This window comes from Tauraco erythrolophus, chromosome 22, assembly GCF_009769465.1.
Source record: "Tauraco erythrolophus isolate bTauEry1 chromosome 22, bTauEry1.pri, whole genome shotgun sequence".
Taxonomy (NCBI): Eukaryota; Metazoa; Chordata; class Aves; order Musophagiformes; family Musophagidae; genus Tauraco; species Tauraco erythrolophus.
In genome coordinates this window covers 6,856,894-7,123,800 of record NC_141486.1, presented here as the reverse complement: position 1 = coordinate 7,123,800, position 266,907 = coordinate 6,856,894, and the positions used below count along the sequence as shown (strand labels likewise).

General features: G+C 52.3%; 8 protein-coding genes across 11 annotated transcripts; 2 read left to right on the top strand and 6 right to left on the bottom strand.

Annotated features, from left to right (window-relative positions):
- The first annotated feature begins 9,423 nt into the window (after positions 1-9,423).
- On the top strand, positions 9,424-23,294 carry FIBCD1 (fibrinogen C domain containing 1). Its single transcript, XM_086625209.1, has 7 exons — positions 9,424-9,495; positions 14,462-14,938; positions 15,910-16,069; positions 16,794-16,930; positions 22,077-22,173; positions 22,539-22,718; positions 23,035-23,294. The coding sequence occupies exons 1-7, from the start codon at positions 9,424-9,426 to the stop codon at positions 23,292-23,294; spliced, it is 1,383 nt and encodes a 460-aa protein (XP_086481335.1).
- A 4,713-nt stretch (positions 23,295-28,007) lies between these two features.
- On the top strand, positions 28,008-28,394 carry QRFP (pyroglutamylated RFamide peptide). Its single transcript, XM_086625354.1, has one exon. The coding sequence runs from the start codon at positions 28,008-28,010 to the stop codon at positions 28,392-28,394; it is 387 nt and encodes a 128-aa protein (XP_086481480.1).
- A 7,603-nt stretch (positions 28,395-35,997) lies between these two features.
- ABL1 (ABL proto-oncogene 1, non-receptor tyrosine kinase) lies at positions 35,998-114,892 on the bottom strand. 2 transcript variants are annotated; one of them, XM_086624923.1, is made up of 11 exons: positions 114,496-114,892; positions 56,900-57,073; positions 55,872-56,167; positions 50,389-50,661; positions 46,436-46,520; positions 45,895-46,072; positions 43,527-43,711; positions 41,238-41,390; positions 40,577-40,666; positions 40,077-40,241; positions 35,998-37,721 (listed from the first exon to the last, which is right to left on the bottom strand). In XM_086624923.1, the coding sequence occupies exons 1-11, from the start codon at positions 114,629-114,631 to the stop codon at positions 36,022-36,024; spliced, it is 3,435 nt and encodes a 1,144-aa protein (XP_086481049.1). In that variant the 5' UTR covers positions 114,632-114,892; the 3' UTR covers positions 35,998-36,021. The 2 variants fall into 2 exon arrangements, with proteins under 2 accessions (XP_086481049.1, XP_009984701.2); XM_009986399.2 differs by lacking the exon at positions 114,496-114,892 and adding an exon at positions 66,538-66,616.
- A 5,173-nt stretch (positions 114,893-120,065) lies between these two features.
- On the bottom strand, positions 120,066-125,994 carry EXOSC2 (exosome component 2). 3 transcript variants are annotated; one of them, XM_086625085.1, is made up of 9 exons: positions 125,855-125,994; positions 125,674-125,775; positions 125,471-125,516; positions 125,132-125,221; positions 124,727-124,792; positions 124,495-124,563; positions 123,448-123,624; positions 123,145-123,273; positions 120,066-122,699 (listed from the first exon to the last, which is right to left on the bottom strand). In XM_086625085.1, exons 1-9 carry the CDS (start codon positions 125,977-125,979, stop codon positions 122,619-122,621), a joined length of 885 nt encoding a protein of 294 aa, XP_086481211.1. In that variant the 5' UTR covers positions 125,980-125,994; the 3' UTR covers positions 120,066-122,618. The 3 variants fall into 3 exon arrangements, with proteins under 3 accessions (XP_086481211.1, XP_086481212.1, XP_086481213.1); XM_086625086.1 differs by lacking the exon at positions 124,495-124,563 and having other exon boundaries at positions 123,448-123,615; positions 125,855-125,967; XM_086625087.1 differs by lacking the exon at positions 125,132-125,221 and having other exon boundaries at positions 125,855-125,967.
- Positions 125,995-127,948: 1,954 nt separating this feature from the next.
- Positions 127,949-135,955, bottom strand: PRDM12 (PR/SET domain 12). The gene is made up of 5 exons (XM_086625314.1): positions 135,742-135,955; positions 134,708-134,898; positions 133,576-133,731; positions 129,294-129,405; positions 127,949-128,331 (listed from the first exon to the last, which is right to left on the bottom strand). Exons 1-5 carry the CDS (start codon positions 135,953-135,955, stop codon positions 127,949-127,951), a joined length of 1,056 nt encoding a protein of 351 aa, XP_086481440.1.
- A 10,515-nt stretch (positions 135,956-146,470) lies between these two features.
- FUBP3 (far upstream element binding protein 3) lies at positions 146,471-186,939 on the bottom strand. Its single transcript, XM_086624979.1, has 18 exons — positions 186,853-186,939; positions 179,954-180,059; positions 174,024-174,074; positions 173,517-173,550; positions 171,492-171,541; positions 169,815-169,886; positions 169,017-169,074; positions 166,240-166,402; positions 165,251-165,349; positions 163,163-163,267; positions 162,667-162,769; positions 161,886-161,986; positions 160,460-160,601; positions 155,325-155,485; positions 154,399-154,472; positions 153,819-153,895; positions 148,940-149,067; positions 146,471-147,824 (listed from the first exon to the last, which is right to left on the bottom strand). The coding sequence occupies exons 1-18, from the start codon at positions 186,937-186,939 to the stop codon at positions 147,816-147,818; spliced, it is 1,620 nt and encodes a 539-aa protein (XP_086481105.1). The 3' UTR covers positions 146,471-147,815.
- Positions 186,940-199,040: 12,101 nt separating this feature from the next.
- Positions 199,041-227,506, bottom strand: ASS1 (argininosuccinate synthase 1). Its single transcript, XM_086625145.1, has 15 exons — positions 227,454-227,506; positions 224,428-224,539; positions 223,924-223,992; positions 223,455-223,643; positions 221,091-221,147; positions 220,553-220,627; positions 216,501-216,571; positions 216,084-216,114; positions 212,161-212,251; positions 210,208-210,292; positions 208,960-209,024; positions 204,936-205,067; positions 201,260-201,416; positions 199,721-199,786; positions 199,041-199,194 (listed from the first exon to the last, which is right to left on the bottom strand). Exons 1-15 carry the CDS (start codon positions 227,504-227,506, stop codon positions 199,140-199,142), a joined length of 1,308 nt encoding a protein of 435 aa, XP_086481271.1. The 3' UTR covers positions 199,041-199,139.
- A 1,482-nt stretch (positions 227,507-228,988) lies between these two features.
- On the bottom strand, positions 228,989-265,965 carry HMCN2 (hemicentin 2). Its single transcript, XM_086625056.1, has 68 exons — positions 265,731-265,965; positions 264,753-264,823; positions 263,858-264,016; positions 263,521-263,643; positions 262,520-262,691; positions 262,068-262,174; positions 261,749-261,869; positions 261,386-261,649; positions 261,083-261,227; positions 260,695-260,816; positions 260,328-260,600; positions 260,080-260,221; positions 259,338-259,465; positions 258,975-259,088; positions 258,668-258,817; positions 258,083-258,277; positions 257,612-257,707; positions 257,128-257,252; positions 256,706-256,850; positions 256,463-256,575; positions 256,060-256,216; positions 255,713-255,875; positions 254,125-254,252; positions 253,867-253,975; positions 253,354-253,523; positions 252,045-252,140; positions 251,755-251,931; positions 251,278-251,432; positions 250,793-250,916; positions 250,465-250,640; positions 250,121-250,208; positions 245,269-245,442; positions 244,760-244,873; positions 244,328-244,470; positions 244,012-244,162; positions 243,560-243,778; positions 243,172-243,285; positions 242,918-243,105; positions 242,628-242,724; positions 239,047-239,319; positions 238,759-238,949; positions 238,600-238,681; positions 238,340-238,476; positions 238,083-238,224; positions 237,659-237,806; positions 237,282-237,409; positions 236,998-237,154; positions 236,758-236,879; positions 236,344-236,508; positions 236,148-236,255; positions 235,925-236,059; positions 235,489-235,623; positions 235,174-235,364; positions 234,137-234,350; positions 233,800-233,934; positions 233,539-233,729; positions 233,370-233,451; positions 232,953-233,222; positions 232,068-232,217; positions 231,732-231,869; positions 231,471-231,592; positions 231,136-231,373; positions 230,941-231,003; positions 230,718-230,846; positions 230,277-230,597; positions 229,882-230,001; positions 229,456-229,582; positions 228,989-229,331 (listed from the first exon to the last, which is right to left on the bottom strand). Exons 1-68 carry the CDS (start codon positions 265,963-265,965, stop codon positions 228,989-228,991), a joined length of 10,500 nt encoding a protein of 3,499 aa, XP_086481182.1.
- Positions 265,966-266,907: the final 942 nt, after the last annotated feature.

Sequence of the window (266,907 nt, the reverse complement as noted above, 5' to 3'; positions counted from 1 at the left end):
CCACTCCCTGCCAGCTTCTAGCCCAGAGTTATTTTTAAAAACAGAGCAGCTGAGCATCCCAAATTACTCCCTCGAAACAGCCCTACTGTCCTGCCCTCTCCGGGGTGGTGGCTGTACCCACTCCCTCTCCCACCCCATCCCTCTCTCCAGGACCGGTGCAGGGATCAGAGGCAGGTTCAGCTGCACGACACCATGACCATTTCCATGGGCACAACCATGGCGCTTTTCCTCTCTCCCAGCATGCAGAGGCGTACGAGGAGCAGAGATCTCCAGCACCGAAGGCTTTGCAGCATGGTGATGAGGTGGTCCTCACCGAAAGCGGTGGCCCCTTGGGGAGAGGGGACCAGCCCAGGAGAGGGCAGCTGGGAGCCCCTCCTTGGCACTGCTCACCACGGGGTGAAGAGCCCATCAAGCAGGAAATGGCACGTGCAGTGTAAATAACGTCTGGAGCATCCCTTCTGCGCGCTGGCTTATTTTGTAAACCTGAACTTTGCAAAATGTCACGAAACAGAGAAATGGGAAGCCTGGGATGAGTAAATCTCTATTAGAAATTCCCCAGGACGGCAGCAGTCATGTTCTCGCACGGTGATGGCACATTACAGCCCAACCCTGGCTCAGGGAGCGGGGTCATACGCGGCACTGATTGCAGAAAGTATTTAATTAACACTGCTGTAAATACAGCTCTAGCGATGCCAACCAGACCGCGACGGGGCAGGATGCTGCCGAGCTGCAGGAAGTTTTGCCAAGGCAGACAGGAGGAGAAGGGGGAAGACAGAGAAAAGCCAGCAGATTTTGCTCCCTGCCTTGCCCCAGCCCTTGCGGACCTCAGGGCGACGCGAGGAGGGTGGGACAGAGACATTGCCCCTCAAGAAGATGTCCCTTGAGCAAGAGGGATTCACCATCAGCCATGGTGAGGACAAGTGAGGAAACCTCACAACTGGGAAATGAGCTCTGTGAGGGCAAGGTGCTCCCAGAGCAACGTCCAGGGCAGCCATCACTGTCCTCTGCTCTGATGCACAGAGCCTGAAACCCACCTTTTCAGAGCTAATCATCCCCAAATTTTCTCAGTACCTGACAGACGGTGAAAATCAGGACATCCCAGCTTCACTGATGCATGACCACGAGCTCATCATCTCACATATGAGCTGAAGGACACCAGATCTGACCCAGCCCAGGGACACGGGGTGACAGCCGAGCCCTCATTGTGCCCAGGACACACACTTCATCCATCTCCTTGGAGCTCAGGAGGTCAGGGACCATGAGATGAGGAAGAGCCGGGTCGGCACAGGACCAGGCAGTTTCAGGCACAGCCGAAAAGGCCCTTTCCCCGCCTGAGCTCATCAGTGGCTTAATGATACTCGCTAAAAAGCTTCAGAGGCCCTAATCACTCATCGTATTACGGCTGCTCACAAGCAAGGCCAACCAGTACAAACCTCTTCGAAGCCTTTCTAATTAACAAGCAGGAGCTTAGGCTCTCCCAGCCCAAAAGCAGCATCTCAGAAAAAAACAGCAGCCTTCCTACCAGCCCGTGGCCTCCCTTGATAAACCCCCTTAATGAGCTTGTTAACATCACCTGAGGCCACCTTGGTGGCTAATGAGGTGCATCTGTCTGTCTGTCTGTCTGTCTGTCCTCCCCTGCCTCCCTGCTGTGGGTGGGGAGAAGTCTGTCCATCCATCTGTCTGTCCATCTCTCCATCCCTCCATCCATCCATCCCTCCACCCATCCCTCCATCCCTCCATCCATCCATCTGTCCCCACCATGGCAGAAGCCATGGGATGTGCCTGGCGTGGCTGTCCCTAACCCTGTGCTGGGTCCCTGGCCATGTCCCCAGGGTGCCCCGTCCACGAGGTATCCTGAGCATCCCCTTCACCAGGAGGATGAGTGACAGCTCAGCAGCAGCAGATGCCACCAGATGGTCACCCCAAGCTAAACCAATAACCCAGAGGGTGCTGGAGCCCCTTCATTTGCTAAGTGACACCTTGTACTGGTCCCACAGGGAGACTGGAACAAGCTCAGGATGGTGGCACTGAGCTTCTGCCTGCAAAGCCCCTGGGACCTTTGCAACGCCGGGGCACTTGCATTGGTGGTGCCACAACGGTTCGTGGTTGCAATCATTCCTTGGGCTCTTCCCTGAGGGGTGCTGAGCCCTCGCAGCTCATCACAGTGATGGTTTCTCAGGGGGCTTTGGAAAAGCAGACTTAAGTGCTTTCCGAGCCTGCTTTTCCAAAGCTCCCTGAAAGCTCATCGCTGTGATGAGCTGCGAGTGCTCAGCACATCTGCCGGGGGCTGCTCCTCCACAGCGACAGCATCCCCCCAACCTTCTTCTCCCTCCCATCAATAAGAGATGGTCCAACAGACTCCATGACAAATAAGAAGTTGTTATGGTACCTTTGACTTTAAAGCAGGAGAAATAAACACCCCACTCCCCCCCCCTCATAATGTGATCTACCGTGTCTTTATATTCCCAAGCGTGTCGCCCTGGATTGGGGCTGGGGCTCTAATTTAATATTCTCCTGGAAACCAGTGCCCTCATCCAATTACCACGGGGATTTCGGTGCAGTCAGCAGCCGAGCCACCGGCAGCCCCCGGCACAGGAGCGAACCCCACGGGGGACCAGACCCACGCTGGTCTGGCCAAGGCCACCCCAAAAACACTGGGAGTGAATTTACAACCCCCGTGTGGGGCTGTGCCATGGGCTGGGATGGACTGGGAAGCACTGGTGGGAACTGGAAGCACTGGGAGAGCACGAAAGGCAAAGCATCGCTCCAGGCGGCGGCAGAGAGCTCTGCGGGTAACGTCCCCAGAGATTTCCACTTACAGCGGGACTAAAATCCCTCTGTTTCGTACTTGAATGCCTGCTGCTCCGAATCCCCCTCCAGCCACGGCGGCTGGCTGCTCGCTGGTAATCCGGCATCATTTATTTTCATTGGCTGACAGAAAAAAGTGCCGTCAGAAAACCAATGTTAGCTATGCTGGCTGGCGTCTAAAATGTTGCTTTAATTGTATTTTATTTGGCAATAAGAAAATAGAAGCAGTAACAAACCCTCCAGATATTCCTCCCCCCCCCCCTTTAAAATTTCAATTTGGTAATTTTATGACTATGTTTCAGATAAAAGCCAACAAAGCACATTAAAGTAAGAGAAGTGATTTATCCTTTACAGTGGCACATGATCTTTGGACATATTTCCCAGCCTATAAATATTAAGACAGTTTAGAAAAAAAAGAAAAGGTTGTTGCTTTTTTTTCGTGTCAACTGTGATTTTTCAACCAAGCAAACACTATTTTTTCCCACCTTTGCTTCCAGCCTTCTGACCTGTAAAAGTAAGACAAGGCAGTATTGGACATCCGACCCGAAATAACAACCATCAGGGAGCAGCTTCGCACCCTCCAGCCCAGCCCGGGCATCGCACCGCGTCCTGCTTCAATTTTACACTTTCAAGGACACTTTCATTTGCAGAGAGGTTAGGAGAGTGACTCGGGCACTCTTCATCCACTTCTCAAAAAAAGATTTAATTGATTTACTGTTGCAATCGGAGGAAGAGGCTGGTTTGTGCCCTGCCTCTCCCGACCTCGATGCCGGGCGGGAGCCGCATGGGCTGGCCACAATTTAGGGTTTCCCTGACCTTTTCCCAGCATCTCTGCAAGTTGGGAGGATGAAACCTTCCGAACTTCTGTGACATTTAGAAACCAAACTTCTGCCATCGATACGTAAACCTGAGGATTTCTCTGTGCCGCTCAGAATAAAAAACTCTGAGTCTCGACTAAGCAACCTGCCTGCCCCAGCATCACCAGCATCCTTCGGCTGTTGCTGCAGATTTATTTGCTGGATAAAGTCCCTGCTCGTGCCCAGCGTGGCAGTGACACCTTCGAAGCAGGGGGATGGCATGTGGCATGGGGGCCTGCGGGGAAGGGGTTAACAGGTGGGCAGAGGCAGCCTGGGGAGTTGCTAGGAGACTTGGGGCTTTGGGATGCTGGATGTGATGCTCAGCCAATGGAGGAGTCCTCTGAGGAGTAAATCTGCTAATTTGGGTTTCATTGATTGCTGGGGGTTAGGGGTGGATGTGGGGAAGGCTGAGCAGGGCTGACCCTCCTCCTCCCCCCAGCCCCGGACTGATTCCCATCCTGCTCCTGCAGTTTCAATTAAACCACTGAATTAATCTCTTGCAATAAACTCAGCCGCTGTTGCAGTTTGCGTTGGGATTCATAATCACTTCCTGCAAATATAACAGTTAAACTGAGAAGTCTGGGTATCTCAGGAGGGAAAGCCGGGGCTCGCCCAGGCTGCCAGCCAGGATCGGAGTGCCCGGCTGCCCGGTTGCCCGTCGGGGTTAGTTTTTACCACCCGAAAGGCCTTTCGGGGGGTTGCCACAGGCGAGGGAGCTGGGGAGGCACCACCACCTCCTGCTCACCTGCATATGCTCCTCCAGATGGCCCGGCTGCTGCTCTTCATGTGGGAAAAGGTTTTAAATTAAAATCTTGCCTGTGTTTTCTGGAGGTGTTTTGGCTGGTTTTCCCCCCACCCCTCCGCTTTCCGGAGCTCCGGCCCTTTTTCCATCATTAAGTATAGCTGGGGCGGCAGCGGGGTGGGAGGATGCAGGGCGGCTGCAGGCACAGAGCGGGGCTTGGTGGGGGTCTCCGGCCAGGGTCCTGCCCCGCAGAGGTGGCCTTGCACCCCATAATGAGCCCCTTTGAGGCTGGGGTCAGCCCCAGCTCTCCGCAGCCCTCCTTGGCTTAGCCCCACAGCCAGCCTCTCTCATCAGTTCCGATGTCCCCCTGTGCCACCGTCCCCTGCCCCGCCGGAGGGGCAGCAGGGTTTCCTTGGATGCCCGGCACTCTGGACATCCATCCCAGCAGGATCTGACCTAGCTCTGCTCCAAACCAGCACCTTTTCCCACCCAGCATCATCCCCCCTCCCCGGCTTTGCAGGGATGGGATGGGGGACGCAGCCTCCCTGCTGTGCCCCGAGTCTGACAGAAGAGTGAGACCCAGGCGGGGGCAGGATCCGCCCCTCCAGGGACTCCGGGATGCCAACTTTTCACAGAAAGAGCGGATTACAGAGCATCAGCTCCAATCGATACTCTGCCGCAGCAGAAAGCAAAGGGAAAAGAGGAACAAAAAGAGGTTTCTCAGTTGTGGAGGATTTGGGGGTTTTGTTGTGTTTGGAAGGAGAAAAAAAAAGCAGGCTGGGCAGGAAGGGCCAGGGGGGCACAGTGGGCTCCCCCTTCACCAGGCACTGCTGCGGAGTGGGACCCTCTGAAACATGTGTGGTGTCAGGGTGAGTACATGGGCATGAGGTGGGCGTGGGGTGCTCCACCTGACTCGGGCGCGGAGGGTTTGGCTCCTTCTGTCCCAGTTCCAGGCATCTGCAGCCAAACCCTCCTGGCTCCAGCCACGCCAGGGGATTTGGCAGAGAGCAGAGAGGTGATGAGATGCTCAGCCCCTGGTCTGGTCCTGCTGAGACCCTCACAAAGAGTGACCAGGCTCGAGGATGCTGTGGACAAAAGGGTGAGGGCATTAAAGAAGGTTTTTTGGAAATCCGAAGGTCTTGCGCAGGAGTGAGCAGAAGAGATGCTCTGGGAGCTGCTGCTGGGGACCCACGTCTGGCTGCAGCCCAAGACCTCTTTGCAGGCACTTTGTCTCGTTGCCTGAGCAATCGATTCCTCCCACGGAACGAAAAGGCCCCGGCACAGCGAGCAGTGCTGCTAAATGATGGACAGAGTGCTCGGCCCTTGCAAGAGAGGCTCTTTCCCCGGCAGCCAACAGGCCTTTCCCCATGGGATGGGGAGACGGAGGAGCCAGTGACGTGGACAGGAGCTGGGGGGCACAGCGGGCTGCCCCGTTCCCCTGCAGGGACCCCTCCAGCAGCCAAACTCACAGCAGGGAGAACACCCGGCGTGGGACATGGCACAGGTTTTTTTGTCACCCTGGGTCAGGGCTGGCCGGGTCTGGCAACGCTCCCCCCGTGGCTGCTTTGGGATGAGGCTCACGCGCCTCCTCTGCATTCTGCGCTCTCGCCGGCGCAGGGGCGAAGAGCTTTGAAGGAGCTGCCCTTTCATTATTAATATGATGATGATGTCTGACGCCGCGTGTGCGCGGCGATGGCTCGCTGCCTCCCGTGGCACCCTGCCAAGACAAGCGCACGCTGCTCCTCAGGCACGGGTCGGTGTGTCCCCCTCCCTGCCATCAGCCTTTTCCCCATCCCCATCCCCGCTCCACGTCTCAGACAGTAAATAACGGGGCAGTTCTGCCCTGTACAGCCTCTCGCTGGATTGGATCCATGGGACACGGGTCCCCTCACCGGCTCTGGCCCCGTGATATCCCGGAGATGCAGACCAAGCGCTGCCTGAACACAACGAGGTGGGCAAAGTGCCACCGAGCCCTGGCTCGTGGTGTCCTGCTCCCTGGAGGGTCCTGTCCCCACACGGGGCACAGAGCCGACCCAAGCCCAGCCCCCGCCCGCCACCACCTCTGCAACTGTGCTCACCGTCTTGGACCACAAAATAGAAGATAATGTCTGATTTTTTTAAAAAAAGACTCATTTTAGTGCAAGGCTCTGATCCTGTATTTCTTCAGTCGCTTTCTGCCCCCAGGCCAAGCCAGGACCCCCGGGCAGCGTGGGCAGAGCCGTCTTGAGGAGGGGAGATGCCGCAGCAGTGGCCTGCCCGCTTTCTCACATCAAACATCTCTCCGATTTTTGCCCTCAGGCCACAGCCTGAGACATGAATCATTCCCTCCTCTGCCTATCATCCGGGCCAGGCTGCTGGCAGAAACCCCCTCCCCACCAGCCAAGCCGCTGGCACCCCTGGGAGGTCCATGCCCAATGGTGCCTGGCCACGGTGTGTGCTCAAGTCCTTGCGTGCATGGCTGCACCTCCAGCACCCGATCCCTCCCAGCACAGCCCATGGGGCTGGATCCAGGGCTGTGGGGCCGCCAGCTGTGGCAGGGCTGGAGCCATGGGGCTCGCCTGGCTGGGGACACCCCTTCCCATGCCCCCAGCACTGCAGATCCAGCCAGATCCCGTGATGGGTAACGCAAGGTGACATAGCTTGGTGTGAGTCAGTGATGAGCCAGGCCAGCATCCCCACTGGCCACTGGCCCGCCTGAGCAGCGTGCATGGGCAGCGCTCACCCGAGCATCGCTCAGGCTCCCAGAAACACAGCCCACTCCGTCAGGCAGGGACCGTCCGTCCCGCTCACCACCGCATCACCACGGCACGGAGAGATCCTCACCAGCCTGGTGACCAGGAGCGGCTCTGGGACTCGCTGAGCTGGACCCTGCACCCGCACCCTCATGGGCACCTCAGTGCCAGGGTGCAGCAGGGGCACCCCAGCCTCGCTTGCACGCTCTGGCCCGGCAGGCTCCCCAGCGTCCCGGGAGATCACAGATTCCGCGATCCGGCTGTGGGTTATGTCAAGGTATGTTGGATTGCAAATTAAACCTCAGCTCGCTGCGCGGTCCCGGCTCCATCTGCAGAAAATGAGTTGCTGGACTTGGAGAGTGTCCAGTTGTGCAGCTCGGCGTGCCTAACACCCAGGGCTGACAGGCCACTGAATCACTCGTCCCCATGCTGCCAGGCCACATGAAGCCAAGATACATTTCTTTTTAATGATAAGTTTTTATTGTTTGGGGTTCAGCTAAAACAGCCTCCCGGGCACTCGCGGCCTCCTGCTTCCAGAACAGCCAAGTGGTGCAGGGGCTGAGCCTGGCCGGTGCGGGCACACACCAAACACCCCACTGGTGGAACGAGTTGGATGGTCTCAGCTGTAAAGGGAAGTCCTTGAAAACTGTCCGTGGGGAAGGAGTTGGGCTGCTGGCCATGAGCATCGCCCGGTAAATCCACACAACATCACCGCAGCCAAAGGCAGGATTTGCACCTGGCTGGGAGACAACACACACACACACGCGCGCACACACACACACACACACACACACACGGGTACCGACTGCTCAAACCGCTGGCTGTGCTTCACTCCCCACCCAGAGAGCCCTTTGGCACCATTTGCCGGCCTGGCATGTACCCAACTCTTCCCAAAATGGGACGTGTGTCCTGGAGAGAAGCCACTTGGACCCCTGGCCCCCAGCACACACAACCTACCGCTGCAGGGAGGCAGCCCCCACCCCAGCAAAGCCGCAGGCTTGCTGCTGAGGGGTCCCAACCAGGGCTAAGCCCCAGGGACAGAGACCGGGGGGGATTCAGAGCAACCCCCAGCCCCACTGTGCCATCTGCCCAGGGAACAGCCCCATGCCGCGGGATGGGCAATGTGCAGGGGGGCTGCAGGGCCCCCCCACAATGTTTCCTGGGGGCTTCTCAGAATCGAGAGAGAACCCAGCCTCCCCCCAACTGGACTTAAGGCAGAGCTGAGCCATCGCTGCTCGTGATGCTCCTTGGAACCTCTTAGCGACGCTCCTGCCGCAGGTCACACAACCAGCACATAAAAGATTTAAGGGAGGCGCCGCACAGGTACGGTAAAGAAAACCACATCCACAGCCGGAGAGGTGGCGATAAATTATACCGGGGAGGGATTCCTGCGCGGGAGCTGGCAGCACACGGGGCCAGCACCGCTGCTTCGGACTGGGAACGCTGGGGTTTGGGCAAGGGATGCTCCAGTGGGTGTCAGTGTGACTCCCATGTGCTGGGGGGGTCCAACCGCTGCCTCTCCCCAGCCAGCACCACCTTTCCACCACACGCTGGGTTTTGCTAACAGGCCCCCAAACAGGTTTGGGGGGCTCGATGCCAATGCCCCCCCCTCCCTGCCCGGCACCCTGCCCACTCCTGCCCACTGGTGGGACTGAGCCCTGTCACCATGGGGGGAGGCACTGGGGACCGTGGCCCTGGAAAGGGGGTGAGCGGTTCTCCACGACACCTGCCCCCCACTTGCCTCCCGGCCCCCCAAACACCCTGGCCCCGCTGACACCAACCCCTGCCTTACCTGCTGCCGCTCCTCCAGCTGCGCTGCCACAGCTGGGCAGCTGCGGGGCTGCGGAGCCCCGGGGCAGGAGCAGGGGGGGCTCGGATCCGGAGTGACTTCGGGGCGGCCGCAGGGGCGTAGGGCAGTGCTGGGGGGCCGGGGAGAGTCCCCGGGGCATCCCCGGGCGGTGTGTCCGGAGCGGGGCCGGGGAAGCCCCGGGAGGGCGGGCGGGCACGGAAGGGGGGGCAGCGGGAAGCGCCCCCCGGGGCAGGGGGGAGCGGACGGGGGGAGCGGGGCGGGCGGGGAGGGAAGATCCACCCCCATGTCCGTGCCCGTGTCCTCCCTCCCTCTTCTTCCTCCCTCCCTCCCTCCCTCCTCCTCCTCCGCCGCCTCCGCCGCCGCCGCCCGTCCTCTCGCCGCGGCCAGCCGGGCAGCGCGGGCGGGCCGGGGGCTGCGCTGCCGGGGAGGGGATCTGGGGGGGTCTGGGCACTTGGACTGGAAGTTGACGGCGCGATGGGGAACGAGCGTTGGAAAACCATGGGAGGAGCCTCGCAACTTGAGGACGGGCAGCAGGAGAAATCGCAGGTACGGGGCGGGGGGCGGCGGGGGGCAGCGGGGCTGGGGCCAGCCCGGGGGTCCCACCGAAGCCCCCTCTGTTCTCCCAGCGACCTTTTATCCCGTTACAGCTCTGCGAGGTGAGCTGCTCCCCGTGTCTTGCGAAGCCCCCCGGGCTGCCACCCCTCACACCGCGCCCCCCCCCCCCGCAATTATTGAATTTATTTATTTGCAGCCAGCGTCCCCCCAGGCTCCAGCGCCGGGGCTGCCCCTCGGGCAGGCAGCGGACGATGCTCCGGGGCTGCCACAAGCGCCTCTGATCCACCGCTGCACGTCTCGAACTGCTTAAATAACCCTGCAAAAGGGATTTGGCATCTCGGCTCCCTGCTGCAGCCGGAGCCATCCCTCTTGGTTGGGGCGCTCCCAGTCGCCCTCTCTAAACCTCCAGGAGCCCCCCCTTGGATTTTGGGGGAGAGCCCGGCGTTGCAGCGGGGTGCGGCGAAGTGGTGGCAGAGCCTGCGGTGACGCGTGGGGCGTCCGGCACGTGCGGGAGCCTGTTTGCACAACCCGTCACACGTGTGCCAGCGCCTCGAACCCAGCATGTGGGTAACGGCCGAGTGCCTGGCCTGCAGCTGCCCAGTGTGCCCGAGCAGGTGGCATGACCAAATGGCCGGGGCATGTGGTCACCCTGCCTGCGTTCCGGGTGCCAGTAGAGCGGGAAGGGAAGGGGTGCAGAGTATGGGCAAGCGTGGCTGGGGAGAGCTGGGGGAAAGCGAGTCTCCAACGGAGCTTGTGAGTCAAGGGAAGGAGCCAGGAGCTGGCAGTGCCTGCCCTCCCTCCGCACCCTGGCGCTCGGTGAGGATGGGGGGGAGCAGCCAGCCCTGGTCATGAGAACCACTCACCCCAGGTCTGCCTCTTCCCTGTCTCCCTTCCACCACAGAGATGCAGGAAAGGGACTTCTGCTTGACTTTTCCGTTCTGCACACCCTTCTCTGAGCCCATCCATGCCCAATGGCTCCCTTGCCTTGCTGGAGAGGGGCTGCCCGCTCCAAACAGCACGGGACCCCCCTGACAGAGAAACCTGGCTCTCTTCTCCCCTTCCCGGCAGAGCTGCCTCCCTGGCGTGCAGCCCCTCCATGCAGGGGTCTGAGCAGTGCCATCCGTCTGGGACCACCGCCCGCCCAGCTTTGTATCCCCCCACAGCCCCCGGGATGAGCTGGGCAGGATGAGTCCAGCTCCACTGCCCACACGGGGCTGGACAACACAGCCTGGCGCCGGTGGTTCATGCAGGGGGTTGCAAAGGAGGCACACGAGTTTGCTGTGCAGCCAGTACTGGGTTCCCAGCTCCCGTAAGCTCCAGTGGAAACCCATCCCAGCCCACCTGCATGCTCACCCACGGAGCTGGCTCCGGCACGCTCGCCAGCCCTCTCCTCTCCTCTTCTTTCCTCTCCTCCTCTCCGCGAGCTGCAAAGCGCGCTGTGCTGTAGGAGCGGTAGCAGGCAGGCTTTGGATGACGGAGAAGAGCAGGTAACGGGAGTGGGATTCAGTTCATCTGTCTCCGTGCCTGCGAGGAGCAAGCCAAGTGCAGTGTTGGGCTCCGGGAGGGCCCAGGGAGCAGCAGGGTGGAGGGGGGGTGGCTGGGGTACAGTCCCTGCCCCGGGGTGAGCAGGGATGGGGGCTGCAGCCCTGCCCAGAGCTGAGCGGCAGCAGAGCTGGGCAGGCAGGGAGGCTGGAGACGGGCAGCGGAGCAGCAGATGGTGAATAGCCGGGATGCAAAACGAGCTGCTTGAGCAGCTCTGGAGCGAGCAATGTCTTGAGGGGGGAGGACTGGCCCTTGCTGCCCTGGGGCTCCTTTGGGGCTGTGTGGTGGGGGTACCTGGACTGAAGTTTGCACCAGCAACTGAGCCTGGGCAATGCAAACCACAGCATCCACCTGCCTCAGAAGCACAACTGGGGTCCTGTTTCATACCTGGCTGGGGTCACAGCTCAGGGGGAGAGCACCCAGGGCTGCCTGTGATCGCTGCCCACCATCCCGCAGCACGAGCTGGCAAAGAGCAGTGGCTTTGGCAGGAGCAAAGGGCACCTGTCCTCAAAGAGCATCTCCCAGGGCAGAGCTCAGCCTCTCCCACCACCACACCTCATCCGCGTTCCCCGGGGTCAGGCCACCTCTGGCTCTGCTCCAGCTGCCCTGGGGACACACTGCTCATGTCCTTCCCTCCCACAGGCTGCGTGTGCTGGAGCTGCTGGAGCTACTGTCTCCCATCCCAGCAGAGCTGCTCACCTGTCCAGCTGGCTGAGGTGGCTGGGGGATGTTTGGTGGGTGCGTGATGGGCACCGAGGCTGTAGTGACCCACAGTCCCAGGGTGCAAGGCAGCCCACGGGCTGCTCTGAAGGCATGGCTGGGACACCAAGGACTCTGCCCCAACAAGGCACGATGTCCAAGCATAGAGATACTGCCTGAGCAGAGCCCGGCTCAGCTTTGCACCAGGGAGGCAACAGAGCCTCGGTTCCGGCCTGGGGCTCTCTCCTGATCTCCAGCCCTAGCTCCAGAGCAGGTCTGCGAGTGAAGCTCCACTCATCCCAAGCACCTCCCAGCTTCTCGTCTCCTTAGGAAGGAGCGATTTGGAGACATCAGGATCTCCAGCCCAATGGATGTCCCCAGGAGGACATCAAGAACCAAGGCAGGGGATGTCCTGCAGCTGCCTGAAAGCCTTGGCAAGAAGATCCGGGAGCCCGTGGCCGTGCAATGAAGGGCAGAAACCCCCAGGGCCATGAGGGCCATGGCCATGGTGGGGCAGGAGCGTGCAGCAGGGGCATCTGCAGGGCCCCGTGATGGGAGCTGGGCATGCAGCTGCAGTGCTGCCATGCTGGGGGTCTTAGGGAGACCCACACCCCAGTTTGGAGTGTTGCTGGTGCTGCTGGCTGAGCGTTTCCCTCCTCTCCCCACTGCGGGTTGCCAGGTAACACAACCTGCTGGCAAAATGCTGTGGGACTCGTAAAGCTGCCGCTGCTTGGGATCTCCTCGTGGTCACAAGCAGAGAGGGTCACTTGCAAAGGGGATCAGCCCCCGTATCCTGCCCCAGTTCCTGGTGCTGGCAGGAGGGCAGTGATGCTGGGGCTCGAAGGCTGGAAAACAGCTGGATGCAGCTCCTGGGCAGAGCTGCGGGATTTTGTTGTGTTAAAGCCCAGTTGGGGTTTGTGTGGCTGTGGGAAATGGAGCATCAGCCGTGCATGGCTCTGCTCCGCAAACCCCTAATGCTCAGATGGGTCCCTCGGCCGTTGCAGCCTGTTCGTGTGTCCCAGCAGGCACAGTTCAGGCAGGGGATGTCAGCACGGTGGGAGCAGCAGCGTGCGGGACGGGCGGGCACAGAGCCGTGGAGCTGAAGGTGCTGCGATAGCCGGGACAGCTGCGAGGCCGCAGTTCCTGCTCACCCCGTGGATCCCAAACCACTCGACACTGGCCTCTGGTCAGCAGCTGTCTCTCCTGTCCCTTCTGCACTCGTAGGGTGCTGAGTTGAGCCCAGATCCTGGGTGTTCACATGAGGGTGTTGGCAATGGGCATCTCCCACCTCCATCTGCCACCGTCCTGCTGCTCCCGGGTGCCCCTCATGCCCCTGAGCTGGGGCTCCGTATCTACAAACTCCTTGACCCTCTGCTTGCCAAAAGCTCCCCTTATTGCCTTTGACATCTCCTTTTAACGCGCACTGAGGGGCTGAGCCTGGGGCTGTCTCCTTACCCAGGTCCCTGGGGGTGGCTCTCACGCAGCCCAGCGCCCTTCGCATCTCCAGCTTCGCTCTGTGGGCTGGGGAGAAACCCCCGGGAGCATCCCCCGGGGCTGGTGGGGCATCCCCAGCCTCCCCAGCCCCTGCCTGGCCAGCCCCCGCGGCAGCCAGGGTCACCTTAATGCAAATGGTTGCGGGAGCGTGAGCGAGATGAAGGGTGCTTGAAGGAAGGTGTCACTCCGGATAGATGTGCACGGGAGGGGACAGGGCCTGGGAAATCTTTGCAGATGCAGCAATTTTCCCCTCATTTCTGGAGAAAGTAGTCTTTGTCGCTCTGAATCTGCAGCTTTCTGGCAGCCCTGCAATTCCTGGTGACAGCTGTGGCTGGGGTCAGGGGAAAATCACAGCCCCCGTCCTGCAGGTGTAATGAGAAGGGGTTGGAGGGGGGCGGAGAAGGGGGCTGATGGCGCTGGGTGGCAGCTCACTCCATCTGCCCTGACGGTGTTGGCACTTTGTGCTTTGCAAGGAGAAGAGGCTCTCGGTGGGTGCGGAGCAGCTCCTGAGGGCTGAGCTGAGGGGTTCCCACACCAGCAGAGCTGCCAGAGTGGCTCGGGGTGGGGGGAGTCAGAGACATTTCCCACAGCGGCTCCCCCGCACCTGGAGGCTCCAGAACAGGTCCGAGGGCTTTGGGAGCAGCTCTGCTCCCCTCCGGCAGGCAGCGAGGGCACAAAGTGTGGTCCCTGCAGATGAGAGATGCCTTGTGCAGAGCAGGTCCCCCCAACATCGACCTACAGCCTCCCCTTGCTGCTGGGAACAGCCCCTGCCTTCCCTCGCCTCCTCGCTTTCCCCACGGCCCCCGCTCCCAGGGACACCAGAGGTGTTCTCCCATTTTCTCCCCATATCTGTGCCCAGGGCAGCAGGGAGCCCCGCGCCCGGGGAGCCGGGGCCGCTCCAGCCGAGTATCACCGCCTTAAATAAAACATGCCAGCTGGAGCACGCGGCCGCCGCGCGTTCGCTCTCGTTATTATTTCATACCCCCGGCTCCCAGGGGGGTTTAGCTGCTTTGCTCGCTGAGCGCTCGCCCGTGGCCTCCGCATCCCTGGAAGAACCGCAGGGCTCCCCGGGGTCCCCACGTCCCCTCCTCTGCCACCACCTCCGTGTCCAACATCACCTCCCTTGTCGCTGGACCCCCCCAAAACCCGCAAGGGTTTGAACCCACCTCTGGGATGAAGGGGAGTGAATGGGTCCTGACGGTGTCCATCTCTCTGTCCGCAGAGGATGAGCTGCGGGTACATCCTGTGCACAGTCCTGCTCTCGGTGGCCGTCCTCCTGGCCGTGACGGTCACGGGGGCCATCCTCTTCATGAACCACTACCACACGCCCGTCACTGAGTCGCCCCCCGTCATCAGCACCAACCCCGAGGAAGCCAACGCGCTGGTCACCATCGAGAAAGCTGACAGCTCCCGCATCAACATCTTCATCGACCCCAACTGCCCTGACGCCACGGGCACCTTCGGGCGCCTGGAGGGGCTGCAGACCTCGCTGCTGCGCGCCGTCACTGACCATGATGCTGAGGCCAAGGCCACCAAGAGCCAGCAGAAGGCCCTGCTGGTCACTGTGGCGGACGAGGTGGCCAAGCTGCTGACGCACGCCGTGCAGCTGCGCGCCGACTGTGATGGGCTCAAGAAGGGGCACAGTGCCATGGGGCAGGAACTCAGTGCCCTGCAGGGAGAGCAGGGCAGGCTCATCCAGGTGAGCCGGGGCTGGGAATGCCACACGGTGCTCCCTGGGGACAGACCCCCATGTCCGTGGGGACGTGGCTGCTTGCAGCCCCTGCCCACTGTGTCCAGGGGAGACCTCCCACAGAAGGAGCTGAGGTTTAAGGCGGGTATTTGGGAATCGTAAGTCAGGAAGCACAACTTTGGCTCCAGCTCATCAGCCACCTGCGTCTCACTGCCAAACCGCCCCGGTGCCAGCGAGCCGGGTGCGCCACCCCCCACGTTGTGGGTCTCCCACCTCCAGGTCCAGTCTGGGGGCTCCGAGCAGAGCCAAGCACAGCACAGGGCCATCCCGAGGTGGCTCATACAGCAATCACCCCCCCCTTAATTTACAGTCCCAAAAGTTTCCCAGCGGATGAGCTGTGTTGGAATGCTTACCTGGGTACGCCGGGGTCTGCCAGGTGTTGTAGCGAGACCCAGGGCATGGCTGGATGCTCGACTCCATACCCATCCCTCCAGGTGCTCATCCCCCTTTGGCTGGAGCTGCTCGATCCCCACTGCTTCGCTTCGCCCCCTGTCCTGCCACTCTGCCGCGGCCACCCCACGTCACTTGCCCGGCCCGGGTCACCTCAGGGGACGGCGGAGAGCTGGCGGCTGTCTCAGGACACGGCTATTCCTGCCGCCTCCGCGATCCCATTCCCTTGCCCAGAGATGCTCTTTATCCTGCGGGGTGGCGGCACTGGTGCACCCAGGTTCAGGGATTTCTCAGCCCTGGCGGTGATAGGCACTGTCTGGACCCTCACCTTGGGCCAAAAAGCACCAGAGATGCTGTATGGGATCTGCTGTGGCTTTTATGTGCCCAGCTGGTCCCCATCAGCCTGTGCCCTGACAGGGGGCCATGGGAGAAGGCAGAGCATCCTCATAGTGGGGTGGTCAAGGGGCTGGGGGTTGGAAGGGCTTTGACCACGTTTAACCTTGTCCCCTCCATGTGTCCCCTGCCCACAGCTGCTCTCGGAGAGCCAGACCAACATGGCTCGGCTGGTGAGCTCCGTCAGTGACGTCCTCGACACGCTGCAGAAGGAGCGTGGCGGTGCCCGGCCTCGGCTCAAGGCCGACCTGCAGCGAGCGCCAGCCAGGGGCGCGCGGCCCCGGGGCTGCTCCAACGGTGAGACAGTGTCCCAGTCTGTCCCCGGGGAGGGGGATGTGCCTGGGGCTGCTCTCGGCAGGTGTCTGTCTAAGAAGAGGGGAGGGGGACAACCAGCCTGGAGAAGGGATTTAATACAGTGGGGGGCTGGCAAGGGGATGGAGGAGATGGGGTAGGAGGGAGATGGACAGTTGTGTCCTAGAAGGGATGTTTCTCACTGTGCAGGCCCCAGTTGTCCATAAATCACCACAAAAGCCACTCCATATCCCTGCAGTCCCACCCATTCCCCACGCAGATGTAGCTGGGGCAGGAGCAGGGCAAGAGGAGACCGTTCGCCTTCACTCGGGTGCGGAGGGCAGCGCTGCGCGGGACTCGGGATAAACAGTCACATTCAGCATCGCCTGGTTAAGATGAAGCTGAGTAAGACTGTCCCGGGGCTGCGAGCATGTGCCCACGCTCTGCCTGCAGCTGCCCACGGGCATTGACTCCCTCCTCCCCAGCTGGGTCCCAGCCTGCCCCTGCCATCATATGGGGAACATGGAGTTGGTCCCTGCCGGATGCCGGGGGGGGTCCCCATGGTGGCTGCGTCCCTTTGGGCATCGCTCGCCCTGAGCATCAGAGGAGAAAGGAGGGAAAGAGCAAGGCAGCAAGGTTGAGAGCCTGAAAGAAATGGCAAGGCATTAAATTAGATCGTTAATTAACCAGCTTTCCTCTCGTCCCACCCCATCCCAATGCCACGCTGCAGGCTCCCGGCCCCGAGACTGCTTTGACATCTATGCGAGCGGACAGCAAGAGGATGGGATTTACTCCATCTTCCCTACACACTATCCCTCCGGCTTCCAGGTCTACTGCGACATGACGACGGACGGGGGCGGCTGGACGGTGAGCTGCCGCTGTGCTGGGGGTCACCGGGTGATGCCACTGCCGGCCACGGGCTGTCCCCACGCTGGGATGCCAGGGGGTGGGAGATGTCACTCTCGGCGCTTGGATGTCTCATCGGGATGGGGGATAAATGCTAATGGGGTCTGGCTGTGCACAGGGTGTCTGGTCCTGCAGGGAAACAAGTAAACAGGCTTGTCCATGTTAACGGTGCTGGCAGCATTGGCAGAGCTGCCCGGCGCTGCCAGCCTGAGCCCTGTGCCGGAGCCTAAGGCAGGGGTGCTGGGTGCCTCTGGTGCTGTGCTGATTCCCTCGCTCTCCGGCCATCCTGTCCGATTTGCTTTGCCGTGGTGACTGCAACGGCCCCGTAATCACAGCAATGGGGGCGAGGAACCGGGGGGCAGGAGGACGTGGCACTGGCAGCCCCAAGCCTGGACACCACCCTGCCCCGGGGGCTCCTTAGGTGTGAGCAGCCCCCGCCCAGGAGGGCGTCACTCGGGGTGCTGGCAAGGCAGTGAGGGGGTCCCCAGGGAGGTGGCAGAAGGCTCTCCAGGAGGGGTGGGCAGGCAGCCTCTCCCCCGAGGACACCCTGGGTGAGCGGAGCCGGCCAGCACCCCTCCAGCTGGGCGCTCTAGGAAACAAATCCCCACGATCTGATCCCCCTAAGCAGCTTTGAGCAGTGCCAGGAGGGAGCTTAGCCCCCCTGCCCTTGGGGGGCTGATGAGCCTTCAGCCTCAGGCTGCCCAAAGCCCACCCCAGGCAGGAGCAACCTGTCATGCACAGCCCAGTACCAGCAGCTCCTGTAGGGAAACTGAGGCACAGCGCAGCACCAGGGACCCCAGCTCCTGGGGGGCTCACAGAGGGAAAAGGGGGCACCCCACTTGCTCCAAAGGGTGAGGAGGGTCCTTGTAAATGCCTTGCACAGCTTCCACTGGCCCGAGCCACGCTCCAGCGCTGCCTGAAGAGCAGCCCAAGGTGATTAGCGAGACGCTCAGAGGCTTATTTAAAGCTGCTGCAGCCGGGAGGGCTCTGGCTGGGCTGGGGAGGGGGCGAAGCAAACGATTTTACACCCGGCAGCATCTCAGGCTCCAGCAGCACCACGGCTCTGCCCTGCCGACCGGGGCAGAGGAACCCAACCAGGTGCCCAATCCCAGCGTTCCAGAGATGGACGCATCCAGAGCAGGGCCCAGAGTGCTTGGCCCACACTCCCGTTTCTCAGGGCTGTTCTGCAGCACAGCCCCCTAAACCTACCTGCAGCCCCTCAGGGTTGAGGGGGGAAGATCTTGGCCATCTCCCGTGGGGCTGGAGACACGGGAGTGTCCTTGGGGCACTGACCCACCATAGCTCCAGGTGAGCTCTGGCACAGCTGAGCACCATGGTGCAGAGCCTGGGAAATTCCTCTCCCCTCCTCCTCCTCCTCTGGAGCGATTACTCCTGACATTTGGGCTTATTTGCATGTGGGTGGGTGGGTGGAAGTGATGGCAGCAGCTGAATCAATTTTGACTCGGGAGCTGCTGAGCTGAGCCTCAGCCTGCATGGATGGCTTGGAGAGCATGGGAAGCAGGGCAGGGGGATGAGCCCCCCATGCCCCATCAGGGAGAAACCAGGCTGGGGCTGCTTGCTGAACGCTGCTCAGCACCTCCCCATCCCCACGGCGTGATCTGTGGTGTCACCCTGATGCCTCGCAGGGACCCCAGTCCTTCCCTGTCCCCTTCCCCAGGACGGCTGAGCAAAGCACAGCCCTCACCGGACCAACACCTCTCCTCCCCGCACAGCCGCACCCAGCCCGGGGCAGCCGAAGCCCCCGGTGCTGTGCGAGCGATTGCGGCTCTGGGGCTGTTTGCTGCATAAATCAAAAAGCAAAAACCTGGCAGAGGGCAGCCAGCATCGGCATCCGTGCAGGGCAGGGTGACACGGAGGTGAAGAAATGCGGGAGGGAAGAGCCGGGGAGCCCCCAGCACCCCCACACCCCCACTCCGTTTTGTCCCCCCTCGGTTGTGCCCACCAGCACTGGGCCATGTTTGCAGCCAGCTGGGGCGTGGATCCAGGTCGGTGCCCACTGGCACCAACAGGAACATCCGTGTCCTGTGCTTGGCGCCGACTTTAATTGCAGCAACTGCCCTGGGCTGGCCCGAGCCTTGCGGCAGTGCTGGGGTGCAGCCCTGTGATTGCCCAGCCTGACCCTGACACCCCCCTTCGACACTCACCTCTGGCGCTTTATTAAAGTAATAATGGGAAGATGGAGGCCGGGGAAAGGCTCAGCATCCCGGAGGCCTGAAGAAGTTGCCTCTTCATGTGCTGTTGCCTTTGGAAATCTTCAAACACCCCATGCTCCTCCTGGTGCCCCTGAGCCTCCATCGCTGCCCAGCCGAGGCAAAGCCCCCCGGGATCAGCATCGGTGCCGTGACAGCTCTGCCACCTCAGCATCATTTTCCATGTAGAGTGTGTTCTGGGAAGTGGTGGGAAAGCCAAAGGATGCAGAAGAAAAGGCTGTGCTGGCAGGACGAGGGCCGTGGTGATGTTGTGTGGCGGCTTCCAGATTCACGGGCACCTGCCGCGCTGGGGATGCTGGCGGGGACAGATTCGCCCAGCCCGCTTGTCCCCCACCGGAGGGGTCCTGGCACAGGCTGGGGGGCCTGAACAGACACTGATGCATTTCCACATGGGCTGGGATAAGCCGAAGGCAGCAGGTGAGAAGAGTCTGGGGAAGCGCGCGCTCTTTCCGAAGGATGTGGTTTATGTGTTGCCACGGGATGCTCCTGCCGTGCTCCCAGTTTGTCTTCTCCGTGGTTGAACCCAAAAATGGTCTCTGTGCTGTGACAGGGCTCAGAGGAACCACGGGGCTGGGGCTGTGGGGTCTGTGCCATGGCTGCCAAAAACCTGACCAGGACCTCAAGCGCTGCGGTGGCAGAAAAGCGATGGCCGAGCATCTCCCCCAGCTGCGGCTGCAGCTGCGGTGGGGTTTTGAGCCTGCTGAGGGTTTAGTGGTGGCTGGCATCAGGGGCTGTGGGCAGAAGGAGCAGAGCCCTTCCTTGCCACCAATACCACGGCATGCACAGGCTGGCACTCCCACTTTTTTCTGGTTTTAGCCCATTTTTCTGGGTTGATGCCTTTGCAGGAGCCTGTCCCTGCCCCGCAAACTCGGCGCAACTGGGGGAGGCAGAGAGTGGGGAGATAAATATTTCAGCCTTGCCTTTAAAGCAAGGAAAGAAATCCTTTTTGCTGAAGAGAGGGTGATGCATTTTTGATGAGGAGGAAAAGAGCAGCGAGGCAGGGCTGGGAGCGTGGCAGTGAGACTGCGGGTCACCGGGGCGTACCGCATCCCAGTGCACGCAGCATCCCGGTGCATGCAGCATCCCACTGCAGGGGGCAAGGAGGAGGCTCTTACAACCCTGCCTGCACATGGGAGAGGTGGGTGCACAAGTGAAGCATGAGAAGGGACCGTGCATGAGATGCAGAGATGACGAGGATGGAGCAGGAGCCTCAGGAGGACACAGGACCTCCAGCACCCACCAGCCCTTCTGACCTGGTTTCCAGCCCTGTGGGGCTGAGCCCAGTGAGCAGAGGGACACCGAGGGCTCCTCCGGTGCCCGGGGCAGTAGCCAAGCCGTGCCAAGGCTCAGCCAACGGAGCTGTGCCCCGTGCGCTTCCCTGGGCACCGCTCAGGCAATTGGCCTATTTACAACCACGGGTCAAAGCCGATTAGGTGGGAGCATCGGTGCCGCTTCCACCGCCTTCCCTGCGCGGCAGCACCGGAGCCGACGTTGGCCGGGGAAAATCAGCTTGGGGCCGCCGTCCAGCCACGCCATCCCCCTTTCCTAGCAAGCCCCTTTAAACAGGCTTAACCGCAGCTTCTCAAGTGCTCAACGCAGGGATAAAAATTAAGGCTCTAATTCTAGAAGGTAAGTACAGCAGGATCAGAGCCGTGCCGTGCCGAGGAGCATGCCGGAGCCCGCACCGGCATCCCCAGCCCCAAAAGTCCCTGTCTGTTGAAGGGCAAAAAATGGCATGAAATGCCTGTGCTGAGCCTCCTCCATGTGCCAGGATGAAACCCCACACGGGCAGGAGCAGCTGGGAGGAGGCTGCGAAGGAGCATCCCTGCGGTGGAGCAAAGCACGGCGTCTTCCCAGCCGGCACAGGGGCTCAGCAGCTTTGCCCGAGCCTGGGGTGCTGGAAGCATCAGGTGAACAGGCTCGGGGGCATATCCCAGCCCTGAAAACAGGATGCTCCAGCCCCTTGGCTGCTGGCACACGGGGTGGCTGTTCCTAAACCACCGAGTGTCCCGGCCCCCCACCACGGCCATGGGAGCATGGCGCTTGGTGGCAATCGGGCAGGCTGGCTCAGCCAAGTTTAATGCAATTAATCTGGGGCTGGAGGCTTAATTAAGTTCAAATGGTTGGACAGGGAGCAGCATTTTCTGGATCACTGTCAATAAATCAAACCCGAAACTACGGGTAAAAAGGGATGAAACACAGAGGGCACGACGAGCCTATGAGCAGATGGGAGAGGAAAAGGGAAAGGCTCGGAGGAGAAAAGCTGCACTGATTCCCGAGGATCTGGGGGCTCTGCAGGAGCCGGGGCAGTTAATTTCTCTGGAGACTAACGAGGCCATCACAGGAATGATGCCTGATCACGGGCAGCTGCCCAGGAGAGAGCAGCTCTACACGGCGCCGTTTGCAGGGTGCCACGGACCCTGTGCTGTGGAGACAGACCTCGAGTCGTGCCGTCCATCCATCCGTCTATCTGTCCGTACCTCTGCTCCCACATGCAATTGCAGAGCCCAGGCTGTTGGGATGGGGTGCGGGGTGCCCACCCCTCCCAGGGCACCGGCCACCTTCCCACAGGAACACACCGCAGCTCTCCCAGGCTCTGCTCCCACTTCCAGGTGGAGGATCCGGTGAAGTGTTTTGTCTCAACCAACTCACTCGTTCCCACGAGCTGGCAGATAACGATCCGGCCTTTCCCTTTCCCCGGGGACCTGCTCGCTGGTGTCCCCGTGTAATTACTGAGCTGAAAGGGTTTAATTTGCGCCCGTGTCTGATAAGGCGGCAGTGGGGATGGGTGGGCAGCACAGTGGGGAGTGGGGGGGCTGCTCAGGGTGCGCAGGCTCAGAGCAGCCCCACGACTGACACCCCACGTGTCTCCCCAGGTGTTTCAGCGGCGGGAGGATGGCTCCGTGAACTTTTTCCGCGGCTGGGAAGCCTACCGGGATGGCTTTGGGAAGCTGACAGGAGAGCACTGGTTAGGTGCGTGGGGCTGGCAGTGCCCGTTCCTGGGTGGGCTGACAAAGTCTGGGTCCCCCAACTCTCCTGGGGAGGTCCAGCATTTTCTTTGCAAAGGAGAGGGCTCCGAGACCCCCTTGGGCAGCACTCCCATCCCAGGCGTGACGGCGTGGGCAGCCAGGGAGGGGACGGGCGGCTGCGCAGGGGCAGGGAGGCGATGGGGCTGTTTCCCTGAGAGCTGAGCACGTGCCCTTGGCCGTGCAACCACAACAGAGCGAGGGCTGGAGGGTGGGAACCGCTCCCTGTCCCACCCGCACCCCCTCCCCAGGGATCCCCAGCCACCCCCTCCCCACCAGGGTCCCCACGCTCACCCCCTCCCCTCGCGGCAGGGCTGAAGCGGATCCACGTGCTGACGGTTCAAGGCAGCTACGAGCTCCGCATCGACCTGGAGGACTTTGACAACGGCACAGCCTTCGCCCACTATGGCAGCTTCGGCGTAGGGCTCTTCTCCGTCGACCCCGAGGAGGACGGGTACCCCATCTCCATCGCCGACTACTCAGGGACGGCAGGTAGGGTGGCAGGATGGGGTGACACCCGTGGCCCCATGGGGCAGGGGAAGCCCACAGCCACCAAACTCTCTCACTGGGGCATCAGCCGTCTCCTCCGGCACTAGTGGCGGTGCCAGCTGCGTCCCGGCAGCCACGGGGAGCTGGAGGCAGGAGGGGGCTGAGATTGGGCGTTTGCAGGGTGGGTGACCCCAAGCACCTGGTTCTTCACTGAAGGAGTCCCATTGGGATGCCCAGGGGAGCCCCCCAGGGTGGGAGACAGCACGGGGGCAGGTGAGGGGCAGAAAGGGTCCATCATGGCTCCTTACCCCGGTGGCAGGAGACTCCTTCCTGAAGCACAACGGGATGAAGTTCACCACCAAGGACCTGGACAACGACCACTCAGAGAACAACTGTGCGGCTTTCTACCACGGCGCCTGGTGGTACCGCAACTGCCACACCTCCAACCTCAACGGGCAGTACCTCAAGGGCCACCACAGCTCCTACGCCGACGGCATCGAGTGGTCCTCCTGGACTGGCTGGCAGTACTCCCTCAAGTTCACCGAGATGAAGATCCGGCCCGTCCGAGAGGAGAATTAGCTGGATGGCATGAACCCCCTCACCCCATATCCAGCCCCCTGCCCTTCCCCCCACCCCACAGTCCCATCCCCCCAGGTGCCATCCTCCCCACCCTCCCTGAGACCTGGCCCGTCTTCGAGGGTCCGCTGGGACCACTTGCCCCTGGGCACCCACGGACATCACCGGACCTTCGCTTCCTACTGCCATGGCTGCCCGCAGCCAAAACGGATTTCCTGGCCAAAGGGTGACCCACGGCTGGTGCTCACGGCTGCGGCAGAGAGGGCAGTGGGGTGTAGGGATTTGGGGAGTGATGCTCAGCAGGCTTCAGCAAGGAAGGGAAGGGGCTGCCCAGAGGGAGGGAGGGAAGAAGGGATGCGACAGCCTGGGCTCCTCCGCTCATCTCCGCTTTGGGCACAGGTAGCCGGCAGTGGCCTGGCTGAGTGGCCAGGAAATGGGGGACACTCACTGGTGGGAGCCCAGAGCCCCCAGGACCGGGATGAGGCTGCTGCTCTGCATTCCCGCACACCCCATGGTGCTACCAGGGATGGGGAGGGCTGGGCTGGGTTGAAGCCGGTGTAGACGCCTGACCGTGCCGGTGATTCCTTCTCCGGTCTGTAAACACTCCCTTCTGCCCCTGCAAGAGCAGCGCAGCTGGAAGGGAACTATTTGCTCCTTGTCCCCGTTGTCCCTCTCCTGGTTCCTGGAGCCTCTCGGCAGGTCGGGACACCCCAAAGCAAGCTGGTGCGAGGACACACACCCAGGACCAAGCACAGTATGGAGCTGTTTTGGCAGCGCTGGGGAAATGGAGAGCATGCTGACGAGAAAGAGGTGATGAGGAAGAGGAGGCAAGGAAGGCTCGCTTCCCGGCACAGCTCTGCCTGCGTTTCACAGCTCCTCTCTCCCTTCCAGACCCACTCGGACTCACGTTGGACTTTTGCCATCTGAATGCTGTGACCCTTCTCCAAACCCTTGACTTCGGACAGCACGCCCGCGTGCCCCAGGCGAGCCCCCTCTGCTCGCTCCCGGCCCGGGAACCCACGTTCATTCTCACCCAGGCTGAGCCACGCTCTGGCTCAGCACCTGCAGATACTCAAAGCCTTTCATTTCTTCAAATCCCATTAAGGTTTTGCAAAAAGAAGCCCCGAGTGGGGCTTAGCATCTGCAGGGCCCTGATAACGGGGCGGCAGGCGATGCTTCGCGCTGGCTGACCCAAGGAGGAGCTGCCACGGCTGTGCAACTGACTTCCCCCTCTGGCTCCCCTGAAGGACTCAAATGGGGGATTTTGTCCAAAAAAAACCCCAAAACATCCCAAGCCTGAGCGGGATGTGTAGGACCAGGGAGGGGAGGGGGACAGCCAGGACCTCACCAGCCTTTTCAGGATTTTCAGCTGGTGCTACAGCAGAAACAGGGAGCAGAGCCCCCACTCCAGACCCTACCCCAAGAAACACCGTGGGACAGACAGACTGCCTGAGGAGGGGAGAAAAGCTCCCGCTGTCCCCGATTCCAGGGAGGCTTAAGGCACTGGGAGATCAAAGGCTCAGCTTCCCGGCTGCAGCAGATCTGGACTTCCCTGTGTGCTTCTCCTTTTTTTTAAGCCTTTCCCACCTCGGATCCTGTGCTGGATGGGCAAGTCCCCGTCTGTCTGGGGACAAACGATGTATTGGGGATCCCCACAGCTTTCCTCTCTGCCAGAGACATTCCTCGGAGACTTGGGGTGAGGACGAGCTCCGAGCTCAGGCACCAGCTCTACCGGCTCCATCCCTGCCCAGAGCAGCCGGCTGGGCTGGGTTTCTCAAGCGATGGGATTTGGGGGAGCTTGGTGGTGGCATTTCCCAGCCAGCACAGGAGCAGGAGCTCCTGACAGCTCCCAAGGGGCTTCTTGCACCCCACCAGACCCCTCCGGAAAGGGTCCCACAGGCAAAGAGCACAACGCCCATCTCTACTTTTCATTCATTTATTCCTGGATTAGCTGTAGATGGGTTTTCTAGTGTTTGTCTTCAGGACAAGGCAGCACACGGAGCCATGTGCCCCGAGCAGGAATGCTCGTCCCCTCCCTGGACCCTCCACGGGTGTTTTTCAGTGCCGGGGAGGGGACGCTGTACGTGCAGTTTGTTGGTAGCACACCCTGTGTCACTGCCCGCGTCGCCCAGGACTCCCCGATGACTTTGTTTCGAATTGCACGAGAGGTATTTAATCCGCGCCGAGACGCAGGATTTCCCAGGATTAATCCCGAGAGCGCACGTGTCGCTCCGCGGCCCCGAATTAGGCTAAACCTGTCCGCGGTGACACCTCCCCAGGGAGGGGTGGGCAGGGGGGCCCGGGGGAGCAGGACCTGGCCACGTACCTTCCCCTGGGCCAGGCCGTGGTGTGTAGCAGTGCCGTGAAGTCTGTCGTGTGTGAGTGTGTCCAGCGCTGTACATGTGGACTTTCTAAACTCCTTAATAAAAGGAACTCATCGTTAGCTGGCGTGTTGGCCGAGCCCATGGCATGGCATGGGAACATCGCCGGAGGAACCCGCCGCAGCACCGGGTTCCCGCAGCTCCCACTGCCCTGCGGGTGATGGCTCCTTCCCCGCGCCGGGTTCATGGCACCGCATCCCCGGGCACCGGCCCGTCGCGGGCTCAGCCTGCCCCAACCACTCTGCAAAGCTGCTGGGGAGGGCTGGGGAGATCCAAGGGGCAGGGACGGGGCAGCAGAGGCTTCCCAGGGCTGCGGGCACTGCAGCCCAAACCCGGGCACTGCAGTACCTCGGGGTGGTGGGTCCTGATGCCAAAGGGACTCGCTCTCCCCAGCCTGCGCTGATGGGCAGAGTGCCGAGTGGTGCCCTGGCCCCCTCCCCCTGAGCAGCGGGGTGCTGCCCACCCCACGCCTCACTCTGCCCGAGGCCAGGACAGATCCAGGAGGAGACAGCTGAGTGCCAGGGGTTGGGGACCTCGCTTTAGCATGGGTGGCTGCAGGCACTGGCCAAGGAGAGTGGGAGCATGAGGGCTTGTCCATGCAGGGCCAGCCCTGAGCAGGTTTGGGGGTGCAGGGGTCTCGGCCGGTGCCCGTGCACCCACCACACTCTCACACCCCTCTGGGACCCCCAACAGCCACACATGAGTACGCACCCGCCAAGGGGTTGGGGGACACTCATGCCCCTGGATGAGACTCCCCCCTCCCACCACCATTGCCACCAGCTGCCGGTGACTCCAGGCCAGCTCCGGCACATCGTGTGCCCAGCCACTCCTCCAAACGAGGCAGCAAACGAAGGAGGCGCGTTAATTAGCGGTGGTGCCGCACTCCCATTGTGGCGGCTCAGCCAGCCCCCGTCCCCCTTCCAGCCCCCTCCCCGCCGGGATCCCAGCCCCTGCTCTGCCACAGCCCGGCACTCCACGGGTGACACGGCAATTAGCGACACGGCAATTAGCGCTGGCCAGTATTTAATGGTGGGCGAGGCGGGCTGGCCAGCTCAGTCCAGGCACAGGGCGCCACGGAGCAGGGCCAGGGCAGGCGGCGCGGGGGCATCGCCCGAGGCAGAGGTGAGTAGCTGGGGTCTGTCTGTCTGTCCCTCTGTGCCTGCTTTGCACCCTGCCTCCATGGGCAACACAGCCAGCGAGGAGGCAAAGGCTGGTGGGAGGCAGCTGGGGGCAGCAGGCAGGGCCGGGCAGGGCACCCATCAGCACCCCCAGCCCCTGGAACGGGACTCAGCAGCACCGATGGCTGGTGCGGGGATGGTGGTCCCTCCTGCGGCTGCACCCAGTGATTTGGGTCCATGATGGGCACCTGGGGGCAAAAGAGGAGAGCGCAGAACAGCAGCGAGGTGTGAGCGAGGCAGGGAGCACCCCAAAGCAAAGCCCAGGGGCAGGGGGGGTCACTGGGGAGGGCGGGCAGGGGCTTGGACTGAGCTGGGTCTGGTGCAGGAGCCAGGAGCACCGACAGCAGCCCCCCACCCTGCAAGCACAGGGCAGACACCCTGGCCCCCGGCACCAGCAGGGACTTCTAAGGCAACATCCCAAGCAAAAAATACTAATAATGATTAAAAAATCCATTTCCCCTTTCTGAGCATTTGTGGGAGGAGGAAGGGGAGGCAGAGCAGCCCTGCCCACGCCCAAGGTTGCCCCGGTGCCTGCGGCATTGCCGCACGCGGCCCAGGACCTCCCGCTCCCGCTCCGCAGCCCCCGCTGCCGGCGGGGCACCACCGAGCCCCACCAAGCAGAGGGATGTCGAGCACCTTCCTCGGCACTCGCGTTAGGTAGGACCTGTGCGTGGGGGAGATACGGCCGGCTCAGGTGGATGCACTTGAGTCCTCCCTGCAGCGCCTCGACGAGGAGTGGGCAGCTCCGGAGCCCACCGGCCAGCCCGGCCAACAGCGCCGTCGGAGCAGAGCCCGGCTCATGGCTGCGACCCAGCGGAGCAGCTGCGAGGCTGAAATTTGTGAGCACGGAGTTGCTAAAGAACAAGGGGAGCGGGCCTGAAGGAGACAGGGGAGAGGCAGAGCGAGCTCAGACACAGCCCCCCCCACACCCCCCAGCACCCCCGCTGCAGCCAGGTGCCGGCGCTGGGGCTGCAGGAGGAGCGGCGGGTGCTGGGGGGGTTTCTTACAGGGAGAGGGTGGCAGGGCTGGTTTGTGGGTGCTGCAGCAGGGATGGGGAACGCACGTGAGCCGAGGGCAGCCCTCGCTGCTGCTTCAGCCACTGCCCGAGGGAGCTCCATGTTCACCGACCTGTCTCTCCGTTCCTCTGCTTCCCCCAGATGAGAGCACCCTACTCGCTGTCCTGCCTCTTCCTCCTGAGCCTGGGGGCCTGCTTCCCCCCCAGCGAGCACCAGGAGCCAGGAGACCCCAGGGAAGGGACCCCGACCAAGCTCGGTTGGCAAGCGGTGGCCAAGGATGCGGGTGCCTGCTGGAGGGCCGGGGCCAAGCGGAGGAGAAGCGAGTTGCTGAGCGCGCTGCCGGGCATCGCACGGGAGCTGCAGGGCTACGGGCGGGTGGGCAGCGGGCAGCGGCTGGGCAGGCAGGGGGGCTCCCCGCTGCTGCCGGCCGGAGGGGAGAAGCGCAGCAGCACGCTGGGGAACCTGGCTGAGGAGATCAACGGCTACAACAGGAAAAAAGGGGGCTTCACCTTCCGCTTTGGGAGATGAGGGCCTGGACTCAATTCTCCACCCGTCCTGTCCTTTCCTTCCATCTTGCCTGGGTTTGCTCGGACAAAAGGGGATCGGGGTTTTGCTGCTGGCATTGCCCTGGGGAGGGGGGGACACCACATTTGCTCCACTTGCAGCCCTGCTCCACATCTCACATCCCCATTCCCAGCCAGTGCAAGGGAAGGAGAGGAGGGTGCCTTAAAAAAGATGCCATTGTGCCCCTTCCCCAGTCACACTTGGCCTTTGCTGGGTCTCTCTCACCCTTGTGCCGGGTCTCCAGCACCGCGGTGCAGACACTGAGGGGGGATGCCACGCCGGGACAGGCAGAGCTGGCAGGGCCAGGCGTAGAGGCTGGAGGTAGGTGGGCTGAAGGGTCGCAGCGGGACAGTCCTGGTGGTGACAGTCCCCTGGGCACTGCCTGGAGCTGCTGGCCAGGGCTGGGCTGTCGGAGAGGAGAGCTCAGAGCTCTCCGCAGAGTCGCTGCTCTCCCGCCTATTAAGGAAAAGTCCCTCCGGCAGCAAATTCTGCTTAGTGTCAAGATGCCACTTACAAGAGCGGCTCCTGCATGCAAACCAGGACAGAGCAGCGGGGTTCGAGAAAATCTTGTCCTCAGAAATCCCTGCGTGAGCACGGAAACCTGCCCTGGCATCACCAGTCCTCCTGCAGTCCCACTGCCTCGCTTGCTCCCTGACCCCGAGACCCGTCCTCAGGGTGAGATGGTGAGGACGGACCTTCAGCATCCTCATCACGTCACCCAGCACTTGCCTAAAAGCCTGGCCCTTCCCACCCCCTCCTGGCCCCCTCGCCGCCTATTCCCAGCTGCAGCTGCCGCAGAAACACCCAGGTGCAGAGGGGCTGAAACAAGGACCCCCGCGCCCACCCAGGGCCACCGATGGGTGCTCGGTGTCCTCCTACCCTTGTCCCCTTTGCTGCCAACGGTGTAGCTTGGCGAATGGCCAGCCCCAAAAGCCAGCACAGCCACAGCTGCGAAGAAGCCCCACTCTTCCACGACTGCCTTCTCCTCCTTTAGGCAGATTTAGCTCTGCCCATGCCAACGACGGCGTTTGCTTTTGCGGCTGCCATGCTGCTGCAGGCAGAGATATTAGTAATCCGAGGTCTAACTACCTGGCTTGCAGGCACTAACGGCAAGTTAGACACCTAACGACTGCTAATATTTCATTGCAGGCACAAAACCGAAGCAGGGCAATTATTTGCAAGTTCTAAATTGCACCCTCAAAATCAAAGACCGCGGCAGGACTTGGTTGGGGGAAAAAGAAAAAAAGAAAAAAAGAAAAATCAGGCTGCAAGAGGCACATTGTAATAGCCATCAAGCAGACAGACCACTTAATACAGCGCTGCCGGGCTGGTGCGAGCGGTTCTCGCGGCGGGAGCCGTGCGGGAGCGAAGGCTGAACGGAGGTGAGCTGGAGCCGCAGGAAAACGCCAGCCGTGGGGCAGCCAGGGCTAGGGAGGAGCGACGGAGGGGCAAGAACAGGCTCCTGCGGGGAGCTCCGCGTAGGTCACGGCCCCATGGGTGCAGGACACGGGAAAGACTCCAGATTTGCAGGGATATGGATGATGCCAGGATTCGGCCCTCGCACGAGGACGGCGCCGGCTGCGAGGGTGGAGGAGAGGAAGGGCATTCTCCTTCCGCTGCCCCTCTGCTGCTGTAACCATCCTGCACCACGGGGACCATCCCGGCGACCCACAAACCCGGCGGCACTGGAGGTGGCTGAGCCCACACCGGGCACCCCCAAACCCACCTCCGATCCTTTTCGAATCCCACCCCACCAAAGGCCACCGGTTCGGGGGACGCAGGCACAGCGCTCACATCACGCAGCGGAGATGGGAGCTTTATCGATGTTTCTATGGCAACGTCTCTTCTTCCCCCCCCCCCTTCTTTTCTTTTGAGTGTTCAAACCATCAATAAATATGCACAGATCAATTTTACCCTGCGCTGGAGTTGGGGGGGCAGAGATGGGAGGGTGGAAGGGGAAAGAGTTTTGGAGCAACACTGGGTTGGTGAGGGCCACTCAGTCCCCGGCTTTGCCGTGATGGATCGTTGCAGGGAAAAGTGGCACCGTTTGCTGCGGGAAGGGAAGGGAAGGGAAACCTTCTGAGCAGGGCTGGGGCTGGGGTGGGGTGGGATGCCTGGGCTCCTGCTCTTAAGTCCAGGAGAGGAACAGGGTCAGAGCAGCACGACAAAACCTGTATAACGAGGCTTTGATTGAAGCGCAATAACCCTCTGTCAAACTCATTTAAAAGTAAAAGCCAGCGCTTCCCACCGCGCTTACCTGGCAGGTGGGACAGAGCTGGGCTTGGCCCCAGCGCCCGGGGGGCTCCTTGATGGGCAGCTCCATGCCGTGGGGGTGATGCCATCGCCCTCCTTGCCCGTGGCAAGGAAAGGGGCTCCCGGCAGGCTGTGATGAGGAGGGGGTGGGCAAGGGGCCGCGGCACGCCCGGAGCAGCCCTTGGCTTGCCTTAGGATGGCTGATGAGCTTGGGAAAAGGCAGTACTCCGGGCTCCTCATTATTGCTCCTTGGCAAGTGAGGCTGGGGGGAAGGAGGAGGTAAAAGTGAAGGGAGAATAATTGCCTGGAGTTCAGGGGTGTTTTCTGGGAGGAAGGAGGGGGGAATACAGCAGTAGTGACCCCAGGAGGCTGGAAAGCCCGTCCTGCATGCTGGACACGGTATCTCCTGTCTGGCTCCCATGGGAACCTGTGCCCCCTCCTCACGTCCCCTCTCCTGGGTCCATTTGTGGGGTGGCCCCCAGGGGAACACCCAGGCCCCCAACACCTTTGAGAGCTGGAGAGCTCGGAGCCCACCTGCACACCGAACCAGAAGAAGCTGGATTCATTTTGGCACAGCCGCGCAGGCAAGGCACAACCTGCCCGGAGCACCTGCGCCGTGACCTGCTGTGCGAGCCAGCCTGCAAAGGGATGGCATCAAACAGGCCATGGATTCTTCTACACGTGGCCAGTGGACCCAGCCAGCAAGGGCCAACATGGACACTTGCTGCCCATCACCACTGCTGGGACTCTCAATGAAACACCCCGTTACCCTTCCCTGGCCTGGGAACAAGCCTTCTCCTTGCCCTGGCCCCATCTCCATTCATCTGCTCTGTCCCCGTAGGCTGCTCCTCATCTCTCCTCCGCCCCGAGCAGACCTGCAGCACTACGAACACACACAACAGACGCAGCAAACCTCAGAAACCCGAGCGGATCCTCTGTAAAGAAAGAGCCCGATTTAATCACGTCCAAGGGGCTCGTGAAGAGGCTAATGCATCATAACTGGGTCATTCAGCACTGCGGCTTGGGGAGCACAGGCAGGACCTTTGTCAGCAGACTGGATGTTAGGACAAACACATAACCTTCAACAGGGGGGCGATTGCTGGGAAAACAGTTCAGCGTAGCCTGGTTTGCAGGTAAACTTCCTGCTGAGCTGGATCTACCGTTGGAAAAACACCGAGCAGTGCTCCACTGCCAGGGAGGACAGTTTTGAGCCCAGCCTCAACAGTCTGATGACTTGCAGGGCTGTCCCTAACCCCACGGCTTCAGCGGCACCAATGTCACTGCCGAGGTGGCAGGACTGACCGAAGAAGATGGATCCAAGAGCATCATTCCCACCAACCAGCCCAGGCCAGGGCTCACCCTCGGACCAGGAGCCCATCGCGCTCTGCTGCCAACCTGCTTTTAGACACACGCATGATGCCACAAACCCTCCCTTCAGAGGCGACACGCAGCTTAGGTTTATTTTCCTCTCTTTTCAGTCGTGAAAGGATTAATGTCAGACAAGGAAGAGGCTGTCAGTCGGCCCCGATCATCCCCGGGGGCAGCCAGCGCTGCCGCGCACCTGAGAGTGCCGCCGGTCCAGCGGCGTCTCTACACGACAGGCTGCCATGCAGCCTATCTTGAATTACCTTCTTTTTTTCTTTTTTTTGAGAAAAAGAGTGAGCGTAAAACACTGACCACATTTTACATCTTGTGACAAGCGACTTCTCAACAGAAGGCAGGATGACATTAAAGGAAAACTTGAAAGAGTGAACATTGTAATTTCGAAGACATGAAAACCAAAACAAAAACACAAACACAGCTATTTTTCCCCCAGAGCACTCTCACTTTCAAGCTCAATAGCCTTGAAAATTGGAGCAATCAAACTGTTAAATGCATCGATCTGTTAAATCAACTCCTACTGTACTCAGCTAAATTTAGCCTTTAATCTCCTCTCTCTCACTCCCAACACTGCAGGTCCCAGGGCTTTCCCCAGCCAGGTCAACCAGCCTCTGCCTTCCCACGACACCACGGACTGGTCCCTAAGCAAGCAGAGACGGAGATGACCAGGAGTGATTGTATTTAAGGACAGGTTCAGCTTCTCCACCTTCCCTCAGCCCACAGCTACCCACCCTATACCAGTCTTTATGCCAGAGATGTACATGAAGAGCAGTCTGGACATGGGTTTTTGCCAAGGGTCATCATCATGAAACCACCAGGAACCCCTTGTAGCTCTGTGTCTGCATTCACTGGGCACCACCATTTGCTGAAAAGTAGCCTGACCTTGCCACGCACAGGCCATTAATTACATTTATACTCGCCAGCAGAATCCTCCCGCTCCTCTTTTCATCTTCTTCATGCTCACTAAGAAGCGGCCCGATGCAATCGCTGCCACAGCAAGACAAGGTTACCCATGAGCTTTGTTCCCACGGCCCACGAGCGACCGGTTCTCCATGCCAGGACTGACAGATTTCACCAGGGACTTGTCAAGGGGCTTAGAGACTGGGCAAGCTGGCTTATAACCCTACAGCATCACTGAGCGACCACAGGACCTCAGGCACACCGCTCACTTTCATCTGCCCTTGTTTCCTTCTCATCCTTTTTCGCTTCTCAGCATCTTCAGGAATCAAAGTAGCGTCTCATTTCAGAGGCTGCTCTGTATCTGGATACGTCCCTACCTCAAGACTTGCTGGAAAGACCGAAGGTAGTCTAAACTCAGAAAATAAAGATAGACTTTTGGAAACAACATTTTTTCCACTTTTTAGACAGCAAACCTGCAAAGCGAGCGCTGCGGCCGTATGGCGTGTCAGCATCTCGAGGGAGATGGGCAGGAAGCTCTTTGCTTCGGGTCTGCGCTCAGAGCATCAGGCCCGGCGTGCCCAGCCAGCGCACAACTAGAAACGAGGGAGGGAGCAGCCAGAACCATCTGAGGAGAGAAACTCACAGGTCATTTCATAGCAGAGGAGAAGGAAAAAACAACAGCAGCTGAATTACAGAATACAAACAATTAACAGGAAGAAAAGTTTAAAGTCAAATCTTTGATTAAATGTCATTGAAGACAGCAGCAAAGTCTTTGCTTCAAGAGAGGTGATGACACGGTCTTTATTCTGTGCATCCTTTTTATCTCCTGACTTTTCAGAGCGAGATCAAAAGGATGTGGGAAGGTGCTGCTGCCCGGCTCTGACCAGCCCGCTGTGCCGAAGGGCCCTGGGAAACCCCCCAAACAGGGAACCCCTCTTTTCGGACACGGAGTCTATGGAGAGGTAACTGGGTGTGAAAAGTCTTGCTAACAGACAAACACAGGTTTTCCTCAACATTGATTTATTTTTAAATATACTACACAAGAGAGACTGGAATAAAAAATAAATCAAAAAAATGAAAAATAGAGAAAGAGAGGAAGAAGAATTGAAAGTCATGTACAGAAACAATCTGTACTGGACCAAATTAAAGGGGAAACAACCCCCTTAAGTATCACAGAGATGAAGGACAGAGCTATTTACACACTGTAAAAAAGACAAGTCTACAAAAGTGTGTAATAACGAGATACAAATGTATAATATAGTGGCACAATATGTTATCAAAGTAAAAACAGTACCTCCAGGGAAGAGACAGTCCGAGGGTTGGTTGGTTGGGTTTTTTTTTCTTACGTTTTTAAAGGCAGCCTGTGGCAGAAGTGTGTGTTTCCTTTTGAACATTTGTCAGGTGTCAAGTCACGGCTGTTTGTGAGGGCGAGAAGTGGCGTGAACACACGCGAGTGAACTACTAGAAATCATATACAAAACAAACAGTCCCAAAGAGAACAGAATAAAATACAATTGAAGGCAATTAGTGTTTAAGATACACAAGAAGGGTCACAAGTTACAGGGGAGCAGGACACGGAAAATGCTTTTTTCTCTTATTTGGAACTGTTAAGAGGAGTTAAATTGCACTGTTAATAGCCCTAAACCTTGTTCTTCCACTACTGTCACAAGTCACAGTTAGTTCCCAGTCATGTTGCATTAGTTGGGAAGGTCACAGGACCTTGGAAAGGAAGCCCAGGAGTCCTGCTGTCAGCATTTTGTGGCAGTTTCCTCAGGAGATGCACCCAAGAGAAGTGTCTGCAGTCTTCACAGATCCTTGTGTGGTGCTGGATGGAACCACACCGGCATGAAGGTAGTGACGGCTTTAACCCCAAAGTACTGGCATTGAGCTCTTCACGAGGAGTCAGCACTGGCACGGAAAGGGAGGCACCACAGTCCCTCCAGGCGCAGGTGTCTGTGGGAGCGCAGAAGCCAGGTCCCCTCTCTGCTCACAGAACAAAAAAGTCTGGAAATTCAACTAGAGAAACAGCAGTTCTCACCCATCTGCGGGGCGCGAGCTCAGCTGAAACAACTGCTGGAGGCACAGTGGTATCTCTGAATTCATCCTAAGCTACTTCTCCCTGCTGCAACCTCCCCTTCAGGGAGCGATGTCTTGCTCAGCACCAGCCTACTGCTCCCCGACCTGCTCTGCAGCCCTCCACCCCAAACGCCAGCCCGATTAACGTCAGACATCACAAGAGTGCGACAGCAACGTCCTTCTTCAGATCTTCTCCAGTCCTTTATCGCTACCAAGGGAGATCTGCAAACAGGCTCCCGTGCCACTACGTTAGCGGACGCTGTTCGCAACGTTTTGAACCCAAGCAATTCATTTGGGCTCAGGAACGTTAAGAAATTGCTGAAAACACAGAAACGAAAGGCAGCAGGTGGAATCACAGGAAGGATTTGAGTAAATATCACTTGTAGCATTCTGTCATTAAAAAAAAACCTTAACAATTTTCACCCCTTCCCTCCCAAGTGCCAAATCTGTTGCATTAATGCCAGGTAAACGTTGTACTCGGGACAGGGTTATGTGCTGCAACTCTCCCAAGAAACGCAGTGGACATATTGCTACGCAAACACTCATCCTTGTGTACAGTGGGGCAGAGGGAGGGGACGAAAATGCAGCAGAAAGTCCTCCTGAGGAGGATGGCATCTCAGTGTCCGTCAGTCTGGCTTCAGTCTTAATGGTCTGTCCAGAACAATAAAATATTAATAAAAAGGCATGGTGTGACATCAGCATTTAGACTTGTAGTCCACAAGGCAAGAACTCCACAGATAAGACGATTACGAGTATATAAAACACAGGGAATCCGAGTTAAGAGGGTGGAAAGTGCCTCTTGAACACAGCCCTGCCCTTTGGAGCGGGGGCATCCATTCACAGTCCGGGTCTTTTGCGCAGCCCTAACCTGAACGCCCCAGTCCTTTGTCAGTCCACACATGGTTACTCTCTCCACAGTTGGCTTTGGCCCATTGTGATTTATTTATTTGTCTTGTTTTGTTTTTTTCCTACCTGGCTTCTGCTACCTCTGAACAATGTCGCTGATTTCTTTCACTGAACTGAGAAGTTTGCTAAAGTCCTGGGTGGCTGCAGGACCACTGCCAGCTGTTGCTGGGCAGATCTGAAGCTCCCGTAGGTTATTCTCCAGCTTATTGATGGCCTCCCGGAAGGCAAATTTGTTCCTCATCTGCTGAATCGAGTCCACGTAGCTCACACAGAAGGTGTAGAGGTTCTTGCCAGCTTCCAAGACAGCGCTGTGGCTTGCCATTTGTTCAGAGTTCTTGCTGATGGCGATTCGTAGAGCCTCAGTGCTTTCCAACACCACCCCTTTAGTGATGGTGCCGCTGGCGATCCTCTCCGGAGGCTGCCGGGTCTTCCGCAGCGAGACCCTGGTGGATATGAGAGGGATGAAGGCTGTAGATGATGGCTGGTCCCCACCTTGGGCAGAGGGTACAGACGAGGAGGCGGCAGCTGGGGTTGCTGTGCTCATCAGCAGCTTTGTAGAGGACTGTGGCTTTGGTACAGAGGGGATCCCCAGCTTTTTCACACCTTCCCCTGACTGGTTTGGCTTGACAGCATCACTGCTCGCAGCATCTCCAACCTGAGTCAACTGTTTGGATTTCGGCCCAGACACCACATCTGCTGCTCCTTCATGGCTGGGACTGTGAGAAACCTTCCCAGGCTTGCCAATGGAGGATGAAGACAGTGGAAGCGGAGGGGCTGGTTTCAGCTTCGATAACTTCCCTTTGTCCTTCCCTGCCGACTCCGAGGTCTGCTTGAGCCTCCTCAGTCGCGGCTCCTCAGAGGAAGCCTTGCTGGCACCCACGAACCCAGCAGGGTTGGGTTTGGCAGCAGAACCTTGGTCCATCGTCACAGTGGTACCTAAGGCACTGGATTTGACTCCATCGTCCTTGTGGAGCACGCTGGAGGAAGGAGGGGCAGCAGGTTGCCTACGGCCAAGTTTTGGTGTCAGAGTTGGAGGGCTGGAGCCAGGGCTTGACTCTGCATCTTTGAACACATCATCAGTGGTCTCTTCATTTTTCTTAAGCAGCCGTGGAGGAGGGGTCACTGTTCCTCTGACAGAAATGTCAGTCTTGGTCTCGTTTGCCCGCTTCCGAGGCAGTGCTGGCTTTTCACTTTTGTGTCCCCCCAAAGTGGAGGAATCAAACTGGCGTCCCGTGGACTGCAAATCTCGAGGCAGAGTCACAGATTTCCACTCTGTGTCCTTTGCTCCGTGGGGCACACAGGAGGCTGAGCAGGACCTTAAGAAACGCTTGCTGGAGTTGGAACTACTCTCCTCTTCACCAACCACCCCTCGACCGCTGCTCATCGTGCTGGACTTCTTCCGTAAATGGGGAGATAAAAAACCAGAGTTCCCAGCGACAACCCCATTGGTGACACCAGCCCCATTGCTTGGGCTCTGGAACTTGGAGGGGTCAGCTGCGTCTGCAGAGGGTGCAATGAAAGCTCCGTTGCCAGCATCCCTGCACTCCTCCTCCCCACCCGCCCTGCGGTCTGAGTGGCCATCCATCTCTCTGAAGGAACTGCTGCGTTTCGGAGGGGTAGGGGCGGTCTTCTTCTTCTTCTTGATAAGGGCACTGAAGAGGTTGTGCTTTTTGTCTTTTGGAAGCAGCCTCTCGTCTTCATTCAGACTGCTCTCCAGGGCCACCCTCTCCTTCCGTGGGAGCAAGGGAGAAATAGCAGGTTCATGATCCAGAGGGTCTGCAAGGGAAAGAAGAGAGTCTACTGAGCACTGCTTCAACAGCCAGAACAATCGGTTTTCTTCCAGGGTCAAACCACTGCAGCACCTCGAGAAGGTGCAGGTTCTGTAAAGGGAGCCAACGTCAGACCAGGAGTGGCCTCTGCAGGACTTGGCTGCCAAACTGCTTTCCCTGTAGGCTTCTGATCTAAACACCGACACACAAACACAAAACGTTTATGTTCACATTCCCGTCCTCACATCTGGAGACTTGTCGAAACTTCACACTGTGAAGAAGATAAATATTAAGAGGCCTCTGCTTTAGTCCCTGTGCTGCTGCTGTCTTTCGAATAGCCGACCCTCCGAATTAATAAGACATCTCTGTAACCCTCCTCCATCCCCAGCCTCCTTATTCATTTAGATTCTGATACTCCTAACCTCCTTTCCTGATGCCATCCTTTGCGGGGAATGGAAATAACTCTTTCACGAGCGGAAATCAAGACGTCCTTTGACAGCTGAACACTTCAGGTCACACCACCACAAAGATGGCCAGATTTGTACAATAACGAAGGAAAGTGGTAGCATCAGTTTCCTTCAGCAGCACTGCCCCAGAAGGAAATGATGGGGTGACCCTTTCTCCACTTACAAGAGGTATTTAAAAATGAATAGTGGTTTATAATAAATTTATGCAGAGTCCTGAAGGTCTCTGTATTTGACTGACAGGGGGTCTCATTCCCAGGCCAGGCACTCAGATGGCATTCTAATTCAAAGGAGGAATGCCTTCAGGGCAGCATATACATTTACAGCTCGACTAGGCAGTAAGAAGGCAGATGAAGCAGAGTCAGAGGGGAAAAGAAGGATGCTTCTTAGTCACGTATTGGTGATCATCATGCTATGGGTAGGATCTTGGTTGAGGAATGGATTTTGGTTGAGGAGAGGGAATTTGAAGAAAAATAGTTGTGTGCTTTGAGAAGACAGCACGCTTCCACAGGACCATGTGCAATTAAACCATTCCCACACAACAACTTACGGGGACCTGGACAACCAGAAGAGCTCTCACAGCACTTCAGGAGGCCATCACCTTACTGTGTCCAGACACAGTAAAGCTGCAGAGATCCAGAGAAAGCTAGCAGCTTGCCCTGAGGATCAGCTCCCAGCTGCTGGACTTGCTATGGAAACACTGACAATTGAAGAGGAAACTGCAATAAAACTTTAATGTGAAATATTTTCTTTCACAATAAAGAGTGAAATGATTCCCAGCATAATGTTAAAATCATATTATTCCTGCTGCACTTGAAACTCTGGAAGCCCTTAAGTATTTAAATGAAGTTATTTTACTTCAAAGCTTGTAATACTAGGCAATTATATTTTTCCTATATATGGTAAATAGCCTTCCTTTCTCAGTCACTGATACTTCCTTTTCCCAACATTTTACATCCCCTCCTTTTTAACTCTCTTTGCCTAGATGTACATCCACTACTGAAACATGTACTACTAGGTGCATTTGACATCACACAAAAAATGTCAGTCACATGAATGGTCAGAGAAGGCAGCCTCAACAGGAGCTGGAAAAAAAACACTGTACTTTGTTTTACCTTATTATTTTTCAAATGAGCTAGATACAAATCTATTGTATACATTCAGCATTTTACCACTGCTTTTATTACCGCAGAATGGAAGATAAGTTCTTGAAGAAACTGGTTGAAAGAGAGTTTAATTTCATGGAAGATTCTGTAAATACCTCTTTGTCCCTTGCTGAAATTATATTTAGTACCTGCCAAGAGTAATACTCTTCAGTGCTCCAAGCACAAATCTGGTAGAATGGAACATTGAAGAAACCTCCCTTATGGGTCTTGCTAAACCCGAGCAATCGTCCTGCTTTAAATTATGCAGTGTGGTAGTGTAAAGTGGCTTGAACACAGCAGATTACCCAGCACTCAGATGCAGGGGGAGATCCCACTGATAGCTCCTACCAGGGAATGGGAAGAGGATACGATCACAGAGCTCTGTGCTCAGGCTCTGGTCTATAGGGAGCTGCAGGCAACAGCCATTAAGTTAAAAGAACTCCTAGGGCTTCTCCAAGCAACAGCAGGTATAGCATCAATCCCTCAGCCAGTTAAGGATTCACACTCCCAGCTGCTGTGTGTGTGCGTGTGTGTGTATCTGGTCCCAAGATTAACAATTTACCTTTGGAAAAAATAATAAAAGGAGTTCTGAACCCAGGAAAGCAAACAGAGCTGACTGTCACCTAGAAACACTATACTGGTACAGTAGGATGGCACCTGTTATTAGATAGAGCTTTTCCTAGGTGAAGATTTGGACATATATTTTGATTTCCTCTGTTTCCTGAAGGAATAATGACTTTAATTAAAACCTACCACATTCTCCCTGGCCTCGAGCATGTGTAGTCTCCAAGCTCTCGTTGGCATCTTTGCTTTCAGCAGCTCTCCTCGATGTCCGTGTTTTGGTTGGTAACTCCGGGGCCTGGAGGAAATTGCTCACTACACTCCTCATGCCTTTCTTTCCCAATTCCTTCTCCACCTCTGCAACGCACAGAAGAAAATCACTACAATCAACAGAAAATAAAAACTATTGTGCTGTTCAGAGTTAATAGCACAAAAGAAAAAGCAAACAACACAAAGTAGATGTTTCTTGAGGTTGTTCAGCCATTTGGCCCTTCAAAATCAGATGCACGCCCACACACAGAAAAAGCCCACACGTAAACACTTCTCCTCTTTCTACACTGTTTACACCACGCGGTATAACCTGGGACCGAGTTTCACTGCAAAGCAGACTACGAAAAACGTGCAGAGTTAAGGATGCAGTTAGCCCTTTTCCCATCCCTGGAATTGCCGCTCCAAGAGGGACCCAGACCTACCATCCGATATGCTGGATTCCTGAAACATCGTTTCAAAGGCCTGATGGATCTCAGCAAAGGAGGGTCTATCAGAAGGGCTCCACTGCCAGCCTGAAAAAACAACATCACTCAAAACTTCCCGCCAGGATTAGACATTCCGTACGCTACACCAGGAGGAGTTAGCTATCACAGTTTTTTTTTTATAAAATGGTTGAGATAAAACAATGACATGGAAACCTCATTTGAATCGTGGTGGGTATCTGCAACCACCACTGAGCCAAAGTAATGCTGGAAAAAAATGCATCACACTAAGTCATGTAACAAAAGGCCACAGTGGAGGAAAAACAGTCAGTCCCTTAAAAAGCCTAATGAAGCTCCTGCTTCATCCTTAGAGCACAAGCTTTTCTGTAAATTGTCAGGAAAAAGGAGCCAAAGAAAACATTGAACTGAACAACAAATCTCTCCCCAGGCCCACGTGCTCCCAATAGAGAAGATCGGCTGGTTTCAAAGCATGTTCATCCTCTGGGGAAAGTGGTTTTAACCGAGCACTTCTACACAGCACCGCACCCTCACTGGAACCAGCAGGGAATTTCTTGTGCCTTGCTGTATGTGGCCATATCCTGGCACTTCTGCACCTCTGCAGAGCTAAAAAGCAGCATTTGCAGGGCTGAGGAACACTTACACGCTCTCATGAGCTCATAAACTTTCTCAGGACAGCCTTCAGGGCGTTCCATACGGTAGTCTTTCTCCAACAGCTCGTAGACTTGAGACAGGTCAATCCCAGGGTAAGGGGACATTCCGTAGGTCGCAATTTCCCACAGCAGAACGCCGAAGGCTGCAGTGGAGACAGGGAGAAAAAAAAATAAGGAAAAAAAAAATCAATAAGCTTTGTTTTCATTTTAAATTTCAGAGGATGTTTGGTGGGAGTAGTCACTAAACAGTGCTGCACACTTAAACCAGCTCTGGGTGGCTCAGATCCCATGCTCAGCAGCAGCTTAAATGTTAAAGAAGCGTAACGAGCCTCTTCGTCAGCACAGACAAGTCTCCTGCGATATGACAGGGTAGAATTAGACTGATTTTCAATGTATCAGTTGTCTCAAACCTGAACGCCTTGAGATCCTTCAAGTCCTATTAAAGGCACAATTAAGAGACTTCACAGTGGATTAGCTGAAACCGTTTCACTGCTGCACTGCAGTCTCTCCCTGAATTTGACAGCTCCTCTCATCTGCAGTCTCTCCCTAGAGGACTCGCACGTTTGAACAGCTCAGTGTTTTTGGGGTGCCCTTGTTTAGCTGCAGCCTGGTCTAGGGGGAAAACCTGGGAGGCAGTGGCGAGGAGAAAGTTTCAGCAGTTGCCACCAACAAGACAGGGTGAGGGTGAGACATCTTTGTCACAGAGAAAGCTGAGGAGGAAAAGGGAGAGCAGAAAAAAGGTCTGGAAACAGGTGAGGCATTGAGTCCCAGAAGCCGGTGGGGATGCAGGTCAGCAGCGGGGTCAGGCAGCTAAGCCAGGAGTCGGGCACGCAGAACAGGCTCAACACCAGTTCAACAACCTGCATGTAATTAGTTCAGTCACCCTATTCTGTTCTTAACCTGAAGAGAAAGCGATTACAATTCCGCATAAGTAAGGAAATCACATCCCATTACATGGTAACACCACCAAGGGCAATTTACATTAGACATTTCTATGCACAATTTTCTTTGATTGCTGTCTTGAGGCAGCGAGGTGAAAGCATCTAAGCTCTGGCGTGTCCAGCAGCAGCCCTGGCCTCCGGGGACAGCCGGCTTGCTCTAATCAGATCCCAAAGCCCACTGCCCTGACTCTCACTACACAAGGTTACGCTAGCCCTAATTAAAGGCACTCGATACTCCTTTTGGATCTTTCCTCCCCAAATGTCCTACTATTTAAATGCAACAGGGATCCTGCAGCCACCCCAGCAATACAGCAGCATCCTTCAGACTCTGGCAGATACCCGGCAGCAGCCAACACCACCACGTGCAAGTCCAAAGCAGAAGAAACCCCTTGGTCAGTAATCACATACTCCTTGGAATACTGTTCCGGGTTTTCTTCCCCTGTCTATAAAACATTTTGCATCAGCCATCTACCTAAAGTTTCTTAAAAATAAAGCCCTTCTCTGCACAGTTTCCCCAAAACACCAGAAAACTTCACCGCTTCTTCACTACTATCTGTTGTTTTATAATACAGAAGACGCTCAGGATAACATTTTCCAACGGCGTTTGGGACCACGTTCCATGAACTTCTATCTCATGTCACTGGGCACTTTTGAGAATTTGACCAACAGCTATGGCAGAGATACAAAACCCAAAGAAAAGCTGATAAAAAGTACAATGAGATTTTCTGCGGTCAGATTTGATAGAATGTAGCTCCATTTTGCTAAGCCTACTCTTATCACCAGCACCTCAGGGCTCTTCAATAACCATTTGTCATCAAATTTTCCCTCTGTTTCTCCTCATCTTATTCCAAAGATTATTCTTTTAAAATGCAGAAAGATGAGCTTGGAGCTATCACTAGATAGATACACACAATTTTTTTTTTTTTCATTTTTTAACATAAAATGAACCAGATTCTCACTTTCCTCCTTGAAATAGTCAGAAAGTTCCTGGCTATATAACAATAAATCGCTTCACAGTCCTATGCCAGACCTCTGTTGAGGCAGCAGTATCGGTGCCCTCCAGCCTCGAAATCTCATACCTTTCTATAAACACTACAGTACCCTTTGTTTTCATACTTGCCAACAATCCAAACACACAAAGCCAGGTCGGCATCCTCAGTGCTCCACTCAAAGACTGACTTAGCAGAGATTAGTTCCTGCACTCTGACAAGCTCATAGAACAATATAGCTCAAACCAGGGAACACACTCGCTCCTGAAATGTTTCACCATGTCCTCATTTCACAGCCCTAGAAAAAAAGACTATAATCTTGCATTAAGTCGTACATGCCAATTCTTACCCCAGACGTCAGATTTAATGGAGAATTTGTTGTAGGCCAGGCTCTCTGGTGCAGTCCACTTGATGGGGAATTTGGCTCCAGCGTGGGCAGTGTACGTGTCCCCTGTCATTAGCCTGCTCAGGCCAAAGTCTGCCACCTTCACCAAGTGGTTCTCCCCTACAAGGCAGTTTCTGGCAGCCAGGTCCCTAAAAACAAGAATAAAAATAGACAATGAGAAGTCTTCACCATCTCGCTTTTTGTGATAGCAAGGAAACCTGCTGTTCCCAAAGAAACCTGGGCCTGTGTGCGATTATTTTGATCAGAGTATTACACAGAAATTATCTAGTTACACACATACATGTAAGAGGGAAAGTTATTTTCCATTCTGGCTTTGTAAGACTGTCATCCAAACTTTTTTTTTTTTTTTTAATTTGAAGTGAAAGCTTCAAGAAGCCCCCTCACTTTCAATAAAAGCTGCCACCCTCAGGATAAAAATAATTTACAGAAATGTCAGTGCTCAAGTTATCAATAGCTGAGGATGAGCACCGAATAAACGCAGTCTCAATACCTCACTTCTTGCCCACCTCTCTAGCACTCCGGTCACCCCAGCCAACACCAGTCACTCTCCAGAACTCTGTTCCCAGTCCTTGCTCAAGCAGCAGGTTTAGCTCCCAGCTATGCTCTTCTTCCTCCCAAGTGTACCGCATTTTACAGCACAACTTTTTCATACCCTGTTTTGGCCTTTTTAAACCTGTTGTAGCCTCTGCTATCAGTAATTACACTTTCAAAGGATTGGGCAATAAGCAAATTAAGCTTTTCCTCCACGTTTTTTCACCTGCCTCCACCCTGGCAGGTAAGAGATGTGCACGTTGCGTTTGCCACTTCCCTGGCTCGTACATGCTGTTAGCACTCTCGGAAATGCTTCTTGAGTACAGAAACATGAAGCACAGAAGTACATTTCTCCTAATACTGGGTTGCGTTAAAAACACTTTTCCAGATTATGCCACGTTGAACTAAAAATTGATTCTACCAGAAAGCTCGAGTGAGATCTTTAGATATGAGGCAGACGTTGCTGTTTCTTTTGCTTGTTCTGCTCGATCAGAATAAATTTAAAAAGAAGTACATCTTACTAGATGCCCATTAAATTTTCACGGCGTTTTTGAATATACCTTCTTATCAATGCTGATTACTACGACGTGTGTCTAAATAAAAGCTCCTCTTCATAATCAAATTCCTCCTCCTTCCCGATTCATTAAATGAGGTCACAGCCCAGCATTTGAATCCATGGATTCGAATTGTGACAACGCTCTCAAAATAATTGGGTAGGTGGGTATGGGGGTGGCTGATAAGGAAAAACGCTACTATTTATTTTAGATAAATGGGTCATCAGAAACAAGAGGAAATGAAATGAACGGGAGGGCAGACAAATGAAACTCACACAAAGCAGTTTTTAAAGTTCACTTCCTACGGGCTGAAGGGATGAAATACTTTCAACAGAGCAAATCAAAGGCTGTAAATTTTAATTTGCAGCATCACTGTTCACTTTATTGACTGACAGAAGCATTTAAACAGGCATTTCAGGCAGCAAAGGCAACGCATGACTTAGAGGAGCATCTAGAACTTTACACACGATCTTCATATTTGTCTCTATGAAAAAACATGTGCTAATTTCATATTCCAGTTAATTGGGCAGGAAAGGTCACACTACGGCACAGAGAGCATCTTGTATAAAGCTCAGCGACTCTCAAACCTTCGCACAGGATGTGTCATTATATTGCTAGGAGGCCATTTCTACAGACGAAGAATGCAAAGGTCCAGCCATAATTGCAGCACACTTAAAGGTCAGAGCCTCTGCGACTTTTAAGACTGCAGAGACGCTTATTAAAGTGAATACGCAATCGGGACAATAGCGGGAAAAAATCCCTGTGGAGGACGGAAAAAAAAAAGTGAAACAAACAAGAAAGAACATGGTATAAGAAGGCTCTAAGAGGGTGGCTTTGCTGTGAGCATCTATGCGCATCCAGCAACGTCAACTGCAGCAGTTTTTAACGGCTGTTAGAACCAAGGAAGAGCAGTAGCTTATCTGGTCCATTAAGAGCCCGTTACTTTGGGAAGCATTTATATTTAAGGCCCTTGCCCAACATATAAAAGTACTGATATGTCTTTCACCTGCATCTACTTCAAAGTTAAGAGAAAAACACTGAGAGAAAAAACAATCAGACCATTCTCTAGACAGGTTAATGTACTCTATCAGAATACAATGGACTAGTGTGTTAAATACAGGACACCTACTGCATCTAAATCAATGCCATGATAATCTGAAAGGTAAGAAAAAAAATCAAGGGGTGTTTTTTGCTCGAGATTCAGGGCTGCTCACTGTCCTTCCTACCTGTGAATGAAGTTTTTCTTCTCCAGGTACTCCATGGCTGAGGAGATCTGAGTTGCCATGTACAGTAGCACCACAGCATTCACCTCCTGCCGGTTACACTCACGCAGATAATCCAGCAGATTCCCATACGTCATGAACTCCGTAATGATGTAGAAAGGAGGTTCCCGTGTGCACACCCCTAGGGATCCACATAAAGTTTACAACGAACGCTGGAGAATATCAGTGAATCTTCAGGCTTTGTTCTCTAGGGCAAACTATACCTCTAGAAGGCAGAAATATGGGGCTCTCAGAAAGAATGAGTTCGGCTTGGAATTGGTTAATAGAGGGGTTTAATTTCCTGCTTCAGGCTCCGGCAACTTAAACATCAGGGAGATGTGATCATTAAAAATCATGTACTAGTGGTACAAATTGTGAATTCTGCCAGACAATAAGTGTCTGTATTTAAAGCCTTGGTATGGTAAGCAGCTTATCTGCTCCTTAACATCCATATCATTGCACAAGGGTTTAGTTCAAATCCCTCTGCTTGGTGTTTATCACTTACCTAATAATTGCACCAGGTTCGGATGCTTGATCTCCTTCATTACTGCAGCTTCTTTCAAGAACTCTTCCACCTCCATGGTATCCTCCTGCAGAACAACGGTAAAACTTTGGCAAGGACAGCACGCACAAAGGAGGAACAGATTTTTGTATGAGGACACAAAAAAACCTCCAAATTGACAACATAAGCCACAGCTCTTTCAAGGTAACTTTTCCCTGTAGCCACATCACAATGACAAGGCGTTAGGAATGCTGGGTTTTTTGTAGAATTTAAAAAATACATATATATTTATCATTCTTATTCTAACAGAGCTTTTGGGGGCAAGAAAATCCATATTCCTTTTGTGAAGGGCCTCTCACAGGACCACTCAGGAGTTGAAAAGGAAAAACGTGCTTGTTCCTAACAGGAAAAGAAAGATAACATGAAATAAAAAGTATGGAAAAGAAAAGAGATAAGACTGAACACAAAAGGAAGGATAGGCCACAATCAAACGCTTGAGAAGCTGCTGAAATGCAGGTCCCCAGTTTCACTAGGTAGGAGCAAGCAATCCCCCCTTTCAGGCAGGGAAGCATGACCGATGGCAGCCACTCCATAATTGAAAGCCCGAGGTTCCACAGATTTCATTTCTGGCATTTAGAGCCTGACCCATGACGTAATCGTTCTGGGCAGATGTGTCACTACCTATTTGTCGAACGCCATAAAGTTGCTTGGCACAACACAAAACCAAGGAAGATACAATCTTGCTCAAAAGACATATTTTCTGAAGCAAATATGACCCAAATGGCCGGAAGGTCATTTCAAAGCGGTGCAAAAATACAGATCTATTCCTAAAGCAACGTTTCTTTCTATATCCATATTTTTCTTTCATTGGTGGATTAACGTTGACAGGCTACATGGACGAAGTGTTTTAAGGAAGGATTGGAAAGGATTTACTGCTGCTGGTGAGAATGATAACAGTGGGCTGCTGCTGCAAGATCCAGCCAGCTCTCTGCTTTGCAGTTAGCAACAAGAACCTTTTTCAAACAGTTTCATTCCATCATTTACCATTCGTTGTCAATTAGCTTGATTGGCAGCTGTGATTTGCTGAACACACTCTTTGAAAACTAATAGCCCAAAGGTCCTCTTGAGCAGAACCTTCAACTGTTTTCTTTGGCAAAGGAAACTGGGTTAATAATCCAGGTTGCAAAATTACCCTAAATATGCATTTATACAAACTATACAAACTCTGAAAGGTTGCTCCTCTGCAAAGCTGTTGCACTGTTTTAAATCTCTTACCTCTCAGTGACCAAATTAATATGAAGGACACATACAGAGAACTACTGTAACAATGATCTCTCTGTAAACCTGATCCCATGCAAAGGGCCAAGCTTAACCAGCTTCCACTGTACAAAACCAGGGAAGAAATAAAACAGTCTCCTAGCAGAGCACATGCCACGGCATTAAGGGACACCAGGGTTGCACGCTGCCTAATTTAAAACACAGGCTTCTCTGCTGCAGAAAAAAATACTAAAGGAGGAAAAAAAAAGAAAAAAAGAAGTCCTAATGGATGCAGACTAGTTCAGTAAGACACGTGCTGGGATGACCAGCTCACAACAGTTCAGCCATTAAACAGCCCTGACTGGGAACAAGCTCCGGCCACGGTCACAGCAGCTGCGATCGGCCCAGCGCTACGCAGGTCACGGAGCTCCGCTCCCCGTTCCTGCAGCCACCGCCTGCCTCAGGCCCCTCTCCATCAACGTCAGGTGTAAAAACACAAATTCAGAGCATGTCCTGTTACGACGACAGACCCTTATAAACACTGACGCATCCTGTGCCGCTCACTGAGCTTCCAGTGACACATTCTAATGGCAAACATCTCCGCACCAAGACATTGTCTGGCACTTCTCAGTTAAACGTAACCGCGGAACGGCGTGTGCTGCTTCGATTGCCTTCTTGCGTGATCTACGGTTTTGTGCCAGCTATGAGCTACGTTTAGAGGCTTGACAGAAAACCGAACAACAAACGGGTGTTCGTAAGCATCGCTATTCAAAAGGATGCTGGAACAGGGGGGGTTTTTTTCCTCTTTCAGTTTTCCCTCCCCTTTATCTTTCTTACAGAGAAATGTGGAGTAGACGGGGAAGGAACAAGAAGAGTCATACAAAGTTCTGAAAAAATATTCTCTCCAAAGAAAATAAAGTGAGTCATTTGAACGTTTGTGCAGAAGATGCGGAGGGCTTGTTTTTCCCCAGTAGAACTGGGATCTAAATGTGATTTTAAAATGTTTCCCAAAACTTTGAAGAAAGCTACAATCCCACCTGTCAGGCAGTAGACTGATGGACTTAAGGAAGGTGAATTATAAATTTGCTTTTAAGGATGGTTTTAGTGTGCATAATTGCAGGTTGAAGTGTTTCTCAACTCTCTTCTTGGTTATTCTTACATTCCCCAGTGGAACATGCTGCTCCATACTACATTATCAACCACTTTTAGTCATGTTTCATTAAATATTTATTTGAAACAGCCATGGTCTGTATTAAGGTTTCTCCTTATGCACAAACAGATTTTATGGGATAACACACAATTTGCCTTTGTTGATGGGTTTTAGAGAGAAGAGAATGAAAACAACAACTACAGTTTGGAGCAAAATGAAAAGTCTGACGATGTCGACTATCCTCACACTGCAAGCAGAAGCAGGAAACATGTTACAGCAAACGATGGTCCTGGAAACAACTGGTGGCTCCAGTTCACGATAAATTGGTGTTTTGTTCAGCCTGGTCACATCCCAGCTCCACCTGCACCGCAATGCTCCCGAGGAAGCCCGGCGGTCCCCACGCACAGGATCCGTGCCGGGGTGACACTAGGTGTCACTCGCTCCCTGTGCAAGCAGCCGCTGGGGCTCCTGGCTGGGGAGCAGCAGCAGGAATCTCCAGAGTACAGAGAAAAAAAAAAAGGCCAAAATGAAAATACTTTCTGCAACCATAGCAACCCAGAAATACTGAGGTAGCTGCTGCTCAGAGTGTAAGGAAGAAATATTTTCCCCACATCAAGGAAATGTTCCTCCCCTGGCACTAAGGCATCTACACAGTTCTCTCCACTTCAAAGTTTCCATTGCAAAAAAAATAAAAAGAAACAAACAGAAAACTCTGTTCTGTTTGTTTCTGCAAGACCAAACCACATCCCCATTGGAGGAGAGAGAACATGGTGTCAAGTTAGCATCAACTCTTATTAAGCAATCAAACGCTATGTGTGTGGATGGTGCCAGAAGATCTCAAGACGTTTTTATAAACACAAACGAATTAAGCAATGACCTTATGAACTCACAGAGCATTATTTGCATTTCAAGAGACAAGGAAACCAAGATACAGAAATCAGGGAGCAGAGCCAGAAACAGAACTGATTATCCAGTTCCTCATTAAAGCCCCTTACGGATTTTAACATATTGTTCGCTTAGATGCACTTTTTCCTCCTCTTGTATCTTTTGATAAGAAGCAGCTGTGAACAATTGCTGAAGACTTCCAGGTACACAGGGAGCTTGTCTTTTGGGAAAGATGCCACATAAGACAGAAAATCAAAACACATAAAGCCTCCCTGAAGCACTGCCTTTGAATTTTAGGTTGCCTGGCACAATCCACAATTTTCCTTAACACACCAACTTGTGTTAGTTCATCCATGAATGGCTCACCTTTGCCACACCCTGAATGTGAGACATCAGGGCACTATTTACTTATCTAAGGCTTCATCAGTTCTAAAATTACACTGTTACTGTCCTCCTTTGTTTAGTTATGAGTGTTTCAGGTATCACATAAAACAGTAACAGGATCGAGCTCTTTCAAAACAACTCTACTCCAAGCCTACAGCACAGAAAGGAAGGGCCATCACTGACCCAAAGTGTCTAACTGTGGCTGAGGGCAGGCAGCCTGCCTGAACTTGGTTCCTGCTGAAAGGAGAGGAATGGGAATGCTCAGAGACTTGAGTCCTACCTTTAGAGTCTTCACCGCCACTGTAAGGTTGTACTTCTTCCAGACTCCTTCGTACACCTCTCCATACTGCCCTCCGCCCAGCTTGTGCTTCATCGTGATGTCAGTTCGCTCTATCTCCCACTTGTCGTAGTTCGGAGACACGCCATAGATAGTCGGCTTATTGCGTTTGGGCGCCGGGTAGTGCAAGGTGGTGATGAGCCCATCTGCCACAGTTGAATGATGATGGACCAACTCTGCTAAGGTGTTGAAGCGGCTCTCTGAAGAGACATACAGCTAAGGAACAAGGAGAAAGAGAAAGGTCATTCTCATAATGCCCATGGAAGCGTTCATACGTAGCAATGACATTATAAAATTGTGAAAGCGAAGTATTGCCTCGCTTCTACTCGATCTGCAGTACTATGAGCTCCACCAGCTCTATAACTAGTTCTCAGAAGCTCAGACCTGAGAATGATCAACACTTATACGGGAAATGCATGGATTCAGGAGAAAATACATGCACTTCGCTGAAACAATACAGAAGGAATGACTGCAAATAACACTGGATTGGCATGATGTTGCTTGAAATGTCTTTTATCAAAAGGCTGGTCAGTAGAGATTGCGGGATATTTCCAGAAGAGTAGGGGGTTGTCAGCCTCGGTGTCTTGATTCCATTATTACTATTTTGGTTATGACATTTTCACCAGCTTAAATCCTCTTTGACATGTCACTAGCAAACTGGTGCCTTCCCTGCTTTTGCCCTAAGCTTCTGCATAGCACTTTGGACAGTTGGTCCGCTCCATTTTTGTGACGGGCATCGATCGATAACACAGAAGTAAAATAATTCCTAGTGAATAAGAACCTGCCGGGAGGCACGATAACCCATATTTGTTACCTTTTTAACATTTATGCAGAAGATCTATTTTAAGCCCAAAAGTCTACTAAAGATAACAGACAAGCGACTCCCCACCACCAGAGCTCCGCATTTCCAGTTTGCACATTCAAGCTCAGTCTTCTGCTAGGCAAGGTGACAAAAGCGAAAAGTTTAATTTTTAAAAAACTGATGCTGATAACACCTGGAGGAGAGAGAGGAATCTTCATATCAAAGTGCAACAGCCCTGGATGCGGCACACGGAAGATGGAAGAGCTCCATTCCTCACAAAAGACCAAGGTCTGGCAAGGACAACCTTGCAGGAAGAGCAGCACCATGTCAGCCTCCCAGATTTCTGTGCAGTCCATGCACCGAAACAAGTGTGATGCACTGGTCCGACTGTGCACATTAGATGGATGGAGATAGCTGCGATCAAACTTCTCGAATGCTTCTGACTCATTGGATAGGCACTCAACAGTTTATGCATGTGCAGTGGCCATCTGTCTGGGATTTCGGGGGGCCAGGAAGCTGACGGGGCTGCCAGACATCCAGAAATCCCAGATTTAGGGTCAAATTCTGCTTCTTCCACCTAGACAGAATTTTTGGATGGAAAAAAAAACAAGCTGCCCTTGTTTTTATGACAGCTGATCTCTCATGATCTCAAAATCTCACGGAAGTTAAAGATACCTGTGTTTTATCCGAGAGATTATATCATCTTGTAACAGAGAAAGAAAGAAGTTAAATAAATCATAGAATCATAGAATGGCATAGGCTGGAAGGGACCTTAGAGATCATCTAATCCAACCTCCCTGTCATGGGCACGGACACCTCTCAACTAGATCAGACCACTCAAGGCTCCGTCCAACCTGGCCTTGAACACCTCCAGGGAGGAGGCACCCACAACTTCTCTGGGCAATTTATTCCAAAGTCTTACCACCCTCATACTGAAGAATTTCTTCCTAAGATCTAATCTAAATCTGTTCTCCTTGTCCTAAATGGACAAAGGTTTCACAGTAAACTTGTAGCAGGATGGGGAACAGAACTCCAGATCACCCTGTCCAGGCCACAGGACAACACTCCATGCCTTAACACACATGAAGTTTTCCATTTACATTAAAAAACCCACATCCACCCACTAAACGTGCTCATTATGCAGGCGGAGGTTTTCTAACCTCTCAGTGATTACATCTCAACGCTGACTCCTGAAGGCCTTACTTCCCATCGGCACCACTGGAAATCAGAGTTCCGCTCTGTTTAAATCTTCATCAGGAATTTGAAGTATGTCTCACAAGCAGATGAAGCAAGGAGCAGCTATGAACGGCACGCTGCCGCTGCAGCCCAGCGAGCCGCACACGCGCTGTGACTGTTCGCCGCAATCTCCCTTCTCCGCCGACCCCGTTACCAAGGCTTGGTTCAAGCTCCTTGCTGGATAACTTCACCCCAAGAAAACTGCCCGGTGCTGCTAGCTGGACTCATCCGGAGGTAACAGACTCCACGTTCCTGCACTGCGTGAGGTTATGTAGGACTCACCGAGTTTGCTCCCTGGCTGTGTTGTTGACACATTATTTGGGCAATTTTTCTATATCGTCGGTCAAACTGTAACACCGGTCCCCGTTCCAAGGGGCTCTGCTTGTACAACTTAGCTGCTTATCTGCAACTTCTGTCACCAGGCCACACCTCTTCCCTGGCTAGTATATTTTATAAGGGTGCTTAATCTGGCCCATGCTAACCTCCAGTGCATCCTTAACCTGATAGGACTCCCCCTTCACGGTCAGCAGACAAAAACTGAAGGTCCACACGAAAAATCCATGAAGATCCGCAATAAAAGAGCAAGTCTGCATCCAGTTCAGCCGCTGGAGGCTCCAAGAGACTCAAGCAGGTCATGTGTCCTGTGTCCTTAATGCTGAGGACAGCAGGATTTGAAAAACTGGCTGGACAACACTGTTTATTCAGTTGGGTTACTCAATAGGAGGCTTTGCCCCAAGTACTATCAACTCAGGAAAACCAAGTCCTCTGTACCACGGAAGTGGTTTACCAGATGACTAGCTACACCGTGCCAGCCAAATCAAGAAAGGTCACTTTTAATGCCTTCCTCAAAAAAAACCCCAAAAACAAAAACCACAAACCCAAACCAAAAAACAAACACCAAACCACCCCAACCAAACGAACAAAACATTAAAAGGTGGTCCGGAGAATACGATCCATTAAACTGGAAAATAAAGAAAAAATTCCCTGAGGAATTTTCTTTTTTTAAAGTTGTTGAACCTCAATGAATTCAGTATGAACAGTGCTAAAGGTAAAGACATGCACACCTCTGATCTTTTTCCTAGACCCTCCAGTTTTCCCCAGGAAAAAGCCTGGGTATGGCTGTGCGACACACGGCACACCTCCGCATCGAGCAGAAGTTGTTCCACATGTTTCCTTAATACCTCCTTCTCCCAATAGTGTGTTCTCCTGTCACAGGACATGATCCCACCAAAGCCATTTATCCTCACCGCAGCACTTGCAGATATTAAACTCCCTGGACAGGCTGACTAATGATACAGCAGGCTGGGAAGGCTCCAGGTGCTCAGGGAATTGAAGGTAAGAGCTTTCCTTCGGCAGAGCCATGCTCTGCCGCGAAGCGGGTAATAGAGTGAGACACGAGCAGCTCAGAGCGGGGGATCTGCTCCAGCAGTCTCCGTTCCGCAGAGGGAAAAGCAGGGATATTAGCTGTTCCTCCTCCTAGCTCCTCACCTTTTACAGCTGGGGACAGGGTGCTGGACGAGCGCAGCGTGCCCCAGCCCAGCAGCAGAGCGGGCAGCACGTGTGCCGCTGCGCTGCCGCAATTCACTGCCCAGCTCATTAACACAAATTGGAATGATGCGGGTTACACGCCAGGCTGCAAACCGCAGCGCCTGATGCACGGACGTGGCGAACAGGGATGCTGGCAACAAGGGCGACCGTGACTACCCCTGTGCTCGCCCCTGCACGAACAGCCAAAGCCTGGGAGCCACAGCTCTTGGTCACTGCTGCTTCTCGATTTTGAATTTCCAACCACCATCAGCCACAGATCTGCTTTAGTGAATCGTGCTGACCTGCCCCTTTTCTCAAAAACACCAATTCAAGCAACTTCGTGGAAAATGAACAGTTGACCTGGCTAATATAGACCTGAAAGGTTTATTTAGCTCGGCAGAACTGGTTTTTGGGGATATAAACAGCTCTGCTGGGATGAAAGCCCTCATATGCCAAATCCTGTTACAGCTAAAATGGAGAACATGTGCTATTGCATCACGGACACACGCTCATTTACACCAACTGAAGGAGGCCAGGGTTGAAAATGTTCGCATGTGAACACGGCTCATCTGCCAGCATCAACAGGAATAGAAGGAATATCAACTACAGAGACAGGAGGAGGAATAATATTCCAGATTGCCATGTAGTCCTTCAAGTATGCTGCACGTCAGCATTTCACAGTGCCGATTTTGACCACAGAGTGCGTCTACATGGGAGGAAAAAGGAAGAATCAAAGCACCATAACTTGGAAATACGTTGCCTTAAGTAACATGGTCAGAGTTGTCTCAATTACAATCTCTTTGCTAAAGCAGACTAAAAGTATTTCCTTACTGACTAAAATCTGTTTATCTTATTAAAGGTTTTAGAGTGATGAGTCTGATAAATAGGAAACACTACGTACTGGTTCCCTATGTTTTCATACTAAAGATTTTGCTGTCAACATTGCTGTAAGAAGAGTAAAGCTCTTGCAGGACAAAGGAAAATTGGCCATGGTGAGCCACTACTATACTACTATTTACTTTTTTTTTTTTTCTTTCTTTTGAAGTACTTCAATGGCACAGAATCTGTCATCTACTAGATGTTGGCAAGAAGAGCCTCAGTAGCCATGCTCCAGACCCACACTTCAACTTCTGCACAGGATCTAAAGAGACATTGCTTAAAACAGATCCATTAAAAACAAGCTTTTCCGAAATCCAATGCCAGTAGAAATGTTTCCATGAAATTCAAACAAAAATCTGTGGAAAACTACACTTTTATGCTAACATTTCTCTGCAGCATCCACAAAACACGGCACTGCAACACTGCTACAGCACACAATGATCTAGGAAAAATAAAATGAAGAAACTAGAGACAGGGCCCATATAAAAGTGAAAGTGCCTACCCGTTTCCAATGATCACGCTGAAATACTGTAGAGAAATCAAAACAGTAGTTAAAAACACTGCAGAACAGCTCAAATAGCATTCGGTCCCTAACATTTATAGGATTATTAGCAACAGGTGCTGACTTTTCTGATTCGGCAGTTGAAGAGATTATCTTTTGAACAAATGGGACAAGAATTCATCCTCAGGCTCTCTCATTAACGATACCTATTACATTCAGCTCTGATGTAATTCTGTTATCTCCTATCTTGAAGCGTTTCACTACTGAGCTGTATGATGCCTCACCACAAGTTTGCTAAAGGAGCAAAACCGTTTGTCACAGCCATGTCGGAATCTCAGTTTATTGTAATTACAGATGATGAACATTGTGATCAGGGTTCAGAACTGCTCAATTCAACTGCTGCTACTTGATCTTGCACAGTCAGTGGACAAAGCATACTGGCAAGGTTTTCTTTCCCAGTTTGGATAGCCTGCAGCCTACCTTTCCGTCAGATGCAGTGTTTATTCTGTAGTGGTACACCCTTCCTTCGTATCGCAGTGAAATAGATCTCTGTCCTGGACTGCTCTCACTCTCTCGCACAAGAAAGCTGCCGTTGATGCCGCTACTCAGAAGGTACTCAGCAGCGTTACGTGACACTGGTCCATGATACCAGGAATGCTTCTCCAAACTATTCACTGGGGTGATGTAGTTGCTGGGTACCCAGCCTTGTCCATTCTTCGTTTGGGCCTCACACCATTCCCCATTATGATTGTAGCCCAGGACACGGAGCTTTTCACCTTAGCACAAGAAGAAAACGTATTTAGACATGGCAAACCTGGGAACTTAGGACAAAAAGATAGGTTCTCTCTGGCTAACAGATCATTAAATAATGTCCTGTAAGAACAGGTATGACTGAGCAGGGAGTATGTGTGTTCCTCTATGCTTGAGTGGACCCCTCACAGCCAAATAAAGTCACACTTCAGGAATTTCGTTAGGCTCTTGTGCTGTCCTGCACCAGCTCTGATACTGCCTGAGCTTAAAAAATGAATCCAGTAAATTTTATTTGAACTGAGTTGGCTAGGAGAGAATAGGAGTGGATAAACAATAATAATAAAAATTCAATTAGCAAGGTAAGCTGATGTGACTTGGAGTATTCATAAGGAACAGAAGGACTGAGTAAGAAAACACTGTATCTGTATGATCATTTTTCATACAGGGACTGTGTTTTGGAGAACTATGAAAATGATAGAGGCTAGCCTCTAAAATCAGCTTAGTTTAATTTCTCAGTTCAAATTCTTGCTTCTAATGGAGACCTTAGTTTTGGCAGTTTCTTGCCCAATGCAAAAGCTTCAGACAGTTTTAACCTTTTAAAAGGTTATGACTTTCTGAAGTATTTGTATTTGTTTAAGGAGAATTCCCACAGTAAAAGAAATTCCATAGGGTTTAGCTTATAACTCAGTTATTCCACAGTGATTTTTCTTTCTACGCCTTCTCACACACTTCCAGTACCGCTCCACCAGCTATCTTACCTTTAGTTATGCTGAGAGTGTTGTCCCCACTCGCCACAAAATCATACAGTGCAACAAAGAGATGGGGGTCATTTTCACTAGGACAGGACAGAAGGTTTTCCTTGGAGTTCCAGCGAGCTGCTTCGCTCAGACCCTGGGGCTCAAAGTCCGACACTACCGGCCTCTGAAGGGCTTCTGGAGGAGGAAGAGAGAGGAAAAAGCACGTTCATTTTTGGTGATAAAAGCCATCTGGTTAACCCATGCACTCGGATTTTCTGGTTGACATTGTTCCTTGACATGTGTGCTCCTCATGCATCAGAGGACAGATACGGACAGCTCTTTAATGCAGATCTCCTGCCACACTGGCAGGACACCCTCGCTCCAGAGCTGTCCCCCAGCCTGCCCCAGGCCCCCAGCTCCTGCCTCCCAGGGCACGCAGGAGATGCACACAAATGCTGCTCACGTAGGCTGTTTGCTGCTTGTAAATCCTGTGGCTCGTGCCTAACTGCTGGAATGGTTAGATTTGAAAACAAACTCAAGACCTTTAAAAGGCAAATCCCTTAATTATCCTATAAATGAAATTGCCAGAACGTGCAGCACTGAGAGCCGGGCAAGGTGAGATTTATAAAACATGGTATTTAAGAATGAGATACGTACTTCTGTTGTTCACAGTATTTCTAATCGTTTCTCTTCTGATTTGAGTACAAGGCTGTCTCTTTTTTTTGCTGCCTTCTCTCCTGCTTGCTTCTCTTAAAAACAGAGTGCTGCGGTGGGCATACTTCGCACAATGAGCTTTCTACGTTTTTAGGAGCCCTGGGACACCTCCAGAAAACGAGATTCCTAAAAACTGAGCTTCACAGGTGAGTAAAAACCAACTGCCAAACTTTTCTCTACACTGCAGCACATTAGGTGTGTAATATTCGGTAAGTATCAGGCAAGTCCACGTACATCAGGGAATTTTTATTGCGGTCGCTCCTGCAAACCCTCCCCTCTGGACCATGATTCAAGAGTTTGGGGCAGCGATGCTCCAGGCAGCTGTATCCCGACTCACTCCAACGTGCCACCCCCGGCTGCACTGGCAGCTCTGTGGGCAACTGTACTGGCATGAACCCAGGAAAATAAGTTGTGAAAATCTTGGTTTTTTGAAGGGTTACTCTCCATCGGGATGAGTTCGTCGAGCAAAGTCACAGCACCGCACACGAACCATCGCATCAGTGCAGCTACGGGGACAGGAAACACGGCACTATTGCGCCCAGCCCCTTCCACCACAAAATTGCTCTTCGTTACTCAGCATCAGCCCCCACCTGCTCCCTGCCGCCCCCCCCCCACTGCTGAATCCCTCTTCTGCACAGGTGAACGTAGCAGAGCTTTGGAGGGAGAAATCCCAGGAGAAGCATCTTCTACGTTATCAGGTCACCTGGGAGCACAGTTCTCTCCTTACACTGCAATACTCACTAGCCAAGGGCTGCCACGGAGATGCGATCACACCAAAATATGCTTTGAACACCATTGCTTGTTTGGTCTGGAAATCCAGTATAAGCTGCACCAGTAAACCAGTGAAGAACTGATACGACTGACAGCAAAAAACCTCAGGAAGTCAAGCATGGATTGGGACAGGCCCAAAATACATTTCCCAATGGGGAAATGCTTAAAAAAAAAACCCAAACTACCCAAACAATCCCAACCCTACACACAATAACAAATCTCATTATTTTCTAAGCTTTGGAGGTGAAAGTGCCCCTATTCACCCACAGACCATTTGGTGTCCTCAATGTGTTGGTCAGATCACCACTGGTAAAGGCTCTCTGGGTGATTATTTATCAATGAGTACTACTGCATTCTCTGGAAAAAGTAAGATCATATACGTGGACAGAGAGCAAAACAGCAAGAATATGCACTGTTGGGCCTGTTTTCCTTGCCAAACCACACCTACAGGGAGATATATTTTAACAGTGAATCAGAGAAGTCACATAATTCTGCTTTCTAAACAATTCCACTGGCCATACCACAGTCAGAAAAGGTGGTGGTGTGTTGGGTGGTTTTTTTAAAGCACCTTTATATCCTTGCTTCCCTCTCCAGTTTCCTGCAGGAGAATATATTTTAATAGCCTGGGTTTGCTTCAAGGGGGACAAGGAAAAAAGAAACAGAAAATCCACTTTCAGAAAATTAAGCTATAATCATTTTACCATGAAAACGCTTTGATCCTGTCAAGCCCATTAAGCTCCCTTATCAAACACAGGGCGTTGCAGTGACTGGAGATACTCCGAGGAGTTACACCGTCAGTAAACACCTGGAACAGACAGACAGCAGAGAGCTGCGAGTAGCAGATACACAACCCCAGCGAGGAGCGACGCCGTGATGCTCTCCCCCAATTATGGTACAAACCAGTACATGCTGCATGGTGGGACAGACCATAACCTCCGTTAGGAAGGAAAATGCCTCCCCCACGGGGGACTGATTCAACAGGAAGGCAGGAAATCCAAGGCAGGCTCCCCTCCAACTCCAGCGCGATCGCAGCCCAGCGCAGGACGGCTCATGCACAGCCACGGATGGGGATGCGGGAGGAAAGCCAAGCGCTCCGCAAGAATCCCTCCCTCATGCCCAGGCCGCCGCGATGCTGGGACTGACTCATGATGCATGGATGCCAAGGTATGAGCTTCGATTCAGACCATGAGAAAGCCCCGTGTCAAACACTGAAAACGCCCACAAGCTGCTCTGTGGAAGTCACGGAAGGCTGGTTCTGCTCGATGACATTCCGGCCAACACTGACTCGGTGGTAACTGCCTGCGAACCCGGAGACCAGCCAGAGCGAGGGCTGTGAAACAAACGCACAGGAATTTGCTAAGCTGGAAAGCCACCCTAGTGAATACACAGGGTACTACGTACAGATGGGCTCCCATCCTTTGTATTCTCCCAGTCCGCTCCCCTGCTCAGCCGCTGGCACCCCGATGGAGGTGCCCGCTGCGTGCAAACGCTGCCGTGCCAGAGAGCACGACGGGGAGACGCAAGACCCAGCTCTTGGGGAGGGTTAGGGCTGGCGTTTCCAGATGGCAGGCAATCCAAAGTTAAGAACTGGGGTGGGGAAGGCAGTGACTGAATGAAACTTGAAGGGCAACAAGAAAGGGAGGATGAGGCCCCGAGTCAACACGGAGAAGAGCGTAAAGGAAAGAGCAGAGTTGTGGTGACCCGAGTGTAGCAGAAGCTTGATAGACCGTGACAAAACACACTTTTAAAGGTCTGGGCCCCAAGAGGAGGCTGTCAGCAGACTCAGGACACAAAACCATGAAGTGAGAGAAGCAGACAGGACATGTCCATCTGGGAGCCACGTACAGCTGGCTGTCAGCAGCATTTATCCCTCTGAGTTATTCCCTGGTAAATTTGCCCAGACATTACAGTCCTTCAGAGCAGGAATCAGACATTGCTGTTCATACACAGACAGGGTCTTTTTCAACACACTACAGCTTCTTCGCCTCACACTGCTGGTTTTAACGACAATTTTACAGCACTGCTGAGCTCTTCCATCAGCCAGATTCCTCCTAATAAATCAGCCCGGGTGCTATACCTACAGGAGAGTATTCTGGTGCAGCGATGGGGCAGGAAGCGAGCGTAATTCAATCTGTTATCTCTGCGCTGTGATTCCTTCCACACGTCCACTTTGTCTTCTGCTGCATCCCAGCAAGACTGTAATTTATTACTTTGATCATACCGTGCTCCAGATGACACCTGGATTCCTGGGAGGCGTCCCAAAGCAATGCTATAATTCGGTTCTCCACTAACACCAACTAAATGATGACTCTTAATTAAAGGGAGCAGACTTCGAAATAAGACAACAGGAGCTTTTATTTTGAGGCATCAGCCATCAGAATGTCTTCGTTTCCCCCTAAATTAAGTTTTTACCCAGAGATATTTATGTTTGCACACCAAAAGGCTTCATAAGCATAACTACCTCTTGCTAATTACTGTTTAGATGAAATCATGAATCATTGGTAGGGACTGTGCAAGAAGTCCTCAGATACAAACAATTCTGGTCTAGACCAACGCAAGCAAATTTCCTTAGTAATTTAAGGGAAGGGCTGGAAAACAGACAGAAGCACAGAATTACCCTCGGCTGCTCCACAGCTGACAGTGAGGCGGTCCCAAGGGAAGGAAGAGACCTCCTGTCTCCCTACAAAACAAACATCCTGTGGTCTAACAAACTGTGCTGGCGTTTTTTTCCACGAGGTTTCTAAAGCGAGGGAGCACAGAACACATCTCGCAGTCTCTTTGGAGGTACAGCACATGCTATGTAAAGCTTCTCCCTTCCCTACATTCCCCCTACTCTCCTTTTCCCCTGGAAGAAATGATAATAAATGGCAGAATAGCTATGCAGATTTAATACATCCAAATGTTCTCAACTGAGCACATATGACGGAGCAGCTGCCTCTGTGTCCCAGTGTTTCCTCAGTGGCCCTCACAGATTCCCTACGCCTGATGGAATATGGATTTAAAAAACAACAACAAAAAATCCATAAACCAGATCTTTCCAAAAAGAAGGACTGTCTCAATGTTGTGTTTCAGACCTATCCCTTTAGTGATTCACACTCAATCTCTCCTGTCACCCACTCCACAGCACAGGCCATATAACCTTCTGCAGCAAAGGCTATCGCTGTCACTTCTGCTCTTGGCTGATATTTGGAAAGTCCGTGTTCTTACAGCCAGCATGAGGATAAGCAATCACTTTTTAAATATTGTGTATTTCTATACAGAGGTGAAGAAGTGCAAAAAATAGATCCAGTTTGTCTCAACCAGGCCCATGCCCCTGCGCTGGGCCAGTCTCCCCAGTTGTGCCATGCTATTTCCCCTCCCAGGGAGGCACCTTGGTCCCCCTGGGTCCCCCCATGCTTGCACAGCCACCAGGAACCTTGAGCACTCTAAATGCTGAAAACCAAGTCTGCTGAGGGCAAACACAAGAGAACAAGGCCACTCATGGCTCCTGCTTCAGTGCCCATGCACAAACAGGCCCTCAGAGCCAACTGCAGTGTTGTATCTTGTCCAACACTAAGCACCCCAAATTATGTGGCTTCTCCCACTCCTCCATCATCTTGGGGCTTTTGTTGTTGCTGGTTTTCATTTGATTGTTATTCGGGGGTTTTTTGGAAGTTCACTCTTTCATTAGCCTGCTTGTTCCACCCAAGTTCATTCACTGCGTTTATTCCATTTACAAGCCCTCAGTGACATGGTCAATATCATCTTTCTCCAGCCAGCTAATCATAGCTGTAGATGTATGGAGTGGAATAGTGGGTATGGCAGAAATTTGGATTTTATTCCCCAATTTGTTACTGAGCTGCTGCCTGACCTTACACCATAACCTCTGGGAGAGGAAGGGGAAAGAGTAACTCGATCCAAGTGAACTTCAGTGACACTTGCGTATTTCTGAAAACTTTACCTTCCCAATTTCTGTTTTGGTTTCCTTATTAAGGGAGGAGAAGTAGTGAAGTTTGCCCGTTCCTGAGCCCTTGGGAGGGAAAGCATCCAGCAAGAATCATAGAGATTTACTGTTATATTTCCCTGTTTTACTAAGCAGCCTCAGACTACTAAGGGAAGGACTAATATGTCTGTGGACGAACAGTTTCAGGTCTGAAGACAGTTACTGCTCTTCCTATGAAATTATAATCCTTTCCTCTCCACAACTGAGGGGAAATGGTAGCAAGCACCATCAGCCAGATTTTTGACTGGGGATGGGACACGCAAGAACTGCCGGAACAAGCACACCTCTAGAAAGCCATTACAAAGCCAGAAACATAATTAAAAAGCAAGAATTCTACCAAGCAATGGTAATGAGAGGCCAAGAGGTGAGGAGCAGAAAATAGCCAAGGAAGAGAGGAAGCAAACAGAAGGCTCTTCCCTGGGAGGCAGCAATGCCGTCTTAACGCACTCGCTCTTCCTAACAGCTTGCCCCACAGCCTGCCTGCTCATCCTAGCAACACTGGGGCCGGATGGGCTGCTGGCACTGCCGATTTGGGTCCGGCTCAATACATGCCCAAACGCAGGAAAAGAAACTCTACAGGAGCAGGGCAATGGCTACGGGCTGCTGCTCCTCCCCAGGCTCCTCTACTCTAACTGTAACAAGATACGCTTAAAAAAAAAAAAAATAGAGACAATCTGACAGCTGGCAGGACAGAAATCATTTCAGTTGGAAAACAAAGGACTTTACCAGCGTCCCCAAACCAGTTTTTAAACTTTACAGAAACAGTTTTTAAACTTCACAGAGAACATCGATGGCTTTTAAACAAGGCTTTGCCTTTCAGTGGCAGAGCAAGCCCAAAAAGGCAGCAAGACTATTTCAGCCCCTATTTGGGACATGGACACGTTCTGTTTTTCAGATCAGATTGGCAGCAGTACTCGCTGTGCCTCTTCCCTTCTACTCTTTACCCTTTCTTGGTGTGAAGTGGGTGAGGAATTATCCAGTTTGGCAAAGGCAGAAAGAAGAAAGCAGATGACAGAAATTCAGATCTCTCACATTTTAGAATAATATTTACTACTGAGAATAGAAACAAGGGCAAAAAACAGCCAGCTCAAACATTGATATGAAATCCCAGAAATTGTTAGAACCAGTTTAAACTTATTTTTGACCAAGTTAAGAAAAGGTCTCAACTTTTTCAGCAAGTAGGCAAGCCCGCCTGTACACAGTGCAGCACATGGCACTGGGACACAGCACCTGCCACCGCTCCACACCACCACAAAGAGGACTCTACAAACAATCCTCCTTCCTGCAAATTAACGGAGCATAATAGTCTTTTGGAAGAGGACCACTATGTAAAAAATATATTTATTTCTGCTAACTTGGTCAAAAGACATGTAGACCTACACATGTGCCTGACTCTAAATGAAACTCACCCTCAATACAGTATTTTCAAAAAGTGTGTGTAAAATTACAACAAACAGACTTGATTTTGTTACAGTCTCATGCTATCCATCAACCAAACACTGTCATGCTTTTGCTAACACATGAAAACCAAAACAAAAGATTGGATTAGGCAAAATTGAATCTATCATCCTGACTGCAACTGGTTTTCCACATAACTAATGGACCTTTCATCCTCTAAGCAGTTGTTCAAGGTTTCATAGCCTACTTACAGTAAAGAAACCTTCAGCTTCCCCCTCATGCCCTCAACAGCCACCCACACACCTAAGATAACAAGAGTAGAGCTAAATTCTCCAGTGATATCACCATCATCTCCTTAATCTTTTCATAAGCTTCAGCGAGGCTGTGGGATGCGCATGGGAATGGACTGGCTGTCACATGCTGCTCATAGGATCCAGGAGCAATGGTCACTAGTTTGTGGTCCTTGACACCAGCCTGCCCCCTTCTCACCATCTGTCAGTCTGGCCTTCACAGCACTGCAAGCTTAAGTGGTTGCTAATAAAATTAACAAATCCATATGTAAAAACCTGCTATCTTCTTAAGAGTAATAATGCCACCATATTTTCACTTGTGCCCATGGAGTACAGGGGTTTGGGGCAAGCCACCACTACTCTTCTTGACGAGTCCTCAACAGGGGCTTTCAACATCACAGTAATTTTAATAAGAAAGCTGCCCAGGAATACCACATGGGGACCTTCAGGTTTAGCAAGACATAACACAAAACCCTACTTTTTCTTTTTCTTTTTTTAAAAAATAACACACCACAACTTTACTTCCCCTCCCAGGTGGGTATAGATCCTCACTTCTCACCCTACTTTCCAAGAGACCTACAGTCAATTACCGTGGGCCCTGGGCTGCCTATGTCCCGAGGGACTGTCACAGCATTAGAGTAGCAGTTCTCACACTTGTTCACCTTTAACACGCTGCTTGGATGCTGGCTTCGGTTTTGCCCCATGCTGAGCTGAGAAATGAGACTGAACTACTTGGATAGATGATCGTTTAGAAGTTGTTTCAATGCTCATTTCCCACTCCCTCATTAAAAAAAAATAAAAATAAATGTGCAACCACAGCCTCGGGGAAGCTGAAGGTGGAAATACTACAGTATTGTGTCAACAATAAAGTTGTGAACTGGATGCTGCCTGCATGGCCAAGTCAAACTATGCTCTAATGCTATTATGCAACTGCATTGCAAATTGGGGAGGGGGGGAGTGGTTGTAACACACGCACAAAAGAGAAAACTTGCAAAAACAGTCAGGGTAACACCCTTGTAACATCATCCTTCAGCATTCACTTCTGCAGGGCAGAGAGGCCCCAAACGCTCTGCCTATTCTCCCAGGGCTGTGTTGAAAGATCCAACGGCACAGAAAAGAGAGGCCCAGCACGGCTCGGAGCTCGGAGCCCCTCCTCGACACGCAGCCTGAGCAGTACCAGAGCCAGGGGACACAAACAGAGGTTTTATAGACCTTTCTAGGTCTATATCAGAATCACAGAAGATCACAGAAGAATTCAGTTGCATATGAAAGATTAAAATTCTTCACATGCATCTGCCCACCGTTAGGTTTCTGAAACTTTAAATAAATAAAAAAAAGTTCTCTGGAAACTGTTGTTTGACTTCAGACAATAGAAAATTCTTCAGAGCCACTAAACACATGAGTACAGACTCTTAATCCGAAATTTCCTCACACGGGTTTGCCACGAGAAGCCATTTGTAGATTTTGAGATTCCTAAGCTATGAATTTCCGAGGTCCATTTCTCCACTGAATATTCGAGAGTTGAGCAACAGCGACTTGCGATAGGCCCCGGGAAATCAGCTGCTGCCGTTCGTGCCTCTGATTTGATGAGTTAGCACGGTCCTCCTGGCACGCGGATTATTTTCACTGAAGCAACATCCAGCAACACAAAAGAAGCTGAAGAAGCCTGGACCGCCCCGGCGGGATGGACACAGCCCCGTTAGCCCAGCGAAGGGGCCGGGGCTGCACAGGGGGACCCGGGATGCTGCTCCACAAACGGGTGCAGAACTTGCTCAAGGTGATGCCGAGCAAGACCTCAGCCCAAAGTCCCCCAGCCCAGCACGGAGCCTCTGTCACCCAGGCCTTCAATCTGAACTAGTCAGGGCCCATATGTTTTAACATCTCAGTGCCTACAAATAACCATGAGTGTGACTCAAAAAAAAAATCACCTTTTAAAAGCAAACATGCAAGAAAATTTAGTTAAATGAATGCCCGAGGAAAGCAAACTTGCAGGGGGATAATCAAAATGAACTAAGAGATTATATATTAACACACGCTGAAAATATTTTACTGATGGACTCATCTAAATTTTCTTCCTGAGCCTGGAGTTGGCTGTATCATTCTCCTCTCATATCTAAAATAAGGGCGATCCTTCTCCAGGCAAAAAAAATTTAAAAAATAACGTCGAGGCCTGAAGATACAGCTTTGTTTATGGGCTCGGCAATAAGATCACTTGACATTTTACAACCATAAATGGTAGAGCCGCGCTCCCTTTGTATACTGCAGTTAATGAAAGTCACCTGGGGTCTGGATGCCGTCTATACCGCTCGGTTCCCTCGCCCTGGCATCCGAAAAGCTCAGCCTAAAGCTGGCCAGGACCAAAAGTCTCCCCAAATCTGGCCCCAAGTTGCAAGCAAGGGATAAAACTTTGTATCTGGGATGGTGGCAGAAGCTGGAGCAGCGGGCTCCAGCTTCTGCAGTCCCGATGGGGACACGGCCTGACCCTGGCCCCTTTGAGTACTCACCTTCCAGGTAGCAGCTGGAGGAGGAGGAAAGTCCCTTCTTCGATTTGCAACCCACCAATTTCAAGCAAATCTCCAACATTTTCATTTGTTAGAGTTTGGCTTCGGCTGTTTGGTTTCCCTTCCCTCCCCCCTCCACTTTCAGCTTCTTCTCGCGCTGTCGAATTATCCGGTAAAAGTCAAGAAAAAAAGTGGGGTTTTTTTTAAAAAAAAATAAATTAAAAATCCATAAGAGTCTAAAGCAAAGTATCCAGGAAAAGTCTAAAGCAAAGTATCCAGGAAGAGTCTAAAGTAAAATATCCAGGAAAAGTCGCAGAAATCCAGCGCTCTGAAAACCATTACAAGGGTGAGCCCAAGAGGCGGAAAATCCTGGGGCCCCACATCTCCTCTCCGGGAGAGTTAACTCCAGCCATCTTCCCTCCCTTCCCAACTCTTTTGGCGGGAGAGAGGAGGATAGAGGGGGAGGGGAAAAAAAAAAAAAAAAAGAGGGGGGGAGAGAAAAAGAAGAATAAAGCCAAGCCAACCGAGTTGGGCAGTCACTTCTGCCCGCGCTCGGCGGCAGCTGCCCGCATGTCGCTGGGAGCAGGCAGGGCTGCTGGGGCTCCGCTGCCAACAAAGGGCCCCTTCAGCCGCTGCCTGCCTCCATGACATCAGGCTCGGAGCAACGCCCTCGCTCCTTAACCCTCCTCCTGCCTGCGCCCTGCCTGCCTCCTCTCCCAAAGCCGGAGAGGCGAAGGTGAAAAATCAACGAGTTTCCTCTGCTTGGGAGAGCCCTCCTTGGTTTGGGAAGGGGGCAGGATGAAGGAATAACGCTGCTGCTTCGGTGGCTGGGTGCTTTGTGCGCGGCTCTGTTAAACCAAGTGAGAGTTGTAGATAGTCAGAAGTCTGAAAAGCGTGTCGTCTCGCAGCGTGTCGGGGAACTGTTGAAATAACGCGCCTTGTAACAGGGAGAAGCAAACCCAGAGCTATGCCCATTCGGAAACCAGTGCAAAAACTGCGGAGGAGCTGGAGCTCCTTCCCAGAAGACGCTGTCCCAGCAACAGGCGAACGGATTCACCCCGCAGCTGATGCAGTGACACTCTCAGGACACTACTCCTCTCGCAGAAGGGGCCAAAAGTTTCCACTCTCCCACCACCTGCTGCTCTGTGCCCTGCAAACTGTGCCTTTCCCTTGCAGGTTCCTCAGGGCTACATGTTAGTTTAATTACTGCTCTCCAGTTGCGCATTTTTTAATAGATTACTTTCTGCCGTTGGTGTGTGTCTCCTTTTTAAAACAATCCCCTTTTTTGTAATATACATTTATATTCTATATGTATATATATTATATTTTTATATCTTCATATATTATATATTTAAATATTTGGTATATTTTATATATATACACGTGAGTCTGTATATATAGATATATATATATATATATGAATGAGATAGCAGGTTAGGTGTGTATACTATTGTGTTTTTTTTTTCCCCACTCAAAAATCCCCTTTTATTTCCCAACCTTGGGTGCTTTTGCTGCTTGGAGCAAGAGGTGCTCAAGGCTGCAGAGCTCATCAGGGTGCAAAATAGAGAGGTTGGGGAAAACAGCCTGGGAAGTCCACCCTATCACAAACTCCACCACAACGTGTGGAGCATTTGGTATGCCACACACAGGATCAACAAAGCAGCAAATCTTCATTTTTGTCCCTGAAAACTTCCCTTCATATCTGACAGTTTATTTTGGCAAGGTTACTGCCTAGCTAGTGCTCTCTTGCCCTCCAACGTTTTCAAACATTTAATACTTTAAGGGAAACTCTGCATGCTTCCAGCATCTGAGGACCATGCCTCCGAAACAGCAAACATTGCTCGGACTCTTTAAACGTTATTTTACAGCATTAGTTTGTCTCAGTTTTCTGATCCATGGGGTGTACGCCTGAGAGACAGCTTGGAAAGACATCCTTGGCCTCTCAACCCACAATGAACTGCAATAATAGCATTTGCATTTTTTTTTAATTACCACAAGCCACATCGTTTCTAGCAGAGAAATAATGACGGTAAGGACAGTGTGATGTTCAAAGTGCTTTCACACTTTTTCTCGGAAAAGTTGGACACAGATATCCCCATTTAATAAATCAGGAAACAGCAAGAGAACGTAAACATTTCCTCAACTTAGACAGTCCAGAGAAGAGATGAAGCTCCAGATGCAATCCCCCACCTCTGGCTGCCTGCACATGCATTAGAAAGACAACAACGCAGTTCTCCCCGTGCTCTCCCTCCCTCCCTCTACTTCTGCAGGAGAATTTCTATTTTATGGCAGCACAAGAGTTTCAAAAAAAACCCAAAAAAAACCCAACACCTATCTACTTGTTCCCTGCCTGTCTAACTTCTGATGAGACTGCAACAGAAAACTTGTGCAGAAAGGAAAACAAAAAAAGAAGGAGTTAAATGCAGATTTGGAGGATAAAGGTTATATAAATCACAGGAGGAGCTCAATCATCACGTGTTTAGGCCCAGTGTCATGTTTAGGGAACTGGGATGAAGTAACATTGCAAGAGCAGACCAGGCATCTTGCACGCAACTTTCTTTTCCATGCGAGGAACATCCATCCCTATCCCGCCTCTCCTCCAGCTGCAGCTGTAGGAACGCAGAATCCCCACGGCATTCCCTGGAAGCACAAAGGCTGCCCCCCGTGAACACCACCCAGCCGTTACAATTAAGGTTAATACAATGGCAGAGAGCACTGGCAGAATTAATGCGGATTACGTTCCTGATGAACTCCTGGGGTTCTTACTCCAGAAGAAGAACGCCTCATCTCAAATTAAATTAACCCGCTTGCAGAAGACCCTCGCTGTAGGAGAAACGCATCCACTTGGGGAGTTAAACACAAAGAGCTATCCTGGGATAACTTCCTCTGTAGATAAACAAATTAATTCCCTTTATGTTTCCATGCAGACAAGCTTGTGTGGTCCCTCGGCTCCAAACGTCATCCTTCACCGTTTCCTCTTTTGTGTCATGGCAAACCGGGCTGTAAATACTTTTAGCAAATACCCTTTGCCTTTCCTGCATGCCATGAAATTAACCAGCAATACAGAAATAAAAGCCATATTGGTAGTGTCACACAAACTCTGCTGCTCTTACGGCTGACATCTATTAATGCCTTTCGTGTTTGTTTGTCACATGCACATCTTCGAACAAAATCAGTCATGAAAAGCGTGCAGACTTTCGGGCTACAGAGTGACTGATGCAACCTTCAGCTCAGGCTCTTGGCTGCAGAATGGCAAAACAATTTTGGTTGGGCACAGACTCAGAGGGTCTCCAGTCCAACCTCTTGCTCAGAGGGTGGCTATCTATCTAGATCAGGTTGTTCCAGGTTTTTTGCAGCTAAATTTTAACTGAGTCTGCTGGGCAGCATGAAAGTTATTTATATTTATCCTCTTATATCTACCCAGCTTTGTATTGCTGCAAGTTGCAAGTGTTGTTTCTCCTCCTTGTGCTCCAAGAAGAGTCTCTCTGGTCACCAGTTGGGTGGTTACGAGTGCACTGGGACCCCTTCAGCCCCCTCTTCCCCAGCTGGAGGACAGCAGCTCCCTCGGCCCCGGGGGGCACTGCCTGCTCTGGCCCCCCCCAGACTCCCTCCACTGTGTCAGCGTCTGCTACAGGGGAAGGAGGGAGCTGGACGCCACACTCCAGATGTGGCTTCACCAGTGCCAAAAAGAGGGAAATAATCACTTCCTTCGACCTGCTGGCTCTGCTCTTGCTAATGCAATCCAGTATCCATTAGCCTTTATTGTTCATGCTCATACGAGAACATAAACCTATTTAGCCAACTGCCTTCATGTTTGAGCTGCTTCTAGCAGACAGTCATTTATTCGTAACTTTCTTAAAGCTACTCAAAATTTGAGGACAGATTTTTCCAAAAGAGAACGATCACACACACGCACGACAGTGGCAGTGAAAGGACTGGACTCCATGAGCAGAAAGTGAGTTTTGGCATCATCCCATGATGTTCACAGCTGGAGTGAATTTTGTTGCGATACCATTAAAAACAGCTTGAGTGCTTGTCACCCGTTTAAAAGCAGAACTTAATTTTGGTTTAAAATCCTCTTCTGAAACATGGAAAGACAAGAGTTTGAAGCCCCAAACACTGGGCATTTTTTGATACGCACATTCAGCCATTTTGGGCTGGAAAAAGTCGGTTGAAATAGAAGCAGCACAAACCAGTGGTTAAAGCAAAGAAGTAAGAAAAAGAGCAAATTCTTGCTTACAGTTATGAGCTACCTGTGCCTTATCTTACTCTTCTTTAAATGCAGCTGAGAATATCCCCACAGGTGTTAAAGACTAACTCAATACCGTTTTGTAAAGCACTTTACTGATCTGGATGTACGGAGCAACGAAATGTAGAATCACGTCATTTGTAAGATGCATTTTTCCTAGTAAGTAATAAGGTGACATGTGATTTTGGGTATTCACAGGTCACTGCCTTTGTGATGAAAAATAGTTCCATGCCACAGAGCACTGCCATGCTACGTAGCTCTCTTCTGATGACATCTTTCACATTGTGAAAAAACACATTCTAACACCATTACCTGATTAAAAATGTATGTGCATGTGAAAATGATCAAAGAAGTCTATGTTGAAACCCATGAATGACCACAGCGTGTGGTACAGACACAGCTGTAACAAAGCCGGGCTTTGATCCGACAGCAAACGCAGCATTGCCTGTTTTCCTGGGGGCTGGTCCAGCTTTGTCTGACAGATTCCAGTTTTCCTGCGGGTTTTCAGATCCCCCACCATTAAACACCTCCATCCACTCTTAGATACAATGTGCCAAACTTTTGGGAAGATACTGGTGTGTGTTAGATTGAGAGGACTAGCAGCTTTAAAAGCCTGGTTACTAAACTCTACCTTCTTGGCACATGCAGCACAAAACACTGTCTGGTGAAGTCTTGTAAAACTCTTTGCAATGAATACAACTTCAGTGGGTCGTACGGGTCAGGTCATGAGAGCTTTACTACCGTATGCCAAGGAAAGCATGGAAGAATTTGAGTCCAAGACTGGCAGGGTTGGAGCCAAGTGCACATCCCACGCCCAGCCCACTAAAAGCCACCTCTGATTTAAACAACTGTCTCTTAAGTCATCACCTCTTAGTCTCAGTAATTGTTCATTGACACCTTGTAACTACTCAAAATGACAAGTGAAAACAAGTCTTCCAGGATACTCTGACGTTCTCCACTTACTTGGCAATGACAGCACTACACAAAAAGGCAATTATGTTTGTGATTTATTTGTAATACCTGCCACGTAACAGGTAGAGGGTGAGAAAATTCCTTGCTGGCACTTGCACACGGAATGACTACGTTAGCCCATTAAAGCCTTCCAAGTTTGTTCACACACCTAAGAAGAAAGCCCAAGTGACCAAGATACTGAAGAACCTCTAACTACCACTTATTTTGGTGATCACTAGGAATCAGTAAGACCACTGACATTAATAAAGTATACTCAGACAGGACTGGGGTGGTTTTACCTCTCTGCCCAGATACCTTGCTCGGATGAGCCTTTGTGCCTTCAGCGATAGTTGTAATGTCCCCTCTAGTTCTCCAGCACTGCTCTGCCTCAGAACCACTCCACTGCTGTCTGTTTTCTTCCAGCTTCTTATGCAGGCATCTCTGTTTTTCCTTTTCCAGTTCAGGTACAAAACATTTTGAGAGACCAGTATCCTACCTTTCCATTGAATCTCTTTCAAAATTCAGCTGACATGTTTACAACAGCTAGTTAAAATAGCATGTTAAAAACAAAAGCCTCTCGCTACTATTCTGACCACTCTACAATAGGCATTATTGTAAATTCAGAAAAAAAAACTACCAACAAACCCACACATGAAGTTGAACAAAGGCTGGTTAACACCTGAGGGCAAAGAGTGTTTTCCTTCCGAAACCATCTAGCACAGCGTGACTGGCCCTGCAAGAGCACAGAGAGATATCTGCATATACAGTGAAATACTAACACTTCTGTCACTTGGATTTAGCAAGGTCCACTCTCACAGGAAGAAACTTTTTTTTAAAAAAAGCCAGGTTACAAAAAGTCCACTGTGCACATCAACAGAAAACCGAAAGATTTTGCAATACAGCATGTGCATTTGTTGTTTTTTCTCCTTGATTTAACAGATGTTTGTTATTTGCAATTTTCATGAGCGAAGGAGGCGGCTGAGAAGTGGTGGGATTTCAGAGATGGGATGTTCAACTATTCGAAATTCCTTTCAAGCAACAGAGCAGAATCCTTCTTTTTAAGGTAGTAACAAGGCAGAGGGTACTACTAAATTCCTGCAATAGTGGTCTGTCTTCAACATACTCACGTAAAAAAAGCAAGATGGGTTGTGAGCTCCACAGGGAATTGCCTGTGGTATTAGCATTTGAAGCCTGCAAGGTTAAATCCAAGTCCAAAGGGGCTCTTCACAAATCAGAGAAAAAGTTTTGGGCCTCTTCCATTAAAAGCTGGGGTTTTTTTGCAACATCTGCAGGCAAAGAAAGAGGCATCTTGTGCTTTTCAGATCCGAAAAAAACAGCAGTTTACCTTAAAGACATAAAGATCACACAAACTTCTTACTACAATTACTTAACTTTCATTGTCTGGTCAGTTTATCAAGGTCGCAAAAAAGGGAGCGAGGACTGAGAGTTTCTGTGCGAATGGTAGAGTCACATCAGATTAGACTAAAGTTCAGCATTTTCTGCCAGACCAGAGCAGAGAGCGCTTACAGAGAGCCAGGACACAATCAGAAAAGATACATACTTGGAAAGTATCAGAAAATCAATTTTAGAGAAGTTCCTCTGCCAAATACTGACTCAGATCTTGAGTGGGAGCATTTCTGTATTTCTTTTAAATGAAAAGGCAAGGAAACGCAGATGAAAAAGTAAAATTAAAAGAAGAGGCTAAAACGGGGAGCTCAAAGCTGATGACTTCACGGGCTATCTTGTGTAATTCTGAGCACGTCGGCAGGACGAGCCAGGAGGACCAGTAAAACATGTTCTAGCCCCGACAGTAACGAACTGGTTAATTTCCTTCATCCAAGAGCTAAAAAATCTGCCAAAGCAGAAGACCAGGCCTAAAAGATCAAATTACACATGAGGAGGGGGTGGAAGGGGAGCAGGAGAAAAGAAAACAAGTATTACTGAACCACTGCTGCATCAGACCCAGCAGGGACTGGGAGAACACTGCAGAGGCGAGGTTCACCCGGCACCATCTCCACTGCAGCTGATGTGGCCCGTGAACACACGCGCCTGGTTGCCACCCACAGCTTGTCATTCCCATTTCAGGAACATCAACTGGTAACCAGCACCTTAACTCTTGCCAATATGAAAAAGCTTTTGTTTATCAGCCATTAAATTAATATTACTGGAAGAGTTGAAACTTCTTCCATTTCCTCTCTCCACTCGAGCTATTTTCTCTCCCAAGTGGAGAGTTTAACTTTGGGCACAGCTCTAGGAACCCATCCCAGCACACTAACTGCTGCCACAGGTGTAGGAATCAGCAAAATACTTGAAAAGCAAAGGAAAAAAAAAATCATGCACAGCAGACAAACAATAATCCATCAATAAGCAAATAACCCATCAAACCTAGCAGCAATTCAACTCCTTTGCCTTGAAGCTGATCACACAAAGGAGGTCTCACAGCGGCATTAGCATTTTCACAGGTATTTCAGGGATAACCAGGGCATCCCACCCAGCCATACACCACTCTTCTAGTCCTTGCTCACCTAAACTGTTTCAGCACTGAATTCAGCAAAGATTACAATAATTTTCAGAAATGCAGAAAATTTCAAGTAACACACAGAGCAACAGGAGACTAGGATAAATTCAATTGCAAGGATCGCTTTTCTCTAAGGATCTAATCCTAAACAGTTATGCTTCTGAATAGTATCAATACTGATGGTCAGAAACCTTTAGGATCACGGCATACACATTTCCTGACACTGTAATGAGTGTACTTCTTTTTAAATAGTAAAAAAAAACAAAACAAAACAAAACAAAAACAAACCAACAACCAAACAAAACACCACAAAAATCAAAATAAACCCCCAAAACCAGCGCCTTTGGATCATGAATTCAAGACTCCATTAATTCATTCACAGGGGAGTACATATTTTTTGAGAAAGTAGAAGCCCTTTGTAACTATACAAATACAAAAGCATCTATATAAACATAGAAAATGCTATATAAAAGCATCTACAATCACTTGATTTGAATTACAGTGCTCATTCATTCTCAGTATCTACTCTCAGCCTCCCTCAGATTTGCAGGTGAAGTGCCTGGTGCTTCACAGCACTAATTGCTTATTATTCCCAGTATAAGAAATCAAATATACACTCCCAGAAAGGAAAAGCTTCCAGTTAATTAGAACTGCCTGCAGCAATGGTTCCTTCCAAATAGTTGAGCATTTTATTTTGTTGTCAGGACACAATATAAGTTTTAAGAGTCCTGCTGGGACTATGACGTAAAGGCAGGACCAGTATTTTCTCTTGTGAAGACTGGGGCCAACAGGCAGAAACTTCGGATAGAAATAAGCTACTTCACTGTGAAGAAAGGCAAATGAAAAATGTGTATGTACACCTCCATCCTGGTCCAACTGGAGGAAGGACGCAGAAAAAGAGGTATCTGTTTCACTCATGCACTGCTGAGCATAGACAGATGGAGTTCAAGTGCTAGACCTAGTGCTAAACATTCACATGGGTTTAAAACACCATTTTTCAATTCTCAAACATAAAAACACATTGAAAGAAGCATTTTAATTTGAACTTTTTTGGAAAAGATGGAACATTCCCTCTAGGTTGCACAATTAAGACAAAGCAAAAGCCTGATGCTGAATTCATCAAGGCAAAACTTCTTAAATTAAATCCCATTGAGATGAGTTTCCTTGGTATGTGTGGAGTCTACTGCTTGTCATATTTGCATTTAGATTTAGAAAACAGCATGAGACTGTGAAATACCTTCACATTTTCTGCCTTTACAGACAAAAGAGGTAAAGAAGGAAGGTGTAAAAAAGAAATCGGTGCTGCTGATCTCCAGCAACTGCAAACTCTACCTCTCTGTGTGTTTTAAGAAATCTAAAGTTCCTTTCTGTTCATTCCCTCTCTACCCTACCTGCCCATCATTAATCAGAGCCATTCACAGAGCAGATATATTACATGTGGTCTGAGGTTTACAGCTGTTGGCATGAATAAAGATTGTAGATTCTGTCTGCCCGCACACCAGACGGAAAATAAAGAAAAGTGAGGAAGTATAAATGAACAGCAACAGTCGGCACCCTATACGCTGCCCGACCCTGCTCCGCACTGGCCCTATAGCTGCCACATCCTGCATTTCGGGCTCAGCTGAGTCACTTCACCGTTCACAGGGAGAGAAGTGGATTCTGAAGACTTGCACAAATGATTAAACAAACCAAAAAGTGAAGTAAAATACCTGCCACTGCTCTGAACATTTGCACAATGGAGCAGGAGGGCAGGAAGCAGCAAAATGCTACAGGCCAAAAAGAGATCATGCTGACACAGAGTGAGGGTCCTCAGCCAGTTAACCTCATCTAAATCCAGAGCGCCTCGGTCCCATCTCCTTTCTCATCTTCTCCCTGTTGTCGGCATTAGTGCTCACACAACCGTGTGGTGACCCAGTTCAAGAATGTGAAGACTCTCCTCACCACATGGTCATACAAATAACAGTGCTGGTATCATGAAGGAGCCAGGAGAAGCACTTCTTAATTCAAAATACTGAGAAAATCATCTCTACTGGCAAGCACTGAGTTGCACACACAGCTTAATCTTACTGACCTTTCCCACTGAAAGATCTACAAACAAATCCAAAAGAAATAAATGTGAATGGAGGAGCGGACCAGATATAGATGCATTTCATTAATCATTCAGAGACCATTGAATAGATCACAGAGTCATTCAGTGCGGGGAGACCTGCTTCCACCTGAAATGGAAGTATTTCAGCCAGCCTCAAGTAACTGGCCGTGCTCCAGACTGGATCTAGGGAAGGCAATGCCTCAAATTCCTAGAGCGCTGACAGACACCCAGGTATGGAACAGTGCTGCAATAGAGACAAGGCTTTCTGAAAACACAGCTTTGTGAGAAACCCTTTCTTGGGTAGGGAGTTTCTCTGTAGCTCCCCTGATTCTGGGGTGTTCCACGAAGTTCCAAGTAGAAGATACCATCACCCTGTAATTAAATTCACAGCTTTTCCTGTTTCTAATTAAACTCCAAACCCATATTGAAGTCTCATGTCAGCGAAATATGGATCAACTAAACTCCATGTTATTTCTACAGATTGTGAGCCTCTGGTACAACCTCTTATTGTATTTTCTTGTTCTTACTTTCTCCATGAAGGAAAAGTCACGCAACACTCTCAGCAAAAATAAACGCTACCTAACACTTTCTGAAGTTGTATCTCTCCCAACATGTTGCAAGAGGAATGGAAAATACCACGTTGCCCAGGCAGGATACGATGGTCGCTCCTTCGCTTGACTTCACTAGGCGGTATCTGATAAAAATTGGGATTTACCTGGATGATACCTGAAACATAGTGCAGAAAGCCCAGACTTAACTTCACGAGTACATGGTGTATTCAAGACTCCCTGTGCAAGCTCCTCTGCCTGCCCGGCCAAGTTAGATCCATTATATCAAGTTATTACAAGAATAAAGACTAAAGTCTGCAAAATAAGTGAACAAACGAAAGCAGCCTAGAACATGTATCACTAAAGGAGAAGGAAGGCTCTGGCTTGAACCAGCCAGAGGTGGGAAAACCCAGAGCAAAAGCCAACTGGTTTTTGTTAGGCCACGCGTCCCAATTTCCTCCCTTCTCTTGGTTCAGCTCGGTCTTTGCGAGTCTTGCGCCTGGAACGCGGCCAGAGGATTTTCACAGGGTGAAAGAGCTGCTGTGTTCCCCTAATCCCTCCCTCCAACACGCACTGCCGTTAGGGTGCCAGGAGAACCTATTTTAAAATTAATGTCAAAGCAGAGGAAGGTTTGGAGAAAGAAACAGGACTAAAACTCTCCAGCAGCTCTGGAGCCAAGGGGGGATGAAGCCAATGCATCACTTTGTATCGCACGGGTAGCAGAAGATATTGAAGAGGTAACGCAAAGAGATTTTAATCCATGTAACATATCATTTATAAGATCACGAAAAAGGACAGAGGAAAAACCCCCCAGACTATGTGATCTCTCATTTTTCAATTGTACCTGAAGTTTATATAAAGGATGGCACAATGCCATCGGGAGGATTAGCAGGTTATTGCTGTGGAAAGAGCTGAGAAATAGCTTGGTCCGCTTTTGCTTACACTGTCAACCCCTCAAACGGCATCTGGATTTTAAGATGGAAACCATTTTAGGAAAAAAATAAATAAATTAAAGGAAAATTAACTATTCAGTTTAATGATATGCTCTAGGAATGGACATGCCACAGTTTTATTTCCAGCTCTCCTTTAGATTTCTCCTGTAATTGTAGATAAACCAATTACTCGACTTGTGCCTCTGTTTTTCCCAAATGTAAAAGATTTTCTGGACAAGCTAACTACAAATCAGGTCCCACCTTGGAGATCCACTCTTAGAAGGTATTACACAAATGTGACATGTTCACTAACGCACTCGACACACCAACTTCCAATGTATAAAACACATTCCTCGTCCTTCGCGGGCACTCGCACTCTTTCCATCGAGCGGAGCTGCCTCGCGGCAGCGTGGCTATGGCAGAGCGCAGGACGTACAGACTCCGGACACTGAACTTGGGGCAGGCTTCTCACAGCTTGCCCAGGGTGTGTTCAGTATCAACAACACATCCTGCACAATCCGTGAAAAGCCTGCACATGCAGAAATTATAACAGACATGAAAAGGAGCTAGATCCAAGGATAACAGACAAATTCTTTTTTCCCCTCGCACAGAAATGTTTTGTTTATATCCAAGAGAAAGAGAAGGTTTTCGTGTGTCGGAGCACCAAGAAGCCTATCCCATGGGGGAAAACCAGGGGCAAGCAGGTATCTCAGATGACAAGCTGTTGCACATAAATGTGCTGGGACTCCCTGAGGTCTCTAACACAGACGGAGGAATAACAGAAATGTAATGAGCTCTACAGCCTAACGACAGAAGTGCTCCAAACCACTTCAGTCTTGAAAGCTGCAAGGAGTCAACAAAGTTGCAGTACCTTAATTGGAAAATACAAAGGCTTCCACAAACGCCTGTTAACACTGATTACTGCCCTTTTCTGAATCCGCTCTCTTCAAGCTTCTTACAATATCATAAGAAAAAGCAAACATGAACAGCAATGAGGAACAGCCTATTCTGAAACCACTTCCAGGAATGGAGCTTGTTTAAACAAAATACATTAAGTGAAACCATCTGTGTATTAAGGGTCAAACACCATCTGAGGCTGAATGTGCAAAAATAGCCATTTTACAAAATTTGGGCAATTATCCCTTTGTTGTTTTTGTTTTTAATATGAATAATCAGTGGCATGGAGGTGTTACCAAGGGGTAAGCTTGCACAAGGAATTTATCTCTGCAGCTTCAGAGCCTACAGTACCAAGATAATCCTGGTGCTCCCCTCTCCAGTGTGCTCAGAGGAAGGTTTTCTCAATCCCATTCACCGAGCATCCTAGTACGGAGCAACGTGCGGTCCGGCGCAGGGCGTTAGGCAATCGTCCCTGGCTGGCTCCCGCGGGAGGGGTCCTCCCTACCACTGCGTCAGACCCCGCTGCCAGACAGTCAGTTGATCTGAATCACAAGGGATGCTGCTTTCACAAGACTTGCTGGCAAAAGATAGGTGACAGAAGAGGTTCAAGGAAGGAAAAAAAAGACAATTTAAAGTTACAGAGCGATCAAAGATATGTTTTAACCCATGGAAGCTAGTGCTGGAATTCAGTAGGATTCAAAAATGTTCGGTGATTGCTAAGGATAATAAATATTAAGCTAAAATATTCAACATTTATATGAAGCCTGCAGACAGGCACCTTGTAAGAGACTGACACGTTGTACCGTTTCAAATATACGTTGATCCTTTCCCATCTCAAAGGATTCACACAAGTCTCATCCTATCTGAAATCTAACTTTAATTGGAGCAGCATGGAAACCACAGAGCCTCGAAGCAAAATGAATGGCAGCAGATCTTGGACAATAAGCTCTTCAAGTATTTATTTAGACAATGTAAATTGTGAACCGATATCCCTACACAAAGGGAGAAAGTGCCACGGAGAGGAACCTACCCTCCGAGATCCCGCTCACTGCAACACAGGGAGAACAACTACATCTGAGTATGGTCTTAGTCACCTGCTGGGGATTTGATAATGTCCAATTAACTACAGAAATATTTCCATATGTATCATTAGTGAAGTCAGGCTGCAATCAAATATTGCAGCTGGAAAGGCAAAAAATCATTAATCATTTTTTCTGGAAACCAAGAAGAGGGTGACGACGGTAGGGAAAACTACCATTCATTTTCTACAAAACTGCCAGCAAGAAGGCCAAACAAACACCAATTTTTAAATATTTTTAAATTAACATTTACATGTTAATGTGTAAATGCCTGGCAGCTTTTTAAGCAGATAAATATTTAATGGATCCAACATAAATGCAAATGTCAGCTATCAAAAGTCAAATTGCACAGCTATGATGTAATGAAATAGCTTTGCTTTACAGGAATGAGGTCACAGGTTTGAAATATGGCCTTAGGTGTAAAAAAAAAATAAAATCTTTCACAGAAGTTGCAAAACCATAATGCAATTACTTGCCTACGTTGAAAATTTTACAGATATTTAAATTCAACTCTAAAGATATAAACGAGTCATCAATTTGCATAAGCATTGCTGAGGACCATATCACTCTTCAATCAAAACGAACTAATGAAGCTTTCGTGGTCTGAATACAACAGCTACAGCAAGAGATTTAAAGCTAAACTATAACATTGAAATGCATGCACATTACAGTCACAAAACATTTTTATATTCCTGATAATAGTGTCAGAATAGCCCATACACATAGACGAATACTCAACGGAAGCAAACTCAAGGAATGGGTATATTCGGAGCCAATTAGGAAATACGGGGGAACTGAAGGCCCCGGAAGGAATCCCGCTGCACTCATGCAAACGACCCATGGTTTGAAACAAGCTAATCATAGAGAGACAGCAGCAAACCCTCAGAGCTTGGAGATTCTTGACATAGCTTGCAGAGCAGGATGAGGCCAGGCTGGTCGGACAGACAGGAACATTCATCTCAAACGCTTCAGCACCCTGTTAAGTAACACAGCCACCCCGGCAGGACTCCCCAGGGAGCCCAGAGACTGAGCTTCCCCGCTCAAAACACCCAAACACACAGGAAAAGCCAGGTTTTCTCACTTTCTTCATTCTTGGCTCTCCAGAAACCGGTTCTGTTATTTTTGGAAACATCACCCTGGAGGATCGCCTTACCTGTAAGGGACAGTGAGCTTTGATGCATCTTACACTCTTGTGTTCATATAAAATCAACAAAGTTCATCACCTGAAGTTGCCAAGTGCTCCGTCCCATCCAGAGGGGAGATTCGTCAGAGCTTTTTTTATGTTCTACTACCTCTGCTGGGAGGAACAGCTCAGTCTGTTGGCCTTGTAAATGAGGAAAATAGGGTCTCAATTCTGAAGCAAAAATAATAGGGATTCAATAGGGAATACATGAAGCACAAGACATTATCTTTGACTTCACTGTTATGCCACTGTATGGATACTTTTTCCCTCCAGAAATGTATCATAAAGATGAATTCATCTGTGGTTTTGAGGTGCCCAAACACTACACTGGTGACCATCACAGAAAGTTTTCACATAAAACAACCAACGCACCAACAGTGTCACAACAGACTACAGCTGTTTCACCCGGAACCAAAAGCATTTGAAGAGGAGCACACCTAATCCCTGAAACAACCTCCTGTGAATCAACATTCGGTTTGAAGGAAGGAGGTGTCCCATAACCCTTTTGTCTAGCTGTGGGTGGATGTGAAGAGAAAGACCAGTGTCCATTAACAGCAAACCTCTCTATGGTGGTGGCACCAGCAAGGACTTCTGACACCCGCTGCAACCCAGCTAGGATCTGGGCACGTCTTTACGAACCATATGGTCGTTCCTTAACAGGACCTTGACTTCCCTGGGCAGATGGAATGGCCCATGAGCAATCCCAACACAGCTGCATTGCAGCAATAGCGTAGCTCGGAACGCTGCAGAAACCATCCCAAATCTGAAGGCGGTTGAAATCGTTGAGGAAAAGGCTGAGCGGGGGCCAAACCGAGGGGCTGCCCCCCGCCTTCCTTCCTGTCCCTCCCAATAAGTTATTCATTAACATACCAAAACACACATATCAATGAAGAATTCATGGAGATTCCCTGAATACCAAAATACTGAGTATAATGGCAAGCAGAACTAGCTTAACACCCTCTTCCAGTTCCACACCCTGTCCCGGGTGGATCACTCTTATAAAGCTCCACTTGTATTTACAGCAGCAAAGTCCTTACTGAACCCCTTCGTCACCAATGTCTTCGACGAACGCAGACCAGCTCTAAACAGAGCAGCAGCCACAAAAGCTGTATCTTTAAATCCGTCCCCATTTCGTTTTCCAAGTTTCTGTTCGAGCCGTTACAGCTCCCTCAGGACTCCACTGACTCACTGCATTTTCTGGATGACGCAAGCACGCTCTTCTGCACAGCTTCAAAACAGGCTCCAAACATTTCCAGTCAGAAACTGGCCACCAAAGAACCATATAAATCAGGTGTTCTTCCTGAGCAGGCATCACCCTCGCGAAGCAGGGAGCAAGCTTCAATTCCGATCCTTATTGGGAACGTATTAATTACTGGCATTTCTATTCCTCGGGAATACTTCTAGGAAAGCTTAAGTTTCCACTATGAAATCCTGTGGAAAATAGTTTGCTCCTGACTAAACACCTACGAGAGCTGGCCCACCGCTTCCTCTGACCCATCCAGCTCGGCACCTTCTCCCTGTCTGTCCACGGTTACAGTTCTGCCATTGAGTGTTCACGCAAACCTCTGCTCTCAAGCTGCACCCTTCCAAAGCACCTGCAAATATAAAATCCCTCTCAAGGTCTCCACACTGGTTCCCAGTTTCTCAATTCTACCTGCCAGCAAGGGCAGGCAGGTAAAAAAAGAAAATCTGTTCTGGGAGGGAACATTTAGGGGACACTCAAACAGGCCAAGTGCTCGTGCCGGCGGGTGGACTCTAAGAAGAGACCTGAAGTCACCCCAGGGACAGATGCCTGCAAAACCACTGGATCGGGGAAAGCATCTTCCATGACTCCAGACTGAACTCTGTATCTCTTCCTTCTGAATCCCTTCACACAGCTCTTCGTGCTCCCCCAATCACTGCAAGTCAGCAAACAGACCTTTTATGTACATTTTTTCATACAGGAATGGTAACAAAAGCAAAACAAACACTGGGCTTCTGACTCACGTTTGCTGCTTGATAGCAAAGGCAGCTTAAAAATTTTTGTTTCTGCTTGTAGCTTTCAGCTTTTATCCACTCTGAAAGATTTCACTGTGACAAGAGAACTGGAAGTGATATAAAAATGTAAGACTGAATAATGAGGTGGAGAAAAAATTCAGAGAGAAAGATGAGTGTGTCTCGTTTTATCATCTACACTAACATCGATAACACATATCTTCGGAAAAAAGCATCCTTGCTAGACAGCCTGCTTATCCCCTTCAAGCCCAGTTAAGTAAGATAAATCTCTAAGACAAACCTGTTCACACTTCACACTCTACAGCACACAATGGGCAAAATCTTTTGCCAGCAGAGGGTTCCTGGCTGTTGCCATGCAGGTCCAACGCAGGCCGTCACGGCGAAGGCAGCACCACCAGATCCACACCGAGGCTGGCAGGGGATGCACAGGCACCTAACATCCATGTTCTCACACTGCAGAGTAACACAGCCAGCGTTGGTACAGACACTGCAGTGTCTGTGACCAAGAATATGGAGGAGACAGGTGGCTGGGAGCCACCAGGAGAAGAGCGGGCAGAGGGGCTGGAGCACATACGTGCTGAGAAATGCAGGATGGCTCTACGTGGTTAGTTAACCGAGAGTTCAGCAGCCAGTACACTGGCTCCATTCCTACTGCAAAACAATGACTTAGAGGATATTTGAAAAATTAGCTTTTATCCTTATTTTCAGTCATTCAAAAAAAGCACATACAGCTTAGCGTTTTCTGTGTAGAACCCGGGAGTTTTATATGGAACCATATGTTAAAAAGGTATTCTAGGGTGTAAGTATACACAAACAATTTTAGATTTATAGAATCATAGAACGGTTTGGGTTGGAAGGGACCTTAAACATCATTCAGTTCCAACCGCCCTGCCATGGGCACGGACACCTTCCACTGCACCAGGTTGCTCAAAGCCCCATCCAACCTGGCCTTGAACACTTCCAGGGATGAGGCAGCCACAACTTCTCTGGGCAACCTGTTCCAGTGCCTCACCACCCTCAGAGGGAAAAATTTCTTCCTTAGATCTAATCTAAGTCTACCCTTTTTTAGTTTAAATCATTTTTAATTGATATTTGCAATATCTTGGAACAACAGAGAACTGAGGATCCTGCCAATTCTTGACAAAAAGAGCAGATTTTCTAAACAGATAAATATACTCAGTTTTACACTGTGAACTGAAAACCGTATACTTGTCCTGCTTTTTCTCACAATCAAATTTCTGGGTATTTATCACATTTCTACAGCTAGCTAAATTTCTTTTTCTAAATTTTTGTGTCTCTTAGTTCCCTCTTAAAGCAACAGAGAAAGGAAATGAGCCACAAAGATAGAACTCTGATGTAGGATTAATGTATTGGTGTAGAAAATTGGCCAGCTTTTAAACTGCTTTAAAGCTTGTTTCTCCCAATCAGACTGGATTTGCAGCCCGAGAAGCAAGGACACACTAAGGACAGCGATTAGAAAAGTGTCAGGAATTGTGATTCAGAGAGGTGAATCACCACCAGCTCCCCTGGGCGCTAGGATTTGGGATGAGCATACCCAACCGTAGCCATCCGCAAGATTACACAACCCCGAGCAGCAAGCGCAGCCCCCAGGATCGTTTACTTGGAGACAGAGCTCAGGTCCTCATTCCCAGTGCTCTCTCCACCGCACAGCACAAGGCGTCTGTTGCTCTTTGCTGGGTTGTTTCCACTTGCAGCTTGAGGTTTCAGTTGCCCAGAAGCCCACACACCAGCACGGCCCCGCTGCCAAGCACGTGATAGATCCCTGGCATGGAAGGCTGTACTCGATCTTCTTGAGAGCTGTTTGTTATTCAACAGGCACAGACCAGCCAACTTTAACTTCACACGGGAAGAGCGGTGGTGCTGTGCTTTACTCCACTCTTCTCATTTCGAACATTACCTTTATACAGCACAGACTCTAGTTGTATCTCCAGCAAAAGCACATCCCGAGCTCAGACATCACACTCAGCCAAATAATCCGTAACGCTTTCAGAAAGCGTCTTTTGATCCACAGGAAACAATAAGATGCGTTTTTATTAGGCTCCTTTGGATCACGGATGTGCAAACAGGGAGAGAAATTCTGCAGCCCATATTTGTAGACAGCCTATGGCTTTTTGCTCCAGTAGACTGTGGAATTTGGCCCGCGGTGCTTTACTCGAGCAGCCATCCGATCTCATGACTAAGTGCATGTGAAGTGATGGGGGTGGTGGGGAGGAAGAGACATGCAGGAAGATGGAGCTCATAGTAAACATCTGAGCTGTCTGGAATAAAGGCTGTGCTATTAAAATGAAGCCGCTGCTGGTTTTCCAGTATCTTTTCCTCTGTTTATCTCAGTTGCCATGGCTCTCACTTGAATGATCTGAACAAATTACATACACATGTCCCGGGCCACATTATTTCCACTCACTCCACAACTCCAGATCGACTTTCACTCACCTGGCAGCCACTCGTGCCAAACAACGTCATCAGGGCTCGCGACAGAGCGCTGCCTCATGGACACTGCTGATTAGAAACCGATGTCGATTACTTCAAAACAGTTTATTAATATTTCAGGAAACACAGAAAAGAGGAAGAACACAGGAAAAACGGCATCGCGTTATCCTTTACGACCTGGGTTCCAAGTGGGTTGAATCTCCAGTGTTGACATGACCGAGAGCTCTTTCAGGTCAGCTGGAGCAGACCAGCTTTGAGCTGAAGAAGTTGCTTCCCTGCTCCTCCAGTACTGGCACGAGCAAGACTGAACGGAATCAAAACTCAGCTCTCTGGCATATCAAGCCATCTAAATAATCCAATATATTGTCCTCTGACTGTGCTCATGTGCCAAGTGTCCCAAACTAATTAGTTGCACAACCCAAAGGTAGATACCAGCCTACTGAAAGAGTGCCAGACTGTGCCCTCAGTGCTGCTAATCCACAGCTCTCAGAAATATACTTTATTGTGTTGGCAACTCTGAGCTCACCAAGATAACCCCAAAGCATCCTATACCTTCAGCAATAAAGATCCATTTTCTGAGTATTGCTCTCCGCATCAGGTTTACAGTAGGGAACTGTGCCCTAGTTTAAACAAACGGCATGAAAACCAACCTATATACTGGTGCCATATCAAAATTGGGAATATGGCAGATTTCTGCCCCGTTTCCCCCTTTTGCCCTCTCCAAATCATTAAGAATCAGAAGCCAAGAGCTGACGCTGTCTGAAAGCAGCAGCTGAGGCAGCACTGCAGACAGTACCCTGTGCCCAGACAGAGGATACACAGCTGCTGCAGACACAGAGACGGCTCGGAGCCTGCTGTCCTCCGGTGGCAGGGACCAGCAGGCGAGCACACCGCAAGGAGAGGCTGCTACATCTCAGGTTGGGAAAAAACGAGAATCTCTCGGAGTTTTTGTTGGGAATGACCTTTCATCTGGAGCTGAGCAAGACGGAAACACAAGGGGATCGCTCCCGCGGTTGGCAGCAGCCCGGATTTCTCCTACCTGCCTGCAGCCCGGCCCTCAGCTCAGCCAGAAATCTTGCTCCAGGGGCCAGTGGCGCGCGAGCACTTGCGCTCCCCGTCACACAGCTCAGAAACGGAGGTCTCACGATGCCGAAAATGGAAAATTAATTTTCTAGAACACCAATGTTCCCACCTTGGGAATTTAAGAAACAAGGAAAAATCAAACAAGGAAACTGCCACTGCAACGTTCATGTTTTAGTCGAAGGCTTGGATGAGGTGAGACTCAGGCCCTACATCAGAATCTCTCTGTTGCCTTCAGCAACCCCATTAAGCTGGTTTATTCTAGAGGAAACTCTAGTCTTTATTAGGTATTCTTTCTGTCTTTCTTACAATCCTGGAATATAGCTGCAAATTAAAAACAAAACCAAAAAACAACCACCCCAAACTGAACAAAAACAAAACAAAAAAACACCCAACCAAACAGCCCTTTGACTTTACCGTGTTTCTCCGCAATTCTGTGCTGAATTGAACACAGCACAAATTATCTCACTTCACAGCACAACCAGATTTCAGAACCCCAGTAAATTGATTCCAAATTCTTGAGATTACCAATTTGCTTCAGGACTTTGTCTGCTAGAAAGGTTCTCCTGGCACCAGCAGCATGAAATCTGCTAAAATAGCTCAATACTAGATGGGTTCGTGAATGTTTCAACAGCCAAGTGTTGTCGTAGAGAAGCACAAAAAGAGTAAATTGCTAATTTCTTTATTTTCTTTTACTCCTCTGACATTCTGGGATAATTTTACCAGAGCTGAATGGAAAAAGAAGATAAAATACAGTGAAACGAAAGGGTTAAATGCGCAATAAAAAAAGGAAGGTGGAAAATAAATATTTGCAATTTTTATGGTCAAAATAAATCCCAGCACAAACAAACACGACAGTGGTCTTTTTCTTCTCAAAATGCAAGCCCCTCAAAGGAAAGACAACTTTTGTGAGTTTATAGCGATTGATTCAAGGATTTGCACCAACTTTTCTTGATCACAGAAGATAAATGGAAAACAGACCTACAAAGTGGGACCTCGGCACTTCCACAACTCAGACAGCAATCGGTCTGTGTCAGAGTAATTGCACCTACTGTCCTTTATTAGGAGCTGTGTTTGAAACCTAGATAATGACCAACATATGATTTTTTCATAGGAAAAAAACTCATGCTTTTTTGTTCTTTAACCTTAAGTAGAAAGTACAAAGAATGAAACTTCTGAGCACTACCAGGAAATCCAAACCGGGCTTTGAAAAGAAGATTTCAAAGTTTAAGGACCTGTGTGTCTGGCCCCACTGGAAGAGGGGAAAAAGGGAGACGTGGGGGCGGGAAGGGGAATGGAAGGATGGAAACCTTGCAGAAAGCCTGACCAGGAGGGCGAGCACTGCCCAAGTCCTGCCCTGCAGAGACATATCTACATTCCCCACCAAACAAACAGCTCCAGCTCTGTCTGCCCCATGGAAAAAGCAGCTGTCTGGGGTTGTACAGAAGATAAGAGAAATGGAGAGCTACTGCTTTCAGCCTCTCCTCGCACCCATCCCTCAGCTCCTCGGTAAGCTCTTCTGTACACAACACAATGTAAAGCTTCCTCCAACACCTACGACTTTTTGGCCTTCCACTTCAGGAAGATATCCCACAGTTAATGTGGAACAACATATATGCTAGACTGGAGGGTTGACAGTCGAATTTTCCCCGCTTCTCCCTCTATTTCCAGGTTAAATTTGGCTGTGAGTTATTAGGTATGGACTAACTACCCCATGAACAGCAAGGCAGCTCCCAGAAAACTTGGCTAAAACCCACTTTCTTCACTTGAATAAAGGCCAGTTAACAGATTCACTGCCTAGAACAAATTAGCAAAAACCTCACCAGCATCTGGACTGGGCCTTTGTGTGCACCTATGGAGAGAGGAGTGAGGTGGCGTGAATAGCTGTGAACCACTGGGCATGCGTCACCCCTGGTGACAAACCCTCTGAGCAATGCTCCAGCGATGGAGACCTGTCATTTACCGCGTTTGATTGCTCCACAAAAAAAGCCCTACCACCACATAATGTTCCAGGGAGTGATTTAAGGGGAACTGGTAGCATTTAGGGCAAATTTGCATCGGAGAGCTAGATATCTACACCTCTACTTCACACACAAGTAAATTCTGCACCAGTACTTATTTATACCGAGATTTGCTGTGGAGAAGCACATGCTAGTAAGTTCGAACCTTCATTTCACCGGTGATGGTTTTATTTTGAAAGACTGTCACCAAGTGGCAGAGCTACGAACCGCTGTGCTGGGGTCAGCAGACCACACCGTGGTGTTCGGAAAAGCAGAGCCACAAATACACCATCATCAGACCAGAAAATCCACCGTCCCAGACGCTCTGTGCATCTAAGCACATCGATGGAAACGTTGGGACAGATCATGCAACAAAACCAAAAGAACCCAGGAAAAAAAATTATCTCAGAAGGAAACTTCAAATGCTGTAAGGTTTGTTCTTCCAGTATAAAAACCGCTAAATTCGATTTCTGATCCTTTCCTTTGAAGCACAAAAATCATTGACAACAAAGTCTAACGATACTGTTTATATGAAACAGCCGCCTTGGGGGCTAAACGGAGGCACACAGGAGAAGCAAATAAAGGATGTGGCTTGTTTGAAACACAAAGAAGGAAAGACACCACTTCTCAGTTTAGTTTACAACTTCTGTCAAAATGCAATGTTTTACACTTGACATGAAGTGATATAAGTTTATTTTTAACTATTATATTTAGTGTTCTCCCAAAGCACTAAAAAAAAGCAATTTTTAAGCATACATATATCTACGCAAAACAGGTATTTGAGGATCCATCTGTTAATCAAGCCGGAGCCTGGCTGGCTAAGCCACGGGCAATCGGCACTAACATCATGCCCATGGGGACGGGAGGATCCCCAGCTGCATTAGGCACATCATGATCCAGGCAAGACGTACAGGATCTGTTTGCTTCATCCCATACCTGTAAATCACCATCTGCAACACAACAGTGGCCAGGTTGGGCTTTTTATTCCTGCCAAGCAAAAGCCAGAGTTGCTCTTTTGAATTCCTTACAGTCTTAATTCATTTGAAGTTGTTGACTTCTCTACACGTAGCTGAAGGTTAAGGACAGGCAAGGGCATCTCCAGGAATCACTAAGATTTACATCATTACTGTGCGGGTCATTGCTGGATTTGGACTAGCAGAGCACGCTGATGGAGCACGTGATACCCAAGTGGTCTCTGGACAACTGGCTGTCAATGCTGTAGAAAGAGCTTTGATGTACCACTGCTAAAGTTAAATCAGCTCTCTGAGTCTAAACTTTCAGCAGAGGAAGCTTGTGGGGATAATTTAGGCAATCAGTGCCTGTTAGATACTCGCCTTCTAATTTGTTAGGGAAGTAAACCAAGTTAGTTTACATGGAACTTTCTTTGCACTCTCTACTCATTACCCAGAAATCCATAACAGCATTAAAGATCTGGGAAGATTTTCAAGAGTAAATTGGAAATAGTGACTTTCTTGCAGGCCTCCCAGTACATAGCTGACGTTTATTTAGGCCTGCTATAGGGTCTTCTCTTCAATCGGCAAAGTTTCTAGTCTCGGAGAAGCTACGGAAGTTTGACAGATTTCAGTCTTCTGTGGCAGCTGGAAGTCCCAGCTGTGGTCGGTCTGGGTGGCTGCGGATGTGTTCACCGGCTGCCTGGAGGAGCAGGATTCGCACTGAACAATAGAAAGAGAAGACGGTGCCACATTTCTTCTGCAGCTGACAGTCTAGTTAGAAACCGCGTCACTCGAGAGAGAGGAAAACATCAGGTATGTAAACCGGAGTCTCTACACTTCTGCTGTAGCTGCACAACACAGTTTGAAAAACACCATCTGCTATGCTGGAGGTAACATGCTTCAGCACCCCCAGCCCAGCCGTGCTGACTTAGCTCCCACCATGTGCCGTCCCCGTGGCTGCTTCCAGCACCCAGGCTGGTCGGTGTATCCGTGGGGTACACGCTGTCCCGGCCCTGCACGGACACACTGAAGCCACGCTCAGGGGCACCGACTCGGGCAGGGACATCTGTGCTTTCAGCAGGCTGGGTTCAACGAGAAGCTTGACTCATTCCACACAACCCTTGAAACAATGAGATGGCAACAATTTCACTTACTAATTGCTCTAATCTAGATTACAATAATGATGCAGAAGAAGGAGCCGCCAGTCACTTCCTGAAATAACCAATCATTTCCACCATCCTACTCGTCTCTTAAAAAAAAAAAATCCCTTCGCCATAGCAAACCAATCTGGAAGCTTTACAGCTCCTGGAGGAAATCTTGTATCGTGCCTGGAGACCTTTAGAAAAGTACTGGCAGCAAAATAAATTATTTACAGCACTATTTCTGACAATACAATCTCCATAAATGATACAAGATTGAAGGCTTTAAAAATGAGTGCTTGTGGCATGGGGCCCAACCATGTGTCTAATAGAAATATTGATTAACTCGATTTCTACAGACTCTGTAAACAGTCTGATGAAAAGGGAAACTGCAAGTATAATTTTTTTTCCTTCGCTGTAATGTAGGACCAAGCAATCACTCCACCCTTTCAAATTCAGCCAAATTAAAGCTGGTTTGGATATTTACAGAATTATTTTCTTTTTAAAACAACCCAATCTACACGTTGCTTACCTGATTCTAATTCACGACATTTCATTTCCCCATTTCCCCAGAATAGCTCAGTCAGTCGAGGCTTCTGGCTTCCAGCAAGGTTCCTGCTATTTACTTAGGTTTTCCAGCTGGGTTGAATGCTATGCAAAGAGGTCCGAGGACTTGCTGGAGGTCATACAGAGAGGAAAGTCAGTTGGCTCCGCCAGCGTAATAGCCCTGCACTTCTACAGCTCCCGAGACTTTGCTCCAAGCACCAGGCTAACCTTCTCATCAAAAGATACTAAATCTGTTCTCAGCATTTCAAACATTTCCGGATTCTTAGGAAAAGGCACTTCCCTCCATAAAGAGTTTGAAGCAACTCTGCTAAAGGGCGTGATGAAAATCTGAAGGCACTAAATCCACACGCTCACAATTAGAAAAATCCAATGGAAACTGCTAACGTGCAGTTTTCCACTTTCTACAGCAGAATTTTCAAACGTATTTCGGCATGCAATTTAAAAGAAAGGAAACTCCAGGGGATGTTTAAATAAATCTGCCTAAATATTTTGTTTAAGGGAACTATTTTCATTTTTGGACAGAATTTGCAGGGCAAAACATCCTAGGCAATCCGCAACGGCCGCTAGCCTTCAATCTGTCCCAGTCTGGACTACCCGCACAGCCAAGGACAAGCCACTGAACTTCTCAATGCCTCAGTTTCTGCAAAGCGACATGGAAGATAAGGATTCTCACTCAGCTTTTCCCACTCCTACAGTTCGACCAGGACAAAACTGGCCTGCTAAGCAGGGCTCAGAAGCGTATTTTTTTTATCGGTTGCGGGGTTTTTGATTTGTGGGGTTTCGTTTCGTTTTCCCAGAGCAGCACCGGGGACACGTACCACTTGAAGAGCAATTCACTTCCCTTGCGCCACTGCAAATATACTTGACATAAACAAAATCCCTTGAAACGCCGATGTGACAAAAGCAGGGGCTGTAAACTTCTCTTTGAACACAGCACTGACACTAAGAGATTAACAATGATATTTTGGAGAAAAGGCATGTTAGCTAGTAATTCAACATCCACTCTCATTCATCGGGGCATAAGCATTATCATACATCCTCCAAGAATTGCAGATCCCTGCAGCAAACCACTTTCCCACTTGTCACTTCACCCCAACAGGCCTCCTGCCCTTCTCCATTTATACTTCTGTCATCCAAAAAACACTCCTTTTCACTTCCAAGATCTTCAAACTCATGCCCTGATGTTCCTCAGCTCCTCTCCTCTTCCATCCCAGAATAACTCAGGCAATTGTACTTCTGAGATCTGATCTGCCAGCTCAGCTCTTCTAATGCCCTTTGGCTCCAGTGTGGCTCCTCAGCCCCTTTTTTTTGCTCCTCCATTGCATCAATATCACATCAGCTTCCATTTCTCAGTTTATTCTTCTTTAGACTTTCCTCTTCTTTTAAACCTTCACAGTTTATTCTCATCTTTATTTTCTCCCAGTGTTACTCACTCTATCCTTCTAATGGACATCTCCAATTAAACCTTAATTATGTCTCATACTACCAGCTGTTCTCAGGCTGATGAGCACATCCTAGAAGAAAACCCAAGGCAAAAGGTTTTGCCTGTTAGGCATTTTGCGATAATCCAAAGGTCGCACATAAAGACGCTTAACCCATTATCTGACACTTACTCCAGCATTATGGATTTCTTTTTCTGTTTAAATTACTTTGGAAGAGGTTACTTAACAAGGATAAGCATCTTCACATGGTGAGATTGCACAGGTCTAAAGCTTGGCAAGCCAACAAAGGTACAGTCAGCTATTTCCTTCCACTTAGATAAAATTTAACGTCAGTCGTTGCCAAATCCAGGCAGTTTTCAGGTGATCTCCACCTCTACACGAGCTCTGCATGGCTGGGACAGCGATGCTGGCTGTCAGGTTTAGGTCACCTGGTACACACCAGTCAGAAGACAAGAGCCTTTTATACGTGCCAGCCCCTCTGGCCACAGCATTTCTGTAGTGCCATGGTGGGCTCAAACCCAGAGCCAATCCCTAGCATCCAAGCAAACAGTTAAGTGCGCCCCAGGTCTGGCTCTGCCATGAAGCGGTCATGCTGCTGGGTTTACCAGGGTTCTCCAGCCTGACCTTGAACTAGCCAGGACAGGGGGTGGGGATGGAGAGGCCAAGTTATGCCAGGAATGAGCCTGGGGAATGCAGTAGAGGTCACATTGCAGAGCGGGTACCGACACATGCCGCTCGTTCCAGCCTGCAGCTTGCTGAAACTCCTGGACGGAGAGGGCTCTCCCAAAGCCTGGGAAATGCACAGTGGGCGATGACCTGCACCCACTGTATCTTCATCCTGCTTTGCATATGCCAAATACAATAAGATGCATTAAGTCAAGTCTTCGCTCTACCCAGCACATGATGTGATTGGCAGAAGAACTTTTTTCCCCCTCTAATTCTGCTGATAGTATGTAATTCTGTTCATCCCTTTAGCCTTAGCCAAATATTTATGTCAAGCTGGGAAAAAAATGCCAGGCACAGAGCAGGGGGCGGAGGGAAGGCAATCTAGAAAAGCCTTATAAACCAATTTCAGCGCACAAAGCACTTCTTACTTCTGCCCAGTCATACTCAGACTAACAATAAGGTCGCTGTGTTGGCCATTCCTGTTTTTAATTAACCTTCAACAGGTTAAACAGCTGAAGACTACGCTGTTAGATAATCAATAAAGCCAGGCACTAATTCCATACCCACAACAGGAACGTTTCATTGGGTTAGGATGAAGCTTCAATTGCTTGTTACTTGCAACTACCTGCTAGTGGGGGGCAGACAGACCCTAAAGTACTAATGATGTCACGTACTCACAAGTACTCGTGCATATCAGCCAGCGTGCCTCAAATGCATTCGATTTTTCAGTCACACTGCTGCTCCCAGGCAGGGATCTAGCACGTCCATCACTTCTACCACTTACCCAGTTCTGGCTGAATGGGAAAATTCATTATTCATTTAATTTTAAGTAACAGCCTAAGGGCCCAATCAGCAGCAGAGTGCCCCAATGCCATGCTAACGCAGCCGAGGTACAGCTTCTCTCTCATGCAGAGGTCTCAGTGTTGTAGTTCTTGGGTTAAGAACATGCCATCATTTTCTTAAGGGATTCGAAAGCAGAAACAAAGCCATAAATTATTTTCTAATTGCTTAGCAGTGAACAAAGGCAGAAAATGACCTGCTGCGTCCCAACTCTTCCAAAGGCACACGTGAATAAACAGGACTGCTGGAAGTCTAACAAACTGACAACCCATCCCAGGGAACACAAAGAGGAATGTTTGCCTAAACGTTGCCTTTCAGCAAGACTGTAATCAAAGAAAAAAAAAAGTATGATAAGAAAGATTCCTGGTGGTTCTGGCACAGTGATTATTTTCTACGCAATTGGGAAAGTTTGGAAACATTTGAATATGCTGGTTTGCTGGCATCCTTTCAAAAAAAGAGAAAAACCCAAATGGCTGTAGTTCAAACAGCAAACAAGGCCCCGAACCAGTTACTAAACCAAAGCGTTATGGATCCACAGGAAGAAGAAGCACATTTCCTCACATTTTCTGCCCTATGAATGAAAAGATAATGGAAGCCTGTACAGATAGCTGGTATTAGCCTGTCCACAGGACAGGGGTATAGTGGTTACAACTTAAAATAATCAACTTGCTTTTCTCGAGGAGTCAAACAAAAGAGCAGAGAGGAGAGCTCCAGCTGCATATCTCAGCAGGGACGGGACTGAGCAACGCGACACCGTCAGATACTACGTCCTGAACATTAGCCCTCCTGTGCCGAGCGCTCAGTAGGTCCGTATTCGATGACTTTGAAACTGATCCATGAGCTGTCTGGGTTTGCAGGAAATCATGCCGGCTTGCATTTTCTGAAGGGACTAGAGATGAAACAAAGAGGCAGAAAGATCATGAAAACAGGAAAACAGGAACAGCGAGAATACCAGTCAAAACAAGTGAGTAACAGCCAGAGAAGAAGATAAACTGGCCTTCTTTCTAGAGAAGCATGAAGATCTCAAAAGCTTCTTACAACTACTGGAGTAGCATTTCAAAATCCTACCAGAAGACAGTGTGTGCTGAGTGAACGATGCTCTCCTCAACGAGTCCAATAAATACTGCTTCTGAAAACCCACCTGAGCATGAGGTGCTCCTATATTGTACATCAGCTCTCTCTAGAGGCAGCTGCCTGCATGGAAAGTATTTAACCTTGGGACAACCCATCTGTGCAAGGGAAGGGCAGCATAGCCCATGAATACTGGGTTTGGGGTTTAATACCAGTTAATACTGTGTGTCTGAACTAGGCCACCAGAGGTAGCTCTGGAATATAATGAGATTGTGATGGAAAGAAACTCAGTCTGAACTTTTAAGGCACAAAACAGCACTTACTAAGCCAACGATTTATTAGTTATTTTTTCTAAAACTGAAAGGGAGAGAAGAATATTTATCTACTGAAATAAGAGCTCAATCACTCAGCAGGTGTTTCTCGGATGCATGGGAACAAAACATATTGCAAGGCATTATTAATGTTTATTATGTAGGTCTGTTACAACACAGTTTATCACCAGCTATCTTCAACAAGCTCAAAACCCATGCCGAAATTAGCCTGGAGTTTTACAGAAAACAAAAAACGCGGGTGCACAGCCTGAAGGGGATCTCACTGGGCTAAGCTGTGCCATTACTCCAGCAACCGAAGTCTGCAGGCTGGCACACCGCTGATTTACACCCACAAAGCCCCCGAAATGCCTCCATGTGCAAGAGCGGAGCAGTGAAAGGAGATGTAATACATAACTTCTTTCATTAGTCATGTTGACAAATCAGAAGTAACTCCAGATACCTTAGTTACAAAGCCCAAAATTGACTTTCACAGCTCACCAGGAGTAGCGGGAAGGGAATCAATCCTTCAAGGGAAAGGAATGAGCTGGTTCAAGTTGTTAGGGACGGTAAAGGGGCTGCAAATGCTGGTTTTAAGTTGATAAAAACATTGTAATGAATCATTCCTAAGATAAAGGGGTTTTTCTACATCGTTATTATATTTTCAAGACGCTTGTTATCCCGCAACAACTGAAATAAAAAGATCATCCTGAATTTCGCCACTAGCACCCCCAAGTCCAAGAATAGGCATCCTGAACTGATACAACCAGAGTTACTAAACCACCAGCCGCAGCACGTTGAAGAGGTCCTTGCACAATAGCCCTACTGATGGCACTTCTGCTGGGGGACGCTGCGTGTCGACCCCAGGCAGACGTGGCTACATGTGCCTGAAACAGTGAGGTCTGGCATAAAACGGTGTTTTGTCCAGGAGGCAGAGAAACACGTACACTGCCCACAAAACGCTCGACATCAGCAGTGTAACACCAGTGCTTTAAGGCATTCACAAAGCGAAACAGCGGTACAAAAGCCTGCTCAAGCCTCCCCAGAGTAAGCAGAGATTCCACCAGCTGCCCAGGAAAAGACCTAACATAAGCTGTAAAACTAATTTCAGCTTCAAATAGGGAGGCTGCTCCTCTATATCTCTCTCTCTAATTGAGCAGGATAGCAAGGCGTCGGGACAGCAGAGGAAGCCTGCTCCTCTCTCTCAGAGAAGCATAATGACATGATGGCAAAGTGGTTTTATCAGTTCCCCAGACTGCGAGAGCCGGCTCTGTGCCATTCATCAGGAGGAGAGTGGACCAGGAGAACAATCAGAAATCCATTAGCGAGCTGCCGCTCGCCTCCGCGGCTGCCTGAACTCCCGATCAAATGTCACAACGCTGATGGCTCATATTACTTGAGAGGAGGAAAGGACCCAGGAATTGTTTCAAACCGATACAGATATTATTACAATTTTTAGCTTTTATTAGCAACCATTTGCAATTCGCATTGTGCCTTTAGCTAAGTTTCTCTAATCCGAGACAAAAGCTTCCAGCGTAATTCAAACGGAGACAGAGCTGCTCCAGTACCACCAACTCACACTACAAGGGAAGTGGTGGGGGAAAACTGGGGACAGAGGTAGGGCTGCCCGTTGGTTGTTTTTAATATCTCAGCTTTTACTGCCTGCATTCAGAAGCCAGGGCTCAACTGTAAAATATCGCAAACTTGTAAGAAAATAGCAAGAATTAACACTGCTATTTATTAGCAGGGGAGTGACTCCGTAAGAATACATTAGCTCATCATCGGTATTTCAGCCGCTTCTCTGCTAAGCTGCAGGCTCATCTCTGCTGTAAGTGACGCTTTGTTGTCCATGTATCACAGCACGAGGCAGATCCAAAACCAATCTGCTCAATCAAGATCTTCCCCTCTCCCAGTTACTCCTTCCCTTAGATGAAAGGCGATTAGGCTGGTTAAAAAAGCAATGCAAATCACCAGGTCACATATAGATTTGTACATTAAAAAAAATATCCACAGCATCTCTCTCCAATATTATTTACAACGTGTCTGAAAGCTATTATCTGAGCTATTATCCGGCAGAGACTAGAATAAAATATTTTGAGCGTATTAGCGGCGTATCGCATATTGAAATGATTTGTGCAGATTCACTCCATTCGTTTACTGTTGATGCTTAAAATATAATGAAGAATTTAAAACAGGAAACTTGCATAAGTATTCGGAAGTAGGGAAAAAAAAATAAGGAAAAATAAAAATTAGGAATTCCTCAGTGCAAATATTCCCAGCTGCAAACTGATTCTCATTATCTTTCATCTGCCAAAAAAAACGAATTAAAATATCAATCAAATGTAGCGATCCAGGTAAAAGTCTTACACTGCATCTTCGGTTCAATAACAGCAATTATTGTGTCATTGTTTTCAACTCGTTGAGCTCCTCAAATGAGATCAGAAATTACTACCACAAAAAACACCAGAAAATCTCAGCAAAAATCTGTCATCCACAATACTGAATTACATTTGAGTCACGATATTTTTACCTCTAAAACAAGTAACAGTAAAACGAAATCAAGGTTGTCAGCATTTCCATGATGAAACGCTGGCCATAAAAAACACTACTGTGAAGTCTTTGCATTTTTTATTTATCAGAATTTTTCTGTTTTTCAATTAAAAGTCTGACTGAAGCTGTGAAGTGTGCTAAAACAACGTGGCAGCATTAGATCCCTGAGCACTAAAGGCTACTAAGCAAGGCTGAGATCCAGTGTCATAATAAGTCCGACGTGTGTATGGTGTTTGTTTTAAGCCGGTGTGCCCAGCTACCACAATTTACTCACAGAAGCAGCCCGATGAAACAGTAGCTGGTGTCATCTTAAAGCTCTGTTTATTTTCCATCTGGACAAGAGGAAGCACGTATCCAGTTAAGCACCCTCACGAGCTATTATTAAAAGAACACTTGAATCCACACAGGTCCCAGCGACTTCCCTTCTTCCGACTTTCCTTCTTCCACACAGCTCAGACTGGAAGGGACTGGAGCTAGTGGCAAGACTGTTCAGCCACTCCACATGCTGTAAGACCAGCTCCATCAGTAGTCCCGGTGCTTTACGAGTTGAGATCTCCTAAGCAAATCGCTTGCAATGATACCTGCTAAATTATCTTTATTTCAGAAAAGACATTTGGGGGTATTTAGACTCCCTGGTATTACAAATGTCCGCTGAGAGTGAATCTTTAAAACAAACAAGTTAAGCACTGATGGAGGAGGGAGTAACAGGTCTCAGTTTTTCACGTCACCCAGCCTGGCAGGGATCAGCCATCACTGGCATCCGAAGACTGCAGTGTGGCTGATGCCAGACGAGATAAGCTGTTAGTTATGGCCCAGTTCCTACAAGACAGATGTCCTCACTGCAACCCGTAAGCACGGCCACCAGCCTTGCTGATGGCACCAGCAGCTGGGGAAGTGGGCACAACATCCTAAAATGCCCTTTCTCTCCCTAAAAAGCCCACAACTCTTCCACCAGGCGCCCCAGCCAAGCGCTCACTGTCGCTGCCTGCAGATCTTCTGAACTGGGGACTCTTCTGCCAGGGGTGTCAAACCAGCACCTTTTAAAGTGCTACGTTCAAGTAAATAAGTTGGTTTTTAAGAACAGATTAGTTGAGCGTATTCTATGAAGTTATTTCATTTGTTTTCGCTCCTGTTCATTTATTCCAATCTGCTGCACCTTCCCTTGGAGAGGTTATTAAACGCTCTGCTAATGGCCGCCAGCACTCATTTAATTCTTCTTAATGAATGTATGAGTGAGTAGCGGAAGCTATTATGTAGGGCTTAATAAAGGGCGGGAAGGAATTTCCTAAAATTTATTGCCACGGGCTGCTGCTTGAAGATAAAATAAATGGTAATTGCTTGGAACAGGAAAGAGGAGGATGATAAAATGTCCCTAGACATGAGATAAAAAAACCCACCAAGTGCTATGAACCAAAATCTCAAAGCCCAAAGGATCGCAAATGCAAGATGGCTTCTTCCCGGCTTTTAGCTTTTTGTAATCCTTAAAACATTCCCTTTGAACATAGATGCTGAATGATGAACTCAATCTCAGCTGGAAGGATTATTTTACAACACTAGAAAGACAACCATTCACATTTAAAAAAATGGCATTAATTCAGACAGCATCTTATGAAAATATTATTTGAAGGAAAGGGACAACATGGAAAAAATGGAAGGACAATGTTTCTGGACTATTGAGTCCAGCAATAGGATCTTTCCTAAAGTACAGGGTTTACGGTATGAAGGAGACATAACATTTGCTACAATTACATTTCTTCTTTCCCATCGCTGCTTTGGTCAAGGCTGATGGAAGAAGGGAAATTGCTGAGAGGTGAACCTGTGCACTGTTTCTTCAATTTCTGCTACTGTTTGTTAAAACAAATCAAACCCAGCAGACTGAACAGAAAGAAAGCATCTGAACTGGAAGTCGTGAGTGTCTGTCCTGCACCAAAGTGCTGCAATCACACTGCCAGCCTCCCAGCCAGCTCCAGGTCAGACGGCAACAACTGGCGAGAACAAAGTGGAAATCAAAGACCCATCCCATGTAATCGCAATCGAGGAGGAAAATACAGGTTTTCAAAACAAAGCTTTTTATTACAACGCACAACAGACTTCTGTCCACATCCTCCTTGAGGCTTCGCTCAGACACTATGATGCAGTCATACAGATGAGTTTGGGTAAAACTTTCATCAGCCTCACCAAGAAAGCTGAAAAACAAGTTTCTCAAGAACGGGTCTGATTTTTTGTTTCCACTAAGTAGCTGGAGGTAATATTTTGCACATTAGAGACTGCCAAAGTATTGGCTAAAACCAGACTATTCACAAGTTACACGAACTTGTATGTTTAATTAAAGAAGCAGCAATCTGAGATTGCAACACTCCTGTAATTACAGCAACAGCTCAAGGGTTACGGGCTGCAGTGGGAGAGGAGAGCAGAGACGTCTGCACATCAACTAATCCGAGTGCCTCCGGTGTTTCAAGTACAGCTGCCCCAAAAAGAGCATCATCAATCTCTAAGCACCATCTTCCCAAAATGCGGCAGGAAGGAACAACTACGCGGAGCTATAGAAAGATGTCGAAATAGCAAACTGAGTGGGCATGGCATCCATTTCCCTTCACATAAAGGGGCAGAAAGAAAAAAACAGTATTCTCAAGAGTGAGTTAATATATCCAAGAGCTTAAAAGTTGACCCAAGAAGAAAAACAAGATTAGGTTTGCTCTTTTTCGCTGCTTAGGGCAGACAAAGCTCCTCTCAGAAAACCACCATTTCTCATGCCAGCTTTGACCATCTTAAAACCAGAAAAAAACAGGATAAAATCCAATTTTTCTTTTTAAATCCTTGGCAGGTCAACAGTAAGTGCAGGCCAACAGCTTTTCTAGCAGGCAGTAAGAAATTATGATTTTCTTTTCTAAACAAGGATTTCAGTTCCTTCAGCTCAAAGCAGGATTTTTGTAGTCCAACCGAATACAAAGCAATCAGCCAACCTGCAAGAGCATCCAATTTGAAGATGGACAGTTGCTTCTACAAGAGAAAAAGCAACAATCTGGTAGAGACAAAAAAAACCCAAACCAAAAAAACTCACAACAATTGAAACAACACAAACAAAACCGCCAGCTTCAGCACACTGGAAGACAAAAGGTGAGCAGCTATAAGGTGAGTGTGAAGTGTCAGGGGATACACTACACAAATTTGCAAAGGACTCGTGGTTATCAGATACACATCTACCAAAGAGGAGTTTAATCTTCTCCCACCACAATGAAAAAAAATTAAAGCAAAACCAACGTGCACAGCATCCTGTGTGTCAGCACTATTACCTTTAAAAAAGGCAGCGCTTCTAATTTAAACTAACAAACACAAATCATCCCATCCCTGAGTACCTTCGGGCATTTCCACCCTTTCTTACCCCTCCAACGCTCCTATGAAGAAGTCTTGTTACCTATTTAGATGGGCTTACAGAGCAAGAAGTTGCAGTTTTACAGTGATAAAGAACACAACGACAAAGGATGTTTTTGCCTTACAAACAAACCAAACAGGTACTTGTTAACTACCCACGATGTGCACCGCTGTTCCCCGTTACAAGGAAAAATGCAGCATTTCATTTGTCTCCACACTGGCGCATCCCTGGAATCACAACCTACACAAGCCTCAATTACCCAGCCTGAAAATTCACATTTTGCTTCTCCAAGGACAATCCCTGCACTGAGGGGAAATGATTGAAAAAAAATGTCAATTATTCTTTCAAATACAACACTAGTGATGTCAGGCATAAAGAAAAAGCTGCCTTTTTTTTCAGTTTTATTTGGTTTGGTAGCAAGAGTTTTCATTTGCACCGTGTGCAAGAGCCAGATGTGGGAGGAAAAGCAAATGTGGCACAAGGGAAAGTAGGAACGAAGGTCCTTGTGGCAGTTTATCTGTGGTACACTACGTTCCAAGATAACGGGAGCTCTGTCATCCAGGCTGGCTCATAACCGCCCCCGCAGCAGGAAGCGGCAGAAGAGCCCCGGAGAAGCCGTGTGCATTTCCGTCATCATCCTCCTCCTCCCGTCCTTATCTGCTTTTAGTTGCGCATCTCATAAAACACCCCCAGGCCAACCCCTTGCGAGGCCAGCTCCTCAAGCCAGACCTTTCATAAAACGTTCCAAGTATGATCCTGGGCTGAAAGCAATTTTGTCTCCACAGCAGCAAAGCCAGGATGCTCAGATTGATATGTGACCCTCTGAAATCAAGAGTCGGGATGGGTGATCTGTACTCCAGAGGAGTCGGAGGTGCTGCACGGCACTGGTGGGCTCCATTTGGGCAGGACCTGCATTCGCACACCTTTGCTCGGCAGCTGGCCCCACGGCCATACAGTGCCAGGGTGTAGGTGCACCGACAGAACTTCTTAGCAAATGCTCACCCACAGACCTCCTTCCCCCTCACCCTTTTTTTGATAGTACTTTGCCTGAAGTATTAAACTCAAGAGATTTTAAAAAAAAAACCACAAAACTTTTTTTTATAGGGAGAGAGAAGCAAGGGAAAGTGCCCAACCTACTCTCTTCCCATTTATTGTAGTCTAAAGAAATCCATTTGTTCAGCTTTATATTGTGATAATAATCTTTAATTGTACTGCATATTTGTATCCATTTTAAATAAATCAGAATTTCTTTACAAGTCAGAAATGTCCTCTACAATTGTGTTTTCAATGCATCTCCCTTAGGTGAGGCCTTACTCTCTGAAGGAGGCCACAAAGACAAAGCTCTCATGGACTCATCCCTTACTCACGCTGCACAAATGGGCAACTCGACGGCAGCTGGCTACAGATACGACCACAGTACACACTGAAGCAAGGATAAAGAGAACTCAAATCCAAGTGTGATTGTGTAAGCCTGTAGTAAAGAGGTCTCCGAGGTAGAAGAGAATGCCTTTACTTGCATGGGGTTGGTTTTACTTCTAAAAATTTTAGAAGTAGTACATTTTTAAAATTCAGCTGCTAGCAATTCTAATTTGAGCATCATAAAAAGTACTGCATTAATAATTGAAATGTAAAATGCCTGTCTGATTCGCTCCAGTCCTCAGTCCCCCTCCCCAAAGGGCTTGATTTGCCTTAGGGGAGCATTTCACAAGCAGCACATCAACTTTCTGAAATACAACTTCAGCAGATGAAAGCCTCATAACCACAGAAGAGCTGCTGTCCTTCTAATTCTCGAATTTAAAAACGGTGACATCCACAGAACTATTTAAACTAATTTAAAGGTAGAACAGCCAAAATATTTCAGCTCAACCAAGTACTTCAGATTCCACACGGTATAGTTATTTCAGATGCGGCTCACCAGCAATCTCCCCATTTCAACCACAACATCCACTCTTTATCAACTGGCAGACAGCATTCCGCCAGCGCCGCTGTGACTCACTGAGACCAGGGCGACGAGGCACCCTCAGCGCCGGGTGACTCAAGACTATCTGGTGGCCATGAAACGTGTCTCATACCAGGGGCTCCAGATCATCAGGTTCTGAAGTCCAGCTGAAGCCCACCACTTCCAAGTTTGGAAACGTTGGAGATGATGGAGACGTCTAAGCTGGAAAGCATCTGTTCTGTTGGTGTCTGTGTCTTTCACCTTGATGTTTTTAATGCCTCTGTAGTTATGCAGAACTAAATGATGTCAACATGACCAATGCACTGTAACATTCACTTTTCTGGGGAAAAGCAACCTAAATTATCAAAACACCTCACTGGATTTGTGCTACTTATTCCAATGAGTGGAATGCAAATACTTCATGTTAACGTTTCATGGTTCTTTGAATCCTTACCTGATAATAAATGCAGCACTGATCCCTATTTTCATTTAATGTTCTTCCAATCCTGTGGTTTTACCCATGATTACAAAGCCACGCTACTGCTCAGTGAAGTTCGCAATTACTCTCAGGAGATGTCTCCTTATCGACATTGCGGCAGGTCTTCAATGAAATGTCATGCAGCACCTTTGCTTTGCAGAGGCAGTAACTGAGATGATTATATTAGCATTTAAAGCTTGTATTTGCCTCCAGAAAACCAACCTTTATTATTCTAATTCACCCTTTTGCTCGACTCAAAATATTACCTACTTATTTAAGAGGTGTTATTAGCACTGTGCATTTTGCTAACCAGTAACAGCCTTTAGGATCTGGCCCTCTCCAGACCCATGGCTGCAGCAATTCCAGAATAAACTTCTGGAACACGTCTGCACGTTGTACTTAGCGAGCAATACAAAACACACAACGTATCTGGTGGTGTACCTGCCGTCATACAAAGCCCCACTGTATACCCACTCTTTAGCAAGGGCAAACTAAAAATCACCAGTAATTCTTGCAGTGAGGTCTAATTAGACTGAAGTTTGCCCAACAGATTTTTTTTCCTAATGACATGGAATGTGAAGGGTTGAGCAACACTTACACTGTCTTATGTGATCACCTCATAACAATAATTACTACTTAATACCTGAAACATGATAGCAACTTGACATCCAAACCTCTGTGTGGGAGGCACTATTTAGACATAACAGACAATCCACAGAACCCAAAGAAACTGCAGCTTCTATATGAACATCAATAGTATCAAATGATGGGAATAGCTTCGCCTTCCCTCCAGTTAATTTCCAGGAAAGGACATCTATTTAATATTAAATAGCTGCACATTTGGAAAAAAAAATGTGTATAGCAAACACATGTGGTGCAATCCATCAACAGCCTTAAAAGAAGTGAAGGTTTGATTGCAGGGAATTTTAAATGCATCTTCTTATCCATCAAGTTAAACATATTTAAGAAGAAATAACAGCTTGGCATTAATTCAAAACTTTTCATTTGAGCTTTCCCAAGTTATTTGCAAACATTAGGTGTAGCCAGACAACAATAGCTCTAATAGCTGTTCCAGTAATTCTGGCTAAACTAGAATGTACCTTTTAAACGAACATTATGCGCTGTCAGATTTAGAGAGGATGGGAAGAGAGCTTAGAGCTAATAAAAATAATAAAAACTCATTCAAGCATACATATTTATAGCTTAAACTATTTTGCTAGATGCACTAAATCTTCTTCATTATTATAAAATTCTCCCACCCCAAAGAGATTTGAGTAAAATAGAGTGTTAGTAGATTACAGCTTTGCTTTTGTTAGCATTGTTATGACTTCATAAAAGTTTAACTCCACAATTAGCTTTGCGATAGCAATTCTGACATTCAGACAACACCAACTGTGTAAATAGCTGTAACAGGCTGAATATTGTTTTCAGTTATTCCCTGAGCATCCTTGCAAGTAAAGTTCACATGTTTAGAAATGCTGGACACAGTGCTACAAGAGGATTTACAGAATCAATTTCTATACTGAGAGGGCCACACAATTTAACACTAATGTATATCATTTTAAAAAGTCAATGTGGCACAACGAAAGAGGCAGAGAAATAAGATCAAATGAAGAAGACAGCAGCAAGTGAAAAGGAATACAGCACTGAAAACTACTTCTGTTGTTTTAAAAAACGAAGAATGGGCTGAAATGGAGCTTGAGGAAGTTAGGGAGCAAGATTTTCCCATTAACAGCAAAAGCAAACATCACCTACCAGCCCCTTTTTCACCAGCAAACAAGCTCAGAAAGATTATAGGCTCTAAAAGTAACTAAAAAGACTTGACAGCCACTATTCGTGAAATTCACAGCTGTCACTTCTGACCCTGGTTCTTGCCATTAGCTTTTGCTTATTTCCAGGACGCTTCTTACTGCACAGGGGCTGTTTTAATCAGAGCAACTTAATTAAAAGATTCAAAGCAGACACCTGGTGGCCAATGCACCAAATGACAGCTTAATTTTCTCGAGGTTTATTATAAAGGTATCCCAAAAATCCAAGCGAAAACAGTTGAGTTAACTGCGTAACAGCCCCCTTGATAACCCACTGTGGTCATGCCAGAAACTGAGAAAACTCAGAACTCGGGAACAGCCCTTCACCAGTTACATTAAATGAGGCAGCAGCCTTTGAAATTGGGCAACTTGAACACAAACGAAACAGCAAACATTTCCTGAAAGCCTAAACAATTTCCTATTTAAAGTTTCCATGTCCTTATCCCACTACCATTCACACATTCAGCCTCTGGAAAAACAACATTGTTTATTCGGGGAATACACATTAAAAAAAAGGCGATGAAAAAGCCACCACCAGGTGTGGATTGGCAGCTGATCAGCTCATGGGGGTCACTGCAAAAACCTGACCGAGTTCAGCTGTGCGTGTTGGTAGATTGTGGATGCGCAGAGTAAGAGAAATTTCCTCCTACACAGCGTCAGTGCGACGGGAAACACAAGGAACATGCCCAGGTCACTCTGTACTTCCAACAGCAATGGACATCAGACAGGGAACAAACAGCCCGTCAGCAAATGGGAGAATCCTGTACTTCAGGCTTTGCCATCCCAAACCCCAGGCATTTAACAGGCAGCAGAGTATGCAATTCAATATCGTCTTCACCGCACATTATTCCTAGCTTCCGAGTTCGCCATTCCCTCTCTGATGAAAATGTGGAGTGCAAACAACAGCAGAACAAAGGTTCAGCATATTCCTATTTTATAAGCTTTAAGGAGAGACTGGACCAAACAGGATTTGCTACTGATCAGATGGCATTTCAAAGGACGAGTCTACAGAGGGACAGACTGGACACAACTCGGGCCCTGGAACGGCACACGAGAAGCACTGAGTTGATAGGGCAGGAATAAGGTAGGAACTGATGTCAGTCTAAAAGACAAACGCACCAAAATGCCTTAGAAAAGCGACACTAATGGGTAAGCAGCTTCTTGAGGCAGGCAACGTCTAGCAATATTGATTCTTTAATACACACAATGAAAGCAAAGTCTTAATGATTAATAATCTGCTGTGAAATTCTATTCATTAGGTAAAAACAGAGCACAGAGGTGGCACAACATAAATCAGACAGTCTCCTCACTCATGAAAGAATGATGATCTCGCTTGCGCCCGTGTAAATTAGCAACAGTCACTCTGCGGAAAAGCAAGTTCATGCTTTTCGCAACCTAACTGGTAACAGCAATGAAAAAATGCTGGGAAAGAACAACAACAACAAAAAATCTAATTTCAGAAAGTACTTTAAGCAAAAATTAAAGCAAGCTGGCATTCAGGACACGCTTGCCCCATCGTTACAATGAGATGTGTGAAAAGGGACTCCTCCCAGAGCAAAGAACACCATTTTAGCAGATTCGTATCAAATTTTGCCATCAGGGTGGTGCAACTTCCAGACGTTTCACAAAAAGTTATGGCAGAAGTGGGACTAAAAGTGCAAGTTTAAAGAAAGAACAAAGTGCTAAGGAAAGACATCACCTTAGGCAGCTTCACTTACTAAAATTGTCTAGATGTTCATTCTCCTTTTTGTCCAAGATTCTTCTTTAAACTGATAAAATGGATACTCTGGTAAGCAGATTAGTAACCTCCACAGGTTGTTTAGATTGATCTTCAACCAGCATAGAGCAAGATAAGAGGTGACTGATAAGACAGTCAACAACAGGAAAGCAACAAGAGTCCTTCTCACTTCTGCTGAAACTGCTTTGCACACTCCTACAGCGATGGACTTCTGCGCTTCACAACAGACCTTTTCATAAGGAGACTTTCTCCTTCTCGCAGGAACGGCGCAGTACGTCTGAAATGACAAAAGCCTGCTGGGTGAAGACACTGGCACTCTTTATACAGCTATCAACAGACATTGCAGATAGAAGGCAGCCCCCTCCCCCTGCCAAAAAAAAAAAAAAAAAAAAAGAAAGGAAAGTCCATCTGCAACAATAACTCCAGAAGGGCAGTAGTATTTCAAACGCTTCCTTCTGTCTGCATGAATGTGAATCAATCAGAGCGTTTTCTCTAGCTGAAAGAGATGCCACCTACGACGTACCGAACGTCCGCTCCCACACAGTACCACGGCAATCCATATTTTAAGCCTTGCGGTGTGGATCGAGTACACTGATGGAGCTGCAGTAACGTTCTGGGAAATCTGGGGATGCCAAAACACTCCAAACGAGGACGGAGGCTGAAGGCAGCACGCTATGAACCTTTACCCAACACACCACTAGTATCAGCTGGATGTTAAGAGCTGGACTAACTGTGGCCATGCGTTCAGACTGCCTGGTACCAGTTAACAGCACTCCTCCTCCGACACCTTGCCAAGACACTGGGTACAGTCGCATCCGTGTGAGTAAATGCAGCACAACTGCCCAGGACTGACAATACCCATTTATTTCCTGCCTGCTTTATCGGAGTTCCTATAAGCACAGCTGGAAACACAACCCTATTGTTCTGAGACACAACACAACAGCATCCCCACCCTAAACCGCCAAGGTTTAGGACAAGACTTTCCAAGGCCATTTTCACCTTTCTGCACCCTCATGATTTGCCACGTGCCACAGAGCCCATTGCAGAGAGCACCAGGGATGAAACTCAGCGACAGCGACGGGACTGTGCCAACTTCTCGCTTTTCAAGCTTAAGATTTAAACTCTTCCATTTAAAATACTGCGAGTTTGTTGGTAAGCGTTGAAGTGTGCTGAGCGAGATGATGGCTTACAAGCAATGATTTATACTATAATACTCTGCAGCTTTCTCTTGCCTCCCTGTCCTGATCTTCTCACATAGCCTTCCTATTAAAATTTGTGAATAAGAATGCAGAACCAGCACAATCTATTAAGGAAAGTCTGGCATACAAGCAATCACCACCTATTCATCATGAAGGAGATGAACTGCTTAAACATGACAAGTTATCAAAGATTAGTCAGTGCACAAAACAGAACTGCTTTTGCCCAGAAGAAGTATTAGCCTTTCCCCACCATCATCATCTTCCACTTCAGTGTGTGGAAAAGCAGTTTAGCAAGTCTTAGGTCTGCTTTCCTAACATATTCCAACCCTAGATCAAGTTTTGTGGAGGAGCTTCTTAGCGAAACCTACTGGTATTTGATAATTGGAGCAGGAAAAAATATAGCAAGAGCTTTGTACGACAAAAAGGGACATAGTCAGAGGCAGTAAACAAGTCTGCAGTTGGTGCACAGCAGATGCCAGCATTAACCAGACTAAGACCAAAGCACATCGAAGCTGGATACATACACAATGATCTCAAAAGCTGGGGATAAGTCTCTCCTAATAGAGATGGAAATTAAAGTTTGGGAGGTGCCAAATCTCCAACCTAACAACGAAGAAAGTTTTGCCAGTTTAGAACGCAGACCCGAGATACCGAAGGCAGGCTCTAAATAATGGACTCCTACTAGTCCGATGCTAACGATACAATTCCAGGTGAATGGTCTAAAGCAGAATCAGGAGTAGTAAAGCAGTTTCTTTCGAGTCTCAGGTTTTGGAGGTGGTGAAGCAGAGACAGAGTATAAAGATGCCCTAAGGAACAATGGAAAGAGATAAATGCAGGGTTTGTAACTAACATGGGCTTAAAGAAACGGAGCCCTAGCACAGAAGGAATCTCATTTAAATCATTTCCATGTATGGCAATGGACTATCTAATAAATGTATATTGCGTATAAAGAAGATATATTGAGCTCACCTGTAGGATAAAGGATAATGAGTACAAAATCATGTATTATTGCTTGATCACAACCTGCTCTGGACCACCCAGCTGATAAAAATATATTCCAAAGCCGTACAGTTATTACTAACATTTTACTCACAACAAAAAAAAACAAATAAAACTTCTTGGAATTATGCATATTCCTACATGGTATGAAAACAACTGGCATTTCATAAAAATAATAAACACCAATATAATCATAACAGTAAATATTGGGATATATATTCATATATGCTGGTCAACCACTAAGTCCTGAGGAAAGAACCAATTATAAAATAATTTACTCATTTTCACAATCCAAGTGGTTGAAACATGAAATTTAGCAGTGTAAAACAAGATAGATTATTAAACGTAAAGACTTTTTAAAATTAATTTTTAATCAATAATATAGGAAAAGATACTTTTAATTGTTGTTTTTTTTTTCTAATAGTGAATTTCATAGGGCATGTCTCCAACTGGCAGCTGTGGCAAGCTTATGCTATGGATCTGTTTTGTATAATTACCTCCTAATTAAAGCACTAAAACTTTCAGCACCCTCGTAGGAAAAAAAAGTTCAGATACAACATGAAAGAGACTGTAGTAGCCTGACTTCAGCTATATTCAGCACTAAAGGTATAAGAAAAATGGATACAGTTCCTGGACTTCATCTCTCTTTACAGTGAGGCAAACAGCTCATTTAAGCTTCCCTTTCACTCACCTGCTGGAAGAGAAACTACCAGGAAGAGCACATTTAACACTACGAGAGACTAAAAGAACATTCTTATGTGAACACTTTATCAACTCTATTCTACAGATACTTAAAATAAAGCTCAAAGCTGAACAACTATCACCCCCTGGCAGTGTAAAGGTATAACACAGATTGAAAAAGTTGCTTCTCTTTCTACCAACTTTACAGTTAGCTGTATTTGTATTACTTGGCAGAAGGTACCAAACACAAAACAATGAAAAAGTTATAAGACCAGGTTGATATCTATCAGTGATCCATTACCTGTAACGAGAAGCAGCATATAATAAAGTCTCATACTCAGAACCTCTTCAGAGGTTTCTTCTTCCCCCCAAATTATTTCTCTATCAAAGCAAAACTGGCAGCAATCACAGCAAATACATACATCAAACTGTAGCATCATTTGAAAGACTTATATTTCAAGATACTATTTACCAGAATTTTGCATTCTTAAATCCAAAAAATCACGCTCAAGTTCCCACCAACACAGGCACAGAAAGATAGTCCCCATTCCCAGTCACTGTCACAATTTACACAGCAAGGAGTACATATAAAACTCAACCCTTCTGGCTCGCACAAGTGGAGACAACGCTCAGAATTTCACCTCTCAGAACACTGCTCTGCTCTTGACCAAGCAGCATCATGACAGTCAACTGTGCAGTAAATGGAATTTGAAGCTGGGGACCAAATCCACTGCCTCGCTGAAGCGTTATCCTAGCGTCTCTTCCTCACCTCAGCATCACAGGTCTAATATTTAGAATTCATTTTTTTAAGCCTTCAGGTGCTGCTTTTGCCTGGAGATCCTGTTCTACCAAGACGTTCAAGGGGCCTGCTCATCATTCAGCACAGCAACACCTACCCAAGAGAGTTAAGAGAAGATGCGGTGTTTGCTGATCACTCCAGTCAAATACTGCCAACCCCAGGATCAGAGCTGAGCCCTGTAGGAAAAGCCTTTCCTTTCAGAAATTTGAGTTTTGCTGAGATTAATGTTCTGGAAAGGCACAAGATAACACTAGCGTGCAAACTTTGAAATGCATTGACAAAGTCTTTCCCATCAACTGTCCCATCAGCTGGCTTTTCTCTCAGTTGGATATTCCCAAAAAGCAGTGACTATAGACTCATTTTGCAGTTGAGAAAAAGTACCATGGAAGAGGCAAACCTTGCCTTTATACTTTCTCGATTTCAAGCTTGCAAGCAACCTAAGAGACTGACTAATCTGCATCAAGATCAAATCTGTAAAATCCCATCAAGGGCTACTCTGCTGCCCAGGGTAACCACACCAGCGTGAACTCCAGTTTGTAAAACACCCTTAGTGGAGAAAGCCACAAAACAAAGAAAGAAGTCCAAAACTTGCCCATGGATTATTTTTCCCCCCCTCAATGCACTCCTCAGTTGTCAACTCATGACAAAATTTAGAGCCTTTCCGCATTATTCTTGCGGAGCGTTTGACCACCAGCAGAGCTGATTTCTGGCCAGTTGCCTCCTTGCTTTTCAGAAGCCTCTCGAAGCAGTGCTTTGAGTGCCTCGGAGAGTGCAATGATGGAGAAATGGAATTACTTCCCTGAAAGTTATTTTGCCTTACACTTCTAGTATCCAACAATATTCACTAACCCTTTCGGGTAAGATTCAATATCACTGCAGCAATTAAAACCCTCAGTGCTCTGAAAATCACTGCTAAGTGTCTGCTGAATGAGCCTCAGTAGAACTTCACAGGTAGTGGTCCCACAGAAGCAGGGTCATGAAACAGCTTTACAAAAACACAAATGTAACAGGAGAGTCATGCTACTACCAACCCTGCTTCTTTTTTTGTATATAATTTTTTATCATTTTAATATACAAGAACTTCAAACGAGTACCTTTAAGAGCTCCACTATCTCTAGGGGTTTGCTTTAAGCAACTCGCTCTAGAATTTCTCCTTAAGCATTTCTTAGATATGAAAAGCAAGAAACTTCATTTTCTTGGGACAAACTAGTTCCCACAGTGTGACAGAGAAACCAGATACAGCCTTTGGCATTTAGAAGAAACTGTGTAACGAAAGTCCTGAAAGACAAATACGCAAAAACTTAAGCCCTGAAAATACATCAATCTATTTTTATGAACTACAACCTATGGAACCATACCTGAAGAGGACTGAAAACATTAAATACCATTCTATCCATTAACTATAAAGTATGGCAGACTATATATTTCAAAGACAAATCATCAGTTAAAAAAATAGAGGAAAATGAAGAACTTTCTAAAATGAACTTTGTTCCTTCTGTATTTTTCCAGATGCTTTAAGATAGCATTTTTCAGAATAGGAGCAGCCCAAACTCAAAACAGAGCTGAACAACAAATGGTGCTACAGCCTTCTACTGTCTGTACTTTGAAGAACCATTTCATACGCTCAAAGGAAGAAACTTTTCCTCATGTAGATAAGCGAGGCTGATCTTTTGCAGTTCTCTTAACAGATGTCCTGGCCTTGATGTCCCCTTTCAAGTTTATTCTTTTCTAAATCAAGACACTGAGGACTCTTGTGGACATATGGTGTATGGACATTACAGACGCTATTTTTCTTTGCAAACGTGCTAGGATCTTCTGACCTCAGGTCATGCTGGCAAGAAGTTACCATCTGCCTATTCCTGTTAGATGATCAAAAAGGAGCATTTCTGGCTCTTCTGCTACATCAAACCACCAAAGGTAGTTACAATACTGTACTGCTGCTAGCAGCCAGCGCTCTGGCTGTATCTCATCTGACCTTGAAACTCTCTCCAAAGTAGTAAAAGCAGCAACCAAAGCAGGGGTGGAGAGGCGGGAATGTCACAGGACTGAAAGCACAGCTTAGAAAAATCCAGCAGCGGGTTTATCATCAGAGGGCCAAGTTAGCCCTTACATTCTCTACCTGTCCCTTATGTAGCTTCAATTTCCAAATAACCTCAGTGCACAAACTTTGGGGGGGGAAATCAGAAGAAATAACATTGATGTAACTCAATACAGTAAGTATTTCAACGCAGTAGTACCTACACAGCATCTCTGCCTGTGTCTTTGCTGAACACTGCACAGGATTTCTTGGGCCCTTCTAGAAACACAAGCTGAGAGAAAGTTTGAAAGCAAAACCCAGCATAAATCAAAATTGAATCAAAACTTTTACTAACTAGCAGATAGTGTTCTCAGACACAGCAAATATTTCAGTTATATGAAGATTACAGATGCAGTTTTGTTTTGTTCATAAACTTTCTCAGAAGGACAAAACTGCTGAAGAACCTTTGTCAAAATCCCATTCTCCAGACGAAGATAGTGGCCAGCAGTGTGTCTTCTCAAAGAATACAAAAAGCATTACGCAAAAACAAGGATTACTCCAAAAAGTTCCAGTGGAACAACGCCTTTCTGCCTCTCACTTTTGTAGAGGTGCCTTCAGTTCACAATTTCTTTCTTTTTTTTTTTTTTTCTTGGGGAAAAAACAAAAAAAGCAACATTCTAAACAGTCACTAAATCTACCTCTGAGTCCTGAGTTTTTCACCCAGCTTCTTTCTTGATTCTGTCCCCTCTAAATTTGTGGAAGATCAGCAAGTGACAGGGTTGCTCTGCCCCTAACTTGGCCACTTTTAGCCTTTAGCATTTAAATCCATCCCACCACGAGATCAAGGCTTAACCAACTATGAGAAACCACTAACCAAAAGCACTGTAAGTGCATGAACCGAATTAACAAGAAACTGTTTTATTCCAATCAGTTGTCCCAACAGCAGTATCCACAAACTTTCCAAAAGAAGTTTGGGGTTTCTTCCCCCCTCCAAAATAACAGTCTCTTTCATAAATTAAAGAATGTTTGTCACTAACCATAGCATCACCATCAGGTGTTCTTGGTCTATACCTATGAAACAGACAACTCAAAAAGGATGACACACTTTCCCAGACTTTAAACTGAACATATCTAAGGCAGAAATGAGAAACTTATACAACGTTAAAAAGTTACTTCCTGGTATTTTACATTTAGCTGTATATTAACCTCTGCCCAGGTTTCAAGCAATCTGACCCAAGTTAAGGATCTTCTTAATAAAAAAATCACAGAATATTGACCTTAAAAGAAGCAAGGGAGAGAAAACAAGACTTCCATAAAGTACAGTACCTCTGTATCTGCACCATGCCCTTGGATAAATCCATATTGCATCTACCTTGGCAAATGAAAATTAGACCACAAGAAATGCCAATAGAAACCTCTTACCATGTTCGACAAAGACGTTACAATGTGGGCCCCCATGCCTTGATGACTCCTTCTTCCCTGCTCCTTTGATAAAGTGCAGGGCAGGCAGACTTGGCCTCCTTTGGTCCCCAAGAACTTTTCCAGGCTGCTGCCCCATAAAGTAACTATGGGCAGCCTTTCCCAGAACAAGAAGTTTTTGAAGAAGTCTGTGATCCCTGATCTTCCAAGTTGGGAAGGAGCTTTGAAGAAGAACGTATTTTCGGTGGGCGCGTCGGTTGCACTCGCTGTGCGATAAAGTCACTTGAGGCGAGGAATTAAGACAAGCGCAGGTTCCTCCAATGCTTCTGAAGGCAGCAACAAGGCTCCTTAGGTGACTCTATGCAAAAAAACGAGTAAAAGTTCCAACTGCTCAGTAATGACTAAGCGTCAACCAAAGTTTCAGGTTGCCATACGTAGTGTGTCTTCCACCGGGTAAAGGAGAATTAGTTCATCTCACAAGCAAGAAACCACACGTAGGCTCACCCAGGGCAGGAAACAGCCATTCCCACTGCAACCAGTGTCAAGGTTTCTTTTTTTTTTTTTCTCCTCCTTTTCTTTTGCATAGCATTGAGTTAGCAAAGGCCAAGGAGCCACGTATTTGGCTTCAAGTATCGCTGAAGTCTAGCAGGATCAGGTACACCGAAACCATGCCAGCTCGCACGGCAAAGCGGAGGCTCCACACGCTCCTGGGGGCGAGGGAACGGGACGGGGCGCTCCTGCGGTCCGGCCTCACCACGCCTCGCCTTCTTCCATCGCAAGCCTCGGGCCGCCCGCACCGCCGCTACCTCTCCCGCACCCCGGCGGAGCCGAAGCGGGCCGGCGGGGCCCGGGGGGCCATGGCGGCGTCGAAGCAACGCTGGAGCCGCCGGGCCGGCGCAGGTGGCCGCCCTCCCGGCCTGCTGCCCGCCTCAGGCGGAGCCGGGCGCCGGGGTGCGAGGCCGGGGACGCGCTCCGGGAGGCCGGTTCCTGCACAGCAGCCAGAAGAGGCCAAGCGGGGGTGAGCGGGCCGGCTGCATCCCCGCGGGGGAGGCCCGGGGGGGGGCAGCGGGAGCGGCGCCGAGCCCGGCCCGGCCGCGGCGGGACACGCAGAGGGGGCCGGGCGGGGGGCGGCCGGACGCCCGAAGAGGACCTCGCCAGGCCTGGCGGGAGGAGGGGGACGAAGGGCCGCAGGGCGGGGGTGCCCCGGGGCTGCCGCCGGGGGCACCCGCGGTGCGGAGCGGGACTGGCGGGGGGCGGCTGCCGGCGGCGAGGGAGATCCCGGAACCCCCGGCGCGGCGCGGCGCAGCCCCGTCCCCGGCCGGCGGGGCGGGCGGTCACATCCCCTTCCGGCCCCTCCTCCTCCGCCCCCGCCTCCCGCCCGGCTCGGCCGCTGCCCGCGCCCGGCCCCGCCATGACGGGAACCTGCCGGGGGGAGAAGGGGCGGCTCGGGGGAAGTGGGGCGATGTGGGGCAGCCGGGGCCCTGGGGCCCGTGAGGGCGTTCCGAGGGGGAAGCCCCTGAGGAGATGGGGGGAACCGCTGAGGAGAATGAGGGACAGAGCGGGGGCTGGGGGGGCCGTGAGGAGAATGGAGGTGAAGGAGAGGGCGAGGGGAGCCGTGAGGAGCATCGAGGGGGAAGCGGTGAGGGGAATGGGGGAGGATGAGGGAACAGGGGAATGGGGGACACGAAGGTGTCTCCGGGGTGAAGCTGTGAGGGAAACTGGAGTGCCATGAAGGGGTCTGAGGGGAAGATGAGGTGGATGGAGAAGGCACAAAGGGGAAGATGAGGGAAATTGAAGGGGAGCCGTGAGGGGAGGGAGATGAAGGGGAAGACAGTGAAAACGACAGGTGGGAGAGGGGTTTGCCAGTGTAACATCACCAAGGACCCAGAAAGCTCATGTCAGATCCCTTACCCCTTGGCAAGGGCCACCCAATTTGTCACCCTTAGATCTGAGCAGAGCTCCTTGGCCCTCTGCCAGCTGGAGACCCCTTGTGCACACAGCTCTTGAGGGTCCCGGCCAGCTCCAGACCCTGGATTTCTTGCAGAGACAGACAGGGAAGAAGAGATCCTTACTGGGTCAGCTGTGTGCACTGCCATCAGCTTTTCCGCAACCAGGGATCAGTTTCACAAAGGATTTCCCTTCCTTATTACCGCTGTCAGAGCACATGCAGACCTTGATACCAAAACAGCCATAGAGGCAATGAACGTGACAATAGAACAAATATTTTATTGATCTACTTTTGTGCACCGTTTGGTACAAGGATGAAGTTAAACCCCCAACTTCTTCAGCCTGCAGTGTGGTGCCCTTAGATGTGCAGCACAAGCGTTCCCAGAGCTAAAGAGCACAGACGGTGACGCTAAAGATATTTAGTGTCTCATACGTTCTCCAGTTCACCTTGGGAATAGGGAAGGGTTGAGGCAGCAGCTTGAGGTCAGGGTGTTTTGGTCAAAGGTCTGTGGTTGCTCCCACTCGACAGCAGGAGAACACACAAATGCAATTTTGTGCAGTAGCCTCCTGCTCAGGGTAACCATCTGGACACAGTGTGGCTTGTTTATAGCGACTCCTCCCTTGTGACAAATCCAAACACACTCCATGACTCCTACGCCATATTCAAGGTCACTGGCAGATGTGTATTTTTAATCTTCCAACAACAGGATCCGAAACGTAGTACTTCACGCAGCCCTGCGGGATCCTCCACCTCTGCCGTGCCCGTCTGCTCCAACATCACTAATTCTTAGCCAGAAGACTGATCCCAAACCATTCCATTTCTCCATCAGTGACTCAAACTGCAGGTACCGAGGCTGTTTGTGCTACACACATGCAGGAGAGTGAAATTCTGGTACATTATGCTGAGACAAATCCAGAGTCACATCTCAGTAGAATTCCTCTAGGATTATCTCAATAATGGAGATCAGCTTCTCACAGGGGTGACCCAACCCCCTGCTCAGCTCCCATGGATTGAAGGAAACTGAGGAAACAAAGCTGTCTGTCAACACAGGCCGAGCAGCCTGAGAGAAATTTGTTACAAAACCCGATACCAACCATCTTTTACTGACGAAGTTATTCCCTTCTGGGTCTGACTGGAGCATCCTGGATAATCTCTCCTACCATGGCAGGGCTGAAGCAGACCAAATTCCAGAAGACAACCACAGGTCCGTGATACTCGGAAGACCTTGAACTAAATACTCAAAGGTAATTGCAAGTAAGCAGGACCTGCGCTCTGGACGATATAGGCTGTATCATGCTTTGCAATGACAAGCAGCAAAGCAGAGCAGGTGCTTTGCCAGCAGTCCCCGACCTCTTTCCACTCAGCAGTTGCTCCAAAAGCATTTCTCCTCTCCCAAAGCAGTGCTGTAGTTAATCTGGGGCTATACACGGGCAGATGGGCCAGCTGCTCACTCCCAAATATCATAGCAGCATATCTGTCCTCTTTTCCTTCCTGAAGGGTATTATTTTTTCTATCCCCTACCCCGCTGCCAGTTTCTGTGAATGATTGCCTTGTGTTAACAAACTTGAAGTTGTCCAGTGGGTTCAGAAATTATGAAAAGACAGAGATAGAAAGATTAGGTGAATGCAGAACAAATTAAAAATCTACAGATTGTTTCTTTCAATCAAGCCTTGCATGTGGCCAGTGTACATGCCATATATTTCATAAAAGAAATTTCAATTCTTTTTCTGTTTGCCTTCAATGAAGTGTGGGTTGTTACACCCAACAGTTGCAGTGATGTTTCCTCCATAACAATATCATAAATCTTCAACCTCTTTACCAAATAATAAACTCTAGCATATTAATTAGCAGTTCTCAGGAACCTGAGACAACCATTTCAAGACTGCCTATAATATCTGTGGGTTTTCAGTATCTTCTAGGATCTGCTCAAAGCTTTGTGTTTATACCATTCACCTCAACTGAACAGCAAAACTGCACGTGGATGATACAGAAGCAACATAACAAGCAGCAGTAATTGGATTAACAACCCATTAGCACAAATTTAAAATCCCAGTGGTTATTACTGGGAGTAAAGGGAGGAGCTGCCATTCTTCATATTAGTACATGAATCAAACACTGCCACCAAGAAACAGGAAAATTATTTCTACAGATGAGCGATTTTGTGTTCTCGTTTCTGCAGGCAGCACTTACCAGCAAGGGAACTATTTAGTAGCTCCACTTTCAAGCACATCTGTGCCGTGAATTAACCCTGGAGTAAGCAGCACAGGCAGGTGCTACAGCTGGTTTACAAACAGGTTCCACGCTGTCAGACACTGGTGACCAAAGAAAACAGATTGGTCTAAGCTGTTTTAACGCCTGCATGGACATTTTAGTTCCCCCTGAAAAAATGAACGCTTATTAGTCTTCCTCCCCACTCTGCTTTTGACTGGTTTTGTTCTTAAACCAGAGTAGCCATAGTTTCTTCCTTTTCACCCTTCCTGCTTCAAAGTTACCTAGCAAATTCCCACAGACTATTTCAAGAATTCAAGAGAACAAATCCCACAGACTATTTCAAGAATCCAAGAGGACACTGCTTTTGCTGGAGTCCTTTACATTTCCAGCACTTCTCATTTCAAAGGCATTTTTTATACAGCCTGCCCATACTCCCGTGCAGACCTGCCCTCAGGGTAGGGTCCTCAGCTCGCCCACCTACCCGAGATGCCAGAGCCTCCCCCCACACCCCCTCTGACTCCTCACTCATCTCTGCTGGGCGCAGGGGAAAAGTAATTTGCCATATCGTCACGACTGTCATGGCTGAACAGTGATACTTGAAGCCTCTCCATATGGGAACCGCAAGCCCCAGCAGCACATCCAGTTGCTTTTGAGATGGATGAGCACTGGTGGCCCTCAACATTTGTCAAGACAGTGAAAAGTCATAGGGATTCAGCCAAATCAACAGCAAATGGCAGCTGGCCTGGTACCTTTTTAGACACCTTTGAAACTGCTCAGGACGTTGCTCCCTCCCCATGTAAGTTTGTCATTCTCATCTCTTGTTACCTGCTGGCTTGGAAAGCTGTGCTTGGTGGGGTTGCAGGACCTGCCAGCAATCCCCTCGCTGAAGCCTTATTACAGAATTTCGGTCTGGGCTTGGCAAAGCACTGGATGAATTCACAAAGAACAGCCATGACTCCTGGTGGCCAGGGAGGAAAATACCGAGACCTTCAGTTGCCTCCACATACCAGAATAAAACCCATAACCAAACCTTACCAGCTGGTGCTCCTGTTCTCAGGCTTAAAAACAAAAGTGCCAGGTATTCGGGAGCACGGGATGACTCACACACCCTCCCCCTTCAAGGGATTTAATACATCCCCAAGGCCGAAATATCAGGAACTCTGCAGCGAGCAGAAGGAATCGAAGCTCAAGAGCTAAAGCAGTCCAGGTCTTGGGCTCATTCTTTTTCATGTTATATGCTCATTTATTGAGCAGAAAGAACCGAAAAAGGTTCACAATGGGGAGAGAGGGCTAGCATAAGACGCCTGCAAATAGACCACAGTTTTAAAGATTGCTATGTAGAGAGACAAAAAGAATAAGGTGGGGGGGGGGAAGGAAAAAATATGTAACAACTCAGCTGTGCAGCCCACACAGCCTGCTGCAGAGACAGCAGCACCGTTTTCCTGAGATCTGTGTCTGGCACTGTCTCACCTTGCAGGTCTGATAGCTCATGCTTGGATCACGAGCATGATCCAACTCTAAATTAACCACCTCCACAGCACATTTCCTCAGCATGTTTCCACCAGCACTTTCAAGAGCCTCAAAATCTCCCCAACCCCTTTCTGATCTGTTCGATGCCTGCAGAGAGGTTGCTTGAGGACAGAGAAGCATTCTGCCTTCGTGCACCAGTTCAGCAGAAGTATTTCCAGGTATCAGATCTCTTTAGGAAGCAGTGAAGTACAGCCTCTTCACCCCTTTGCCCTTTAACTGACAGAGAGTTTAAATTTAAGTGGCAGAGACACGGAGAGATCTACTGGATTAACTACAGACCTCTCCATCAGCCTTCAAAAATGCTTTAAAAACAGGGAACATCAGATACTTTATCTCATTGCTGGTGTATCCCCAATCTGCTTATACCTAGAAGCCTCACAGCATAAATCCCTGAATCTCCCTATATGGTAATAAGATAAACAGCTGCTAAACTACAGCAATGGGGTAGAGGAAAAAAGAGGTACTTTCTAATTAAAAGATGCAGAGGCTGCTAAAGCTTTTAGCCTTTTGCGCTGTTCCTGTCCACGCAGATTTAGATAATGCTGCCACCAGCCCCATGCACAGACCTCAAAGTGTCACCATCGACCTTCAGTTTTCAAATTTTCCAAATCATCTTGAGGATGTGACTGGTGCAGCACTTACTACGGAATCCTTAAAAAACTCGAAAAATAACAACTCCCAGGTCTTGTGTGGAGCATTCCACTGATATTCCCGAGAAGTTAATTATTATTTTACAGAGGCAGCATGGGCAGAAGTTTCAGCTGTGCAGCAGCAGAACGGATTACCCATGTCCTTGCTTGTCCTTAGCCACTGAGCTCCATAATGCTCAAGTATTTAGGTAGCAGCACGGGTGGCAGACATCCAGCCTTTGCTATTTGGCAGGGCAATGAGGCAGAGCTGCTGGAGAATGTAAATCCCACAAACATGATCCAAAGCTGCCACCTAGTGCTCCCTCCGGACTGCAGGCAGAGCAGTTGGAACGAGATGAGAAGAAGCGATGTGTTATTTCTAGTTCCTAGGAAAAGACTGAGCAAACAATTTTTCCTTTTGCCTGGGGCAAGCATGAGAACTTGCAACGCTAGAATTAGATTCAGGGACAATTAGGGCAGACATTTTGCTTTTTCATCCTTTTTAAGAATTACAGCACTGTGGTGCAAGCAGCTCTAACACAATACAACTAGAATATATACACACAACACATATATGATACAAACAGCTCTAATATAGCACCAGAGGTCTGAGAGGATGTTCTAAGGAAGGCATCACATCCATTCTGCACAGAGAAGGCAAGCGACTGACTGCCAACAACTGGCCCACCATGCCAACATCTAACCGCTGACCCAAGGATCTTCACCAGCATCACACTGGGCTGCCCATCATCGCCAGACACAGCTGCTGCACGACTCACCTCTCCACAGGATCCTGCAGAGAAGCGATGTTGAGAGTGCCACTGTGAACAATGCCAGGCAACCTACTTACGGAGGAACTCCGCACAGAAGATATGCTGAAGAGGAAGGTCAAGTCCTGCTTGAACGGGATGAGGAACAACAGCTGAAGAGGAGATAACAGGACACTGCAACTGTTCTGAGTGTCCTGGCACAAAGAAACTTGAGCCAATCATAGCTCTCAAGCTAGACCCGATTAATTCTGGAGAAAGACCAACTAATGCACACACTCCTGAATGACTGATCTGTTTCAAAAAATTTATTGAAATGTAAAATATTTAATAGAAAACAATACTGGAACCTCCTCAGAGGAAGAGCTCACCACATCAAGCATAAAAAAAAAAAGAGACCAGCAGGATGCAGATAGACTGAGAAGACACTGCTCACCCATGGCTCCTGGCTCATGTGGACAGCCACGTCACCCCACATCCAATCTCATACCCTTGAGACACAGAAGCCATGAACAGCCAGACTCAAAACGCGGTTAGCAAGTGGGGTGGATACCCCTGTCCTCTAAAGAATTGTACCTGTGATTTGCAGTCTTAAAGAGAAAAACAAGAGCTCTCAGTCAGAGAACAGACTGGCAGATCTCTGTCACAGTAAAGGAACATCAAAACCATTTAGGAAGCCTTTAAGGAGAGAGAAGTATCACAAAACACATCCCTTCCTCTCTATCATTCTGCACAAAGTTCAGGGGCAACAGGCACAGCAACAAGTGCTATGAGATATGTTCCAGTTGCATTTCCATCTTCATAAAGGTCAGATAGCAGTTTTTCAGGCTGCTGCACTAAAAGGCTATTGTACTTAAGTACTATTTAGTACTATTGAACAAAAAGAGCTCAGGAGGTATCCTACGAGTTAAAATGAGGAATTTGGGTGGTTTCTGAAGTGTGGAATGAATGTTGGGGACTAGAACACTGAAAAAAAAAAAAGTACTCAGAATAAAAAGCTGCCATGCTGGGACTTCAAATGACTGCTTCTGGCCATCGGCCCTATCCCTCCAGATCCAGCAATCTCTGTCGGGTTTCCAGAACGATCTCCTCCATCACCTCTGGTTTGAGAATGTCCTTGATCTGGAGTGGAAAAAAGAGTAACATTGGCACCAAAAATCAACTACTACTATTGCACACTCCGTGGAGACGAGGGGCCCTGGCACACAGCAATGAGCAGCAAGTTTGTTGAGAGGGTTGTAGTCAAATAAGGCTATCATGGCAGAGGGTCCAAGGCAAAGTCAGCTTTGCCAGAATTAGCAATTTTTACACAGACCATAAGAAATCAAACGAGACGCTACCGACAACTCCTCATCTCTCCTGAAGAGACACACATCAGTATTTGGGAAGAGGAGAGATGACTTAAACAGAGGTATAGTTCTGAAGAACATCCCATCTAGCTAAGTGGGCTCTGGAAAGCCAAAAGGAAGCCCCACCACCTAACTTACTGACTTCAGCAGCAACTGATTCAGCCTTTCCATTCCCTCCCCAGCATGCGGAATAAATTAAACACCACTGGTTTCTGTACCTGATGAGGAAGGGATGCTTCATAGCAATACAGGATGCTGGTGTCAAAGAGCATCAATTTCTGAGTAACCAGAGCCACAATGCAGTTTCGGAGCCGTGATATGATCTCCCGGTCAGACAAGGAAACTGGCTGAGGAAGGACAGAGGAAAAGAGATGAACACAGAGGGAAATAATGTGAGCCTACTGTAAAAACGCTTCACCATGAACCTAAGAGCAAATCTTGAAAGTCTCAGGTTATTCATGTGCCTCCGACTATGTTAGAGTAAGAAAACATCGTTGGTAGGACCTTCCCTGAACCCTCACCTCCAAGTTGGTGGTGAAGCCCCCTGCCTCTTCATCTTTCTGCTCTGGAGTTGGGTAGATCCAGATGAAACCGTTGTTGCCAAGGATCACGGATGCACCACAAGGCAAGTCGTGGAAGTGAGTCTTCTGGCGTTTCACAAGGGAGGGCGAGACCTGAACAAGCACACCCTGGCCAAGCTGAAGAGGAAACCAGGAGACTCAGCATAAGAGACATGAGCCACCATAGATAACATGAAGTCACTGACATGCACTCCACTCCTGGTCTAGGAACCAGTCAATTTTAACACCTTTTCCTGTGAAACAGTGACTCTAAAACCTGCCTGCCTCTGGGAGTGCTGGGAGGATTAGCTAATGCCTGTGCAGTCCTTTGAAGATGAAGAATACTCTAAGTGCTCAGCACGCATGTTAAAAGTACCTTGATCGTAGCTACACATCAACCATCCCTGCAGAAAAATAAGGACCGAGAGGCCAAATTTAGCAGAACACTCTCCCTCTTAATCCAATCACTGTCCTTCACCCTTTGTGCAACAAGCACACTTCGCTTTCATCTTTTCCGTGCTAATTCCCTCGGTCTGGTAATCCCGAACTGCAGCCCACGCTCCAGTAGCCCCTTGGCTTACTTCAGTGCACAAAACCAGAGGTAAATGCCAACTGCGTAAAGCCTAAAACAGAGCCCTGGAGAGAGAAACAAGTCACAGGGGCAGTGGCCTGCAGAAGTGGAGTGATGAAGTTGGAGTCAGAAGATTTTTCTCCCCGAGGTTAAATTCCCAGGCAGCTAGTGGGGGAAAAAGGACTCACAGGCTGTAATTGGGGGCAGGGAGGGCAGCAGCTCAAAGGGCAGCTCAAGGGCACTCCCTCCGCTTTCAGGAAACTCCGCTCGGTGCTCCTTACATACAAGCTAAGACTCTTCCCAACCTGCAGGAACGGGCTATAACAACATCCTGCTCTATTCCAGAGCTTTTTTTTCTTAAAAAACCCTCCAAGCGGCCTTATACAAGTCAACTGGAGCAGAATTACACCAAGACCAAGTGCTTTTGGACAACTTACCTTCCCATATTTCAGACTCCGGGTGTGCAGCGATACAGCCCCATCAGAAAATATAGACTGGACCTCTGCCTGTCAGTGCCACTTAAGGAAACAAGGTCTGTAATGCTGCCCAGGGCCAACTGCCGCTGGCCGCCCCCCGGCTGAGAGCTCGCACTACCAGCCAGGCTGGCCGAGGCTGGCTGTTCTCCTCGTGCCCCTTGGCTCCTCTGTCTGAGCACGAGCAGAAGGATACGCTTATGAGGTCCCCTTCCTGCAGATAGTCCCTCATAGCAAGCTCATCTTGTGCTGATCTCCTTCTCTGAAACGCAGGAGGCAAGAAAAGTTACACATCGCTCAGAACGAGAAAACATCAGTTAATACCTACGCCGTGGTGGGACCTTGGGATGCCGTGCAAAACACAATCCAGTCACCAAAGGAAAACCAGACTGACTGGCCTGCCTTTGGATTTCTGATGTGTTTGTTTCCAAATAACACTGAGAGTTAAAGATATTGGAGCACTACAGACCCACCCTCAAAACCCAACGCTACCCTTGTGCTAACTGTGGGATGAGCTCCAGAGCTTCCCAGTGCCTCGGCTTCTGCCACGGAAGCAGAAGACGACAGGGCTCTGACACTGCTCTGCGTGAACTACACTCACCAGTTCCCCACCAGGTAAATTTATAGATGACAACAACAAGACTGAATCTAGCCTGGAATTCGTTTCCACTTTCCATCGCTTCTGCTGAACCTGGAGAAAAAAAAATGATCTGTTGATATATGCTCAAAAATCGAACAGAAGCTCTTCAGCAGAGCAGGAGGCCCCGCTGCCAGCCGAGCCCACAGGAGACAGCTCGGCTTGCTGCTTCCAGCCTCATCCCGGTTAAAACCCACGCAGGACTAACGCACTTTAGGGAACGTCAGGAGCGCTCCGGATCAGAGCCGGACACGCCAGTAGGCCACTCTCCTCCGCGCTGCATCAGGAAAAGCCGAGCCTTACCTCCGTAATCCTGCCGACCACGATATCGCCGACTTCGCCGTTGTACCTGGGAGCGGGACAAGAGGGAGCGGGACAAGAGGGAGCGGGACAAGAGGGAGCGGGACAAGAGGGAGCGGCCCGTCACACTCCCCGTCCCGCCCGGCGCGGGGCCCGGCCAGCAGCCGCCACCCCCGCCCGGCGCTCCAGGCGCGCTGCGCGCTCACCTGGTCTTCAGCGCCCGGACGCACACCAGCTTGTTCACCCTCTCCACGGCGCCCGCCACCGAGGCGATGAGCTTCTCCTCCTCCACGTAGGTGCCGTGGCCTCTGCGGAGCGAGCGGCCGCCTGAGCGGAGCCCGAGCCCGCCCGGCCCCCGCCGCCGCCTCCCCCCCGCCGCCGCCCCACCTCATGTAGCCCGTGTCCGTGGTGATCGTGTCCCCGGGCGCCACCAGGTGCTTCTCGCCGCCCCGCGGCGCGCTCGGCCCCACCGCCTTGCGGGCCACCGGGAGCCGCATGCTGATCGCGGCCATCTTGAGTGCGGGCGACGCCGCGCCGCTGACCCCATCCGTACGCGCCTTCCGCCCGCCTAGTTGACTGCTGGCGAGAAGGCGTCTGAGGCGCAGGCGCCGCCATCTTGAGTGAGGGCGGCGGTCATGTGCCTGGGCCGCCATTTTTGTTCCTGGCAGGAAAGGGAGTCGTGGGCTTCGCTGCGTTGGGAACCAAAGAGAGAGGGGGGCCATGCTTAGTGAGGGCAGAGTGTCTCCGCCCCCTGGGGCGGGCTGCGGGGCTGGCAGCTCCCCGGGAACGTTCCCCGCCGCACCGGGGGGGTTCCGGGCCCCCACGAGCCTCCCGGCGACCCCAGCCTGGGGCTCGCAGCGCCCCGGCACCTCTAGCCCACCGCGGATGAAACACGACCATTATTTCACGGAAGACATCAAAGGATCTCAACAGCCGTTGCTCCAAATAGAGCCTGTACACATGGAGACAGGGAGGTACCAGCCCAAACAGCATCGCCCGCTCCTGCACGTGTCCCGTCTCTTCCAGACCTGCAGAAGGGCTTGTTTTTCCCAAAGCTGGTCCCTCCTCTTCCCAGCTGCGTTATTTGGTCCAACAGATGATGCTACGTGTCTTTACTCACCTTGAGCTAGTCTAAACGTTCGCTCATCCCGACCTCTGCATCCTTCCCCGGCACACAGCGAAACAAAGCTCTCCACGCTACCCATCTTCTAAATGATAAACGTTCCAAGTAGTTTTTATTTAGAATACAAGAGAGGTACAAATGTATTTACACTGTGTACATATACAATCAAATAATATATAATATCAAAGTTTTGTAAATAATGTTTACATAAATATTTACAAAGTTAAAGTGACGGTTGTTTGTTTTTCGTTTTGTTTTGTCTGTTTTTCTGGAAGTAAAACACAGTTTGTGAGAACTTTATACATCTTAGACTTATAATTAATATTAGAATACCTTCTTTTAAGCTTTATGATACACAGCCCTCCTCTCGCATGTGGCAGGACTCCAGAGGGCGCTTAGATTTATCCTCGGGGACAGAGCTGGCCCGGGGACGGGTTTTCTCTGTCCCCAGAGGGCGGTAAAAATAACAGCAGAAATCACAGAATCATAGAAATGTTCCCTCCCGGCTGCGGGGAGTGGTGGGGAGCAGTGGTCCCAGGGCTGGAGCAGGCACAGCCCGGCAGAGCACAGGGTCCCCTGCAAAACCTGCCTGTGGATGGGCATTTCCAGCTGGCTGGGGGTGTCCCCGTGGCGTGCGGCTCGTCCCCTCTGCCCGTGGCATCGTTCAGTGTCGGGCAAACCTCAACACACGGCTTGGGCTGGAGGAGGGCAGGCAAGGGGATTTTGAGGGAAAAACCCAACTGTTTGCTAAATCGGGGCTCCCGAGGAGGGAAATGTGTCCTTTGGAAAGAGCCACCAGGGCAAAAGCCACCCCTGGGGTAAACAGGCAAAAACGGGGCGGCTGCCACAGGGCTGTGCCCGCCCTTCGATGGGGTGTGTGTCTTTCTGGGCACTCTCTGGAGCAGAGGAGGAGTGATAAGAGCAATTTTTCTTCCCATCAAATTATCTGTAAAATTCAGGCATGACTCATCCAGGCGCAGCTTTCAGGCTGCCCCAGCCCTCCCCCAGTGCACTGGCAAATCCATGCAGGGCATCCTGCTGTGTCCCTTCGCCTCTCTCCCGTTGCCAACCCCAGAGCCCAGCAGCCCACCCTGTACCCCATCTCCCTGGGGAGGACCCCACACAGAGGAGCTGCACCAGCCCCTTGCAGAACTGGGGAGGGTTCTCCTCGCTCACCGAACAGCCTGCCAAACCCCATGCAAACAGCGATGCTCCAAAAATAAACCAGCACCCCTCTTCCAACACACAAAGCACCCTACCTCTACCCCCCAGCTCTGCCAAGGGCCGACACCCCCCAGTTCATTGCATGTCTCGGCGCCGGTCTTTGCTGTCCGAAAACTCGCTGCCACACTGGGGCTTCACAGCACCATGGTGGGGATGTGATGGGCCAGGGAGGCGGGATGGGGCACGGGCAGGGCCGGCGAGTGAGCCTGCAGGGAGGCGTTGGGGGGCCGATGGCGGGCGCTTTTCTGGTGTGCCCGCAGCCCGGCGAGCTGGGAGTAGGCACTTTGGCAAACCTGGCACTTGTAGGGACGCTCGCCGGTGTGCAAGCGGACGTGGTTGCGGAGGGTGGAGGACTGGCTGAAGCGGCGGTTGCAGAAGCGGCACACGAAGGGCTTGTCCAGGGTGTGGATGCGCATGTGGGAGCGCAGGTTGCTGCGGGAGTTGAAGCCGCGGTGGCAGATGACGCAGCGCATGCGTCCCGTCGTGCTGGCCCCCGTCTCCACTGCGTGGAAGTCCTCTGGGGACAACAGGGGATGGTCAGGTGCTGCCCATTCAGCACAGCAACTCACCCCCTCCCCAAACCCCTAAGGTGTTAAATAACCACCCCATGCCATGCTGGCTCCTCTGCCCGCTGAGGCTGCCTGCGAGCAGACACACCCATCCCAGGCAGAGCGGGGTCATACAGGCTGGCACTTAGGGCTTTGGGATGGGGCCAGAGCTGGGAACGGGCTCACCCAAATTTAGGTGAGGGAGAGCACTCAAGCCGACCTGTCTGCCCTATAGATGGGCACTAAAAGTGCTTTTCGCCTCCCTGGGTTGCAAGCAGAGCTGGAGGGGGTGAGCGCAGGAGCCCCCCAGCCTGCAGCCGAGCTGCCCTGGCCCCAGCCTGGGCTCTTCAGCAGCAGCACGCTGTCTCTGCATGGGCCCAGCTTCTTCCCCTGCTCTGCTGGGCTCCAACCTGGCTCTCTCAGAGCAGGGGGTGGGGCTGGGGAGCACAGATGGGGTCTGGCTCTGAACACACCATCCCCCAAAAGCGCCCGAGAGCCCTGCTGCCTGCCCACAGAGGAACGCCTTGGGGGACCACCAAGACAAGCAGAGTGAAAGCCCAGGGAGAAAAAAGCCTCCTGTGATAGTGATTTGGGGAAAGATCCGTTAAACGCGAGTGGGGACGTAGGCACCTGTATTGACTCAGCGTTTCGCAGTGCATTGGGGCTGCCTTCCTCCTGCTCGCTCGCCTGCCCTGCTCCTCCCTGCCCGGCTGGGTTGGGCAGTGACTGCTGGCCACCACATCAGCAATAGCCATGGGCAAACCAGCCTGGAGGTGACCCCTCAAATTACTGGGGACCTGCTCAAGCTGTATGTGACATATCCCTGGGATGCCCCTGCCCCATGCCTACCCTATGGCCTCAGAGCTGGGGACAGGGTGAACGAAGAACGGGCAGGGATGCTGCACCCGTGGCTTTTTCCAATGTTACCTACCATGTTTGTTCTTCTTCTGCTCCTCTTCCAGCCCCGGAACACCCGGGATGCCCAGGAAGGTGTTATGGGAGTTCCCGTACCAGACCAGCAGCTCTTGGTCCGGAGGAATCATCTAAAAAAAGAAATACAGACAGGGATGTCAGCAGGGGTAATAAACGTCTCCCTGTGCATCCTCGACTGGTTGCTTTGGACCTGCCTTGGCCCTATAACATCTCCTGCTGCCATCTAGGACCTGCCAGCAGTCCACAGCACCCCCCGGGGAGGCACGGCACAGCACAGCTCAGGCTGCAGCACTGGAGGCGATGGCACAGCTCAGCACCATCCACCACCAGCACAAACCTGCACCAAGGCATCCCCCACGCTGGACCACAAACAATGTGACGGGCAAATAAGCACCTGCAGAGCACACAGACGGAGCTGGGGTCTCTGGAGTGAAGGACCCAGAGGTCCCACAGCTCGGGAAGATGAGAACACAGTGGCACACAGAGAAATAAACCGTTTATGGCCGCATGAGCTCAGCGAGGCACAAGTGACAGAGACCAAAGCAGGGACCCATGACAGGGAACCCTGGCTCAGGGTTTCTGCAGAGCATTTCAGCTCTGGACGGATCCATCGGCACCCTGCTGCTGCAGGGCACAGGCAGCATCTCCAACCCAACCCTGCTGGGGCTTATTTTAGCAGATGGAAATGCAGATGCACCAGCAAAGGGTTCATTGGGCCAGGGATCGGAGGAGAGCTCGGGGGCCGCAATAGGAGAGCGTGGCTCAGGTGTGAGATGCCACCTACATCCCATACCAAAGCCCCAGTGCCTGCAACAGGCCAAGGAGACTTATAGGGCCAGCGACGGGCTTTTGCACCACCCACACTCCGGTTTCCCTGAAATGATGGCACTTCTCCTTCCCCTGTTCCCGTTATGCTCTCGCGCTGCCAAGGTGGCTGGAGCGAGCAGCCGGGAAATGCCGTTCAAGCCTTCCTGTGTGCAGCAGCCGCGGCTGGGAAGACGGATGCTCTCACACGGATTCAGGCAACACTAACAACAACATCACTTTATATAGAAAAAAAAAAAATCAAGCAGATTTTTTTTTCTCCTTTCAAGTCCTTAGTGTCAAGAAACAAGTTTAGAAAGGGGAAAGTCCTCTGTTTCAGAGGATGACTTTCCATCCACAGAATAGTCCAAGAAAAGCATCATCCATGTGAAACACAGATCGTAAGTTAGATTACCCGAGCACTGAAAACGTGCCTAATTTTAAGCTCTTAAAAGCAGTGAGAATTTTGACTTCGTATTTTTAAGTTTCCGTCTGCATAAAGACCTCACTGGGGTTGCAACAGAGGGATTTGGGAAGCAGGGAAAGATGATACTGTTTCGCATCTCAAATCGGTGCTGTTTCTGTGTCATTTTCTCTTAACAGAAAATGATTTTTTTTTTTTAATACAAGCAAATAGAATAAAAATTGCTGAAAGGATAAAACACATGGCGTGTGTGCATATGTGTGTGTGCATGTTTTATTCTGCTGGAGCTGGCGCATCTGTGCCAGCAGCGGGTGAGCACTCGTGCATACACCCCAAAGCAATTTAAATGGCCCCCCAGGAATCTGATGGCCTTCAGATCAAAGGCCAAAACTCATTGCTCTCACTTTATTTTCCAACTTGGAATTGCTGAGGAAGAGGATGGGAAAAACAAACTAGCAAGTAAGGGCAGAAACAGGCAAAGCACATGAGGATATTAAAGGCAAATAGCAAAAGAGGCACCAAATAAATCTAATTTTTTGGTGGGTAGATGAGGAAAGTGTCCTAAGAGATATTGTGCTGGAGTCATGGTGCAGCAGAGGTGGGTGCAGGGTGAGAGGGGCCGGTTTGGAACTGAATGCAAAGGGCACAGGGCAGGAGGGTGTGCGGTGGGGGGGCAGGAGGCTGAGGGGGACAGAGAGTGACAGTGCCCAGGCACAGATAAATATGCTGCTGAGAGAGGGCACAGCTGAGTCAGGTCGGTGTCCGTGTATCCTGCCCGAGACTGAGCTGTTATGCTGATCTCAGGCTGATGCCACACTCTGGGTCCAGGATTTGTGGTGAGGGAGGTGACAAGGCAGGAGGGGGAGAGCTCGTTCCCGTCCGAGACACTGTATTTGTGTGCCCGTGACTTCGTGCTGGGGGTTAACCAGCAGAGAGAGAACCGCAATGGAAAACCCTCTCTTGCTTTTCCCTTTCTTGTTGGGTACACAAACTCCAACAATTTCAAACAAGCCATTGGTTTTGGATTGCATGTGTGTAGACACACACGTGCCCGCAGCACGTTGCACAGGCACGGGTGGGAATGGGGAGCCCACGGAAGATGCGAATCCTTGACCTGTCAGGCCCAGTTGTGACCCAGCTCCTCACAGTCTCACACCGAAAGCCCCGGCCCCTTCTGCTCCTCCCAGCACGGAGGGACCCTGCCGACCCAGCGGCAGCGGGAGCACCGCCAGGCACCTGCCATGCCCAGGGACCACACCATAGCGCGATAGCAGGTATCCCTTGTCCCCACATTCACCTCCCCATCACTCAGGGTTCTCAACATTTCAACTTCACTTGTGCCAAGGGAATTAAATTCACCCTGCACAGGCTGCTTCAGCTCCGGGAGCAAGCCTGCAGCTTGACCGTGACTATAAGGGGCCTCTGCTTGCACCTCCCCAAATATCAGCTCACCTGCCCCATCATCCACACACACACAAGGTGCGAGAAACACAACTGTATTCCTCATTACACCACAGCTACCTGGAATTATTTTACTTCTTTGCATAATTCAAGAACAGCAATAAATTCAATTAAGCTGCTCTCACAACAGGCACAGCTGCCCACAAGAATATCAGGTCTTAAAACCGGGTACAGCCAAAGCCTATGGAGGGGTGTCCAGGATGGGGAGAGCAGTGCAGAAGCGCTCGTGGCTCTCACTCACAGCGTTGCACGGGGAAAAGAAGCAAAGCCCTGAGAGGCATGTGGGATTCTCCCACAGCAGAAGAAAATACTTGTTCTCTTCTTGCCCACCCACTCGCCTTTCCACAATTCCAAACCCAGCCCCGATGCTGGCTCAATGCAGGATTGAGCCATGGTCCTGTGCCGTGGGGCGGTCCAGCATCTGCTCCTCTGTAAGCCAGTTCAGGAGCCCAGATAGGTGCGGGGAGCTGTCCTTGCCTGTGGTACCAGCAGGCACTCTCACCCTTTCCCAGCTGAGACCCTCTCCCAGCTGCGAGCAGTGCGGGAGCCCGCAGTCCTGAGCCTGTCAGACTCTGGACCCAATACTGGAGAGGAGCATCTCACAGCGCTGGTCTCAGGTGGAACTGGAGATGTTCCCCCTCCTGCCCTAAGCTGAAGCAGCTGCCCAGGGACATCTACCCAAGCTACCGCCTTCCTCCACCTGAGGCAGCATCAGGTTGTGGGGACTTGGTACACAAGCAGGGCTGGTCCCCACCGCCACACCGCTGGCTCTGCATGACTTGTATCCACATGGCGTCAATAATGCCAGGGAGCCAGACATCAACCTCCACCCCAGCATCTCCCATGTGGAGCTGTGGGTGCCTCCAGCTTTCAACCCACACCACGGCAGCCTGTGCCCTGGGACACCCCTGGGACCCAGCTTCCCCGCTGGGCCAGCACCCATCAGCACTTTAAATAGGAGCACATGGATGAGCAGGGCAGGATGAGTCCCTTCCCCACAGCCCCACTGCAGAAAGCCCACGGCACAGCTGGCCCAGTGCCGCACCCTGCCTGGCTGCCACAGCCCCATCCTGCTCTCACTCTGCTGCAGTCGGAGCTGCTTGTGACCCCCTGGGAAAAAGCTGTGCACAGCCTGCACTCAGCACCTGGCTTTCACAGAAATCCCCAAAATTTCCCTTGCTACAGAGAAGCAGGTTCTACACAAAATCCCATTTTTTCAAGAGAGCATCAAAACCCCGCTCCTGCCCGGAGCCCCAGCTGGGGCAGGACTGCAGCTCTTTCCACGCTCAACATGCCAAAACAGGCTCGGGCAGCGTTTGCTCTCCCTCTGCTCAGGACACATCACCCTATGAGCCCACCAAAAGGGGACAGAAAGGAGAGGGGCCCTTCGCTGCTCCCTGAAGCCTGTGCAACAGCCATTCTCTGCGCTACCTGCCTGTCCCCATGGGTCTGGGTCCTGGGTTCAGCAAAGTCACCCCGTGCTCTCACAGATGCCCCAGCAACAGCCCAAAAACAAGGGAGGGTCTGTGGGGTAGAGAGTCCCAGCACTCTGCTCCCAGCTCCTGCCCAGCTGCCCCCCAGCCCCACTTACCTCGATGGCCTTGTAGAAGATGCTGTTCCCGATCTGGACCACCTCCAGGTTCTGCTCCTGCTCATTCCGGGCACATTTGATGTATGTCATCCAGCTGCGGTGGTCCTCCTGGCTGGCATCGATGAAGTACCGCACTGTGCCATCTTCGTTGAAGACCTGGGAAGGGGAAGAGAGCAGTTGGTAGTGATGGTGCCCACAACGGACCGAGCCCCTGCACCTCCTGCGTGGGGGATCACCGTGCAGGGGGATGCTCTGTGATAAAGCCCCCGGCCAGGGACAAGCTCAAAGGCAGCACAGCCTCAGGGCTGAGACCTTGCTGGCAGCTGCTGCCTGCAGACGGGAGACCTTCCTGCTCATGGTGCCAGATACCGCACCCGCAGCGGGGCTGACGAAGGGTGCCCTGCTCTCACTGCATGGGCACGGCGGGCACGGATAACCCAGCTCCCTGCCTCAATCCCCCTTCTCGGCAGAGCCGTGCTAGCAGCTCAGCCCCAAAGGGGCTGCTCAGCATCCTGCAGCTGCCCACAGAGCGGAGGGGGAAGATGCCCACAGAGCTGGAACTTGGAGGGGCAGATGCTTTGCAGGGTGGCAGGAAAGGTAAGGCAGTTTTCTATTAGGCATAAATTAGAATAATGATTAAAAAAAATTAAAAAGTGCAAGTCTGACACTCAGTGAAACAAGTAAAGAAAAAGAGGAAAACCCCCTCTACCAGCTGGGCATTAATGTGTGATGTCCTGGCAGCTCAGATCCTCCCCAAACCCTGCGGCTTCACCCAGGGTTAACTGCACTGGGGCCAGGACAAAGCGGGACATGGGGCAGAGCTGGTTTTGCCCACGGAACATGGTACAGGCAGCTGCCAGCTGGGGGGTTCACCATGGTGGGAAAGGGCAGGGTGTGATTCTGCTGCGTGGGGCACAAGCGATAGCGTTTTGGGGATCCTCCAAGAGCTGAAGAAGTCTTGCCCTTCTCCTGCCCTGGAGGAAGCCAGATCTTGTCGTGAACGGGGAAACAGAGGCACGGGAAGGGTGCCTGGCAGCACACAAGCACAGGACAAAGCCCCCGGGCCCCAGCACCTCGTTCCTGCCTTTCCCTGGGCCAACCGGGGCTGGGGGTGAGGAGGGATGGTCGTTACCTCCCACATGAGGTTGTTGTTCTTGCACAGGTCCACATGCTCCGGCGAGATGACCCTGCCCGTGAACGGTCCCATCTCCGTGCCGGCCTTGATCCAGGTCTTGGAGAAGATGCCGAGCCCTTCCCCGGGGATGGAGCTCTGGGCGATGATCACTTCCGACGGCAGCACCAGGCTGGAGAGCTTCTGCACCTCTGCGGGCGGCGGAGAGGGCTCGGAAAAGGGACCCGCCGCCTCCTGCCCCACCGCTCCCCGGGCTGGCCGCGGGCAAGGGCCGAGAACGCGCCGGGGTGCCCGGGGAGGGGGGCAGCGGAGACCCCTCCCCGGCCTCAGCCCAAATCCCGGGTCTGAGCCTTTTAAACGCCCAACCGGGCTCCTACAAAGCGGTACAAGGTTCCCCCCGGGGCATTGAGGAGGTACCTGGGAAAAGCAGCCCGGGCTGGGCGAGGGAGCGGAGCTGAGAAAAGGAGTTAAATGGTGTCTATTTCGGCCCATCCAGCAATTTGTCATGCTGTTAAAGTGATCTGCATTCATTAAACTCAAATAGAAAGAAATTGCTAATTCTAAATTCATTAGTCCTTTAGGAATGCTGTAGCGGTACATTGTGCCTGAATGGCGCGAGGGCTTGTTTAAAAGGGCCCAGGAATTCCTCTTACAAAATGGGGAGATGAGATGGTTGACATATCGTGAATGGAAATGGAATTAGCCTTCATGGTAAATTAAGAGAGGAACAGAAATCCGAGAGGGGGAAAAGGGAACCGGGACGCCCCGGCGATGCCGGGGCGAGAGAAAAGATATTGTCCCGGGCGGCTGAATGCGGGGCGGCCCCGGCCCCCTCCCCAGCCCACGGTTTAAGTGGGAACTTTCTCAGGTCAAGCCCAAGTTAACCAAATGAATTTAAAGCCCTTCTTCCCCAGTCAACTGCTATTACACGCCTGGCGAGAGCGGGGCGCCGGGAGCCGCAGCCGGGCAGCGGTCCCGGGGCCGATAGAGGGGTCTGGGGAGGAGGATCGGGGGGGTCCGGTGCCGCCACTCACCTCCGGAGAAGGACTGAGCCAGGACCTCGGCCGTGAAGGCGGTCTTGGGGCTGCTCTTCTCCTCGAAGAGCTGCTCGCCCAGGACGTTCCTCCAGCGGCCGTAGAGGAAGCTGTGCAGGATGTCGGAGGTGATCACCTCGGCCAGCGAGAGCCCCTGCGGCTTCAGCCCGGGCTTGAGCACCAGGGCTTCGGCGGGCAGCACCGAGCCCATCATGGGGGCGAGGCGGCGGCGGGCGGGCCGAGCTCGGCGGGGCGCGGGCGGCGGGCCGGGCTCCGTGCGGCTCGGCGGCTCCCGCCCGGCTATATATGAGCTTCATTGACCCTCCTAATTGGTTATTAATGACCTCCCTGACGTTGGCGGAGAGACTGGGGCTGCCGGAGCGAGGCGAGCCGTCGGAGCCCCCCCCCCTCCCCTCCCCTCCCCGGGGGTGGGGTGGCTGGAGGGAGGGAGGGACACGGCGAGCACACATGCACATGTGCACACACACACACACACGCACCGGCCCAGCCTCCTGCACCCCCCGGCCCAGGCAACGGCAAACCCGGGCACCTGCCCCCGACCAGCAGCCGAGTAGGGTGAAAAAGTATCGAAACCGCCAGAAATGCCCATGCCGGTGCCCCACGGACGGGACGCACCCTCGCGCACTGTCTTACGTGGTCCTGCTCCCTGCCCGTGCCCCGCGCTCGTTTTAGGGGTGAAACGCGGTACTTTGGGGCTGCTGCGCACCACAACGAAATCGGCGGCCCTGACGCCGCCAGACCCCACTGCTCGGCGGCGTTTGGCTCCCGCGGGCCCCGGGGAACGGGCCGGGACTTCCCCAGCGGGTCCCGAGCCGCCGCGGCTCCCCACTCGCCCCCCGTATCCCCGGCACGGCGGGTCGGTACCGGCGGCCCCGGGAGGAGCCGGCGCTGCCTCCCAACTCTCGGAAAGGGGCCCCAAGCACAGAATGGGAGGGGGGGTCGCGCCCCCGGGGCTAGGACTCGCTTGTACCCAGGGCCAGGCTCGCCCAGCTGCAACCTCCAGCCCGGCCGGTCTCCAAACCCGCATCCCCGTTGCGTTTCCCAGGGCAAGGTGCGAAGGGCCGGGAATTGTGCCCAGGGGTGGAAGGGACCGGAGTGGACCCTCCACCTCATCGCAATGGCAGCCGTGTCCTGCCACGTCCCCCCAGGGCCAGACTCCCACCCGGGGGAAGCTGCGGCATCTCTTGGGCTCTGCCGCCGCAGTATCGCCATCTCCGCACTCAAAAATATTGCCCTGCCAGCCAGGGTGCCCACGCCAACCCCCGGGAGCCCCGCAGCCACCGCTGCCCTCCACGAAGGGGTCCCCACAGCACTCCCCACAAATTCAGTGCTCCCCTCCCTCAGGGCCCGCGGCTTTACCGGCTCAGCAAAGGGTTAATCTTTTCTGGATTTAAACCCAATCCTGCTGTGTCGGAGCTTAGAGCCCTCTCCTCAGCCTTGTTCTTTTGATTTTCATGGAGACGAGGGGCTGTAAAGGACTGTGGGGGGGAAGAAGGATGGGCCCCCAAATTCCTCAAGCCCTCAAAGGCCGGCTCCTGCGGTCCAAACCCCCGGGCAGCCCCGCGGGGTCCCATCCGTGCCCGGAGAAGGAGCCGGGCACATCCAGATCCCCGTCCTCAGCCCCCGGCTGGGCATTTTATAGGGTGAGCTTGTCGGGCGGCTTTTCCCCTTGGCAGGACTGCCTGGCGAAAACGATGTTACAACCCAGGTGCAATCGCTTATTCCTTTTAACCCGTTAAAGAAGTGGCGAAAATGTCAGGAATCAACCCAAACCTGCGGTTCCTGAAGGTGTTTGCCCAGAGAGAGGCAGCGCTGCCCTAGAAAGGGGAGATTAATAACCTGCGAGTCTTTGCTTTGCGTTTTAATAGGCGTAAAAATAAGTTGAGTATTTTTTTTCCCCTGGACTTTGGCTATAGGAGCTGTCAGCCGACGTGGCGAGTGAATATTTTAGCTTTGCTAAATAAAACGCATCAGGTGGAAAGCTTTCACAACATAGGTCTTCCTGCGGCCGCCGAGGCAAGCGATCCCCTCGGATTGCTTCTTCCCTCCCACCCGAGGAAACACATCAACCCTCAAGTTATCCCGGGACAAAAAAAAAAAAAAAAAAAAGAAAAAAAACCCCACCACCACAACCAAAACCAAACCAAACCAAACCCCCAAGACCACCACCACCAAAAAAGATGCTCTTAAAACACCCGCGGCTCCCGTGCGGGCTGCGCTGCAGCCCCGGTCCCGGCTGCGGGGGGCTCGGGGGTGCTGGGGCTCGGACAGGGGGACTGATGGAAAAAGGTGGGGAAAAAAAAAAATCCTTCCATTTTCTGCGTGGTTTTAAATATCCCCAGCTGTTTCCCCAAGCTTCTTCCCGGTCTTAGGAAGGTGCTTTGGTGTGTGTGTGTCCCCCCCCTTCTCGCTTCTCTTTTTTAATATCGCAGCTATCCCTCCTTTTTAACATTTAAGAGGAAACAAGTTTAATATTCATGGCTGTTAATAGAGAAGGGCCATTATCGCCGCCCCATTGTTCTGAGCCCCACACAATGCTGCTTGTATTTTCATGTGTATATTCCCAAAGTTCCTTCTGAGCGTTTAGTGAGCACTTTAATATTCATGGGTGTTAATAGAGAAGCCCTCAGTATATTGGCATATTGTTGGGAGGTGTACATATTGGTGTGACTTTGAATAGCCACAGTCCTCTTTTCTTTTGCTCTGTTTTGCAGGGTTGATGGGCCAGGAGTAAATGGGCATTTTTCCCCCCCGTCTCCCCCTTACAGAGAGAACATCTTTATTCCAGTCCCAGACTTTCTGGTTTCCCATTCAGGACCCTCAGAAATAATGTCAGGCAGAAGAAAAGTGGAGCAAATCAATCTTTCATGGTCTTTTTGAGACCAATTTGACATCCATGGACTCTTCTTTTCTTTCACAGCCTACAAGGGGATGGTCAGGATCTGGACAAGGTTGGGGTCTGATGAGGGGAGACATGGGATCATAATGCAGCAAAGAGAGAAAAGAAAAGCAAAACAAGAAAAGATTGCAGGGATGGGGTGATGGAGGAAAAATGAGGGTGAATGACAGTGCAAGAAAGGAGATTAGAGCCCAGCAGCTGCTTTTTGGGGGGCGGGGGGGAGGGGGGAGCTCTCTCCCCTCTTCCAGCCCTTCGCATGAATAGGATTTGAACAGAGCGGAGATTGATTTATAGTTATTGCAGTTGAACATTTATTGCTCTTAAAGAGTGGCGGGGAGAAAAGAGAGAAAAGGGGCTTGAAAAGCTCCTTTCTGTATTAAAGAGGTATCAAATGAAGACTGCTGAGATAATATACAGTGGCCAATGGGAATTTGATTTGCTTTAAAATTTAACTCTTGTGGGGCCGCCGCTGACGGACGCGCCGGGGATGGAGCCGGCCCGGGCGCTGCCTCCGCGGGCGCGCAGGGGCGCGGAGCCGCCGCTGCCCCGGGGCCGGTGGCAGCCGATATTCGTTCCTCTAAGCCTGCAAACTGCCCGGCTTTACCGCAAAAACTCTCCGGGCGGCTCGGGTGCGCAGCTAGCGAACGGCTACAGCCGCGAAATTATTATTATTTCTTCGCCGTTACGATCTTTTCTATTTTTTTTCCTGTAAGAGAGATGAAGGCAGACGGGATGCGGAGCCACGAAATAAGCGGCGCGGGGAAGAGCTCTTTTCGAAGTTGAGTTTTCCTGCCCGAAAACCGGCGGTTTCTCCTTCCCGGCAGCAGAAACGCGATCGCAGCCGAGTGCCCCCGGGCGCAGAAAGGAGCCCATTGTTCAATGGGGAGAAATACATTTTTAGCGGTGATTGAAAGCTCCCTTCTCGTTTGAACTCTAGAAGAAAGTCCCTGGCAGGGAAGAGCATCCCCCTCCCTCTGCCCCAACATCTGTTTGGAGCAATCCAGGCTCTAGGGCAGAGCCGGGCTCTGCCCCCTCCCAAAGTCATTAAAAAGATATTAGTGGAGCTGAGAAAAGTCCAGCGCAGCCCGCGGTCCGGGGTGCGTGGGGGTTGGTGTGTGTCATTAAAGACGATTTTGGATTTGCCAGCGCTAATACCAAGCGAAGGGACACACGGGGTCCGAGTTCAAAAGCTCCCCGTCCCCGGCCGCCCCGCTGCGCCCTTCCCGCTGCCCGGGGCCCTGGTGCCCGGGGCCGGCGCGGCGCAGCCCGGCCGACCCCATCACCTGCCCCGTGCGCCCCCGCCGAGCGCCGGGGGAAGGGGGAACGGCGGCGAGAGCCGGGCTGGGAGCCGAGGCGGTCAGGTGCTTTGGCCGCATTCCCCGCACCTCCACGGGCTGCGAATGCCCCGGGAGCCGGAGGAAAGGAGGGGCAGGAGGGATCATTGCACCCCTGCGGATGCCGGGGGAGCCAGGCGCCTCCGAAGTTGCTAAATGTGTCATTTATTAAAGCATTCAGGGGGCTTTTCTTTGGCGTTTGCTTGCCAACTCACAAAGGCCGAGCTGCTGTTTGGGGGTCTTTTCTGATGGAAAAAGGACTCGGAGACCCCCGGCACAAAAGAAATCCTGGCAGTGCTTTCAATGGCCGGGACTCAATGAGGGGGACCCTGCGCGCAGCGGGCGGGGGCGAGGGGCCGCCCGGTGCTGCTTGAAAGGCAGGCCTGAATGTAATGGGGAGATCTGCGTTTATTTGTTGGGATCACATTTAATTAGCTTAGTACAACCCTTGAAAGACAAAGGGACCTCAATCTGGATCCAATCTGAAGCTCGTTTGGAGAGCGAGGGCTCCTGGAAAAGTCAAAAGAGAGAAAGGAGAAAGAAAGGGGAGGCTGGGAGAGAAAGGGGCTGGGGGCCCAGCCAGGTGACTGGCACGCGTGAAACAAGGGGGCCTTTTGGGCACAAGGCAGGGCTCAAAAGGGAGGGAGGAAAATAGCCTCTTCCTCAGGTTTTACCTACTTAAAGCTCCTGAAAAGCCTCAATAGGGGCTAAGGAGGCTGCAAAGCAAACAGCAGTGCTGGAGAGGGGGCTCTGGCCCTGCCGCCGCAGCAGTTGGCGGCACTCGGTTATGGGAATGTGCCCAAATGTTACCTGCGCCCGGGAACGCTCCCACTGCTGCCGCTGGCCACTCTGGAGCAGGAGGCGTGGGCGGACGAGGCGATGGCTGGGGAGAGCCTGGGCTGGGGGCTCTGGCTGCCACCCGCCCCAGCGTGAGGTCCCTCGCTGGCCCCATGTCTCCCCATAGGGTAAGTACCCCCCTGCACCTCCACTCGCCCCGCCGGGACCCCACACAGCACCTGCCCAGTTGCGTGGGGTGTCCCACATGTGTCGATGGGGCCCACAGCTGTCCTGGGTCACTGAGGGGTTCCCTATGGGTGCACCCCTTGCTCTGGACAGCCCCAGTGTCCCTCCCTCTATGCCAACACAGGACACATACGTGTGGGTGGTGTAGAGAATGTGCTGCCACCTCCCCAGGGGCAAAAAGGAGGGGAGCTGTCGTCCCCAAGGCGCCACATCCATGGGATGGAGCTGAACGGACCCTCGTCCCCCTCCAAACCACACGCTGCCTGTCCCTGCTCTCTTCCGAGGGGCCAGGAGCAGTGGGGAGGGTTTGGGGTACCGGTCTCTCGGTGGGTGCCCAGTGGCTCTGAGAAGGGGAGGGTTTGGTGCAGTGAAGCCATGACCCTCCCGGCGAGCGCTCCGGCACAGAGCGCTGCAGCCCCTCTGAACCAGGCGGGCTGATTGCGCCGCTCGGAAAAGGAGCTTTAGGGCATTATTTGCTTCCATTTCACTCTGCGGGAGGCCGCAGAGCCGAGCAGAGATGCTGAGTGCTCTCCCCTCCGCTCTCGCTCGCTTTCTCGCCTTTTTTTTTTTCCCCTTTCTTTTTTTTAAGTAGTATTTCCAGGATTATTTTGGCAAGGGGTCACGGTGCACAAAAGCAAACAGAGGAGGAAAAAAATCGTCTTCCCAGCTGTGTCTGGCTGCTTCACGGGGCTCGGGCAGCCTCGAAACGAAACATGATTGTGGCAAATTGTGACAGCAACTCCTCGTCCGCCTCTGCGGTGCTGCGGCTCGGCGAGCGGGGCCGGTGGCACGGGGCGGCTGGATGCCAGCCCCTGCCCAGGCAGCCCCAGCACTGCGGGGCCCTCACCGAGCTGCTGGGAAACACCGAGTGTAAAATAGCCCCATGATGGCTTTTCTGCCCACGATCAAACATTTTGGCTGGGGATGAACGAGGCACCACGGGGGTTCGACCTCCTTGAAGGAGCTGGGTGCTCCCCTGGGTCCCAGCGAAGCCAGGGCCAGGCGGTGGGGCCAGGCACAGCCTCCACTTGCTTTCTCTTATCTCGGTGGTCTCTGCACCCAGGCTGGATGCCAAAGGTGCTCCCAACTGTTAAAGGCTCCTCCCCGACAGCATGGAGCAGGAGGAAGTGAAGGGAGATTTGGACTGGAGAAGTGAGACAATTTCTGTACCTATTTCTCCCCTCAGGCAGTGACCTGGGGATGGGACAGTCACATCCCACCGCCATCTCTCCTGCATCCCACTGCCATCTCTCCTGCAGCAGCAGCTCCAGCTGCCAGACTGGGACTCACGCCGGGGACTGCACCAGAGAGGGCCAGCACCCAGGGCAGGGCAGGATGAGCAGCCCAGGGGGAATGGGGCGTGTGAGCCCCACTGCTCCCTCCTGCCCGTCTCTCTGCTCCCCATGAGATCCGTGCAAGGGCCATGCTGCCCACACCACTCCATCCGTACCCATGGGCTGGCTGCAATGGGGCATTGCAGGAGCTGGTGGTGGGAGATGGCAGCTAAGGCTGGGACCAGGGTCCAAGGTGTCCAGCCACAGCCTCCCCGGACCACGGCTGGGCAGCGTCTCCAGGCCAGGGGAGCCCAGACACGCCGGAGGCAGCACGGGCCGTGCCCGGCCAAGGTGGAGGGCAGGGATGTGTGCTGGGAGCGGGGTCACCCCGCAGACAGGTGACCCCGGTGCGGGGCCGAGGAGGCAGGCGGGCGAGATGAACCCTCCCGCGGCTCCTGCCCTTTGCCGGCCCTATTCTCTCCAAAACAAACAGAGCAGTGGGCTCGGCCTCCCCGTGTAATGACTCCACGGCGGTGAAGTTTAATATTCCCCGGTGAATGGCCCAAACAAGGAGCCCCGCGGTCGGTGCGGCTCGCCGGGGCACGGCCGCCGGTGAGTGACGGCTCGCACAAAGGGAAGGGACGGTCTAATCCCCCAGGACCGCGGCACCTGCACCCCGGCCCGGCCGGGATTAAAGGGGAGCGAGCCAGCCTCTGCGAAGATCAGAGGCTTCTTTATAGCCGCCTTGAAACAGGATTTCCTCAAGTGATAAGGGACAGAGTGGGAAGATAATCGGGGGGGGGCTGTTGGTACCTGCCCCCATGTCAACCCCAGAGATGCTCTTTTGGGTCATCTGCCTCAAACGAGGTGCCCCAGACTTGGTGGCAGGCGGCAGGGGGGACATGGGCACCCTGTTCCCCTTGTCCCAGGGGTGGCTGGTCCCCCCCTGCCGTCCCCTTCCATCTCCAGCACCTGCTGGGGTGACACCAAGACGAGGATGGGGACTCAGTGCCTGCCCACCCGCTGCCCTCGGCTCCGGAGGCTGCCATCCCCTCTTGCCAACCGACCAGGGAGCTGTGGCTACTTCAACTCATCCTCGCGTCATCGAACTCCAGAGTTTCTCCTATAAGTATCTTCCTAGTGCCTGGTTTCTGCTGATTTCCAGCATGAAAAGTTATGAAAAATTCCCTTTATGTCTTTTCCAGCCCTAAAGGGGCAGAGAAGCGTCCCATCTGTGACAGGCACCCTGCACCGCTGCTACCCACGGCAAACCCAGGGAAAATCCTCCAAACCAGCCAAATGAAAGATAAACAGCTCCTTCCATGGACTAAAACACCTGTGTGCTGCTTGACAGGATACACCGACATCTTTATCTGCACAGGAACGAGCTGTCACCACGAGATCTTGAATCCTCACCCCATGCCACAGCCCCACGAGCACCAACAGCCCCGAAAACCTCCCCGAGAGCGAGATGAACCAGGTGGGTTTGCAAGAGACGCAGCGGCGCGGGTGGGACCTCGTGAACATCCGTGTCACGTCAAAAAGTCCCAAGTTAAATACCACGAGCTCTCCCTCCGACCACGCCGCCCACCACCCACCCACCTTACTGTAACATACTGCTGCTCTAATGAAATTAAATATTTAATACTGGGGGAAGCAAAAAAAAAAAAAAATCCCATGCCTGCTTGTCTCTTTCAATAATCATTTTGGTTGAACTCGCAACGTCCATAATGTAGTTCGTTTTCAAATCATGCAAAATTAAAGAAAGTATTTTAGACTGTCTTCAAGTCTCCCCTCCGCTCCCAAAATAGCCTTTGCCTGTTCAGACGCGCCGAATATAGAGCACAGGAGAGCAACGGGCTCGTCGTGAACCCAGCGAGATGCTTTAGGGACACGCTTTTTCAGGCTGCCGCTCAGGAATGTTTTGCTGAAGGATGGCAATAAATTTCTGTTTGGAAATAAGTCCGTGTGCCCGGTGAGGATCATGCTTGGAGGAAGGAAGATGACTTGGAGAAGACAGGAAAGAGCAGGAGCCGATGAGCCAGAGCTGGTTGGGGGCTGGGGATGTCCCACTGGGGCACTCACCTGGGATGGCCTTTAACTCCGGTTCCTCCAAGCCCAGACGCTGTGCTCCAGAGATAGAGTGTTCCCCAAACTGAAGGTCTCCTTGTGGGAGCTCCGTACTGTCCTCTGGGATTAACACCCGGGCATGGCCTCGCACCAGGCGCTGGCTCCTCCCGAGGAGGAAAATGCTGCACCGTCCCCACTGCCATTCACAGACCCCAAAGCCCCAGACGTGGCCCATGTGCTGGCTCCTACACGCTGCCTTGGGGAACCTGCCCTGCACCTTGCAGCATCCAACGTTTCTTCCCATGGAACAGAAGAACCCTTCCTGCTGTGAAAACCAACATGGCCAGTGCTTAATCCACTTTATTTGTGGATTAAACTTGCCCAGGGCTGAGCAAGAGACTCGGTTCTTCCCTGGGAGGCCACAGACTTGGCTTGAAGACATCACAGCAGCTTCTGGGCTGCACGAAGCACCTGAGTCAGGAGACATGAGGAGCTGCCTACAGACTCCAGAGCAGAATGCAAGGTGCCCTGGCCAGGGATTGACCATCCCACCATTCCCCAGGACCCCTGGAAAGCCAGAGGAGCCAGGCTGGAGCAGGTTTTGGAGGAACCCAGCGGTCACCAGCCCCTCATGAGGTGCCAAGGCGTCTCTTCACCTCCTACCCCACCCCTCTCCAGTCCATCATGGACTCACAGCAGAAAGAAGTTTAATGGCTGCGGCCCCTCCGCCCCACGCAGGCAGCAATAATGGAAAACAAATTGCTGAACTTGGGAACGTTTCAAGCACTTTAGCCTTCCAGGACACCAGACTGCTGATGAAAACCCCAGCTTTGCAGGCACCATCTTAATGACAGGCCGAATTTCAAAGGCTTGCAAACTATTTCTTTCGCTGCCCCACCCCCTCAATAAAAGGTTGCATCAGAAAGAGATATTTCCATAATTTATAGTACGGGTATTTCACTGGGGAGACTCACTCATCTGTACTTACAGATACATTTAAGAAAATGCATCCTCCCACAATCCCGCGCCATTTACGACTATTGGCACAATCTGTAATACTCAGTCTTCAATTAGGGGACACCTTAGGGTTCATTATCACACAATTGCTCCCTGTGAACCATGCCAAATGCTGTTTTGGCACAGAGCTTGGAAGATGAATTAGAAGGAAGTCTTCTCGGTAATGCCCGCTCCCAATTCCCATCAGCAGCCTTTATGCCCTCCTCTAGCCATTTTTTCCCCCCTCTCCCCTCTTTCCAAGTGGCTTTTACTATCCCATCTTTCACTGTCTCTCTTGATTCTCTGGAGGTATATTTAGAGATGCTACATCTCCTTTTCTTCCGGCTCTCAACATGCCTCCCGCTCCCTGCTTTGCAGATGGGATCTTCTTTCCTCCCTCCCTTCCCCCGTCTGTAAACCCCTACAGCTGGCTGGGGCGGGGTGGATGGTGCTATTTTAGGTTGGAGGAGCACAGACCCCCCATTTTACAAGAAAAGCATCTCCGAAGGGGATGAGTTATCACCCAACTCCTCCTGGATACAAGTAGAAGTTCCTGCTCCTCGACATACCCAATAGATGGGCATGGCCAGAGCCAGGTCCCTCCGCACCTCTCCCGCTCCAGCGACCCCGTTTGTAGGGAGGGTGCTAGGGTGGAAGGCAAGTCCTGGACAGTCTCAGCTGCAAAGACAAAAGTTGTGGAAGAGCAACAAGTTCAGGGTACTAAACCCAGGGGCTGTCGCCTCCTGGACAAGCAATAAAAAAACATTTATACAGCTGTAGATCCATGACCCTCTGGCTTAGGGAAAACTTCCCTGTCTTAAACCAGACCCTTCTGGCCCAAATGACGACAACAACAGCCCCTTGTTGAGGAGATCCTCGGTGCCACGGTGCCAAGAGACACGCTGCCGTGACGCTGAGGCTCGAGCTGGCTCCACTGATCACCACGAACGACGCGGCGCGAGCACGGCGGCGAGGGGACACGGGGTCTGCGGGCTGCCGGCCAGCTGCACCGAGACCTCGGCACGCGGAGAGGGAGCAAACCCAGTAAACCAGACTGGAAATACTTCACCCACAAGACACCTTGTGGAAATTTTATTATATAGAGTGTAAAATGCAACTGTCAGTCAAATAAAAAGAACACTTTTTTTTTTTTTAAAACACCATGCTCAACATTATCCAATTGTGTTTCTTTATAGTTAGACATTTCAAGCATAAGGAAAAATAAGGAAAGAACCCAAGAACAGTAACTTCAGTACATTTCAAAACGGAATGTCCCGCAGGGCAATTAAAAATGCAAGAAAAAATAGCTTCAATTCCGTTTTTCCTTTAAAAATACACTGTTATCTGTACAAGAAACACTACAGTAAACATTGGAAATCATATTATCCCTTTTATTAAATCAAAATTATTTAGCGCATACTGTGGTTAATACTAGATTCATTTATTTCTCTAGGTAATTTGACAAATATTAGATAAGAAAATATTTAAAAGAAATGAAAAAGCAAAAAACACCTTGGAATTAAAAAATAGTTACTACCTTTTATATGGTTTTATGTTCCACAGTGTTTGTTAAAGGTACTAATAGCAGATTCATTTTAATATTAAAAATAACAGTATTTATATTTCTGAGAGCATAGAGGAAAGTTTTTTTCTTTTTTTTTGTTTTGTTTTTCTTTTTTTTTTTTAAACAAGCTTGGAGGTCTTAGATACATAAATGCAACTAGCAATGGAGACATGAAAAAAATGTATTGCTAAAAAAATTAACACATTTTTATATTACCCCTTTAGACTCTAGAAATTATACAAATCCTACAAAATGCCCCCCCGCCCATAACTTGCCTGACAGCAAAACAGTAACTGTCTCAATACAGAATTCACATAATTAATTACAATACATATCATAGTTCAGTTTTTTAAAAAATGCAATAAAATCAAAAGACAGCCAAGGTACAAGAAATTAGAAGTAAAACATTTAATGAATTTACATATTTAAGAATATTTAAATACTGTTTAATTTTTTTTTTTCTTTTTAGGATTTGTTACATACCACCTAAGACTTCCAAGCCACTCTTTCTGTTGCAACAGAAAAGATTGAAAATTAAAAGGAAAAAAACACACAAAAACCCACATGTTGAAATGTCACAGCTCTGGGGTGCGTTTTGGTGCCTGCAAATTCTCTGGCTTCTCTCCAAAAAGAATCCCGGAGTTTGTTGGTTTTGTTTTTTGTTTTTTACAAATTTGGAAACAAAATTACCAGCATGTCCATAAGTTTAGTACATTACTAATTGCTCCTGATTCTTAGAAAAGTTCAGTATAGATTATCCTACAACTAGTGTTTCACAAACAAACAGAAAAGTCTTCATCAAAATGTTGCAAATCTAGAAACCTCTGTTATAAAAAGGTTTTCTTCCACAATGATTCCAAGAAAAAAAAAAAAATTGCCACGAGGACCTTGTTCTACTGCTCCTGGAGAGAGACAGGAGAGAAAAAAGGAAAAGTTACTCAGCGGCAGCAAATTCTTCAAGCTGTCAAACCCTCCTCCCCCGCCACTGCCAGGTCTCTCGTTCCCGGTGCGAGCCGAGCGGGATATATACCTCAGACGATGCTCCACGCCGCGACCGAAGAGATCCTGCCCTAACGCCTGCTATCCCTGAGCTCTCCTTCCAGGAGTTCATGCCTCTTATGGAACAAGATCTCTCTTCTCTAGAGGGCCAGACTTTGAGAGAGGAATGAAGAGAACTCCCTTTTATCACCGCTTCTGGGTCACACTTGGCCAGCGCCCGCGGCAAGTGCCGATTCCCGCACCCGGCTCGCCCCGCTCGACCTCGGCGCTGCCGGGGAGGTGGCAGCTGCCTGAGGATGGTGCTCGCTCCCGCCTGCACCCAGACCGGCTTGTGCTCCGAGGAGCCAGCGTGAAAACACGGTTCAGTGGGGAGAAGAGAAGCGTCTGATCCCACTGAGGTGCACGTGCGCTTTGCACACGCTTTTTGCCACCCACTAAGACATTCGCTCCGCAAACCCGGCGCTCGGGAAAGCCCCGTGGGTACGGTCGGGGTAAATCCCACACAATCCTCCGGCAGTCTGAGTGACAGGTGAGGTGACATTCTACTTGGCAGCTGGTTAAGCCAAATTATTTTTCAACAGTTTTCCACTCCCTTTCAGGACAGGGTGCTCCCTCCCCAGCTCCTGTCCCAGCACAAAGTTTGCAAGAGAAAAGGCAAAGGCTGCACACACGGTCCCAGACTACATGATGTGCCAGTGTTGTGCTACCTTGCCAGCCTGGTTCCATCATTCCTTTTGCTTTAATTCCCCAAATCCACAAAACAGCCTGGGGGTTATAAGGAAAGGTCCTCACGAGAAACAAATCACCTCCTGCTCCTCTCTCAAAAAAACCCTCACCCTGTACAGGGAAATAAGAGTCCAATGTTGAGACAACACTTCTGTGATCACTTCCCCCATCACAAAATATGTCTCTGCTTCACCATGCGAGCCCAAAGCAGAGTCCCTGCACCAGGGCAAGGCCAACGTACGCAATTCCCCAAGGGAAAGAGCAGTGGGTTTCAGGGAACATGAATACAGACCTGGCTGTGGGCCTGAGCCTGCCCTAGTGTCTGCCCGTAGTAGGCAGCCTGCTGTCTGTAATACTCTGCCCAAGCCATCGTGTAGTCCGGCTGGGAACTTGCCTGAGAAGCAGCACTGGCAGCATGACCTGGAGGAAAAGAAGGGAAAAGAGAGAGATGAACAATTCAAACCAAGCCCAGGCTTAGGATCTCCTTTTGTAAAGCTTAGAGAAGAGCCAGCCCCTTCCACCAGCTGCAGACATCCGACAGAGCAACACCGGCTCTCTGCTGTTCGGGCACAACAGGACAGGCTGTGCGCTGGCTCGCAAGTGACAAGTGACAGCAGCCAGACAGCACTAAGAGCTCCTTCCCGCGGCTGCAGGGACGGTCTGACAGCCTGCACTCCTCATCCTCAGCCCAAAGGCTCCAGCAGCACAGCGCCAAAAGCAAATCCACAAGTTGGCATCATGCACTTCTTGACAGAGTGGAGAAAGCCAGGTCCATGTTTTTCCACGTGTGCAGAGCTTTCCTACCCTCTCCACCACCCAGCTTCGGCTTTCTGGTTTTTGTTAGCATCAGTTCTTGTTGTGCGCTATGTTTCCCCCAGGCAGGCCAACTGCCAGCGTGGACATCAGGTCGACTGTGGTTCAACAGGAGCACCTCTCTTGAGGAGCACAGCAGACAGCACAACTGAGAGCTTTCAGGGAGAGAACTACATGCACCATCACCAACAGGAGAGGACCAAAGGGGTTTTGTAGAAGACTGGAAGCTAATAACAGCAGGGGATGGAGAGGCAAGTCATCGGATTAGAGTTAACTCTGTTTCCAACAAGAGCTGATTCATCTCCAATAACCCTGTTTCACTCACTCTGTTTTTTGAAATACTCCTCCCATGCCTTGCTGTAATCGGGATGGCTGTTCTGCTGCTGGCTCTGTTGGCCTGTGCAAAGATGACAACAAGGGGCACGTCAGTATGGAACAGGTGACAGTTTCCAGCCAGTGACATCTACCTTTCCACTAGACAGGCCCTGGATCTACCTCAGTTGCCCAGACTTCACACTTCAACTTCCACCTTTCTACAGTGTTGCACATCTTCAGTTCAGGGAAAGTTGAGGAAAAGCTCAAGTTCCTGATTTCATCTCACCTGCGCCCTGTTAAAGGGCAGTAAAGCCAAGTCTCCCCCATGCTGGGACCTGCTCAAGCCAAAGCACCTGGCCAGGATGCTCATTTTGCACATCAACCACCCTAGGCTGTTGGTCTAGCACAGAACTGAGACCTGTCACCTCTACCTCCACCCACGGAGCTGCCAAGGAAACAGCTGTGTTTTGAGACATCTCACTTGGTTTTCAGGAGTCTGCATCCTTCACCTCCACTCTTACCAGCAGACCACGTCTGAAGGAGTCCCAGTGGGCAATGCCTGTCTCTACAACGTGCCCACACATGAGCCTCCAGCGTACCATCTGCCCCAGCACACAGCTCCAGCATGGCCAAACCACTACCGGCTGCAGAGTCCTCAGGATGGAAAGGAGCTGTGAGCCCTGCACAAAGTCCAGCCAGCTCCACCTGCCCTCAGCACTATCCCTCACACGCACCCTTCAGAGAGGCATCCACGACACCCTCCTAACAGCCACCACCGGCTCTGCGGCACGGTCTCCAGACTCCCGCGCTGCACTAAGGTAAGCGGTGCCGGTGTCTGCGCTGAGAGAGACCTCACAGACCCCAAAACTTTGGTCTTCACCTAGCACAGGCTCCCCCTCTGTGGAGCACTAAGACACCTTCAATCCAGCACACCCAAGTGCTGTTGCAGGGCAGAGCCCAGCCGGGCACAGAGGTGGGATGCCCACGGTTTCCTCCGTCACAGTCAGAGCAGAGAGCCCTCTGCCAGACACGCAGCAAACAACCCAAAAAAAGCCCTGAACGGAAAACAGAGCAGTCGGAAAACCACGGAGAGCGGCAGGCACAGCGAGAGCGTGAGCCGCGGCGGCAGGAGACCCCTTCCCAGCCCACCCGACTGCCCGTGCTCCATGTGCAGCCCCGTGGCGCCGGGCGAAGGGGGGCTTTGAAGCGGGGGGAAGGGGGAAAATAATACACTGCAAGTGTGAAGTGGGTGGAGGGAACAGGGCAGCAGAGTCCTGTCCAGGGGCATAAAAGCGGGTTAAAAGACTTGACCAACGCTACAAGTCAGGACCTTTTCTGGCAGAGGTCAAGGCTGCCTCAACTGTCCACCTGCTAATGCCAACAAAGGACCTCCTTCAATGCCTTTTCTTCAAGGAGAATTACAGTCCGCAGCGGGCTGAAAGGACACGCAGCTAAATGCGTTTCACGGCAAAACGTTTCCCCGGCCAGTTCATTTATTTAAGATGGGGGAAGTAATTAAAATCTAAATACATGTGTAGGGGGTGGGGGGTCTGCCCCTCCTCCCACGAGGAGGGCACTCTGGAGCCTGGCCCTAGGAAGCTGCTCAGAGGACGACTCAGCCGGCTCGTTGACGGGGCCAGCAGAGCTGTGAACAAACAGGCTGCAGCACCCCAGGAAAGGACCCTTCACAAGACTGTTTCAAATTAAAACTTGACAGGCAAAAGCAGGTATCCACCTAGTTTCTTATAGCTCCACCTGGCCTGACTGGGTACCACTGTGATCCACAGCAGGAGAAAACGGCGAAGGCTTAAAGCACAGCATTGTCTTGTCTGTCCTCTCTCCTGACCAAGACTGCCTTCGGTGTGCCTGGCTACAAACAGGAACACGGAGGATCCTAAGTAGACACGGAACTGGAGAGCCAACGTTTTCCATCAGATTCAACAGCAGAAATAAAGCATCTGCAGCCAAAACTCGGCCTTGTGGTACTAAACCCACCCAGGGGAATGATCATGGCAAGGCAGGATGCTTCACTGGTCTTGGGAGCCACCAGAAACCTGACAAAGTCACTGCAAAGCAGTCATCACTGGGATACAAGCCGTACTACCTGGCATCAGGGGATTCAAAGGGTCTGTGCTTCTCATACCAGAGCTCCAAAGCCAGGAGGTGTGAAGCTTGAGACGTGACCATACATTGCCCTAAGCAAGATTTTTTTTTTCCCAGTGGCTAGTGGGCTGGGTAAGAGGATGCTTCAGGGAGGTGAGGAAGAAGGTAAGTTAATAAGGTGAGTTTCTAAAGGCATCTCGCAAGGCAAATAGCACCGCACGTTTCATAAGCATTTATTCAAAGGCTTTACAGGAAGATAAAAATGAATTTTTTTGCAGAGCTTTCCCTGGTGCACTGACTGCTCTGCTTCCCAAAGCTCGGGGAAGTCCAGTGCTCTTGGGGGTGCACAGGAAAGGACTGAAATAACATTTTTTCCCATAAAGCAAGCTTTACATGGAAAACACTCTTTTTCAGTACCATACCATTCCACTCCTGTGCAAAAAGAGAGTCCTTTCAAGCCCACCAAAGCATTTTGCTGTCCTGAAAACAACAACTATTGACTTTCTGCAAGTCCCTAGAGATCAAAGGAAGTCACGATTTTTAGACAGTAATTGCTGAGGAGCAGGATCCTTCCAGAGGCTTTTTTTTTTTAGTGTTTAACACACACTTCCTATGCAAAGTTCCTATGTCCTACTGTAGCACACATTTTCTAAGTGCACTAAGTTAACAACGCAGCATTGAGGATTTCCAAATTTCATGAATGCATAATTTCATAAACATTAAAACGTGATTAGCATCACAGCGAATCACAAGTGCAACTGCAGGCATTGCTCCTCCAATATTTCCTCAGGCACATCCAAAAGTGGGAATTTCTAATTAAGTTATCTACTTCATTGCTAAATCAATCTCAGCATTGAAAAGCACGTTATTAAAGCCCCCTACACACCCACTTTTTGGTGCTTATCTTCAGTTTTCACAAGACTCGGCCACTGAAAAACTTGTATTTCCTGAAAACTTGTGATTGGAAGGTGCCTGTTGGACATTACTGCCCATCACATGAGCTTTGAGATTACCAAGCAGACTTGGAAGCTGCTCTGTTTAGGGCAACTCATTAATCTGGTGTTGAAGACACAGGATGATGCAGTTACCAACGTCACCACTAGCATTTGCTACTTCAGTTATTCTGAAAAGGGGGACTCCCCAGCCCAACCTGCCGAAATTTGACTAAACAGGGTTTTAGAAATAAATGACACTTTGAACCTTGAAGAGTAACAGCCAGCCTGACTCAATGCTGGTGGCTTGAATTGGAAAGCCCAGCAGCACAGGTGATCTGAGTTCAGTTTTTGAACTCAGGACTAAGGACATCTGTGCATTATTTTTTGAAAAATTATTTATTTGAAAGCTGGTTACCCTGCTGGCCTCATTTTGAGCATTTAGCTCCCAAAAGGAGACACAGGGACACTACTACAGCCAGTGTGCATGAAGCAGCATAGGAGCCCTGCCTATCCTTTCTTTCATTTTCTGCATCTCCTTTCCATCAGATTGGGAGTTGAATAGTGAGAAGAGTTCATAACGAACATTTAAAAAAGAAAATAAGCAAGAACTGATAAGGTCAAGAACAAAGACATGGGAGGGGTCACCACCAGACCCAGGGGGAAGAGAGGTCGGCAAGTGCTTGCCTGGAGAACCCTGGCAGAAGAAAGCCTAAGGCAGAACCGTTTTTGTTGCAAACAGACAGCAAGGACTGAGTTTCCACACAAAGAGAGCAGACACAAGCAGTAAGCAGCTCAGTGCACAAAAACCGTTACAGTTTACAATGGACTTCAGCTTGTTCTGAGCTCAAACACCACAGCATGCCTCCATTCACCTCTTCTGCTCAGGAAATTATTCTGCTGTTTTCACACAAGCGATCTCATGGGTGAACCTGTGTTTTGCAGGCACGAAGCGGCAATTGCAAAGGGAACACCAACCCTTTTCCAATCCAGCTCCTAGACACTTACCTGGGACTTGCTGTCCAGGCTGCTGCCACGTCTGGTAGGTACTGCCCCAACCCTGCGTCATGAACGCCTGAGGACCACTGCAGAGGACAAAAAGGCAAGCTGAAGTAGACAATAAAATACTTACCAGGCCATATACATGAAGCTGCCCACAGAAGTAAAATCGTTACTTATAGTCAGCAACTGCTGAGCAAACAGGTGAACATGGGAAAAAAAAAAAGGAAACACTGTGTAGGTGTGCCTGCTAACTGTCTTGATATTGGTCTGTTCGTGAAGCCAAGATGAAGAGGACACTGAACAGGACTCCTTGTGATCTACGCAGTTCAGGCTTCTTTCCATGCTCTCAGTGCATTAGAGACAGGAATTCTGGAGATGCCACTACCTACCTTGCTCATAATTTAATAGCTAAAATCCTTCCTGCAGTCAAGCAGGTTAAAGGTTTTATCTCACTTGCTCCTTGCTTCCGAATGCTTGATCTTTAAAAGGCTCCACTTATACATTCACCCCTCCACCCTTCTCCCAATGCTTTTATAGCTCCCAGCCATTCCCCACAGCCCATCTGTGACGGGATGGAGAAGCTTACTTTTGATGAGGTGTAGCAGGTGCTTGGCTGAACGGACTTTGACCAAATCCTCCAGGTCCACCCATGCTGGTACCCTGTCACAGAATCCACAAATATTTAATGCCGGCTCTAAGCACAAGGTGGAGGAAGTATGAGCAGTAAGAAAGGGGAGAAGAGCCTGGGACACGTTCCACTAAACCCCAGCACCTGAAAGAAGTGACTGATTCTCCAGGGACGAAGTCCTCAGGACTGTCAGCACACTCCAGGAGCCTAGATTCAAAAGCAACCCCAGCCAGTCCACAAACAGGCTAAAGGGACTACAGCACAGTTGGAAGTTTTCCTTTGAATAGCTTGGATCCTGAGGTTGGTATCGAGCCTTCTCCACTCAGGTCACTGGGCATAAAGGTTGCTGTTCAGCTTTACCATGCCCCAGTTCAGTGTTTTCCATACTCTCTTTTACCCAACTCTCCCCCTTCAGTAGTACTCCAGCCTGACATTATTAAGCTTCAATACCACAGCACTGCATTAAGTGGAAGATAAAAGTCATTCTGGATTTACTGGAGCAAGGAGTTGAGTGTTACTTTCAGGATGATGATGCCAGGATTGTGTCATTCTCATGCAGGGACACTACTGTCTTCCCTTCAAAAATCTCCTTTGATAGCCTTCTCATACCTTATTATTGCTGTTCTTCCCTCTCATACAGCTGCACACTATTCTTGATTATGTCAGCAGTCAGATCCTTCTGGGAGTACAGCAAAAATTATTCCAATGGATGCTGCAGGGCCATCAAAGTTCAAGACAGTTGCTAACAGGCAAATGGTTTTGAAGCTAAATAACGTAAATGTGTGTATCCTGTGCCATCCTGTAAGTCCAGCCCTACACATACCTAAGAGTGAAAACACCACGTCTGAAAGAGACAGACCAAGATCAACAGAGATGGGACTTACACCAACTTTCTCATCTATGAGATGTCTAGCAAGTTCAATTTGCTGAGGAACTCCTCTGATTGTGAATATTCGTACACCAGGGTCTGTGTTTGGAGGCGGGTTTCTCTGGAGCTCCACGTGGGCTCCCGACTGCTGATTTATGCTCTTGATGTTCTCACCACCTGAAAGAAAAGAAAACCAAGACATAAAGAGGGATATTCAGCATGTCTTTCCATAAAAGCGTATCAAAGTCACGCTCTGGTAATGGAACATGGTTTTAACTACCTTCTGTGTGCCTCAAGGGAGGTGGGCTGAGGCATAAGAACACACAGTACTTGAGCACATGTTGCTCCTTTAAACTGCTCATAAACATAACCTGAAACTTTGAGCTACTGCAACCGTTTTTAGGATCATGGATGCTGCTGTTTCAAGAACAGGCACAGACCCCCTGTGTGGATATTTCTAGGCTCTCAACAAACACAGCATGGCTGAGATACTCTTTGACAAACCAGATGCAAAAACTGCATTGACTGAGTTCCGCTGGTTTTGCACAGTTGTTCACAATCCTCAAGAAAACAGAGTCACCTGCAACATGCTTTTTCTTTCTTTTTTTCCATGAGGCTTTTCTTCCATGACTAGACATTTCATGGCTCTAAGGCAAAAAGCCACCAGCCACATAGCTTAAGCTTTGTTTTAAGCTGCAAGGTGTCTCCCAGTCATGTGCTGTGCAATAGCTTCCTCCCTTAAAGAAGCCTCTGCTACCGCGCCTCCTATTCACACCGCAGCACGCGCACCCCTCTGTGCGACCGCAGGATTCCCGGCAGTCTCCTGCTATTTCAGAGTTAGTTGTGCATGCAGCCAACATATCTGGCTAGTTTGCCATCTGGATATACTAGAGCACAGGAGGGCTTCAAGCAAGATGCAGCCGGGCCAGCCAAAGTGGATCTGATTTCCTGAAGACCTGCTAGGTCCCGGTCTCTTAACGAAATTTGCTTAACAAAAGCCTCAGCCAATGTTACAATGGTTCAATTCTTCTTTTGGAAGCTCACACAACTTACAGACCAGCTCCATTCAACTGGAGAAATTAAAGGGTGCGGGGCAGGATGAGGTTTTACAACTTTGAAACCACAAATCAAAAATCACCAGCCAAAAGGACATACAGCAAGCAGGAAGGAGAGCAAAGGAAACTAACTGGAGATGTATGTTTGTTTTTAATTAAAAAGAGAGTCCAAAAATAATCTCCTGTATTTCGCTTGCATTTCCATCTCTATACACCCAGCACAACTTCAAAACAAACTGTGGATGTTGCAGACACTTGTTCATTTCATTGTAATGGACTCGTGACCTTTTTAACATTTTAAAGCCTTCTTGGGGAAGGGAGGAGGAAAAGTTGCCAAAGGGCAATTAACTCTTTCTAAATGAATTTTTGAAGATGCATTTAACAAAAGGTAACCGTGTCACATCCCTGGGCAGACAACAGTGATTGTACTGTGCAGCCAAAAGCCAAGCCTCTTATTTTCAGTCAAGCATGGTAAAGCGGTAAAATGAAGTTTCAAAACCAAGGAGGTTTTTTTATGTAATGCTTTTGTCTGATGCAGGCTTGTTCGAAGCTCTGGTTTTTATATATTGAGGTGAGATCTGAATCAACAGCCATTTCATCTGCTTAATGAAAACACAGGACCCTTTCAGCCAACACAATCTGGATCATGAAGGAGTGGGAGAACTTTACGTGGGGACAGAGGCATAACCAGAAGTTGCTACTCGCACAGCAGACTAGGTTTCTCCTTCTGACAGGGGATTAAACATTGAAGCTTTCTCAAACTGGAAGCAAGGAGAATACAGATATCAAATCACTTCCCAATTCAGCTTCAGCACCAAGGTGTTGGTCACTGGGCCTGTTTCCACATCAGCTCCCTCCTAGACCGTACTCTGCAGGATCAAGTCAGATGGCACTCCAGGTTTGGTCAGAGGCTGCAAGCTCCTACCCCTGTACCAGGACATGGTGCCCTTCTCCTCCTTACCCTCCAGTCTGGTACATGCCAAAGTGGTCCCTCCCATTCAAGCGATCCCAATTCAGCCTCCAGAGCATGCAAATGAAGTGACGCAGCCAACATGATGCTGCACGGTGCCGGAAGGAGTTCATCTTCCTCCATAATGAGGTGACCTTCTCAGCACATGGTGGCTGTCTACAGATGCATTCAGCAGCCTGCTCCATTCTTCTACCTGATGGGGGGCAGAAGTGATCCAAGAGTGGCCCCCCAGCTGGACGTGAAATCGTAAAGCAATTAATCAAACCTGCTAAAAGGCAGAGCTGACAAGAGCCAGGCCAGCCACGTTATCTGTCAATATTGCTGTATTTATCATGGAAATCCAGCGGGGGCCCAGTGAGGCTGTGGTTTGTTTCCAAGCACCAGCAAACAGAGAAAGCACTTGACATGTGTATGGCGCTCGTCTCCACCCTTCCTCCAGTCTTTCAGAAAAGAAAAGCTGCACCTACCCACCCTCTAGAGGAAAAAGCTACGAACACGATTTGCCAGGAGCCAAGCACTTCTTTCCAACTCATAAAGGCTCACGCTCCCCAGTTGAGAAGTGATGCCCATGAGAAAAGGGCCCTGGATCTTCTATCGCATTATGCTGCAGAAAGTAGCAGTTACCTGGCCACTCTGCACACACTAAACCTGGGGCCCGAGATAGCCATTGCTTGGGTGCTGAACTGAGACCCAACTGGCCCAGAGGTCTCGGCCAGACTTTACAGAGAAGGCTAACGGCCAAGTCCGGTATCATGGCAGGGGGCAAAAACAGCTGGAAACTGCTCAGAAACTAAAAGTGGGGAGCAAAGGTTTTAAAATTGGTCACTGTTAAAAAAACCCCACTAACATCCCCTCTCCCCTACACTGCCCCACAGGCAGTCAAAGAGGAAATAAGAAGAATCAGGTGTCTTGCATCAACCCAGTGGCATATCAGTCCTGGTCCGGGCCCCAGAAGGCAGTGCTACAGCCATCACTCACTTGACAAAAATGAAGGCTGCAATAGACTAAGAGCACGGGCACTGTAAGAACACCGATTACAAGGTGGTATTACAAAGCTACAAGCACTCAAATCACCATACAACTAGTAATTAGTCACTCCAGAAAGCTTCTGATCTGGCTGGGTAAGAATCCCTGTTTTGCTGTTGTGGAAACAAAGGTAAAAAGCTCCCCTTCTCCCCCACAGCGAGCCTGTGCCAGGCCTTGCACTTGACTGCTCGGACGTCGAACTCCGCTACCTGCATTTATCTTTTCAGCACACAGTGCTCTCTGCGGTCACAAATGCTCCACTTCAGCGCACCGCTGAACAACAAGTGACCTTTTCAGATCCTTTATTAAGGATGACTAATGGATACAGCAATAAAGTTTCATTATAATTTGATTTTTTCCATACATATAACTCTCACTTATGGGCTTAAAATTTGCTTTGCTTGATCTTTTGCCCAACTGGGCTGTTCAGTGAGATCAAGCACAATCGCTCTGCAATTTCTGCATAACGGGGGGAGCAGGTGTTTCTTCATCCTGAAAAAAGTTTTCAGGTTCCTGAACTGGCTTACGGCAAAGAACAACTTCTAAAAATGATTGCAGACTGCTGACATGTCCCGTATCTGTGTCCCTTGTCATCCAAAAAGGCAGGAGCTCAGGGTGCTATAGGGGCCAGACACATGGAAGGGAACAAGTGAGATGCATCAGGGCTGTACAGCAGGGGAAACAGCCCGCAACACGTTTCATCACAAGCTCACTCTGGCCCAACAGGAGATCAGGAAACTAAATGTCACTGAAACGTGGCACAACGCCCTCAAAGTCTGAGCCTCCTTTACTGCTGTAGCTAATCTGTTCCTATTCTATTCACCTCATCTCTGCTGAGGCTAAAAGCCAACTGTGACTACTTAAATACTAGTTAAGGCATATGTCATTCTTTCTGAAATAAGCAGACAGAAAAATTAAATACAACTCCTTTGATACGTCAGTGTATTAACTCAGAAGCATCACAACAATTCAGAGCGATAGAACTCTTCTATTCCTGGCTCTAATTTAAGTACTGCCATTATCCGACGTGTAGCTCATGCTCTATGACAAATGGAGATTGCTGCTGATGCTCTGGTTTCATAATTGTCTTGGGGTTGGACTGGTTCTTGAGAGGAAGGCCAGATGACTCCTTGTCCATCTGACAGGCTTTGACAGGCTGAGAGAGTTGGGGCTGTTCAGCCTGGAGAAGAACAGACTCTGGGGAGACCTTCCAGCAGGCTTCCAGTACTTAAAGGGGGCCTACAGGAAAGCTGGAGAGGGACTTTTTAAAAGGGCATGTAGTGATAGGACAAGGGGTAATGGCTTTAAACTGAAAGAGGGGAGATTTAGATTGGATATAAGAAATAAATTTTTCACTCTGAGGGTGGCGAGACACTGGAACAGGTTGCCCAGAGAAGTTGTAGATGCCCCATCCTTGGAAGTGTTCAAGGCCAGGTTGGATGAGGCTTTGGGCAACCTGGTGTAGTGGAGGGTGTCCCTGCCCATGGCAGGGGGGTTGGAACTAGACGATCTTTGAGATCCCTTCCAACCCAAACCATTCTATGATTCTATGATCTCTTCAGCATGGAGAGATTCAATGCTCCGTGACAGGCTCAGACGCAAGCTTGGATACAGACAAATCCTGCTACTTCACTTTATTCAGACACTTCAGGTACATGGCTGGAAGCAGCTACTGTTATTACCGCATTTGGAGACCTTCCATTTTATCCCATGGCACTCAGAAATCCAGCATGACGAAATGACTGTTCTGCTTGTCCCTGATAAACTGTCCTTTATATGAATTCTCTATAAAAAGAATCTACAAATGAACCTGCCTTTTCTTCGCCAGCTGCTTGTTATAACAAGCTTACTTGACAGCTCTGCATGAAGAGCCTCTCTTACATATTGTGAACAAGGGCCTGGAGAGTACAATTATGAGTGAGAGCACCACAAAGAAAACAGCTACAAGCGCATATAGCTTATTCCTACGCTGCATTCACCGGCCACTAAATACCTGCAATTACAGAAAACTCCAAAGCTTCACTGTCAGGCAGCAAGAATGCGACCATCCCGAGAGAGAAAAAGATTGCAAGCTCTAGCATTTAGTGCCACCAGACCTACCTTTGCCTATAACGAGACCACACTTATCGGCTGGCACCGTGTAGGTTATTTCCTGCATGCCCCCAGGTGTTCCAACACTCCAGTCCCCACGGCCACGACCTCTTCCTCGGGCGACAGCCAAACTTCCAAAGCCATCTCGTTCCTTGGAAGGCAAAAAAATGTTTATCAGTGTTTTTTTTTTGCTGGCCCCAATGTACATTAAAACCAAAATAAAGCAAGGTAAGTTAAATAGCATTATAATCAATGGCACTGAATTAAGATATTCTTGGACTTCAGTTTCACATTCAAGACTTTGAAGCACTTTAAAGAAATGCCAAGTAACGTAGGTTACAGTTGCCTTCCTGACTAAGGAAGATATTTATATTTCTTAAATGCATGTCTTTGTATCTGCTGAAATAAACCTATGAACAAGCATCAACTACTAAAGGACTTTTAGTTTGTGATGGGGGCTTTCCTTACAGCAACCAATACATCTTGGCACTGACACACACACAAGTTGCTTCCAAACCCTTTCAAGAGTCATTCTTTAAAGAACTCCTGGAATTACTCAGCTGAAATGCACATTTTTCCAAACTTCCAAAGGAAGCTTTTAAGCTCAAGGACACTTAAAGGACATACCTATTTTGGGTAACTGATTTCTCTAAAAGCAAAGGCCACAGGCAGTCAGAGGCTATCATGACAGACCTCAAAATTTAAGTCGATGATTAAAAAAATCCTATGAAATCAAGTATTTAAACTAGATCTCAGAACAAGAAGAGATATCAAGATCTACCCTTGATGGAGAAATTAAGCTCAGGTATCTGGTCTGGAATGGCCTAACATCCTTACTTCTCAGAATACAGAGGAACATACAACCTCCTTCGTGAGTCTGCCCTACTACTTCACCCATCTTGCTCTTGGGCAATGCAATACGTTGGTGTCTGTCTTAGAGTACAGCGACCACACACGTCAGCATTCATTTTCTTCTCCTGCCTCCCACAGCCACCAGACCAGAGGACTGGCGCCTGAAGAGGAGGCATTACTGAGCACTGATAACACTCTGCTGTCTAAGCGTTTCTCAGTCCTACCCAGCAGAGCCTCCAGTCACTGTCTCCCACTAGTGCTGGACTCCATTTCACTAGGTCACTGTTTTCAAATAACTTAAGAACAATTGAACCTGTGAGGTACAATGTGGAGCTACAATGAGGCCTCACAATACTGTCTGAGAACAGGAGACCTTCCCACAGCTCAGTCAGCCCGCATCCCATTAAAACAAAAACAACAAATAAACAAACCTAGCAGCTCCATCCTGGGCAGTAGCACTTGTGGCCTACCCGAGGGAAAATTTAACACTGCTGCTCTTCCGACGGTGGCATCCATCCACACAGCTGCATGCATGCTACGTTCCCATATAAGCACTTTCCTCCCAAAAGCCTCCAGAACCCACCTGTGCTGTAAGAATGAGCTCACTGATGATGTGTGCTGCATGTTGACACCTATCGGGAAGCCCCATGACCTGTGCGACTCTTTCAGAACTAATCCCATCATCTGTGAAGAGAGGTGGCAAAGACTAAATTAAAGGGAGAAAACATCCACCCGCCAACAAAACCTTCCTTCTAGCACCACTATCGCTAGCAGCATTTTCACATACGGAACTGTCCCAAGAGCTACCTCTTCCCTCCACCTTCAGCCCCTCTTCCATGTACTAAAGGACAACAAAACCGAGACCCAACCCACATTGCAGAGGGAAAAACATTCAAAAGGCAACACTTTCAAATGTCAAAAAGCCATGAAAGAGACTGATACAATTTTAAGAGGACAAAGGCAGCTTTGATAGGTGATCAGACAGCCAAGGACCCAGAGAAAGTTACTTAGAATTAATCAACTCCTGATCCCCAAAGGCTTTAGTATCCTGAAGGAGAATTCTTTAGACAGGAAATAAAAGTTTTTTTTGTTATTGTTATTTTGTTTTTCCATATAATTAACACTCAAGACATGACTGCTGTGAGATCTAATGTTTGCAAATGAGCTGTATATACTCTTACTCTCTGAAAAACAGAAAGTGCACGAGGAAGCAGCACGTCATATTTCAAATGGGTTTCAGAAAGAGACATAATGCACCTTTAAATTAGGAAAGCCTCGCTGCTGTAAGCTCAGATCAGATTCACTTTTGCAATCCAAACTGGAACACTGTTCAGAAAGCAACGGCTCTCCATCCTCACACAAACCTGGTTTAAATTGAATCCTAACTCCAGCATCATTTTGAATCTTTTTGATCATTTCTCCATTTCTTCCTATCACAATTCCAACAGCAAACCTGGGCACAGAGACCTGATGGGAAAGGCAAAGCAATATGAAAGCTCAGAGAACTAGACTGAATTACTCTGATTTTACAAGGAGATGCTCTTAACTACGAGGACAGGTCACATTAGGCAGCTCCAGGCTACAGAACCATATCCTGTAAGAAAAACAAACATGTGGCCACAAATTCCTTCCCCACTAAATGAACTCTGCACTACAAGAATGCAGCTTAAAAAGTCAATTAGAAAAGTGCCATCTGGGAGTCCATGAGAACTCCTCTTCCTTGCAGCCAGACTCACTCTTCCAGCGACAGAACACAATGCATTTAGAAATAAGCTTACAGGTTACATGTGCAATTTGATGACTTCCACCCACTGCCCATCCCACAGGGAGGTTAGCAGAGTACTTGTGAAGAAAACATACCTCTATGCTGCCTCCTCCCATTCTAGAACTGAAATCATTGCGTACGCCTCGGAAGTCTGCCTGATCTTTCTCTCGGATGATCTCCAGTACCATTTCCCTCGCTTGCTACATGGGGAAAGAAGTTACAGTTAGCTTAACATGATTCTGCTTGCCACCGTGGTGTTAGGGCCTCAACAGTGGCTAACGGGCTTCAGGTGAAGCGATCTCCATCTGCTTGATGGAAACAGCGTTCTAATTCAGCATTTCTTTTCCCATGGTCAGTGGAGATCTGTATCGATGGCATCTTCCATGTCTGACAAAACCTGCCAAGTGTGCGAGGTGGCAGCTTCTTGTGTGCAACTGCTTCCTTCAGTCTTTCCAAAAGTCCCTTTTGCTTCTAAAGTAACTTTTATGGGGTTTTTGCTTGTTTTGTTGTTTAAATGAAAGGAAGGCCCTTTCCTACTGGATAGAACTGAAACCAGTATAAGTAAGGTAGAAGCTGTGGTAGCGTAACAGAGAGCATGTCCACTAAGAGCCAGAGAGCATGTACCAAGAGGGCAGGTAGACAGTGCTGAGCTTACTGACACTCAGAAAAGTTAAGCCCAAGACTGCAGCAATCCAGCAAGACATTTTCTGAGACAAATGAATATTCTTCCTATCTACTTGCGGCCCTCATGGCCATTCACAAGCTTGCATGTAGCCCAGCTAGTAAAAGTGTAGCTTGGAAATAAGCCAACAATAGCCACCATCAAAAAAAAAAAAAGCCTACTTATCAAAATCAAAGCCTTTGTTTCCATATATTACCAGTCAAGGTTTTCACATTTTGGTTCTATTTCCAAGTTCAATGGACACTGGTGAATCTGACTCCTTTCACATTTTTATGTATTTTCCATGCCCCCATGGTATTTTTTACAGAAGAAAACAACTCAAGACCAGAGATGCCAAGACAGAAATAAGGGCAATGGAGAGATTTCATAAGGATTTGAGAGATTTAAGAAACACTGTTGCAGCATCCAGAGAATCCCACCAAATCCAAGGATTCATCAAGCTTCTTAAGTGCTTTCTAAGTATGCTCAACTTAAGTGCCTCAAAGATCTTGCAGCCTATGCAGTCTCCATGATTGGCAGGATTTATGGCATGGAAGATGTGCCAACAGCAAATCTTGCAAGGCAGAAGAAACCACATGGAAAGAAGCAGCACTTAAAGCATAATTTGGTTAAAAGTAGCAAGACTGCCATTAAACTCCTTTTTGCATATCTGTACCTCCACAATAAGTGTAAGAATTTTGAAAAAATCCACATTTAAATTTAAAAGCCCACTTGTAATAAGATGTGTGAAAAATACAACCTGAACGCACCATCCCTGAGCACCACAAACTGTTGCAGCAATTTATGAACAGGGAGATCCTACGAAACAGAACTATTTTTATTAGAGACAGGAATGCTAAGCTAGATTTAAGCACTTAACAAGGTATGAAAAGCACTTTCTGAGAAGTGGAACATGCCACAGTTAAACTTTAATTCTTTAATTCAAGCATTCCCATCGTGCTGCAATCTTCCAGTCTCCAGCTGATCATGGGTTTTTGCTTTGAACTGCAGGTATGAACACATCTGTAGAAACCTGACACAAGGAGACTGAGGCATCAATATTAAGCAAACCCCTTGGTTTCAGGAGTTGTCATGGGTTTGGGTTTGTATTTTTTTAATTACCTGCGTCAGTTGGCTGTCTGAGATAATGAACCTTCCACAAAACTTTCTCAAATGTGTGGCTAAGTTAGTCACTGCAAACCCATTTGCTCGAGTAACATATAGCTGTGATTTTTGCTTCACAGACTGGAAAGCATTTCAAAGCTACTTTTCCAAACCCTCCTCCTCAGCTCTTCTACAAATGTCTAATATCTACGTGGAGTGAGAGCTCCTAGGTTACACTGTAAACAAGACAACACTTGCTAGTGTGGTGATTTAACCTGCTCTACTCGAACTTCAACCTTACAGAACAACAAAACCAGGAAGGATTATTAAATTTTCAGTTGTATTCAACTCCATTAGATGCTCACAAAGATGCTAAACTCCTCAGTTCTCTAGGGCAACTGCATACTTTATTACATACCTGTACTTTAAATGCATCTCCAGTAATACGGAGCGGTTTATCTGCTCCAGTAGGCAACGGACCGTCTTGGATCATAATCATTTTCACACCTGTTCGCTCCTGAAGAAAAAGCACAGAGCACTTTGCTAAGCCGAGTCCCTAAAACAAGGGACTGTATTTTGGTTACTAAACATTACGCAGGTCAAATCCGCAGCTTTACACGACGCTACTTTAGCTCTTCACGGGCACTTATAGCACAAATTCAGTAACTATCCTACAGCGCACAGGACTGCCAGAAAGTGTGCTACTGCTGAGGTCTCAAACAGCTGAATCCCTTGCAAAAGGAGAACCCCTCTACCTCAACAACTGATTTTTCAGCCCTTTACAAAATCTGTAGTTGTCTGCATATAATAGTTATTAAGTGACCAGCCTTAAAACTACTGGATGTCGGAGGACTAATCAGGGTGCTCAAAAAACTACATTTTTTACCTAGGGCTTTTCTGAAACACTTTATTCTTTTAAAAAAAACTTGTTCCAGATGGAGGAATAAAGAATGTCTAGGAACACAGATTTATACATAACACAACATTTTTAATTAGAAAGGAGTGGGATGAGAAAAAAAAAGGAAGACACATGCCAGCTTTATCACAGATCAGCAACAAAAGAGAAGCACAGCACTCTACAACAGCATGGCTGGCATTAAAAACCATTGCAGCAGCAGACTAGAGATAGCCTTTTCTTGGCTACCAAGATCCCCTCCTAAACAGCACGCACCAAACACAGTAGTTCCTTTCACAGTTCTGGCAAAACTCCACTACATGCGCAGCTGGGGCCAAACCGATTTTGTTTGTAACACAAGATTGGATTTGAGTCCAGCTCTCCGAAGGCAGAAGAGTAGTCCCTGCTGTAGAAGGTTAGAGCATTTAAGGCTCTCTATTTCAGCACGTTCTTGTTGATCTAGAGAAGCTGCAGTAGGGAAGAGAGCCCTAAAGTAAATGCATCTTGCGCACCTGCAACTGTTTTATTGTTTCACCTCCTTTGCCGATGACTAGACCCACTTTGGATGCCGGGATCGAAATCTCCTGAATCGTACTGTTGCCATCAACATCGTTGTGAAAACCAGGTCCGTTCCGACAGCGATCTACAATCTGCCCCAGTAGCCGTTTTGCTTGTCTTTGGAAAAGAATCGAGGGAAACAACCATTAGACAACATTTTTCCATGTGACCAAGAGACCAGGAACCATCGGAATGGGAAGCGATTGGGGAGAGGAGAAGAAGTGAAAAGATGGAGGAAATCATAGTTAGCATAATGTTTGCTTTTTTTTTTTTAACTCTTTGATGTATATTTTCCCCCTATCATGACTACTCATAAGCAGTTTGATTTTTGAAAGGGGAAGAGAGTAGGAAGAGCAGCAGCATGCTCTGACCTCTTTGGAAGTTAAGGATAATACTTGAGCTACAGCATTTGAGGTGCTTATTTTGAATGAAGACGCTCTAGGTTCTAAACTTTTCTCAACTTTTTTTTAAACACATATACAATATTTGGTAAAACTCAAGCTCTGTTCTCCCTCTTGGTCAAGACAAAAAGCACACACTGCTCTGATACTAACGCAGCACATCGGTCAACCTCTCTCCCATCAGTCACAGGAAACTGCCTTGCTCTTCTCTGCCTACTCTTACCAGCAGCACCAGAACACTGTTCTAACACAGCCTCTGCCCCAGGCAGTAGGTCCTGAAGCTACACCACGAAGCGAGGCAGGGATACTGCAACAGCAACCAGAGAAAGACTGGGTTCTTCTACTCCTGCTGCGAAGAGATACACAAAGAAGCATTTGGGAGATTAACGATCCCTTTTCTAAAACCTTTAGCATGTCAGAGGTAACCGACAGGATTTCCCTTCATCTTGAGGACTCCTAGTACCAGCACATCCCTTTCTTGCTCTTCTCCCACTACCCTTCTCAAAGTAGGTAGAAGAAAGTCACAGGTTCCCTAGTCAGTCTAAAGCAGCGTCTTCCCCTCTCTCCGCTTCCTACCAAGCCGTACCAGGCACCCTAGGAGGACTGTCTTCCCTCTGGCCGTTTGAAGTAACAGCAGAAAGTATTCCCTCGTAAGCAGACAATCCACCCAAGACAGCTCAGGGGGTGGTGATCCGAGGCTGCAGACAGATCAGAGCACTGCCTTTTCTCAACTTTCTCACAAAAAAAGGCAAAAGGTGGAATTTCTGGAAGCCCAGTTCTATTATTCTGGAAGAGTCGAAAAAGGTTTTGTTCACTGACCTTCACATTTTCCATAAAGTTCTTTTAGTGACAATAAAGAGACTACAACAGTTAATACACAACATATTTCAGATGAGAAGGGGTCATTTGGAAATTAACCCTATTAGTTTGCCACTGGATATAAGTGATGGAAACACTCCTCACAAAACCCTTCACAAAAGTCTGACATCTACATTGGTTTCCTTACTTTTTTTTTCCCTACAAGTAGGCTGAAAAAATAGTTCAAATAACCAACTTGACAAGAACTTTAGCACAAAATTAAATTAAATTTCATCTAATTCCATGTCCTCAACACCTTGTTCTTCTTCACAAATTGAGTATTCTCACTTATATTTATTTATTTATATTTTATTTAGATACAGTCTTGGACATGACTACATTTAACTGCTTATTTCAGAACCATGAAGTCTTAACTATACTTCTCCCCCATTTTCCTCCAATTGCATCTCATCAGGCATCCCAGCTTTTTAATATCTTGCTCTTGTTGTGAAATATCCTTTTCTATGGGGGGAAAAGCACTTCAATATCAGCAAGAATATACTGCCTGCCCTATAATGCGACCTTGCCAATTATATTTATTCTGGCTCACTGCTTGCAGTATTATGGTAGAATAAGGAGATTTAAGTACCCTTAGATTTCTTAGGAATGGAAGAATGATGAGTGTCTTCTCTTTAGAGAGACAGTCTTTGCGCCCATGTATTTTCACTATCAAACGCAACTCAAAGATTTTCAGATGGATTTTAAAAAACCCACCTACCCAAAGGCTGGGGAGAGAAAGAGCAGCTCCATATGTTAAGTGTGTTCCTGTAAGCCTGAGGATCCTGGATCCAGTTCCAGCAGGAGGTCCTCAAATGGTTTGTGAGAGTCTCAAACTCAGCTCCTGGGAAGGGGGAGGGAGGAAACACTGTCCCTAAAGTTTCTATAGGCCTAAAGAGTAGAGAACCCTGCCGGCTGGCCACGTGTCTCTACCATGCAGGGATCAGAATTCAAGACTTTGGTTCAGTCCTTTGCTTCTTGTTGGCAGCAATGCAGAGGCAAGCACACCCATGGGCCTCATGCTGATCTGCAACAACGCCAACACCTCCAGAGTATTCTGGAGCAGCACCAACAGGCTTTGGAGGCCTCATGCAGCCCTTCTTCAGCTGGAAGGATGGTCATCTCAATAGGAGTAGGGAAGTGAAGGGGAGAAGAGAAGTGCCCTTCAACAGCTTAGCTCAATGTCCTGGAAAGCTGCAGTCAGAAAACTGCATCCTAGGTGCCCTAAGAGCAACCTTGCCCTGCGGAGGGGAATTCCATGGAAATTTCTGCAGAGGGTTCAAACTGCAACTGGAAAAAAGCCTTTGAGGTGCACAGTTTAAAGCATCAGACCAAGAGGTTCTATGCTCCAGAGACCCTCAAGTTTCTCTAGGCCAACATTTGCTGAGTGGCTAACCAAGTAGCACCACTGACAGAGCACAGCATTAGGGAGAAGAGAGAGAAGGAGAAAGGAGAGAAAGGAAATCAGAACTCACTCAATGCTCTCTGGTGTCCCAGTGAGTACACAGGGCCTCTCAGGCATCCCACCACTGTCTACAAAGGAAACAAGAAAGAAACTTTTAATACATGGAATTAAAAAATGGCAGCTGCTTCAGTAACTCCCAAGCACTAGTGGAAGCACCTCCCCTCCCCCTGCACACAGAGCACTTTAACGAATTCAAAGACATCCAGGGTCAACATATTTTAAATTATTTGCTGGATGTCTGCATTCTTTTAAAGCCTTCTCCATCAAATAAAGGAAGGGATAAGAACTTAGATCACATTCATCAGCAGTTTCCTGTACAGCACTGTAGCACAGTGCTCCCCAAAGCAAACAGGCACTAGCACAAAGCAAACGGATGATCCCATTTTTTTGATGCAAGGCCAGTTGCACTTAGAGTTGTTGCCACCCTCCTGAAATGTCTTCTGCCATGAGCTGGTGCTGACCAGACTAACAAGAGACAAATCACACAAGCTGAGCAAAGGGTATCACCAGGAAAAAAGTCAACAGCTGCAATTTCAGCTCTACGTACAATATGGATTGTCCATTTGCAACGTACCCCTAAGTTGGTTAAAGAGAATTCTTTAATTGTTTCATTCCCCAAAACACCCAACAAACCTGTTTTCTGTGCTAGTCAGGTCAGTCCCACAACAAGCCCCCCCCACGTGTCAGCCTAGTATATTAGCTGTTAATGGTGGTAACACCTTCTGAGCATGGCAAGGCGCCTGATCTAATAGAGACAACATCCTTCAACATTAAAACCCGCTCACTCGCCATACAAAGAGGCTCTTACCTGGAGCAATTTGAATTTTGCAGCCAGACTCTGCCTGAATTCGTGAGATCTGTTCACCTCCCCTGCCGATTACTGAAACGAGTTCAACAAGCATCAGAACATACCATTTTTCCAAGTAACTGCAGAGCACCTTCCCCCTTTAACTCCGCTGCAGCTATCTATAAAGGAACAGTTTGACTCCAGGATTGCAGAAGAGGCATCCAGAACAGCATGATCAAATTTATCATAGCACAAAAACATTAAAATATCACCAAAAGTTATTCCACTTGCTTGGAAAAATAAAACAAAAAAGCCTGTCTTGCTTGAAATACATACTATGCAAGTAGTAACGCACTAGTTTTGAGTGCTGCTAGAAGAGTCATTTAAGTATATTTTGTTCAGCCTGAACCAATAAACCAGTTATTTGGGGTACTAAAAAAGGCAAATACTATTGCTTTTATTTCTTTAAAATTCATATTTTACTGCCTCTTTTCAATGGACACGCTATTTGGCTGGTCTGCACTCAGGCAGAACTGTTACATACTGAAATGCTCTCTCAACCTTAAGAGAAAACAAATACCCATTTCCTTTAACTCTTGGAGTCAGCACATCACTGTTTCACCACGACACATACTGAGGAGAGAATATGTGCCAATCACCATTCATATTCCTCCCAGACTGCAAAATGACCAAAACTGTCAAAGCAAACAGGTATGCCTGGCTCCAGATGCTTCCACAGAAGCATCTCTCAGCTGTGGGTTTGCCACTCTCCTTTATCTGCCTGGCCCTGAAGCAGGACTACATTTAACACAGAGAAGATGCACCAACAGAGCATGCAGGCTCCTCTCTCAGAGCTACAGCATCCCTCTGACATTCCCCCACCCGTGGTACCAGGACTGATAAATGAAGAGGTCTGGCAGGAGGAGAGCGAGCATTTCCTTTGCAGGAATTTGAGTTACAGTTTTAGAGCTTCTTTAGAGTTGGGACAAAACTTCACGCACTGAGGGGCAATTATCATGGCCTGTTATTTTCCTTTTTACTCTCCATATATCAAATTGGAAGAGATACATAGAGATGTAGCAGTGGAAGGCTCTACGCAGTCACTGTAGCAACACAACAGCAGGAGGTGCCATTGAAAGGAAGAGTAATGATCATCAAGGGAAAGAGAGAAATTAGGATCAAGCTTGAAGAGAACAGTATTAGGAATGCAAATCTAGGAAAAATTCTTGTCTGAGCAATGGAGGCTGGTTGTGTTTCCCTTCAGCAAATGTATGAGAGATTTAAAATTCTGTTTAACTTTCCTTCAGTCAACTCTTATTTTAACATTTAGATGTTGTTTTTCTCCCTCAACTCTCTGAGTTTTCCACACTCAAAGGAAGTAAATGTTTCAGTGAGGGGAAATAAATTCACTTTTGACTTGTTTATGTACTATGCTAGTGGGAATTTAAAGGAGAGAATCACTAAAACTCTCAGTAACCTGTACCACTCAGTCTTGTTCATATTACTGAGACATCAAACTTTTCCATGCAGTTTGCCCCCAGATTTTAAACACAGATCATCTGGTCCCCATGAAGACAGCATCAGACAAAGCTTATCCAAAGCTAGTAAGCACAAAAACTTGTAAGCATGTCAGAATAAACAGCATTCCTGCACAGAAAACACACCAAGAAACATATCAAAAACATTCAAGGTACTTACTAAATCCAACCATTTTATCAGGCACTTTGAACTCTTCCGTTATTACAGCCCTGGGGAAAAAAAAAAAAAAAAAAGGAAGAAAAAAATCAAATAGTCGTTACAAAGAACAATTTGGAAGACAACTAAGTCCCTGCCGTGGAAACGAGGCACAGCATAAGGCTTTTGCACATACAAGTAAACACTTAATCACGGTCAAAATTTCTTTTGGAAGGGACCTCTCGTGACCACCTAATTTCTCCTATGCTGGATACATTTCCAGTCTACTCTCCACTATCTTCAATGGAGATGATGGAAGAACCTTTTTGTCATTGTTGCTCCAGACAGATTTAATAGAATAACGGCAACATTTCTTTAATATTTAGCCTGGACCTTCCAAGCTGCAGTCTCTGCCCACTACTTCTGGATATGCTCCTGCCAGGAGACACTAGCCAAAGCCAATCCTGATATGAAGGGCGCCTCCAATATTCACAGATCATTGGTTGTTTTGTTGTTTTTTGTTTTTGTTTTTGTTTTTTTTTTTTTTTTTGCCTGTCTGTCCTTATTGTTCTTTCCTTGGAATTTATAAAAGCCATCTTCAATTATCTTTTGAAGTCTTAGTATCTCAAGACTTCCGTATCTACTGCTCTTTGGACTTTTTCAATGTGTCTCTGCCTCAAAACCTTGTGCCCAAAGCAATGTCCTAAGACCTAACCATAATCAAGTAGAAAGGAATTACCTTGCCTAGTTTTTTGCTTAGCCATTTTTATCTTACAGAAAACATAACACGACAAATACAGAATTTGTAAACTCCATACATTTACGTATGCATTATATACAATTTGTTCAGCAATCTCAAAAGCAAGGCAACACCTGCATAATAAGTTCAATGCAGGCTTTGTGGTGAGCTATGTTAAAACCTTTGTGTTATTGGCTTTAGATCAGCTAGGGAAGGTACAGGATATGCATTAGACTTCACCAGCTAACCTGCAGATAAAGCACTCTCCGCTGTCCTGAGGCTCACCAGCAGAGATACAAAACCAAACAGTGCCATCCACACCTGCAACAGAACAAACTCACCTGCTACAGGCAGGTTCAGAAATACAGTTGTCTTAACCTGGAATAAACCCAGCCTGTTACCAAAATGTCCTATCCTGCACCATTTGTTAACCACCCTGTGTTGGAGGAAAGGTTGCAAACGGACAAAGCAGCTAACCTAGCAGAAAACCAACCACCAAAACCACAAAGAAACCAATTCAGGCTTTTCAGCCTCATCAATTCCCTGCATGAACATCACTCCTGGCAGAAGAGAGGTGGCAGGTAGCAGCAGAGGAAACAACACTGCCCACCCTTCTCTGAGCTGGACATTAGCTTTAACCTAACCATTAAAAACTGAAGGTTCCAAGGTCTTTATGTGTATTGCTTGTCCTTTCTGCTGAGGCCCTCAGTAAATAGCTGAGTATGATGGAAATGCACTACTACTAGCCCAAAGGCGAATTCAGTTTTAGAAGTGTTCTCCCCTTCCCATTCAAAACAAACAACTCCTTAAGACCAGGATTCTAGAAGAAACCAGAATTTTACTTTTGTATTAGATGCTAAGACGTGTTCCATGACAACTCATACTTGCTTCAGTCTCCCAAAACCATCCTTGACAAAGGAGTCATCCCAGGTCACATTACACCAACAGAACTAAATAACAACAATAATATCATAAGCATCTACCTGCCTGTTTAATACCTCCAACTTTTTTCAAAATGCCAGAGCTTTTTTACTTTTTTTCCCCACCAGGGCTCGAGAAGTGAGAAGACAGAATTTATTCTGCTTGGTCCTGCAGATTTACAGGAATCAAATCCAAGTTTCACATCAACTCTTCTTTCCTCACCACAACAAATAGCCTTAAAGAGTTAGCAGAAACCCCAGCCTGGAGAAAACCTAAGCTGACAGTTTCTCCATATTCTCAACCTCTGACTTCCTAACACTACTACAGATGGTGGATCAATAAACAATTAGAATTGATCAATAAATAATAAAACATAACCCACTGCTTACCTTTGATGTACCAGGGCCCCTAACTGGTTACCTACTGTGGCAGAGAGAGAAAAAAGGAAAAAATCAAAGCATTAGCACGGATAAACTAACTTCATCCCTATAGAAAAAGAGTTCTTACCATTTCATCAAAAAAAGAAAGAAAAGCAAAACAGTAATTTAGGTTCAGTGGCTGAAATGAATGCGTTATGTGGTACAAAACAGGAGGGGATTTCTTGATCAACACACACCATAACCCAGTGTCCAGCTGAACACAGGATAGGGAATTGATCCGCGTCTCCCCATGCTGAGAGTCATGGGAGAAAATCCTGCCTGCCCAAATCCAAATCCCAGCAACTAACCTCCCCCCTTCCCAAATTAAACCCAAAGTAGTAAAAAAGGAAAAAAGGGGAGGAGAGAGAGGGGAGAGCAGAAATTTCAAGCAGATCGGTACGTATCAAAAAACAAAACTAAAAGCTGAGCAGACTCAGATTTCGCCCAGGCAAAGCGTTCAAGACCACTTGCACGTACTTCTCTCTGCGTCTCTTATCTGTGCTCCATGGAGCCCACTTACACGGAGACCTGTTAAAGGAATAGGTCTGTTAAGTAAACTCGTGGCACCCAAAATTGTGTGTGTGTTTGTTTGTTTTTTAAAAAGCCAAACACATTTTACTGAATACACACATTCCAGGCATATCTGCCAAGTTAGCTGGTGGTCCAGTTATGAGCAGCAGTTGCCTCCCCAGCTGACAGCCCTCAAACAGATTTCTCCCCCCTCAGCCCCCACAGATTAGATCTTTCTTCCAAACGTTAATGGGGAAAATATCATTAGACCAACTCATGCAAAGTGGGAACACATGCCCTGCTGGGCTTCCTACTGGACTTTGCCTGCAGCAAACCAGCTAAAAAACAGACCATTTGGTCCTAACAACCAGTTGAAAGATTATATTGCATGCCTTGAGGGCACAAGTAGCGAAACAAATGAAACCGGTCAACATGTGAGCTGTGATAATAAAGATGCTGTTTCAAACTACCTTGCAGCAACCTGCACGTTCTTTGACCTGAAATAAATCGGCAATCAGCTGGCAGGTTAGAAAGCGGGTGCATCCCGCACTCTCTAAATTCGGTAGAAAAATGCATAAAGTTTGCGGTCAAACACTTGACTCAAACAAAACAGAGTCAATACTGTATTTCTGCTGTGTGTCAATACCTTCATCATAGCCCAGGACCGAAATATCGACGATATATATTTTATTACTCTCCCCAGTTTGGTGATGAGACAACTGCTGCGTTATTGACTCCGTTACATTTGCCTTTCCATATTCTCACCCTGCATATAAAAAGCTCTAATTTGGAAACTATCAATACTGCAGTGGAAAGAGGTGGGTGATGTAATGGGGAATATTTGCTCTAGCTGATAAGCTGCTACCGCAGAGCTGAGCAAATAAGACCAAACAAATTCAGAATCTCGCCACCTTGCCCCAAACTGTGCTCAAAATATTTTTTACTATGCACAATAGGTCTGGTGCCTATTGCTGTAGTACAGGACTGCCCTTGCCAGGGACCAGGCCGCTCATTATCCCGAGATGCCAGAAAGAGTGGTCTTAACACTACAAGGCTGTATTTAAATATCCACTTCGCGTTTCAATTTACCATAACCGCTCTCTTGAAGCCTGTTCCACTGCAGCCACTGCCCACAAATTACGAGACAGATACACATCCTATAATCAACTCCTGAAGTTCACACAAGGAACAGAAGAGCCTTCATTTTGTAACACAACCCTACACTTGAAAGAGACAACTTCTTAGAAGAAAACTGTACCAGCACAAGAAATTAAATCAGTCAGGGAAATAATGCTTTACATGTATATAAAATAATATTCCCAGTCCATTCCAAGCACTATACAAACGTGGTAAGCTGTTCACCACCCTAGGCAGGTATCAACCTTACTGTATATTTATTGTACAAATTAGTTAAAAACAATTAAGCCACACTAACTTATGTGCAAGATCATTCCTTCCACATTTCACAAATAACCTCTCCAAGAGCTGAGACAGAAGGCAGATGGAAAGAACTGGGAGTGATTTACTTGAAGTCAGTTATGATTTCTCTCTTTTGGGAGGAAAACCAGAAATCATGTGGCTCCTGGTTCCAGCCACCTGAAGGTCTGTTCCTTCTCCAACATGCCCATTTTGCTCTGAAAGACAGGGACTAACAGGGAGGCAGGGCTGGGGCAGACCGCGCTTGCTGCAGTACTGAAAGCTGATGTTCTGTTCCACCATCTCCCTCTTCACGCCAGGGAGGGGGCTGAACTCTGACAAGCCACGTACATACTTCCCCCTTTTACATCTATTGAGTACAATTTAACTGTAACTGCAGTCATTTTACTGCAAATAAGGAAAAATACTGAATAAAATCAGCACTATTTCCTATTAATGGCACCTGCTGGTTGATAACTCTTCACTCTGCTTTCGGCTTCACCTTAACTGATTTCTACCTAACAGACACTCAAAATAAATGCGGATTTTTTTTTTCCACCCCATAAAACAGAGCAGTGCCTCCCACTAAATTAATGTGCATGATGGGAATATACAATCTTGTCAAGAATATCTTCATGGCTAGAATAAAATCAGAGTGACACATCTCCTAGAGAGCAATGGAACAGGGTTGCATTTCATACTTTTGAACCAAAATGAGATCATCAAATTTTAGAAAGCTACAAGGAAGACACTAGTTACCCTAATTCTTCATCATTAAATATTGCTAGGTTTTTCTTTAATTAAATGGTCCAAACCTAATAATTTTCATGTCTGCCTTCACTGCAAATCTTTATAGGCTTTTTTCCCACCCTTATTTAAAAAATGGTCATCTGTAAAGTTGAGATTTGAAGAACATTGTGACTTTGTATATTACACTAAACCTTTTGCTGAGAGATCTGGATTTTTGCCCTGGTCTTACTGCTGCTACAGATGTGTCAATGAACATCACTACTAACTTTCATCAGCAGTAAGACAGGGATAAGATTTCCTTCCACCCATTGCTATTTTCCTTGAAAACATGTTGGAGCAAAATAATAATGTATCCTTACAAGAAGATCATGTTGTGTTGGAGCCCCTTGGCTCTACTACAATCAAGTTTTCTTACACCAAGACAGGCCCTCTTCATATCTGGATGCATCACAGAAGCTTGGGGAAGGCAAAGGGTGCAGAGCAGGGTACGAGGCTTCTCCAAGGTCTCTCATCTTTGTTTCCCCAGACTCAAAGGATGCCCCAGCCTTCGGCTGCAACACTGCTGCTTAAAACTATGTATATCACTGGAAACTTCTTCAAAACAGGGCAAAGGCAGGCTAACATGCTGGTGATCAGTCTCTTTCCAGCAGACTACATCACCGCTTCCTTTGAACAAAAGGAGGCTGTTTCTCTGAGGATGATTTAGCATTAAACTTATTAAATTGTGCTGGTAATTAGAGGGACCCATTAATTAGAACGGATGCCAGGAGCAGCCACTGGCCATCAACAAGAGGGCTGGGATCAACCCTCAGCAGGGAGCTGACAAGCAAGATGCCACCAGGTCTTTCTGCAGCTCAGAGCTAACCCCATCTCTAGTGCTCACCTTCGCTGAGAAACATTAACTGCGGCAAGCTATAAATGCCAGCGATGACTTACCATGAGCAGTACAAATAAACCTGATCTCTCTGCACTAGAGCTATTTGCAGGATTACTGTAAAGTTGTTTCCAGAAAGGAGAAATAAAGCAGCCAGGGAAAAAGAGTAATAATCAGTCTCAAGCTCCATCTAACACCAACAGGCCAGGTCACCAGGGCCAAGCCCAGCAGCTCTTCGTTTTAGATGAATGTTACGTTAACGGAAGTGCAAAAAGCGCTCACACATTCTGGTTTCCAATACTATGACAAATCTATTTTTCCTGGAAATGCCATAAAAGCAGCTGAATTTGTTTCGACCAGCAGATTGTCACCCTGTCTTAAGACCACTTCCTAAGCTGACATCAATCAGCCACGCCAGCAGCTGTTTACAGAAATGGACAGGCAGAATTAGGTTTTCCTGAAAGACAGGCAGTTTTCTTGTCACCTTACTCCCTCTGGACCCAATTTTTTCAGGAGTATTAGGAACAGAAGTAATTTTTTAACAGCTACACAGGGATAAGGAAGCAGTGAGACCTGCATCCAGCCATGAGCACACAGTACACAGAGGTAAACAATGAGAAGATTTACCACCGTTTGTTTCCAAGCTACCCAGAGCAGCAGAATGTATCCACAACCCCCTGACTACAAAATTTCTAGAGCATGCGTAACAACATAAATAATCACTTCTTGACAGACATGTCTCCAAACTGCGGTGCACAGACAAGCAGAAAATGGAGAAGAGCGTGGGCATGCAATCCCGACACCCCTTGCTCACAGCTAACAGAGGAAGAACTAAAAGATCATCCAAATGGGAAGTGCTTTCCTAATCTAAGTGTCCTATTAAAAGCAACTGCCATTCCAGAGGCTCAAAGCTAAAGCTGCATTATAGTCTTTTGATGCCACTGCAGCAAGGGCAGGTAGCCTATGACTGCCGAAGGTACGGGTGATATCACAAACAAATACAGAGCAAGAAGCACTCACAGCTCCAGGAGTTCCTTTGCCAGGAGCAGTCCTGGGTTTGCAGTTAAAGAGCAGTGCAGGAGGGTTACGCGGTGAAGTGGGGAACTCGTCACACAATCGTATTTCAGTGCAGGACTTACTATTGCCATCAGAAATAAACCCCAAGACGACCAAAGCTGAAGGAAGTGATACAGCCCTTGCTCCTATCCTGACAATTCCAGTTTCTTTGTGAAATTCCAGCCCTTCAAAATATTACTTCCATCGTTTCTCTTCTCTTCTTCTAAGATCTCGCAGATCAGATTTTTGGGGACAAAAGTTATAATGTCTACAAACATATATGAAAAACGCAAGGGCAAACACGGCACTTGGAGCTACTTTAAAAACTGTTACAAACAAGGCCCAAGTGCTGAACCAGCACCCGGGGTAAGTAAACACCTGTAGGTCTTTCCATCAGCAGAACAACTGCCAATACAACACTCGAGCACGGCCACTCTGGAAGGCTCTCCCAGGAACAATACTTGCCCCATGGAGTTATCTACCACAACACAAGAAACCAGCAGTAACATGTTTATAGCCCAGACTGCAACTGTATTGACACTGTTTGTGTCAACACAAACAAGGCTCAGCAAGTAACAGGGCTCACCAGTAAAAGTTTAAGTACAAAGTCTAACTTTGTACAACCATTTCACATGTTAAAAGTTCATAAAAACCCATTTTGTCAAGAGGTCAGACTTCTCAGTTGAGTCTGACAAGTCAATGCAAGAAGGAGGCAGGACTATTGTTGTGAATGACTAGTTCCTAGAAGGCTATTTTTATTCTTTTTCACGCAGAGCCACTTCTCCAAGCCATTCACAGACACAGCTCAAAGTTGTTTCACATTCTTCAATTTTGAACACCCTGCTTGAGAGCTGAGCACCTTCCTACAGAAACCAACACACGCCAGTAATACCAGGCCTCTGGCTTCTCACAGACACAGTGATGCTCCAGCCTGACATATAAAATACTAGAGGAAATAGGAAAAGGAAGACATAGCCACAGTTTTTTTATAACCAACTGCAAGAAAAGGTGAGCTCTTTGCATCTCATACAGCAGCAGATAATACAGTTTAAATACTTCTTGTAAAGGTGCACATCATTAGATTTGTAAACAGAAAACACCTGTTCTCACATTTTTGTGGTTCTTGCCAAAGATAATAACTAGTAATTTATTTGAAAACTGTAACACTTTGTACAATATTAACTCATTATAGTTACCAGATATGGTCCACCCAGTAAATCATTCTTTGCCTGTGGCCAACGTTAAACGCTTCAGAGATTTAAGAATCCTCAAAGAATAATTATGAAAAAAGCTAAGCCTAACACAGGAAGTTTCCTTCCAACTCACATCAACTTACATAGATATCTTTTCTCCTTAAAATTCATGTACAAAGCAATCAGAACTCTTGACAGCGACTCAATTACTGTGCTTACATGGAAAGGAGCACGTGTAATACTGTCTCTATACACCGCCCACTCAGAAAATAAGGGTCATCAGGGAAGAACAGCTTTACTATGTGTATCTGGTACCTGTACACAAGCTCTAGCACAGTTCCAATAAGCACATCCTCCTCACTCCCTCCCCCAGCTACCACAGAACAAGATTTAAATTACAGAGTTTGCTAATTCCCTAAGTTAATGAACTAAGAAAGAACTGCTTCATAATTAATACTACTAATGCCTAGGAGCTCTGTGCTATCTAGATAAGACTAAAGAGCACAGGGGATCTTGTGTAAAGTTTCCATACACAGAAAGATGCATTGATTTCTGCCCTTAAAGCAGGCAACTGCCTCCACAAGATTGGCTCATCATAGCCAGCTTACCTCCATCGTCCAGGGGCCGCTTCTGCACTCCATAACCATAGACTGACGGGTCCACAAGTGTTGTAGAGTTATTCAAGTGAGGAATATCTCCAATTTTAGCAGCAATCTAAAAAAAAATGGGATAAAAGCATGATTAGCATAACTGAACCACAGCTAAACACTCTTTCTTCCAATAAGGCATTTACCCCAGTCCAGTATTCTCTCAGCTATTTACTATATAGGTGGCTTTATAACAGTTCCAAGACAGCAGTGCTTCATTTGTAAAGTAAACAATCTTCTGCTTGCCTTTAACATTTATTTAATTAAGATCGCATTCACTCAGTTTCTCTTCCTGATCACAAGCAGGTATTTACTCCCTGGAACATTACATTCAAGTTTTTCCACTCGATGGACAGCAGACAAGCTAAATCTTGCAAAGAGGACAGTTCAGACAAGCTCACTGACTTTGTCTTGGAGAAGTTGCCACCACCATAGCCATGTAGGAGGACACGTGCTTCCTCCTGTGTTCGTGCGTATCCAGATACACAGAAATGCACACTCACACATCAGTGCGGGGAGTGGAGGGAGAAGAATGTGAAAATACACAGCACAGGACAGGTTTGGGAACTCCTTGTCAAAGAGACTGGATCACCATGTCTTTACTGTGCAAAGAATAAGCCACAATAGGTGGGCAAACCATTAGCCCCGAATTAGTTTCTATTTCCTGTAGTGGTTAATACAGCACGAACATCACCAATGCTGCCTGTGCCTCTGCTTCCATCCCTTACAGAGGGGTAACAGCCATTCCCTGTCAAGCCAGGATGCAAGGAGGATAGTTAGAGGACAGAGGCAGTCAAGTATCACAGTAAGGGGACTAAGGTAAGCAAATAAACTAGGTGAGAGAGGGACCTAAACAGCACTTAATAAAAATGAAAAGGTAAGCTTGTCTCTAACGACATTTGAGAGACATCCATGCAGATGGATGCTGACAGACACGAGCTCTTTCACCTGCTGTAAGCCCACTCCAGAAACATACAGGTGCATTAGTTCAGTCCTGCATCCCTGTTCACTCCTCCTTCAGGGATGTGCAGTCTCACAGCAGCCCTTGCCTACATAAAGTACTTGGCTATAATAAGCAAGTGCAGAACAAAGTAGATAGAGAACAAATATAAAGCACGGTGTATTCTACAGTGTTTGCTTCCTTTTCCAGCAAAAAGAAAAATCATTGAAAAAGATCTTTACTGGGAGTCTGATCTCACTCTATTATGAAGGGGATTTCACCAGAGAATAAGCAACAGAAACCGAAGAAAGAGCATTTTGCACAGATGTATTTTAAATGAAGACAAGGGCAAGTGGCAAATATAACTAAAGATGTTTCTAAAATTTGAGTTTTACTGCAACAGAAAGACATTTACAGTAACTCTGGTTGTTGACACTACTGGCTGCTGCAGTGGCATAGACAACTGCCCAAGATTCAGAACCACAGGGTACTGAAAAAAAGCTATTTGAAATAATCTTTAAAAATTGAGGGCACTGCTTTTAGAGAGAGAATTGAAAACACTGTCTTCAATGCCTCGCATGAAAACGGCTCCAAGCTTTGACTATTTTCTTCTCACAGTCCATTCCCTCCTGTCCTCATCTAGAAAGCCAACAACTTTGTTGTGTCAGAAACGCCAGGTGCTAGAGAATAAAAGTCTTCCTGCAGGACCAGCACAGTGGTCATGTAGCAAAGCTTTGATGACAAGCACCTTGTATATCAACATCTCCAAAAAGTAATAAGCCCATAGAAATCCGATTCTGAAAGGACTGACACAGACTACCCCAGACTAGAGAGTGCCAGGGGATGCCTTGCTTTTTTGTTGAATGCTCCCCTGCATCCACGGTTCCAGCCCTTTGCTCACATGCTTTCCCCTTAGGTCTGAAAAGCAGAGGATTTTAACAAAGGTACAAAGAGCATGGATGTTTCCTGACTACTTCAAGGCTGAAAAATAAATTTTAGAATATAACTTCTGACAATCTGTTAACAGTTTTCACATAATAACTTACAAAAGTATACCAAAAGGAACAGTGTCAGGTATAACATACGCTGGCATGTTTTAGAACATTTCATTTTAACACGCCCTTTATGAACTCTTTCTGTTAGTAATTATTGAAATGAAAAAATCTAAGTTCTGGAAACTGCTAGCTGATAGTTTGGAGCTGAAAACACACACCACACGCTCCAGGGAAATTAAAAAATAGTCTGTGGATAGCAGGAGCTGGCCTCCAAAAGGAAGCCTGCATGAAGCGCAAAGGTGTGCAAGAACACATCTCTGGCACTAAGGCTGCCTGTTCCCAGAGCAGGAGAGCTTTGCAAACTCCCGCTTGTGCTTAGCACACAGTTACCACCCTGCCACAGAACCCTCCAAGTAAAGGGCAAAATAGAGAGAGTCAAAGCAATTTTTACATTATCAGCTTTTGGGATATTTTTTTTTTTCCCCCTCCTTTATTTAAACTCGTACCCTTATCTCTAAAGCCTCCCAGCTGCCACTGGATTACAGGCAGACAATACACCACGTCACTGCAGCAGGAAAAAATACTCTGCAAAATTAAGAGTTGAGCTTTTTAAGTTGACATAAAAAGTTAAAATGTATTTTAACTGCTATGTTCAACTTAAAATGGGACCCTCAGTCTTTACTGTAGGTTCAGCAGGGAGATAAGCAGAAAAGTTGGAACACAGCAAAAGCAAGCAGACCTAGCCCTTATCTGACTAAATGACCTTGAGTAATGTACTGCTAGCCACTACTTTTGTCCCACTGCATGTCAGTCTTCATTTTTTTCCTTTTGTTCCCCCCCCCAACCAAACACATCCATTTCAATAAGCTCTGAAATACACTTGAAAAAGGCATCACTACCACAGAGCTGTTTCTGCATATCATTTCCCCAAAATAAAGCTTTCCAACAAACATTTTAATGGACACAGCACAAACCTGAGCTGCAAGCTGCAACAGTAAAGCCAAGAAAACCAAACAAAATAACCTACAAAGCTGTGTGAGAGATACATGTTCTCCTATACCTTACACTTCTGTCCTCCTGTAACTTTAACATCCTTTAAAATTGGTGTAATACCAAAACACTTTTAAATACAAAGCTTCTTTGCTAGGCACAGCAGGACTCAAACACCAACACCTGCAGAATCCAGCTTTCAAGAGAAAGGGTCTGGCTTCTGGGAAGAACCTCTCCAGGCTGTCCTGCAAAACAGCAACTAATAAAATCACCAATTCTAGGTGTTAGCAGGATATAAAACAATAAGACACTGTCATCTGACCCTTCAGACAATTCTAGTGCTTCTGCTATTCTTCCTATTCGTCAGGCAGAATACTCGAGTTCACGTGACAGACGTTTCTCCAGAACTCTGTAGGAAGCAGTGAAACCATCCCCAGCCATTTGAGGTTCATGTCACAAGAGATTTTCTTAAATACTAGAGTGACTGTAAAGCCCTAAATCTATTTGAGAATGATCTGAAAAAGTACTCTGCAAGGCAATGAAGAAAAGTAAGTCTTAAGACCCCTCCATCCCACAGAATTTAGAAGTTAGAGCCCAATAACAGAAAAGGATTTTAAACACACAGCCTGTTGACTCTCAGTAAGTCTCAGGATATTCAACCACTTCCAAGGTACCCAAGACAGCACGCTACAGGCTTACCAAGCCACAGCCTTTCCTTTTCACAGTGTTCCCAGAAATTCAGACTGGGATAGTAGGTATGGCAGGTTACAAGAAGAATAACACGAGCCAGTGACGCACATGCATGCGTTGTACTGAAAACGAGACTGCAAGGAGAACAGGAGAGGGTAAGAACCGAGCAAGACGCTGCTTTGTCAATAAGAACAAGACTCAAGGACAGCCCGATAGAAATCCACTTTTGTCCAAAGTACAGGCAGCTCTGACTATTTTCTGGTTCCATTACTCAAAAGGGGAGCAAACCTCCTCTCTCTCCCCCCACACCCCAAAATGCCACGGAAGAAAAGCCACTTCAATGGACAGATCAGTCACCGCCTATGACTCATAGACTAATCCACTCACTTGAGATGTGGTGCAGAAGATGCAGGACAGACCATCTCGAAGCCTCAGCATTCACTTGAAAAAGTATTTTTTTGATACACCTCAAATATTTAAAAGTCCACAAAAACTCCAAGCAAGTCTGGCACAACCATCCAAAGCAACGTACAAGTCCTTTCTTTCAAAGGCATTCCAGATTTCTCACTCTTATATCGTCTCACATCCCAGTGACTTTGAGGAATGCAGTTACTGTCATTGATCAGTGATCATCTTCCCTGTCCTGAATTACTCAGTTTTATTAATAACCACACACTGTATTCTACAGCCTGATCTTAGTGTTACAGTTCTCACGAGAAGTGAATTTAGTACATCTGACTACCAGCCTTAAGTGTAAGATCAAATTCTGACAGAGTTCAAACGTCAAGCCAGGGATGCCATACCAACCCACGACACCAGAACTATGACTGAATGTTTTCCCTCTGCTCCCTCATCCCCTTAAAGAGAAAGCAACACTCAGAAAAGGCTATGGCACTGGCCAGAAACAGTACACAAGCTGACATCTACGTACCAGATTGGCATCTTTCAGGCAAACACCTTAAGCACACTCAGTGAAAGCTCTGCCATCACCTCCAGGCAAGTGTTAGGTGTAACTGCCTTTACATCCCACCCGCTTCTCAGCCAGGAAGTTCCATCATGGATTACTTGGGCGGTGAGGTAAATATCCATCCACTGAGCAATTATTCACGTTTGGTAACAAGTCACTAGCAACAATTTAGTCCCACCATTCTGTGCAGAAGACAATTGATTCCCTTACAAAGCCTCTACGGAACCAGATTAAATCACGAACTTTTGCATGGGGGGAAATATTTCAGCACTTGCCAACAACTCTTTTCATCCCACAAATACTACTAAAAAAACCAAACCAAAATCACATTCAACAGGCAGTATGCAACTCACTGCACAGAAATGCAGGCTGCTGCACTCCCTGGAACACGTGCAGAGCGCGCATTTCTCAACACACTTGTCTCCAGCGTGAAGACAGCAGGAAGACTGCTACGCTGCAGCACCTGACCTGAAGTTGGCAGCTTGGAAGATTTTGAAATCTTCCAGTTCAGACTAACTCAAGTCACAGGGTCAAGGAAACCCAACACATTCCTTCAGGTTTAAGGAACTTACAAACAGCAAAATCAGAGTAAGTGAGCACAGCCAGGTTACAGAACTATTTAATATTCCATCTCCTTCACACGTGCATCGGAGGCCCCCTTACACACCCTACAAACATGACGACAGCAACCACACAACACTGATTCAAACCAATTTTCAGTTAGCGCTGTGTTTTAGCCTAATGCCATCCCAGGCATCCCACTTTCACATTTAACCTATTACTGATCAGGTGAGTAGTACACAGCGTGGCATTTTCAACATATTCACAAAACAGTTTCAACAAGGTGCAACTGAGCAGCAAACAGTTACTTTCTGCTACATAAACAGATTATTCAGATTATTCGGTTGCTAGCAGGCAAAAACATTATTGGACATTCAACGAGATGTTTTTGCAACAAGAGGCTTTTGGTACAGACGACGAGGTCAAGACAAAGACAGCTGCAACACCTCTCAACTTAACTCCATAAAGAAGACAACCCTGGGCTAACGACAAAGCGTTCAGACATCACACATCATCAAGGCCAGAGCACTTTAATAGGCAATGAAAAAATCGACGCGTGGCCTCACCCAGGATGCAGCTAACACGCAACGTGCCTACTGCAACACTTATGCTGAGAAAGAAATCAACAACCAACGAGCAGATGAGCTCGTGATCTCCTCTGGGAAGGTGCAGGGTGTTCGTCTATAACAGAAGACGACCGCACAGAACGCAGACTTGCTGCCGTACTGATTCACAAATGAACTGCGAGCGACGTAAGCCACTTAAATTCCACTAGAGCAGTCGCTTGGAGGGTCTTAGGGTCCAGCTTAGTTTCTTCACAAGCTTCTCAGTGAAATGAGAAAAGCAAGTCTGGGCAACAGAAGGAGTTTCTCCCACCTGGCCTGTAACACTGGAAAGAACAAAGTCAGGGTCTTTCTGCGCCAGCTGGGCTGTGGTTCTGGTATTTAGCTGGATTACACCTCATCAAGGTGCAGTTACTAAGCACGAGTAAGGTGCAACCTGTTCAGAGACGGAATAAACACCTGCAACAGACATGGAAGAAGAGATGCGATGAACAGCCACAAAATCTGCACTGTGAGCAGCAGCTTCTTGTTTCCACAAACCGAGGAGCACACAAATATTTGGAAAACGTGGTACTGAAGACAAGAGCGTCGATTTGTACAGGCCTGGGCGCTTTCACTGAAAGTTTCCATTTTAGCAGCGTGTAAGCTCAGAGATTCCTTTGGGGAGCACTTGACTCCCCTGTCTCTGTCCCTCCCAGCAGTGCACGCAAAGCTCCCCCTCTGTCAGGGCTTCTACTGATCAGCCTAACGCACAATTAAAGACTCGTTTGAAAAACGAACTCGCGTGAAGCCCACACCCACCCGCTGCAAATCGCAAAACTACAGCTTGGCAGCCGACAGCTCCCGCAGGCTGCACACCGCCTCCTTCCCCCACGACAGCGCTTCTGCCCTGTCGCGACCCGCGCCGGTGAGAACTGTCAGCGAGCCCCGCCGCCGCCCCCACCTCTCCCCCGGCCCGCTGCTCTCCCCGGCGCCGCCGCCCCCGCAGGAGACAGCCCCACGTCTCCCGAAACGGGCCGCCGGCTCCGGCTTTCCGGAAGAGGGGCAGCGGAGCCGCGGGCCTGCCCCTCACGGCGGCCCCGCCTCAGCCCCGCGGCCTAGCGGCGCCCCGCGGCCTCCTCCCGCCCGCCCCCCGCCCGCCAGCCGGCGCCTACCTGCCGGACCCGGTGCAGAGCGTCGACGAACCCCTCGGGCTTGATCCCCACGGGCGCTGCGCTCTGCCCCTGCGCCAGCTCCGCCATGACACGCGCCCCGCGCCCGCCCGCCGCCGCCGCGCCGTCCCGCCGCTCCGCCCGGGGACCCGCACCCGGAAAAGGAAAGAGCCCCCCGCTTCCGCCGGAAGTGGGCCGGGGGGAGGGGGGGCGTGAGCGCCGCGGCGAGGGCGGGGCCGGGCGGGGCCGGGGCGGGGGGGGCTCGCGCCGCACGTCACGGCCGCTCATGTGCCGGAGGGGCGGGGGGGGCTCAGGGCGGGGCGAGCTCCGGCCCCGCCCCACGGGACTCGCCACCGGCCACCGGTCGCCCACGGGAGTGGGGGCGGTGAGGGCGGGGGGGTCGCCCGGGAGCCGCACTGTCCGCGGCGGGAGCGGGACGACGAGCGCCGCGCCTGCCCGGCGGTGCCGTGCCGGGCCGGGCCGGGCCGGGCCGTGCCGTGCCGGGCCGGGCCGTGCCGGGCCGGGCCCGGCCCGGCCCCCGTCCGCGCTGCGGGGGTGGCCGCAGAGGCGTCCCGCCGTCCGCCGCCGTGGAAACGCGCCGCCCCGCAGCGCCCGTTTCCCGCCTGTTTCCGCGCCTGCGTTCGAGGACCGTGTTTCTCGCTGCCGTGGTGGCGGCGGCACGGTGCATGGAGCGCCCGGTGCGGGGTGCCCGTGTGCTCCGGGCGGCTCTGCCCGGCGCCTCGGAGCGCGGCTCCGCTGGGGACGGGAGCTCCGGGAGGCGCCTGGGTGCCCCCGGTCCTCTGGGCCGGAGCCCCCGGCTCCGACTCAGCCCCCGGTCCCGACCCTCCGGCCGCCGCGGAGCCGCAGGAGGCTCCGCGGTGGCGCAAGGACCGGTTCGTCAACGGATGCAAAGCTCGTTCCTCGAGCAGGGCGCTACTGCACGGCCCCTGCACCGGGCCCGGGACGTCTGGGTGACAGCAGTGCTTTTTGGGGGTGTCCCACCAGGGCTGCCGCCCGACCTGCTGCCCGTGCGCAGCCCCCCTGGGCTGGGGGTACACGCCCGCTGTGGGGTCGAGCGTCCGTGTGGCCTCCGTGATGTGGCATGGCTGGGTTTGCACGCTGAGCCCGGAGTCGTCCGCATTTCCCTGATCCCAGACTCACTTTCCCAAACCACTCAGTATTAAATCCAAAATTCCAGCTCTGGCCCAAGTTGTGTTGTGTTCTTTCACAGCTCTTTCTTGCTTTTCCCAGCTTCATGCATCTCATTTGTGCCTACGTGAGTAGGCAGGAATTGCTGAGGCTGATGAAACTATCTGGTGGCTTTCCAAGAGCAGGGGACACGCTTGTTCACCGGGATGCACAGTCTGCTGCCGGTCACCTATGCTACACTGGGGCGCTTGCAGATCACCGGCCTTTCTTCCTTTCAGAAGTCAGGATCATTTTCTTAAGCAAAATGCCCATTTATTATAAGAAAAAGGAACACAGCCCATGAGGGAAGGATTTTAAGGTCTGTATCACTGCAGCCACTCCGTCATCTTCTGACCATGATGGGGGGAAGTTCTCCAGCCATGCCAGAGAGCGCTCAGGGCTTTGCTTCTTCCTCTTGCAAACAGCCCGGAGACTTTGCTGGATTCAGGGGCTTTTTCCCCTCCTAGCCCTGGTCAGGAAGACCCAACAGGCTCAGCACCAGCTGCCCCTTTCCCCAGGCAGGCCCAGGGTCGGGGGGCATCACCCCAACAGCCCCACTCGGCTCTCACGGGTGCCCTGCCCTGAGCAGAATTTGCCCCATGACCCTCCAGCTAATGCCAACCTCAAAGCGGCTGCAAAAAGTGACCAACTCTGAAGCCTAAAGCCGAGCAGGGACAGCCAGGAGGGAGCCCGGCGAGAAGAAGACATCAGGCAGCAATTGAGAAGAAGGAAATTACAGGCCTTAAACACTTCCAGAAACAAATTTCTGATGTAAATCTTCCTTTTGAGGGGGAAAAAAAAAAAAAGAAAAAAAAAAAGAGTGATTCTACGCCTCCATCACCCACCTCCCCCCGCCTGAGACACACACACCTTCGCACACACACGCGTGCTGAAATTAGTTGTGACAGCTGAAATTCTCCTCTCGTCGGACGCCGTTTGACAGGGTACTTAAAAAAGGAGGAGGAAAAAAAAAAGGAAGAAGAAGAAAAGGGAAAGTGGTTTGGTGTCGCATGGGGGAGGCGGAGGGGGGTGATGGGGTGGGGGGTTTCATGTGATACAAGGCGCATAATTCAGGCTTCTTGGATTGCAAAAGCTCCTCTTACCTAAAGGGCCTGCTGCCTTTATTTTTATCCAAATGGCTCAATTACTGCAAAGCCCCACAGAGAAAATTATGGATGTTTGCCTCTATTTTTCTCCCCTTGTCTCGACAACTGTAGATATTTTGTTTTCTTTCTTTCCATCTCTTTTTTTTTTTTCCCCCCTTTTGGTGTTGGTGGGTGTGGGGGGTGGAAGGTGGCTGAGGACCAGGACAGGGGATAGATGGGGAGGTGCGAGGGACCCGAGGAGAGGGACAGGGTGCTGGTGCACGGTGGCCCTGCCACTGTCACACGACTTGGTCCTCTCTCCGTCTGCCCCAGGTCACCTTGCACCTCGCCTCCTCGCATCCCGCTCATCCCCATGTCCCCCACCCTTCTCCCTTCCTCCAGCCCTCTCTTCCTCTCTTCTCCCCCACCTCCCTCCTCTCCTTCCCCCTGCTCTCCTCCCCATCACCCCCTCCCTCTGCCTCTCAAAGCCACCATAATAGCAGCTTGTTTGGCACTTCACTTGGTCTCAATGAGAAAATTCCCCCCTCTCCCTCTTTTTGCCTTCGTTATTTCCAAACCCTGCAATAGCTCCTTTGCTCAGGGCTGCGGGAAGTGCCCATTTTTCAACATTTTTCTTTGGCTTATGTTTGTCATCCTCTGAATTACCGCACCGGGGAGTCCAGTCAGCCCGACACCGGGCCCTGCTATTCACGCCTCTCCTGCTCCTTGAGATCATGGAGGGAGAAATTAGTTATTTATTTCGAGCACCACTGCAATGCACTTCCCCGTAGTAGTGTTTGTTTTGATCCCCCGCTGGAAAAGGAGGCTCTGCGGGAAGTGTCGGCGTGGTGGCAGTGCCGGGTCTGGCAGGAGACGCGGTGAGGGCAGGACAGGGTGCGGGCAGCCCTGGGGGCTCCTGGAAGAGGTGTGAGCATGGAGACCCCCAGCAAACATGTGGCTCATGAGAGTGGTCCCCACCATGCTGAGATACTTCTCCAAGGCTCCTCCTGGAGCACATGATCTCTGCGGGTCCTGAGAGTTTCCAGGTGATGTTGTCCCATCGGAAAATCTGGTTTTATCCCTAGGTCAGACATGCCATGCTGAGATGGATCCCAAGACCATGTGGGGCTAGGGGCCACCCCAAGGTGGTCATGATCACACCAGGGAGTGCAACCCAGGAGGCTCTGCCAAGCGCTGAAAGATCGGGCAGATTTGGTGGCTGGAGGAAAAAAGCCCTCTGCCAGACACTGTCCCTAGCCCTGCTCACCAGCTGCTGTCCTGCCCACCCTGGCCCCTTTCACAGAGTGGTGCCAGCCCTGCCCGGGCACCCGGGCTTTTGGGCAAGAGCAACGCAGATCGGGAAACATCCATGAGCTTGGAGAGAGTCCCAGATGTTGGGAGATGGGGATGACACTGCCTGCCCAGGGAAAACCTGTCCGTGGAGGTCGTAAGCCATCTCCCTGTGCCAAGGTCAGGAGCCAGAGAGTCCCATTGTTGAGCCCACCAGCGCCATTGCAGACAGAACTGGCATCGCTGCAGCTCTGTAGCCGCCCCGGCAGTCGGGATGCTGCCAATGCCCACAAGCCCTTCTCCTTGCAAAGATGCTGCAGGCAAGCGTGGGCAGCACTGGCACCGGCCGCGGCAGGCTGCCGGGGAAGGGACCTGGAGAACTGCGGCTTTAAAGAAAGAAGAGGAGCAGCGGGAGGAAGAAAATGCAAAATTGGCCCAGTGGGTAGACCTGCTATTTAAGTGCAGTTGAGAAGCGAACGGGAGGAATTACAGGAGAAATGATAGTGCCCTGACAGCTGCCATTTCCCACCGCCAGTCTCCCCTAATGGAGTCCTAATGTAGTGGTGGGCTCTTCGCTAACAGCCCAGCCCGAGACAGGGCTCATCTTTGTGCTGGTGACAGATGGGACAGTCCGGCAACAAACCTGTAATCCTCTGATTTCTGCTGCCGCTGCCTCGGCTTAACCCCTTCTTCCCCCAGCAGCCACTCACTGCCCAGGTGTGTGGATGGTGTGGGGGACTGACCCGTCCCCGGGGTCCCCCATTGACCCGCTGCCATGTGCTGGGTCTAGCTGCAAAGCAAGGGACTGGGAAGAGGAGGCAGCTGCCTGTAGCTCCCTGCCCATCGCTCGGCTGCTGCTGGCTGGGGCAGTGTGGCAGAGCCTCAGCCCCATGGCTGAACCGAGCCGGGGCAGGCGGCAGCGCGGCTCCCTGCGGGGACAGCAAAAAGCCGGACCCCGCTCTGGCTGGTTCCCTGTATCGCTCTGCCCGTGTGACATTTAAGCGGGCAGGTGAGCACGGGCAGGTGTGCTGTGCAGCTCAGCGCCCGCTGGGATGGCTCTGGGCTGCCTGCCCGGCACAGCACCCGCCGGCAGCCTCCCGCTGCCACTGGCTGCTGGCTCTGGCACCAAACATCCTTGTCTGCCTCAAATTAGCCCCACACCAGGGTAGGATTAGACAGTTTTAAGCTCAAAGGTGTGACAGTTCCTCCCCAAGACCAGACTGCCCTGATCACACGCAGCTCCCATCCTGCTCCCCGGGATGCTGGGAGTGGCAGCAGGAAAAACTGCCGGAGTTTTCTCTGCAGAAAAATAAATGCAACTGCTCCACGCACATGTCTGTCTGCTGAGGGAAAAGGCTGGGCGTGCTGGGGGACTTACTGGGACAGAGAGGTGGGCAGAGGGATGCTCTCACCCCTGGGGTACAAAGGGGGAGATTAACCATTTGCTGATCTCTTCTCCCCCAGTCCCACAACCAGGATGAGCCCAGAGGATCACTGGGCAGGAATCTTTGGATTCTTCTCCATTAGGCAAAGGCTCAAGCCCCTCTGCCTCCTTCTCAGCATGCAGCACCTCTCACTTTGACCCCACCTGCCCTCCAACGTGCATCTGGGTCTCCATCCACTCCGGTGAAACTCATCAGCATCCTTCCGCGCTGCAAGGGAACTCTCTCCCATTGGAACGGGGCAGCCAAGTCTTCTCAGCCTTTAGCAGCCAGAGATATCACTCTGGCATCACAGGCACCAAGCAAAAAATCAGGAGGGTCCCAGCACCCCCCTCATCTCCCCTCTGAACCCCCACCCTGTGGGCAGCACCCCTGCCTGCTTTCCTGCCGGGACAGGAGTCGTCAGGTAGGACAGAGAGCTCCAGGCTTTGCTAGATCCATCTGCTCATCCATCCTGCTCCAAAGGGGGACCGTGAGCTGAGCTCCACTCCCAGCTCTGCGACTGTCCCCTCTGGCCGATCCAGACCTACCCAAGACCCCAGGGAATAGAAACATCCCCATCCTGCATCCCTGCCCCACCAACCCCCAGGGAACAGCCGAGACCCTGGGGCCAATGCTGGTGGAAGCTGAGGGTCCCCATCACCCCCTGACCAGCGAGGAGCCCCAGCCCCTAGCAGCATCGGACCCTCCCTGCCAGCAAAGCACAATGCGGCGCGCGCGGGTCCTCGGCACAATTAGCCAACAAGTGGCTGTTTTGTGAGGGATTGTTGCTGATGTGTTTTAAGTGGCTTTCTGAGTGGAAAATGTGAGGCGCTGGAGAGGCTGGCAGACAAAGAAGGGGCTGCATTAGGTTTTATTGGTCTGCTTCACACACATCTGACATCACTCCACGCGAGTTCGGCCCGGCTTTGGGAAAAATGAAAAATAAAGCAAGAAAAAGAGGCCGAGGCTACTGGGGAGGGGGGAAAACGGGAGCGATTCAAGCAGGCAAGTGGAGGCTTAATAGCAGGAGATGCTGGAGCAAACTGTGTCAACCAGATGGGACCCGGGTGCCGCGGGAGGAGAGGGGAATTAGCCAACACGCGCTTTGTTGCAGCAGAAAGCACAGCCCTCTCCCCCCAGGAGCTGCCTACGTGTCATATAATACGGCCCCTTTCAGCCGCTAAGCTGGCCAAGGACAAAAGTCACCAATAAATAGCGAGAGGGTGAGGCTGGAAGCAAAAGGCAGAGTTGCCAAGAGCCCTCGCTTTCTCCTCGGGCTGCCCGCGTTGCCGCGCATCTGCCCCGGCCGCCAGCGCGGGGACCCATGGGCACGGCGGTGATGGGGCTGGGGTGACGCTGGGGCTGGGGCGATGCTGTGGGGCGGGGCTGGGGGCACAGGAGGGGTTTTGGAGGTGGGGTACCTTCAGCAGGGGTGGTTGCAGCCTGCATGGATTCAAGGGCTGTCCATGGTTCTCAGCCTCGATTCCCTCATCCAAGCCGTAAGAGCCAGAACCCTCCAGCCTCCGGCATCTCCCGGCATGCGTGGGGAAGGGCTGGAGGCTGCCATCCCGGCCATCTCCCGGCATCTCACCGCTTGGGCTTATTAAACCAATGCACATCCTTTACCTTCACTTGCATGCTCCCATAAAACCGTTCCCAGCACCAAACAAAACAGTTCAAAACCCCCCCCACCCAGCACCAAACACCGGGGAGCCAGAAGCAAACCCCACTGAGCCCCCTCGCTGCAGCTATGCACCGTGACTATCGGTGACCACTCTGCACTCCCCCTCACTGCCGTCATCCTACCCACAGCACCCCCCACACCTCCTGGGTGGGGGCCTTGAGGGCTGAAGCCGCCCCAGCTCCTTGGGTTTTTGACTCAAAGGCATCCCGGCCATCGCACTTGAGACCTGCAAACGTTTGCTGGAAGGAGGAGACCCCAAATGTCCCCGGTCAGAGATGTCCCCCCCAATTTGGGATCTCCCTCCTCTCCCAGCCCAGCCAAGCACTCAACCAGCTGTGGGGCTGTGCCAACAAGCAAAACCCCCACTGTCCTCTCCCCACCCCCCTGGATTGGTCTTCCTTGGTCTCATGGAAATACTGATCCAGATAAACCAAGGAGACAAATTAGGAGCCCCGGGGGGTCAGGAGATCTGCAGCTCAGCTGGCCACCCCCGCCCCATGCCCATGGGGTCCGGGATAGGCAAGGGAAGCGCCAGGGGCCTCAGGAAGCCCCTTACGCTGCCGAGGGGACTGAGGCCAAAGTGCTTTTGCCAAGGGGAGGTAAAACAAATCGATGAGGGGCCGCCGTGACACGCTGACCCTGGCACTGAGCTGGGGTTTTAACACACGACAGTAAATCTGGGCGGGGGGTTCGGAGGCAGATGGCAGGAGCAAGGGAAGACGAGATGAGGCACTTGCTGGTGGGACGAGGGAAGAGCGAGAGCTCCCAAACTACGCAGAGGCTGGTGGAGCCCTGGGGAAGGAAGAGGAGGTGGAAGAGGGCAGCTGGATGGTGACATGGGGATGGTGGTGCCTCTGCCATGACCAAGGTGTCTCCTCGTAGCTGAGCATCACTCCCAGGTGGTCCCTCCTGCCGCCACACGTGCCCCGGTCTGGCCGGGACAGCTGGGGGGTGCCGGAGCAGAGACACCCTGAGGCTTTCTCCAAACCTGTTTCCATCCGGCTGAGGGGAAGCATCCCCTCCAAACGGAGGTCTCACTTTCCAGCCCTCGACTCCTCGCTCCCACCTCCCATCTCTCCCCACCCCACCGAAGCCAGAGGAGAGGGCAGGAAGGCACCAACGGCTGCGGATCCAGTTACCTGCGGCCAACAAAACCTACCTGTCCCTTCCCAGCCACTCCCCCTGCCCTCTCTCCGGGGGGACAGAACCAGAAGGACCCCCTGGCCCTCTCTGAGCATCGCCGGGTCGCTGACTGCCACGATCGAGTGACCAGATGGACGGTGGGCTCCAGCCACAGCCTCCTCTGTGGGTCCCTTGTCCCCGCCATGAGCCGGCCGAGCTTTGACGCTCTGTCCCCTCAGGGCAGCCTTTTGTCCGGGGTGTGCAGAAGGGCCCCTGTGCCCCTCTGATCCCTGCCGGCCCCACGGCAGCGCGTCCCTGGCCAGAGCATAAAGCTGGCTTTCAGGGATCTGGCGTTGGGAAACTCCTGGGGAAGAAGCAAGGGAGCTTCTTGTTAAACGGGGAGACAAAGCCACCTTGTTAAGGGGTTTACAAAGGCCACCATCTCCCCCTTGCCTGGGAAGCCTGCAGCCGGCGACTCCCAAACTCACCGGGGGGACGGCTTTCCCTCGGAAAGATGGAAACACTTAATAGCCGTGCTGTGCTGCAGCCCATGACCTGTGTGCTCCCATGAACCCACTCGGAGTCACGTCTCCGAAGGAAAAGGGGGACCAAATGCTCATGGCAGGGTCTCCCGTGGTTTTTGGTGCAAGTATGCCGCTGGTAGAAGTGTCCTTGTCCTTGGCATTGCCAAACCATTGCCAGCACCCAGGGACCACTGCCTGCCCCAAATTACCTGGTGTTGGGGTAAGGCAAGAGGATTTTCTCCCCCTGCCTTTGGGAGAGGTGCGCCGGGGTCCCCTCCCACATGCCCCGTGGGTGGGGAGATGGAGCCACAGGAGGGGCTGTGATGGGGACACAGTCCCCCAAGGCACAGCCACGCAAGACCCCCCTGCTTCCCCCTCCAAAACATTGTCCCTTTCGTTCTCACAGACCTGGTAATTCCTTTCTCTGCACAATAAAATAAAGTTTAAGCAAAAACCCAGCAGCCTCACAGCTGCTCCACCCCCCTGGGAATGTTCTCTTAACACTCATCTATTCTTACTGTCTTTTGCAGAAAAAAAAAATCCTGGCCCCAAACAAGGTCAGCAGGATCTTTGGCATGACCTTTATGGGATCTGGTGGCAGCTCAGACCCTGATGGGCACCCTCAAGGCCCTGAGCCCCCTGTTTTGCAGACCAAAGCCGGAGGCTCCACACCCCATGGCCACGTCTGAGCCCCTAGGATGCATTGCCCAAACCTGCGTGTTGTTCTGAGTTGTTCTTGGCAAAGCTTGTGCTAAAAATCCACGTGCATGTTAAACCTCAAACCTAGTAATTACCTCCACTTCCAGAGAAATGGGGAAAATTGATTTTGCCATAGTGATGCAGCAGGCTGCAGTAGTTGGCGTCGGCTGGTCAGCTTATGGAAACCAGAACCCCCTGGGCATGGACAAAGCCCGCCTGGGTGAGACAGCTGGCGGGGCAGGGGAAGGGGAGACCAGCCCCTGCTCGTGATCCCTGGGGATGGGCAAAACAGGCTGAACCCCGCCAGGCAGCGAGCACATAGCCAAAAAAGCCAAATTAACAGCAAGGACCTTTTTCCTCTGCGACACACGCTTGCCTCCCACCTGCGCTTGCAGGTGGCACTCTGAGGGGTCTACATCCCTCCTGACATCATCCCCCCATCCTCCTCCTCCTCCTCTCCCTTGGGAAATGCCAGCCCCGGGCAAGCGAAGCTGGAGACCACATCACCTTCTCTGCTTCGATCTGCCCACGCTGCGCGGTGCCACCCTGGTGCTGGTCCTTCACTGGGAAGCCACAGCCATGGCTCTGTGCCCCATGGGACCAGGCTGGAGGCAGCTCTCCCTCGCTGGGACCAGCAATAAATTGGACTGCTGCAGCTTTAAAGAAGCATATCTGCTCCTCGGCTGGCTACAGGGCTGGTGGCAGCGGGGAGAGCCGGAGGACACCTGCGGAGATCCTGTACAGCTGGGGAAGATTAGCCTTTTCCACTAGACAAGACCCATTACCATGTTCCAATATACCATCACTTCCGCTAGGAGAGCCTGCAGATGAGATATCGATTGCAGTGACCCCGGACGAGCCCTTCCCTGGAGCCCAGCGGGGCGGCAGAGCAGCCCCACGGTGCAAAGAGGGGGTGCAGCTTCCCAAAGGCATCCCCAGGGACCCCCAGCCCCAGGGCGGCAAGGGGGCTGCCTTGGAGCAGGCTGGAGCTTGAGCAATGGGCAACACTGCAGGGGGATGTGCAGAAGAGAAGCCCAGCAGGGACCCAGGTCCCTTCCCAGGGTCTCTCTTGGCTTTTCTTGGCCACAGCTCTGTCCCAGGGACAAGGAGCCTCCGGCCCACACTCGCTGCCCTTACAGCTGGGTGCTGCAGAAACAAGTCTGCCACCTTAAAAGCTCAAAATGTTATCCCAAAAATGCCTCTGCCAAGGAGTTAAGAGGTGGTTCAGGAACTGCTCGCACCACCCTGCTCACCTACTGCTTTCCCCTCCTGCTACGACATGAGGCCAGCAGCCCCGGTCCAAAATACCTCCCTGAGACACACCAGGGGTGGAGGGATGCCAGGAAACCACACAGGGGGCAATGAGAAACCACCAAATCATAAGAAGTGGAAGGGCTGATGGTAATTAAAGTAGTAAAGTAATTAAACATGTGATGTTTGACTCACAGCATTCTATCGCTGTAGCCCCTGGTAGTCCCACCAAGGGGAAAGGGCAGGTACCTGCTGGGTATCCTCTATCCTGCAACCCCATGATTTTCAAGGTTTTTTTCCTCCTGCAAGGCTCACACTGGATTTGATTTGGCTTTTCAAATACACGGAGCTCTGCTTTACCAGCACGAGGCGATTTCAGCCCGGTCGGAAGCAGCAGCTGGAGGCCGACACGTGCTGCTCCTCCAAAGTGACCACAGCCACGGCCACCACTGCCTGCGGGAGCAGGAGGAGGAATCGGAGCTGCTGGGGTGCACAGCATCCTTTACCCACAGCCCAAAACCTCATCGTGCATCCCAGTGGGTTTGGTTTCAAGCCTTTTCCCCAACCTGGGAGGGGGCTGCTGTGGGAAGGACAGTGGTGGGTGACGCCAGGCACCCGTGCTGGGGTGGGCTCAGCAGCACACCCCCCGACCACCGCCACAGCTGTGGGATGCTGCTCACACAGGAATCCCAAGTGTAGCTGCACTTGCAGCACAAACTTGCTGCTGAAGGCGATGAAATGTAGGAAACGGGGCAGCTCTGGGCAGCATCCCCCCTCCCTGCACCCCGTGGGGGTTGGACAGGCTCCGCCAGCCCCGAAAACCATTTCTGTTCCCTTGCCTGACAGCCCTCTGCTGCTTTCTCCTCCCAAGATGGTTGCTGCCAGTAATAGCAGGGAAAGTCACATCCAAGCTGGGAAAATAACATGTTATTTTCCCAGCTGTGATGTCAGAGCTTGTCATGCTCTCTGCCTCAGCAGCGGGGCAGGCAGGGCACGCCTGGACGTCCCCAAATGGGCACCAGGCCTGGCCGACACCCCCAGGGGCTGCAAAAATGCTCTCCTTTTTGGTGGCAGCTCTGTTTTTGCTCCCCAAATGTGCAGGAAAGCGGCAAATCACTGCCACGGGGATGGGGCTGCCTGCTGCCCCACAGCTATGCCAGGACATCTGCTGCTCCCGGCCTGGGGACACCCACCATGGGGACATCCCAAACCAGGTCCTTCCCCCATTCCTCAGCGGTGCAGGACAGCAGCACATCCGGGAGTCTGCATGGGTTGGAAAGTGTTTTCTTTCTTTCCTCCTGCTTCCAACGTAGTTTTGGAGCAGATCTCCCTCGCCGAGACATTGCTGCATCCCGGCCAAGCGCTGCAGCCCAAATCCCAGGGACGAGGGACCCACAACCTGCCCATGCACCATGGCAGAGAAACCTGCTGCCCAGCCCAGAGCGAGCTTTCCTCTCCTCCTCTCCGCAATCCCGCTAGAAGATATTTCCCCTGTTTTTTCCCTTTTGAAGAAGACCCAAGTCCACTCTTAAAACACACTAAAACAAAGACAAAAGAAAAAGGCTCAAAATCCTCTTAACCCATCCCTGCCACCCAGCTCGCCCCTCCGGACCGGCACCGTGCGGGGCGATGTCCCCCCGCTCCCCACCTTCCCAACGAGGTACTGACAACCCCCCCCACGTCCTTCAGAGCCACTTAATCCATTACAAATTTCACAAAGCCCGGCTTGGGGAAGCGCTGGGCCAGAAGAGCAAACAAACAAGGCAGGAATAAAGCCCCCTCTCAATGAGCACACCCAACGCGTGGCTGGCGTTTTATTTCTTTCCCCACTTCTCCTCTGGCCAACCACCTTTTTTTTTTTTTCTTTTTTCATGATTGCATTTCCCTCGCCGCCCCGTAACAAAGCCATCACCTCTGCCGTGACTCCGGGGAGGCGAGTTACAATTACAAATTACCACCACAATTAGTGCTAGTTCTTAGAGAAATTAGAAAAGGGAGCAGGAGGCCGGCGTGCAATTGATTGCTATTCATCCTGCTTTACGGTGACCTTGCTCTGGAGACGATGATATTCCTTCAGCCTGGAAACCGGATTAAAAAAAAAAAATTAATTGTAAATTAACAGTAATAACACACATTTCCTTTCAATTAATTTAAGCAGAATGAGGGGGCGTGAAGAGCAGGCGTTTGTTAAGGCCTGTACAGTTTAATTATTTTTTTTTTTTCCCACGAGATAATGTAATTAATTTATCTTAGAGGGGTGGGGGGACATGGTGGATCGGGGAGAACAAAGCAGTTAACAGGCAATGGAAAAATTAAGAGCCCATTATGTAAATGCGGCGTGTTTCACAGCCCTGGAGTTGGGGGGGCGGAGGGGAAGTATGGTGGGGCCTGAGAAATAAGTAAAATAACGAGGCTGGCTGTGCCGGGGAAGGCTGTAATTAGGCAGAGCTGGTGCTGGCGGGGGGCTGCTCGCACCCTGGTTGTCGGTGGGGGCTTAGGGGGAGACCTCAGTGCACCCCAAGAGCCCCAGCTGGGAAGGGAAGAGCCCCAGGGGTATGAGGGGTCACCCCCCCCCCGTGAGGGTCCCGCCTCGACCCCGCAGACCTGAGCGAGTTGATGTTGATGAAGCCGGTGGCATCGGCGGGCTCGTAGTCCCCTTGTACATTCATGCTGCAGAGAGAAAGGCACTGTCAGCGGGATGGAGGGTCCTGGGGGACCCGTTTGGAAAGGGCAGGGTCCCTCCCAACCCTGGGGACAGGGGCATGTGTTCTTGGGAGCAGTGGAGTCACAAGGCCACCCCGATGGGCATCTCGGGGTCCTGCTGGAGACATAGCCCCAAACTTCCCTCCGTGGTCCCTCGTGTGCATCGTCACCCTTCATCCCTGCACCCTTGCACCATGCAGGGATGCTCGCCCTGTCCCGGAGCCGAACCCCAGGCATGGCTGTCCCATGCCAGGCAGGGCATGTTGCCCTGGGCAGGGAAGTGGGGCTGGGGGACACCCCTGGTACCGGTGGGGGCTTTACAGCCGCAGTGGCCGGTGCCTCGGTGCGACGCCGAGCGCATCCCCCTCCCCAAAGGCAGCAGCCACCCACTGAATCCCAACTCCAGCAGTTTCCTACATCCCCAAAACACACGGCTCATTTCCCAGAAACCACAAACCTTAAAGGAGGAAGAGGAGGGGGGAAATAAAGAAGGAAAAAAAAAACAAGGAAGAAAGAGTTTACAGTGATTTTACCTCCCCTGACGGGCTACAGAAAAACCTCTGTGCTTTTATTTTTGCTCATTCGAGTGGTTCTGACCTGCTCTATAATTACGTTACTTTCTACCTACTGTGCAGAGGCATTTCCACACAGCTCTGCCTCTCACAGCTTTCTCTCGGGTTCCTGTGACGCCGTCACTCAAAGGCTTTCAAACCAGCGATGTAGAAATCAAAAAGAAAAGGAAAATGGTTGGAGACGCAGGGAGAATAAGTGCCCCTGCTTTTCTCTCCCTCTCTCTTTCTCCTCCATCCCACCCCCCTCCATCCTCCTTTTTTTTCTTCCCTCTTTTTTTTTCTTTTTTTTTTTTTAATACTTGATTCATTTAATCTCTCCAAGTGAGAGCGTGAAGCATAATGAAGGGTTGGGACGGATTATTAGGAGCTGTTGATTTTGAGGGGGAGGGAAGGGGGGAAAAAAAGCCAGAGAAGAGAAAGAGAGAAGATAATTTGACATTTACTCCGACTGATCTAAACTCATTCGGGTGTATTTATGGCTTATAAAGTGTTTAGAGAGATTGAAAGGGGTTGAGGGAGGGCTGGGGGGGAGCAAGCAAGCGAGAGAGAAAACATGAAGAAAAGGGAAAAGCCAGAGGAAAAATATAATATTGGCTTTAAAACATGGCTCATGCTTTGGCTGGGCACTTCGCTGGGAGGACCATGTCCCTGGTGTCACCAGGGATGGGACAGGATGGGATGGGACAGAGTGGGATGGGGTGGGATACAGTGGGATAGGATGGGATGGAGTGGGCCAGAGTGGGACAGGATGGGATGGAGTGGGATGGGATGGGATGGGATGGAGTGGGATGGAGTGGGATGGAGTGGGACAGGGTGGGACACTCGCTGCCATCCCCCTGCCCTCCCTGGCCCCCCAGACCCTGCTCACCTCACCAGCTCCTCGTTGTACAGCGACCGCGGGGACTCCCTGCCCAGGATGTAGACCTGGCCCTTGAAGACGGAGAGGCGAACGGTGCCCACCACTGCTTCCTGCGAGCGCCCGATGCAATGCCGGAGGAACTCGCACTCGGGGCTGTGCCAGAAGCCTGCGGGCAGGAGGCAGCATCAGCAGGGGCATGGAGCGGGGCTGGGGTGCCCCGGGCTGCCCATGCAGGGTGGTACCCCCGGGCTAAGCCCTGCAAAGCAGACCCTAATAATTTACAAGGGAAGGGATGCGGTCGCGGGACTGGGAGAGGCGCCAGGACACCCAGGTTCAGCTTTGCGGGATGGAGACCCCATGTGTGTCCCTTCCCCTTGATGGCCCTTGGGTGCCCCCCTGGGGAGAGGAGGCTGGAGCCAGCTGCTTGAGGAGAAGCCGTGGGGCCGTTCCCCTTCCAGCTCCTACGGGTGGGGTGTCTTGGGCACGGATGTCTCGGCAGCCCCGGCCAGGCTCAGCTCCCCAGCCCTTCCCAGTGCAGAGGGCTCCGCTTTCCCTGTGGGGAAGTTGGACTTGTCCCCCCACACACTCCCAGACTGAGACTGGTGGGACACAGGGAACTGGTGCCAGCATCCCTGGAAAGCTCCATCTAACTGCAACCATAGCAAGTGCCCTCCGCTCCTGTCCTGGCTCCAGGTGGCATGGCAGCCCCCTGGCACCCCAAGCCCCAGGAGCCCGGGCAGCGAGTGCTGGGCTGAATCCCAGGCTGGGAGTTGGAGTGATGTGCCGTCACACAGCAGCCCCCCAAAACACAGCCTGGGGGAGCAGCCATCGGCATCGCACTCCACGGAGGCCATGGTGGGCATGCGGAGGGGCCGTGTCTCTGCCTGCTGCCCCCGTGCCCCCTCCTGTCCCTAAGCAGGGCAATTAGCTGGGGAGGCCTCGGAGCCCTGGAATAAAGCCTGGGAGATGGAGAGGGAGATAGAGGCAGAAAGAGAAAGAGCCCATTCAGCGTCCCCCCCAGGTTTTATCTCTCCCATCACCCTCCCGCTCACCGCACACCGGTGCCCTCTCACCTTTCCCTTCCCAGCTGGGATCCGGGCTGAAGCCATTAAAGAAACAAACAATTTCTTTTGTTGTTTGGCCTCGCCGGCCCCTGAGCCGGGCCACATCCTGCACCCTTGTCCCCGGGATCTTGTAGCCCTTCTCTGAGACACGGCAGCAAAGCCCTGCACCCCCTTACCACCAAAACCACCTCCCTGACCCAGATCCCCCCTCCACCACCTCACCGTGGCATGGCCAGCAGGTTTGGGGACCCCTTGCCCTCAAACGGCACTGCCATGAGGGCAGAGACCCCTGCTCCGGGCAAATACACCCCTCTTGTTAGTAGCCATCCTCCAGGTACAACTCTTCAAACATCAGCATTGAGCTGTTGCATCGCCGTGAAAACAAACCCAAGACATGTTAAAATAATAACCAGCTACTTAAATCCTGACTCTGACAGCTCCAGGTGCGAGGAAACATCCTCCCCTGCCTCGCCCCCCACGGCAGACACATTCCCCACTGGAATCGATCCCCCTTAATGACCTTCCTGCCCTGTAACCCTCATCCTGCCCTAATCCCGGCACGCGGGCAGGGGGACAATGGCATTTCCGCACCTGGCCGTACCTGCCGGGACGGGAACTGGCTTCAAAGCCACCCCTCCACAATGGGATCAATGGGGATGGGGAGGAAGATAAACACTAATTTTCCTAAAATCAGGGACTAGTTGCAATAATGAGGTGTTAAAGGAAGGTGAGCTTGAAAGCCTGGCCTCCGGTGTGGGGACCCACGGGTGCTGTTTGCACCCCGTTGGGGGTTGTTCCTTGGGTTTAGGCTTGGCTGCCAGGAAAGTCTAGGACCACGCTGAGAATCCCTGAGATTCAGCATCTGGAGCCAGGGAAATAGCCACCTTCTCCTGGCAGAAGTGGGGAGGGAAAAGCAAAATCACGATTTCCCTGAGCAGCTCTTTAAATCTGGTGGTTTCACAACAAGCGAGTGGTTAGAAATAAACAAACAGGTTTATGCTTAAACTGAAAAAAAAAAAAAAAAAGTCAAAATAAATGCAGCCCAGGACAAAGTCTAATAAAAAGAGGCAGAAGCAGGAGCGGCCTCAGAGAGTGAATTAAGGCAGGGGCTGTGATTCAAGGGGAAGGTAATCGAAACTTCTGTGGCCTCAGCAGCCCTTGCCCCACCGGGGCTCTAAAATACACTTTAAGCAGCAAAGGGACTTGGGCATTAAATGTCAGTTCTCCGAGGGAGACACAGGAGGGAACGTCCTCGGAGGGGAACGTGCTGAGGATGAGCACATGCATCAGAAACTGCAGGGGAGAAGGCAGCCTGGCCCAGTCCTGCTGGATCTGCTGCTGCCCAAAGCCCAAGCTCCTGGAGGCAGGTTATTTCCATGGGAATCATCCCAGCCCTCGTGGTTAGAGAGCAATGCCTGAAAAGTGACGGGAGGAGGAACCGGGAAGCTAAGAAATTGGGAAATGCAATAGAAAAAAGTGCTGTTTGGCCAAGGAGCAGAAAATCTCCCAGGTATGGGGTCTCCAGGGACATCAGCTCTGAGCCAGGCAGGGGACAGAGGAAGAGCTGGGTCATGGGGACACACTGCTGTGCTTGGAGGTGTGCCCCAGACGTGGGCAGCAGGGTCTTGAGCCCACCTATGGCATTTTGGGCTAATCCTGCTTCCTTCAACTTAGCACCAGTGACGGAGTTGGGGTTGATCCACAGATCAGTCCTTGGGGCAGTGCTGGTGTCCCCTCCCAGGATGCCATTCCCAGACCCCCCCTAGACCTGGCAGCCTCCTGGCCCAGCAGGATGTTCCCTGCAGCTGACCTAGCTGAGACCCCTCAAACTCAGGGGCCAGCATCCCCTTGTCCCTTTTGGCTCCCAACCCTCCCTGGGCAGGGCTGTGCTCGCCCAGGCCCGGCGGTGCTGGGAGCAGCTGGAAGCCCCTTCTGCAGCCCCCGGCAAAGCCACAACCCGCAGTGCCCCTGTGTGGGCTGCGCACCACATAGCATGGCCAGGACCCCCGTCCCGCAGCCCCCCCGACCCCGGCAGCCACGGCCACAGCACCTCGAGAGCCCCCCGCTGTGCCACACACCCCCTGCCAGAGCACAAGGAGGGGTCTCTGGCTTCAACCCCCTCCCCTCTGCACAGGGACGGTTGTGCCGGGAGCGTGGATTTTGTGTGCCACATATCCTGGTGGGCTCTGGGGGTGAGGGCAAGAGGAGAGATGGAGGGGTGAGGGGGGAGTTGGGGAAAGGCTGCATGGAGGGGGGACAAAGGGATGGTGAATTACAGCCTGTGAGACATCCAAATGTGTTGGACAGGCCGAAGCGGTGGCACTGGGCTGGGAGAGATGCTGGGAGCATCCCTCGCCAGCAAGCCCTCGTGGAAGGCAGCATGCCCTCCGGAAGGCAGGCACGGAGCCCCTCTAGCATAAAAGCGGGCAGGATGCGGGGTTGAGCTCAGCCCTCAGCACCAGCAAACCCGTCTTTTCCCCCGTGCCCAGCCTCACAACGGAATTTTCCAGCCCTGAGCGCGTGTACCAGCCGGACCCACAGCCTCCGGTAGCAACGAGGGAGGAAGACGAGGGCTGGGAGGACAGTGGGGTGGCAGGGCTGGGCCGAAGGACCGTACATACCGTTGTACACCAGCTCGGAGAATTTCAAGGCGAGCCCTTGCTTAATTTTCCGTACTTCCCGGTCCATGGTGAAGGCCTCGATATCTAAATGCGCATGGTATAGGATCGTTCCCGCTGGGGTCTCATAGATACCTAGCCATTTTTCCAGGCAGGGGGAAAAGCAGAAAAAGAGAGAGAAATGAATGAGACCAAAACTGTCAGCAAATGACAAAAAATAATGACTTGGCTGACAGAAGGAGCTGTGGTCGAGCGCATTCAGTCCCAGCTTGCTGTAAAATGCATCTGTCATTATATTCATGCTGGGGCCGAGACAGTCCACTCCGCACCTTGTGGAGAAAATTTCTAGATTCCCCTCTTTGAAGAGGCACTCTGACGAGGCTAAATGACAGGGTTTGGGAACCGATCCCCCCGCCGATCCGTGCCCAACGGTCTGCGGCTGAAAACCTGTAATTAACGGAACGATGCGGGGCACAGGCACAGGGAGCGGAGGGCCTGAAGTACCCTCCTCTCCCCTCTAAGGAGCCCCGCGCAGCCGCTGCGAGGCAATGAGGCTACCTTGGGGCTGGGAGGGCAACCTTGTTTGGGGCTGGCAGGGGCCCCCCATGTCCTTTCCCGCCTGTTCCCCCATCACACAAGGCCCGGGGATGGAGGCAAACACTGTGAATGAGCTGCTCCCTTTGTTCCAGTCGCTCGGGGCTTCTTTGCCACGTAACGAGTTTACTTGGTGGTTAAATATGATGGCGGCCACGCGCTGCTCCGATCCGGGTGGAAAACTGGTGGGGGAAATGCTGAGACAGCCTGGCAGCAAACACGCAGCAGGCAGGGCTGTAACCAGCCCGTGGGGACGGTCCCCTCCCAACACCGGGCATCTGTGCTACGGCACAACCATTGGAATGGGAAAGGGCACCCGCACGCTGAGTTTCGCTGGCACACAAAGAAGCCCCATAGCAAACGGTACCCAGCACAGGACATGTCCCCAGCCCCGTAACAGGGCAAGGGCTCAAACTCACCCAGGGCTCTGCCCGCTCAGTGCCCCTGAACAGTGGCACGGCCTCGAGCGTGTCCCATCCGGGGGTAGCCACAGGTCCCATGGACACAGCTGGAGCCGTGTCTGCCACGCAGTCCAAGGCACTGCCATCAAACCCCATCCCACCAGCTCAGCATCCCACAGGACAGGTCTCCATCCCAAAGGAGAGCCACACCCTCCTCTCCAGCCACCCAAGCAATGTTACAGCCCGGTCCCCGGGGGCAGGCCACGGGGTGCTCGCTGTGCACCCATCGGCACAGGGTTGCAGGAGGACACAGCCGCGTTAACACCAAAAACCAGCCCACAGAGGGCTGCTGGATGCCCCCTCCAGCCCCCGACCACAAAGCTAACACAATTAATATTCCCTCTCCATCCCCTTAGGAGGTGTTAAAGCCATTTTGACCTGACCAAAGGTTTGGGTTCACATCTTGACCCCCACCTCCTGCCTCTCTGCCTGCATTCCTCTCATCCCGTTTGTCCTGATGCTAAAGGAGCGGGGACCAGAGCGTGACAGCCAGGGTGGAGGGGAGGGGAACTGACAGCCGCGCTCCCAGCCTCGCTGCCGAGGAGACAAGAGACACCTTCAAAGTGACACTCGCAGCGTCTCCAAGTGTCTATTTTCATCTCCCCGTGTTTACAGGAAAAAGACAGAGGTGTCAGCACTGCAGCCCGGCGAAGCTTCAATCACCCCGTAATTATCGCTGGGGAAGGGGGGGACTGGAGCAGGGAGGCGGGGGGGGACATGGAGGGGGGCAGCCAAGGAGACAGCTGCCACTGCTTAAAATTTTCTAATTTGTAACCTTGGCTGTCAGTTCCTTCATCCAAGCAATTTTGCTGTGCCGAGCGCGGGCTGTCACCCCAACAGCATCCGCAGGACCGGACGGGACGCAGTGGCTTCCCAAGGGGACAGGGAGGATGATGCTGCCCATGGGAAGATGCTGCCCAAATTCCCAGGGCTGAGGCTGAGCGTGCCCTGGTACAGATTCATCGCAGGGAAGGGGTGTTCCACTTTCCTCGTCCGTCTGCTCAGCGCATGGAGAGGAGGAAAAGGAAGGAGGAGAAGCCCCAGCTGAAGGCAGCGCTCAGCTCTTTTGGCAGCAGCCGTCCCCTCCTTCCCACTTCCTCCCCACTGATTTCATTTACTTCACTTAATTAGCCCCCCTTCGGAGTTAAAAAGATAATTTGATAATGAGGATGTGAAAAGGCGGGAGAGGCAGGGCCAGGCTCCCGCTCACAGCCGAGAGCCCCCAGCCGAGCCGTGGCCCCCCCGGCCGGCTGCAGCACGGCACCCCGGCACCCCATAATTATCCACCCTCCTCCCACTAAAACAAATACTGCAAAATCGAGTTAATAGGGCTTAAAAGGCTGGCGCGGGCACGCTTAGCTTGCCCCTCGCCCATTAGGCCTTAACGAAGTTCAATTAGGAGCTTAGTAAAAATCAATGCAAATGAATTTTTCCCCAAGTCCCCGGATCTGGGAGGTGAGGGAGAGGAGGCACCTGGCCGGAGCCTTCACTGCTACCTCCATGGCTGTGGGGGGCTTGTGCTGTGCCACTGACTGCCCGTGCCTCAGTTTCCCCAGCAGAGTGGGGATCCCTGTGCTGCTCCAAGGAACCTGCAGAGCCCCGAGTCAGATTTAATGGATCATCTCCTCCTGACTGCCAGCCCAGGTTCTGTCTCCTGCCCTGTTGACCCTAATCCCATTTGAGGTCCGAAATGCTCCTGGCACCCCAAAACCCCCATGGGGAGGCAGGTACAGGCAGCACCCTCCCGCTCCAGCCCCTCCTGTCCCAGCTCTCCCATCTCTCCTGCAGAACATCTCTTGGAGCAGATTTCAGGGAGGTTCCTGCTTGTCCCAGGGAGCAAAACTGGGGGCAGGATCCTGCTCAAAGCAAGGAGGAAAACCCACCACCAAGGTCTTGCCCCCAAAGCGCGCGCGCATCCCCACTGTCCCCAGAAAGCCTGGTCCTCCCGCGTCTGCCGGCACACACACACGGCAGCGATCGCTTGGCGATGTCACGCCGGAGACAGACGTGACAGTTAAATGGGGTTTAGAGAAATTATTAAATGCTGAAAGGGTCACTAGAGCGTGTCAGCAGCTCTTAAAAAAAAATAAAGTAGATTTTGACAAATTACTCAGCATCCTGCACGCAAACGCACAGGCTGGTTTGTGCGGTTTGGGGTTGGGGTTTGGTTGTTGGTTTTTTTTTCTTTCTTTCTTTCGGTTTTAATTTGATTATTTAAACTCAAATCGAATGATTTGGGGTTTCGTTTCTGTCTTTCGTGGCTGATGCTCTTGCAAAGGGGTTGGTGCCCTGCGGTGGGGAGGGAGACCGTGGGCTGAGTCTTATCAAAATATTTGCTGACGCCCTGCGCAGAGGGCAAGTTTAAAGAAAGGGAGCATCTAATTAGGTATTAATGAGATGTAAAACAAAAGAGCGAAGGCAAGAAGATGGGAAATGACTACGAGCCACATTACTTAGTTCTGCACGGGGCAGCTCGCTGCCTCCAGAGATTTCCAATGAAGCTGATCCTAATGGATGATCAATATCAAGAGTCACAACCTCAAAAACATAGAGATAAATCAAAGAATTGGCTTTAAAAAACCCTCAGTGACTCGCATCAGCCTCCTATGATTTGTACCCGTGTTACAGAGCCTCACACCCTCCGGAACCTCCTGTGAGCATCCTCCCGTGCAAGCCCACACGTTGGTGTTTTCCCACCGCAGACATGTCTCACCCAAGACACGGGGTCTCTGGTGGCACCGGGACCCTGGGGCTGGTGCAAGCAGTGGCACTGGCAGCGAGCGGGCAGCTGCCTTCGTTAGAGAGCAATGAGAAGTCCCTGTCACAGGGAAATCTCTGTCAAAAGCTGATAGGGATGAAGCGGTTGAGGGCTGCTGGTGTGACCTGGGCCAGAGCAGCCCAGCAATGCTGAGCACCCACCAGGGTTTCTCCCTTTTTTTGCTGATTTTAGGGCAGGGACAGTGACTGCTCACCTCTGGACTTCATCCCGACGAAGCGGTTCTCCACGATGTCAATGCGCCCGACGCCGTGCTTGCCCCTGTGGAGGAGAAGGGAGGTGGCAGCAGCCCCAGCCCTGCAGCAGGATGCAAGTGCCTGCGAAAGGTGGGTCTGAGGGGGGGTACGATGGGGGACAAACCCCAAATGACAGTGTGGCCAGCCCCTGAGCAGCACCGGTGACCATCAGTAGTGACCTCCATACAGGACGGGTGACACAGAGATGGATTTTCTCTCCTTTTCTCCTCTTTTTGCTGTGCCACCAGTCTCTCCATCCTCACAAGCAGCCGTCGCACTTGGGCCACCGGAAAATAAACTGGACGATGGGACAGGCCACGCTGCAGCTATATTCCAGATGGCCAAAGTAATTTTAAAACCATTTAATTTTAATTTTTAATTACCAAGTAATTTTAAAACCAACCATTCTATGATTCTAATTAACATTTAAAAAGCGAACTACATGGAAAAGTTCATTCCCATTCAGTGCCGGGGGGATAAAGGCAGAGGCACAGAGGGGGATGGCCGGGGACTGGGTGGCACTTGGCATGAGGCAGGAAGAGCGGGTGCCCTCATGGGTGCTGCTGTATTTTTGGGCAAGCCCATGGGGCTGGCTCTGCCTTGGTGGCAGCAGAAACTGGGCACGGGGTGGCCTAGGGCAGAAAACCCCGAAGGAGCTGCAGGGGAAGGACAGGGCGACGGACCTGGCCAGCACGTCTCCATGCACCAAAAAAGTCGACTCTTCACCCAAAAGGGACACTAAGCCCCCTCGGAAAAGTAGGGTGAGATAATTACTCCTGGGATGCAGGAGATGGGGTTCTGGGGCTGAGCCGGGACCAGGGACAGGGAGTGCCCTGTGGGCTGGGTGTGCCCTGGGGCTCACCTCCCCGCTATGGGCAGGGCAGCCCTCACCCAACTGGGGGGCTGGGGCACATGGTAAATGCAGAAGGTCTTAAGACTTTTTAGCCCTCTGCATGCACAGGGAGCAAAACCCTAAATATCCCCATGCTCCTGGCCTCAGACCCTAGCTCCGCTTGCTGGCAGGAATGGCACAACTGAGACCCAGCTGGGACCATCCCATCCTCACACTGCTGACCACCGTCCCTGGGCTCGGTGGGACGTGCCCGCTGCGAGCATCCCACTTCCACCCCACCCCGGGGACCCTGCCCTTGTCCCCACTGCCAGCTTGGGGAGGTGGCCGCGGTGGCAGGGGATGAGGTGGCACTCACGCAATGTCATTCAGGTACACGAAGAGCTCCAAAGCCGAGCGACGAGTGGCTCCATCCCTGGCGTTGGTGACCTTCACGGGGACACCTGCGGAGACGGAAAAGGGAGGACGGGCAGGATCAGCCGGTGTCAGGATCCCCCCGGAACGTCACCCCACGGGCATTAAATAGATGTGACAGATATGAACTCTAAATAACTTCTTAAAAAGGCATATCCAAACTGGTGCAGGGAGGGGGGGAGGCAAGGGGAGGGGGACCCACCTCGGGAGAGAAGCGAAATAAATAAATAAAAAAGCCCATAAACCCGTCCCCCCTCTCCTCTCCCTCTCTCTTTTTTAGGGCCTGTGAAATTGCAACCAGGCCCTTAACTAATTGAATTTCACGCTCAGCAATTGTCTTTCAGTGCAGCACCTTCTGTCCCACCAGCCCCTGCCAGGGAGGGGGAATGGGACTGACAAATGTGTGTACCCCCCTTCCACCCCCCGCCAGCACAGGGGGTGTCTGGGGGGGACCCCCACACTGGGGCACGGCTGCTCGCACACGCACGCACACGCACCCCGCGGCGGGGTGCTCCCTGCCATGAATTAATTATTGCACTTTTTTTTTTTTTTTATTTCTTCTTTTTCTTCTCTTTTCCCCTTAATTTTTTTTTTTTTTTTTTTCAGGGTGCTAGGCAGGAGCAGTGGCAGAGGAGGGCGGGGGGGGGGGGGAGATGCTGAATAGAAAGAGGCATTTTTCTTTAGCGGTGTGAAATGAGCAATAAATGTATTAGGAAGCTGACAAGGGGGCTGCGGGGCCCACAAAGAAAAGCGGTGCGGAGTCGGAGGCTAATCCCCCCTCCATCTGCCCTCCTCATTACCATTTAACGCACTAGCACTTGCCAATCAGCCTCAATACCTCCCTTTCTAGTCTTTATTACGAGGCGCCCGCAAGAGCCCTGTCTAGTGACGGGGGCTGTCAGCTCCCCCCCTCTTCCCCAAACCCCTCCTAAACCCCCTATTTTCCAGGGGTTTATAAACTCAGTTGTAAATTGCTATTAAATGTAACTCGCGGCAATAATGAACCTTAAGCTGCTTCTTGGCGCGGGACCCCCCCCCATGCCCTCCCCTCGCCCCGGCTCTTTCTATAGACTGCCTTCGCCGGGGTATTGGCCGGGGTCCGCTCGGCGCAGAGCTGACGTTGTCGGGGCCGTTGTTGGTGAAAGCTGCTTAGCCTTTAAAATAGTTAATAATTAGATTAAAACTTCAAATAAATTAACTAGGAGTTGAATGGGCTGCTGGGAGCAGGGGGGGGTTCTGCTCCATGCAGGGGGATCATTAGAATGGAGCTAGGATGCTGGCGGTGGGAGGGTGGTGGGGAGGGGGTGCCCCTCTGAGCGGGGTCTCCCCCCGCCCAGCCTGGGCTGGGCTCGCTGCTGTTGCCAGGACGGATGGTGGCATGGGGATGCCCATGGCTGGCAGAGGTGGGAGACGCTGCCCCATGTACCCTCTTCGGGTGACAGCTCTAGGGCTGGGCCCTGCTGCGTGTCCCTGGGGATGGGATGGGGTGTCCCCGTGTCCTTTGGGGATGGGATGGGGCGTCCCTGTCTCCTTCTTGCAACACTGATAGTGCTGCTGGCCAAATCCTGCTGGAGCATCCCCAGCCCTGACACTGACCAGGGCCATGTGCACATCCCCGGGGCCACCTGTGTGCCACTCCGCAGGAGAGGCCCCCTGTACCCGCTGCACCTCCATGGCCGGAGCAGGGGCTCAGGCCCCTCACCACTCTCTGGGGGGTCCCCCCATGACATACCCAGACCCACTTCACACCTCGAAGAGCCCTAAATTGCTGCAAACACCGTCCTGAGCCCTGACACCACAAGTTGGGGCTCACCCTGCCTGCCCCCACCCCAGGGATGCTGCCGGCATCCCTCAGTCCTGGCTGGGACGCAGGATTCAGCTGCAAGGAGGCTCTTACCCCGCTCAAACTCGATCTCCAGCACATCTGGGGTGTCAGGAGAGGTGGCCGGATCACAGGTCTTCGTGTAGAGCCCAGGAGGGGCCTGATTCTGTGGGGAGAAGGAGGGGGAAGAGAACAGGGAAAGTCAGTGGCATTGGCATTGCCAACCCCGCCAGCAGCCCCGACCTCGGCGCGCATCCCCCATCCCTGGTGTGCGTCCCTCATCCCCGGCATCCCCCATCCCAAAGCACGGGGCCGGCACGGCACAGCACCGGCACTTACCGGAGCCCCCGGGGAACAAAGGGGTTGGAGGAATCAGCCAATTTTTCCCCTCAACTTGAGCTCATCTTTTCCTCCGCCGCCCCCCCAGCTGGAGGCGGGATGGCTGCGGAGAAGCAAGTCAGGCAGGGAAAAGCGGGACGACGGCAGCGAGCGGCAAGACGGGTGCCCACGTCCCCGCACCGCGGCCGGGCTTATTCGGCGCTGACCGAAAAAACTAATGAGGAGGCCTGACCCCAGCAGGTGCTCCCGGCACACCGGCTCTTTCATGGTGTCCCCGGGGTTAATACACACGGGAGAAAATAGAGGAACAAAGCAAAAACCCATTTCAGAGCGCATCAACCTTTATGTATATTTTTTTTTCCCCTAGATTTATAGGAAAGAGGCATTTTATCTCCATCGGAGCCAGGCCACCGGAGGCTCGGGTGCCGACAATGAATTGCCACAATTGAAGCGTGTGCCAGAAGAGGGGGGAAAAAAAATAATAATAATAATAAAAAAAGCTTTCTGTCTCAGGTAGCAAACGTTTCGCAATTTCGCATCGCCCCCTCGGCACTCATGCGTGACGCAGCTGCATGTGCTGACCCCCCCAAAACACTTTTGGACCCGTGTTTGCAAACTCTTTGCTCTAAAGGGACCCCCCCACCTCCCAGCCCCAGGAGGTGGAGGGAAGGGAAACTGAGGCACGGAGTGCCCAGGGCACATGCAACACGGCGGAAAGGCCGACAGCACCCAGTGAGGGAATCGCAGAGCCGGGCCCGGCCAAAGCCACCCTTGGCAGACACTGGGGGGGATGTTGCAAAGGAGACCCCAGCTGAGGAGCCCCGTGATCCAAACCCCGTCTGCAGGTGCTCAGGGGGAGTCTGTCCAAGCTCAGACACTCCTGCAAGAGTTTTAAAGGGTCTAAAACTGGTGTTCTCCCCACAAAACCTGGCTGGTGAGAGCTGGAGCTCTGGGCATTTGCGGGGAGCCGGGCTCTGCCTCCACCCACCCACCTCCTGGCCTGTGCCCCTGCCTGTTTCTCCTCTCCTTTCTGAAGCACAGCTTTTCTCCTGCTCACTTTTCCTCCTTTCTCCTCCTTTCCAGCGAGGAAAAACCAGACAAGGTAGAAAGCAAGTTAGAAAAAAAAGAAAAGCCAAAGCGATTGCTTTTTTAAAAAATTTAAAGCTTTTTTAAGGGAAAATTAATTTCTGTGCACAAGTTTTAATCTAAATTTTTTAAAGATGGGGAATAAGCCTTTTAGTGAAAACTTCCTCTTTTATTTTCGGTCCAATAAATAGCAAAGCCCAAGCACTGCCGGCACCCGAGGGCAGCCCGCCCGGCTGCGAGCACTCTGCCACCCCCTCCACACCGGGGGCACCCCCCGGCCTCACCGCCAACCCCGGGGCGCACATCCCGGCGGCGCCTGCATCCCAATCCCAGGAATACAGACATAACTACCCCAGCACATGCTCCAGCAAAACCACCCTCAGGTTCCCGTTTTATCTCATTTTTGCCCCTTTCCCAGGTTTTAAACAAGAGGCGCCGGCTCGCACGCCTCCCCCATGCCCCCCCCGCACACACACGCACGGATTACACGGGCTGTGGATTTCAATTTTACATCGTCTGGCCTTTCCTAGCCCCGATCACACTTATTAACTAGACAAACCCACGAGAGATGATGAAAAACTTTGAGTTCAAAAGAAAAGCTGGGGGGGGGATGACGGGAGGGGAAAAAAATACCAGAAAGTATTAAAAACTCTTTACTAAACATTGGAAGTCAAAGTCAGGTAGTTTCCAATTTTCCAAGCCAACTATGAAAACCCCTATTAAATAAAATAACTAAATAGAAATAAAAGTGACATTTGGCTTAGCATTCCATCATTACGGTGGTGAGTCCGTCCTCTTTTTATGCTGTCTCCTAAAAGCACAGTTCAAATGACAAATAGTTTGTTGCAGTGTATCAATGCCTCCTATTTATCCCTCCCCGCAGGGGGGCTCGTCCTGCGATGTCATCTTTAAAGCGGAGTGGGGGGGGGGGGAAGGGGGGGGGGGGGGGGGAAAGGGGGGGAAAAAAAAAAAGGAAGAGTGTGTGGAAAGGGAGAGAGGGAGGGGGGAAGAAAGAAGCAAGAAAAACGGGGCAAGAAGAGAAGAAATTGGAAGCAAATGGTCCATGAAGTAAACCATGATGCAGAGCTATCGATGCCGCAAATGGTTTATTCATCCGGCTGATATTGTTGTGCCCAGGACTGAATGAACTCTTTCAGAGTGCCATATGAAGTTAAAGCAAGTAAATTTCTATCTTTCTCCGCATTAGCTGCCTCATTGCCCTTCAATCGGGCCTCACAGAGGCAGAAAATAGCTCAACCATCTGCTTTCAAATCCCTGCGTTTGGCAGGTCCCGGGGGTTTGGGGAGGGGAGCCCACCGTGCCCGGCACCCTGGCTCCTGCCGCGGCCTCCCTGGTGCCCAGCATCGCTTCCCGGTCTGGGGAAGGGGATGGCGGTGACACCGTGCTCCGGGAAGTCACCTCTTGGCGCTGGCGGAGGGAGAGGTGTCCGAGCGGAGGATGCTCGGAGATGGGGTCGCTGCTCTGTTCTCTGCTAAACTGGCCCCATTTTTCCGAGTTGGCTTTGGGAAGGATGTGGGCTTGGCAGAGCCGTGAGACTGGGGGATCTTCCCCAAGGAGAGGAGTGCTGGCTGCGGAGGGGAGGGTCAAGATGGGTGCACGGGAAAGGGCACGGGACTGCCCCTTGCTAGCTCCAGCTGGAGGCATGAAAACCCACCCTTGTGCCAAACGCTCTCGTGGAGAAGGACACTCCCTCCTGAAAGCTAGGCTTTGCAAAGCTTGACCCACAGACACCCCTCTGCAGGGGCACCAAAGGCGGAGTGGGACCCCTTGGCTGGCACGCGCCAGCCCAGCCATGGCGAGCTGGCCGCGGGCTGCTGAGCTCCAGCGGCTCCTCTCCCTCTCTGCCTGCCTCCCCCTCCTCGCCCGGGATTGTCTAATTAGCGCTGATGGATAGTCCACGGAGCCGCCGAGCGTCGTGACCCGCTGGAGCACGAGCAGCACAGGCAGGGGCCAGTGGGCAGCTGGACCACAAGCGCTATTTGGAGGTAGCCAAGGCCAGACCCACGCCTGTGCCACGATGGGCCGTGCTCACCAGCAGTGCATTGGCCACAGCACCCGCTACCAGCGGGCTCTTGGCCCCATCGGCAGCCAGAGCTGCCCGGGAGCCAGTGGTGCCATGGGTGCCCTTGGGATCTCCAAGCAGGACCCCAAGCAAGGGAAGGTTTTAGCCCGTTTCCCTGGATAGCGGCAATGGGAAAGCGGGGAGAGCCGGGCGCAACACAGGTACAGGCAGGGGACCCCAGCTGTGGGGGCCACACGGACCTTGGTCACCCACTACCAGTCCCTGCTCTCCCACCAGCACCTCATCTGTCTAATTGCTCCTTTATTGCTGCCCTGTGACATCGTCCCCTCCGGTGTCACCCTGAACCGGTCCCTTCCACTATTCGTGCCGGCGGCAATTAACGTGCCGGGAGAGGCGGCGGGGCTGGGGTGGGCAGCAGGGCCTCCCCGCCGCACACGGCCCACCGTGAAATTTCTAATTAGGCTGCAAATACATGAGACGCCCTCGGCCCCGTGGCTGCCCCGCCAGCCAGGCGGCCGTGATGGATTACCTTGGGGTTCTCCAGGATCCCAGCTTCGTAGCTGCGGCAGACAGGGAAGGAGAGAGAAGTCACTGCAGCACCTGCAACACAACTCTGAAACCCACCAGGACTGCCCCCCACTCCCACCACTCTGCGAGAATGAGTGTAAATACACATTATGGATCTCCAGGGGCTTTTAGCAGCAACCCTGCATGGAGTGCTGAGCTTGGGACAGCCCAGGAGATGGATGCTGCCACGTGGGACGTGGGCAACTGGGCAAAAATAGAGGCTGGAGGTTTTGAGGTCACCCTTGGCCAGCACGTGGTGGGGCAGCTTGGGACTCCAGAAATGGGAAGGGCTGTCCTGACCACATAGGATGGAGGATTTGGGGCCCCAGGCTCTGGGTCCTCATGCCACGGGAGCTCCCTGCACCGCCCACCCTCTCACCTGATGTGCATGAGGTTTTCATCCATGCTCCAGGGCGTCTGGGGTGTGACAGGCACCGGGATCCCATGTTTCTGCCAAGAGAAGGGGAGCAATGCTGAGCGAGCCCAGGGGCAGAGCCAGCCCCACCCAGCAGGTTCTCCTGCCGGGACCAGCCCCAACAGCGCAAAGGCACAAGCCACGGCCACCAGCAAGGCAGCACGGAGCAAGGTAAACATCTGTGTCCCTGACGTTGGGCAACATCAGCAACCACAAGGGCCACCTCGATGGGGACATCAGGGACATGGTGCAGCTGGAGAAGAACAGCTATCCTGGCCTTGCCACGAGCTGAGAGGTAGCCCCAGAGCACCCCATGAACCCAAGCGATGGAGACATCAGAGGGATGTTCTGTGCTTTTTCTAAGTCCAGGTCCAGGACAATGCCTTCCCCCAGCTTAGCTTCTCATCAGGAGGAGTGGCATGAGGACAGAAATCCCCAAAACCACAGGATGCTCTCCAGCCTAAACAGGGCTGAGGCTGTGCCTCGAGGGGACGGCATCCCTGTCCCCACGGTCCCGCACAGACACAGTGATGCAGACCCAGGCACCGGGGTGACAGGCATCCCCCTGAGCCCCGGTGTCCCCAGCGTGCCGTGCCCGGGGATGCGCAGCCCCGCACCGGCTGCCTCCCCGGCGGAGCGCACAGTGCCGAGCCCGGCTCCCTAACAAGGTCACCGGCGCGCTCAATTATCCGCTGACATTTCAATGGGGGAAATTGCCTGTGAAGACGAGGTGAATGCGCGGGGGAATTAGCGGGAGAGGCGATGGCGGCGAGCAAACATCAGAGCCAGCGGGGACGCCGCCCACCCTGCCAGCACACCGAGCTGCGACGTCCCGGCTGCAGGATGGCCATGGCGAGCCGGGGCCGGAGGAGGCAGCGGATTCCCACCATGCCTCAATGTGTTCATACAGCCTGTACATCAGCACGTGGTTCTGCCATTTTTGGTGTCATCACAGCAGGGACCTCAGGCTTAGCCAGGAGGAGAGGAGCAGGGACTGAGCAGAGGTTTGCTGGGAAATAGGGAAGGAAACACTCATGCTTGTTAAATCACCGTACTCAACCCATCACCTGAGATGGCAGCAAGGTCCTGAGATGCCTTCTATGGCTGCAGAGGGACCAACTCAGCCCTTGTCCTGGGGGATCAGCACCCCAATACCCAAACCAGTCCTGGTTTGCCGGTCCCAAAGCACGCTGTTAGGGTGGGACACCCCCAGGACCCCCAGCCCAGATTCTGGAAGCGGGCACTGGGCAGTCTTTGCCTCCTCAACCCAGGTCCCTCCGCAGAGCTGCCAGGCACAGGGACTGCCCGCAGATACAGGGGGACAGCCAGGGCACGTCACAGCATCCTTGTTTCGGCTGGCAGAGAGTTAGTTTTTCCTTTTCATAGCTGCTGTTTTGGATTCAGCCTGGGATTTGTTATGAGAAGAAAGTTGATAGCGCTGATGTTTATAGTTGGTGCAGAGACATCAGGGACTTCTCAGCTTCCTGTGTTTTTGCCAGTGTGCAGGAGCACAACAGGCTTGGGGGGAGCATGCCCGGGACGAAGGACCCACAACTCCTAGTTTAGGATTTGAGTTTAAGTTTAGGATTGAGGGGCAAACTGGCCAATGGAACATTCCATATGACACAACATCATGCCCAGTATATAGATGAGGGTTGACCGGAGAAATTTGGAAGGTTCTTGTTCTCTTTTAGGGGACTCTCTTGGTCTGTTCTCGGACTCTCGGAGTTTTCTCTCTCTGTCTCTTTTTGGGCTTCTCACTTGTCTGCGATTGTGGTGTCAGGACTGATCTGTTTCGGGATCGCTTACCAGGACAGGCGTTTGTCACCAGGAGGTGAGCAATTACACTGTGCATCACTTGTTTGTAGATATGATTATCATTATATATGTATTCATGTATTATTATTTTATGATTATTATTTTAAATTTGATATTATTATTATCATAATCATGAAATTGTTCTTATCTCAACCCACGGGTCTCCTTCCCTTTTCCCCTTTAATTCTCTCCCCCATTCCCCAGGGGCTGGAGGAGGCTGAGCGAGCGGCTGGGTGGTATTTAGTTGCTGGCCGGGTTAAACCATGACCCACAGGTTGCAAAACACAAGCTTGGGCTTGCTGGGAGGGCAAAACGCTGGGTGCGAGCGCTGGGGATCACCTGGCTTCTCCAGGAAAGCGTGAGAAGATGCCTCTCCCTGTCCCATCCCTCATATGGATGGAGCCCCACAAAGCCCCCCCAAATAATGCTGGGGAGACCGAGGGCTGGGGGACAGATGTCAATCCCATCTGGGGTCAGACCAGGCTCCCATCAGCACCTCTCCCTTGTCCTCAACCCAGTGCCCTCGTGGGTGTTGGCAGAGGTGATTTCACCTCAGTTAATTAAAGTCAAGCAATTAACACTGAGTGCTCGATGGGCCGCAGTCAGCAGTGTGAGGCTGGGGGGGCTGTGCCATCCCCATGCCATCCTGTGCCATCCGTCACGCCCATCTCGCCCGGGATGTACAAACGCATCGTCCAGACCCAAACACCTGCTGATCCTGAGCCGTGAGCCCCAGGTGATTGATCTTCCCAGCCAGCCCTCTCCTCCCTCCGCCTCTTCCCAGCAGCCGAGGAAGTCCGTGCTCCCCACCTCATTCTCGCCCTATATTATCACTTCCAAGGGGATTCTCCAAGTCCAGATCCATGTACTGACAACCGCCAAGCCCTGACAGCCTCAGCTGGGGCCAAATGTGCCATGACCGAGGAGAGATCTCTCTTTCAGGGCACAGCCCCATAAGCTCCATCCCGCCTGGCCCTGCCCGAGGCGATGGCTCATCCTGGAGCAGCTCCCAGGAGAGCCTTACCTTGCTCCTTGAGGGTGCTTCAGCCTCAGCTGGTTGCGAGGATGCAGTGGGTGCTGGAGCAGTTGATGCCAGAGCAAGGCTGGCTCCAGCGCCCGGGCAGCAAATCTACAGCAAGAGCTGTGCGGCACTGGCACAGATCCCTGCCGTCCCCGGCAGCAACCCAGCCCCAAACATCATCGCGTTGGAACTCCTTGAGCACATCCAAGCACTGAAAGGACCTGACCACGCATCTCCCTCTCCTGATCGTGAAAAAGAAGGAAAACTCCCTTTTTTTTTTAATGCCAACCATAACCAGAGACTGAGAGGCACTACAAACCCTCAACCCCAACCTTTCCGCTTTGAACGGGGCCCCAATCCATTTCATTTCCCTTTTTTCCCCCCTTCCAAACAAAAAAAACCCACCCCACTAAACAAAACCCCCAAACCCAAAACACATGTTCCATTTTCCATATAATAAAACCGCGGCGCTCTTAATAACTCCCCTATTTGACGATTTGTTTGGCAACATATGGAAAGCTCTCGTAAACTCGCCCCTTCATAATACAACGGCAGATGGCAAACACAATCCTCAACACGCCGCTCTCGGCGGCCCTAATGGGCTCGGAGGGCTCCTGGCCCCGCTCTGCATCCCTCTGGCTCGGCACCTCGCCTTCCCAGAGATTACCCAGGCAGCTTCGACGGCAGCTATTTAAAAACCGAAGCAATTTTCTGGTTTATGCACAGAGCTGCCTTTTCCCTTGTGATTGATTGAGCCGAGTTGTCAAGCATTTCCATGAAGTCGCTAAAAAAGAAAGGTACCCTGGTGTGCACGTAAAAACCTGATGCAAAACTTCTAATATGTTTTATTGCAACTTGTACTTCAAAAAGGAAGGGACAACAAAGGCGAACGTATTTGCTTTGTCTGTTACGCAAGTCAGGGAGCTGGGACTCGTTTCCTTGGAAAACGGGTTACAATTAATAGCCAGGTAATTACGGAGCTTTTAGAAAGGAAGGAGAGAGGAAAGAAAAATAGAGGGGGGGAAAAAACCCCAACCTGAAGGCTTCAGCGTGGTGCTGCAGGATGTCATGTGAGGTTGCTGCTGTCACCCACCAAGCCATGAGAGCATCCCACAACTGCCCTGAGCATCCCTCAACCACCCTGAGCATCCCACGGTCACCCTGTGCCAGCTCCTACCTTGGCGTAGTCCATCAGCTCGCGGCGCCCGGGGAAGCGCTGGTAAAACTCTGGCAGCCTCCATGGTGCGATGACCTGGTGGGAGGGCAGGAGCGTGAGACAAGAAGCCCCTGGCCCCCTTGCAGCCCCTGGGCCCTTTTTGCCCCTTGGCACTGTCCCAGGCTCCCCACGGGAGAGGGCTCCGGGCAGCCCTGGGGAGCTGAGACCCGTAGGGTACCGGTCTTCCAGTTGAAATTTGATCTCCCCATGCAAGGGTGGAGTAACCCAAACCCCTGACCCTAACAAGGCACTGGATGCAGCATCGATTATTCCACAGCTGTCTTGATACTGTTTCCTCTGCGGCCTCGCAGTGTTTGGGGTAAAAATAGGTCAATTAAGGATCATTACAGCCCCCTCAAATGCCAAAACGTCACTTCGTGCAGCTGGCAGCTTGTTAAAGTGAGGCATGGCCGCTCGCATCGGTGTTAAAACAAAATTCCACGCCAGCTGGCAGGGGGCCAGGAGCCTGGCGGTGGGGGGACGATTTTGGGTGCCTTACCTTGATGTTAGGACACAGGGCGTAGCAGGTGAGCTCGAACCGAACCTGGTCGTTGCCCTGAAACACAAATGGGAGATGCTGAGGGCTCACCACGCACCGGGGCAGGTGAGGACCTGCTGTTTCCCTGCTCCTGGCTGCTCTCCCTACACAGGGACAGGACCAAAATCCCCCAGTTGGGAGCTAGAGGGGACATGTCTTGGGGTCTCAGCTCCGGCCAGCACATGGGACAAGCTGCTTTGTGGGAAAAGCGTCTCAGCCCCCAGCTCTGGAGACCCTCGGCTGAGCGGGGCATTAGCAAACCCCTGCGAGAACCATCAGCCAGGAGAGACATTGGCCTGATGCTACCAGGGACTTCACAGCTGAGGGTCTCTGTGGAGGAGGGAGATCACACCTGTTCTCCCAATAATGCCACTGGGATGGAATTGCTGGCTATTTTCACTGGAAAAGCAAGGCCTGAGGCTGAGGACCCGTCTATCTCCACCAGCACGGAGGGCGGTGAGAGGGGATAATAGATGCCAGCGCCTGGGCTGGCTCTATCCCGCAGGGTTGCTTCTGGTCCCTCTCCATGACTGGTTTGAACCCAAAACCACCTTTCCTGGTGCTCCTGATAGAATTGGGCACTGAGTGATCAAAACCCTGATGCACCTGGCTCTGAGGGTCCCCAGCTGACCTCATATCACCCAAGAGCCATGCTCTTCCCCAGGCTGACACTCCTAAAAACTGAATGAGCAGAAACCCAGATTTGGGTATTTTTCCCTTCACAGGCATCAGAGGACACAGGAAGGGAGAGGGAGAGGGGGGAGGAGGACTACAGTGTCCAGGAGGATGCAGTAGCTCATAATTACATAGCTCTGAACCTCCCTTTATCTTAATTGGCCCATGCTGATGAGGTCCTGCTAATGAGGCCAGGTAGTTGGATGGGGGCGAGGAGTGAGCCTGGAGGTTATTAGCACTTCCAAGGGAATAGCCCTCACTAAAGCCTATTTTCCACCAGCATCAAGGGGCGTAAGGTCCCCCCTTCCCTCCTCTTGGCCCCGGCCTGGAGGATGCATTTACGGGACTGGGAAATCCCTGAGGACTATTACACGCAGGCGAGTACATCCACCAAAGCGCTCATTTAAGCACTCATTTCCCTTACAGGCCCAAAACAAGCCCATCTGCTCCGGCAGCGGGGACATCGCAGATGGCCACATTTAAGGCTCTGCAGCCGGGAACCGGGCACAGCCGGGTCGAGTTACCCACGGTTGGTCCCTGCCTGCACCCATGGCTTAATGGCTTTGGGGAGCGGGCAGAACCTCAGGAGCAGCTGGACGTGCCCCTGCAAGCAGGGCTGACTGGTGCTGGTGGTACCCTGGCGTGGAGGGGACATCATTGTGCCAGGGGTGCCTTACTCCAGGCTGGGCAGGTGCTTTCAAGAGGGGTCTGCTGGGAAAGGGGTGCAGGGAACCCAGTGCAAGGGGAGTTATTTCAGCCACAAAGTGCCCCAGCTGCCCCTCTGTCCCATCACCCCAGTGCCAGCATGTCCCTCGGCTGTCCCCTGGCTACATCCAACATCCCCCTTCTAGCAGGCTCCTCTGCCGTAGCTGGGGACCCCCAAACCCAGCGCCTTGCACTGAGACCCCTCCAGGTGAGCACCTCGCCTTTGCCCCTGGGCCAAGACATGCACGATCTATGCTTGCAATTCCTGTGGGACAGGGAAGAGGAAGCACCTGGCGGGTCCTGGATGCACGCACAGCACCCAAGGGTACCCCGGAGCTGCAGCCGGGACCAGCTGAGCTTGTGGCCTCTGGTCACAGCGTTCACCTTGCCCCGGGTGTCCCCGCACCGGGCTGGTCAGGGTGCGGGCAGGGGCTGGAGGTGCCGGGGGTGGCTCATGGTCACATCATGCAGGTCCCACGCTCCCCGTGGGGCCCCCGCCATCCTTTCCGCGGTCTCTGGCTGCCTCTAGCGGCGAAGGGCCCTCCCTGCGCCCGGCGGCGACGGGGACTGCCGGGGACCGGGATGGGGACCGGGACCGAGACAGCCGCACCCTGCCCGGGGTGCCCTGAAAGGCCCCGAGCGGTGCTGGCTCGGCCCCAGCCGGGTCGCGGTCCGGGCGGCCCCTCTGTGTCTGTCGTAACTTTTAGAAATCTGCTGCCAAAAGAGGGGAGTTTGGGCGGTGACCCCCAGCCTTCCCGACAGGGAACCGAAATTGGGCACAGAAATCCCAGAAGCAAGAAGGAAATGTCGAAACGCTTCCCTGCAGAGCGCCCACAAAACGCCCTGTGCTGCCCTCCTGGCATCCCCAGCTTGGCCAAGGTGCTGTCCGGGTCGCCTCCAAGCACCCTGTGCCATCCCTGCTCCGGTGGCCCCATCCTCCCTCACCTTGCCAGTGGCCCCGTGGGCGACGTACTGGGCTCCCTCCTTCTGGGCAACCTCCACCAGCTTGCGGGCGATGCAGGGCCGTGCCAGCGCAGTGCCCAGCAGGTACCGGTCCTCATAGAGAGCGTTGGCCTGCACTGCCGGCCAGATGAACTCCTCCACGAACTCCTTGCTGATATCCTCAATGTAAATCTGCCAGGATGGAGGGAGCCTTGTGATGGGAGGGTGGCTATAGGGGGGATCCTGCTTCTTTGGGGCCTTAGGGTCAGCATACCAAAGGGTCCCTTCTCCTCCCCTGCCCCAGATGCTGCTAAAAGGCTTAGGTACAAATCCTCTGGAAAAGGGATTCCTCACTGGCACTGTCTCCCTGCCGTGGCAGCCCCACCTATAGGGTGTGCGAGACCAGAGGGCTCAGCCCCACAGCAAGGAGAGCTCCGATTCCCCGGGTGCCTGGAGGGACAGACGCCGTTACCTTCTCGGCCCCCAGCGCCAGAGCTTTCTTTCGTGCTGACTCAAAGTCTTCTTTCTGCCCAATATTGGCCTAAAATGGAGGAGAAAAACAAGACTGAGTTTGAAAGGAAACCACAAAACCCAACGCAAGGCCAGCCCGGCATGGCGCATTGACCAAGGCACGGCAGAGCCTGTGCTGGCTGGGCTTGAGGCCACCCAGGATGGGCAGGAGGGAGTTCCCCCCTGAGATAGCATACCTCAGGGCCATACCTCCCTCTGCCAAGCCCGTCGGCTCTGCCCTCATTAGTGGAGGGTCATCTGCTGGCAGGAACAGGCTGTGCTGCGCAGAGCTGGTAGCTCAGCAGAGCAGCACCCGGGCTGGGCGATGGTTAACCAGTGACAACGAGGTCGCCACCACGGCCACACATATGCCAGGACCCCCGTCACCCACCCCAGGTCCCCAGACCCATGGCCCAGCACCCCCTCCACCCCTAGCTCCCGGTGATGGGGTCCACATGGGGCTCACCAGGTAGGCGATGACATCATAGCCCTGCTCCTTCAGCCACACCAGGATGCAGGAGGTGTCAAGGCCCCCACTGTAGGCGAGGACCACCGTACCCTTGGGCTGAGCCATGGCGCTAGCAAAACAAAGGGAAAAGGGTTCACGATGGCCCCAACACCTGTACTGAACATCATCCTGCTGTTGCTCAGCACAGGGATGCTGCACCCGTCAGCCATGAAACCCTCTCTGGTGTCCCCAGAACCAGCCACGGGGCCGTCATGGTCCAGCTGGGTGCTGAGGGCAGTGAGAGGGTCTCCTGGAGATGGGGTGCTGTGGGCAACACACACAGATTGTCCAGGGGATGAATAACCAGGAAGTAAGAAGCAAAGCCCAGGACAAAACAAACCCTCGGGGCCAGAAGCAGCTTGGGGAGGTGGAGGAGCACGTGGTGGAGCCACCGGTGCTGGGACAAACTCTCGGATTCAAACATGGACTCTCAGGATTGCTCTCGATCACAGGCACTAAGAGCTGCTGCTATTGGGTGCCAGGGGCTCCCATGGAACCCCCTCCTCCCCTGCTGGAAGCACCCGGCTGGGGGCAGCGAGCAGCAGGCAGCGCAGGAGGAGACTCCCCACTGCATCAGGAGGGATCAGTTGGACCAAGAGCCCTCCCGGGGATGCAGGAGCAGGGGGGAGGGCTGGGGCAAGAGGAAAAGCCATGGCACCACAGCCACGTCAGGCTGCAGCTCCCAGCCAGGGAGGGCACCCTGCCCGTGCACCCACCGGTGCACCCAGCGGCAGCCATCAGGGCAGCTTTGCTCTTACCTTGGCTCCACGTGGCTCTTGCTGCAGCAGCCCCAGCACAGCCTGCCCCGCGCTCTGCAAGCACCCTGCAACGCCGGGGAGCCGGGACTCAGAGGCAGGCACCCAGCCACGGCGGAGACACAGCCCGATGCCGTGTTCGGGCACAACCTGGCACATCGCAGCACTGCGCCAGGGCCAGTATGGAGGAGCCACTACGGCAGACAGGCTCAGCCCCGAGCACCCACCAGCACAGCTGGATGTGCGATCGCTGCAGGGCTGGGGAGCTCAGCACCATCCCCTACAGCCCAGCCTCAAGTCTAATTAATGCTTATTGGGCATTTGCCCTAATTACGCTGCCCTGTGCTTCCTGCCAGCGCGAAACACCTACGCAGGGATTCGGTGCCCCTCACTCTTCAGCCGAGGATATCGAGAAGGACTTCAGGCAACAACAGGAGATGGTGAAGGACGCAGCAGCCCGGAGCTCAGGGGAAGGGGCTCGGTGCTGTCCCCACAGTCCCCAGGCTGGGCTGTGAATCCCAGGGCCTCAGGAGGAGGCGATGCCAGCTGACCCTTGGCCGGGGAAGGCGGGTGGTGGAGCCGGCCAAATCCCGTCCCGAGCAATGTTCGTGCTGCTGCTGCTGCTGCCAAGTCAGCACAACTCTGCTCCTGCTCTCGCAGGCAGGGAAGGCGCTGTGCCCAGCTCCTCCAGGCTGGCCCACCCAGCACCTTTCCCAGCAGGACGCAGTTACGCTGGGGTGTGCCCCCCAGCACCCTGGTCCTGCCAGCACAGTGTGGGGCCAGCATCCCATGGGGCATGGCTTGGAGCTGGCCCAGGTACAGGATCTGTTCTGGTGCTACCGGTTTCTTGCTGAAGAGCAAAGGGGTCTGGCAGCCCCATAACCGCGATTCAGGCTGCCTGCGCTGGCAGCACCCACCACCCAGACTCCTGCAACTGGCGCTTCCCTATTGTTGGAGCCCGCGGGTGTGCCGGGCTGGGTTCCTGCCTAGGGAGGCTCAACCATTCCCTTCCTCACCAGGGCATTTACGGGAAGGCAGTCGCGGTTCCCGAAAGGGCCCAGCCCAAGCATGACGCTGCACCTGTGGCTCCTTGCTGGGCAAATTCCCTCCTTTACCCGTAAAACCCACCCGTGCTGCAGCCACCAGCATCGCTGTTGCAGCTGCCAGCCTGACTAAGCACCTCTGAGACCGGGCACGCTCGCTTCACGAGTGGCCCAGCAGCACCTTAGAGAAAACCCTTCCAACTTTTGCCTGCCCAGACATGTTACACTGCCCACACGATGCCCAAGAGACCTGGGGCATGTTGCCTTGAGGGCATATCCTGCATCTCAGGACCAGTGTGGGGCCACCAGCATTTCCAGCTCCGGAAATAGGGCTCATGCCAAGCCCGTCTGCCCAGGAAGGGAGAGCCCCGAAGTTTTGGCGTTAGGTGATAATAAATCAGAGTAAACAAAGCGCAGCAAAGAGGAACACAGTGGGACTTTCTCAACCCTGATTATTATTCTGTAGCAATTTCCGTGTGAGTTGGGGCAGGGTTTTATCCAGAGCGACTCCGGCTGCTCTGCTCCGTAGGAACACTGCGCTTTCGTTTTTAAAACCGAGAAAGAAAAAAAAAGAGAAGGGGAATAAAAAGCTTGAAACTTTGGCAAGGAGAGGAACCGCCTTCACCAGCCCAGCTGGAAGAACAGCCTCTACTCTGGCTGGTGTTGCCTGCGGGCTGGGCAGGGGCAGGAGTAGGGACAGGCAGCAGGGGTGGGGGCAAGCTCCCCAGGGGTTCCTGCAACAGAAGCATGGGGGGACGTGCTCGCTGGTGCTGGGATTTGTCTCAACATCGCTCCTGCACCTCGTGGAGGTCCCATCCTGCCTCCTCAGCATCCCCAGAGCAGAGTGGGAAGGGCACGGTGTGGTGTCAGCCGAGGTCCCAGCTCTCCTTTCCCAGGGTGGCCAAGCCTGGGGACCCCATCGCAGAGATGAAACTCACTTGCAACCCCCACCCTTCTCCCAAAACTGAACTAGAAGGGCCTTAACCACAGCCTGCACCTCCCAGCACCGGGAAGGGGCTGTGACTGCCCTACCCTTGCAGGGACCAGCAAGCCCTTCTCCAGCACCCAAGGGTGGGAGAGACTCATGGACGAGCAGAGAGGGGACAGCCAGGGCCAGGGGGCCAAGTCCCCCAAGGCAAAGGGTCCCCTTTCCTCTTGCCCCTCCCCATGCCATGTTTGCACTCACCTGCTCCCCGGGGTCCGGCTGCCCTCCGCGGTCCGGTCCGGTGCCTGGAGCATCCTCCTCCTCCTCCCTTATAGCCGGCTGTGGGCAGGCGGAGCCGCCGCAGGACTGTCCCCTCCGTGGGCACCGTCTCCCGGCGAGGCCCTGCCCTCCGCCTGCCCGCGGGGCAGAACCGGGGAGGGGGGGAGGGGGCCGCAGCTTGTACCCCGAGCCAGGATGGCAGCTGTGTCCGGCCCTGGCTCCCTGCCCGGCTGCTCTGGGTGCCGTCACTCCCGTCCCCCCAGTCCTGCCCTCCTCAGCCTCCACAGGGCACCGAGGGGGTGTCGCCAGCCCCCGGGACCTCCAGGAGTGGGAAAATGCGGGGGGGGGAAAGGGTAGCCAGCGCCTGGCTGCTCTGCAACTGCCCGGATTTCCTCCCCAGCACAGCGTGGCAGGGGAAGGTGAATTTACTTGAAACCCCACCAGGAGTACAAGTGGGAGTCTGGGTGGGCAGGAAGGGGATGGGGCAGGGGGCTGCGCATGGGGCAAAACCCTCCCTCCCCCTCGCACGTGCCCAGGGGACCCCAGACCAGCAGCTGACCTGGCCTTGGGGGACGGGAAACCCCTAACCCAAAGAACGGGCCTTTGGGGGCATCTCAGTGCCCCTGAATGGGTGCAGCAAGAGCCAGCTCCAGGGACCTGGGTGCACGGCCAGTGCCAGACCCAATGGCCCAAACCTGGGAACCCACAGGCTCAGGTCCTCAGGACCAGCACCCTCTGTCCCTCCAGCCAGCACCGTGGAGTAGGACAGAGATGGCTTTTTAGGAGTAAATTCCACTAGCACCATGTGCAGAGAGGCCAGATCCTGCTCTTGCTGACTGAGGGACCTGACACGGGGACAGGATTGGACCTTCAGATGCTGGACATTGGCCGTCGGGTGTTGCCACATCCAGACAATCTCCCTTCTCCAGTCCAAGGCCACGCAGGGAGGTGCCCAAAGCCCCGGGAATTCAGGGCTACTGCTGGGCCAGCCCTCTCCTGCACAGGGAAAGAAGCTGCTTTCTTCAGGTACGGCTGATATTTATCCACAAAACACCTTTATTTGGAACAAAACCATAAATAAATAAGTGTGCACAGAAACCAAGTGGATTAAAAAAAAAATAACACAAGGCTATTTCAATTTAATACATGGTTAATGCTGGGGTGCTTTGTCACCCAGCTCCTCCCCCCCACCCCTATCTGGGGGCTGATCTCGACCAAGGCCATCCAGAGCCCTGTTTGCTCTGGGGCCGCCAGTGCGAGTTGTGGGGTTGCAGCAAAACCTGATTGCAAGAGGCTGGCGGGACGTCTTGTCCCCCCCAGGACCCTGCCGAGACAGGGACCAGCCCCAAGCGAAGGCAACGCAGGCAGGGGTGCTGGGGGGCAGGGGAAAGCACGAGGATGTCTGGAGGGGGACAGAGGAAAGGTGCAAGCTCAGCTCTCCCTGAGCCACGTGCCTGCACCAGCGTGGCGGTGAGGGACAGAAGTGACCCCGCGTCCCCTCCTGTCCCTTGGCTGTGTCAGTAGGGGTAGGGCGAGACGGAGATGAGGAGGAGGAAGATGCTGGGTGCCCGTTGCCCGCCCAAGGTCGCCATCTGCACCTTGAGGCGGTGGGTGCCAGGGTCCCTCAGCGGGCGCAGGGTGAAGACAATGCCACGGCCACTTTCGGTGCGGAGGGCAAAGGGGCTGCCAGGCTCCTGCTCCAGCAGTGTGAAGATGGGGCGATGGCGGAGGGCAGTGCCCGGGGTGAGGTGCACCACGTCCCGGCCAGCGGTGATGCCGAGGGGCAGAGTGAGCAGCTGGTACCGCAGCGTGCGGGGACCAGCCGAGCTGCAGTCCGGGGTGCAGTGACCGACACAGAGCCTGCGTGAAAGCCGGGGGGACGTGGGATGGGGCAGGGGGGTCAGGAGCAGGCAGGGTGCCTGGGTCCACGATGCCATGAGAAGGAGCAGGGGACAGGCACCCCCAGCCCCATGGTGGGACTCACCCAGGGCTGGAGCCTCTCTGGTACCCAGCCGGGCATGGCACATCCACGCACTGGGCACCTCCACGGGTGTTGAAGCACATCTGGCTGGAGCCACACTGGATCATGTCCTCCACACACTCGTCCACATCTGGGGGCAGAGAGGGGACACAGCTGAGGGTGCCAGGGTGCCCATGTGCCCCAGGCCGAGATGGGTATTCGAACCCCACCTCCCAATCCCTGCCTGGGGCGTTGGGCACCGGGGCAGTGAGACAAAAGCACCCAGATCTGGTGGGGTGCTGAGCCTGGGAACAACCCTCCCTGGGAAGGAGGAAGACTTGCAGCCCCAAGGGACGGCATCCCAGGCACTGTGGGGAGTGGGTTCACACCCAGAGGGACACAGGCATCCTGCCAGGGCAGGGACAGCCCACCCCGCGCCCCCACACTGACCGTGGCACGTCTTCCCATTGGGCAGCAGCCGGTAACCGATGGGGCAGATGCAGTGGTAGCTGCCTGCGCTGTTCCTGCACTCGTGCTGGCACTGGTTCACCATCTGGCACTCGTTGAGGTCTGCGGGCAAGAGGGGTGAAGCCAAGTGGGGAAGCACGGGGTCCCCTCCACTGCCCACTGCCCTGGGGCAGCCTGGCTCTCGCCTCCCCTTCCCAGCGCAGCCAAGCCCAGGGAGACCCTGATCATCCGCAAACAAGGGTGCAAACAAAATGGGAGACAAGGCAGCAATGGGCACAAGACCCATATTTTGGGCACAAATGCCACCTTTTGGGCACAAAGTGGCCTCCAAATTCCCTGCAAAGCTCTTCTCTAACATTCCGCCCACGCATGCTCACCAGCACAGGTGCCGTTCCTCTTGATGAAGCCCATGGGGCAGGGGGGGCCCCGGGCATCCAGTCCCGCAGCCTTTGCCACGCGGCGGAGGGCAAGCTGGGTGTAGAGGGTCCGTCCCCGTGGGCGGCTGCTTGGCCCTGGCCAGTGCAGGGCGGGGTCCTGCGGGGTGCTGCCCATTGTGCCCCCTCCCTCCACCCCCACTGTGCCGCACTCGCCGCCTGGCAGCAAGGTCCTGCCAGGAGGGCACAGGCACTCGTAGGAGCCCCGCAGGTTGCGGCACTCAAAGGCACATGGTGGAGGAAACTGGAGGCACTCGTTTACATCTGGTGGAGAAAAGAGATGGGGAGTTGCAGCTGGATGAGGAAACTGAGACTGGAACAGGGCAGAGGAGTGACCACAGCCTGGCACCTCACACCCAAGGACCCTGAGACCCCAGCGCGTACCCAAGCACGGCCAGCCAGCACCCAGCGAGCGGTAGCCGGGAGGGCAGGCGCAGCGGTACGTCCCTGCGGCGTTCTGGCAGAGCTGGTTGTAGCGGCAGGCGTGGGACCCCTCGGCGCATTCGTCGACATCTGGAGAGCAGAGTGGGGACGGGGTGGGGGAAGGTGGCATCGTGCAGCAGGTGCCCCTTGCCATCCTCATGCCCTCCGTGGGAAGGGTCCGTACCAACACAGTACAGCTGCTGAGGGTCCAGAGTGAATCCTGGTGGGCACTGGTCTCTGTTGGTCCCTGGGAATCAAGCAGGGATAACAAGAAGGGACATGTCACTGCCGGGACATGGCCTTTGCACCCTCACAGCCACCCAGGACCAATGATGAAGCCTGGCATCTCCATCCCCATCCCTGGAATTCCCCATATTACCTGTGTCAAGTGAGGCACGGAGCTGGAAATGGAGCTTCTCCGAGGCTGGATCATAGGAGGCTTTGATGGCGCTGGCACGGATGTGCTGCACCCAGGGGGGCTGCGGGCCCACAGGGGGGTCGTACGTGATGGTATGATTGCAGCGGGCACGGGTGATGTGCCTGTCCCACACGAAGGTCTGCACCGAGCCCCCCAAGAGCTGCCCCACGCCCGTCTGCACATAGCGCTCGCTGAAGTCCTGGGGAGAGGGCAAGGAGGGTGTCAGGCTCCAGACACCCCCCTGGACCCCAGCACGGGAGTCGTGGCCCCACGGGGAGGACAGGCAGCACCAGCACCTGCAGCAGCACCGCAGCCTTGCCAATGCTCTCTGGCACGGAGCCACTGATCACGGTCTCCAGCAGCAAAGCACCAGTAGGATCCATGCCCCGGGCGAGGTGGGTGACCCGCAGCAGCTCCCCTGCCGGGGGGGGAGCAGTGAGGGGCTGCCCATGCCACCCCCAAACACAGCTCCATCACCACTGCAAAGCTCAGCCCAGTGACAGGCTAGATAGAGGCTGAGCTGGGCAGGACCAGGGGGTGCTCCTGGCATCTCTCACCTGTGCCAAACTCCAGCTGCGACTCGTGCCGGAAGGTGCCCCGGGTGAGCAGGAACCCTCTCCGGGCCTCCCCACTGGTGTGTGCCAAGGACCAGTAAACGGGGGCGATGATGGCGACCAGCACCCGCATCAGCGGCCCTGGGTGTGGAGGAGAAAGGGTGTCACCACAGAGGGCTCCCAGCCCTCCTCAGCCCCCTCACCATAGGGCACCAGAGAGACCAGGGGGTGCTGCTTGGGGGGAGGACGATAAATAGATAAATAAATATCTTTTCTCCAAGATTTTCACCCGACACAGGTCAAAATTGTCCCTGGGTGAGGGTGGGGGTGACCACCTACCGACAGCGGGTGGGATGCTGCCAATGCTGCTCTGGACGGCGGCAGTGCTGGAGTGCGGGTCATCCAGCACACTGGCATCAAGGGTGGCGATGCTGAGCTTGTGAGCGTTGATGACGCCAACCAGGCTGCCCCGCACGCGGCGCGGCTCCCCTGGGGCGAAAGGGACAGGGGCAGCGGCGTTGGGGCTGCTGTCCCACAGGCAAGCAGGGTGTTTCCCTGTCTCCCTTCTCAGTAATTCGTGTGTCAAGAAACCTCATTTTCTGACATGAGGGCAGCCAGAGCAAGGTGGGCATCATCCCGACCTGCCTGTGAGCAGAGTCCCCCAAAGATCTCACGGTGTGGGCAGCGTGGCTCCACGTCGGCAGGGGATGCTGCGAGTGTGGCCTCGTGCCTTTTGCTCACTGATGTGCACTAAAGCCCCCTCCCCAAATCTTGCTCTGTATCAGACCCCACAGCCCTGGTCCCAGCCTCAAGCTTTTAGCTGCTTCTCCTCAGCAGCCACACCAAGGGCACCCAGCACTTCCTCCACGCTGCCAGCCAGCCATGCCCTCTGCTCCCCAAGGGGCAGCAGGAGAGGATGTGCCTGTGCGCTGAGCAGAGAGCCCCTGGGAAATGGGAATGTAATCACGGGTGGCAAATGCAGGAAGGTTGAGGAGAGACAAGCAGGGGTGGCACATGGCAACTGCTCGGGCATGGGTTTGTCTGGGCTCAGCAGTGGGAGAGAGGAGAGGACAAAGCAGAGCATGAATCAAGGGGTGCAGAGCAAGAAAGGAAAGGCAACACCCCCACCAAATGACCATGTTGGGGGTCTTACCCCAGGGTGTAAGAGCCCTACAGGCAGCCCTAGCCCCCCAAGACAGCCAGAAGCCCCTGGGCAGCACCCACCTCGGACAGCCAGGGCGACGTGGGCAATGGCAGACCCCAGGGCGTTGCGAGCGAGGCAAGAGTAGCTGCCGGCATCGCGGTGGCTGACAGCCGGCAGGAGCAGCGTGGCATTGGGCAGGACGCGGGTGTGGAGACCCTCAGGCAGTGGCTGCCCATCCCGCCACCACTCCACGGAGGGGGTGGGCTCCCCCAACACGGCGCAGTGCAGCAGCACCCGTTGCCCGGCGTGGACGGTCATCACCCGCGGCATCACCACCACCATGGGGGCACCTGGGCAGGGAGAGGGATGCAGGCAGTGCCACAACATCCCGGCAGTGCTGGGGCCATTCCCCAGGGGTACGGGGTGGTCCAGAGGCTGGAGCAGGTGACATGATTTGCAGTCCCTCAAAAAGAGGGTGCACGGGGGGCAGCACTCACTCTGCAGGGCCAGGGTGACAACTTTTGCTGCTGTGCCTGCGTCGTTCTCTGCCACGCACTGGTAGTGCCCTGCGTCAGCGCTCTGGTGGTACCGACGGCATTAGCACCATGCTTGGCTTTGCCACAAAAGCTCTCTGTAACACGCTGGTACCCTCCAGTACCCACTCACCTCCACAGTGTGGATGGCCAGGGAGCCGTTCTGCAGCTGGCGCAGGTGCCTGTCGGCTGCCACCGGCACCCCGTCCTTGCTCCAGCGGATGAGGGGTGCAGGGTGGCCCCGGGCATCACAGTCAAGAAGGGCATTGCCTCCAGGGGGCTCCACCTGGTAGGTACTGGGGTCCCCAGATATGATGGGTGCCTCTGGGGAGAGGAGAGAGTTGGCAGAGGAGGAGGGCTGGCCAGGCACCCCGGTTTCCATGTTGGCACCTACCTCTGACAGAGACAAAGGCGGTGGCCCTGATGGCACCAGCGCTGTTCTCAGCATGGCAGACGTAGGTCCCGCTGTCAGCATGAGTGGCCGCATCCCGCTGCAGGGTGCTCCGGCCCATCTGCCCCGACACACCATCTGCGGGGTGCAAACCCCCAGGAAGCACGGTTAGGGACCAGCTGGTTATAACCCCACACAGCCAGACATACCAGCACCCCAGGGATTCCAAAAAGCAGAAGAAGAACTGGGATGGCACCAGGATCACATCCACCCCAGAAACTCAGCATCCTCTGTCCCCCACCCTCGGTCCCCCTGCCCAGGCACAGGGCTGCCCACGCACCGGTGACAAGCTGCCCCTTGGCCGTCCAGGAGACGCGGGGCTGGGGGCTGCCCACAGCGGCACACACCAGCTCCAGCCTCTTGCCCCAGCTCACGGTGACATCCCCGGGCAGGCGGGTGAAGGTGGGCAGGGTGTGGACAGAGAGGGACACACGGCGCACGGCCCTCCCGGCCGAGTTCACCACAGTGCAGGAATAGCTCCCAGCGTCCCCTTCCTGGAGGGAGAAAAGGAGGAGGACAGGGGGTGGGCTTGGGTCTGGGGTCTGGCTGCAGCCTTGGCCCACTGGGCTGCATCTCTGCTGGCTGTTGTGTACCCAAAAAGCCACGGCTCGGCCACGGCCACTTTTTCCAGCCCATGTTAGTGAATTCATGCTGTCATAGAATCATAGAATGGTTTGGGTTGGAAGGGACCTTCAAGATCATCTAGTTCCAACCACCCTGCCATGGGCAGGGACACCTGCTACTACACCAGGTTGCTCAAAGCCTCATCCAACTTGGCCTTGAACACTCCCAGGAACGGGGCAGCCCCACAGCTTCTCTGGGCAACCTGTTCCAGTGCCTCATCATCCTTATTGTAAAAAATTTCTTCTTTAGATCTAATCTAAATCTCCTTTCTTTCAGTTTTAAGCCATTACCCCATGTCCTATCACTATATACTCTTGTCCAAAGCCCCTCTCCAGCTTTCTTATAGGTCCCCCGTAGGTACTGGGAGGCTGCTAGAAGGTCTCCCTGGAGCCTTCTCGTCTCCAGACTGAACCACCCCAACTCTCTCAGCCTGTCTGCATAGGACAAAGAACAGTGTGGCTGCCCCGACCTGCCGCACCATTGCGGAGCGCTGAGCAGTGCGGTCCCTCTGCCAAGCACAGCTGGAAGCAGCCAGGATGTGGCTCTAATAAGCGACACCTTGTCCTGCCAGCCCAGCCCAGGGACACGGCGGGCACAGAACAACCTGGGCTTTATTTTCAGCTGAGAGAGATGCTCATTTTGCAGCTCTCCGACCTCACAGCCAGCTCAGCTGCGGGAGGGGACGGTGCTCACCTGGACATCCCGGAGCAGCAGGTCCCCAGAGGGCAGGACAGTGGCCTTCCCCCCACCACCCTGCACCGCAGCTCCCTCCCGGCTCCAGGACACACGGGGCTCGGGGATGCCACGGGCAGCGCAGGGCAGCAACGTCTCCATCCCCTTCAGGACAACCAGCTCTGCCGGGCCGGCTGCAATAACGGGGGGCACTGGACGGGGAAGGAGGAGGACAGGGACTTGCTCACACCTCGACAGCCACCTTTCACAGTGAGGTGCCCGGGCAGGAGCCAAGCAGAGGAGGGGGCGAGCGCTGGGACCCCTGTCCTGCCTTACCTTGCACAATCAGCCTGGTCCTCCCTGCAGCAGTGCCTGAGGGGTTGTGGGCCACGCACAGATAGGTGCCCGCGTCCCCGGGGGAGGCCCGGAGGAGACGCAGCTGCCCGTTGGGGAGCACCTTCAGCCTGGGCTCTGCAGGGATGGGATGGAAAGGAGGGCAGGACAGAGTAGCGTGGCCATGCTGGAGCATGGACGGATGGTGTGCCAGGGCTGCTTCGCCTACAGAAGCACCCCTTCCCAGGGAGTCCCCAGGAACGGCTCCAGCAGCTGCCGCAACTGCCTTGGACAGCAGCCAGGAGCCAGGAGGACCCATGCATAGTGCCACCCAGCACCTCATTAGGATGCCTACCACCTCTGGGCACCCAAACCTCCACCCGGACAAAGGCTAGCAGGCAGCACAGGCTCTGCCAGCCTCCATCCGGCTCCCACTCACCTCCAGCGATGCCAACACCATCCTTCTGCCAGGTGACCTCCGGCCGGGGGACCCCGGTCGCCTCACAGGACAGCACCACGCTGGTGTTGACCATCACCATCACCATGCCAGGCAAGGGCTTCAAGGCAGGGGGCTCTGCAAGTGGCAGGGAAGCATTGCCCACCAGGGATCCCCCGAGGTGGGCCAAGGCATGGGGAGCCGGACCCCTGGGAGCCACGTGTACCATGCACCACAAGCCAGAGATGTTTTCGGGCTGTGCCAGCAGCGCTCCGTGCCGTGCAGGTGTAGCGGCCGGCGTGTGCAGGCAGCGCCTGCCTGATCTCCAGGGCCCCTGTGGAGACAGTGGGCAGAGGGGAGGCAGTGAGGGGGCTGGCAGGGATCCCCCACCCTGCCAGGGCTGTGCTGCCCTGTGCCCGTACCTGTGGGCAGGACGCGGTAGCCCCCTCCTCGGCTGCCCAGCTGAGCCCCATCCTTGCTCCATGACACTGTGGGTGGGGGCACACCAGAGGCGTAGCAGGTGAGGACCGCAGCGGACAGCCGGGTGACAGCCACATCCGTAAGGTCGTCAGCAATAGTGGGGGGCACTGGAGAGGTGAGGGAGGGAGGTGGGCAGGGCTGCATGGGAATGCCAAAGAGCAGCCCACCCCCATGCACATGGGCACAGATGTTTCTATTTTCCCTTTTGCCTACCCCCACGCCAAGTTCTCTAGAGAGGACCCAACCCCAACCTCAGCCCCAACATAGGGGCTGCAGCATGCCCACGTCACACCTGAGGTGCTCACAGACCCCAGGAAAGCTGCTCTTAGCAAGACTCAGAGCCCCTGGGATCTCACCGTGGACAGACACGAGGAAGACCTTGCGTGCCTCTCCGGCGGCGTTGGTGGCGATGCACTCGAACCGCCCCTCGTCCTGGGGGCCGGGGCTGGCGATGAGCAGCGACCCCGAGGACCGCAAACTGTGTGGGCAGAGCACGCGTCAGGGTCAGCCTCTGCCCCGTGGCGAGCAGCGAGAGGGAGCAAACCCCACCCTATGGTGGGACCCTTGGCAGGTGAAGTGGCTGGTGCTGTGGGTACCTGTAGGCACCGGGCAGGAGGTGCAGGCTCAGAGGGTGGCCATCCTTCTCCCACCTGATGTGGGGCTGGGGGGACCCCCAGACGTTGCAGCCCAGTGCAGCCGGCTGCTGAGCCAGCAGCGTGAGGCTGGAGGGGCCGGGGGCAATGGCGGGAGGGACTGCGGAAGGGCACAGCAACGATGAGCAGAGAACAGCAGCGCATCGTCACACCGATGAGAGCAGCTCAGCTGCGGTGGGTTGCAGGCAGATGAGTCCAGGAAGGATCCATCTGGCTCTTTCACTCACCCAGGATGTGGAGGTCCAGGCCTCGCCGGTCGGAGCCAGCGGGGCTGGATGCCATGCAGACATAATAGCCCGAATCCTGGACCTGAACAGGGTGGATTTGCAGGGACCCACCTGGCAGGAGCTGCAGCCTGGGGAGAGAGAGCAAGGGAGCCCCGTGGGTGCTCTGCCACGCGTGGGGACACACGGCTGAGAAGGCGGCCAGTACCATTGCAGCCAGGTATGGCACGTGTACGCTGAGCTGGCGTGGGGACAGACACAGCCCTTCACAGGGGGACAGCACTGTCTCTGCTCCAAGCACGCCAGAACAGCTACCAATGTGGAGGGTGGCATAATCTGAATAAGAGCCCTTGGTGCCACCAACCCATACAGCCTCATACCTGTTGCTCTCATGGAGAGGCAGGAGCTGGTCGTCCTTCCGCCATGTCACCCGGGGCATGGGCCATCCCTCTGCCTGGCACGGCAGCACCACCGAGTCGTTGAGCGGTGCCCTCACCTCCTCGGGGCCCGGCCGGATCTCCGGGGCCACTGCAGCAGCACCCAGCCGGCACGACAGAGGGTCAGAGACAGGGCTCAGGGGATGGAGAATGTCAGCCTGGACCAGCACTGGAGGCTGGGCACGATCCAACCCCCTCTTCCCATTAACCCAACCTTATGACACCCCTTAAACTGGGAACACCCCATAATGTTGGGAACACCCCATAGTGTTGGGAACACCCCATAGTGTTGCACATCCCTAAACTAACAAGGACAGAGCTGGCACTCACCAACAGCAAAGTCCCCTGGCAGGGCATCATTGCTCACCGTGAACCTCCACCTGGGCACGCAGGCTGGTGTCCCCCAGCGCAGTAGTGGCCCTGCAGCTGTACTCCCCGCCGTCCGCCACCCCCACGGCCCGAATCTGCAGGAAGCGCCCCTCGGCCAGGAGCTGCCTGTGGCTGTCCTCCTAATGCCCCCGGGAGACCCGTCAGCAGCTCTCCCTGCATCACCCTCCACCATGAGCCTGGTGAAGATGCAGCCAGCCCCTGCCCACACACTGTCCTGGGTCCCATCACACCCACCTGCAGCAGAGAGCCCTCCCGGTGCCACTCGATGCGGGACGATGGCACAGCATCCTTGGGGCACTCCAGGATGAGCTGCCCCCCTGCCACGGTGGTGACGCTGGGGGTCTCTCCAGTGCTCGCCATGCTGAGAGGTGCTGTGGGACACATGCCAGGCAAGCTAAGGGGTGCCCAGTGGGTTGGGCACCCCCATGCCTGGTCCCCCAGGGTCCTGATGACCCCCCAGCACCCTCCTCGCCACACCGCTGGGGCCGCACTACCTTGGACGCTGACGTGGAAGCTCCTGCTGTCCTCCCCAGCGGGGCTAGTGGCCAGGCAGGTGTACAAGCCAGCATCAGCCACCTACACAAAGCCAGGAGAGGGAAAAATTGAGGCACGACAAGAAAACGCAGATGGGGAGAAGAAAGAGGAGCTCCTACCTTTGTGCTCTCGATGTGGAGGGTACTCTCATTCCCCGACACAAGCCAGGGCCCTGCCAGTGGCCACCCGTCCTTCTCCCAGGTTACAGCAGGCACAGGGACACCCGTCACCACACACGTCAGCTCCAGCGGGGTGCCCACGGCAATGGACATCTCGGTGGGATGGGGGGCAGCCTCGATGCGGGGCGGCTCTGCAAGGCATACAGCGAGGTGGGTGGGCTCATCGCCTTGTTGTTCCCAAAAAATTGTCTGGCTGCCCCTCCCAAATCCTCGGGGGCAGACACGCACCCATCACCAGGAGGTGGAAGGCTTTGCTGGCCTCCCCCACCTCGTTGGCCACCAGGCAGGAGTACACCCCCGTGTCGGCCAGACCCACGGCCACCAGGCTCAGCCGCAGGCCACCTGGTACCCGGTTGCTCTGTGGCGCCAGGGGCTTGCCGTCCTTCAGCCAGGTCACCGCCGGTGCTGGGGTCCCAGTGGCTTCGCAGGTGAAGGTGACATCAGAGCCCTCGGCCACCACCTGCTCCTCGCTGCTCTCTGGGCTCTCCAGGACAGGCGGCACTGCGGAAGGAGCAGTCCCACTTAGCGGGGCTGCAGGAGCCAAGCCGGGTCCCCAGGCACTGGGGATGGGTTCAGCAATTCCCCAGTGTCCTGTGAGCACCCAGAGGTGGCTCAGCCTCCCTGGAGGGAGCTCTGGGACTGCTTATGGGCTGGTCCCACCTCGCTCCATCCTCCCTGAGCCTGCTCTGCTGGCAAAATCAGTGTTTGGGTGCCCCCCACTCTGCTCTCCCCAAATCCCCAGCTGCCCCATACCCTGTATCTGCAGGACGAAGCTGCGATCGGCCACCCCTGCCTGGCTGGAGGCAATGCAGGTGTAGAGCCCAGCATCGGAGACCTGTGCCTGGGAGATCCTACCCCATGGAGTGGGGCATGGGGATGGAGAGGAGACATCAGCTCTGGGCCCCGCCTCTGCTCCCCAAGGTCTCCATGCTGACACGCAGCCACCTTCGGGGTGCAGTTGTGGCCAACCCGGTTCACAAACCTGGGTACCAGCCCCAAAGCCTGCGGCCGAGCATCGCTCTAGGGTCACTTCTTACCGGAGGACGTGCCCAGCTGAGAACAGGGTGACATGGGGGGACAGGCGCAGGGGCAGCCCATCCTTCAGCCAGCTCACGTGCACAGGAGGGGTGCCCCGCACCCGGCACTCCAACGTCACTGCCGCAGACAGGACACCACGGACCACCTCCGAGTCATCGGCGCCAGTGTCAATGGTGGGGGGCACTGGGCAAGGGGACAGGGGCTGACGGGGCTGTCGGGGGTGGGTGGCCCCAGGGCCGCCCTGCAGACTCCAGCCCCGCTCACCCAGCACGCTCAGCGTGTGCAGCCGCGCGTCTTCGCCCGCGCTGTTGCGGGCCAGGCAGGTGTATGCCCCCGAATCGGCAGCTTGGAGCCCCTTGAGGAGCAGGGAGCTGCCATCCAGGGATATCCTGCGTGGGGAGGAGGGGGCGGTGACCTGTGTGCCCATCTCTAACTTGCCCACGGGGCACAGATGCTCTGTGCTCGGTTGCAACCCAGGCTGCAAGATTTCGGGGTGCACTGCAAGGCCAATACAGGAGGTGGGACCCTGCCAGGGTGCAGTGACCACACCAGGCTGCAGCACCACCCAGGACACCCGGGCTTGACCCAGGATGATGTTCCTCAGCAGCAGCTGTGAACAGCATCTCCCAAGCCCAAGCAGGAGGCTGGGAGAGCAGGGAGAAGCAGCGGAGCTCAGCCTGCCTTGCACTGCTCTTTCACACATGGGGAAACTGAGGCACAGCCAGGGCTGTGCCATGGCTAGCCCCTGGGGTGGTGCCCAGACTCACCGGGCATGCGAAGAGGGCTGCAGTGCCAGAGGCTGCCCGTCCTTCAGCCAGGTGATCTGGGGGGTGGGCTGCCCCTCCGCCCGGCACTCCAGCCTCACCCCCCTGCCTTCCAGCACACTGTGCTCGCTGGGGACCCCCGCGCTGGCTATCCGGGGTGCCACTGTACCCAGAAGAGAAGGAGGCTGAGGAAGAGGAGGGAGAGCCTGCAGGGACCCCCGTCACCCTGGGGAAGCCCTACCTCGCACCAGCACCACGAAGTCCTTGCGTGTTGTGGTGCCCGGGCCCCGCACCAGGCAGGTGTACCGGCCCTGGTGGAAGGGCTGCAAGGGGCTGAGCTGGAGCTGCTCCCCCCCAGACACCAGGCCCTGCTCTGGGCTGCTCTCTGCAATGAGACGGGGCCAAGGGGGATGCAGCGGTGCTCCTCCACCCAGTCGTCCCCAGGCACATTGTCATGCTCCCTCCTTCCCACCCCCAGGACCCAGGTTTGGGGATTTGGTTAAAGTAGAGGTCAGGGCTGTGCAGAGCAGGGTGTTGGCACTGTGCATCGCTGGAGCTTTGCAGGAGAGAAAAGCCACTGGTCTGGGGGTAAATCCCCGTTCCAGCAGGTAGCCCAAGGGCTGGTACCCAGAGAGCTCACCCCCAGAGCTCTCCATCACATCCCATGCCCACCTCCCATCGTTTCAGCCTCTTAAAAAACATGCAGGGAAAATGCCAGCCCCCTCCTGCTCTGCCTCCTTCCCTGTGAGGCCCTGCAGGTCTCCTGCAGCTGGATTAGAAACGGGGAAACTGAGGCAGGACTGCTTGAGGTGTGGCAGTTGGGAGGCTCGGGGCCGCAGCCCAGCATGGCGTCCCCCTGTGCACGTACCCAGCGGGCTCCCGTCCTTCAGCCAGGTGACGGCAGGCGCGGGCACACCAGTCACTTGGCAGGTCAGGACGAGGGGGGTCCCCACGTCAGCATCCAGCGTCTCCTGCTGCAGGTCCTCGATGCCTGGGGAGGAAGAGCAGGAACGGGGTGTGTGAGCAGGAACACACGCACCAGGGTTTGCCATCAGCTCCTCGGAAGCTTACCGTGGACGGCGAGGATGAAACGCTTCTCGTCCCGGCCGGCTGCGTTCAGCGCCACGCACGTGTATGTGCCCGAGCTGGAAAGCTGCAGGCGAGGGAGCTGCAGCACCCGCGAGCCTGGAAAGGGAGAGCAGGGAGTCAGGGCAGGCTGGAGCTGGGACGGAGCCCAGGCCACCATGCTGGCAAGCTGACTCATCCCCAGCACAGCCAGCCAAGCTCCATGCAAGGGGTGTCTGGCCAGCAAAGTCTCCCTTGGAGGTCTGATGCCTCACAGTGCACAGGAGAAGGGTGCTGAGCTCCTGCGGAGTGGCAGCGCAGAGTTTGCAGGATGCAACCTTGGTCCTTTCCAGAAGGGACCGCCCAGCAGGGAGTCGTTAGCGTGTGGTTACGGCTGAAAGTCTGAGCTCCAGTCCCGCACGCGGTAAGGACAGGTTAGGGGAGTCAGAGCCCACCCTCGAGAGCCGGTGGCTGTGTCAGGCCTGGGGGACACGCTGCCGTCCTCGCTCATCCCAACGCACCTGGGGTGACGGTCACCTCCTCACTGAGCCGCAGGATGTGGCCATCCTTGTACCAGGCAACCTCTGCAGCGGTGTCGGACTGGACATCACACACCAGGGAGACGCTGCCATTGACGACGCCGTCGATGCTTTCAGGGTTTGCGCCCACAATCCAGGGTGCTTCTGCTCCGCACGCCCCGACAGACAGTGCCAGAGGGGAACTATCACTGTGGAGCTGAGCTCCCCCCAGGAGGAAACACACACCGAGCACCTCGCCTGCTCGGAGTGTGCCGGCATGTCCGTCTGCTCCCACTGGGTGAGCGTGACAAGCACGGGGGACTGAGGTGGCCATGTGGCTCAGGAGTCACGGGAGACTCCGGAGGAAGAGGGGGCAAGAGGGGTGGTAAATTGGGGGGGGGGAAGGGTGACAGGGGTGCCTTACCCTGCACAGTGAGGGCAAAGTGCTTCTCAGCTGAGCCAGCCGGGTTCTCGGCCACGCACGTGTAGCTGCCTGTGTCACCCGTCTCCACCATGGCCACCTGCAAAGGGGGAGCAGAGCCCTGCTGAGGGCTGCCCCGAGCCAAGGAGCTGCTGGGGCTCCCACCGGGACCTCGGCACTTGGAAGGACCAGGGCATCCCCCTCCCTGGGGAGAGAAAGGTGCCCTGTCCCCTCCACGCAGTGTTTCCAATGTCTCCCCCCAGCACAGCCACTCTGCCCAGGCGGATGCCAACCTGCAGGACTGTGCCACCCTCCAGGAGCTGATGCCGTTGGCCAACCACAACGGGGACACCATTCCAAAGCCAGGACACCACAGGCACCGGGTGCCCGGTGGCTTCGCACGTGAAATGGACAGTGCCATTGACAGCGGCCGTCACCTCCTCAGCCAGGTCCTCCATGCCATCACGGATGGCCGGGGCAGCTGGAAGCAGGTGGTCACGGGGCTGTCACACGCCTCCACCCACTCCCTGCCCAGTCCCGTACTCACTCAGCACCTCCAGCACGTAGTGCAGGCGGTCCTGTCCTGCCGCATTGGCCGCCTCGCAGGTGTACCTGCCCGCGTCCTCCTCCCGCACCACTGGCAGCTGCAGCACCCGGCCCCCTGTGGCAAAGGGCAGGGTCAGGGCAGGGGACGGGGAGGGCTCCGCGGGGGTCGGGTGGTCCCCTCCAACCTCCCTCTCCCACCTCACAGTGCCTGAACCCCTGTACAGCCCTAGCAAGACATGGTCCTGCTCTTGCAGGTCTCATGGGTGCTGTGCATGCTGGCAGCAGCAAAGGGACAGGATCTGACCCCCTCGTGCTATGGATGCTTCTCAACCCACGGAGATGCTGCAGGAAACCCCCCAGACCCCACACCAAGGATCCATTCCTGTTACCTAGCAGCATCAGCACCCCTGGGCCAGGGGAGAGGGGCTCCCCATCCTTGTACCAGGTGAGCCGGGGGGGTGGGATGGCATTGGTGTCACAGTAGAGTGCAGTGGGCTGGTTGAGGACAGCCTGCCGGTGCTCTGTCACCTCTCCATCCTGGTCTTCCTCCTGGTAGAAGATCTCAAGGGCTTCTTTGGGGCTTGTCTGTTGCTGGAAGAGGGGTGGCACTGTGGGGACAGGCTGCAGTCAGATGTGGGGAAGGGGAACTCACACCTCCAGGTGCAACCAGAGCATCTGTTCAGGCTTCACTGGGGCCAAGGAGATGCTCGTTTTCCAGCAGATACAAACCCTCTTCCTGCTCACCCTGCCCTACTCCTACCAAGGGATTCCACCAAGGACCCCTTCTCCTCGTGCTGAGACACCCACTCCTCCAGGCACTGGCTGGCCACCCAGGGCTCACCTTGGACGTGCACAATGAAGTCCCTGTCATCTTCACCCACGGCGTTGGTAGCAACGCAGGTGTAGTGCCCCGAATCTGAGACACTGGCTGGTTTGATCTGAAGGACCTGCCCCTCGCTGAGGATCTGGAGATGGCCGGCGCTTTCCAGGAGCTGCATGGGGACCCCAGCCCCAAGGCAGGAAGAAGCAGAAGGGTGGGAGGAGGATTGCACACTCAGGTGTGGGAAAGAGACATATAAAGGGTGTCTTCCCACTCCATCCACCTAGGAGGGTCCCCAAATCCAGCAGCTCCTCCCTGGTCGCAGTTCGGACCTCACCTGCTTGTCCTTGTACCACTGGATGGTCGGCTCTGGCACAGCCCACGTCTCGCACTCCAGCATCACCGTGCTGTTGACTTTGGTTTTCACCTCTTTTGTGTCAAATTCCCCCAAAGGGTCATCTCTGACAATCTGAGGAGGAACTGGTGGGGAGAGATGACACAGCTGGGATGAGAGAAGAGCCCCCAAAAGCTCTTGCTCTGCCCTGATTAGCAACAGGCAGCATCTCAGGGTGCCACTGACACCCCTGGTCAGACCCCCCTTCATTCTCCCCAGACTAGACCAGAGGCTTTTTGGGGCCACATGCTGCACCAGCTGCAAGAGGTGCAGCTCCCCAAGATGAAGGCATGGGAAGGGAAGGAAGGGGCCCTGGCCCCGTTAGGGCAGTGGCATCGCTGCAGCAATTAGGAAGGACATGGAGAGCTCCCGCACCCAGGACTTTCACGGCGTAGTTCTTCACAGCCTCCCCGACCTCGTTGGCCACGATGCAGCTGTACGTGCCCGCGTCCTCTTCCTGGGCATTCAGTATCTGCAGCCCGTGGCCATCTGGGCAAAGAAGAGTCTTCTGAGAGGGTTGTCGCTCACAGCCACAGCTGTCTATCTCCATGCAGCAGAAGGCGGCATCTTAAATAACCTGCTGGTCATCTGCAAGCCTCACTTGAGGGGTCTAACACTCTTCTAGAGCCTGGTTTCCAGGCTTATGCCAACCAGTGCTGTCTCACTGATGCTGCTGAAGAGGCTCTAGCTATGATCAGATGATGCAACATATGGAAGAGCAGCATGTACCTGATGGGCTGGGCCCCCAGGGTCCTGCAGGACCATGACTTCTCACCATCCCACTGCCCCAAACCACAGTCAGACCCAGAAAAGGTCCCACTCCCCCAGGCATGCAGCAAGGGGCCACCACAGTCATGCAGAGCCTATGGACACCAGCACTGTACCAGGGAGCAGGTAGATGTTTCTAGATACTTCGAGAGGAACTTCATCCTTGAGCCAGGTGATGTTGGGAGATGGGTAGGATGGAGCCTCACAGACCAGGGAGATGGGGTTGTTGATAATCACTGTGACTTCTTCTGCAGCAGCATCGTGGGCGTCTCCAGCAAAGGTAGGACTGCCTGCAGAGACATACTTGCATGGCAGATCAGCATTAGCACCCGCTTACGCTTCCAAATGCTTTATTCCCCCACCACGGAGCATGATCTGAGTTCAGGGAGTTGGACTTGACCACAGCACAAGCCCAGCTTCAGACTCTGCCCTCCAAAAGCACAGGGGACGCAGAAGACACTCTCCCCCTTCCCACCAGCCACCATAGAGCTGGATCCTGCACCATCAGAGCTGGATCCTTTATGCCCGTCCAAGAGGTCTCATGAAGGCTTTGAGGCAAGTACAGGACCTCACACCATGCTGCTGGCAGCACAGTTGAGGGATCCTCACCACCTACCTGGGTGGATAAATAAAAAGCCCTCTAAGCCAACATCCCCTGCTCACACCTGAAAATCTGCCTCCACCCAAAGGCACCTCATACCTGAAACATCTAGCAGGTAGTGCTTGGTTTGGTTTGCCACAGAGCTGGAGGCCACGCAGGAGTAGCGGCCGGTGTCAGACAGGGATGCTTGAGGGATGTGGAGCACGGAGCCATCAGGGGAGATGGAGAAGGTGTCTCCATGGGGCAGAGGGTGGCTGTCTTTCAGCCAGGTGATCTTAGGCTGGGGGTTGCCTGTGCAGGGTGGAAAGCAGGTTTTAGTCTTCATGCAAAGTTTCTCCATGCATGTGCACAGCCTGACCGGGGTCACTGTGCCGGAGCTTTTCTGGGAATCAGGGACGTCAGCCCAAATCCAAAGTTATCGTGATCTGGATTTCAGAGACTGCTGGATGAGCCAGCAAGAAGAAAGAAAACTGTCCTGAGTAGGAGGTGATTAATTACTCCCATCACTAAAGGAGAAAACAGATGAGAGGAATTTTAGCTCCATTTGGGAAAGATTAGATCTTATGTTGTGGAACAAGCTCCCCGCGTGGGTGCCCCCTCCCCAGCGCTTCCCGGACAGCCCAACTGTACAGCCAGGAACTATCCCAAAAAAGCTTTTCAGCTGATCTCAGCTGTTTGCTTGACATCGACTGGAGCCATCCGTTTGCTCTGCACCCCAAAAGCTTACGCAAGCTGGCTGTCCCCAAGCCCCATCTCCCACCTGCTGATGCCACCTCCGCTCCCCGTGTGATGCTCACCCACAGCCAGGCAGGACCAGGTGACAGGGTGGCCCTCAGGCACTTCGGTGGTCTCTTCTTCATCCGCATTCTCAATGTGGGGAGGAACTAGGAACACGAGCCACCGGGGACCTGAGCAGCCATCTAGCTTCACCGGGCCTCCAAGCTCACAGGCTAAGATACAACAGACTCCAGCACTGCAGCTCCCACCACACCCAGTCTTAATTCCTGACTATCCTTGCAAGGCTGAAGCTCTGAAATCCCACCAGGAATCGTGCAGCAGATGGAGGACCCCTCCTTACCCAGGACCTCCACAAGGAAATGCCTTCTGGCCTCCCCAGCTACGTTGCTGGCCAGGCAGGAATAGTGGCCACCATCCTCGGCTCGTGCATGGGTGATCCTCAGCAGCCAGCCCCCTGGAAGCATGGAACAGAGAGGTCTCAGGGCCCCGATCCAGGCACCAGCCCATCCCAGCAGTTCTCCTGCAGAACTGAAGCTCCGCCACATTTAAACCCATCAGCTTTGGAGTAAAACATGTTCCTGAAGTGCTTGTCTCTCACAGTGTCCATGCCTCGTCGCTGACCTGAAAGCACATGTGCGTGCTCGCTGGGGGTGACAGGAGAGCCATTCCATGACCAGGTGACCACAGGCAAGGGAACACCGGTGGCCTCACAGGTCAGTGTCAGGGATCCATGCAGAGAGATGCTGATGTTGGTTGTCGATCCAGATCCTTGAATGAACTCAGGAGGAACTGAGGAGACAGAAAAGCGTGGACATTCATTTGTAAAGCAGCCAAGACAGCAAAGGAGCAAGGGAAAGGGGCAAACTCGGCTTGTTCCCACCCTCCTGCTTGTACAGTTTGAGGACACAACCCCAGAAGGACCACTGACATCACCTGAAGTCGTTGACTTTGAAGACGTTATGGGACAGGTGACCCACAGCAAGTATGTGCCACTTACCTGCCCCCCCAAGCCCACACTTACATATGTGACACTAGGCTGGCCACATGCCCCGAGCCACCACAGGCCTCTTCCAGCCCAAGTGCTTGATACCTTGGCCCATGAGGTTTCCTCGAGTCCTTGGGAAGTAGATGACTTTATACAGTGTGAGATGACCTGCTCTGATGACCCTGCGAAGAAACTCCTGCCTGATAGACCCAGCTCTACAGCTATATTGCCTGGAGAATCCCCCTTCTGACCCAAGACTTTCTACATGCTGGGTTTTCCAAGATCTACTCCACATCAGGTCGCTCCATGCATCAAACACGCGGTGGGACATCACCACCCTCCTGAACCTGCCTGCATCCATCCATACCCCCCAACCACGGCCCCGTCCCACGCCCTTACCATGCACCACAACATCAAACTCCCTCTGCTCCTGCCCCACCGCGTTTGCCACCAGGCAAGTGTAGCGTCCTGCGTGGGCCACCTCCGCCTCGGGGATGCGCAGCCGCCTCCCATGCTCCGTAAGCAGGAGTCCTTCCCCGCTGGCCACAGGCTGCCCGTCTTTCATCCATGTCACCATGGGCGGTGGCATCCCCGTGGCCTCACACTCCAAAACTGTCTCACCAGCCTTGATAACAGAAACCTTCCTCGGGGCTTTGCTGCTGCCCTGGATCCTCGGCAGCGCTGCGGGCAGAGGGACACAGGGTGGAAGTGACGCTGCAGTGACTCCCTTGGCCGCGTGCGAGTGGATACACAAACGCCATTGGACCGGACAGCAGGGGGGTGAAGACAACGTGAGCGGGTGCAGCCAGTGCGATTGGGCTGCTGGAGTGAGAACCAGCTGCAACCAGCGTGGAGCCAAGAGTGAAGCTGGAGGGACAAGGCTAACCCAGCTAGCAGCGTCCTTTCCAAACACCCAAGGCAGCAGGCAATGGCTGGGAGCTTTTGGGTCCAGATGGACCTTGCATCAAGAGATATCTCTTCACCTTCGGCCACCCCTACAGGTCCTCTGTGTCTCTGGGCTCCCCCCAGCTCACCCTGCACCTCCAGGCGATGCTCCTTGCTGCTGCTGCCGGCGGCATTCCTGCACTCGCAGGTATACGTCCCCTCATCCACCAGCCGAACCTTCTCGATGTAGAGCACACCCCCTCCCATGGACACCAGCTTTGGACTCCTGGGTTGGGCAGAGAGCGGCTCCCCTGGGAGGACGAGGACAGCAGCCTCCTCTCAGGTTCCCAGCAGGACCACTTCCCACCCAGAGGCTGGACACTGCTCAATGTAAAGCACTCCTTGCTCCAAGGAGACTGACATCTGTCTGGTGGGTCAACACGTGTGGGGAGGGACGAGGCTGAGAAGCAGGTCCCTACCATCCTTCCACCAGCTCAGGGTGGGGAAGGGGATCCCGTGGCACTCGCAGGCCAGCCGGACGGACTGCCCCTCCAGTACGGACACAGCGGTGGGCTCTGCCAAGGAGAAGGATGGGGGCACTGCAGGGGACGAGAGGGAAGGAGCAGTTTGCCGGTGGCACTGGACAAGAGGAGAGGGGCAGCTCCCCACTGCAGCTCTGTCCCGCTGGCTGCACGACACCTGCACGCAGCTCCCCAAAAAGAACCGGCAAGCCTCCCCTGCACCAGCTCCATGTGGAAACAATAACCTTGACTTTCCAGCTACTAAGTGCACGATGCTTTTAATTGCACGTGGCCTACAGCAGAGGATGACCGAGCATCCCGCGCCAACCACGCAGGCGGGCCAAGCCCAGGCTGGCCAGACGCAGCATCGGGAGGAGCACAGCTCACGGGGAAGGTTACCTAACTCTTTCCATTATCGGATGCTGTTCTCAGTTGCTCATAAATACAGCTGGCTGGAAAACAGTAACTCCTTCCCATGAGGGATATCAATTTGTACAAGAAAAACCCCAACACCCAGAAACCCCTGAAAAACAACAACAGCAGAACCCAAACAATCTGCCCGCGCCAGGACACCAGACGTGCGTTTCCCTGGGAAGAGATCGCAGGAACAAGCCTGGATCAGAACTGGATTTTCTCTGCTCCCTGGCTGCTCGCCTGCAGGACTCCCACAGCTGGCCTAGAGCATCCCCAAGAGCAGCCAGACCCTGGCTCAGCCCCGGCACTGCTGACGCGCTGAACAGCGAGCGAAAGCAGCCAGTGCCCGTCCTGGCAGCGGCCCGGGAACCACCGATCCCGACTCAGGCAGGGAGAGAAGGGGACGGCGCCAGCAGCGACCGTCACACTAAGCGCAAAGAAAGGACAGAGGAGCCCCAGCAACGGCAAGGAAATCCCTTCAGTCTCCTGCCCAGATTTTGGAAGGACATCTCTTCTGCATCGGCACTGCAACCTCCCCCCGAGACTTGAGCAGACACCGGCGTTTTCCCCTCGGGCACCCATTCTGGTGGGGACTCCCCACCACCTCCAGCTGCATCATTTTGCAGAGCCTTAATATTTTAGGGTTAGTGTTTTCCAAGCCAGTCAGCTACCCCAGATACATATTATATATATGAACAAATGGCATATAACATAGCATATATGCCTCTATAGTATAAATATTGTGTGTGTGTATATATATAGTATGCGTATATACACACACTATATTTGCCCCGAAGGGCTGTTTCAGCCACAGTAGCCCTTACCCCACACGCTGAGGTCGTAGTGTTTCTCGGGGTGGCCGGGCACCTGGCATGTGTACCTGCCCTCATCCTGCACGCTGGCACGCCCGATCTGCCGGAGCAAGCAGACACTAGGATGCTCTGCAGCAGAGCCAGATCACACAGCCCTGCCGTGGGGGGACTCTGTAGCAGCAGAAGCCATGGGAATGGGATCGGCATGAGGGGTGGGAATGGTGCTGAGCCATGGGCAGCAGGGAGGGACACCCCTTCCCTCTGCACCCGCACTCTCCCAAGGATGGGGAGGAGGAGATGAAGGTCTTGACAGCTCTATTTCCCCTCCCGTCCTCTGCAATACTGCAAAATGTCACCTGGAGCACGGTCCCCTCTGCAGACAGCCACACGCCCGGCTTCGGTGTGAGCAAGTTCCCGTCCTTCAGCCAGCGGGACCCCCGAGGGGGGACCCCAGGGACCGGGCACTCCAGTGTCACCGGCTGGTTGACAATGACAGAGACGTTCTCCTCCTCACCCAGGGTGGTGGTGGGAACTGGAAAACAGATCAACAGGGCAACACCTTCCCCTAGCCACCCGCCTTGGCACCCCTCCCCAGGGCAGCGGAGCAGCCCCATAGTCCCGAGCGTCACTTCCCACCCTACAGCTGCTCTGGTGGGATGGGGCCAGGACCCACGGGGTACTTACACCGCACCTCAAGGGTGGCCTCACGTCTGTCTTCCCCCACGGCACTGGTGGCTACACATGTGTATGTCCCTGAGTCCTGGAGGCGAGCAGAGGGCAGGGACAGCACCTGCCCACCAGACAGGATCTGTGCTCCCCAAGAAGCAGAAAGAGCCCAGATGAGCACGAAACCGGAGAGACTGGAAGGCAGCTGCGCTGCAAGCTGGCACACGGGTACAGGGATGGGTGGGCACAAGCCTGCCTTGAGCCTGTCCTTGTCACGCCCCAGGGACCCTCTGCCCACCCGTACCCATCATGGCAGGAAAGCCCAGCACAGGGCTGGGCAGGTCTGGACAACGTTGCATCTGCTCAGCTCCAGCAATCGTTTGGTTTTGTATTGGTTTTTTGTTTGTTTTGGTTTGGTTTTTTTAAGTCAGAAAAAGGAAAAGGAGCATCTTCCTGGAGGCACGTGCCCAGCAAGCCCCCCCCTCCATCAGGAGCTCTCTCACCTGTGGACCACCTGCCACCACGCTGGTCATGGGATTGCCATCCTTCAGCCACAGCAGCACGGGAGCTGGGGTCCCCGTGGCATCATACTCCAGTGTCACCGGCTCATCCATCACCACCGTGACGGGGCTGGGGCCAGCTGTGATCCGCGGTGGCACTGGGAGGCGACAGAAAAATGTCACCGGGAACACACGGTTGCAAAAGGGACAGGGTGAGTAGGAAACACCATGGTGTGGCCCAGGCAACACCCATCCATGGGGCCATGGCTTTTCCAGGACATTATTTGGGATGGACATGGAGGATTGCATGGCTGGAACAGCAAACGGGGGAGAGGACAGGGGCTCTGCTAAAGCCATCTTCCAGAGACATGTCCCGAGGGCTGGGACAATCCCGTTGGTCCCATGCGGACACAAGAGGTGCTGGGGGGGACACTCAGCTCTTGGACAGCCACAGCCCATCACTGCTCGCCGCAGACTCACCAGTCACCCGCAGGCTGTACCAGAGCTCAGTGAAACCGGCCATGTTGGAGGCCACGCAGCGGTAGCTGCCAGCGTCAGAGAGCTGGGCACGCTGGATCTCCAGGTGCTTCCCATCCCTGGACAAGGTCCGACCTGGTCCGGCCAAGAGCTGCTCATGCCCCTTGTACCAGGTGATGTCTGGAGGGACACAGGGAGCCGAGTCATAAGGAGCGATGCTGCTGCCCCGCTCACCGAGGAGACCCAGGGAAGCCCCAGGGATGAGCAAGAGCTGATGGAGAGAACCAACTCACTGGGAGCCGGCAGCCCCGAGGCCAGGCACTCCAGGGATGCTGTGCTGTTCTCCAGGACGGCCAGGTCCACCGTGCTGGGTTCGATGTTCGGAGGCACTGCAACCCGGCACCCACAGTCACTGGCTCTGCGTGGCCCAGGCTGGCTGCAGCCACACAGTGCAGTGCCACAGGGCACGCCGGGCTCGCTGGGGGCTCTCAACACACATCGAGTCCTGGGAGAGCCACGGCCAGGGCTCACTCCCCACACTGGGAAGGGATCACGTCACCACACGGTGCCACTGCTGCTCCCTAAGTACCTAGCAGGTTTGTTCCCATCCCAATGGGACATTGTCCTGGTTTCGGCTGGGATAGGGTTAATTTTCCTCTTAGTAGCTAGAACAGGGCTGTGTTTTGGATTTAGTGTGGGATTTGGTATGAGAAGAATGTTTACAACGTACTGGTGTTTTAGTTGTTGCTAAGAAATAAGGAGCTTTCAACCTCCCGTGCTTTGCCAGCGTGCAGGTGCACAACGAGCCGGGAGGGAGCACGGCCGGAGCGAAGGACCCACAGCCCCTGGCTTCGGATGCGGGTTTAGGCCCAAATTGCCTACAAAATATTCCATTTCATGCAATGTCATGCTCAGTATATAGATGAGGGTTGGCCGGGAGGCTCGCTCTCTTTTCCAGGACTGAGGTTTGGGATTTCTCTCTGGGATTGCTAGCTGGGGCCGGGATGGGTGTTGGTCAGTGGGTGGTGAGCAACCGCACTGTGCCTCACTCGTTTGTATATTCTACTATTATTATTCTTGTCATTATTACTTTTAATTTTATTTTATTTCAATTATTAAATTGTTCTTATCTCAACCCATGAGTCTCCTTCCCTTCACCCTTACGATTCTCTCCCGCATCTCCGGGGGCAGGGGAGGGCGAGTGAGTGGCTACGTGGTGTTCTGTCGCGGGCCAGATTAAACCCGTGACAGACATTCATCCGTCCCGGGCAGGGATCTCTGCTCCCTGCCTGGTCTCACCCGCCACCTTCAGCACCACATCCTGCCATGCTGACCAAGGGGTGCTCTGGCCAGAGGGGAAACAGCGCTGGGAGTAGATGATCCACCAGAAAGAATCCATTGAAGATGGATGCTATGGTTTACTGTGGTGTCAGCAGCCACCAGCTCTCAGTCTCATTAACAAAGAGCAAGATCCCAATGGATCAAGCCAGTGACCCTACACCTCCCAAAAATCAGGAACAAGAACATACACCTCTTTGGCCAGCCACGTTGTCCCTGACACGTGGGATGGATAGCGGGTCTCACCCCGGACACTGTGCTCACCTTGCACCGAAACCTGCACCTCTGCCTGGGCCACCCCTGCCCAGTTGCTGGCCTGGCAGATGTAGAGCCCTTCATGATCAAGCCCCACGCGAGCAATCAGCAGAGTCCCGCCGTCCTCGGACACTACCGCATCGTCCCGCTCGCCCAGGGGATGCCCATCCTTCAGCCACCTGCGAGGAAGGGGACAGGAAGCAAGTCCCTGGTCTGTCCCACCACCACCCAAAGGAGTGAACAGTGGGGTGCTGGCAGCAAGGATTGTCCCCTTGTCACCTGCAAAGGGGCTGACAGCACCCAGATTGGGCAGAGCAGGATCCCAGGGGCAAGAAGTGGGAATGGATACGTCCCATCCCAAGGTATACCCCAAGTTGGAGGTCCCCATCACCCATCCTGAGCTCCCATCCTGATCTCCGCCACAGCTCTGCATGCTGGGTGCAGAGCACTCCCGGGGAGCGACACAGTCCCTACAGGAGCTCAGGGGGACGTTGGCATGACCCACCGCCCTGCAGCACTCACTGGATCCAGGGCGTGGGGACACCCGTGGCACGACAGTGGATCCTCAGGGAGCCGTTGGTGACAGCCGTCAGGTGGCTTTCCCCATCGCCCATCAGCACCTGGGGGGGAGCTGGGGAGAAAGGGGACCTTAGGCTAGGGCCACCCTCAGACCCCAACACAGGGACGTGGGAGCAGCCAAGGGCTTGGACAGTGCAGGACCCCGGTGACACAGGAAGACCCACAGCCCATGGGAGGAGCGTTTAACCAGCGGACATGAACCTTGGACGCGCAGGCTATAGCTGAGTGAGGCGTTGCCCGCCGTGTTGGTGGCCGTGCAGGTGTAGAGGCCGGTGTCCGTCACCTGGGGCTCGGCCAGCCGGAGGGACCCCGAAGGGAGGACACTGTAGCTTGGAGGAGAAGGAACAGAAAAGTTGGATGGGAGGAACAGCCGTGTCCTCCATCCTCTACCCTTGCACAGGAGCTAAGGGCTCACCATCGCCTCGAGACAGACAAGACAAGGTCCCCAGGGCCGCCTCCTGTGCAAGGAGGATGGCAGAGCTCTCCAGGGTGCAAATTCCCTTTGCTCAGCACAAGGCACTGGCACCAGCCCAGGGGGACGAAGGGAGACGAATGGGGACGGGGCTCCCCATGGAGTACAGCCCCTGCAGCTGGAGCTGGCCACGCTCTCGCTTCCAGCCCTGTCTGTGCTCCACAGACATAACATCATCTCAGCCCACGGCTGCAGATTCCTCCCCATATGCTTCCATAAATCATCCAAGCACAGAAGGACAAGCCAGCTGAGATGTGGGGAGCAGCATGGAGCAGTCGGGAGCAGCCATAGAAAACCAGACAGGAACAACAAGGCAACACAGTCCCTCAAGAAGAGTGAAACCAAGATGCCTCCCCCTGCTCCCCAGGTGCAGGGAAAGAAGCGATTAACCCTGATATCGAGGCCCATGGTTTTAGGGATGCCCTTCCAGCACAGTGCTGACATGCTGAGAAAGCAGGTCTTGCTTCCAAGGGATAAGACCGAGACAACAAACACACATCCATCCAACCTCCAGGTTATCTTCTCCCACCAAACAGCATCAAATGACAGCCTCGTCACTGCTGTCAGCCTCAACACCACCAGCAAATAAATTTGGCTCTCCAGAAGTCTCCCTTCGGAGCAGAACTAGCCTTTATATCCATGTCCCAGCGGAGCCAAAGCCACCAATGGGCTCACACAACTGCCTTTGTGCCAAGCCTTGGCCCAGGAGCATTTCAACACCTAAAGCCCGTGAAGTCACCCCAACACGTCAGCTGCAGCACCCGCAGCCCCACTGGCTGCCCATCCTCCTCTCCACGCTGCTCTTCTCCTCCAGACCTCAAAACTCCTCCTCCTCCATGCAAAGCAGCATCAAGCCCCGGTCCAACACCTCCTGCAGGGATCCACCATCCTCAGGTGCATCCTTGGCCTCACTGCCTCCATGAGCATGAAGGCACCAGGCAGGAACACGCACAAAAGCACATGGGCAAGCAGGGCTGGGGAGCTGCACCGGGGCCACCTTCCCTTCCCCAGCTCCAGCCCTGTGTCTGGGGAGAGCACATGAAGGGTCGGGAGCAGCTGCTCCATCCCAGCAGATGTTTGTATGATGGAAAAAATGCTTGGTGGTTCTCGCTCTGCTCTCCTTGGAGACCAGAGCTAATGCCATACTGCTCGGCTGCTGTGGCTCCTGCCAGAGCATTGAGCATCAGCCACTTGATGCCAGGACTGCCCTTTGCTTCTCCCTGCCAAGCAGCTGAGTCCCTTCATGGTCCCAACATCCCTCTGGGGAGACACACAGTCCCAAGAGATGATGGCCCCAGCACCCACAAGGCTTCTTACCTGGCAGTGGCGAGAGGCAACGGCCGGGACTCCTGGGTCCACACCACCAAGGGAGGGGGATAGCCTAGAGCCTCGCAGGGCAGGGTGGTCTCCTGCCCGAGCATCACCAGGATGGTTACGGGGTCCGGCGCCTGCGATCCGTTCACGGTAATCCTGGGCTTCGCTGGGTGGAGAGGGAGTGCGGCTGGGGCAGGAACGCTTCAGGTGCCCCACAGCCCCCATTGCTGCTCTTCCCACCCCGCAAACCCATCTGGGACCTAGCCGGGTGGCCCAAGGAAGCCAGGAGAGTGCCCAGGTCACGCTCTCCCAGCCAGGGATCTGGTGCCAGGGCCAGTCCCAGCACTCACTGCTGATGGAGAGCTGCATCTCCCGGCTGGAGGAGCCTGCCACGTTGGCAGCTGTGCAGAAGTAGGTCCCAGCATCCCCAGGTGAGGCCGAAGGGATCAGGAGGGTCCCGTCAGGGTCAAGGTGGTAGCGTGGGCTCAGCGAAACAGGCTCAGTGCCCTGCAGAGGAAAGGGAAGGGAGGAAGGAAGGCAGCAGAGACTCTCCCAGGAGCTGAGCACCCCGAGGGCAAGAAGAGGGCTCTGGACCCATCTGAGTCAGCTGCTCTCTGGTCCCAGCTTCCCAGGGCACTTGTTGCCACCCCTCCAGGCACTTATAGCTGCACTGGAGAGCTACGTCCCCTCCAAACGCATTATCCTGCACCCGAGGGTGACCCACAGCCTGGCTGGGAAGTCGCTGTCACCCACCTTCGCCCAGGTGACAGTGGGGGGGGGCACGCCGGTGGCATTGCAGCGCAGGGTGACGGCCGCTCCCTCGGTGGCAGTGACAAGGACAGGGCCAAGCTCAATGCCAGGAGGAACTGGAAAGGAAAAGAAGCACCTCATCCCATGTGGCCACATCCAAGAGCGGTGCTTTGCTGCTGAACGAGTGCAGAGGGCACCCGCCCCTGTCCACCGCAGAGCGGGGACGCCTGGCACCCTGCCCCTCACCCTGGACGACCAGGGACACGTCCTGCCTGTGCGAGCCGAGGGCGTTGGTCACCACACAGGTGTACGTCCCCGCGTCCCCCTGCAACGCCTGGTCCACGTGCAGGCTCCCATCAGCCCGGACGGAGTAACGGCTGCTGGGGGCTACCTGGGCACAGACAGAGAGCAGCAAGCAGAACAGACGGTGGGGTCAGACATCACCTCATCCCTGTGTCTTCGGAGCATATCTAGAAACCAACCCTTGAGCAGTAGGAACATCCTGATGCAGCGATGAACCTGTGTTACCTTCCCAACCCAAATTCTCCCCTGGCATCTTCCACCAGCAGCTTTGCTCCAAGAGGTTGGGGCACCCACCCTGCGGCAAAGCCCCCACTGCAGGGCTGTGCTCATGCCCACCCAACATCCTGGCAGTGCAGGACCCTCACCGGCTGCCCGTCCTTCAGCCAGCGGCGGACTGGGAATGGCCTCCCAGCCAGGATCACACAGGGCAGCGACACGGGCTGGCCCAGGAGCACACGGACCATGGGGGATGTCAGAGCTATTTCTGGGGCTGCTTGGAAGAGGAGAAAAGGAAAACAAGGCGAATTATAGATAAATTGGCCAGGAATACTCAGGACAACAGATCTGAGTTGCCTTTCTTCCAAGGTCCAGACCTTGGCTTGGCATAAGCCAGCTCCAACATTCAGCTCCCCCAAGAATTTGGGAATATTTGTCTACAGTTTGGGTTCAAGCACGTATCAGTTCATTAAGCCAAAGAGGTGGAAGGGCATTATCCGAACCCTGCGCCAGGGGTTTGCTGAGCATTCACTGCAGCCAGCCCAGGTGCAGACGTGGCTGCACGGGTCTGCTGCTTGCTCACCGCCAGCACAGCCGGGATCAGCACCCCAACAAAAGCACGTAAAAGCAAACCGTGTCCGGTGACCGCAAGCTTGACCTCCGCTTGGATTTTCCCAAACTCATTCTGAGCTTCGCAGATGTAGACGGCTTGGTCCTCCAGCGAGACACCTGGAGCACGGCGGGGAGAAACCTGAGCCCGGTGGGGCTGCAGAGCCCTGAGCAAAGCTCAGGATAGGGGGACACCACCCTCCCCTGCCCCACCACTGCCTCCAATGGGCAGAGACCCCGCAGCACTCGAGGCTTGTGGGCTGCTCCAGCACAGCCAAGCTTGCACAAGTAAAACGTGCAAATAAACCCACATGTCAACCCTTTAGTACTGCAAAAAGGGTGGGCACGGGGGCTAATCCCGCTGTGGGGACACCAGCCTGCAGTAGGTGGGGGGAGAGCACTCAGGGATGACCTGGTGTAAGCACACATCCGGGCAGGATGCCCACATGCGCTCTCCATCACACCAACGCACGTTCAAACGCTCAGTGATCTTACCATCGATGCGGAGCTCGGCAGCCTCCAACTGGCCAGAAGCACCATGTGGCCCGTGCCAGCCCGGCAGTGGCTCCCCATCCCGCCGGGACCAGGCCACTCGCGGCAAGGGAGAGCCCTCGGCGTGGCACAGCAGGCTCACGCTCTCGCCAACCTCGACCGTCACATCGCCCAGGGGCTCAGGAAAGTGGGGGGCAGCTGGAGGAGAGAGCAGCGGAGAAGGGGCTCAGGCAGGTGGGGCACCCTGGTGACCCCGAAGCAGGCTCTGTGCACGGCCAAGCCTGGGGAAGAGATGGGTCTGCGAAATGCATGAGCCCTGAAAAGTTACGGATTGACTTTGGCATTTGGCGTTTTCCCAAATCTCTTAGGGCCATTGCAGTTTCCATCCCTTCCCTTCTGCTGCTTCTTGAGCCTTTTGCTCCTCCTGACCCTTGGAAATCCTACCAGGCTTCAGCCTGCTTGTACGGAGCATTGACGCTCCAACCCTGGGAAACCCGGGAGCTGGGCGCAAGGGGAGCCTTGGGAAGGAGCAAGCAGGAGGTAGAGACAGGCTGGAGCTGGCAGCCGAAAGGAGAGACGGAGACTCACAGCCCACGTCCAGCACGGTGCTGTCAAAGGCGACGCCAGCCTCGCCGAGCGCCTCGCAGACGTACCGCCCCGCATCCTCCTCCCGCGCCGCCTGCAGCCGCAGGACGGCACGCTGGGTGCCGGCTGGGAACGCCGCCACCGCCTCCTCGCCTGCCCCGAGACCCCCCCCCATGTCAGCACCCCACGTGCCTCTGGGGGTCCCTCCTGCCGTCGCTCCAGGGGACCCCGTGCGCAATGGCCCTGCGGGGTGGCGGAGGGATCTCAGTGCATGGGCAGGGGTTGCCCCCCAGGTCCATCCCAGTCTCACCTTTGTACCACATGATACGGGGTGGAGGCACCCCCGAAACCCAGCACTCCAGGGTCACGTCTTCTCCCACCAGCGCCTTCAGGCTGGGCGTCACCGCCAGGATGGTGGGAGGCTCTGTGCCGCGGGGGAAAGAGACAGCTTCGGTGACCCCCTGCGGTGCTGGGCATGCTGCCCTTCACCCTGAGGGGACCCCAGAGCCCTGGGAGCTGCCCCCCAACACCCTCCATTGCAGACAGCCCCATCCCATAGTTCGAATGCTGCAAGGTCCCGGCCAGCAGCCAAGGGACAGCAAGGAGGGGTAATAAATCCCTCCTGCGGCAGCTCCGAGCCCGGGGCCCCTCCCGGCCAGCGGGATGTGGGTACCAGTGAACTCCAGGGTGATGACTTGCTCGTCCCATCCTAGCGTGCTGCTGGCGTGGCAGCTGTAATTCCCCGCATCCTCTGGGATGGCAGCCCTGATGTGCAGGGTGCCCTGTGCATCCGTGAACACCCTGCGGCAAACAGGGAGAGACGGAGAAACGAGCCCTGTGAAAACGGAGCCGATGAAAAACGCGCTGGAAGAAGCGCGTGGGCTTAAAGCCATCCTGCACCCGCGGTGAGTGCCGGGGAGATGGGGGTTACTACTGAAAGCCGCCTCCACCAGCTGCTGCAGGGAAGGATGTTTCTTGGAATTGGGGAAAAGCATCGAGAATGAGGCTTTTTCATCTTCAAAGTTTAAAAAAAAATAAATCCTTCCCCACATTCCACTCCAGCACCGATAGCCTGACACGGACAGGGAGGTGGAAGCCAAAAGCAGGAGAAATTAAGGGGAAGCGGAAGGAGTATTTTGAGTCTGGAGCACACCCTGGGAGTGCAGAGCACCTGAGTCCGCCTCGGTGGGGACGGTGACCTGGACAAGGCAGGACGGCTTGAAAATAAATATATGAAATCAAGGCCAGAAGCATGCCAGCCGTCTCAGGGGCACGGGCTGGGGATATCACACTTTCCTCTTCCCAGAGCTACAAGCAGCTCCGAGCCCCTCTCCCTCAGCCTGGAGACCCTGTGAGGGGACCGCCATCCCCAGCGGGACAGGGAGGGCAAAGGCACCCTGGTGCCCAGGGGTTACCTCTCGCCCTGCTCCAGGGCCCAGCCCCAGCGCTTCCAGGTGGTGCGGGGTAGGGGGTGGCCCCCGGCCGTGCAGTTCAGCCGAAGCTCCTGGCCCCTGCCGAAACGCTGGGGGCTGGCATCGACCCTCACCCTCGGCACCTCTGCACAGGGCAGGAAAGGTGGGCTCAGCCCCCAGGTGCCGTCCATCACCCGTCCAGGGGGCAAAGGCGTCACCAGGACCAGGGTCCCACACGGGGCAGAGCCTACCCTGGACGAAGAGCCAGAGGGAGGCGGTGGCAGTGCCGTGGGCACTGCGTGCCATGCACTCGTACAGGCCCCCATCCCCTGGCTGCACGCGGCTGATCTCCAGCGAGCGGTTCTGCAGCAGCCTGGTCCGGCCGTCCCCCGGCCGTGCCGCCTTCCCGTCCCAGCTCCACGTCAGGTTGTAGGGCACGGCGCTCAGAACCGTGCAGGACATGACCACGTCTTGGCCCGGTGAAGCCGTGATGTTGCCCGGGGCTACGAGGCGGGGCGGTGGCTCTGCAAACACAGCACGTCAGGATGAAACCAGCCCATGCCCGGGCATGCACACAGAGGCTCGTGGGCACCGAGGCTTGGCACGAGCGGTCCCCACCTGAGACAGAGACGTGGGCTTGAGCCCGTGTCACCCCGACCTTGCTCGTGGCCGTGCACTCGTAAAACCCTTCGTCGCTCTGGGACACTGCAGGGATCAACCAGCTGATGTTTCCCAAACTCCTGCAAAAAAGGAGAGACTGCGGGGTCACCCCCACCCTGGAGCTGCCATGCCACCACCCTGCTCCAAATCCCTGGGACTTTTTTTTTTCCATCCGAGTCAGGCAAAGGGGTACACCCTTCCCACTCTGCAGGCTCATCCCTTGGATTTTTCCTCTGCTGCCTTGGGATGCTCAGGGCTTGCAGGCACCCAGCCAGCACAGCTCAGGAGGGTGTTGCTGCCGACATGGGTCCATCGTGGAGTTCACTGGGCCAAACCAGAGGCTCACCTGAAGAGCTGTTCTTCCCCCAGCTTCATCCTACCGCGGCTGAGCTGCAGGCGGAAAGGGACCTCACTCCATGCGGAGCAGGAGATCAGCTGCGGTTCACGGTTGTACGCCTGGATCTTGCTGGAGATGTTCACTTTGGGTAGACCTGGGCGTAGTTGGGGACATGCACACATGTAACGCTCCTCAGGAGCTCACCAAGAGCTGCTCTGGGAAGTAGGATTAAAAAAATACCCAAGCAGAAACCAAAGCAGAGGTGGTGCTGGAGCCTGTGGTCTCTTCCCAGCACTCTTGGGGAGCACTCACCAGGGACCACGCTGGTGTAGGTAACCCCGGAGAGACGGTGCAGGGGGTGGCCATGGGCGTCTTCACCCTTCACCTTCAGCAGAAAGTCACCCGGGGGGACATGGAGCGGTGAGCCCACCCAGAGCTGCCCCAAAGAGGTGTTGGCAAGGGGCCGTGTGGGCAGTGAGAGGAGGGCATGGCCGGAGGCGTTGAAGAGCTCGATTGCCTGCAAGTGCCCTGGCGGCTTCAGACCGGTGCAATTCACCACCACTGAGATGGGCAGACCTGGAACGAGGAAAGGCAAAAACCGATCCAGCCACGTTCCTGGCTGCGAGAAGCCCAGAAGCGGCATCCGCGCCCCCAGGCAGCGCCAACCTCGCTCACCCTGCACTGGCCGCTCCCCGGGCTGACTGGCATCAAAGTCCAGCTGGGTGGAGAAGTGGGCTTGAAAATTAATGTTGCTGATGCCCGTGATCCTCAGCGAGTGGCGGCCGCTGCTGTGGGCCTGGAAGTGGAGGGAGAGGCATGTGCCGAGGGCCAGGGGAAGGGGAGATGGTGGGGAAGGGAGGGTGCAGCAGCTGGCCCCTTCCAGCCTGGCCACAGGTCCCCTGCCTGGCTGAAGGTGGATGGGGAAAGCCCACACCTGGCAAAGCCTGCCCAGGGATGGGTAGGGGACAAGGTGCAGGGTCTGCCACCAGCCTACCATGACCGACCACGTCCCTGGCTCGTGGGGCTTCACAGCCACCACCACGGCCGAGTTGGGGATGCTGAGCAGTTCCTTCAGACCTTGGCCGTTCTCGAGGACCTTTCCTGCAACAGCAAGCGAACCTCTGGGATGGGCAGCCCAGGTCCATGCCCTGCTCCCTGTGGCCAGTCAGGAGCCCACTTCCCTGGGGCCCAACACACATCTTACAGCCAGGCAGCAGAGAAAACCCTCCGAAAACCAGAGGCAAACCAACCTGGGAGGGGAGCAGAGCGAGTACCCTCGGTGCTTAGCGAGGGTTTTGCAGCTCGTTGCTTTTTTCATTTACGTTTCCAGCACAGGGTTTGGCAATCCTGCAGCCTCCCCTTTGTCCTGACCCTCAGGGACCCTCCAAGGGCTCTCCAGGAGGCAAAGCATCACCCCCCACTTGGTCCCTTGCCCTGGGCTCCCACCTGCTGGATCCCGGACCTCGATCCCCGGGGCAGGGCCACTCAGGGAGATGGTGACCTCCTTCAGGCTAGGGTCCAAGGGGATGGGCCACGTGCGCTCCCCGCCGTCCTCATGGTCCGTGGACAGCAGGTGGACCTTGGAGGCCTGGATAGCCTCTTCCACCCACTTCAGCACCTGGGGGAGGATTAACCCGGATGCCCCCTCACCACCAGGCACGGCCATTTCAGGAGTGGAGCTGTACTGCATCAGGTCAAAATCTCAGGCATGGCTGTAAAACAGTGCCCAGGTGAGGGACCAGCCCCAGCCGGGTCCGGCGAATGCCAGCACAAGAGTGGCACAGGGACAGGTGGGCAGGAGGTGATGGCCTTGGCTGAGCTCCCCTTGCTATGAGCAGGTGCAAATGGAATTGAGTAATTTGGTGTAATTGTTATTGCCAGGTGGCTCCTGCTCAAAGCGGGAATGTTGTTACCCCCTCAGCTCACTCTTGGGAATGCACACCACTAAAACCCACGACTGCCAGAGGTTGGGCAGGGCAGGGAGGGATGTTGCTGGGGGTCTGCTTGGAGATGCTGCCCATTGATGAGCAGAAAAACACTTTGATCTTCCTCAGGTCTCTGACATTTCACGCCGGTCAAAAGCTTCAAGGACAGGGACGGGGCGAGAAGCTCCTGTCCCTGCGGCCAGGCCACCTGCCCGATTCCCAGGGTGCTGACAGCAACAGGAGCCCCCCAGCTTCAGCCTCAAGCAGACACGTCCCCTCTGCGGGGACAGCAGGGTCAGCTCATCCCAAGGATCACACAAGCAGCCTGGCAGTTAGCTCCGGAGCAACCACCCTTCTCCAGCCCTCACTTTGGCTTCAGGCTAAAGCGGTGCTGTCAGAGCAATCCGGGGGTGCCTTGGGCACAAGGGTTAACCCCAGGGAGGGTACGAGAGCAGCTGAGCCGGGCTGGATCACAGGCTACCTCAGCCACCTCATCCCTCCTCCCGTAGATCTTCCCCTCACCTCTGTCACCTGCTGCTTGTCCAGGTGGAAGATCTGCCCCGAGCTGGTGGCAGCAATGCGCTCGTACACGCGGTACCCGGGGTGGCTCCTGTCCCCACAGTCCCCGGTCAGCACGAACACCACCTGCCACAGCAATGGCACCCATAGCATCACGCACAGCCTCGGGGTGTCTGTCCATCCCAGGGAGGGGACACATCCAGCATCCACCAGCCCCCAGTACATCGAGCCAGCCCAGGGAATGCAGAACTGACTCCGCTAACGAGTAACGTAACGGGGTCTACTGCCGCGGCGTCCCCAGCCCGGCTCTCGCAGGAGGTGGGTGAGCAGCACCGCTCACCTGGGTCTGCTTGTGCTGCAGCAGCCGCAGCAGCTCCTCCTGCTGCTCGTAGTCCTTGGCCCGAGCATCAGAGAAGACGTAGACAAAGGAGCCGGGGTGCGAGACCTCCACGGCCAGCCTGATGGCCCCCACGCTCATCTCCGGGCAGTCGCCTCCGCCCTGCGGCACACAGTGAGGGACGACGCACTGGCACCGGGCCTCCCGGTGCTCAGCCCTTCCCTGCTGGGCTCCCGGCTGGATCCCACCAGGGTCTGCTCATGGGGAGGAACTGCACCAGTTTGCTGAAGCCAGCCGAAGCACAGCCAGAGCAGTGCGGTGGCACCACAGGGACACGCAGGATCGCAAGGACCCGTCCCTGTCTCACCACTAACGATGATTAAACAACTCACTTGGGGATCCAGACTCACAGAAGCCACTGACTTCCCACAAACGCCTTTATGGGGCACACCCGTGCCCACTGCAGCCCACCACCCCCCACATGGCAGAACCAGACACCCCAGGCAAGCGCAGGGGCACAGCGAGGACCAGCTCCCGCTTCCACGGGTCTCTGCTCCCCAAAGGGCTGTGAAACAATCCACAGCCACAGCTTTACACCCCCCGCCAAAGCACAGCTGCATCCAAAGGGAAACTGCGTTGCCGCAGGGATTTAGCAACGCAGGGGAGGCAGGGCAGGAGTGGGAATGGATACAGCATGATTAAATTCCCAGAGAGCGTTTCAGCTGGCAGAATGCCGCTGAAATCGTTTAAAAAAAAACAAAACAAAACACCTCAATCAATTTTCAGACAGCACTTCTAGAAGAAGAGATCACTCCCAGCACCCACCGCCACGCAGGAACGCGGGGCCGAGCTTCCCACCAAGCCAGCCACGGAGCAGGGCTACAGGGCTGATGCCTACCTGGACATGGAGCTCCCGCAGGCGCTGCTGGAAGAGCCAGGGGTCCGCGGTGAGGGTGGCGGGTCCCACCTCTGCAAGCACATCACCGCCTCAGCCACCCCAACCGCTGGCACCAGCCTCCGGTGCCACGCTGCCGGCACTCCCAAGCGCCCACCCCAGCTTAAACACCCTTATGGGACCAGTGAGACTCGGAGTTAAGCATCTACCCCGGCTTGGCACCGAGCAACACGTGGATGCCCATGGGCACAGCCTGCCCTGGAAGGCTCTCCCCGACACACGGGGTGGTCCCAGCCAGGGTGGGCTGCAAACCCAGTGCCCTTTTCTGCTGGCAGAGGCTCCCAGCAAAGCGATGCAGAAACCTGTTTACTGCCTCTGCCTCCTTCCCTGTCTGGCTCCAGCGATTTTCATTCAAACTCAGGGTTTCTGCTGAAAATAAAGGCTCAGTCCCACTCTCCTTGCAGGGGGTCAGGGCTCTTTTGGGGAGCAGCTGCTACTTGTGGGTATGCACAGAAATCCCAAGGCAGGGGACAGAAAGAAATTATTTTGGTATTGCAGTAAATTACCAAAACCTCTTGGCAAGTGGTGCTTTTATCAAGGCGACCTGAAAGCACATTTTGGACTCATACAGAAATGTCCCCCCCGATTAGACTGAGATCAGAACAGGTTGGAAGCAGAAGAGCCACCCACAAGCGGGTCCCAGCATCACTGGGATTAATCCGCTGAGAAACACCTTGCCCCATGCCTGCAGAGTGGCTTGGGGATGGGAGCCCCCACCCAGCACCACGATCTCCAGCTGCAGCTCATCCTACGCTGCCATCCCCATCGCATCAGTCACCAGAGCATTAAAAAAAGGGAAAATGACAGTGCAGGCACTTGGGAAGCGCACACTTCAGCCCCAAACCTGGCCAGACTGCACCCCGGCTCCCCACAGCCCCATCCCCCTATGGGACACGTGCCCTCACCCTGTCCCAGCCGTACCTGGGTCGTGGAAGGGGACCAGCACGTAGTTGCTGATGGGCTTTGTGCTCCTGCTGAGCGTCCGCTCCAGGATGCGTGAGGCCCCGTCCATCACCTGCACCAGGTCGTCGTACATGGAGCCGGTGATGTCGAAGACAAAGGCCAGGGTCGCCCCCCCTGTGCCAGGGAGGGGCTCGGCGAGACTAGGGGCCAGCAGCAGCCAGAGACCCACAAACACCCTTCCGTGGGCTGGCATGGCAGCGGAGACCCGCAGGTGCTGGGGACACCCCTTCTGTCCTCACCCTACTCCTTCCCCCAGACCCCCTGGGCACCGTCCCCACACCGGGGAGGGACACAGGGTGCGAGGGGCCCCGCGCAGTGCAGACAGAGCGGGGACCCCGGCTGGGGGGACGCCCAGCCACCCGCAGCTGTAGACCTTCTCCTCCAGCGCTCAACTTCTGGGAGGGACGGAGGGAAAAGAGGACTTTTGGAGCCAGCGGGAGGTGGGTGGGAGCTGGAGGAAGCCGGGATGGGGATGCAGGGATTGGGAAGCAGGTCCTGCAGCCCACAGGGCTGCCAGAAGCACTGCCCAGGCCCCCTCCCCGGCCCTAACCCCCTCCCCACCCCCAGGCTCAGAGCCCCCCGCTCTGCCGAGGGGGAGCCGGGGTTAGGGGAGGACACGGGGGCTCACAGCTGAGCGCTGCGGGAAACCCTGCCAAACCATGGCGGGAGGAGGGGCAGCTGCGAAAGGGACCCCGAGGAAGCAACTGCCCCCCCGCCGGGCAAAGGGCCCTCCCTGGAAGAGGGGTCCGCGATGGGCCTGGGGGGTACAAGGGGTTTGGGGGGGTGGGGGCTCCCCAGCACAGCCGCCCCCGGGACGGGGAGCAAGCAGCCCCCAGAGCACGGACACGGCCGGAGCCAGGAGCCGCGCCGGGGAAGGCGGCGCTGGGCGGGGGCGCGGGCGCTGCTGCCGGCCCCCCCCCGCCGCTGCGGGGCCGCTCCGCTCCCGCTCAGCCCCCGCCCGGCGGGACCCGGGCAGCGGCCGCGGCCAAGGGCCGGCCCGGGGGGGGAGGCTGCGCACCGAGGGCCGGATCCTGCCCCGGGCTGAGCCCCTCCGCCGGCCCCCAGCAACCGGCATCGGCCCCGCTCGCCCCAGGCAGGGGCTGGGGGAGATCAGGGACCGCCCACCCCACGTCCC

Coding starts and splice junctions, on each gene's coding strand:
- FIBCD1 (XM_086625209.1), top strand. CDS start 9,424: ATGGGGAACGAGCGTTGGAAAACCATGGGAGGAGCCTCGCAACTTGAG. Junction 16,070..16,793: donor GCCCCGGGGCTGCTCCAACG/GTGAGACAGTGT, acceptor GCCACGCTGCAG/GCTCCCGGCCCCGAGACTGC. Junction 16,931..22,076: donor CGGACGGGGGCGGCTGGACG/GTGAGCTGCCGC, acceptor GTGTCTCCCCAG/GTGTTTCAGCGGCGGGAGGA.
- QRFP (XM_086625354.1), top strand. CDS start 28,008: ATGAGAGCACCCTACTCGCTGTCCTGCCTCTTCCTCCTGAGCCTGGGG.
- ABL1 (XM_086624923.1), bottom strand. CDS start 114,631: ATGGGGCAGCAGCCTGGAAAAGTTCTTGGGGACCAAAGGAGGCCAAGT. Junction 50,662..55,871: donor ACACTGCATCTGACGGAAAG/GTAGGCTGCAGG, acceptor CTTGTTCCTTAG/CTGTATGTCTCTTCAGAGAG. Junction 40,242..40,576: donor GGAATCCAGCATATCGGATG/GTAGGTCTGGGT, acceptor TGTGCGTTGCAG/AGGTGGAGAAGGAATTGGGA.
- EXOSC2 (XM_086625085.1), bottom strand. CDS start 125,979: ATGGCCGCGATCAGCATGCGGCTCCCGGTGGCCCGCAAGGCGGTGGGG. Junction 123,625..124,494: donor GGAGTCTGAAATATGGGAAG/GTAAGTTGTCCA, acceptor TTTCCTCTTCAG/CTTGGCCAGGGTGTGCTTGT. Junction 123,274..123,447: donor GCTTCACCACCAACTTGGAG/GTGAGGGTTCAG, acceptor GTCCTTCCTCAG/CCAGTTTCCTTGTCTGACCG.
- PRDM12 (XM_086625314.1), bottom strand. CDS start 135,955: ATGATGGGCTCGGTGCTGCCCGCCGAAGCCCTGGTGCTCAAGCCCGGG. Junction 133,732..134,707: donor ACAACAACCTCATGTGGGAG/GTAACGACCATC, acceptor TCCCCTTCCCAG/GTCTTCAACGAAGATGGCAC. Junction 128,332..129,293: donor GCAGAAGAAGAACAAACATG/GTAGGTAACATT, acceptor TGTTGTCCCCAG/AGGACTTCCACGCAGTGGAG.
- FUBP3 (XM_086624979.1), bottom strand. CDS start 186,939: ATGGCGGAGCTGGCGCAGGGGCAGAGCGCAGCGCCCGTGGGGATCAAG. Junction 171,542..173,516: donor GGGGCCCTGGTACATCAAAG/GTAAGCAGTGGG, acceptor TTTTTTCCCCAG/GGCTGTAATAACGGAAGAGT. Junction 153,896..154,398: donor CCTGCTACACCTCATCAAAA/GTAAGCTTCTCC, acceptor TGTCCTCTGCAG/TGGTCCTCAGGCGTTCATGA.
- ASS1 (XM_086625145.1), bottom strand. CDS start 227,506: ATGCTCCAGGCACCGGACCGGACCGCGGAGGGCAGCCGGACCCCGGGG. Junction 216,572..220,552: donor AGCTGATGGACTACGCCAAG/GTAGGAGCTGGC, acceptor TTCTCTTGGCAG/AAACATGGGATCCCGGTGCC. Junction 205,068..208,959: donor CGTCGGGATGAAGTCCAGAG/GTGAGCAGTCAC, acceptor AAAAATGGCTAG/GTATCTATGAGACCCCAGCG.
- HMCN2 (XM_086625056.1), bottom strand. CDS start 265,965: ATGCCAGCCCACGGAAGGGTGTTTGTGGGTCTCTGGCTGCTGCTGGCC. Junction 238,950..239,046: donor CTTCCACCTCCTGGTGATGG/GTGCGTGTCTGC, acceptor TATGCCTTGCAG/AGCCGCCCCGCATCGAGGCT. Junction 237,410..237,658: donor CCTCTCCATGAGAGCAACAG/GTATGAGGCTGT, acceptor CTCTCTCCCCAG/GCTGCAGCTCCTGCCAGGTG.